This window comes from Caretta caretta, chromosome 11 (assembly GCF_965140235.1).
Source record: "Caretta caretta isolate rCarCar2 chromosome 11, rCarCar1.hap1, whole genome shotgun sequence".
NCBI classification, from domain to species: Eukaryota; Metazoa; Chordata; order Testudines; family Cheloniidae; genus Caretta; species Caretta caretta.
In genome coordinates, this window is record NC_134216.1 from 63,242,052 (window position 1) to 63,530,409 (window position 288,358).

Genomic DNA, 288,358 nt, shown 5'->3' on the forward strand with positions numbered 1-288,358 from the left:
ACCCATCAGTAAGTGGGGATCATAGTACTTCCCTATCCTAGAGGATATCAGAATCAATGTTCTCTCTCTGATTTTCTCTACCGGTCCAGACACTTGGGTTATAGTTCATCCCAACCAGTAGATAGAGATGGTACATAAGGTCTTTTGATGACAACGTACTCCTAATACCCATCTTTCAGATTCTGCCTCCAGAATTGTTTCTGCCTCCAGCAGCCTGGATAGTAAGGGAGGATGTCAAAAGCTTTAAAACCTGCCTACAGCCATTCAGCTCCCTGTGCAGGGCCAGTTTAGCTGGAGACAGCTCTGATCAGCCATGGCTGATCAAAGGACGAAAGTCGGGAAATCCAGCTCTCTCAGATGGTGGCTCCCTGAGGCCTCATGCCATTCAGAGTGCTTTGAGAACATAAATCCCCTACTTGTTCCCCAGCTTCTGCCATGAGCAGCAGGAGAACAACAAAGGATCTTCTCTGACAGCAGCAGCTGGGCTTCACAGCAGCTCCCCAGTCCTTGCAGAAGAGTCCAGGCAAGGAACAGAAGAAACCTCTCTAGCAGCCACAGCTGTTAAGGAAGGGGGAAATATTAGTCTAAGTAGAAGGATAACTTCTTGGCAGTGAGATCAGTCCACCTATGGAATAGCCTCCCAAGGGAAGAGAAGCCCCAGTATTTGGTAGAGTTAGACTGGACAAAACCCTGGCAAATGTACAATAAGGAATAATATAAACTGGGAGGTGAATGGACTAGATGATTATGGTCTTGTCTACAGGGTGAGTCATGGTGCTGCAAGTCTGAGGGTGGATCTACAGTGTACAAGTTTGCCAGTAAGTCCTAGAACACAGCTTGCATGCTGCTGTTCGCAATCATAGCATGCTAAGCTGCACCCCAGGACTTTCACTGCACTGTAACAGTGCCCCATCGCCTGGCTGGTGCTGTAGATTCACACCCTGGCTTGCTGCACACTAACTTGCCATGTAGACATGGCCTCAGATTCTGTGTGAACCCAAAGAGCATTTGCCTTTTAACAAGACATATTCAAAATAGCTGTCCTTGGACAAACATACCAGCTGAAGTCCTTTCTCCACGATCAGATCTCCCTGCAAGTTCAAGGCAAATTCCAATTTGCTTTTCATGTCAGATGTTAAAGGCATTAGCAACTCTGCTTCTATTTGCTAAATATTTAAAGGAGCCTCATCTATCCCCACTATCAATTGCAGTCACAACATTGTAGTTGCAATTATTATTATTATTTTTTTGCACAAGTGATAAGATTAATATTTCACTACCTGATTTGTAGGTGAAATTGCATAATTAGAGATCTACGGCCAGCATCGCTGATAGGCTGAACTGTGCTTAGTGCAAGTCTGGGTTGAGGGGCGGCAGAGTTGATGGCACAAGAAGGAGCTTTTTCTATCTTACTCAGGCTGTCTATGGTTCTTGGTGGGCATTATGGAAAGTGGAGATCATATAGCTCCCCAGCCATGCCCCAAACCCTTGGGCCAGAAAGGGGGTGATATAGGAGCCACAAAACAAGAAACCCCATGGAGCTGGTTAAACTGGCTTTAAATCTGCCCTGAAGAGCTTCCAGTCTAAATTGATAAGACTGACAAAGGGTGGGAGTAGAAACAGAAGCAAAGCAACTTGTCCAAAGTCACACAGCAGTTCCATGGCACTGCTGGGCATAGAACCCACATCTTCTGAATCCCCGTGCGACACCCTACTCCCCTGGCTACACTGCTTCTCTGAGATAAAAGACACAGAAGGGAATTATTTGTATTTATTCTCTAGAATGAAGCAGCTATGACGCTTGAGTTCAGGGCTTCCTCATTAACCACAGGAAGATTTAAAAACCCTAATTTCCTGAAGCTTTTCAATGACTGCTTGAAGCTACTATAATAGTTCATGCTTCTTGGAACAGCACTCTCATTCTGCTGAAGTCTTAGTCAAGCGTGTATTATTATCTGTAAATTATATTGCCATTAACAATATCTGTAAGAGTAAACTTCAAAACGGAGCAAGTCTAGGTAATAGCACCACAGGACTAGGACTCTGACAGTCTAAAGGGAAAGGTGACAAATCAGTTAATTATTTCAAAATAAATAACACATTTACTCCTCCGCTACAGCTTTGCATATATTTTATATTCTATAGATATTATTCCACCCTCCCTTTGATTCAAATATGTGAAGAGGAGAAAAGGAATGAACTATTTACATACCTATTTTTGTCATTTTTCAAGAGGAGGTTTAGGGGCAAACTAATATTGCATATTCTGACCAAATACCTATTTACTCCCAGTGAATAAAGTACACATGCTTGCTCTTTTAAGTAGTCAAGAGTACCTCTATTATAAAAGTAACCCCAAGCCTCTTTGCAAGCACTGGTAGGCACTGCACGACCGTGAATCTCTGCTATTGCAATCCCAATAGGCAGGCCCTCCTTCCATTAGCCAGTTGTAATGAATAGTGTGTTAGAAGCACATTGATGAACCAATATGTAGACCAGAGCCTGAGCTGGTTTTAATAGACGTACCTCCATCAAGGCATCAATGCTGATTTACAGCAGCTGAAGCTCTGGTGCCATGCATGCATTATTCAACAGGTTTGAAGGATGGTATTCACTTGAGACAATTTTCAAGCACATTTTAAAATTAGTGCTACAAGTGTCCCTAATACTAATTATTGCTTATTTTGAATAGTTTGGTGTGCTGCATTGTTTTTAATTACATGGCAGTACAGTTCACAACCATCATTTGGTCATGGCATAACTACAGAAACCCAAGCATTTCTGTAATACGTTAATTACCAGAACATTTCTTGCACTGTTAACTGCACCTGTGATGAATTTCTATGTCAGATTGTGCTCACTTGCAAAGTTTCAGAGAGCTGAACTTGTCTCCCTACATGGATGCTATATAAGACTCAAATTACAGAGGGAGTGGGAGTGGGGAATACTGGTACTCCCTCCAAGCTCTGCCCATAAGCCAGGCGCCACCTGCTTGAGAGGCCCGTCAACATAGATCATGCAGATGTTTGAACTAGGCCTTTTGCAGTTTGAAGTGCAGATTATGGCACAGCTGGAGGGCTGCTCACCTGGCCCCCCCCATCTGTACATAGAGTATTACGGAGATTCTCTTGTATTAGGGATAGGACTCCTCACGATGTTGCCTGGATTATTGAGTCTGATGTGCAGGATCATGACTGAATAAGTCACTGCTGCCAGAGTAATTCATTCTCCCCTGCCTCTGCTGGCATACTAGGGTGCGGGGGGGCTCTTGTTGTTTGAGCAGTTCTGTATCCTCCTTTATGAAGCTGCCCCTACAGGTCAAGGTTAGAAGGGTATCAATTTTCCCTTCTTTAACACCTGTGGCAAATGATTCCTTCTCCCTCTCTAGTGCAAACACCTATTTGATCGTCTTCCTCCTGTCCTTTTGCTTTAGCTTTACTTCACTATTTTTCATTAATCAACACAAGAAGCAGCCTATTCCAGGCTCTAGGCCCTTACAAACAAAATCCAAACGTTAATGGTTGAAGTGGGGAGGGGGTTATGGGTCTGGTCAATTTTATGGTTGACTATTTGAGAATTATCACAGAGTACCCGAGAGGAAATCCTCCAAATGAAAATAAATAATAGGAAAATGACAGTAGATCCCACAAAACCCAGCCCTTCTAGAGAGACCATAATAAATATCCCCACCCCCAGTTCTCCCAGCCCACCCACACCTCAGCCGTTCTTGAATACTCAACAAAACAAACTAGTCTCTCCATCTCTCTTCCTAAATTGGTTACTCCTAGCCTGTTTTAGGGCTGGTTTAGAACAACACTTCTATGCTCAGTATACTGTAGACCTGGCCACCACAGTGCAGGAACACTATAAAACTGGAGAGGGAGCCACTAAGCTGGTAAGAAGGCTTTAAATTGGTAAAGATGGTGTATTTTTAGGGAAGAAGGTAGTGCTGGAGTTTTGATGATACTGATCTGAAATAAACGCACCCTAACTTCCAACCGTGCAGGGGGCCTAGCAATCCCTGACAGGCACTTGAGAAAACCAAGGGTTAATCCTACTTTTCTTCAAACACAGGGAAAAAATCTCTCTCCCCCACTCAGAAGGTTTGGTTGTGAAATGATAGAACAAAAGGGCATAAGTGAAAATATCTGCTATTCAGTAATGGGTTTTTCCACCTCAGTTTTAAGTTGATGCTCATCAAAGTGCTTCACTCAGAACTGTCCTTTCAACCAAATGGCACATGTGGGGTGACTCTCAGCCTTCCTAGAATGCCTCAATGAAGTGGGCTCTATTATTGCCTGCAAATAATGGACAATTGCAAGAGGGAAAAGAAAAAACTAATGATTTTATGATCTGGCATAAAGTGCTAAAGCAGCACCTCCGCAGTAGCTCCCCAACCCACCTGCAAATTAATGCTCTTCTGAAAGCACAAATGCCACACAAATACTCTTGGACTTCATTAAAATTAATCACAAAAGCTCTTCTTGTAATCGCCATAAGAAATTCTTCATTTCAGCTATTTGGAGCCTCCTGTCCTCAGGCCACATGCAATTAATTGTCAGCACCCTCATTACAAAGATACTTTTAGAATTTTCCTGGAGATATTCTGTAAATTACTTTTGAGATACGTAGATAATGAGCATCAGGTATTTGTAACAGATGAGAGACTGAGGAGACATAGTAGGTTATGAAACTTTTATATCCTGAATCTACTAAGTTATCAAAATAATTTATATTCCAGAGTTTAATTCTCTAACTACTAACCTAACATAATTTTGTTAGTATTTAATTGTAACATTCAGAGCAAACATTTCCTCAAATTTGTGCTAAATCCAAATGCTATAGGAGTAGAAGAGGAGTTAAGGTTGCTTGACAATTCCTCACACCCTTCCAGAATGTGGAAGGTGGCAGCAAAAAACTGAAAGCTGAGAGCCAGCAAGGGAAAATAGGGGCTGATTCTCATTTACCCTAATTTACATTTTACTCTGTTCTGGAGCATAGAGGGAGCTTTCAAATGGGTGTCAATTACACTCTAAGGCCCTTTTCAGCTGTCAGAGAGATGTAGAGTGGCAATGAGAATCAGGACATTTGTATCCAAATTCTCGCACAAATAAAAAGTAGAAAACAGAATCTAATTTAGGAACACTGTGCTCATGGCAAGTGGATGTTAAACAGGGAACGGTAGATGCCAGATACCAAGTGATCAATGAAGTAGTACTATCAGCTTTACATAGCAGAGGTCACAAAATAGAGAAGGGTCCTGCATTCCTTGCACACCAAGAACTCCCACTAAATGCATTGGCGCGCAAGAAATTTTTTTTAAAAAGTCACTGAATGTTCATCCCTGAGTTTTTAAACTCTAATGAGTCAAAACCACAATATTTCTTAGATCCAGTCTAAAAGCCTGGAAAATTCCAATATTCCACATGTAGTGGGAAAAAAATTTGTCAACAAAATACAACAGCATCTGAAGTGAACAGATGTGTTGTACTAAACTCTTAGATATCATAGGACTTATGGGTAAAATTTCCAAAAGCCTCTAAGTCTCTTGGGAGCCTAGCTCTATTGGCTTTCAATAGAATATAGGCATTTTAGAAAATTGGACTGACTTAAAAACTTTAAAAATGTTATGTCCCATTTTCAAGTGCCTATGTCCTATTGAATGCCATTGGGACTAAGACTCTTAAGTGACTTAGGTGCTTTAGGTCAGTGGCTCTCAGCCTTTCCAAACTACTGTACCCCTTTCAGGAGTTTGATTTGTCTTCCATACTCCCAAATTTCGCCTCATTTAAAAACTACTTGCTTAAAAAATCAGACATAAAAATACAAGAAGTGTCACAACACACTCTTGCTTACTTTCTTATTTTACCATATAATTATAAAATAAATCAATTGGAATATAAATATTGTACTTACATTTCAATCATAGAATTATAGAATATCAGGGTTGGAAGGGACCTCAGGAGGTCATCTATTCCAACCCCCTGCTCAAAGCAGGACCAATCCCCAACTAAATCATCCCAGCCAGGGCTTTGTCAAGCCTGATCTTAAAAACTTCTAAGGAAGGAGATTCCACCACCTCCTTAGGTAACGCATTCTAGTGTTTGACCACCCTCCTAGTGAACAAGTTTTTCCTAATATCCAACCTAAACTTCCCCCACTGCAACTTGAGACCATTACTCCTCATTCTGTCATCTGCTACCACTGAGAACAGTCTAGCTCCATCCCCTTTGGAACCCCCTTTCAGGTAGTTGAAAGCAGCTATCAAATCCCCCCTCATTCTTCTCTTCCGCAGACAAAACAATCCCAGTTCCCTCAGCCTCTCCTCATAAGTCATGTGTTCCAGTCCCCTAATCATTTTTGTTACCCTCCGCTGGATGTTTTCCAATTTTTCCGCATCCTTCTTGTAGTGTGGGGCCCAAAACTGGACACAGTACTCCAGATGAGGCCTCACCAATGTCGAATAGAGGGGAACGATCACGTCCCTCGATCTGCTGGCAATGCCCCTACTTATACAGCCCAAAATGCCATTGGCAACAATAGCACACGGTTGACTCATATCCAGCTTCTCATCCACTGTAACCCCTAGATCCTTTTCTGCAGAACTGCTGCCTAGCCATTTGGTCCCTAGTCTGTAGCGGTGCATGGGATTCTTCCGTCCTAAATGCAGGACTCTGCACTTGTCCTTGTTGAACCTCATCAGATTTCTTTTGGCAAATTGATTTCAGTCCTCCAATTTGTCTAGGTCCCTCTGTATCCTATCTCTACCCTCCAGCATATCTACCTCTCCTCCCAGTTTAGTGTTATATGCAAACTTGCTGAGGGTGCAATCCACGCCATCCTCCAGATCATTAATGAAGATATTGAACAAAACCGGCCCGAGGACCGACCCTTGGGACACTCCACTTGATACTGGCTGCCAACTAGACATGGAGCCATTGATCACTACCCGTTGAGCCCGACAATCTAGCCAGCTTTCTATCCACCTTATAGTCCATTCATCCAGCCCATACTTCTTTAACTTGCTGGCAAGAATACTGCGGGAGACCATGTCAAAAGCTTTGCTAAAGTCAAGGAACAACACGTCCACCGCTTTCCCCTCATCCACAGAGCCAGTTATCTCGTCATAGAAGGCAATTAGATTAGTCGGCATGACTTGCCTTGGTGAATCCATGCTGTCTGTTCCTGATCACTTTTCTCTCCTCTAAGTGCTTCAGAATTGATTCCTTGAGGACCTGCTCCATGATTTTTCCAGGGACTGAGGTGAGGCTGACTGGCATGTAGTTCCCAGGATCCTCCTTCTTTCCTTTTTTAAAGATGGGCACTACATTAGCCTTTTTCCAGTCGTCCGGGACCTCCCCCGATCACTATGAGTTTTCAAAGATAATGGCCAATGGTTCTGCAATCACATCCGCCAACTCCTTTAGCACTCTCGGATGCAGAGCATCCGGCCCCATGGACTTGTGCTCGTCTAGCTTTTTTAAATAGTCCCAAACCACTTCTTTCTGCACAGAGGGCTAGTCACCTCCTCCCCATGCTGTGCTGCCCGGTGCAGTAGTCTGGGAGCTGACCTTGTTCGTGAAGACAGAGGCAAAAAAAGCATTGAGTACATTAGCTTTTTCCACATCCTCTGTCACGAGGTTGCCTCCCTCATTCAGTAAGGGACCCACACTTTCCTTCACTTTCTTCTTGTTGCTAACATACCTGAAGAAACCCTTCTTGTTACTCTTAACATCTCTTGCTAGCTGCAACTCCAGGTGGGATTTGGCCTTCCTGATTTCACTCCTGCCTGCCCGAACAATATTTTTATACTCTTCCCTGGTCATTTGTCCAATCTTCCACTTCTTGTAAGCTTCTTTTTTGTGTTTAAGATCAGCAAGGATTTCACTGTTAAGCCAAGCTGGTCGCCTGCCATGTTTACTATTCTTTCTACACATCGGGATGATTTGTCCCTGTAACCTCAATAAGGATTCTTTAAAATACAGCCAGCTCTCCTGGACTCCTTTCCCCCTCATGTTATTCTCCCAGGGGATCCTGCCCATCAGTTCCCTGAGGGAGTCAAAGTCTACTTTTCTGAAGTCCAGGGTCCGTATTCTGCTGCTCTCCTTACTTCCTTGTGTCAGGATCCTGAACTCGACCATCTCATGGTCACTGCCTCCCACGTTTCCATCCACTTTTGCTTCCCCTGCTAATTCTTCCCGGTTTGTGAGCAGCAGGTCAAGAATAGCTCTGCCCCTAGTTGGTTCCTCCAGCACTTGCACCAGGAAATTGTCTCCTACACTTTCCAAAAACTTCCTGGATTGTCTGTGCACCGCTGTATTGCTCTCCCATGAGAACCAGGGCCTGTGATCTAGTAACTTCCATTAGTTGCCGGAAGAAAGCCTCGTCCACCTCATCCCCCTGGTCTGGTGGTCTATAGCAGGCTCCCACCATGACATCACCCTTGTTGCTCACACTTCTAAACTTAATGCAGAGACTCTCAAGTTTTTCTGCAGTTTCATACCAGAGCTCTGAGCAGTCATACTGCTCTCTTACATACAATGCAACTCCCCCACCTTTTCTGTCCTGCCTGTCCTTCCTGAACAGTTTATATCCATCCATGACAGTACTTCAGTCATGTGAGTTATCCCACCAAGTCTCTGTTATTCCAATCGCATCATAATTCCTTGACTGTGCCAGGACTTCCAGTTCTCCCTGCTTGTTTCCCAGGCTTCTTGCATTTGTGTATAGGCACTTGAGATAAATTGTTGTTTGTCCTGCTTTCTTAGTATGAGGCAGGAGCCCTCCCTTCTCGTGCTCTCCTGCTCATACTTCCTCCCGGTATCCCATGTCCCCACTTACCTCAGGGCTTTGGTCTCTTTCCCCCGGTGAACCTAGTTTAAAGTCCTCCTCACTAGGTTAGCCAGCCTGCTTGCGAAGATGCTCTTCCCTCTCTTCATTAGGTATGTAGAGTATGTAGAGCAGTATAAACAAGTCGTTGTGTGTATGACATTTTAGTTTGTACTGACTTTGCTAGTGCTCTTTAGGTAGTCTGTTTAAAACTAGGCAAATCTCTAGATGAGTTGATGTACCCTCTGGAAGACCCCTGCATACCCCCAGGAGAACCCATACTCATGCCCTTGAGAACCACTGCTTTAAGTAATGGGGTAGAAGAGCCTTAAAAATGGTATCCTACAATATTACCATCAAAAAAGGGAAAGCTGGATGGCTCTGAAGATTCATAGTGGGATATCAGAACCTGGTTAGTGCCTAAAATCCACCCAAGGCAGGTGGTGAGTGAAGAAAAGTCACAAACAACAGATGGGCTGAGAAAATAAGTTCTCCAGGGTAGAGACAGTCACTTTACTGTACTGTGCCCAGCACAACAGGGCCCATCAGTGCTACAATAGAGGAAACAACAACAGGCTTTTTGGTGGTGTGTGTGTTCTGAGCCAGTTGCTTCAGCCTAGTTCCTACTGGACTGTCCATCATCTCAACCCATCATTCCATCCGGCAGCCTCAGCAAGGAGGCCAAGAGCTCAATAGGAATGAAGAATGGACCATCCTCTTCAGTGAGTCCAATCAGAACAAGGTGGAGGCACAATGGCAAGTGGCTTGATCAGAGGTGCAGCCAGGAGTGAAATTTCTATGGTTGCTGCACAAGTGGCACCTATGCAGAGAATAAATAGAAGAGCCCGAGGCCTCTGACCCCAGTGACTGTCAGTCTTGTCCTGTTTGTGAACTTTACATTCATTTAAAACTCTACTCTCACACGATGCAGGGGTCATCTACGAGGGATTGCATAATAATTCCCACCCCAGGTCAAGGCAGAGTGATAAAGTATCATTAACAGCAACATTTTCCACCTGAAAACTAAATGTAACAGTAAAAAGCAGTGTCTCTGGAGGAATTTTCTAAGTTGCAAGAAAGAGGCAGCAACAAAGTCAGGGGTCAAAAGAGGCAGCTCAGAGCAGACTGTCCAGAGGCGGAGGAGGTACCAGCTCGCGCTGCTATACCCCTAGATGTACTAGCCACAGCCACCAACAGGAGTGGTCTCAAAGGCAGGGATCAGCAAGCGAATGCCATAGTGCAGGACCACGTAAGGCTACTTCACAGCATGAGGATTCCAGCAGAGGGGGCTGAGGATAAGAAGAACAGGGACACAACCATTTCCCCTTCAGCATTAATGACAGAAACTGATGTGCACTGTTTGAGCACTGGAGGCTGCTTTGAAATTTTCTCTGACTCTAGAAACATGATACGGTTAGGCCCCCATATTGCAGCTGGTCCTGTTGGGTTCCGGGAAGTGGCACACTGCAGCTGGGAGTGTTCAGGCAGACTTCTGCAGCTGGGCTATTAGTTTATTATTTCCTACAATTATTCAGCTTTCATTTTCTTGAGGTATATTACTGTATTTTAAAATGCCTAACTAGCTAATATCTACCAATTTCAGTACAGCATTAAATATGCATCCCACCCATCATATTAACATGAGGAAGCAGCTTGAAAATTAGATATTATTTATGTTGCAGTAGTACATAAAAGGAGGTCAGGGTCCCATTATGCTAGGTGCTGTACACACAATGAAATATGTGACAGTTCCCACCCCAAACTGCTTACCAAGTGTGTGTTTATATACATTAGGCATGCTTGTGGATTTGTTTTGCAGATACATGCAGTACACGCCCCATACTGGAAAGGTAAGGGTTAAGGAGCTACTTTGGGCTCAAGCAGTCCCACCACACCTGCAAAGTATGTATGGGCTGCAGGAGGAGCCCAAGAGGAGACCAGACCAGCTCAATAGGAAGCAGCCAGTGGAAGTGAATAGACTCACACTGTTAGTACTTCTGAGGAAACACTGTTGTCTGGGATCTTGCTATTAAGACTCCCAGACCTTCTGAGGACTTCCAGACCTGCTGAGGAAAAAAGGACTCTGGATACTCCTCAGGTCTGGGATTTACTTTTGATTTCTATTGTTTAATGTCTTCACTTTCCTCTTTGGGAAAAGAGGAGTGGTAGGAAGCCATCCAGAAATGCAATAGACCAGGGATGGCCAACCTGAGCCTGAGAAGGAGCCAGAATTTATCAGTGTACATTGCCAGAGAGCCACAGTAATACATCAGCAGCCCCCCATCAGCTCCCCCCCAGCACCTTCCGCCCACTGGCAGCCCTGCCAATTAGCACCTCCCTGTCCCTCCCTGCAACTTCCGATCAGCCGTGTGCAGGATGCTCTGGGGGGGAGGGAGAGGAGTGAGGGCATGACAAGCTTAAGGGAGGAGGCGGGAAGGGGTGGAGTGGGAGCAGAGCCTGTGGCAGAGCCAGGGGTTGAGCAGTGAGCACCCCCTGGCACACTGGAAAGTTGGTGCCTGTAGCTCCAACCCCAGAGTCGGTGCCTATACAAGGATCCGCACATTAACTTCTGAAGAGCCACATGTGGCTCCGGAGCCACAGGTTCGCCACCCCGGCAATAGACAGATCTTTTCTGCTTACCACAGGGCCCTTGATTAGCACCTAGTGGAGAAGGTGGGAGTGGGTTCCCCTACCAACTGTTAGAGGAGCTGAGGGCTGTTAGCATACCCTAGCATAAGAAAACCTGAATGGAGAAAAAGGCCCTGAAACCAAGGGAATAGGGACCTCGAGAGAGACTCAGGGCAGGCCTGGAGACGCCCTTCACTGGTCCTACAACTGTCCACTGCAGGACACTGCATATCCCGAGAGGAGAAAGGCACTGCTTGACTCTGAGCCTTGAACTAGCTTACCACATGAAGGGATTACAGCCAGTGGTGGGTGAATGACTACAGGCAGACTCACCATGACAATGCAAAGATGGAAGGGGCGCGTTGGTGCTGAGTGGCCTACCACAGTCAGGACCAGCTCTAAGCACCAGCTAAGCAAGCTGGTGCCTGGGGCGGCGCTGCTGAAGGGACGGCACTCCGGCTGTTCTTGGGGTGGCACTCTAGCAGCAGCCCCGGCGGCAATTCAGCAGCGACTCTTCTGATTCGGGTCTTGTTTTCTGCGGTAATTCGGTGGCAACTCCCTCTGATGTTCCTGTTCTCTCCAGCGGCAGCGTATTCATCAGATTTTTTGTTTGTTTGTTTTTTGCTGCTTGGGGCGGCAAAAAACGTAGAGCCGGTCCTGACCACAGTACCTCTATATGCTTATCAAAAGTTATACCCACTATACTGGCTAGTAGGATTGAGCAAATCAATTATGTCTGACTTGACTGATTTGTCGTCTTAACTGTTTGCAGAACCCCCTCCCCCAATTTGTTTACTCTTTTTGCTTTGAAATTTGTTTTGTGTTTAGTTGGTTTATCAAATAGGTGCTATTTGTGTTTGAGGAGGAACCCTATTCAAAGCCCACTGACATCAATGAAACCAGCCCCTCCCCTACCACCATCACTTAGCTTTGGATCAGGCATGAAGGCTCTGTTCAACAAAGCTCGTCAACATATTTATTAGCACCTGCTTGAGAGGCAGGATCAAAGGCACAAAAGGGAGTTAAATCTAACCCAACTCCCTTTCCTGCCTTTGAAACACTCCCCCTATTTGCTGAATGTGTGTGGTGTAAATCCATTGTTCAAGTTATAGGGTAAAATCCTTGCCCTAGTGAGTCCCATTGACTTCAACAGGACCAGGATTTCACCCATAAGAGCTATGCTCATTTATGACCCAATTTAGCAAAACATTTTGAACATATGCTTAACTTTAAGCATCCATTTAAAGAGCTTTACTGTCTTGTGGCCTCAATCAAGTCTTATGCAAATATTAGTGGAAAGTGGAGGCTTACCACTGGGTTTCCATGAGCACTTTTACTAACAAAAATCCCACTGCATGAATGTTTGCAGAGAGAGAACACAAGAAGGAAATAACTACTGATAATACAGAGCAGTGCAAAGTTATTGGCAGAACACTGTTTGCACTACTTTGCCAACTTCGCTAAATAGTTTAACAAGCTTCTTATTTAAACTGTAATAAGCATTGAATCTCAGCTGGTAGCTCAAGGATTACAAGCTCTTTCTGTGGAAAATTCTACACTTGTGACTCTTTGAGCTGGATAGAATTTAGCACCCGTCTGAATGAAATCAAGATATGGCAAACATTCAAAGTGTCTGTGTGTACTGAGGATTATCGAGGAGATTAATCATGCTGTACAATGGAAGAAATTTTTCATATCCTAAGTGGGGGTACACATCCACTACACAGAGCTCTCTACAAAGACTCATCTTGACCCCAAAGAACACAAAAAGGGAATGGGTTGGCCATCTATACTCATTTATTCCAGTTAATGAGCCCCTCCCCGAGGAACAAAAGCCTTTACAGAGCAGCAGTATTTTAGGGTATGTCTACACTGGAAGAGTTACCATGCCGCTCAGAGAGTGCTGAAGGGAAACCGCTATTGTGTGTTCACACTGTCAGCTGCCTGCGCAATAGCATGTTCACACTTGCGGCACTTGCAGCGGTATTCGGAGCGGTGCACTCTGGACAGCTAGCCCACAAAGCACCTCTTCCTTTTCTGCCGCTACGAGTTGTGGGAAGGCAGAGGGGGTCGCGGGGAATCCTGGGTCCTGTCCCAATGCCCCATGAGGCATTGCTTCGCAACAATCCCTGTACTTCCGTCCACATTTGGTACCATCTTTCAACGGTTTGTGTACTGCACGCTTTGCCTCTTCGGGCTGCAGGAATGGATCCTGAATTGTTGACCATATTTTGCTCACTCTCACTAACACGTCACAAGTGGCAGTGGAGTTATTCCTTAAACTACAAAGGCAAGTGGAGTTTGATATTGATCTCACCACGCGTAGTAGCTATGACACGGGATTGCTTGTGGCATTCAGGGAGGTGCTGACCACAGTGGAACGCTGCTTCTGGGCTCGGGAAACAAGCACTGAGTGGTAGGATCACATAATCATGCACCTCTGGGATGATGAGCAGTGGCTGCAGAACTTTGGGATGAGGAAAGCCACATTCATGGGACTGTGTGATGAGCTCGCCCCAGCCCTGTGGTGCAAGGACACAAGAATTGGAGAAGCGCATGGCAATTTCACTGTGGAAGCTGGCTACTCCAGACTGCTACCGATCGGTTACTAACCAGTTTGGAGTGGGGAAGTCGGGTAAGACACAAAGCAGCTCTGCGGCAGCAGATTGCCCAGTATCTCCATGAGAATTACATGGCGATCTCTGCGGCAGATTCCCATGAAGTGAGGGAGTCAATCAACACCGTGATCTGCTGCTCAGAGTAGGCATGTGGTGATACGCGAATCATACAGACACAAGCCTGCTTTCTGCAACCTTCCTGCCCCCAGCAACTCACTTCAGCGATTCCCAAAATCAAAACCACTACTGGGGCCTCCTTTCCTGTTTGCCCTTTGCCAAGCTCTGATGGCTGTGACCAGCTAGACTCCTCTGGGGTAGAGAAGAGCGCCTGGCTGCATGCGTCTCTGACCTCCAAGTCGTCCTCTGCCTCTGGGTCCCCCTCCACATCCTCGTCCAAGATTTCTTCCTGGCTCGGTCCACTCTCGACTGGTATGTGAGCCACTGAAGTATGCACAGTGGCCTTCACAGTGGAGGCGGGGTCACCACCGAATATCACGTCCAGCTCTTTGTAGAATCGACAGCTCATGGGCACAGCACTGGAGCAGCAGTTAGCCTCCCGTGCCTTGTGGTAGGCGTTCCGCAACTCCTTCACTTTGACCTTGCACTGCAGTGTGTCCCAGTCAAGGCCCCTTTCTGTCATGCATAGTGAAATCTGTCCATAGGTATCACAATTCCTATGGCTGGAGTACAGCTGGGACTGGACAGCCTCCTCTCCCCAAATGCTGATGAGATCCAGCAGCTCACCATTGCTCCAAGCGGGGGATCACCTGGTGCGTGGAGCAGGCATGATCACCTGAAAAGATGCACTGAGATTACTGCACACATCACTGAGCAAACAGGAAGGGGACTTCCAAAATTCCCAAGGAATTTAAGGGGTTGGGCTCATGGTTGGTCACCTGAGGGCAGGGCAGTAGAGTTCAAACCAATGACCAGAGAGGTGAGACCAGGCATTGTGGGACACCTCCCAGCAGCCAATCACAGTACTGTAATTGACCAGGGTGTCTACACTGGCACCAGAGTGCTGTAGCCCCAGTGCAGAAAGCTGTACACCTCTCGTTGGGGTGTGTTTTTTAACAGCAATGCAACTGCGCAGTTTTACACCACAGAAAGCTGCTTTACTGCAGAAAAACTTGCCAGTGTAGACAAGGCCTTAGTTGTAACACTTATTCTCTCTCTCTCTCTGAGCATTGACTGACTTATTTCCATCAGATCCCCTGGTTAGCCATCCTCAAATCTGGAAGATTATTTTCTATCGGTATGAAACTACCATTATACTTGAGCCAACACTCCCCTGAAAGACAGCAAACAAACTTGCTTATTGAACAAATCTGTGAAGACTTCATATTAAATTGAATCTCTCCTAGTCTATCAATTTACCAGAGATTTTTACTTTCACTTCTAACCTTCAGAACTCCTCTGGCTTCGATAGAATGGGGCACAGTCCCTGCTGCAGCTCTGGAGAGACATAGCAAAAGTGCTGCAGTGTGGGGGTTGGGAGTGAGAAGCAAAGGTAATTTTAGTGCCATCAGGATTCTGGCTCTGAAAAGGGCCCTGGTGTAAGTTAGAGCAGCCCCTGGGACTGGCATCCTTTTCACAGTTGCCCATGGGCTGCACCACAGCCCAGAATCCCAGCAATGCCATTGCTGCATGCTATGGGCATGCCTCCTTCCTTCCTTAATCCACCCCCCTCACTGCCAGTCCTACCCCCAACACACTCCCTATACCAGGGCTTGAGAGGGGAGACAGAATAGGGCTGCTTTTTGTTGTCTTATGCTGCTCCTGTACTGGACAAATGCTTCCCCACCCCAGCCTATTGCAGTTCCTTTACAGCCTATGTATGCCACTCCTGGAATCAGCCCCAGTCTAATCTAAGAACCAAGATTTAGAGAACTGCCTTTAATCAAAAATATGCCCGGTGATAGTCTCTGATCATGCACCAAATTCGAGGAGGGAGGGAGGGAGATGAGGTAGAGAAAAGGAGGAAACCTTGATTGAGGGAAGGGGGAAATAGAAATTTCCTGGGCAAAATTGGTTTTATCCTGCCATGCTGAGTGCATCTTGCAAGGTGCAGAGTCTACTCAGCTCCTATTAAAACCTATAGCAGTGGAGATTGCTGAGCACCACACAGGGCTCAAACCCTGTGTCACAACATATACAATGAATATTTTGAATTCAGTAAGAATTCCATATATCTGGATGTACAACATACGCATCCATGTGCCAAAGAAATCCTGCAATATGTGTGTGTCGATCAGACAGGATATAATAATCTGAGATCTATTTAGATAAAAGGGATGCATGAAATGTATCCACTTTGTTCCTTCACAATATAAAAGAATGACCATGTAGCATGTTTTGGACACATCTCAGACAGAATAGAATTTAAAAAAAACAAAAACTACTTGGTATGCTGGGAGATGTGACAAGCAGAATGTGTAATAATTGACTTCTGGGGGAATTCTGCATCACTGCAGAATTTGTGTCCCCTTGCAGATTCTTTTTCTCAGTCAGAATGTATTTTAGAGAGAGGCATTTCAGTTACATATTTCACCCACTAGGGGTTGCTGTGGTGCCAGAACAGAGCGAAGCCAGCTCAGGGGCCACAGCAGTGAGCTACAGCAGAAGGAAGGAAGAGGAGGTGCATTCCTCACAGTGCGGAGGCACATATAGGGGGGTGGGGGATAACAAACAGAGTGGGGCACATGGGGCTGCTGGGGGGATCACAAACTGGGGTTCAGAAGGGCTAGTGGGGGGATAGACTGGGATGGAGGCTGAATGGGAGTGGGGCTGCAGGGTCACATAGGGATGAAGGGGAGGGGGCTGTAGGGGGAATGGGGTAAATGTGCCTGACTGAATGGGAGAGGCTAAGGGTCAGCCAGGGTCTGCATGGGGGAAGCTTCCCAATAATTCCCCACCCCTAAAACACCTGTTCCATACTTCTCCCACCCACACCCAGCAACCCTCCATGTTCATTCCCAGGCTCTTTTCCTCTTCCTTAACTCCTCTGTTACCCCTGACTCCCACAAGCCTTTGCACTGCTTCTGCGGGGTGCAGGAAATACAGTTTTGTATTGTAGTTTAAATCAGTGATTCTCAACCAAGGGTACACGTACCCCTGGGGGTATGCAGAGGTCTTCCTTGGAGTACATCAACTCATCTAGATACTTGCCTAGTTTTACAATAGGCTACATAAAAAGCATTCATGAAGTCAGTACAAACTAAAATTTCATACAACTGCTCTATATACTATACATTGAAATGTAAGTACTATATATATATATATTCCGATTGATTTATAGTTCTATAGTAAAAATAAGTAACCAATTTTTGAGTAATACAGAAGTGTCACAGCACACTATTTTTATGTCTGATTTTGTAAGCAGGTAGTTGAAGTGAGATGGAACTTGGGAATACGCAAGACAAATCAGACCCTGAAAGGAGTGTATAGTAGTCTGGGAAGTTTGAGAGCCACTGGTTTAAATTAAAAAGAAAAGGAGTACTAGTGGCACCTTAGAGACTAACCAATTTATTTGATGCATCTGATGAAGTGAGCTGTAGCTCACAAAAGCTTATGCTCAAATAAATTGGTTAGTCTCTAAGGTGCCACTAGTACTCCTTTTCTTTTTGCGAATACAGACTAACACGGCTGCTACTCTGAAACCTGGTTTAAATTAATTACTCAAAGTTTGTATGAATATGCCTAGTAAGCAACTTTTGTAAAACAAACAAACAAACAAACAAAAACATTTCCTGAATCTTTTTTTGTTGTTGTCTGTATTGATACAGACATAGTTGCTGACAGGTATTTTTAAATAAATTACCAAAATAATTGAATTTGGCATGATTATATTGTGTTAATTTGACAAAATATGTTGAATTTTGCAGAACTTTAAAATATTGTGCACAGAATTTTTAATTTTTTGGTGCAGAATTCCCCCAAAACTAGTAACTCGAAGATGAGCATTTAGAGTCAGTTCTTCAGCTTACATGAGCTGGTGTGATGGCTGTTGTGACTTCAACTGAGTGGTGTTGATTTATACCTGGTGAGGATCTGTTTGAAACAAGATTATAACAAAAAGAGATGATTGCACTCTCCAAGTGCAAAGCAGCAGCAGCTGAAGGATGTGTAGTGGGCCAGGACAAAGTCTCTGGAAAGAATGGGATAGTTTCTCAATTGGTGTAAACTTGTGCATTTCCATTGACTTCAGTGGAACTATGCAGATTTGCACAAGCTGAGAAACTAACAGGAAGGAAAAACTTGCTGACTTAGTGTGGTCATATTTATGGGTTCAAAACACTTATTTAGCAGTTTCTCAGATATTTTGCCTAAATGGTTTATTCTAGTGCAAACATAATGCACCAACCATGCTGGACAAGGCAGGATATGTTACTCACTTTTATCTGACAACTGGGCTACTGAATACAAATGGGCTTCTTGATTTCTTTATTGTGGCGGCCAACTCAGCATAGCTCCATGGATGTAGGCCAATTTACACCATCGGAGGGATCTGGTCCCTAGAGATCTATCTAAGTACAGTACATACTAGTCATTTGACACTTCACTCCAACCTCACGTTCTCCGCTGCAGAACAAGAGTTCTCCTGGTGAAGTCAAACATAGCTCCAATTCTGCCAAATGGTTTTTCCATTTTATCTTCAGGCAGCCTTTGTTTTTGCCCCTTCCAAGGGCAGGCCCTCTCTTCCCGCCCTTCACTGCTCAGAACTAGGTCATTATCCAGGGGCTGAGAATGGAGGTCAGGTCACAGAACCACCTCAGCTCAGGTGCTTCGCCAGGACCTTCCAAAACCCTGGGGGGGAAAGCAGGGGCGGGAAAACTTTAAAGAAAAAAATAATCCTTTACCAGTGTTCAAAATAAGTCCCCCCACTCGGGGCCTAGCCCGCTCTCTCTCTCTCACCCCCCCCCCCCCACCCTACCAGGCGTGGGGCTCGGCCACGCACCGAGCGGTGGCCCGCGGGGCTAGTGGGGGGACCAGCCGGACTCCATCGGCGCCGGAGCCGCGGGGGTTCCCTTCCCTCAGGCGCGGCGCGGACCGCGAGCCTGCCCCTCCCCCACCCCCTGCCGGCGCGGGGCGGGAGTTCTGAGGGGCCGCCGGTGTGGCGCGAGTCCCGCGGGGGCGGCGGCGGCGGGGGCGGCTGGGAGGCCGGGGGGAGGGGGTCCGAAGCAGCAGCTGACCGGAGCCTGTCTCGGAATGGGTGGGGGCTTCACCCAGGAGCCTTGACGTAACCTAGAGGGACCGCGCGCCCCGCTTCTTAAGGAGCGGCGGGAGCCGCCACAAGCCCGGGCAGCGACGGGAGCCGGGGGCCACCGGGCGGGAGTCGGACGCGGCAGCTGGCGGAGGTAAGGCGGGGCTCGGGGCAGCCGGCGCGGGACAGGCTCCAGCACCCCGGACAGCGCCCGGCCGGGCCGGGCTGAGCTCGGGCGGCGCGCGCCGGAGGGGACGGGAGCCCCGGGGCGCTGCGGGCGCCGGGCTCCGGGGCGTTCCCCGCTGGAGGCGAGCGGGGCTGCGGGAGGCGCGGGGCTGCCCTCACGCCTCCCCTCCAGCTCGGCGCTGCGGGGCGGTGCCGCGGCTGCAAACACGCCTGGAAGCCCGGCGAGCGGCACCCGGGCTCCCCCGGTGTGGGACGGGCAGCCCCGCAAAGGCGCGGCACCGAGAGCTCCGCCAGGACAGGGGGCTGCTGTTCACAGCTTTACCGCCACCCCCCCCCCCCGCACTTCGCCCCCCGGGGGACGGGAAATATGGGACAAATCCTGCCGCGGAAGCAACTCGTTGCCCCGGGGCAGGACGGCTGCCCTTGGCCCGCTCTCAGAGCGCCCCTGGTGTTCTCGTGCTCGGCGTTATGGTAAAGGGGACACGCGCGGGGCACCCCCGTGCGCGCCCCGCTCCGCGCCCCGCCCCGCCACCTGCAGCTCGCGACGCTCCGGAGCTGGGTGTTTGTCCCATCGCCACCCCGGGGGCCGGTACAGACTGGTCTTTAGATTTATTGACCTCGGGCTCTGGGGTCTTCAAATATTGAACTTTTACAAAAGGCGACTGCAATGGAGACAGCCACCACTGCTGGCCCGACATCTTTACTGTATAGGTCGGTAGGAACCGTTTGAGCAACTGTTTGACCATTCATGGGAAAATAAACACACCAATGAGAAATTGCAGTCTCCACTACTCAACTTGCATATAACTCGTGTTACTTGGCTGACAAGTCAATACTCAACCCCTTTACTGTTTATGGAGAAGGCAGAGTGCTCTTGAGGCAAAGACCTTCTTCATTATATGGTGTACAGCACCTAGCACAATGGGCCCCCAATCCCTCATTGGGGCCTCTGGGTGCTACTTCAGGACAAGTAAATGCATACTCTGGATAGAAGCCAGAACGAGAGATCACCTCATATATATCTTTAACGCCAAAGGGCCAAAAGAGCAATTACTCTGGGGACAGCTTTGAACACGGGATTTCCTGCTTTGAGTAGGGGGTTGGACTAGATGACTTCCTGAGGTTCCTTCCAACCCTGATATTCTATGACAGGCAGTTTAACTCCAGTTAAGCTGCAATAGCTATGGGGATTTATGTTACTATAACATTTGGCCCCAAATCTTTCCATTTTGGAAGAGGGCATCTTCTCCTGATGAAAGCATCTAGCTCCTCAATGAGATGTAGCTACCAGCAGACTTTGTCAAGAGAGTATTTGGTAAATATTTCCCTGTCATCACTAGGGATTGTTTTCTCAATATTTTCATTTTATGAGATTTTATTAAGTGTATTTGTTATGTTCAGTGTCTAGGCTGATAAAAGAACTGTGATCCTTCTATCTGAACCATATGATATGGATGCTATAAGTTAATAGGCTGAAATATATAGCAAAAATCACTTTCTCTTCCTAAAAGTTTTCTAAATTTAAAAATAATGGAAGAATTTGAAAGAAAGTCCTAGAGGTTGTAAACAGCATGTTTTGGGTGGAGGGTAATCAGAACTCCATGTAAAGACTCGACTTCAGGGAATTTTCCTCCAGTTATTTTTAGAGCTGGTTGAAATTTTCCATGAACATTTCTGAAAACTTGTAAAAATATTCACCCTTTTTTCCAAACAAATGAAGCTGCTAAGACTCATATCTCTTAGTTTTACATCCATCATCTGGATGGGTCTGGCTTTTGGGAATAGATTAAAGCCTTTTGCCTCTAAGTCACCAATTAAAATTAGCCCAGGGTGGTAGTGACCAAAGAGGTATCAACTTCATAAAACTACCGTCACTGTGGTGTGAGTTGGCCTGGCACTTCATTGAGGGCAGGGTTTCTTACAGCTGTATGGCAGTGTGGGAAAGCTTGTGTTGCCCTTTTTCTGTTGATAAAATGTAGGACTTCAGATCCAGGGTTGTCAAGCTAGAGTTTTTTATGGGCACCTAATTCACTTTATAAATTGCTGTAAATCTCTAAAATGTTAAGTCTCATTAGGGTGTAAATACCCCTTCTCCTCTCCCCCCCACATCCTCCTGTACCCAAACCAAGTAGCAGGGCTGAATGTTGGGGAGGAATCTTACTCCCAAGACATGGAACTTCTCCTAAAAGGTCCTTAGCAGACTTCCTCCAATGGAGGCAGGTGTTCTTGCCCTGCACCCTGCTGAGGCTAAAGCTGCATGCTAGGCAGGGAGTGTATATCCCCTTGCATGACCAGTCCTGATTCCATCCATTCCCCTTGCACAGCAGAACAGCACTGTTTATATTGCCCAGGGACCCTCTGTGCCCTCAAAGGCATGGAAGAGGCCTAGCTACACAAAGCTATGCTGTACCTAGATATAGTTTCAGAAGTTAGCTTTGGCTCCCTGAAATAAAATATCCAATTGTTCCCTACAGGAATCTGGGCAAGTGACATAATTAGCTGCAATACTTGGAAAGGCAGCTTTGGTCACCCATCCAAAAAAACATTTATGTACTATTTCATGGCCAAAAGTCTGAGATAGAAATGTTGACCTCTAGCAGCATGATCAACTCACAGTAGAAGTTATAAGGATTTTTCTTTTTGGTACATTGTTATCCCCTAATACAGGAGCAAGAGCATTTAGTGGATAAAATTCACTAGAGTGGTGATCTTGTGGTGACAGCTAATGGGAAGGTCAGATTTCAGATATTTTCTCTTTGTAGCCTATAAACAAGTATCAAGTAAACAAGTAAATTTCATGATTCTAGCTCAACAGGAAAGTGTCACTGAGTCATCTGTTACAAGGGTGTGTATTTAATATGACGTGCACACTTCATTTCAGAGCCTTTCCAAAATTAATAGATACACACAGTTATACATTATTTTGGAAATGTTCTGAAAGAAATATACTATGTAAAATAGTCCTATTGAAGGGGATGTTCTTGGCCAATTTACATCAGGGGACAAACTGCTGTTTTAGATAAGAAGAAATCTTGAATGAGTTTAGCGGATTTAGCCTTTGGGTAATAAACTTGGATGTTTATATCAAATGTAATGGAATTGAATTAACAAATAAAGTACACACCAGGCTTAAGGCCAGAAGGGACCAATGCTATCATCTAAGCCAACCCCCTGTATAACACAGGCTGTAGGATTTGATTTCACCCATCCCATTTCTTCATTTAGCCCAGCAACATATGAAGGTTAGATGATTTTTCAATTTCTTTTGTTTTTGTGAAGTTTCAGTGACACAATGGATCCTGGGAACAGAGGAAGAATTCACTCCAATGTGAGACTTATCTTCTGTGTGTTAATCATGGGAGTGTTTTGTGTGACTCCTTTCTTCTGCCAGAGCCAAAATGATCCACTGGCCCTTGGCCGAGCTGATCCCCAGTGCTGGGCGTTCTCCACAGCTGCCTTGCTGGAGATGAGGAAGCCACATATTTCTGAGTCTGTCAATGGTTTTTGGGACTTTATGATCTTCCTGAAGTCATCAGAGAACTTGAAGCATGGGGCTCTGTTCTGGGACCTGGCTCAGCTCTTCTGGGATATCTATGTAGACTGTGTGCTCTCCAGAACCCATGGCCTAGGGAGGAGGCAACTGGCAGAGGCTGAACAGAAAATCATAGCTCTGCATTCTCAGCTCACAGAGAGAAAGCAAGGTTATTACTTCTCTATCCAATACATGTACACCTTGTGGTGGAGAAACAGCAGTAGTGTACATAAAAATCAGACACCAGTAGAGAAACAAGTTTAAATTGGAGAATGAGAACCAAGCAAGAGTACGATTAGCATTAAAACAACTGAGTGCTTGGTACTGTACAAGTCAAAGATTAATATGTTCAATAAAGAAGCTTAATCATGCTCAAAAACTTCTGAATGGGAGTTTTGCCTGAGAAACAGCTGCAGATCAGGCCCATATATGATTGACTTTTCCCTCAGGGATCATAAGAGGAGGTAGAAGTGAACCACTTGAAACATGTATGGGTACAGGTAGGGAAGATAGATTAGTAACCAAACACATGAAGATATACTGCCTCATTAACAGTGTTACTGGGTAATGCGTGGTCTAGGCCAGTCTTACTCATATGCAGTAGTATCCTACTCCTTGAGCAGTCCAACTGGAACCATTGTGGAGTATGATACTAAACATGAGCACAATGAATGAATATACTGTGAGTAAAGTTTTCAGCCACTAGCTGTCTCCAAGTTGCAGCCAGGATCTGGTTACTGGTAGATCATGCAGGTAAAGCTGGGAATCAGGCTGTGTAGAGGCTGTTAGTGTGCACAGATTCTTTTAAAATACATACTTTCTGCTTAAGACTGATACCATACATCATGACACTAGGTAGGATGAAGAGATTTTTAGACACAGTCCAGTGCACGCACACTCTTAAAAAAGGAGGGATATTTTACTTCTGTTCTTACTTCTATTCTGTTTTGTGAGTTGTAATCAGTCCATCTAATTTCTTAATGCTGTAGTGGTCAGCTAGTAGTGGTCAGACTGCTACAGTGACAGCCTAATTTTTGTTGTTGTAGAACTATCTAAGCTCTCATCCAAGGTCTTGTAGCATCTTAAAACCAGATAGTTCATATCTGCCTTGCTTAGTCAGTGAAACCAAAAGTCAACTGCTAGAAGGAGATTGCTCTCTGCAAATGATATGAGGAATTGAATTGCCACTTCTTAAGCATAACAAATTGTGCAAGCCTGATTCTTTAGTTTGAGCTGAACTATTAGCATTTGAATGATTTCATGGACCAATTCTGGGTCTAGATGGGAGAGCCAAGGCAACTTTCAGTGGGTTACTTGGAATATAAAACAATATTCCAAGTTTCTCCCTTCATACTTCTATTGTATCTTTTCAGACTCAGTTGCTACAAACTGAAATGGTCCTGGTCTTACCTTTTGAAAATATTTAATGATGGCTTACACTGTTTAAACCTAACATACAACAATATGTAATATCTGAAGCAGCCTCCGAGCCTTAGTCACAGTAATATTTAGGTTTCAGAGTAACAGCCGTGTTAGTCTGTATTCGCAAAAAGAAAAGGAGTACTTGTGGCACCTTAGAGACTAACCAATTTATTTGAGCATGAGCTTTCGTGAGCGACAGCTCACTTCATCGGATGCATACCGTGGAAACAGCAGCAGACTTTATATACACACAGAGAATATGAAACAATACCTCCTCCCACCCCACTGTCCTGCTGGTAATAGCTTATCTAAAGTGATCATCAAGTTGGGCCATTTCCAGCACAAATCCAGGTTTTCTCACCCTCCACCCCCCCACACAAATTCACTCTCCGGCTGGTGATAGCCCATCCAAAGCGACAACTCTCTACACAACGTGCATGATAATCAAGTTGGGCCATTTCCTGCACAAATCCAGGTTCTCTCACCCCCCTCCCAAAAACCACACACACAAACTCACTATCCTGCTGGTAATAGCTCATCCAAAGTGACCACTCTCCCTACAATGTGCATGATAATCAAGGTGGGCCATTTCCAGCACAAATCCAGGTTTTCTCACCCCCCCCACCCCCATACACACACAAACTCACTCTCCTGCTGGTAATAGCTCATCCAAACTGACGGATACCCCACTATAGTGGTATTAGTCAAACTAGGCAAAACCCTGAATCAATGCAGCTCAGCTCTGCACTGGCTAGAGAAAGTAGGCTGGAAGGCAGCAGACCTGAGTTCTAGTCCCAGTTCTGCCATGAATCTGCTGTGTGACCTTGGATAAGTCACTTCACAGTGCCTCAGTTTCCCCAGCTAGAAAATGGGACTAATGCTACCTCCTTAATAACATGCCTTGAGGTGTAGGGGTCAAGAGAGCTAGGTATTATCAACACATCTGATTTTGGTACCAAAAGGTAAGTCTCATCAGTTTCACTAATTATATCAACATATCTGTTTATCATTAGTAGCAAATACTAGAGAGTGGGCTTTTATGCAATGAAGGACTAACTAAAGCTCTTGTAAGAGCTGTAGAAATATATAGCTCCACTTAGCACTGTTCTCTTATACATGTCAAAGTGGAGAAAACATTATCTGTATTTCACAGATAGGGAAACTTAGGTGCAGAAAGGTTGAGTGTCTTGCCGAGGGTCATGTCACACGTCAGTGACAGAACTAAGCTTAACACTCAGGTACCCAAATCACATTTCCATGTCCTGTTTGCTATGCCATACGGCCTCCTGATGGTGAATCCTCAGGGTAGAGTCCGTCTAAAAGGTGCTTTTTAATAAGCACCTTAAAGTTCAATATCAGTCACAGAAAAAAAGCCATCACTTTCCACATCAAATATACCAAATGATATGATAAATAATTCATACCCACTGAAGTACTAGTTGACCAAGCTTCAACTTTAGCATATTGCTTGCCTTTAAGGAATTATTAATTAAGCTTTAAGCTGAATCCCTTAAGAGTCCTTCAAACAAACACTATTTTTTACATTGCCTAACTACTGAAATCACACCAACTCTCACATTTTTCTCTCCTCCTCCATGAAACTAGAGTGGCTTGTTGGTAAGGGTTTCACATAGCATATCTGATATGGTATGATCTTACATATAGATATATTATAGGGAACTATTTTACAAGCCCTGTAAAAATCAGACCATGAAATGTCCAGCAGAATCAGCCCTCAGGGCTCCCTTCAGGTTTTCACTTAATTTGCCTCTGCTTTCACCAGGAATACTCTGTAAAAGGAATACTCTCAAATGAGGTGCTTATTCTGTCTCCAAAGTTCCAAGGCAAACATGCTTCATTCACAAGTCCAGAGATGGCCTTTCATAGCCCTACAAATTCAACATGCACTGGCTTTCTTTCTTTCTCACACTATTGCATGAGGTCAGATTCTACCTCCACTATCCACCTGTGCAACTCCCACAGTGAGTTTGTACAGGTGTAACTAATTAACCTGTAATTAGATTTTTAGCATGCAATCCTGCTGACTGTGCACAAGAGAAGGAAAATAATCAAGCTTGTTCTCTCTTAGCTGTGTGGCTCTGCAGGGCTAACAGGAGTGAAATGCAGTAAAAGCTTACTTATGTCCCTAAAATAAGCAGTGATGATTGTAATAAACATAGGGAGCAGGTCTGTTGCTATTTTTACCTAGAGAGACAAGGTAGGTGAGATAATATCTTCTATTGGACCAATTTCTTTTGGTTCAGTTTCTTCTTCAGGTATGGGATATGTACTCAGTGTCACAGCTAAATACAAGGTACAACAGATTGTTTAACATAAATAGTTAACACATATTCTAAGTGACCATTCAAGGTGAGGTGGTCCATTAATACCTTCACACTCATAGGACAAAAAACAGGGGGTTAGTGGGTTACAGATTGTTGCAAGTGTCTTTATTTAGACCATCACTTTTAGCATCTAGCAAAGTTATGAATTTAAGCTCCCAGACTTGTTTTTGAAGGTCTTGTGCATGTTTTCTTTGAGGATGAGGACTGAAAGGCCAGATATGGAGTGGTCGTTTTGTGAAACGTGTTTGCCCATGGGTGATAGTGTTTTTGTCTTTTATTGTTTTTCTGTGTGAATTCAGTTGAGAGCATGGTAATTGTCTGGTTTCACCCGTGTCATTGTTAGTGGGGCATTTAGTGCACTGGATGAGGTACGTCACATTGTGATTGGCGTGTGTAGGTCCCTGGGGGGTTGGTCATCTTAGCAGTGGCAGTATAACTGCAGGTTTTACATCTGTTATGCCAGGGTCTGGTGCTGCTTTGACTTGGTGGGTTCTACTTTTCAGACTAGAACTACACTTAACAAATCAGCTTGCTGGCTTTTGGGCCTCATCCTGCAGTCATTCAAATAAAGAGCAAGATTCCCAATGAATTAAATGGTAAAGGATCACTATGGAAATGGTCTGAAGTCTAGTGACATTGAGAGTCCATTGACTTTGACAGGATTTGGATCAGGTTCTGATTGTGACTGACAGCGACAGACAAGATTATGATTCTGCATTTCTTACCAGGAGAAAACCTATTATTGTCTTGTATGGCTCATACTAAGGTTCCAAGATAGGGTCCATAATGTAATTTGGACCCTATTCTGGATTTCAAAGTAATTTGCTAACTAGAGACACTTGCTTAGTTTTGCCCATTGTAAGACTTCATCTGATGCCAATGATTGGCTCTGATTAGTTGGATACAACATTTATCTTAAATATCAGACTGGCAAAACATGGAGGATGAAAGCTACATAGGCTGCCAGCTTTACATTGTTTGGAAGCTGACCCTGATTTCCTCAGACATGTTTTCATGTCCCTTTCTTTTTTTTTTTCTCCCTAATTTCTAGGGACATTTGCTCACAATCAGAAGACACGAGTGCTGAACAAGAAAGAGCTGATTGAAGACTTAATAAGCATCCATGTGCATAAGAGTGGATCTGCATTACTCCGAAGAGTTATTGGGGGGCTAGGGATAAAGAGGAAACAATTTGTCTAGTCTGAGGTTTATCTGTACAGTGGATATTTTTTAAACAATTTCCTTTTGGCTTTTGTTTTTAATTTTCCTTGGAAAGCTGCTCTAGGTGGAGGGGGAATGTCTGTACCTATCAACATTGTACCTTTGGGTTAGCTTTGACTTTTTGCCCTGTTGTGGCTTTTTTTTTTTTAAAATGATGCCCATGAATTCAGTCTCTTTAATAAACTGCATGATTTATAAAGTGTTAGCCACCTTATCATGTGCATGAGCTACTGAAACTGTGTCTGGGGGGCATGCTGGAGAATACGGCCCAGTCATGCAACTGGACGTATACAGGCAGAGCAGGGAACCAACACGGAACTCCACTGAAGTCAACAGTTTTGCCTGTATGGATTCAATTGCAGGATTGGAGTCAAGTAGCTGTACTTGCTCTGTTTTAACTATTTTTTATGCATATAACACAGCACAAACAGCAGCCAAAACATCATTCTATTTAAAAAGAAAATGTAAAGAGTTAAAAAATCCAGGACCTCCAAACTTCAAGCTTCCAGTTTTTTCTCATAGGTTAATAAAACCCAAACATTCTCCACACCTTAAGTGAACAGATGTTCTCAAAGTTAATTTTCCAGGAAGAGTGTCCATAAACAACACCCACGTGCATATTCATTTTGATGATGTACAAGGGCAGCTGTTTCCCTCAGGTAGCACCTTATCCTGCTCCACTGCAGTCAACAGGTGTTTTGCCATTGATTTCACTGGGAGCAGGATTGGCCCTGAAAAACCAAAATGAAATAAAAGTCAAAAGTAAGAAACAAATATATTCTGAAAGAAAGCACACATACAAATGCTTTCTGTGTCTGTTTCAATCAGTACATGGTTACCTTTCAATTCCCAAGGCTCAGCAGATCAAAGGGATGCTAGAATAAAGTTAAATGCTGTACTGTGACCCAGGCAGGCAGGCAGGCTGCTTCCCGTGTATAGAGCCCAGCTGACTTGGCCCCTGCAGATCACAATGCAGCTTGAGCCTCAAATTCTTATCAGGAATGGAGAGCTCATAGATACATTGTAGAACAGGGTGAATAACTCATTACTAGAGCTGGTTGGAAAATAGTAAATATTTTCTGCAAAAAGTTAAAACAAATTTCATGGAACGTTCCTAGATTTTTCAGAAAAAATGTGAAAATCAAAAAACCCCAAACATATTACCAATTCCTTCCCTCTCCCCGAAAAATTGTTTTGGTTTTCCATTGGAAAAAAATTTGGAAAATTTAAACCAAGTGAATACTTCCCCCATACAATCATCATCTTTTGGGGGGGGGGGAATGGGGGTGGGAGGGGGGAGTCATTACATAACAAATATTTTGTTGATGGAAATGTTTCCATTAGCTATGTGTGACATAATCTGGATATTTGACAAATTTTGCTGCTTTTTCTGTTTGCAGATTGTCTGCAGATAAATCACAGTTTCTTCAAACTAACATAATTCAGTTTAAAGAATTATTCAAAACTATGAGCATTGAATGATATGTTGACTTCAGGAAACTGATTAAATGTGCCATTCATTGCAAGAATTTAATATTCAAAATTGTGGCTGTTTTTAGTGGATGCCTAGGTCAGAGGGCATGTTTCTATTACCTGGCTGAATGAATGTAACTCTTAAGCTACGTCTACATGACAAGCTGGGAGTGCAATTTTCCTGCGTACGCATACTCATACTAGCTCTCAGCAAGCTAGCAGGAATGTAAATAGCAGCGTAGCCACAATGCCATGGGTGTCCGCAGCGAAGGCCCAGCTGAGCTGGGTCAAGTACATACCCACTGGTGTACTCCACTGCCACTACCTGTGCTATAGCAGCTAAGCTGCTATGTACACCTATGCCATCTCAATGAGAGCTAGGCTGAGTATGTGTACGCAAGTAGGGACATCACACCCTAGCTCGCAGAGTTGCCATCGTCTTAGAGTCCGGTTTCAGACTTCAAGTTACAAATTTACAAATTTTAAGTGACTTTCCTTGAATATTCTGCAATATTTTTTATTCTGGCAAATGTATCTGCCAGAAAACTCATTTACTGATGGACTCAGTCCTGATAGGTGCTAGGAACTTTGCCCCAATCCAGAAAAACAAATAAGCATATAGTTGACTTAAAGCATGCACGTATTCCCTTTGGGGAAATTCTGGACCTATTAAAGTCGATGACAAAACTCCCATTGGTCTCTGTATGGCCAGGATTTCACCCATTGACTTCAATGGGACTACATATGTACTTAAAGTTAAGCTTGTGTCTAAAATATCTGGGGAAACAACCCCAACAGGAGCATGAACACAGGGACAGGACCTTTATTTTCAAATATTTTGCAACTTTCACCAGCTTTAACTGTCTCAGGCTGTGCCTACTAGTGTGTCCCCAGTACTTGCTCGGGGGTGTTGCCAGAACCATTCTCGCACTAAGTTGCAGTACCAATTGGTATAAGGGCCTCATGGTGCTAGGTGTTTTACAAACACACACAAAGGAACAATTCCTGACCCAAAGAACTCACCGTCTATGAAGACAAATGATAGACAAAGATTATGGGGAAGAAGAATACAATTCAGTATACACATATGTACACTTGCAATTGTTATTACTATGGATAGACAATTGATAGATGGGGAGAGCTGGCACTGTCTTCCAAGATTTCACTAGTCAGTAGCAGCAGAGAGATTCTCAGAAGACACTGTTTTCTGTCTCTGACATGCTTTAGGAGGGGCCTTCAGGAAGAGGCTACTACTATGGGCTTGTTTTCGCTACAGAGCTAGATCAGCACTGCTGCAATCAACGCAGCGGCATCGATTTAGCAGGTGTAGTGAAGACAGCTCCCATCGATTTCTGTACTCCACCTCAATGAGTGGTGGAAGCAATGTCGGCAGGAGAGCGTCTCCCATCAACATAGTGTAGTGTGGACCCCGTGGTAAGTAGATCTAAGCTACGTCGACTTCAGTTACACTACTAATGTAACTCAAATTGTGTAGCTTAGATCGACCGGCAACGGTAGTGTAGACCAGGCCTGTAACTGTACATACTTTCCCTCTCGAACAACAGGACCTTGCATCCTCCTTTCTCCTGTTGAATAGCAGGATTATTGGTGAAAAGTAATTGCTGGCCAAGACAACATTCAGCTTTGGACCAATCCACCACAGAGCTCTGCATCAGCTCTTTTCCTTCATTAAGAAACTACAGCAGCCATTTGACCTTTGAGAAAATGGGCAGGGAAAGGTGTGTGTGTGGGTGTGGGGTTGAAAGAATAATTTAGTTTATAACAAAAGGTCATAGTATTACGAAGAGGTCTGGAAGCTGCTGCTGTAAGGGAAACCATTCATGGTATTAATTTTGCTGAAATAAAAGAGTGAGGCAATTAAATGTAAACTTGCAAGTAATAACATTCCTGAAGGAACTGTTACCTCAGGCATTTTCTCCTGTCTGAAGACCTCAGAGCCTAATTCCATTTCATAGCATAGACCTTGTTTGTTTTTGACTGGAGCTCAATTGCTTGGCATGAAAATGATGACGTTGATGCTTGCTGTAAATTCACTGATTCTAAACTGGGACCCTGTCACAGGCTGGCTGGTGCTTTAAGGGGAGCTGGGCTCAGCCTTGCCTGTGAGGTAATAGCCATGCACCAGCTGACCCTGATGTAGTGATTTAATGACACCCACTAGCCCGGGCTGTGAAAGGGTTAGGGTGGACTACAGAGAGCGAGCAAGCAGAAAGAAAGAACTCAGCCATAGAACAGAGCTCCTGGAGTAGGTTGCTGAAGGGAGTCATAGTGACTCTGTCTGTCTATCAAGGGTGCGCCAAGGAAAAAGGAAAGGTAGTTCTGTGGGCTAGTGTTCTAGAGGAGGACCAAGGAGCTAGGCAGACCTAGGGAGAAGGCTGAGGGTATGTCTATATTGCAGCTGGAAGTGAGGCCTCCTTGCTTCCCACTAGTATGCTAAAAATAGCTGTGTGGATGTTCCTGTGGCAATAGCCGAGGGTCAGGCTAGCCACCCAAGCTCAAGCCCACCTTGGTCTGAGCCCATAGGATAGGCTGAGAAGTATCCCAAGAGAGGCGGAAGGATCTCTTATTGGGACTTGTGAACTTCTACCTGGACTGCTGTTACCCCAGAAGGGGCCTGGACTAGATGTGGCTTAGCCACAGGGCAAGTTTGGATGGAAACAGGCCACTGTGGGACCAAAGTGGCTGACAACCGAGGTGCTAGATGCAGACACCTTCAGTGTGATGCTCTAACTCTACAGCAGTGAGTGGAACTGCTTACAGGCTCTCAAGGACAACTGTTAAGAAGGAAGTATGTACTTGATTATGAATTGCAACTGTGTGCATTCACAGGGCCCTGCCCTGCAATCTTAAAACTCAATTCCTGGAATCAGGCTCATTGCTCAGGCTCATCTCCCCAGCTGCCTGACACCACCACCACCCCCTGCAACCTTAAGAGTCGCTCTGATGTGAGCCAAGTGTACTGCTGCCCCTTCCTTACTATTCCTCAGCCTGAGCACAATAAAGGGAGTCTAACAGAACGTAAGAGCTGCCCAAAAGTAGGGACTGTGGCCCTTTAACCATATTTTAATAGACTAGAGGTGGCTGCCTCCTGTGGGTCCCCCGTTCCACTATGTGTTCTATTTCTTCTTGTGTCATCTGGACACCACTGGTAGAGATGGCTGTGTAAGGGGAAACCATCTCCTTTGGCAAGTGCAAACTATGAGCCACAGCTGTGGCCCTGTGTCTGGGCTACTATAAAGGGGCAGTCAAGGATTCTCCGCTATAAGGGAATTCCTAGGTGGTATAAAGCTGGCATAGTCAGCTCTATTACCCACTCCCAACATCACAGAGGATGTCAGGACAGAGTGGGAATTCACGGCACTCTGGATGATCCTCAGCTGGTGGAGCAGTCTCTAGGGGATGTTGGAGGATATTTTGGCCCTTGCTGTCTACAAGAGCATCAGAATGGAAAGGTGAGTTAGAGCCACCTTTCTCCTCCACCCTTAGCTGTGCTGAGGATTTAGCCCAATATCTGTAGTATTTAGATCAGCTGGTTCAATGGAAAATACTGTCATTTATTTATATTTAAATAATACAAATAAAGCCCAGAGAAGAAGCAACATGTGCCCTAACAATTAGATTTATAATCTGAAATCATTAACACCCAGCAGAAAATGTGCAAATGACTGAATTCAGCCAATCAGTGCAGAAAATCTGTACTTTTAGCACACCAGGAACATACCCCCAGCTTTTTCCCACCCCCACCTCCAAATCCTTATCAAATAATTTGCTTTTACACCATGCATGGAAGGGCATCAAGGTCAGGCTATTTTGGACTATATTTTTGTTAAAACAGAATTCTGTACCACCACTTTGCTCTGACCTCAGAGAGGATCGTTATCGTCTTCTGGGGGTGAAGTATCAGTACGGTGCATTGGGATTCATCCATATGAAACCTGCAAGTGCAAACCATTAAGTCCTCACTCAGGTCTTTCTTGGGCCAACTCTCAGACTTCAGCATGAGCTGGCCTGAGGCAAACCTGAATAAAAACAATGTTAAGGCTTCAGGATTTAGTCCCTTTTATTTATTGGGAAATGGACAGCCAAATAGCTATGTACTATATGAAAATGTACTTCCTTATGTCGCAGGCTGGGGCCATCAAGCATAGTGTCCTAGGCAAATGGGACTATGTACTATAGTGTTGCTACTGCCAAGGCTATTAAGTTCCCATCCAGATCTTATTCCCCCCGGCTTCCGTGTCTCTTTATGGGGATATAGCTGTACCTGCTTCCCACTGGTCCCTATTGCCCTGCCGTTTGTTCCATTTCTTCTTGTATTATCACCAGCCAACTAGTATTTTACCTTCTTTAATGTCTGTTCATTTGTAGATAAAGTCTTGTTAGCATCTAGCTCCTTCCCTTCATTTGTCATATGTATTCTTTGACATCTTTTTGTGTTAAGCATGATTTGGGGCTTCTGTGACCAAAGTCTATATGAAGAGTTAGGAATGTTTATTACCGTGATCACTACTTTAAAGGTCTCTTGAGTGGGTGGCTGAGGTCTTGCCAAAGAAAAGCCTTCTATTCGTCTTGATTCGAGTTAGATAGCCCCCTTTATCTTGATGCCTTATAATCCCATCAAGACTTCTAAAAAACAGAACTTTTCTAGGCAGAAAAGAAAGCTGTCCGTTGAAACTGCGCCTCCTTGTTAAACGCCATGTTTCAATCTGCGTAAATGTTGCTGCACTATTTATGGAGCTCTGTTTCAGCATATGACCTTCTTCACTTTATCTTTTTCCAATAGTGCATTAATTTTCCCCCAAGTCGAGTTCTTTTTCTAGTCCTTAAAGCCATGAACAGTCTCTGGTTGTCCTTGGAAGTTTCATTTTTGGGGGCTAGATTCTCAGCTGGTGTCAATTGGTGTAGCACCTTAATTTCACCTATAAGTGATCTAGTTTAGGTACATTATTTTTGGAATTATGTCTGCTCTCATGATTTGTGCAAATCCATGTCTCTGTACTTTGTTCACTAAGTCTTCTGTGTACTCTTGCAGAACATTGATAGCAGGTCGATCTGTAATTCCACTGTCTGAAGGGAAACTGAATCACGTCCATTTCTTATTAATTAAAGTACATTTGTACTTCAGAGTAATTGATTCCTCATCTGTGTCATCAACTAGAAACATACATCTCAATTTGATGGAAATAATGTATCAAATAATAATATATCACAGAGCAAGAATGGGCTGACAAAGAGCGAAATTCGCAATAGTCAGCACTGGTGAAAAGCCAAGTCAGAAAACTTTAGTTCATCCTCTCATTCAACAAAGTATCTGCTTCCAATACAGTGAGTCCTTGTCACAGTCTGGGGTGCAGCCCAGACCAGCAAGGGGGTTCTGTCACTGCCTTCCCTGTAACCATGGGTGCCTCACAATGCATCTCTGTTGTAGTTCCCAACCTGGACTGCTCACAGCTAGCCTACCAGCATGCAGGCTGCACCCTGAGTATGTGTGTGCTAGACAATCCTGATTCAGCAGCTCTGATCCCGCCAGCCTGTCTACAGTTCCACTCTGGCTTCCACCACCCTTGGATGCTACTTGCAGGGTAACCCCAACATACTCCCAGTCCCGGATTTTCCCCCAAAATGGGTGTTCTGCACTGTCCAGCCCTTTTCTGGAAAGTTCAGATATTAAGGTTCCTTGCTCCTGTAAAGAGTTGATATTCAATAGTTTACTTCAACTGGACTTACCAAACAGTTCAGTTTAAATAAAGTACTGGATTAGTTTAGATTAAAAATAAAACAAGTTTATTAAGTATTAACAAAGAAGTTAGGATTTTAAGTGAATGCAAGTATAAGAGAGAGAGAGTTAGAAATGGTTACCTGTGAAAATGCATCTAAAAGTCAAACTTATTCTAGCAAGTTTTTTCTCAATGCTTTGTTCAAGATAGCCTTTCTTATCCACAGTCTTCCAGCAAGATGGAGGCTGACAGTTTCCTTGGTTAAGATCTCTCCCAGAGGCCCAAAAGTGCTGGTGCCTTAGTCTTCTTAGGAGAAAGAGAGAGAACTTGGGGTTCTCTGCCCCTTTCTTTGGTGGATTCTTCTGAGGGTTATCCTTCAAAGCTGGGGTGGACAAATTTTTTTGGCATCTGGGTATGGAAATTGTATGGTGGGCCATGAATGCTCAAAAAAGTGGGGTTGGGGTGCAGGAGGGGGTTAGAGCTCTGGCTGGGGGTGCAGGCTCTGGGGTGGGGCTGGGGATGAGGGATTTGGAGTATAGGAAGGTGCTCCAGGCTGGGCCCGAGCGGTTCAGAGGGCAGGAGGGGGATCAGGGCTGAGGCAGGGGGTTGGGGCAAGGGGTGGGGGGATATGGGCTCTGGCTGAGGGTGCAGGCTCTGGAGTGGGTCTGGGGATGAGGGGTTTGGGGTGCAGAAGGGTGCTCCAGGCTGGGCTCAAGGGGTTCGGAGGGCGGGAGGGGGATCAGGGCAGGGGGTTGGGGCATGGGTGGAGCTCAGGGAAGCAGCGATATGTCCCCCCTCCAGCTCCTAGGTGGAGGCATAGCCAAGTAGCTTTGCACGCTGCCCCATCTGCAGGCGCTGCCCTGCAGCTCCCATTGGCTGCAGTTCCCAGCCAGTGGGAGCTGTGGGGGCAGCACTTGGGGCAGGGGCAGTGCGCAGAGCCCCCTGGCTGCCCCTAAACATAGGAGCCAGAGTGGGTACATGCTGCTGCTTCCGGAAGCTGCGGAGCAGCCCCAGACCCTGCTCCCCAGCTGGAGTGCAGGAGCAGGGCAAGCCCCAGACCCTGCTCCCCAAAAAGAGCTCGAGGGCCGAATTAAATCAGCTGGTGGGTTGGATGTGGCCCGTGGTCCGCAGTTTGCCCACCCCTGCTTCAAAGTAAAGTTTATTCAAGCAGTAAAGAAGGCAACATGGGGTCTGGTGATAAAGGAGGCTCCATGCTCTTTTTTTTCCCCCCTCCCTTTGTCTTTGATGAAATCCAACTTGTTCTGTTTCTAGTCATCTCTTCCCCCTGCTATCTCGAGGACCCTATTTACTACTTATATGTACATTGAGGGGTAAACATACATGCCTTTATTTAGGATATGCCTGTTTAACAACTTTTGCCTAGACAGGCCTGTCTGGTTGTGAGCATGTGTTAATATCATATAGAGTGAATTTGTAACTTCACATATAATACTCTCATAAATTTCACTGTATTATTGACCAGCAAGTTATTTATTATTTTCAGATGAAATCTCACACGGCATATTTCATACAAAGATTACAATAGTATGTAGAGTGTGAACACAGGGATGCTTTTGGTCACAGTTACCCACAAAAATATCCGGTCTGGTGATAACACCACAATTAATAGTCCAAACATGACTGCCTTGCCCTCTCACCATTGTCTCAATCTTCAGCATTGCTATTCCATAACAAAACTGTCATGGGCGTGGCTTTCTTCTGTTACCTCAATTTTATGTCAATATAACTCCATTGAAATCAGGGGAGTTATATTGGTGTAAAACATATGTAACCATGGAGAATCAGGCCCAAGGTCAGGACATTAAAGAACAGCATATGACGCAAGTGGCTTTTCTTCTAAGTGCGAGTTCAGTCCTTTCCTTCCAGATCTCTCTCCTATGTACCAGAAGGAGAGAAAGTGGAATGTGGCACCTCTTATAGATGAATCAGTAGTGATTATCTTCTTCTTCTTTTGTCCACTATCTTACTCCCCTCCAAAGCATCCAAGGCTGAAAGCTTGCACTGCTGAAGTCAATAGAAGCTTTGCCATTGACTTCAATGGGCACAGGATCTGGTGGTCAGCTAGCAATAACCTAAATAACCATCTAAACCCTTATAAGCATTCCAATATCTCTCAATACCATACAAACCTTCCATATATAAACACCATCCTTAAGTATTTTCAATGCTGCGTTGGAAATGTTTTCATAATTTGTTTTCAGCTGACTCTGTGACTATGCTGTGCTAGCAACAAAATAAAAGTTTCTTTTCTGATGTTGTAAGACCTTCAAGTAATATTAAGCTCTTTAACAGTTCCATACATATATATAAAGATATAGTAAGGGAAGGGGCTTCTAAAGCAATACAATGCCTCTAATTGTTCATAGCTCTTCCTTCTCACCAATTTAGTTGCTAATTTAATAAAATGCAAATACCCGACTGTCAGATGTTGGAGACAATGGACAACTTGGAGAAGACAACTAAAGATTTACTCCTTCTATTCAGTGCTTCTTGAACTATGATACAATGTCAGACAACTTATCAATGAGACTGGTTAGCTAAAGCCATCTCCATGTGTTCATGTAGGGGGAAAAAAATCCTCTGTTTCCTGAAACACAAGCAATTATCAGGTACTATAGTAATGAGAAGATAGTATGGGCCAGATCATAACTGTATATGTCAGCATAGCCTCACTGAAGTCAACAGAACTATATTGATATGTATTGGCCAAGATCTGGCCCTATATTTTCTTGAGGTTAGGAATAGGCTAGGAATACATGGTTCTAATATAAAGGAAAATTCCTTCTCTAACACCACAGAAGAGTCTGATAAAGACCCCAGAGACAGAACTCCATTATGTTAGATTATTACAGTTCAATATCTGACCAACTTTAGAGATGATACATGGCTGTAATTACCTGGGCAATAGTGCAATGAAGTAGTAAGGCTAATACCGGCGTTCCATTACTTCCAAGCTGGCAAAGTCACCTGGCTGATGAGGTCAGAGAAGGACCTGCAAACATGCTCAGCTGAGGAGACCAACTCCTGCTTTATAGCAGACTGCTGAGCTGGAAAGAAAAGAGATTCTTTCATAGCACCTGAATGCAGCAAACTCCCTGTACAGCTCTTTATACGACTCCAATTCAAGATAGCTCTGTAAAAACAAAAGTTTTATCTGCTGGCTTTCATTATTACATCCTTATTAATGAAAAAGAGGCATTCTAGGAGCTGAACAAAGCTATGCTGTAATAATACGGTGGATTATAAGGGGATTTTATGTGACTGGAAGACTGGCTGTGGGGTCAACCAATTACACAGTCATAGAAATTGGAGATAGAAAAGACCACCAATGCAAGTTTGTTCCATATTGACTGCTGTGAGTGACTTCCTCTACAGTAAAAGGAAAAGGAGTACTTGTGGCACCTTAGAGACTAACAAATTTATTTGAGCATAAGCTTTGGTGAGCTACAGCTCACTTCATCGGATGCAAATAAATTTGTTAGTCTCTAAGGAGCCACAAGTACTCCTTTTCTTTTTGTGAATACAGACTAACACGGCTGCTACTCTGAAACCTGTTCCTCTACAGTACTAGGTCTTCTCCAGTTTTAAATGACTCAAGCATTGAGGATTAAATGCTGATCTTGCATGAGTGCAAATCTGGAGTAATTCTAGAGTGATTGCAAGCTGAGAGAGGAAGGCTAGTGTTGTGGTGACAGCACTGTAGTGGCAATTAGGAGATCTGGGTTCAATGCTTGGGTCTGCCACATGTCTAATATGCTATTTATAAACTATGAAGAGAGTTGTCAGATTATATCTCTACTCATGTTGAGTTGGTCTTTGCTCTGTGACTTATATGCATAGGCACTGACTTCCCCTTTGCCCAGTGGGTGCTTGACCTCCTGACCCCACCCCTGCACTGCCCTCGCCCAAGTCCCCTGCCCTGCCTTTTCTCTGCCTCCTCCCCTCAGCGTGCCACATCCCTGCTCCTTCCCCTCCCTCCCAGAAAGTCCTAAGCACTGCCAAACAGCTGTTAGGTGGCAGGAGGGCGGGAAGCGCTGGGAGGGAGGGGGAGGAGTGGGGACTTGGTGCGCTTGCGGGGGGCGGGGAGAGTGGGGAAGGAAGCGAGGAGGGGGGAGCTTGGTTGCCAGTGGGTGTGGAGCACCTGCTAATTTTTCCCTGTGAACTTGTCTGGACAATTTCAGCCAAAATGGCCCAGCCATTTCTCGGAACAAGGAGAGGGAAAATATTGTTTTGACCATGTTAGAGTATTTCAAAGAAAAGGTCACCAGAATTTTTTAACACCCCCATGTTTTGAAGCAGGGAGTAGAAATTCATCAGACAGTGACCTTTGTGGCAGTGATGTGCCTCCTTCTATCCCTTGGAAAATCTGCCCAAATTTGACCATCCTATAAGCTTTGAAGAATGGCAGGTTGCACATGCTCAGTAGAGATGTGTTAGAGCTTAAAAGCTAAAATCTCCAAAGAATCCGTCCTCAGTGAGCATGCTCCATCCCCTCACAGCTTCTACATGGGCCAGGACTGCACATGTGCTAGCCCCACATAGCAACTGTGAGCGCGCTCCTCCTCCATAAGGCTACGAGGGCAAAGTCAAACGTTCCCTACAATGGCTGCTCTGGCCCAGGGTGGAGTTGGCATTCGAACTTGAGAGCAGTGAGCTCGTCTCTCCTGTGCTGTCAGTGACCCGCTGCTGGCAGTCAGCTAGCACAGAGGAAAAGCTGCCTCGTTTGAGTGCAACGGTAACAAAAACTGGACGGTGGAGCAGGGAAGAGTAGACTGGGACAAGGTGTCTGGTGAGACTGGAACCTGGGGTGAGGGGTGGAACCTGGGACTGGCTAGGCAAAGTGGTGGGACTGGAAGTCAGGGAGGGGAATGGAGGCTAGAACTGGTTGGTCCCTCCCGCCTTGAAAATCCATCCAGCATAACACAGGTGACCTATGAATCTAGCCACTTCCTGTCAGTGAGAGACATACAAGAAATGGCTACCTACCTTTCGTAACTGTTGCTCTTCAAGATATGTTGCTCATGTCCATTCCAAGCGGGTGTGTGCACGCCATATGCACAATTGTTGGAAGGTTTTTCGCCTAGTGGTACCCTTCAGGTTGGCTGTGGAGCCTCCTGGAATGGAACCCTTATGGTGGTGAAATAGGTCCCTGCTGACCTGCCGCCTCTTCAGTTTCTTCTTGCCGGATACTCTGAAAGAGGGGAGGTGGGTGGGTCTTGGAATGGACGTGAGCAACACATCTTGAAGAACAACAGTTACAAACGGTAGGTAACCATTTTTTCTTCTTCGAGTGATTGCTCATGTCAATTCCAAGTAGGTGACTCCCAAGCAGTCCCCTGGAGGAGGGGTCGGAGTTCACTGAGTTGCCGACTGTAGCATGTCTCTGCCAAACGCGGCATCGTCTCTCACTTGCTGAGTGATGGCATAGTGCGACGTAAAGGTGTGAATAGACGACCACGTCGCTGTCCTGCCGATGTCATGAATGGGGATCTGTGCCAGGAATGCTGCAGATGAAGCCTGTGCTCTTGTGGAGTGCGCTGTCCATGCTGGGGCTGGAATCTTTGCTAAGTCATAGCATGTACTGATGCAGGCCGTGATCCAAGAAGAGATTCTCTGAGATGAAATAGGGAGACCTTTCTTTCTTTCTGCAATAGCAATGAAGAGCTCCATCAACTTCCTAAATGGCTTTGTTCACTCGATGTAAAAGGCTAATGCCCGTCTGACATGCAGGGAATGGAGCATGCATTCCCTGTCGTTGGCGTGCGGCTTAGGATAGAACACTGGCAGAAAGATTTCCCGATTTGCGGGAAATTGTGAATCTACCTTCAGGAGGGAACCTGGGTGCAGCCACAATCGTACCTTGTCCTTATAAAACACAGTATAAGGGGGCTCGGACATCAAAACCTTAAGCTCAGACACCTTCTGGCTGATGTTATAGCCACTAGGAACACCACTTTCCAAGACAGGTGGAACAGCAAACTCGTTGCTAGGGGCTCAAAGGGAGGGTTAAACTCCCGTGGAGGGATTGGTTGTTTTACTTGGGGGTACAGTTTGTCCAGCCCCTTGAGGAAACACCAACCCCAGGGTTAGCAAACACTGAGCATCCCGTTGAGCCGGGATGGAAAGCTGAAACTGCTGCCAGGTGCACCTTTATTGATGAAACTGACAACCTCTGTTGCTTCAGGTAAAGCAAGTAGTCCAGGAAAAAGGGAATCAAGGACTGCAATGGAGGAATACCTTTGTGGAGAGACCAAATGGAAAATCTCTTACACTTTGCCAGATAAGTGGCACGAGTGGAAGGCTTCCTGCTGTTGAGGAGAACCTCCCTAACCGAGTCTGAGTAGGTAAGCTCTAGTGGATTCAATCATGGAGTTTCCATGCTGTGAGATGGAGAGACTCTAGGTTAGGGTGCTGGAAGCAGCTGTGGTCCTGGGTGATCAAGTCTGGAACCAAGGGCAAAGTAATGGGTGTACCCACTGACAGGCCCAGCAGCATGATGAACCAGTGCTGATGTGGCCACGCTGGTGCTATTAAAATCAACTATGCTTTCTCTCACTGGATCTTGAGGAGGACCGTGTGGATGAGTGGGAAGGGCAGGAATGCATTCAGCAGGTGCCCTTTTCAGGACAGGAAGAAGGCATCCGTGAGCAAGCCCAGGCTTTGGTTCAGGAAGGAGCAGACCTGTTGACGCTTCCTGTTGCACTATGTCGCAAACACGTCTGTCTGGGAAGATCCCCACTTTTGGAAGGTGTTGATGGTGACATCCAGGTGCAGAGACCACTCGTGGCTGTGAAACAACCTGCTGAGGTGATCGGCCAGTTCATTCTGTGAACCGGGAAGGTATGAGGCCTCCAATTGTATCAAGTGGGGGATGCAGAAGTCCCACAGCTTGAGGGCTTCCTGGCACAGGGAGAGGAGCTAGTACCACCCTGTCGGTTTATATACGGATATATCAGTACGAATACACATCTTCCCTGCAGATGGGTTTGAAATGTCTGGCAAGCGAGGCGAACCGACCACAGCTCCCTGATGTTGATGTGCAGCAAAAGTTCTGCCTGGTACCAAGAGGCCCTGTGTCTTAAGTTCACTCAGGTGCACCCCCCCATCCCATCGCTGACGCATCTGTGACTAGAGACAGCAACGGCTGAGGTATGGAGAAGAGCACTCCCACACATACTGCTTGCAGGTCGAGCCACCGTCGGAGGGATTCAAGAACCTGAGGAGTAAGAGTGACCCGTCTGTCTGTGACCTCTGTTAGGCCTGTAAACTCGGGCTAACCATTCCTGAAGAGGGAGTAGCCACAACCTGGCATGCTGTACCACATACGTGCAGGCAGCCATATGCTGGAGCAACTTCAGACAAGTTTGCGCCATCTTGAGATCCTCTCTGATAGTGTTCATTGCGAGGAAATGAGCTTCCTGGAGAAAAGCCCTGGCCTGGATGGAGTCCAGGAGGGCCCTGATGAACTCTATCCTCTGCGTAGGAGTTATAGTTGACTTTTTTCCACATTTAGAATGAGACTGAGCCTGAGGAATATCATGTGCACCAGGCTCACATGGTCCTCCACTTGGGCCCATGCTTGACCCTTGATCAACCAGTTGTCCAGATACAGGAAAACTTGCACCTGCCGCTTTCGCAGGAAGGCTGCCACAACTGCCATGCACTTCGTGAACACCCAAGCGGCTGCCAAGAGGACGAAGGGGAGGACCGTGAACTGACAGCGGGTGTTGTTGACAACGAATTGAAGGAAACGTCTGTGGGACGGGACTATGGACACATGGAAGTACGTATCCTTCACATTGAGGGCGGCGCACCAGTCTGCCGCATCCAGAGAGGGCATGATGGAAGCCAAGGAGACCATGCAGAACTTCAGCTTCTTCATGAATCTGTTGAGGTTTCGAGGGCTAGAATAGGCCAGAGCCCACCGTTGACCGTGGGGACTAGGAAGTAACGGGAATAGAATCCCCTTCCCCTGAACTCCATAGGTACTTCTTCTACTGCTCTGAGTTGCAGGAGCATTTACACCTCTGGCACTAGAAGTTGCTCGTGAGAAGGGTCCCTGAAGAGGGATGGGGAAAATGGGTGGACAGGTACAGAATTGGAGAGAATATCCCAATTCTACCGTGCTCAAGACCCAGCGATCTGATGTTGTTTGAGCCCAAGCATGGTAGAAATAGGATAGATGGTTCACAAAGGAAGGAGAAGGATCCGGGATATGGACTGGTGCGCCGGCCCCGGGCGCACCTTCAAAAGTTTTTCTTGGGAGCCGGCGACTGTCTCACCGAGCCTTGGCCCTGGGTAGAAGAGGACTGCAGAGGCCTTCTCCTATTACTCCTACCCTGTCTCCTGTTTATAGTCTTGCCTCAGCTGAGAGGGGTTGAAGCGAGGCAGGGGCTGAGGCTTAAAATGCTTTCTTTGCGCTGCTGCGTATGAAGCCCCAAGGACTTTAAGGTCACTCTAGAGTCCTTGAGATTATGGAGCCTAGAGTCCGTCTGCTCAGTGAAGAGACCCACACCATCAAAGGGCAGGTCCTGTATAGCCTGTTGGACCTCTGTGGGGAGGCCCGAGACTTGTAGCCACAAACTGTGCCGCATGACAATGGTTGTAGACATTGTACGGGTGGTCGAGTCCGCTGAGTCTAATGCAGCCTGCAAGGAAGTCCTTGCAATGGTCTTGCCTTCCTCCAGGGCAGCCCCAGAGTCACAGCAGGAGTCAGATGGAAGTAGCTCTCCCTGGACAGGGAATTCCAAGAGTTAAAAGGGTAGCAGCTAAGAACTGCCTGCTGATTGACAATTTGAAGCGGGAGTCCCCCAGTGGAATAAACCTTATGGCCGAAGAGGTCTAGATTCTTTGCCTCTTTAGACTTTAGAGTGGGGCCCTGGTGACCCTGCCTTTCCTTGGCCTTGGCTGCATCCATGACCAGCATACCCAGCTGAGGGAGGGTGAAAAGGTATTCATACCCGTTAGAGGGTACAAAGTACTTCCTTTTCACCCCTTTAGCTGTGGGAGGAATGGAAGCAGGAATGTGCCAGAGGGTCTTGGTAGTATTGTGGATGGTCTTGATCAATGGCAAGGCCACCCTGGAAAGGTCTTCTGGCCTCAGAATGTTCATCATAGGGTCCATTTCTTCTGACACCTCCTCCGCTTTCAGGCCCAGATCTTGGGCTACTCTTCTGAGCAGCTCCTGATGGGCTCTATTGTCCAAAGCCGGTAAGGAGGCAGACCAGCCGGGTACTGCCTCATCCGGGGAGGAGAATGAAGAAGACCTCATAGGCACGGGATTCTCCTGACCTTCCAACTCATGGAGGTCCTCCCATGCAGGTGCTTCCTGTGCAGTGCAGATGTGTTGCCAGAGGCAAACTCGGTGCCGGGTTCGGTGCTGTCCTGGGCACTGGGCTCCGAATCCCTTGGAGGTTCTCTCACCATTGAGGCAGACAGAGGTCCCCCATCTGTCCGAGGTGACCGAAAGGGATGTGAAGTTGGCCCCTGGGCTGGATGATACGCCCAGGGAGTCCAGAATGGCCAATGAGCGGGTACCTGCCACTGTGGTGGCCAGGACATCATCAGAAGTTGTTGCATCTCGTTATATCTGGAGCAACGAGACTGGTGCTGGCTGCATCTGGAGATGTATAATTCTGGTTCTAACTCGGAGGACGAGTCTGATCTCGGGCTCGATGGCGGTGCCGTGTGGGCTGGTGCCAGTGTTCAGTGCTGAGGCGAGGACGACCGGTGCCGCAGCATGGCTGGTTTGCTTTGGACAGTCCAGCCCCCCTGTGCAGTGTTGGTGGTGCTGGGGACTGCTGGGTTGCGATCTCTATGAAGTTCCTGGCAGCCTCGAACGTGTCAGGAGTGGACAGCATGTCAAACTCCCCAATTTGTCTCTCTCGTCCTGGGGGGGTCCAACAGAATTGGAGTCAACAGTTCTGCCTGGATGGCCAGAGTCAACAATACCAGCTGTCCCTGAGCAGGAGTTGAGTGTCCCGATGTGGGATGCACTCCAAGGGCACCATTGTGCTCCACTGCTCGGACAGTCAGCAGGTGCCCCCTTTCAGCTCTTCTCAGCTTCTTATGCAGCACCGGTGAGTGAAATTGGTGCTGAGAAGTCGACAAACTTGTCTTCAGTGCCAGAGAGTGGTGGTGCTGCAGGTCTATGGGCCCCAAATCCTTCGCTGCCACCGCAGCCTCCCTTACTGAGGCCGGTGCGCTCCGCACCGAAGTGCTGGGCTTGGATCCTGACGCAGTCTGAGCCAGCTGGGGATGGAGAGCTGACTCCATTAGGACAAGCTTAAGTCTAAAGTCTCTCTCCTTTAGTCCTTGGGCAGAAACTCCTGCAGATTTTGCACTTGTCAGTTTTGTGGGTTTCCACCAAGCACTTTAAACAGGAGTCGTGAGGGTCTCCCCTGGGCATAGGCTTCTGGCAAGACTCACAAGTTTTGAAGCCTTGAGACCAAAGCATACCCCAGTCCCTGGAGGGTAGTAGGATAACGGGGTGGGGGGTATCCCCCAATAGAAATTTATCTACGAACTAATTAACTAAAATACTAGAAAGAACTAAGTAGAACTATATACAATACAAGAATAACTGTTCACTAGGAGAAGAGCTTGCCCAAGGCAAGAGAACAAAGTAGCTTCAAAGACCGTCACTGGTGGTAAGAAGTAACTGAAGAGGCAGCAGGTCGGCAGGGACCTATATTCACTGCCATAAGGGCACCACTCCAGGGGGCTCCACAGCTGACCCGACAGGTACCACTAGGGGAAAAACCTTTAGACAATTCTGCACGCAGCGTGCACACACCTACTTGGAATTGTAATGAGTAATCACTTGAAGAACTACAGGTTCCTCAGAATGCCATGTCACTCTCTCCTTAGTAATTTACAGTGCCAGGAAGCACATCTAACACAAATATCCTGAGACCTATTGTCTCCCATGCATTTCAGATTTCCATGTAAAAGCTTTCTGCTAATGTCAAGGGATGCAGTGAGGTTTAGTTACTGCACATCTAGAAGTAAAAGACACTTATGTAACACAAATTATCTAGTTGTTAATATACTGTCTCACCAAATTATATTCAAATTGATGAAAAACAGCAGGTGCCATCATTACATACTCTGCGACTTCTGTGAATAGGGGATACGAAGGACACATCCCCGATGTTTAAAGAATGGATGTGAACTCTGTGGGCATCCTTTTTAGAGTAATTTTGAACCAGCGAAAGAAATTCAAATGAGATCTCAAATTTGTAGAGAAGGGTGCAAATAAGTGCAGCACCTGACTGACTCAAAGTGTAAATATAAAGGCACCTCATGCTAGACTCAATGGACTAAATTCTCTGTTGGTGTCAAAGGGTGACACTTTAAGTCAGTGATGCTTCACTCATTTACACCAGAATAGAGTTTGGTCCATCAGGTCTGATTCTCCACTCACTCACATATGTGTCTGGCGTAGCGCCAATGAAGTCTATAAACTATGCTGGATTAAATTGGATGTAGGTCAGAAGACAATCAGGCCTACTATCTGTGACTTTAGAACTCTTACCTGGTTGCAGTTGAAGAGATAAAGCATCCTTCAGCTTCAGCACTAGCTGCTGCAGTTCCTTCTCTTCATTCACCTCCTTCTCATTAAATGGCAATTCTGCTGCAGTGGGACTAGAAGCTGTGGTCATAATTCCCTGGGTAAGGTTCCTGGTCCTTTCAGGTTGTGATATCCCCTCCTGATCTGTCTGAGGAATTCCCTTCTCTTTTGATTTTTCATGCTGTCTCATTAGGGGATTGCCATTCTGCAGGAATATTGACCCCAAAGTGGTACCTGATGATCTCAGGTTCATTGCAGCTGGATCAGTCTGAGTCTGTAGTAACTGCCTTTTTTCTGCAGTGGAGGAGGGATCCAGGGATTTCAACTCAGTGAAGCTAGTGGGGATGGGTTTTGCCAGAGCTGAATCTGATCCATTGTGAAGCTTTCTTTCATTCCAGGGGTCCTCACTTTTTGGCATCATATTTTGACACAGTACAAATGAAGGATGGTTTGGTGGTTGTAACATTGCCTGAAATGAACACAACACAGGAAACCTCTTGCTTATAAAGCTTGATACAAAGCCAATGGAAGCCTGTTAAAGAGGTAGGATGGTTTTGTAGTTAAAGAATTGAAATGAGACTCAAGAGATCTGGTTTCAGTTCCTTCCCATCCCTACCACAGACATCCTGTATGACCTTGGGCAAATCAGTGAATCTCCATGACTCAGTTTCTCCACCTGTAAAAAGAGGATAGTAATGCTTCCCTTGTCGGTCTTGATTAATCAGGTTGTAGCTTTTCAGGACAGGGACTTTCTCTTCATATGTTTGTACAGCACTTAGCTCAATGGAGTCCTGATCATGGCTGGGGACTTTAGACACTACTGCAATATAACAACAAATCAACAGGAGTTATTCCATTGACTTCAGTCGATTTTGGATCAGGCCTATAAAAGTTTGGTGTCTATCACGAAACACCATCTCTGCCTTTTTCTTCTTCTAGTGACTCTTGCCTGATTTTCAGTGTCTTGGGTCTAATTTTATTGTACATAGGTTTCCTTCCACAATTTTCTATGTCTCGATTTATTGCAACTTCAGTCTCAAGATATTGTATCTTACTGTGCCAGTAAAAAGGGGACATCACAGTAGCCCAAGATTTAATTTGCTGGAAAATTATTCTAAAAGAATTTAACTAAGAATATAGGCAGAGTATATATACACGCACACCCACACCCATGCAATGTGTGTGTGTGTGTGTACATATGACTCATGCAAACAAATTGCATGTATATCCAGCTGTATGCATTTGCATAGCATATGGACTAATATTTTAGAGTGAGAACATCATTTGAACTTTAGAAACCAAGGGTTACTTTAAATGAATCAGAATTAAAATATTCCAAAAGAAAAAGGCAAAATAAGATATTGATCCGCAGCAAGTAAAGACTTTCCTTTAATTATCTAATTCTTATGTAAAATTGTTCTTTAGACTGCACTGTCTAGTGATGTGTCCAGTCTTGCTTAAGATGCATTGAGCAATTCTCTTTGGAGCCTTTTTTATGGTTGGAATTTGCACAGAAAGGGTGTTTACTCAGCTGTTCACTCAGCTATTTATTATTAATTATTACTCTTATTTATTTATTTGTACTGTGGTGGTGCCTATGAGCCCCATTGTGCTAGGTGCTGTTCAAACAGAACAAAAACAGCCCCTGCTTTCTATCCATCTATCGATAAGAGACAACAGGGGGAGCACAAAGTAACAATGAGACAATGCTGGTGCGCAGTGGTCAGAACATGTCAAAGCCAAATTGTTGTCAAGATTCTTGGTACACTGTTCTCTGTACCTTTATTTCCTGCCTCATTTGCTGCAGCTCCATCTGCACACTCTCATGGTTTGCTATCAGGACTTGGAGCTTTGCTTCTAGTCTGCAGCTTTTGTCTTCCTGGGAGTTGTGGAGGAACAGCACCTTGTCTTTCCATTTGTTTAACTGCTTTCTCAGGTACCTGCCAGGCAACAGGGGGACAGGGGAGTTACTGGACTAAATTATCTTCCATGCACACTCCTTAATGCACAGCACAAGAGAGGACAAATATTGCAGCTTGGCTGGTGCAAAGGGGCTATAGCGCAGGTATAAGAACCTTCCCACCCAGGGTGCAGGGGCTGAGCTGTCTCCACAGCAGCCTATACACAGGGACATTCCAGGAAGCCCAGGACATGGGGAGGATGGAGAAGGTGTGGCCAGGATGGTCCTGGGCTCTGGTGATTCAACATTCCTGGAATGGCCCATGGGGCTGTCACAACAGAGACAAGAGAAGGGCTGCCCTCCTCTGTGCCTGGGGTCAAGCCAGCTCCTGCTAGCTCTCAAAGTGGGGAAGTGCAAGCTGTCTGTCCTGGCCCAACCACAGGGATGAATCTGCCCCATTGTTCCTTGATGATGATCCTTCTTGCTAAGGACCTTCTGTATGGCCTCCACTGATTGCACAGAAAGTTTCTATAGAAGCCACTGTCCTTGGAAAGATGAGGTTATTGCAATCAAAAGTGCTACCCCCACACATACTAGAGCAGGATAATTAGAGACTATGCACATAATATCTACTCAGGGCAGACAATACATAAATACCACCCATTTCTCTAATATAGAGGCAGACTCTTGCAGAGAAGTGCTGCCCACAGGATAGCAATACAGCTTTGTCTTGCCCACTGCTGAGGCGGAGCAAGAGATATAAAAGCTGGTTAGCACTGGAGCAATAAGACAGCTGCTGTATATTGCTCAATTGAAATAGTTATCCCCACTCTTCTATTACATCCAAGAGTTCTAGTTTATTAACTTTCCATTGGATAATGTGTTGGTTCACATAAGCAAGAAGCAATGGTGTTATAAATCAGTCTTTTACTAAATGGTTTCTTCCAGCTCTATTTTTAAAAGAAGAAATACATTAATCAGTACGTACTCAGAAAAACCCACACTAGGGGTAAAGACAGAACTCATCTGCTCACATTCCTCATGCCAGTAGCCCCACTGACCCCTTCAATGGGATTATACATGTCAGCTGAGCAAGATTTGGCCATAAGGCTTGTAAGAAGTCTGGACATGCAAAGTTAACACTAGTATTTGGATCTGGGTTTAGAAAAGGTTTTCCTGTCCTTGCGAGAATTTTCTTTCAGATTTTTGACATTTTTTCCCACCCTGAGATGGGATAAAAAGTCAATCTCAAATTTTTTTTGTGAACCAATGGTCTGAAAACTTTTTTGGATCAGATCAATTGAAACATCTCATTTTGATACCGACCTTTCAAATTTTTTTAAAACTTATTTTAGTACAAATTAAAATTTCTAAGCAAAAAGTCATTTTGAATCAGAAAATGAACAGATCAACATTTCCTGATTGGAAAAATGTTTCATTGGAAAATTCTTGACCAGCTCTACTAGTCCTTTTAATAGTCCTTATATTTCAGCATTTAATGGCTCTGTCCTGTGCGGTTCTGAGCATCTTTAGCTATTTTTTTCCCATAGATATTTAGGTCAGAAGGGACCATTATGATCATCTAGTCTGACATCCTGCACAACGCAGGCCACAGAATTTCACCCACCACTCCTGCAAAAAACCTCACACCTATATCTGTGCTATTGAAGTCCTCAAATCGTAGTTTAAAGACTTCAAAGAGCAGAGAATCCTCAAGCAAGTGACCCATGCCCCATGCTACAGAGGAAGGCGAAAAACCTCCAGGGCCTCTTCCAATCTGCCCTGGAGGAAAATTCCTTCCCGACCCCAAATATGGCGATCAGCTAAACCCTGAGCAAGATTCATCAGCCAGATACCCAGGAAAGAATTTTCTGTAGTAACTCGGATCCCACCCCATCTAATATCCCATCACAGGCCATTGGGCCTATTTACCATGAATATTTAATTACCAAAACCATGTTATCCCATCATACCATCTCCTCCATAAACTTATTGAGTTTAATCTTAAAGCCAGATAGATCTTTTGCCCCCACTGCTTCCCTTGGAAGGCTATTCCAAAACTTCACTCCTCTGATGGTTAGAAACCTTCGTCTAATTTCTAGTCTAAATTTCCTGGTGGCCAGTTTATATCCATTTGTTCTTGTGTCCACATTGGTACTGAGCTTAAATAATTCCTCTCCCTCTCGGGTATTTATCCCTCTGATATATTTATAAAGAGCAATCATATTTCCCCTCAACCTTCTTTTAGTTAGGCTAAACAAGCCAAACTCCTTGAGTCTCCTTTCATAAGACAAGTTTTCCATTCCTCGGATCATCCTAGTAGCCTTTCTCTGTACCTGTTCCAGTTTGAATTCATCCTTCTTAAACATGGGAGACCAGAACTGCACACAGTATTCCAGGTGAGGTCTCACGAGTGCCTTGTATAACGGTACTAAAACCTCCTTATCCCTACTGGAAATACCTCTCCTGGTGCATCCCAAGACTGCATTTTTCACGGCCATATCACATTGGCAGCTCATAGTCATCCTATGATCAACCAATGCTCCAAGGTCCTTCTCCTCCTCCGTTACTTCTCTGTTACTTCTAATTGATTCATCCCTAGCTTATAACTAAAATTCTTGTTATTAATCCCTAAATGCATGACCTTACACTTCTTACTATTAAATTTCATCCTATTACTATTACTCCAGTTTACAAGGTCATCCAGATCCTCCTGTAGGATATCCCTGTCCTTCTCTAAATTGGCAATACCTCCCAGCTTTGTATCATCCGCAAACTTTATTTCTGTTCCCATTCCTGTCAGCAAACGTTCACCTGAGTAACTTAACCTGTGCGAGTATTTCCACTGACTAGGAATGAAGGGGACTGCTCCTGGGAGCAAAGTTACTCATTTTCCTGTTTACGGAATCGGGTCTTGAGCAGGGTTGCCAACTTTGGTTGGATGCATTCTTGGAGGTTTCACCACACGACACAATCTTTAAAGATTCATCTTTAATTCCTGGAGACTCAGCAAGTATAGTCTTGAGTCAGGACAGAGTACGTTTCCGAAGGAGCAGGCTTCATATGCATCATCTCAGCTACCATTAACTTCAGTGGGAGCTGAAGATGTTCAGCATCTCACAGGACTGGCCCCTATGGGTATATCTACATTGCAATGTAAGCCTGAGCTTGATCTTGGGCTCCATCCTAACACCCCTTGCATCTACACTGCAATTGCTCTAACCCAGGACTCAGTCCCAGGACCCCTCAGGGCTGCAGGGTCTAAGCAAATGGAGGAGAGGAAGGTGATCAGGAACGGTCAACATGGATTCACCAAGGGCAAGTCATTCCTGACCAAGGTGATTGCCTCTATGATGAGATAACTGGCTTTGTTGATATGGGGAAGGTGGTGGATGTGATATATCTTGCTGTAAGCAAAGCTTTTGATACGGTCTCCCACTGTGTTCTTTCCAGCAAGTTAAAAAAGTATCGATTGGATGAATGGACTATAAAGTGGATAGAAAGCTGGCTAGATCATCGGGATCAATGGGTAGTGATCAACGGCTCGATATCTAGTTGGTAGCTAGCATCAAGCGGCGTGCCCCAGTGGTCGGTCCTGGGGCAAGTTTTGTTCAACATCTTCATTAATGATCTGGATGATGGAATGGATTGCACCTTCAGCAAGTTTGCAGATGACACTAAGATGGGGGGAGAGGTAGTTATGCTGGATGGTAGGGATAGGATCCAGAGTGACCTAGACAAATTGAAGGATTGAGCCAAAAGAAATCTGATGAGGTTCAACAAGGACAAGTGCAGAGTCCTTCACTTAGGATGGAAGAATCCCATGCACCACTACAGGCTGGGGACCGACTGGCTGAGCAGCAGTTCTGCAGAAAAGGACCTGGGGATTACAGTGGATGAGAAGCTGGATAGGAGTCAGCAGTGTGCCCTTGTTGCCAAGAAGGCCAATGGCATATTGGGCTGCATTAGTAGGAGCACTGGCAGCAGATCAAGGGAAGTGATTATTCCCTTCTATTCAGCATTGGTGAGGCCATACCTGGAGTAGTGCGTCCAGTTTTGGGACCCCTGCTATAGAAAGGATGTGGACAAATTGGAGAGAGTCTAGCAGAGGGCAGCAAAAATGATTACGGGGCTGGGGCACATGACTTATGAGGAGACACTGAGGGAATTCAGCTTATATAGTCTTCAGAAAAGAAGAGTGAGAGGGGATTTGATAGCAGCCTTCAACTTCCTGAAGGGGGGTTCCAAAGAGGATGAAGCTAGGCTGTTCTCAGTGGTGGCAGATGACAGAACAAGGAGCAATGATCTCAAGTTGCAGTAGGAGAGGTCTAGGTTGGATATTAAGAAACACTATTTCACTAGGAGGGTGGTGAAGCACTGGAATGGGTTACCTAGGGAAGTGGTAGAATCTCCATCCTTAGAAGTTTTTAAGGCCTGGCTTGACAAAGCCCTGGCTGGGATGATTTAGTTGGTGTTGGTCCTGCTTTGAGCAGGGGGTTGGACTAAATGACCTCTTGAGGTCTCTTCCAACCCTAATCTTCTATGATTCTATGTTGGCCCCTGAATCCACCATGAGGACTGAAGGCAGCCAGCAGCAGGCTCCAAGTGAAGGGCATGAAGTGACTCTCTTAATGAAACCAGTCCCAGAGCAGGCTGTGGATCAGCATCAACAGTGAGTTCTTGGTCCCTACTTGGAAGAGCTGTTTGATCCCCCTGCCCGAGGAACAGCCCACTGCCAAAATTTGCAACAAACACGGTGCGGTCTGAAGCGGCCCCAAAGCCCAGTAAGTGTATGATTCAAATTTACAGTTTATTATTACAGTAATGGGAGGGATTTCTGCTCTAAGAAGCAATGTAAAAATAAGTCCCAGATATCAGCATGTGGCCAATAATGGTGGATTGTAGCACAGCACCGTGGTGTTTGCCTTCCCTTCCCCCCACTTGTTTAGTTCAAAATGGCAACCTGAAATTTCAAAGATTCATAAACAGCTGTAAAGGTTATTGTAGCTGTTAAGTCACAGATGTTTGCTAGGGTCATTCATGATTTCCCTTCAGCAATAAGAAATATCCCACGCTGTAATCATTCCTCCTGGGTCTATACAGCTGCCTGTGAACAGCGAACTGAGCATGTGTGTTTGGGGTAAAGTCTTCTATTTCCAAATCTAGCTCATTTCTGTTAAGCGTAATCCATGCAGTCTGCGGGTCACAAATTCATTTCTCCAAAGTACGAGTGGGGCATCAGTTTTTCCCCAGAACTATGCCAGGTGCAGGGTGGAGAAAAGCTGCAGATTTTAGCATATTTGTATGCAGCAGTAACAGGGTAAGCCAAAGATGCTGTGTCAGCTCTTAAGGTTAATTCCTTCATGGATTCTGACCCAATCCTGGCTGCTGATAGCTGCATGCTTTTCCTGAAGCAGGAGCTCCACATAGATAGTCACATTGTGGGGAAGGGCGTATTTTCCAGGACCTCCCTGCCCCGTATAGCTGACTAGTCCACCCCACTCTCAGATATGCTGTTTGGTCACTATATGTTTGAATACTTCAGCTGCATACACTGTATGTTTCCCTCCAGCAGCTTGGAATAACATGTCCCTCTGCCAATAGAGCACCACAAGAACACTTATGTCATCTTCCAAAACCTGAAATGACAGAAAAAGCCTTTTGCAGCAAGGGCATTATACACACCTCTCCTCCTCCCCTGCATGACAATTAGTTACGAAATTTTTATGAAACAGAAAAAAGTTACAATTTTAAACTTACCATTGTCTTCACACTTCTGTAACTGTGACTAACAAGGCTGTGTTCAGAGACAGCATGAGGACTGAAGCCTTCCCGTCACAATATGTGTTCACTTTAGAAATGTTACATTTTATGTTCTTGAGATTCCACCATAATTAATTCTGTGCTCCTCCACTGAGCTACTTTAGACAACAATCCTTTTTCTTGTCCTATTTCAGGACCCTCAACCTCTACTGCCTGCTGTTCTTCAGGAATTCGATCCCTGGCCCAAGGTACCTTCACGAACCATTCCAAAAGGAAGAGTTTCCATGACAAAGTTATGGTTGATGATCTTAAGAGGGCAGACGAGCGGGTCTGGTACCAGAAGAAGAGGGATGAAAGACTGAAACAACAGCATACTGACAGGCAAGAGGAAAGGCTGGGGCTCACCACCCAGGTAGAAAACAGGGTTTCAGCGAGGGGGCTGGCACTTGGAAAGCAGTTCCTGGAACAGGAATGGTGGCTTAGGGAGGGAGACAGAGCTCAACAGGGAACTGTTTCAGCAATTCCTGTCCATAATGGCTGCCAGAATACCATCTCCTGTTGCCTCCCCCACACCACAGCACGATCATCCTGCAACATACCTCAGATTCATACAGGATTCAAAAGCAGTGGGACAGGACAACTAAACTCCATGCAGCCTTCCTTCTTCAACTCTTCTCTAATGGAAACATCCACCTCCCTACCCCACTGTCAAGTGAAGGGAAAATGTGTAAAGAAGGGAAAGGAGAACATGGGGTGAGAGGACATGTAGTGGCATGGGGATTGTGTCAGGTATTAAGTATTTCTTCTGTGTGTGTGTGTGGTTTTGTTAAGGCAGCTGGTCTGACCAACATTGTGTGAGTGTTTTGCTATTTTAAGACTTGTTTACAAATAACATGCTTCATGTTTTCAAAAAAGTTTATTGCTATCAATGCATCACATCATGCAATCATGATTGGGATAATAAAGCTGCATTCTAGGGGTTATTTCCAACTTGTGTTCTGGAAAAGGCAGAAGATTTTGCTTGTATTAGTAGTAAATTTAAATGATAATATTATAATAATCTAAAAAAGGACTTGGAAAATTGTTATTTGTATTTTTTTTTATCTTTTGCAGGGACGATAGGAGCTGAACTATCTTGCTGTGTTCATGAGGAGCCAATAAAAACAGCTTAATTCTTGTAATAATATTTAAAGAGAAATTAATAAGTGACAACATATATTAATGAGGTTCTCTGACATGGCTCTTGAGAACATGAAAAAGAGAATAAGAGGCCATAATTAACATATACTGCATTTAATGGTATATATGACTGACCCATGTGTAAGGCCAAACTCTTCCCTGGTGTAAACTGGCACAGTTTCTTTGACTTAAATGGAACCATGCCAATTGACACCAGCAGAAAATTTGGTTCATTAAATTGATGCCCACATGACAGAATTAAGACTTGCAAGCTGTCTCACTGAATAATGCACACGAGAGCTTAGCCCAGCATTTGACAGCTAGAAAAAATCTGATGGACGGACACACACACAGACACACACACACTGCACAAGGATAAAAACCTTTCTCTTGCTTTGGTCTGGTTTAGGGTTGGAAATGAAGGGTTGGGACTGGAAGGAAAGAAGCAGTAATGTTTATTCAAGTTGTCTGGTTTTAATATTAAAACACTTATCTCCATTTGGCTTCAGCTTTGGTGTTAACACACTTACCCACCTCTTCTCACTGTGAAGGGCTTTGATGGATTCATGAGCTTTTAACAATTCTGCCTTAATAGAGGCTATTGCCTATGGAAGAAAGAGAGAAGATTCTGTTTTGAATTTTACCAGTGTGGTGTTTGTAATCATATTTGCTGTGTAAACCTTGCTGTAAGCAGTAATATCACATTTAGGATATGTCTACATGACAGTTTTTGTCTTGAGTTATTTGACTGCCATTAACTTGAGGTATTAGCACATTTCTAACAGTCTGGATACTTCTCTATGGATCACACTTTTCCACTGTGCCTGGAAGCAGATCCTCAGGAACCCCTAAGCATCTTGATTTAGCACATGTCTGGTACAGTTCTGGTACATCCTATATCTACCTTCTGACAAAACAGGACTCTAGGACTTCCAATCTGTGTCTTTTAAAGCAGCACTGAAAAACCAGCATGATGTCAGTGTAGAACACAAAAGGAGGATAAAGCTTCTCAGAAAGAATTCTCAGCCCATGGAGAAACTAAACAAGTCAACAGCCAGCATGACAAAACCCCAGGCTACCTCACCAGATGGAAAAAGAATACACTGCAGGAACCCAAAGGTGGCAGTCCTGTCTCTCTCTCTTCTGAAATGAATGCATGCCTGACAATGAGGTGAAGTGCTCTTGACTTGAACATCTGCAGATGCTCACAGCTGCTACTGCTGGTACATGGTGGCTGACAGTGTCTCATGTTCTCCATGGAAGTACAGCTCCTGAAGAGAGGCATGGGTGTGATGGCAAAATAGATGAGCTTATATACGGGGATTGATTCTCAATTACTCCATTCTGGAGCTGGGGAAGAGACAGAGGGGTGGGGAGGCAAAATTGGCCTTGACCTCTTTTGTGCTCCCCATAGTCTAGGGCTATGCAGAGGCTGCCTAACCTGAGGCTACTCTAACTTACATTCTGATTCCCATGGCCCCTGGAAAATAAAGCAATACTGTTGTGCAATGCATTCACCTCCACCCACTCCCAGCATGCCCCTAACATGGCTGCTGGGCAGGGAGCAGAGTTGGTTTAGAGCCTTTATGGCACTTCTACATTGGCTGGAGAGAATCACTACTCTGGACATATCTTCAGAGGGACTATTTCTGCTGCCTTTATGCTGTCATGATGGCACAGAATGGCCCAAGCCTAACTGAGATTCAGGCCTATGATGTCTTTCCTTAAACTGTTGCTTTCAGAAGGGAGAGGTGATGGTATTTTGACCACAATCTCAGTGGAGCCTGTCATGTGCTACTGTAATGCAAATAAAAATTAATAACAGAACAAATAACCCTGCAGTGCAAATAGCCGTGTGTGCTACCACATTCAGATAACGAGGTCCAGATTCACAAGGGGACATAGGAGTTGTGGTGCTCAGTGTTACAATGCCTGACTTTTAGGCGCATAACAAATCACAGGAACAACACTGTGATCCACAAATCCTGAGTTGTGGGCTAGGCTTCCGGCACAATGAGCAGAGCCAGACTGTGATTTACAAAGCCAGCAGCTAAGCAGGGAGCTGCCTAAGCTAGCCAATGGGAGATGCTGACAAGGGGGGTATGTGGTAGTGCCTATCTCTGCTAGTGATTCTCAGCTGTGAACCCTTTTCTGGAGTTCGGGGCCCAAAGTGGTTTTTGCTAATTGCTGGGGAGAGGAGGGTACTCAGCTGGGATGCCCTGGTCCAAGTGCCCCCTCCACCGGATGAAGAGAAGGGATTTGACTGGGAATCTGCTACCTCCAGGTGAGCACCCTAATCATTGGGCAATAGGATATTCTGACATGGGCTCCCTCAATCTCTCCTGTTCAAGCTATTCCACTGTGTATAAATAAAGAGTAATTGGAGCAGGGGGACTGGACCCTGGGCTCTCACATCCCAGGTGACAGCCCTAACCACTCAGCTAGAAAGTTATGTAGGGCCTTCATAAGCTGGGAAGAAACGCTGCCTTGAGACATCTCTGTTGTAAGGATGCAGGGGGCTAGAGCCCAGTTTGGTGGAGCTTGGGACACCTGAAGTTCCCACATCACCACTAGGCTAAAAGTTATGAGGGAGCAGATCCTCCTCCTCGCCCCAGCCATTTTGTGTGAGCTTGCCGACGGCGCCCAATCTGGAAGGTGTGCTCTGAGCATGCTGACTGGATAGGGCTCTGCAGGCGAGTTAAGCAGAGGAATGTCTGTATTCCCTGGGTTCTTGAATTGCTCTGGGCTGAGGTGGAAGGTAAGTGTTCAGGTCCCTAGCATGGAGCAGCAGTGCACGTGCCCCAAGGTAGAAACTTAAGCACCTTAGGAAATTTCACTCTTGAAAATTTTTAGGCTAATTAAGTGTCAGTGCCTACAGGGTCAGTGGGAGTCTTGTGAATTGCAGTGGTGACTAAAAGCTGGGACTTAGGTGTCTAAATCTAGGCTTTAGGCACCTAAGTCCCTTTGTGAATCTGGGCCTAGCCACTATGATTGGGTGTATACACCCCAGACTTGTTAACCAGCAGTTAATAGAGCCTGAGCCCAATTAAGCCTCTGGGTGTCAGGCATAACTGATGATCATACCCAGGGGGGAGGAACTGGGCCTTCATAAAGGAAGGACTAAGGAGCATAGAGCAATAGGAAGGTAGGCAGGCAGAAGACCCAAGTGAGAGATAGCTAGAAAGTTTAGCTGAACTAAAGCCAAAGAGAAGTCTGGGCCTAAGGGGCATTTGGACTGAAGTTTGAGGGGATACAGCTGCAAGGGCTACAGAGAACAAGTAGGTCCTGTGGGAGACCCTGAGGCAGAGTCTGTAAGAAGCAGGGAGAGGCTGGAGGTACTGAATAGGGCCTGGAGAGTAGATCACAGCAGGAGACCTGACATAATGGTTGTAGTTAGTCAGAACAGGTCCAGGGATGTAGCAGCAAGGAGTCTCATGGAGCAGACTACTGCTGTTTGTTTCATGATACCTGCTCTGGAACCTAGTGGAGTGGGAGGATCTGGGTTTCCTTACCAGCCACAGGAAAGATGGCATGAAGCCCTCTGAGAGGGGAATAAGGATGACTGGAAGCCCTGAGAGAAGGAGTGTGAAGACCTTTCGTAAGGACACTGGGACTGTTATTTGTTAGACTCTGTTACCTCAAAAGTGGGGAACTAAAATGTAATGTGGCTAGAGGGCTGACTTGCAAGATGAGACCGATCATCAAAGGGCCGGAGAAACTATTGACAGTGTTAGGCAAGAAAGAGCTGCTATCTCAAGCTCTGCCATCCGGGGACTTGCCAATGGTGAGTCAACTCTTCTGCAGTCACCAATATTGAAATGTAGTCAAGCTCTTTAAGGGATGACTACGAAGTTTCCAGGTTCCTGATTTGTTTCCTTCTACTTCCTCCTGCCCACTTCCCTCCCTCCAACATGAGAAATTAACAGAGTTGAAGTTAACCAAGGGAACATCTTAGGATCAGTATTTAATAGGCAGTCTGAAAGCTGATCGATAATTGGTCTGGGTCTCCCTGCACGCTTCAATACTCACCCTGATTTGTTCAGTGTGGCTATATCTTGTTTTTGCTCACCTGAGCTGATGTCTTGTCTTGTGCTGGTGCCCTGTTGTCATTCTCAATCTGCTGCACTGCAGACCCCTTTTCAGCTAAGTGCTTGGATGACTCTGGGGCCAGTCTGTTTTCTGGGGAGGATAGGTAATGATGGGCAGGCTGTGGGGAGGTGCTGAGCTCTGTAGAGGGCCTGTACACCAGGAAAGAAAGCAAAAATAAAGAGAGGATGAAATGAGAAGCTCAACTCTTAGGTTCCTTTCCCTAGAATCATCATAAATAAAACTTCTGTTTTCAACAGAGTAATAACTGTCATGCCTGAGTAGGAATTACGGAGTAGTTATGACCACTGTTAGCTAGCACTATATTTGGCTGTAAAAATGGATAACCGACAGTGGATGTCATTTTGTTTATTGAATGGAGACCATAAAGTCTTTAGCACGGAATTCCAGTTCCTCTTCATTTAGCAACAGTACAGCTGCTCTCCCTTTTCATCTTCCCCTGTTTCTTAGCCATTGGCAGTAGAGGGCCAACTAAACTAGGCAATTCAACTAAGGAAAGTTTTAGAAAGCCAGAAATCCTGTGGCCCAATCTGTGCTAGGCTGAGGTACCAATGATCCTTTTAATGACACCTGGAGTAGCAACTCAAAATTCTGCTCTCACTGATGGCTTATCCTGCCCAAATGTGATATAAGCAAAAACCCCTCAAGTCATCAAATGACCTTGTGGACTTGGAGAAAGATTACGGTAAAGTTCATGTAAAGAAGGGAGCTTTTGTTGCTAAATGAAAGTAAGCAAATATCAGTCATGAAAGAATTAATGGGCAAGTTGCATTCAATCACATTCCATGCTAAGGAACAAACACTTAAGCAACATCTCAGTGATCAAATAGCTTGTTGACAAGGTTGAAATTCCAGCACAAGGTTGAAATTCCAGCAAACTATTCATACTGTAGCTAGGGGCCTTGATTAGTCTGAATGTATTTAAAATTGGTTTCTAATAGCAATAACACTACTCAGTGTAAAGTTTAGTAAATATATTTTCCACTTCCTTCCTGTTGGGAAGGATGAAATTCACCCCTGTTCAAAAGGATGAATACCATCATTCAATTTTACTTAAGCCCTGTTTGGCAGATATTTAAGTCTACAAACTGAACAGACCAATTAGGCAAGACAAACATTCAGAACTTGTGCTAAGGACCAGCACATGGTTAAGAGACCTCTTCAGTCTCATTCAAGTCCCCCATAGACAAAGTGCAAGAATGGGTCAAATGAAGGACAAGCATAACAAGATGCCAAAACAACTCACAGATATAGAGTATTGCAGTGAACCTAAGAGGAGCCTTTTCTCACACCTGGATGACGTAAAGGGACATGGGTCATTCAGGAAGGGAGGTAACAGACTTAAGTCAATTACCTGAGTCTAAAGGGCACAGAGCAGTCTCATTGACTTCAGTGGTGTTACCCACAGTGGGAGGTACTGTCTGGTAGTAAGTATTGCAAAGCTGGGCCCGAGATTAGATATGACAAAACATGGCACACAGAGCTGACATTAAGAAGAGAAAACAAAATAAATGTGTGCTTGTCTGTGAATGGTGCTCATAATTCTAATTCCATCTTTGTTGTTTTATTTAGGTAGTTATTAGTACGGCCCCCAGCACCATAATATTCAAACCCCTGTAGAAGGTTGACGTAAGAAGTCACACGCCTTCAAATTCATTGTTCACCTACTCTGCTGCCAAGCATCCTAAAGAGTTGATGGACTACAACACTCATGACACCCCCTAAAGGAGAGTATGTGTTATAGAGTAACTGACTCATCCAAAACTGCTTGCTTATTTGTATTATGGTAATACCTAGTGAATCCACCTGAGATCAGGGCCTATTGTGTTACGTCTGTACAAATACCTAGAAAAACATGGCGCCTTTCCTAAAGCATTTACATTCTAAATAGACAAAGGAAGCATCGCTGTCCCCACCTTCAGATGGGACACTGAGGTTCAGATAAGTTAAGTGACTTGTCCAAGGTGTCACTTCAGTAGCAGAGCTGGGAAATAAACCCCGAGCTTCTGAATCCCAACCCAGGGCCATAACCACACGACCAGCCTTCCTTTCTACTTGTCAGCAAGGCTGAGTTCTGCAGTTACTATATAGGACCAAGGCCTGATAGAATGTTTTAAAATTTCTTTTATGGAAGTGTGTTAGATAGGTTCTCAGTATGGGGGCCATTGCGACCACCTTCACATTCTCTAGGGTGAGAGCTTTGCAGATTCCTGCTCCTCTTTCTGCCATAACATGAAGTCACGGCATGGAAAAGGTTCTCAGTCACTGACCCCCATAGACTGTAATGGCTACTTTGTGGGCACAGTATCAATATATCATGCAAAGGCTTATTTCAGATGACTGGTATTTTTTAAAAAGCATGGAAAGAAGCTGCTTTTATTGTACAGTTTCAACCCTTCCATTTTGTAATCTTAATTTGTGTTTTATGGACTGATCACTGACCACATTTCATCTGTCAAATCAAAGTCATTTACTGTGTGAGCACAGTCAAGTAGCTTATGTTCAAAACTGCTTCTATTTTAGCACTGTTAAATGCAGGTGGTGAATGTGCTGCAGCTTGGAAGTATCTGGTCTCTTCAAATTCACCACTCAGGTGGTATAAATACCCTGGGACTCACACTCACAGTGCTTGCTCATGTTCTGGAAAGTCCCCTCCCTCCATCGTTTCCAGTATCTGCCTTCTCTGAGCCTCCTTCCTTCTGCAGCGCTCTTGAAGCAGGTTATTTCTGACAGTGCGAAAAAAGATCTTTGCATTCTCCTTTGCTGACATCTGCTGGAATGATATGTAACAGAGAAAGGAGTGGATTTAAAACCAGCACTGCTCTGAAGCAGCAAGCAGTCAGTCGGTCAACACAATCCCAGATAAAGCTGAGTGTTGCTGTCTTCTCCCCTCTACCCACAAGAAAGCTAATGTAACTCCAGACCTTTGTGGATGCTGGCTAACTTTAGTTGCTCTTCCCTAGTTTGTCTGGAGCTTAATAGAACCCTCATCTTTAATATGATTTTGTTTTGTAGATAGGGGTGAACCTAATGTCCTTTTTGAGGTGGTTTTTAAGAATGTGCTGGAAAGACAACAAAGGGCCCAGTTACTTCCTGCTGTGAAAAGTGGGTGTAAAATGCTGCCTTTCCTAGCTGGGAGCATTTGATGCTCATTATGCATCTAGTGCATCTACATGGGGAATTGTGAAAAAGCAAACAGGAAAAAATAATGCAACCATTGTACGTTCCACTCATGTCTTACATTGATGATAAAACTACCACAAGGTGTCACTGTGGTAAAGAAAAACAGCATTGTCATTATAAACATTGGCATGGGGGCTAGAGAAAGACAATGTAGACCAGGGATTTTCAACCTTTTTCTTTTTGAGGCCCCACCCCACCCCCCAAAAACACAAACACACACACACGCTATAAAAACTCCACAGCCCACCTGTGCCACAACAACTGGTTTCTGTATATAAAAGCCAGGGCCCGCATTAGGGGGTAGCAAGCAGGGTAGTTGCCCGGGGCCCCATGCCACAGAGCCTGTGTGAAGCTCAGCTGCTCAGGCTTCGGCTTCAGCCCCGGGTGGCAGGGTTCAGGGCCCTGGGCTTCAGCCTCATGTGGTGGGGCTTCAGCTTTCTGCCCTGGGCCCCAGCAAGTCTAACACTGGCTCTGCTTGGCGGCCCCCCTGAAACATGCTTGCAGCCCGCCAGGGGGCCCTGGATCCCAGGTTGAGAACCACTGATTTAAAGGATAGGCTATATCATGGTCAGTTGCCACTTTCACCTGAGCTATACAATACTTTCTGAATTAGCTGTTGGGCACAGTAAAGCCTGTGCTCAGTTTGGCTTAGAAAGTAAGTGTGTTTGTCAACTGCTTTCAAACACAGTTCATTTTCTAATGTCAACACACCTTCAGACCCTCATTCTGCAAGCTGATCCTTGTGGGTGGAGTCCTCTGGCTTCCTGGAACCCCATTGATTTCAGAAGGGTTTAGTGCAGGGGTTTCCCTTTGGATCAGCTTGCAGCAAGCAGATGAAAACTCTGGGATTCCCCTTGCAGAGTTTCTTCCTCACTGCTCTCCCACACTGACTGGCTTGTTTGTCTCATTCACCTGTTACGTCTCCATTTTTTTCCTAAGTCTATGAGCTCTGTGGCCCGGGACAGACTCTCATTTACTGTATGTTTGCACAGTGCCTAGCACAGTGACTTCTAGGTGCTAGTGCAACAATCTATTCCATTTAATACAGTCATCTTCTGGATGTGGTGGTCTGTAGGACTGGAGTCCTCCTTTAACCGAGGGGTGATCTCCTTGGTGTCCGTCCTGCCACACTGCTATGTGAAGCCATGATGAAAAAGGAATTCTCTTTTCACACACAGCCCCTGGGGCCGCCTCGCAAAGGTTGATAAACCAACTAGAAGATGCTTTACTGAGGAGTTCTTGCAGCTTTACACTGAATTAGCTCCTGAATGGACACAGGGTGGGGTAGAAGGGAGGGGGAATGATCCATGTCTCCTACAGCCATATGCCAAGCTCCCTTCCTTCCTTCCCCCTCCCAACCAGTCTGCACACACAAAAGTCTGGTGCCATGGAGGGCCCCTTCCACAGGTCCAAAAATGGGATGGTGGATGCCTGTGGGTGGTGACGTGACATACCACACACACAGGACGGGGCAGGATTTACTCCTCGGTGTCCCATGTGACTAGACTGTGTCTTTATCTCAAAGCAGAGTGAAAATTCTAAACTTAAAACCCCACTTTATTCATTCTCTCACCTAACATTGCTCAGCAGCTAGTGCGGATATATTTCATGGGGGTGATCACACACACACATGCTCTCTCTCTCTAATCATCATAGCCATGAGCCTACCTATCCATACCAATAGGCCAAGCAAGCAGATGAGTCAGTAAAATGGGATGGTACCTTCACACAGTACTCCATCACAGGGTGTGACCTCTTGTGTGGTTTGCTCTGACGCTCAGTGAAGAAGCAGACTTGGCAAAGATCAAAATTCAGGCACTTCAGACAGCGATACCTGTCAGGGAAAACAGAAAGGATAAGATTAACCTTCAAGGACTGGCAAATTCATGCAAGTGAATTGGGATCTTAGAAATCAGCACCCATGAATGTTTGATAATCTAGACAGAGCTGGGCAGGCAACAGTTTTTCTGGTCCAAGAAAATTTGAGATATTGAAAATTTTTCTGTCCGAAATAAGGATGAAAAGTCAAAATCATGAATTTTCACAAACTGAAAATCTGAAAAAGGTTTTGGTTTGGGTCAAGTGAAACATTTCATTCTGATGATTTTGAAATGTTTTGGTTTTTGATTTTGACCTTTGTTTATTTTGGAGTTGGAGTTTTTTGTTTGTTTGTTTGTTTTTTTGACTTTTTAGACTAAATTTACTGAAACTTTGAAACGAAAAGTTGTTTTCACTCAAAACTGAAACTTTCTCTTTTGAAAATGTCCGTTTTCTTTTCCAAAAACTTTTTGAAGTCTGACACTTTGTTGAAACCAACCTTGGTCATCAAATTTGGCATTTTTCGGTGAAAAGTTAATCAAAAAACCCAGCTTTACTGATGATATTATCAATGTAGTAATGGTTTCCCACAGCTAGGGGAGAGCCAAGGAGTTCATTATCAAAACAAGAGTAATTGATCAGCTGACAATGTTCTAATCCTTAGAACAGCTTTATTTTTATAGTTAATAACTGATGCACTGAACTTCATATAGTGGAGCCATAGTTGCCGATGATACCATTTTTTTGGTCCTGTTGTGGTATCCTCGTATTTTGCATGCTTCAGTTTATCTCTATATACAAAAAGAAAAGGAGTACTTGTGGCACCTTAGAGACTAACCAATTTATTTGAGCATAAGCTTTTGTGAGCTGCAGCTCACTTCATGTATGCATCCGATGAAGTGAGCTGTAGCTCACGAAAGCTTATGCTCAAATAAATTTGTTAGTCTCTAAGGTGCCACAAGTACTCCTTTTCTTTTTGCGAATACAGACTAACACGGCTGTTACTCTGAAACCTGTCTCTATATACAGTTCATTGTGGGCTGTAACATCCCAGAATGATGAATGCTGGGGCATCAGAGCAAAGTGAGACCTATGACTTTGGAAAAACTTAAGTCAATAATGCAAGCTAACATTGCCACAAAAGTATAATAGTAAAACTCCCTGTCCTAGGTTTATCACTGTCCTCTCGCCTAGTCCCGTCTTTTCTCAGACGTCCTCCCTTCACCCTTCTCATAGCACCTGTCCAAGAGATGGGGAAAGAGAAGCTGCAGTTAACTCCTGGTTTGCTGGAGACCAGGCAATAGAGCAGGGTGAAGCTTTTCAGCTGAAACTTTTTTCAATTAAAAATGCAGATTTGAGTCAACTGAAACTTTTTGAGAATTAGGGTCCAATTGTTTCATTCAAAAAATCAGAATCTGAAATGTTTATTTCAAGATTTTTGAAATGTTATGATTTTTCAATTCAAAAAGCCTTTGTTTCACATTTTACGGCAATTTTATTTTTAAAAGGCGAACCTCCCCCAAAAAACTAAAGGAAATGTTTCATTTAACCCAAAGTGTAAAACTTTAATTTTTTTTGGTTTGCTAAAAATTTGTTTTGAATGGAGTCAACTCAACTTTGATAGCTGCTTTCAACTACCTGAAAGGGGGTTCCAAAGAGGATGGCTCTAGACTGTTCTCAATGGTATCAGATGACAGAACGAGGAGTAATGGTCTCAAGCTGCAGTGGGGGAGGTTTAGATTGGATATTAGGAAAAACTTTTTCACTAAGAGGGTGGTGAAACACTGGAATGCGTTACCTAGGGAGGTGGTAGAATCTCCTTCCTTAGAGGTTTTTAAGGTCAGGCTTGACAAAGCCCTGGCTGGGATGATTTAACTGGGAATTGGTCCTGCTTCGAGCAGGGGGTTGGACTAGATGACCTTCTGGGGTCCCTTCCAACCCTTATATTCTATGATTCTATGAAAACAATTTTCCCCACTGATGATTTAGTTCAGCCACTGAACTGAAAAAGCAGTTATTCACAGTTTAAACAGGCAGTGCCCTGAGCCCTATTCCATTTTTATTAAACCAGGTGTGAGATACTGAATTCAAAACTAGAGGTCTTGATTACAGCTAGACTAGGATGGAGAACTGACTGTTCCCTGTGTAGCCCTCACTGGACTTTGAATACTTGTACAGCTCTTGAGACCCTTGTTCCCTCACAGAGCTTGTTGGGTCTTTGTAGAGGAGTTTTGTAAAATAGATCTAGGCAAACACTGCCGGAGAATATTCAAAACCAGATCATGATCTAGTTTCATGAAAACATTTACATTAATATTAAGCTCTTGATATTTGCTTTTCATTTGCTTTTTATTTTGGGCCCTAGCTACCTGGTAGCATTCCTTTAATACTCTGAGGTATTTTTTTAGTTGCCTGGATGTAAAGCAGAGGTTCTCAGACTTCATTGCACTGCAACCCCCTTCTGACAACAAAAATTACTACATGACCCCAGGAGGAGGGACCAAAACCTGAGCCCTGCCACCCAGGGCTGAATCCCTCGGGTTTTGGCTTGGGCCCCAAGCCCCAGCAAGTCTAAGCCAGCCCTGGTGATCCCATTAGTTTGAGAACTGCTGACCCACAGTTTGAGAATCGCTGACGTAAGGGATATCGTAGCTAACCAACTGGAGAAGGCAAAAGAAGATTTAATAACAAAAAGACACCATGGCTACAATGTATGCAATGTACTTGTAGCCGGGTCGGTCCCAGGATATTACAGAGACAACACAGGTGAGGTAACTGTTGTATGTAGTGTTCTGAGGATTATAGATGGTGAGACCTCTGGGGATGATGTTTTGTTTCTTGCATTTGCTCAGGAAGTAGATGTTGCTGTTAAGTTTTGCTACAAGGCAGCATTGCATAATGGCCAGGGTACTGGCCCAGGGCTCAGGAAACCTGAATTCTATACCCAGCTCTGCCACTGGCTTGCTGTGTGATCTCAGGCATGTCACTTTCCCTTTTTGTGTTTCTATTTCCCCATCTGTCTTGTCTTGTCTAGTTATACTGTAAGCTCTTTGAGGCTGCAGCTATCTCTCACTACGTCCATGTAAAATACCTAGCGCAATGGGGTGCTGATCTCTGTATGCTACAAATAATACTTCATAGTAAGCATGCTGTACCTTAGTCCAGTGATGGGGAAATTCTTACAGATGCTACATCTAACGTGATGCATAACCATTTCAGTGGCTGATAATCTATAACAGGTAGGAAGCCACAGAAGAAGGCCAGGTTCAGACTGTAGCCAAGATAGGAATTTCTCTTCACTGATTGCTGAGTTCAGAACCTGGAAAAGAATATCAATCTCTGGTTCAATCACTTATTTAAATAGAACTATTGCCTCTGTCACACCTCATAATATAAGCCCTGATCCTAAATCAGGATATGCTAGCACAGACTCCTCCACCCATGTAGAATGCCACTGGCTTCAAAGGGTCTCCACACGAGTGCAGGGGTCCATGCTAGTACCTTATTGAGTATTCTTCTTTATTGGTGTCCGATGTTTACCATGTGGAATTGGGAAGCAAGCTTGTCCCTTAAAATGAGGTAACGTTAACTGCTGTAATGTGATACACTGGCAATTTCAATCAGTCAGCAACATTCATAGTCACTTCCTAGGGTCATCTGAATTCTACTCACCCCATGGAAGCAGCTTCGAATAGCAATTTCCACACAAGATTGAGCACAGCTTTCTCCCACAATGGCTGGGATCTACATCAGGAAGACAGACAACTGTTCAGAACCACCATTATAAGACAGCTATCACCACCAGGCTATACCGATGTAGTGACAGAGCACAGATGGTGAAGTGTCAAAGGAAAAGCCATTTACTTCTAATAGTGGGGGAAAGACTGTTTAAATTTAGACACATGACACGAGTGTAATTCTAAACCTGAGTATGTGTCAGAATGATGCCTCTGGCCCAGTAATTAGATATGAATCAACAGATTGTGCTGTCAGTAGTAGGACAGACTTTCTTTTTCCAGCATAGACTTATTCCATGTTTTCCTAAACACAGTGAAGTGAGAAAACTCCCACCTCAACCTCCACACCTTATAGTATCTCCTGGCTGAGAGTTTCCTGAAGGCCATTCTCAGAGCCATGCCAATGAGTAATGCCTGGCTGCTGCTGCTGTTTATTATTTGTATCATGATAGACCCATAGGAGCCCCAGTCATGGACCAAGACCCCATTATGCTAGGCCCTGGACAAACAGAACAAAAAGAAGGTCCCTGAACATCAGAACGTCCATACTGGGTCAGGACACCATTCCTGTCCATCCTGGCTAATAGCTATTGATGGACCTATTCTCCATGAACTTAACTAGTTCATTTTTGAACCCTGTTATAGTCTTGGCCTTCACAACATCCTCTGACAAGGAGTTCCACAGGTTGACTTTGTGTTGTATGAAAAAACACTTCCTTTTGTTTGTTTTAAACCTGCTGCCTATTAATTTCATTGGTTGACCCCTAGTGCTTGTGTTATGAGAAGAAGTAAATAACACTTCCTTATTTACTTTCTCCATGCCAGTCATGATTTTATAGACCTCTTATCATATCCCCCCTTAGTCATCTCTTTTCCAAGCTGAAAAGTCCCAGTCTTATTAATCTCGCCTATACAGCAGCCATTCCATACCCCTAATAATTTTTGTTGCTCTTTTCTGAAAATTTTTCAATTCCAATATATCTTCTTTGAGATGGGGCGACCACAGCTGCACACAGTATTCAAGATGTGGGTGTACCGTGGATTTATATAGAAACAATATGATATTTTCTGTCTTATCATCTATCCCTTTCTTAGTGATTCCCAACATTGTTTGCTTTTTTGACTGCCACTGCACATTGAGTGGATGTTTTCAGAGACTTATCCACAATTTAGAACTCATTTTATATGTATAATTGGGATTATGTTTTCCAATGTGCATTACTTTGCATTTATCAACATTGAACTTCATCTGCCATTTTGTTACTCAGTCACCCAGTTTTGAGAGATCCTTTTGTAGCTCTTTGCAGTCTGCCTGGGACTCAACTATCTTGAGCAATTTTGTATCGTCTGCAAATTTTGCCACCTCATTGTTTACCCCTTTTTCCACATTACTTATGAATATTGAATAGGACTGGGCCCAGTACAGACCTGTGGGGGACACCACTATTTATCTCTCTCCATTTTGAAAACTGACAGTTTATTCCTACTCTTGTTTCCTATCTTTTAATCAGTTACCGATCCATGAGAGGACCTTCCCTCTTATCCAATGACAGCTTACTTTGCTTAAGAGCCTTTGGTGAGGGACCTTGTCAAACGTTTTCTGAAAATCTAGGTACTCTATATTCACTGGATCCGCTTTGTCCACATGCTTGTTGACCCCTGCAAAGAATTCTAGTAGATTGGTGAGGCATGATTTCCCTTTACAAAAGGGAAATCTCTTCCCCAACAAAATTATGTTCATCTATGTGTCTGACAATTTTGTTCTTTACTATAGTTTCAACCAGTTTGCCCGGTACTGAAGTCAGGCTTACCGGCCTGTAAATGCCAGGATCACCTCTGGAGCCCTTTTTAAAAATTGGTGTCACATTAGCTATCCTCCAGTCATTTGGTATAGAAGCTGATTTAAATGATAGGTTACAGGCTACAGTTAGTAGTTCTGTAATTTCACATTTGAGTTTCTTCAGAACTCTTGGGTGAATACCATCTGGTCCTGGTGACTTATTACTGTTTAGTTTATCAATTTGTTCCAAAACCTCCTCCTCCCTTTCCCCAAGAAGCTTACAATCTAAGTAGCTATGGCCTGATCCAGCAAGCAGCTGGAGCCCCTTGTGACAACAACAGAATTCTGCATAGGTGCAACTCCATTCTCTTGGAACTACTTACAGGATATGGCTACCATAAATTTAGCCAGAACTCAAGCTGCAGAGGCACTGATATGAATGGGAATTTTGACTGAGTGAAGACAACAGGATTTGACACTGAAGCCCTGATCCAACAACTGGTCTGCATAGCATATCCCTGTGCTTACACGGAGCCCCAATGACTTCAGTCAGTTTTGTAAAGGGACTGCTCATTTCAACAAAACAAACTCTCTACTCACAGTGCTGCAGGCTGGGAATTTGCTCCTTTATTCACCTGTAGCACAACAGAGTGAAGGAAAGCCCCGCACCTTACAAAATAGGAAGGGAAGGGTGGAGCAAGGCTCCATCCCATAATATTTGGGGTAACCCAGTTAGTCCTTTCACAACCACTTTTTACTACACTTAGCCATTCCATGTGTGGAGTAGCACCTGATGTAAGTCTGTCAGCAGGCTCCTCATGGCCCTCCGAGTGATCAGGGTCTCCTTCCCATTGGGATCAGCATAGAGTTGAAACAAAGCTGCAAAGGACAGGAGAAGACAGCTTTACAATCCTGGCAGAGCCTGAAGATTCTGAATGCAACTTATTTCCAACAAGAGCTGCCATGGCAACAATTGGGTGTGTCTCATCAATACACCACTATCAAGAAAGCTATTACCACCATCGTATTTTCTGTGACTTGTTCTGAGATGCTTACACAAACCGTACTATATAATAATCACTGATAGATGGATTTCAGAGTAACAGCCGTGTTAGTCTGTATTCGCAAAAAGAAAAGGAGTACTTGTGGCACCTTAGAGACTAACCAATTTATTTGAGCATGAGCTTTCGTGAGCTACAGCTCACTTCATCGGATGCATACCGTGGAAACTGCAGCAGACTTTATATACACACAGAGAATATGAAACAATACCTCCTCCCACCCCACTGTCCTGCTGGTAATAGCTTATCTTCTGCATCCACCTTTTTCCTACCATAAAGCGGTAGATTTTGGTCCCATGTACTTACATTTGTGCACATTAGGACCCTGTTTTCTTTTTGTGTAGAAAAATAGATTGGAGATTTGGTCAACACTCAGTACATAGTACCTTGAGTAGTGTGTAAAGATCTGTTTTTCCCACCTTTGTATTTAGTAAGCAGACTGTCTCCTGAGAGAGCAATTAGGGCAGCTGCAGCCGATCTGGCTTTTATAAAACCTGTTCCAGTCCTAGAACAAGATAAAAATAAAGCTAGGAATGTGAAAGCTAAAGCTACTAGTGCAAAAACCGTTGTTATATTGGAAGACAACCTCATAAGAATCCAGTTCCTTTTATATGTACATGCTTTGATATACCATATTATTTATTTTGTATTGGGTAGTGCTTAGGAGCCGCAGTCATGGACCAGAGCTCCACTGTGCCAGGCTCTGTACAAACACAAAAGAAAAAGATTACAATCTAAGTAAATTTTTAGCCTTGGATTTTACACTGTGATATCACAAACTGTAACAAGATTATGTCCCATCTGAAACCCTGTTTTAAAATGTGACTCTGTTCTGAAAGCTACCTTATAAAATGGCATTTTTTTACTCAGTAGAGCTGCTTTTGATCTGCTTTATGTCACTGAACTCTCTCCCTAAGTTTTTACTATCTCTGACTCCTGTGGAACCAGTACAGCTGTGGGAGGGAAAGCTGGGTTTTACTATGTCTTATGTATCATCAAAAGAATTAACTTGGTCCCCAGTCCAGCAGTGGGCTCTGCATGGGCAAATCCCGGTGACTGAGCAAATCCCCACCAACTTCATTGGGACTCTGGATAGGCTTATGGATAGGCAGGATCAGGGCCTAAGTTCTAACTGTTGAAGTGCAGGCCAGAAAGGACCCAGCTTAACTTTCAGATTAACTGCAGTTTGCAAGGTGGGCAGTTAATAATTTTTTTTTTTTAAACCTGAAAACAGGGAAGATTTGATCTGGAATCTGAGAGACCATAAACGTGGAACACTGCAATGCTATTTTAATAGAGTCATTTTTCAGGGTAGGGTAGCACTTTAAAGAATTTTAATTACTGTGGTGCATCAAAATCATCTTCAGAAGTGTCCATATATCTTATTTTATTATGGGAAGGTTGAGATATAGCGGTAATATATACCTTGGTGGGAGTTTCAGTCAAACAAGGGTTTCTAGACTTGGAAACTTACCATTCTCTTCAGAACATCAGTGGCAAGAGTTTTGAAGGGAAGAATAAAATTGTGCTGTACTACTGGAAAGGAAACTACAGAAGATTAGAAATTCACTTAAACTGAATGGACTAGTGAGCTGAGTCATCAGCAGTGCCCTGAGACCAAACTAAGATCAATCAGCTGGGAAAAAGTTGAAGATGTAAACAGAATGTTCACCAGACACTGCTGTCTGATGAAATGTGCAGAAAAGATACCAGTGAAATCACTCTTGAACTCCTACTGTCGACAGAAAAGCCTTTGTGATATTCTCAGTAGGCATACAAGTAAACTAACGCATGGATACACAAAAGGTTCTGGTGTGTCCCTGTTAGGAAAAAATGTTTGAGCTTCAGATAGTGGGGAAAAAAATATAGATGGAAGTAAATGATCACTGGATGAAACCACAATTACATGTGAAGCTTTTCCTACAGTGCATGCATGGCAAGAAATTCACTGGCAAAATCAAATATCCAGCAAGTGGACAATGATGCCTGGCCTTAGGAAGACAGAAAATGACTTGCAAAAAGGGACCAAGTCAGTCCTGTAATGGAGATTCTTCTATGCAATTTCCCTTGGGGTGTATGTACTTAGAATATGAAGCTTAGAAAATACTCCTGATATTTCTCGTTTTGTTCCAAAATGCACTAGTTTATATTTAACCTTTAAGTGATTTCTGTAAGCAGTTCATCAGATGGAATTGCAAACAGCAGATCAACTTATTCATTACGGAAAATTCAAGGGGGATGGTAAAAGTACAATGAATCACTTAAGTTCTGCTTTTGAGGGCTTAATTGGTACATAGGTTTTGTTCTGGCTCTTTATGCGGGGTAAATTCCATCCATTGTGAATAAATTAAACAATGAACTTCACTTTTTTCTTTTGTTCCTGATTGATTCTGCTTATGAATGGATGACTAACTTTTTAAACTGGAAAATGATGGATAGTAACGCAGGTGTTAGCAGACTGTCAAACTGAATGACTGAGTAGGGTTCAAATGAATTTTGGCAAAACTGTCTGATAAGCCTTGTGTTCGCTAGTGAAATTTTGCAAAAATTTCCCACCATGATTAAAACTAGTTCATCTTTGTGGCTTCCTTGTTAGTAAAAACCCAGCTGTCAGCACCACCCTTTCACTGCCTAATGGGCCGCGGCTCTCAGCGCACACTCTTTCTGCTTGTCACCCTACAGTTTGGGCATTTCTTTTCAGTTCAGGGAAGGGGTTTATCCTCTGCATTGTTCAACAGCAAATCAGGTTCATACACCTTTCCAATTCACCATCACTTAGTTTCTCAGGTAAGAGCTGCACAGAGCATTCATAGTTCATGCCATGTAACCTAGCACTGTATTTTTTCAGGGCACGGAAAGCTGCCATAGATTCAACCCTTGTTGTACATCATTACTGCTCTTTTGTAGCATGAGTGAGGTTGTTCACACAACAACAAAGCTTCTCCAGGTCTTGTTCTTACCAACAAAACCCACTTGTACATTTCCCTTTGCTGCTGTTGTTGTTTGTGAACTTAGTGCTCATTCTATTTGATAACTGGGATTGGTGGGTGAAGCTCACCAGACCTGGAGACTGAATTACTCTGTCAGACTGAATAGCTGCAGAATGGGAAGCCATCATGCAGGCTTCCTGCACTGCTCTGCCAACATGCCTCAACCCTCAGCTGAAAGCATTGCTTCTAAGGTTGAAGAGGTCATTCACCTTCCCCACACTTTTGGTTCCTGGCCCCTTGTCTGAGATTGCCATCAAGGGGTTGATTCAAAATGGCAGAAAGTTTGGAAAAGCAGCATAGTTCGTGAGATTTCCACCAAGTTGGCCTGAAAGCTCATGAGAACAAGTCTGCAAGATTTTGGTGCTATCTAACGTGAACCTTAGCCCTGCTTTGAGCTTTTACCTGAACCTCAAACCTTAGCCTAAGCTTAATTCAGATCTGAAGCTAAACCCCTCTGACTATGTATAATTTAAATAACACATGCCTTTTGAGCTCGTGGCGGGGGGAGGCACTTTCCCACTGAAGTGGCATGTAAAAGCAGGAGGGGATGGAAATGGGTGTTGCTATAGTGATGATGAAGTCACTGGTGCACTTGCTCTCACCTGTCATACATGGCAGTTAGCAGGTTCCAGGTGAGCTCAGGGGCTTGTGGCTCTACCTGGCCTGGCTTATCTAATCTGGCTTTCTGGAATAGCTCCTTCAGCAACTGCAGTAGCTGCTGTGTTGTCAGGGAGCTCTGCTTCTCCCTCTGACACTGGTGGCTTGGCAGGAGGTGCTGAATCAGGGAGACATCAGTCAAACTCACTGTGGGAAAACAATGGGAGAAATTAATCAGTCCCTATGTCTTTATCATAAATGGAAGCTGAACATTTCGTGAAAATACATAACTAAGACCTGTCTGGAAAGCAAAGCCTCTTACAAGACTTGATATAAAACTGAATGGGGAAATACCCTGCAAGGGCTCTTGTGCTGGGTTTTCATATTCAGCTAATTTTCTGAGAGTCCAAAGAAGGAAAAGATCAATTGGGCTTTCATAGGCCTGATTTTAAAATGGTGATACAGGAAAAGTGCAGGAGCAATTGTTCATCCAAACTGCACATGTAACTTTTGTACATGGGATGCAATTCACCCCTGTGCAGAGAGAGAACACAAAGCCTATGCACCACTTACAACCTCAATATAAGGCTTAAGTGGGACTTCAGGTTTCCTTACCCTCCACTGTAGGTTTCCATACAATGTCCGCTAGAATGAAGGAGCCTGGGAAATGGTTTGGCCAAGAACACTGGGGCAACCACCCTATTATAAAAAAGTGCCATAGGATAGTTAATGTCCACAGAGTGCAGACAGAACTCTGATTTTTTTTTAAAGATCACATCCAAAAGACCACAAGCCAGAGTAAACAGCATAGAACTAACTGTATCTAAGTAGAGGGAAAAGTGCATGGAAAGTGACTGGAAAGAGAGAAGAGATGAACAAAACCAAAGTGAACAGCAGGAATATATCCTTGGAGTTCACTCAAGAACTGAGACCATTAATATGAGCATGTCCTGCACACATATTGATCAGAGAATAGATTCCAAAATGGGAACATCCACTGAACCAACTGGACATATGATCTGAAAATCATCTAGGAAGTCCTATTTCATCAATGATTTTGTGACAACTTTTACATATGCTCCAAAGAGTCTGAAAAGATTTTTTTCATAGATTATAAGGCCCAAAGGGACCCCTGTGATGGTCTAGTCTGTCCCCCTATAAAGGTATTTATGGGATATTTTACTTTACTAAATCCAAGCCTTAATGTGGTTTTATTATTTATTATTACAGTAGAAGCAATGGGCTCCAGCTGAGATCAGGGCCCCATAGTGCCAGGTGTAGTATATACATACTGTGAGACAGTCTCTGCCGCTAAGAGTTCACAATCTAAATGGATAAGGGATGGGAGAAAGAAAGTATTATTATCCCCCTCGTAGAAAAAGGGAACTGAGGCACAGACAGATTAAGGGTAGGATTTTGAAAACCTAAGTGGTTTAGGAACAGAGGGTCTATTGACTTTCAAATGACTTAAATATTTTGAAATTCCCACCCAAAATGACTTGCCAACACATAGAAAGTCTGTGACAGAACTGAACCCAGGTTTCCTGTATCCCAGGCTAGGGCCTCAACACAAGGCTAGTCTTCCTCTTCATGGGGCCTTTTGCCTTAAAGGCAATGACTGTTATTTTTGTACATCCTCAGGAACAGACTGTTTCAAGTGAGGATGCTGGGGCATTCACCTCCTTGAAAGTGACACAAAGACAACCAATTACATATGCTTCCATTCAGTGTTAAGTTTGCATCCAGAATTAGAGAGCAAAATAAATGCTGAGAACTCTACTCAGTAACACCTTACTAAAACAAAAGTCCCACTGACTTCAGTGAGAATTTTGCCTAGATAAGCAGTACTGACTAGATCCCTTATAGTCTAATTTATTTTGTTGTTGTTAATGTTAATAGCATTAATAATATTGTTTGCAAATTGCCCATGCCTTTTTGATGATCTATGTCTATTTCCAATAAATCAATTCCTAAGCAACACATCAGATTGTGACATTTAACAAGACCATATATGAAGTTCCATAATTGCTGGCAACTTTTACACTATGTTAGCAATGTAATACATTGTAACAATTATGCAAACATTCCTTAGCTTGCAAAACTTTTTTAAAATCTCTGCTGTCTCAGGCTGGCCAGCCTTCTAGGGGAGCTGGTTTCAATCTAGCTTGTGATTTAGCAGTTAACCCCGAGCTGATAGTGATCTGGACTCCATTACAATTGGTGATCCCAGCTGCGGAAGGGTCAGGGAGACTACCTAGAGAAGGGAGAGAACAGACACAGGAGGAAATCCAGGAGAAAGGGAATTCTTGCTCTCTGGGAAGGGCCTGGTAAAGACAGACTGAGCAGGGCTATGGAGACAGAATTAGTCCTTGTGGTGGGAGCTGGAAAAGGAGAAAGGTCCAGGGAGGCACGCTTGTGGGTTGGTGTACCAGGGTAGGAACAAAGAACTGGGCGGACCTTGGGAGAAACTTTGGAGCCAGAGGAGAGGCTGTATTATCCATAAGCTATTAGGATGTGGAGGTAAGAAGTGGGCCAGGGAAACAGGAGCAGATCTAAAGGGGAAAACCTAGCTGCTCAACAAACCACAGTGGAAAAGGGGGGAGAAATTGGGGTTTCCCTACCAGCTGGGAAAAGGATGTAAAAACTCTATCACAAGGACTGTTGAGCCCAGAGTGGGGCTCAGGACTGAGCCCAGAACATGGATTTAGGAGTAGCCCCAGTGGGGTGAAAGGATCTCTTGTTGGGATGTGTGGACTTCTAGCTGGCCTTCTGTTACTCCAGAAGATATCTGAACTAAATGTGACTTAGAGGCAAATTGTGGACAGAAATGGTTCATCGTAGGACCAAATTGGTGGTCAACCGGGGCTGTTAGAGGCAAATATCTCTGCAGTGCTATGCTAAGGCAGTGAGTAGAACTGTTTACAAAGATCTATTAAAGGGAGAGTTCTTTTGAATTTCAGGGGTGCAGTGAACAATCTACTACTGCCATTATAGCAGATCTGCTTTTTCTGTAATAGCATTGAGTGTGCTCCTCAACCTTCACCACTCTTTCCATTAGAGAGCTGAGATAGTTATGATGATCTGTGCTAAGTAGCTACTGAGTGACCAGTCCCTTAACCCCAAATACACTGGCAAATACTATTTGTGAAAAGGGGCTTGTTACCATCTGGTTTAGCATAGGGGGTGAATGTCTGACTTTGACATTTTACATTGTAGTTTGCAACGTTGGAGCTGTGAGAGAGACAAGGTCGGAGAGCTAATATCCTTCTTTGGATGAACTTCTGTTGGTGAAAGAGACAAGCTTTTAAGCTACACAGAACTCTCCTTCAGGTCTGGGAAAGGTACTCTGAGAGTATGTCTACACTGCAATGGAAACCCAGAATTAGTAGAACTTGAGTTAGTAGTCTTTGGGTTTGTTAACCATTTATCTGTAACCACAGGTTAGGAACTATTGAACTCTGAGTCCCAAACTGGGGCTCCACCATCTGCACTGTATTATGCAGGCCCAAGTCCAGCCACACACATCCCAGACTTCCTAGTGCCCTCCCAAAAGATGGCCACTTTACCTCTGTTCATGGTGCAGTGTGGGAAAGCTTGACGGTCTAAAGGACAAGGAAAGTTGGCCTGTGAGGTTGTGGACTACTTTTGGCAGACTCCCAGAGTCTGAGTCCAGAGGGGCTGTGTCCATGCTGCAAAGCAATAGAGCTTGAATCCTGGTCCCAGTTTGACTCCGGTTCCGACCCTCCTCTCCCATTGAATCCTAGCCCTGGGTTAGCGCAATTTGTGTGTAGACAGAAGGGGGATTAAGCTTGAGGCTGAGTTCAAACCCTGGGTTTACAATGCAGTGTAGAATAGACATACCCAAAGTGTCACAGCTAAATACAAGGTGGAACAGATTGTTTAGCATAAGTAGCTAACACCCATTCTAAGGGACCACTCAAGGTGAAGTGGTCCTTTAACACCTCTTCAGTCATAGGGGAAAAGATAGGGGGCAGGTTAGTGGGTTACAGATTATTGTAATAAACCATAAATCCAGTGCCTTTATTAAGACCATGATTTTTAGTGTCTAGCAAAGCTATGAGTTTTAAAAGACAAGCCTGGGAGTTTGTCTTGTGCAGATTTCCTTTGAGGACAAGGACTGAGAGGTCAAATATGGAGTGATCATTTTGTGAAAAGTGTTTGCCCAAGGGTGATGTGTGTGTGCGTGTGTGCACACACACGACTTCATTCAAGAGTGTAGTGATTGTCTGTTTTTCACCCAAATAGTTGTTGGGGCATTGGTGCAAAGGATGAGGTATACCATATGTTCTGATGGCATGTGGAGGACCTGTGGATCTTGAAAGGTGTGTTTGGGTGTGGGGGTGGTATTGGTCATCTTAGCAGTGGAGATATGTCTGCAGGTTTTGCATCTGTTCTGGCAGGGTCTGGTGCCACTTTGAGCTGGTGTCTCCAGGTCTGCGGGAAGCTTGCTTCTGATGATGAGCTTGGTGAGGTTGGGGTGGGGGTGGGAGGTTATTTGAAGGGCAGAAGGGGGGTGGGTCCAGGAAAGACTTCTTTCAGGATGTAGTCCCCATTGAGTATGGATTGTAATTGTTTAATGATACCCTGTATGGGTTCCAGTGTAGGGCTGTAGGTGACAACTAGGTGTGGATGGTCAGAGGGTGTGTTTTCCTGTATTGAAGTAAGTTCCCTTGGGGTACTTGGATGGCCAATTCCATGATGCAATCTACTTTGGCGGAGAGTTCTTGTTTGCTGAAGATGGTTTTAGTGTGTTGTGTGAATCCCAGACTTACTCCTTAGAGCATATTCTATGGTATCTGACGGGTGCCTGGCTGTAGATAAGTTTTTGGTGTTGTTTTGGGTAGTTACTGGATCTGTGAAGGTAATTGTGGTAATCTGTGGGTTTCTTGTACCATAGTTGTCTGCAGGGTTCCATAGCTGAAGCTGATTGTGGTGTCCGGGAATTACTCAGTAGTACGTGCGGCGGAGAGTCCTGTGGCACCTTATAGACTAACAGACATATTGGAACATAAGCTTTTGTGGGTGAGTACCCACTTCATCGATGCATGTAAGTGTGGGCAAGGGAAAGCTGGGCTCCAAGGCAAAATGGAGAACATCTGCTTCTCTTTCTGGGGTGAGTCTGCCATCCTACAGGGTACAATCTGTTTGCAAGAATACTGTTGTTTGCCTGGTCACTGTGGTTCTCCCACATCAAATATTTCACTCACTGAGGAGTAGGTTTATAGGTCTAGACTTTATTTTAGTTAGTCTGGCTTCAAGTTTTAGAAGCTATTTAACTTTCTCCTCATTTTTCTTTTATTTTAATTTATAGAGAATGAGCCAAGCAGATGAAGCAAGTAGGGCAAAAATTTTTTTTTTTTTTTTTTTTTTTACAGTTTGAGTCCGATTCACCCCACCTAGCAGCAGAAGGTACAGTTTGCACTAGTGAGGCCCATACTACACTGAGGATTGAGGCCCAGATCCTCACAGGTATTTAGATACTTAACTGCCAGTGAGAGTAAGGTGCCTAAATACCTTTTGAGGATCTGGGCTTTACTCTAAGGACGAGAAGGTTGTATTTGCTTCTGTTCCTTGGGGAGTCCTCTGGACAGAGGTAGTTTTAGCCTCTGAGCTTCAATAAAGCCCTTCTGATGAAAGCTAAACTACGAAAGGGATATGCTGAAACTGGGGGATCCAACTTAGCCACATCCCTTCCTGGGCCCATTCAGTCCACTTCTTGGCTACTTTAGATCCATGCAGAGTCCTAAGCAGAGGTGAGGCTCTGATTGCTTTTGATAGCAGAAACCATGCTAAGGGCCTTAAGCATGGTTTCTGCTATCAAAAGTTTGTATACATAGCACCAGATTCACGCCAAATTTACATAAACTATTGCTACTATGGCCCGATACGCTTCTTTCTTACTATTAAAGCTGGTCAAAATTGGGGGTGGAGAAGGGGAGGGATATAACAAAAGATTCTTCGGGGAAAAATGAAACTTTCACATTGAAAATTAAACAATATTTTAAACAAAGCAATGCTTGGTTTTGTTTAAAAATATTTCACTTCAATTTTAGGTTTTTCCCTACTTTTAAAAAAATTGGAGAAAGTATTTGTTTCACTTGTTATGCTCTCTCTTTTTATAAATATTTGCACTGTCCCCCCTCCCCTGCCTCACATACACTGGTCCAGTGGGAGGGTGAAAGGAGAAAGTAGGTTTTTCTTCACTTTTATTCTTTTTTTATTTTCCATTGAAAAAGAATTAAATACCTATTTTTCCTCACTTAGCTTTTTCCAATGGAGAAGGAAAAAAGGAAATATAAGTATTTTCCTGCTATTTTAAAACAAATTTTGAATCTTCTCATTCCTTTTGAAATTTTTTCAAACAGAAAACATTTAATCAAATCAAAACTTTCTCCAGAAAATCTTTTTTAAAGTGAGACCCCACTTTTGATTACTTTTTTTTTTTGCTGTTGAAAATACTTTGAGCAGTTCTATATGTACTTATTTTATAACACAAATGGAGATAATGATATTTATCCATGTCAAATGTGTGTTGAAAGGCTTTGGGAAATCATTTAGTTATTAGAACAGGTAGAATCTGAGCTCTACCCCCAACTAATTGACTAAACTGTCATTTTGGGCAAGTCATTTCACCCCTTTTGAGCTTGAGTTTTTCAATCAGTAAAATGGGGATAATGCTACTTAGCGCCATTTGACTGAGAATCTCAAAGGAAGCAAGTACATGTATGAAGTATTATTTATTAATTCATTAATGTTGTTGATAATCTTTGAGATCATCAGACGGAAAGCATTAGAGAAAAACAAGTAGCGGTATTTATGATTGCAACTCAGAGCCAGCACTCTTGCAGGTTCTCCTCCCACGGGACTCCTTTGAGCTACTTACACTGGCACAGGGTTTGCACTGAGCGTAGTTTCAGGGCTGTTCTGTAGACAGAATTCTGAATGGCATTTAGAGCTTCTGTAAAGGAAAACAAATATAAATTACCATAGATTCTCTTGTGCTAGTTATGAAGGGAAGGGACGGTGGAACACTCAAGAGAACACGGAAGAACATGAAAGGAGTCTCCAAAACCTGACGTCTGAGACCAGGGTTTCTCAAACTGTCCTGTTCACACCTGATCCCAGTCTGGACTCAGTTACAATTAGTGAGTAAAAAACGACTAAGGACACAGGATTTAATCCAAGAACTTCAGTGAGATAGTCAAGGGAAAGCATTAAAGCTGATAAATTGCTTGATTCTAAGAGGGCCACAGATGTTTGTTTTAACATAGAATTTGCCCAGTGCATGGAACACTATAGCCCGGCTGGGTGTGAGGGTAACTCAACAGGCTCTTACAGAAACAGCATCTCTGCACTGATAAAGAAGGTGCACTGTTTTTAGAAATATCATTTCATTATTAATTTGGCAAAAGGCATGCACAGTGCTCATCCTTACTCTGCTCCATAAACAGAGCCAATGCCCAGAGAAGTTAATAGGTTTGTGTTCCAGAACTGCAAGACCCAAGTGTTATTTTTACAGTATAGAGTACACCTGGTACAGAAAAACAATGCTCTCCTGATGTAAATGTTTCAGAGAGAAACCAGCCTAGAAGTTTGATCACTATTTTAGATCCTCTCCATAAATAATGCTAGAGGGACTAGCCTGTCCATCACTGGAGCCACAAGACAGGAGGATGCCATTTTGGGAAGTTACTACACACTGACAGAGCTCACGCTATACTACAGCTGGTCAAAAATGTCCACTGAAATAGTTTTTCTGACAGAAAATAGCTTTACAACAAAATGGAAACTTCTGCAGACTTTAAAAAAACAACAACAACAAAAACAACCCAACAACTCGGCTTCAACAAAAATCTAAAACTTTGAAGGAAAATGGATGAAAACCAAAACAATTTAATTTTTGTAGCCTTTTGCCAGGAAAAACAATTTCTCAACCAGTTGTACTTTATACTGTGAAAACAATGTTTGGGTCTTGCATCTGTGGCTCTGTTAGAATCAAACAATTTGTCAGCATAAATACCTCCCCTTGGCAATCTCACTGAAGTTCTTGGGTTAAATCCCATGTCGTTACTACTTCTGCTCAAACCTTTCACTCCGCTCAAGTCAACGGGAATTTGAGTAGGAACTGAGTAAGGGGCTTCGTGACTTGACCTGTTATTTATACAGCGCCAAAAATATTCCTGGCGCTTTACAGACATACATGTAAACTTTGTATTTAAAAAATGCTTATATACAGTATCTTTAGAAGCTATCACAGGACTTATTAGCTCATTGCTTTCTCCTGGTGAGCCATATATATCCCTGCAGTTCAAATAGGAGGCAAAAACAGATGATGAAGGGTGTAGATAAACTGCAAACATGCATAACTGAGTGGAAATAGGTCACAAGACTCTCCACTTGTTTCCTGTGGAAATGGACCAATTTGTGGTTCCTCACATACAAACCAGTCTAATGCTAATATTCAGCAAATTATGGACTCTGCTGGTTCTCAGTTGCTTCCTATGATATAGCAGTAACCCTTGTCTGCTATGCCACTTGTCCAGTCTTGGTTTTGTCAGGTTATGTTGCTGCCTGTTGTTTGGAGAAGTTATGTAGCATAATGCACTGTAGCAAGTAATGCAATATGGAAAAAAGTTTGGTTTTGCTGGCTTATTATACTAGTGATTTTTTTTTCTTTTCTTCAAGGGCCTGATCCAAAGTACATTAAAGCCAATTGAAAGATTCCCACTGATTTTAATAGGCTGTGGATCCAGTCCCAAGTCTGTCTTCCAGAAGAAGAACAAGAAACATGAATGTAAGGTATCATGTGACCTAGGGGTTACAGTGGACGAGAAGCGGGATATGAGTCAACAGTGTGCCATTGTTGCCAAGAAGGCCAATGGCATTTTGGGATGTATAAGTAGGGGCATTGCCAGCAGATCGAGGGACGTGATCGTTCCCCTCTATTTGACACTGGTGACGCCTCATCTGGAGTACTGTGTCCAGTTTTGGGCCCCACACTACAAGAAGGATGTGGAAAAATTGGAAAACGTCCAGCGGAGGGCAACAAAAATGATTAGGGGACTGGAACACATGGCTTATGAGGAGAGGCTGAGGGAACTGGGATTGTTTAGTCTGCGGAAGAGAAGAATGAGGGGGGATTTGATAGCTGCTTTCGACTACCTGAAAAGGGGTTCCAAAGAGGATGGATCTAGACTGTTCTCAGTGGTAGCTGATGACAGAACAATGAGTAATGGTCTCAAGTTGCAGTGAGGGAGGTTTAGGTTGGCTATTAGGAAAAAAATTTTCACTAGGAGGGTGGTGAAACACTGGAATGCATTAGCTAGGGAGGTGGTGGAATCTCTTTCCTTAGAAGTTTTTAAGATCAGGCTTGACAAAACCCTGGCTGGGATGATTTAGTTGGGGATTGGTCCTGCTTTGAGCAGGGGGTTGGACTAGATGACCTCCTGAGGTCCCTTCCAACCCTTATATTCTATGATTCTATGTGACCCAACAGGAAATTCTTCCATGAATAAGATTCTCTAAGATGAGGGAATTTCATGCTATCATCTGACATTCTCAGGCTCACTTGCAGAGGGTACAGGTAACCATCTGCTAGTGGTCTGCTTTGGAAACATTTCACCATATTTTTAACTTTTAAGTCAGTCCTTAACAAACATTAGGTCACCAATTGCTCATACTTTAGGATTAGGATTTAGATTAGCAAAACTAATCTGTAAGGTGTCCAAGCAAAAAAGAAATTAGCCTAAATTACATATCAGTCAGAATTACTATTGATGAGAAGACATTTTACAAGACACAAACTAAATATCTAATTTCAAACTGGGGTGAAATTCACCCCTTTGCAGAGACACAGCAGGAGGCCTATGCACCACTGAATTCCACATCCTCCCTAGATGGACTTCTTTTGTGGGACTCAACTGGGGCATAACCTTGTGCAGGTCCAGGCTTTAAATGGCCCTTATGTGGTGCTAGACCTTGTGCTGACTCTCTGCAGAGGGTGAATTGTACCCCAAAACCACTAGGTTTTAAAAAAAACATAACTCAGGAGTCATTAATTTATAGTTGGGAGGGTTTTAGAGACTGAGAATCAAAACCAAGAAGAGAAAAATAGCACACAGAGCACCAATATTACAGTAGACTTTCTCTCCATGTTACCTGGCAGTAAGTAGGTTATTACTGAACAAAAGGGTTTATTAATACATTGAATTCAGTTTGGGGCTACACCAGACAGCTGAAGCTGGGCTGAGGACCTCCTGAACTTCAATTAGACTAGGTTGGCCAGGATGTTGCTGCTGGCCCTCAAATATAAAACTCATGAAAATAGCATAGGCCAAGTAATTGATGGTCCTTGATGTAAAACTCTTGCTTTTATAATAGTTTGGTGATTAACTTGCATTAATGAGAGGGGACATAACTGTTTTCAAGTATATGAGTTTGTTACAAAGAGGAGGGAGAAACATTGTTCTCCTTAAACTCTGAGGATAGGACAAGAAGCAATGGGCTTAAATTGCAGCAAGGGCAGTTTAGGCTGGACAATAGGAAAAACTTCCTGACTGTCAGAGTGATTAAGCACTGGAATAAAATTGCCTAGGGAGGTTGTGGAATCTCCATCATTGGAAATTTTTAAGAGCAGGTTAGATACACACCTGTCAGGAATGGACTAGATAAGACTTAGACCTGCCATGAGTGCAAAGGACAGTCCCTTCCGGTCCTATGATTAAATTGTTTTAAGTTACATATTTTTATCCTCGTTTCCTTACACCTCACATCTAATTATCCAGTAGTTTTGCATCTTACTGACTTAAATGGCAGGTAAGATAGGAGAACAGATACTATTTTACATATAATACAGGGAGCACTGTAAGAATAACACAACCCAGAAATCCTTCTTCCAGGCTGCATGATCTAAAGCAACAGACTGATCTGCCATAGCATTTGATCTTGTCTCCTGCATTATAACAAAAGATTCTGAAGATGGAACAACTCCAGTTAAGTTCACTAGTTTGGACACTGGGAATTCTCTTGTGAAATTTGGGAAGCACTTGACAACAGTACTTACCTTGCTGGTCTGGATCCATAACAGAAAGGCTTAGAATAGGTGGATGCCACTGGACTTCCTGTAACCAAACAAACCATGGTATTAAATCACAGCTCCCAGCCAGGATATGTGCAAGCTCTTTAAATTGGACATCTGAATCTGCATCATTTACTGGGTATATTTCAAGATGAAATTAAACAAAAATTACATAAAACAAGTCTTTACTTTAAAATGGACCCCTTCGTATTGCAGTTCCAAGTGCATAAATTCCATTAAATGGGCCTGACTCCCCTCTCCCAGTCAGTGTGAAACAGGAGTAATTGTAAATTGGTGTGAGAGGAGAATCAGGACGAATGGGCATTTAAATGCAGGTATGTGGTAGGATGGGATCCTTTGCTATTCAGTGATCCAGTGTGCATGTACAATATTACCACCCATTCAAGAGTAAATAATCCCAGAGAAGAAAGCATGTCTTGAAGTCTGCTAGCCACTTAGCAAGTGCACTTGCTTTAATAATTCAACTTTTTAGATTGTTCCAAGTGGAGTAAGATTCTTCAACTAAGGCGCTATTATTTCTTTTCAGAGGTGAATATGGAAAGGTAGAAGGGAAAACATACACCCAACTAACGTCTGTAACCCACTCCTGCTCTGGAAAATAGAAGTCCTTATACCACTGAGAACAGTGAGATTTCAAGCCCTGCTCTCAGCTTACATGTCAGAAATTTATTAAATTAAATTCTGTTATTAGCTGCTGTAAAAATTCCTGTGAAGTTTATCTTCTAGTTATGCACTCACCTTTAGCAACATAGGGCACAATGGAACAGTTATAAGGTTCTAAATGCATTATGTATGGCTCAGTGAAAAATCCTGATGTTCAATTGAACAAGAAATGAGTAACCTAGTCAGTCAGAGTTGGAAATGATCTGAAACATTAATAGTATATATATGACATTAAAGCTGAACTTACCCAAACTTGCATCATATTGTATTTTTCCACTCACAGCCATTGACCACTACTTATCAGATAAACATGATAGTACATATGCCAATTCCACAGCATAGAAATTCGATGACCTATAGTTATTAGTGGGTCTGAAAAATGATGTCTACTATAGATGTATTGATTACCATTTTATTGTGTGAAAGCTGTGACTTTGGGTCCCAATCTTACTCCCACATTAATATTTTAAATAGAGGAACCTACAGTTATTTTTGTTCATTTGTAGACTCTCTCAAAACTCTTGCTTTGAAAGGAATATCACTTTTTAAAAATTCTCCTTTCCTTTACTTTCTTCCTTATTACAGTTTATGGGCCTGATTCTCCACGAGCTCTGATAGCCCCAATTCTCAAAAGTTCTTAAGCGGGTGCATACTGATGTACTAGTGCAGTCCCAGGGAAATCAGTGGGACCCCAGAACAGCAGGGTTCCATGCCAGTGAATCAGGATATACATTGTTATTAAAGGTGTAGTTACCTAAAGGCTGCCTCACTTTTCTTATAAGACATAGACTTATATAGATGCAGGCTGCTACAATAATTACCTCTTACTTTTTTTTCCCAACAAAGGTATACAAAATAAAGCAAGAGGTGACATTGTATATAAAGGTACATGGGGCAAACTGGGCGTTAACATAAATGGTAACAGTTCCACTGACTTCAATGAAGTTATGCAGTGAGTGCAAATCTGTTAAGGTTTGATCCTGCAAGATGTTGAACATTTTAGCCTGATCCACCAAAACATTTATGTATATCCTAAAAGTTAAGTATAGATGTAGTCCTGTTGAAGTAAATGGGACTATTCAAGTGCTTAAAGTGAAACAGGTGCTCATGTGTTTATCTGGGTTGGACTAGAGTGCTCACCATCTTGCAGGATGGAGCCCTCAGATACCAATGAAGTTGCATCCATGTGCATTAGCAATGCATTTGGCTCAAAGTGTTTTAAAGGCATTATTACATTATCACACCCACTCACATGATGAACTTATAAACTTTTGTGTTTTAAAGAGGGAGGTAACTAACGTGATTGCCTTTAATGGGGATTACTCGTGAGGTGAACAGGATTTAGCCCAAGGTTAGTATCTGTTCTGTACATAAAGTAAGCAAAATAAAAAGTAATACTTATCCAGGTAGCAACTAATTGCTGCATTAACACCTCTTCTCAATTTCAGTGGGATCTGATGTACTATACTTGATGCACAGTATAGCATGTCAGTAACAATGTCTAAATGCTTATTTAATAATTCAATAGGCCTTATCTGAACAAACTAGTAGTATAAGATAAATCATGAATATGCATGACAGAACTCGTACAACCTTAGGGACTAATCCAGCGAACAAAAGTAACAATAGAAGTGCAAGGTATAAGTAACATTACTCACATAAGTAGTTCCATTGAAACTAGTGGGAATAGTCACATACATTAAAGTTACTCATTTGCATGAGTGTTTCCAGTATCGGGTCTTGCATTCTTTTTTTTTTTTTTAAAAACATAGGCTAACTAAGATTCTGGAAGGCAAAGATATCCACAGTAGATCAACAGGACCAATCCTGCAGTCTTTAGTCAGGCAAAATCGAGTCAAGTGAGATATTCAGGGTGATCTGTACTTAAATACCCTGAAGAAGCCATAGCAATATAAAACATTTTCTTATACTTTTTTGGGGGGAGGGGGGAAAGGGACTTATTGTCATGCTGTAATTATAAATACAATCTCTTCTCAAATACAGTAACGGTTCTTACCTTTCTCTATTACCTACCGAAGGCCTAGAAGTCACAAGGTATTGTGGAAGCTGTTCAGTAGTTAAAAGCTGATTTCAAGACACAACTCTAAAAGATTTTGCTTTTAAATGAATGCTGTTCACAGTAATACACAGGAAAGGCTCAGCTCAAGACACTGTACATTGTCTCAGCAATCAAAACACAGAAGAGTGATAAATATTCTGAATAATTAAATACAGAACTTCCTTGATCGTTGTTTCAAAGGGCCATTTTTCTTCTACTGCGAGGTAACATTTCTAGAATGGGGAAACACAAACAAGCATCTCCCGGTTGCTGAGAAACATGATGTTGCTATGGACACTGGAGGAAGTCATTCTCTCTCAGGCAGGAAGCAAAGTGTCCTGTGACAACCCACTAGTCTGACAACTCAAACAGGGACAATAATAAACTGAACTGGTAATGTAACCCCCTAGGTAAAGCAGTGTTAGTGTAACCAAAAAGCTTACACATTTTACAGTACAGCCAAATGGTACAGTATGTGCAATGCAAGTGCTAAATTTGGCAAGAGAAATTCATTTATTTAAAGAAGTTTTAAAATTAAGCTTTTCCAGTTATTCTGACAGGCAGTATATCAGAACTCACATATTCTACACATTCCCAGCATATACAGCATTAAATAATAGCTCATAAAGTATGCACTGGAAATTATTTATGGCTTAAAAGATACTAAATCTGAGAATGTATGAACAAATATCTTACAAAGAGGCTGTTACAATGTCAGATTTTAACTATCCTATAATTTAGGTTTAGAAAATTGGTCTGGTCTAAAAACTGGTAGAAATACTCTGAAGGCCAACGAGAACATACTTACAAAGTTTGAAGAAAATGTGACAAACTGGTTTTGAGTAGAGCCACGTCTATTCCCTGAAACCAGTGCCCCCATTGAAGCACCCTTGCCCCAGGAATCATCTGACTCCTACATGATTTCCCTAAGACACCCAGGAGACTCTTGATTCCAGTATGACCTCTACGCAGGAGACAGTTGCCCCCATAAGAAATTTAGGTCCCTCACTTGCTGCCTCCATGACACTCTTCCCATCTGTGCTATTCCTTCTATAAAAGACTCAACTTCCATTTCCAAATCCCACCCAAGCTCCCACCCTCCTTTGGTCCACCTGAGCACTCTTCTCATAAGCTCCCTTTCCTTTGACTCACAAGACTCCCTCTCCCCATTTAGTCCATCTCAACTGGCAAAGAACTAAAGAAGTCATCTTAGTTTCCTCCCTTGTCAAATGGAGCCTCCATCTGAACAGAAATTAGTTTATTCAAACACTCTTTATTTGTTGCAGATAACAGCAAAAATTTTTATCCTGATTCCAAACTTTGCAGAAAAAGCAAATTAAGAATGCACAATGGCATTTAATTTATTTTTAAGGTTGTCTATTAAAAGATGTAGACTAACAAAAGAAAGGAGCTGGTGTACAACCAACTTCCACTGAGTACACATGAAAAGGTCTACTGCAGCTATCCAATGCCCTGATTTTGGCAAGGACTTAAGCATCTGCTTACCTTTAAGCATACGAGTATTACCTTTTGAAACTAATGGAATGAATGAAATAATTAATGGAGGAAAAAATGAAAGAAAAAATATCAACTTTTCTTCCTTTTAAGATGAAGCACTAAGAAGCAATGAAATGATCTTTTGTGATTAAAGAGAATTCTTGCCCTGACCATAACACTGTTGTCCTGTAGCTTAATCGGGGACGTCACGCACCAGAGCTTGTCACACAGGGTTGACTGTCTATTAAGCCTCCCATTTTATTATTACTTATATTTTCTAGAGCCAATCCAGAGAGCAAAACATACTTTTGCTGTGCTGATCAGAGTGTGCTATGCAGAACTTACATTCAAAAAGAAAATGCTTTCAATGGCTGTGTCAAGAAATTAAGGCCAAATCCTGAAGTGCTTACCCTGGCAAAACTTTCATTAACTGTAATGGGAGTTGTGTGTTGGTCCATAAGCAGCAGAGAACACCTCTCAGTAACATTTTGTTCAAATCTGTTCCCTTTATAAAGGGAATGGTCTTGGCACCACTACATTTACCTTATGTAATAAATATGGATGGAATTTTTCCCTTAGTACCTCCCCTCTAGTAAGTGACAATAATGACCCTTGAAAATGTATTTTGTGTATTACCTTGGGTTAAGCAAACTTTGTCGCTATTAAGGCTTTGTGAACCTTTCAAATGATTCTTTGGATATGCAAAACCTGTCTGAGTTTCCTATAAATTGCATAAAAGTTTCCATTATAACCCTTTGATTCATTCATTTGTCAAGTGCCAGATCCTGCAACCCTTATTCACGAGTATTCCTACTGATTCCATGACCCTGCCCAGATGTGACTCTCTTAGGACCAATAGTGCTATCAGCAGTGCTAACTGGCCTCTACTAATGCTCCCCAGGTACTGAAGCCAAGTTATGGCTACATCTGGACAGATGCACTAAAGGTCCTTTTGGCTGGGTGCACCTAAGGAGAGGGTGAGTTTAAAACCTATGAAGCTGCAAAAAAAAAAAAAAAAAAGCACAACAGTGCAACTCTACAGTGTACAGCTAAGATGCTTTTCTTTATTGTATCGTGACTTCTCCAGCACAAATTTTTTTAAAAAAAGGCAATTATTGCTTTAGCGCCTCGATATTTTTAAATGCTTGGTTTTTTTTCATTCTCTCATTCTTTTCTGTTCTATGTCAAGTTCTAGTCTGAAAAGTGACTTTGCTAAGTCGATATCATGGCTTCCATGGTTTGTTGTATTATTAATTTTTGTGTCAAATGTGCTCAGTACTTAAGTAAAAGATTTGTTTCCTAACTACCATCTCCTTCTGGATTCTGAGGATCAATTTGCGCTTTTTCACTTTCTGCATCAGCATCTTTGACAAAGCTTCTGTAAGACAAACTGGGACTCAGCTTTATCTGTGCAACAACATTTTCCTCAATGGGTTTGCACAGGTGTAACTGACTGGAACTCAGTAAACAATCTGCTGAGGCTGTGCAAGATTGAATAAGATGCAAATTCTATTCCATCTTAGTTCTGTTGGCTCTGTAAGGCTAAGAATATTTTTGTCACTAAAGTGAGCAAATACATTACTGTTGTGCATATTTGCTGAGCAAAGAGATGCCATTTTTACTGTTACTTCTCAGAGTAAAACTACACTTTAAATATGTAACATTAATGCTACACTTACATTTTAATTTCTTATTTTAATACAATATTAATATTACTAATTCAAACATAAAGGTATCAGAAAGCAAATAAAAGAAAGCATCCCTTTTTTAAAATCCTGGCTTAAAGTTAGACTCTCATTTTTGACAATTTTGGCCTAAGATTTTTGCTTAGGCTGTTAAATATTTACTTTGATATACAACACATGCAATGTGAATGAATTATTGATAAAATAATTTTAACATTTTCATTTATTGAATTTGTGTTTAAATTTTCAGCCCTGTAGAATCAATTAACATGAGGGGTGTGGGTGTGGTGTTTTTTTTTTTAAATGTGCCAGTTCCTATACATTCTTTCATAACTACCACAAAAGAAAACCTGTGAAGTTTCAAAGCTGTGAATCAGTCTCTGCCAGATCACAGAAATAATATGTTCCAGGCACTATAGCATATCCCTTGCTGTAGTTTACTTGATCAGAAATTATTTAAGGGTTTTCATTGTTTTCTGCATTGCTCAGACTGGTCTCTGATTGATTTAAGCCCTCAGATGAAGTTTCAGGATCTGTAAAAACAAATTTAAAATATTTTAGGTTTACAAGACGTTCTCTTTTTTGGAGTTTCTCCCTATTTGTTCTTGGTTTTCTGATGGTCTGTAGGAGCCAGATCACGCTCTCCGTGGAAATTTCCATCTTAAAGTAGCCAGTACATGTATGTCTACCTGAGCTGGGAATCACATCTCCTAGCCGATGCGTAGACATTCCCTTAGGGGGCAAGTAAAATTCACTGGCCAGGTTTTCCAAAGCGCTCATCTCCCAGATAGGCACCTAAATGATGTGGCCAGACTTTCAAAAGTGCTCAGCTACCAACAATCCCCACTGAGAAGCTATTAATACCTGCTTTGCTTGTTTATGGTACATTTTCCATTTAACTGAATGGATAAATCTTTATATTCTGTTTTAAATTAAACCAACTGGGTCAGTGATTGAATAAACTATTTAGACCTGGTATTTTGCTATCCTGTTTACTTACAAAAGTTTTCCATTATTTTGTTTCTAGCCCCCTGTGAAAAGTTGAGGATTTGTATTCAGGTGTGTCAAAAGGTGTTAAGAGCTACAATTTGAACATTATGAACAATAAAAAAAAATTGTATTTAGGCATCTTGGCCTACCATCTATGGGCACTTGGACTTTTTCTTCTTCCAGCATCTCTGACTGAAGTAACTCATTGGGTGGAGCTTCAGGTTCTGTAACAAACAAAATGAAAGGACTAAACGGAAAAACCACACCCCTGAACGATGAAGTTATACCTACATAAGTTTGTAGTATAGACCAGGGCTGAGGCTTTAGGAAGATGAGATGTGGAACAGATTAGAACTGAATGAGGAGAGGAAGGCTAACTGCGGCTAATGCACTGGGCAGGGACTCAGTAGATTCTGATCCTATTTCTGGTACAGATTTCCTGCGTGACCTTGCCTTGGCCATTCAATCAATAATGCGTATGAGGTGCTTAGATATGGAAAACCCTTCAGAAAAACTGACATTCTTTGAATAAAATAGAGGATCCTCATTTGACTTTTGTCATGCGATGTGTTACCCAAACACATGTTATTTGTGATATTTGGTCCTAAAATGTATAAATGGATATCAATCGCACTTAGAACTTCCTGAGAAGACAGTCATTTTTAGATAGCTAGGTGTCTAGTCTAAATACTGAACAATGTTTAGAAACAGGCTGGCTTGCCAATAGCCTCTATGTGAATAATAAATAATAATACTTAATACTTGTGTAGTCACAATGCTTTACAAATGTGGCTAACTATCATTTTATACATGAAAAAACTGATGATACAGTTAGGGAAAGGCCCATTTCTCCAAAAGCAGTCACTGATTTTTGGAGCCTTGGTTCTTAGGTGCCCAATTTCAGATTTCTTGGGTCCGATTTTTAGAAGTGCTGAGCATTCACAATTCTAACTGAAACTAATGGAGTGATGGATGTTCAAAAATTCTGGAAATCAGGCCCCCGTGTCTAAAGGTGGGCACCCCAAATCAGTGACCACTTTTGAAAATGCTGGCCTCAGTGATTTGTCAAAAACCATAGACCGCGTCAGCGTAAGAGCACAGGAGCAGAACTCTCAATCTAATTTTTTAGCAACTAGACCACACTGTTTTAGATGTAAGGGTTTATAATTCTGCTTATAAGGAACTCCAAAGCCATAATGAGTCTAGGTATCTGTCGGCTAAAAACATGCATTCATTAATTGAAGAACTAAGTTCACAGTTTATGCACTATGATGTACATAAAGGAAGCAGTATGTGGAGAGACAGAGAAACTGAAAGAAAAGGTATCGGGCGCAGGTGCAAGCAAGAAGGAAATGTGACAGTAGATTGTGAATTCTTTTGACCATGAACAAAAAAAGATCATTTTTAATTAAGCCTCTTGGCATATCCTTGGTGGGAGTTTGGAATTTTTCTCCTTCTAGGGTCCCTGGCTGAAATAAGTCACTGGAAGAAGCTTCAGCTTCCACACTAAACAGAATTAGAGGATGAAATGCTTTACATTCATGAGTGAGTTAATTCTCATTTTTCATGCTCTTCCCCTATTCTCTGATTTGCCTGGTTTGTGTCTAATAGTATTGAGGAGGAGAAAAGGGTATTAGAAGGGTCTTTCAGCATTTCAGTGAGGAGTCCCCTTGGCCTCATTGATATTAAACAGTATATGTATTTTTTGCTCAATAAGCCCCTCTCTCTTCATTAAAGGCCCCAAATAGCCCATTGAAATCAAGGAAAAAGACTCCCATTGGACTTCGGTTCAGATCCTAATAGGATACAGTAATAGAGGCAACATTTGTTATCATTTACATATATTTCTTGGTTGGTGGAACAAGCTACTTCTCTTTAGTGGTATTTAATATAAGTAAGATACTGATGATATTCTGCTTAGCAGGGAGGGTTTCAAGAGGATGTGGAGATTTTTGAAAATGTGATCAGTTATGATAGTGTAGTCTCATGTTTCACCTTCATATATGTTATGTCAAGTTGAGCTTTTGGATATCATCACTTGTTTTATGATCACGAATGATAAATTACAAAGCAGTAAGACAACTTTGGTTAACAATTTGCAGTTGGATTGGAATGACCATCCTAAGGACCAATTTCTCAGGAGGACCTACAGGTATTGGAAATTGATTTTATACATATTTTCTTGAATGTTTTCAGGTGAGTGTGTTTGTAATTATGTATTTCACCAAAAAACCTAAAATTGGGTACATAAAACCTTCACAGAGAAAGGACAAAGAAAGCTCAACCTTAACTATGCCTTCTTGTTTATATATATATTCTTACAAAGGAGTTGTCATGTATTATATCTGGCCTCCTCAGGAGGCAGTAGCTTGGGGCTGTGAAACACTTCTTTTTATCCATGAATACCATTGTTCAGTAAACCCAAATGTGAATATTTTGGACAACAAAGGAAGGTTTTTAATAGTTTGTTGGCCTACATGGCTACAAATCATTAAACATAAAAGGTGAAATCCTGGCCTCACTGACTTCAGTGGGCCCAGGATTTCACACAAGACGCTTTGCCCTCTTGTCTGGGAATGTCACATTTGCATTGTTTTTCAACCTGCTTCTGCATAAAGAGCTCCAGCCTTCAGATGTTATCAATAAGGGAAATGTTGTAGAAACTATAATATTCTGGAACATATAGTTTACCATCAGTGGTTGTTTGGACTTTTTCTCCTTCCTGGGTCTCTGGCTGAAGTAAGCCATTGGATAAGGTGTCCAGGTCTGTAACAAACAAAATAATAGAATGCTGTGTATTTTAAAACACACATCTCCTCATATTTAAATATGCAGGGCTACAGGAAAAGAATTTTGATATGTTTGCTATTATCTGAATAATATGATGCTATGAAGATTTGATTCTAAGACCCCCAAAGCCTCAGGAAAACTTGACTTGCAGGGTTCTCCACCAATTGAGTATTTAGGTTACTACTAGCTAGCTGACTGCCTGTAGCTGAGTTGCTCCTCTGCTGAGCTGCCAGTGTGCCCTCTCTTGCCACAAAGGATGAGGAAGTTTTGCAAAAGGTGGCAGCCAGGTAGGAAGAGTCCTGTTCTCACTTTAAGTCTATCTCGGAGAGCACCAGGATGTGGCCAGAGCGGACCACTGAGCCCTTCATAAATCAAGAATTCATCACTGGAGCTGTGGACTATGATGAGAGACCAGAATACTCAGGTGGTCACTGGAGGTGTGGAGCTGCAGAGATACCACTCCCATTCCTCTTCCTGTTTCCCAGTATGTGCATCTATAAAGTGGATGGTAAAGAAGAAAAGTTTTCTGGGAAAAGAGAGTTGATATGACCTGAAAGAGAAGGAATTTGAGGGGATCTGAGAGAGGGAAAGCAATTTAGGACCAGGAGAAATAGCAGCACCTGCATAAGGGAAAGGAGATAGCTGGGGCATTATGAGAACAAGGCTATGTCTACACTACGAAATTAGGTTGAATTTATAGAAGTCGGTTTTGTAGAAAGCGTTTTTATACAGTCGATTGTTGTGTCCCCACACAAATGCTCTAAGTGCATTTAGTCGGCGGAGTGCATCCGCAGTACCAAGGCAACCGTCGACTTCCAGAGCGTTGCACTGTGGGTAGCTATCCCACAGTTCCCACAGTCTCTGCCGCCCATTTGAATTCTGGGTAGAAATCCCAATGCCTGATGGGGCAAAAACATTGTCACGGGTGGTTCTGGGTACATATTGTCAGCCCCCCACTTCCTTCCCTCCATGAAAGCAACGGCAGACAATCCTTTCGTGCCTTTTTTCCTGGGTTACCCGTGCAGACGCCATAGCACGGCAAGCATGGAGCCCGCTCAGCTCAGCGTCACCATATGTCTGCTGCGTGCTGGCAGACGTGGTACTAGTATTGCTACACAATAGCAGCTCATTGCCTTTTGGCAGCAGACAGTGCAGTATGACTGGTAGCCATCGTCGCCATACTCCAGGATGCTCTTAGGTCAGTCAGGGGCGCCTGGGCAAACATGGGAGTGACTCAGCCAGGTCATTTTCCTCTTAAGTTTCATCTCATGGTGATTCAGTCCTGCCAGCAATCGTACTGCACCGTCTTCTAATGAGCACCCAGGAGATGACGATGGCCAGCAGTCGTACTGCACCGTCTGCTGCCAGCAAGATATATAAAGATAGATGAAGTGAATCAAAACAAGAAATAGACCAGATTTGTTTTGTATTCATTTTCTCCCCCCTTCCTCCTTCCCTCCGTGAAATCAATGGCCTGCTAAACCCAGAGTTCTGAGTTCTATCCTTGAGGGGGCTATTCTGTTTCTCCTTGATGCAAAGCCACCCCCTTTGTTGATTTTAATTCCCTGTAAGCCAACCCTGTAAGCCATGTTGTCAGTCGCCCCTTCCTCCATCAGAGCAACGGCAGACAATTGTTTCGCACCTTTTTTCAGCGCAGATGCCATAGCACTGGGAACAAGGAGCCCGCTCAGATCACTGCGGCAATTATGAGCACTATAAACACTGCGCGCATTATCCAGCAGGATATGCAGAACCATAACCTGCAAGAAAAGTGAAACCAGGCGAGGAGGAGACGACTGCAGCGCGGTGACGAGAGTGATGAGGACATAGACTTCTCACGAAGTACAGGCCCCTGCAATGTGCACATCATGGTGTCAGTTGGGCAGGTTCATGCGGTGGAACGCCGATTCTGGGGCCGGGAAACAAGCACAGAGTGGTGGGACCGCATAGTGTTGCAGGTCTGGGACGATTCCCAGTGGTTGCGAAACTTTCGCATGTGTAAGGGCAGTTCCATGGAACTTTGTGACTTGCTTTCCCCTGCCTGAACCACAAGAACACCAAGATGAGAGCAACCCTCACAGTTCACAAGTGAGTGGCGGTAGCCCTGTGGAAGCTTGCACCGCCAGACAGCTACCGGTCAGTCGGGAGTCAATTTGGAGTGGGCAAATCTACTGTGGGGGCTGCTGTGATGCAAGTAGCCAATACTATCACTGAGCTGCTGATATCAAGGGTAGTGACTCTGGGAAATGTGCAGGTCATAGTGGATGGCTTTGCTGCAATGGGATTCCTGAACTGTGGTGGGGAGATAGATGGAACCCATATCCCTACCTTGGCACCGGAGCACCAAGGCAGCGCGTACATAAACCTCAAGGGGTACTTTTCAATGGTGCTGCAAGCACTGGTGGATCACAAGGGACGTTTCACCAACATCAACCTGTGATGGCCGGGAAAGGTACATGATGCTCGCATCTTCAGGAACTCTGGTCTGTTTCAACAGCTGTAGCAAGGGACTTACTTTCCAGACCAGAAAATAACTGTTGGGGATGTTGAAATGCCTATAGTTATCCTTGGGGACCCAGCCTATCCCTTAATGCCATGGCTCATGAAGCCATACTCAGGCACCCTGCACAGTAGTCAGGAGCTGTTCAGCTACAGGCTGAGCAAGTGCAGAATGGTGGTAGAATGTGCATTTGGACATTTAAAAGCGCACTGGCGCAGTTTACTGACTTGGTTAGACCTCAGCGAAACCAATATTCCCACTGTTATTACTGCTTGCTGTGCGCTCCACAATACCTGTGAGAGTAAGGGGGAGACATTTATGGCGGGGTGGGAGGTTGAGGCAAATCGCCTGGCTGCTGATTACGCGCAGCCAGACACCAGGGTGGTTAGAAGAGTACAGGAGGGCGTGGTGTGCATCAGAGAAGCTTTGAAAACCAGTTTCAGGAATGACCAGGCTACGGTGTGAAAATTCTGTTTGTTTCTCCTTGATGGAAATCCCCCCTGGGTTCACTCTACTTTCCTGTAAGCTAAGCACCCTCCCCGCTTCGATCACCGCTTTCAGAGGCAATAAAGTCATTGTTGCTACACATTCATGCATTCTTTATTTATTCATCACACAAATAGGGGGATAACTGCCAAGGTAGCCCGGGAGGGGTGGTGGAGGAGGGAAGCACCGGGTGGGGTGGTGGAGGAGGGAAGGACAAGGCCACACAGCACTTTAAAACTTTAAAACTTATTAAATGCCAGCCTTCTGTTGCTTGGGCAATCCTCTGGGGTGGAGTGACTGGGTGGCCGTAGGCCCCCCCCCCACCGCATTCTTGGGCATCTGGGTGAGGAGGCTATGGAACTTGGGGAGGAGGGCGGTTGGTTACACAGGGGCTGTAGAGGCGCTCTGCGCTCCTGCTGCCTTTCCTGCAGCTCAACCATATGCTGGAGCATATGAGTTTGATCCTCCAGCAGCCTGAGCATTGACTCCTGCCTTCTTTCAGCAAGCTGACACCACCTACCATCTTCAGCCCGCCACCTCTCCTCGTGGTCATATTGTGTTTTCCTGCACTCTGAGATTGTCTGCTGCCACATATTTTGCTGTGCTCTGTCAGTGTGGGAGGGCAGCATGAGGTCAGAGAATATTTCATCACGAGTGTGTTTTTTTCGCCTTCTAATCTTCGCTAGCCTCTGGGAAGGAGAAACATACGCAGCTGGTAGAGGAAAAAAAAAAGGGAGAGTGGTAGTTAAAAAGACACATTTTATAGAACAATGGGTACACTCTTTGAAAGTAAACTTTGCTGTTAACATTACATAGCACATGTGCTTTCATTACAAGGTCACATTTTGCCTCTTATTGAGGATATGCCGGTTTGGCGTGAGAGATCACTCACGCAGGGCTGGGCAACAGAATTCGCCTTGCAGGCAGCCATGGTAAGTCACAGTCTTTTGGCTTCTTTAACCTTCATAACATGTGGGAATGGTTTCAAACAGCAGTGCCCTCATTTCCCATACAAAGTAGCCATTGGGTTGGCCATTAAAAATGGGTTGGCAATTTAAAACGAGGGGCTGCGGTTTCCGGGTTCACGTGCAGCAGAAACCCAACTAACCCTCCCACACAAACACACACACCCAATTTTCTGGGATGATTGCTTTACCCCTCCCCCCACCGCGTGGCTAACAGCAGGGAAGATTTCTGTTCAGCCACAGGCAAACAGCCCAGCAGGAATGGGCACCTCTGAATGTCCGCTTACTAAAACCACCCTATTTCAACCAGGTGACCATGAATGATATCACTCTCCTGAGGGTAACACAGAGAGACAAAGAACGGATGTTGTTTGAATGCCAGCAAACACCGGGACCATACGCTGCAATGCTTTGTTCTGCAATGATTCCCGACTACGTGCTACTGGCCTGGCGTGGTAAAGTGTCCTACCATGGAGGACGGAATAAGGCTGCCCTCCCCAGAAACCTTTTGCAAAGACTTTGGGAATACATCCAGGAGAGCTTTATGTAGATGTCCCTGGAGGATTTCTGCTCCATCCCCAGACACGTTAACAGACTTTTCCAGTAGCTGTACTGGCCGCGAATGCTAGGGCAAATTAATCATTAAACAAGCTTGCTTTTAAACCATCTATAATATTTACAAAGGTACACTCACCAGAGGTCCCTTCTCTGCCTTCAGGGTCCGGGAGCCCGCCTTGGGTGGATTCGGGGGATACTGGGTCCAGGGTGATACACAGATCCTGGCTGTTGGGGAAACCAATTTCTCCACTTCCTTGCTGTGAGCTATCTACAACCTCCTCCTCATCATCATCTTCCTTGCCCCCAGAACCTGCTTCCCTGTTGCCTCCCACCCCTTGGACAGAGTCAAAGCACAGGGTTCGGGTAGTGGTGGCTGCACCCCCTAGAATGGCATGCAGCTCATCACGGAAGCGGCATGTCTGTGGCTCTGAACCGGAGTGGCCATTTGCCTCTCAGGTTTTTTGGTAGGCTCGCCTGAGCTCCTTAATTTTCACACCGCACTGCTGCAGGTCCCTGTTATAGCCATTGGAGATTTTTTCAAATATTTTGGCATTTCGTCTTTTCGAACGGAGTTCTGCCAGAATGGATTTGTCTCCCCATACAGCGATCAGATCCCGTACCTCCCATTTGGTCCATGCTGGAGCTCTTCGGTGATTCTGGGACTCCTGTGATGATGAGCTCTGTATGGTGACCTGTGCAGGTGAGCTCGCCTTGCTGGCCAAACAGGAAATGAGATTCAAAAGTTTGCAGGCTTTTTCCTGTGTACCTGGCCAGTGCATCTGAGTTGACAGCGCTGTCCAGAGCGGTCACAACTGAGCACTCTGGGATAACTCCCGGAGGCCAATACTGTCGAATTGCATCCACAGTATTCCAAATTCGACCTGGCAAGGCCAATTTCAGCACTAATCCCCTTGTCAGGGGTGGAGAAAAGAAATCGACTTTAAGAGCCTTTTAAGTTGGAAAAAAAAGAGCTTCGTCTTGTGGACGGGTGCAGGGTTAAATCAAGATAACACTGCTAAATTCAACCTAAACTCGTAGTGTAGACCAGGCCCAAGAGGAAAGAGATTTGGGGGACTGAGAAATAAGATAGGAGAAACTCAGTGGAAATGAGAAGAATCCAGGGAGAGAGGGATTGTGAGAAAGGGAAATGACACAAAGGAAGAGGGAGGGAGACATGGAAAGAGTAAAAACTAAAATTGAGAGAGAACTGTAGTTTAAAAAGATGAAAAAAGAGAACATGGAATGGTAGCTAAGAAAATAAAACTTGGAGATGGAAGGAAGGGGAGAAAAAAAAGGGAAAACAGAATAAACCCCAAGAACACACAGCTTTCAGGTTAGGAAATTTTCAAATTTAATGGATGCTCTTTCTTTTTTCCCTAATGTAATCATCCTGAAGTGACAGGGCAGAGAATCCAAGTAGCAAAACTGGTGGGAAATGAAGCATTGGAAGAAGTGGATTAGGACTTGGCCTTGTATTGTGGATGGGAAAAATAGATTGGGGAAGGCTCAAGAGTTTGTCATGGCATTGTGATGTGGTTTGCAGGTCCCGCCAAACGAATCCTGTTCATCTCTCAAACTCCCAAAGTAGAGAAGAGATACTGAATTTTCTGTAAGTATTGATAGGGTTCGGTTTATGTGGTTATGCACTTGAACTCTGTCATGGTAACCTAGGAATTTTACTTTAAGTGAAGCCAAGTGGATCAGTAACTTAGTGCTGGTATAAAAGATCTCTCATTTCTTGTAATTGGGACCTCCTGAGGAAGTGACAAGATGTAACAGTGAAATATTGGATTTAACTTCCCTGAAATAATTGGGGCTACTATCATGTTTATTAGCCTACCCTTTGGGGATGTTTGAAAGTTTTCCTCTTCTAGAAGCGCTAGCAGATTGAAGCCATTAAATGCAGTTTCTGTAAAAAACATCCAAATGAAAAGATTCAAATTCACATTTACAACAGCCCTTTCTGCATCTGTGGTTCCCCCCCCTTTTTTTTAATGGCAGGTGGTTAACAAAGAGGCCAAAAGAGCCCATGATATACCAGAGTGGCTTCAAAAACATTAACCAAGACATATGGCAAAAGTATTTTCCAATTAGTCATTTCAATATGGAAAGAGGCTTAATGTTCAAAATTAAACAATGACAAGATATAAATTCTACATCCCAACTCAAGTGATGATGTTCATAGTCTCTGAATGCTAGAAGATCAACAAACCAAAACATGACTGCCACCATCCAGTCTTGCACTCTCTAAGGGCTATGAGATTACAACAATATGGTAGGATCAGGACCCTTAATACCAGCACTTAAAATAACTTCAGGAATCCAGAAGGCAGAATTTTAATTCATTGAAAAAGAAAAATAATCATACAACTCAATCATCACAACCATTACTTTAAATCCCCCTCAAAATCTTATTTTATGTCCTCTGTTATATGACACAGCTTTAAACCAATGTTTACTATTTATGGTTTTACCTTTATATGGACGCATTTCAGGTATTTCTCCTAGTGCAACTTGTTTTTCCTACATGAGAAAGAGAGCTTTATTATCATATACTATTTACAACAAATACAATTTCTAGCACGAATTTAAAATGTGATGAAGATACCCCCTCTGTACTATTAACATGACTAAAAAGGAAAAAAAATGAATGATGTTAAAGTGAAGTGTTTGAGATCAGTCCTCTTGTATTCAACATTAATAAAAATTTTCAACTTATTGTGAATGAAACACTGAAAAGAAATTGCTGTTAGCTTATTTTGTGTTTTATGAGAAATTCTAGGCTTTGAAAAAACCCAGTATTTGAAAAAACTTTCAGTATTTGCACATATGGCACACCACAGTCATACCAGCGGACAGTCAGTGTGCCATGGTACTATCATAAATATGGTAAAGCCAAAACAAAATGGTCCAATCAGCCACTCAGAATACAACTGGAAAATTAAGGCATAATTTTCTGTCCTGCACAGTACAAAACACACAAACTTGTGGGTGCAAAATCTGTATTGGCTCATGTTAACTATTATTAATATGTGCTAATAGGCAATTAGTTGCTCAGTTGCCCAATCTGTATACATAAATGCTAGTTTACACATGCCACTATGAGATTTTTGTATATTCAACAGTATGTGTGCATTTTGTAGGGGTCTCGTTTGGCAGATGGGTCTCAGCATCCAAAACTATAATACAACCTTTGATGGGGTGTTCACCCCATACCAGCCTGGAAAGTGTTAATGAGGCTGAGAAAGGGCCAATTAACCAGCTAGGTCACAGCTGAGGGGAATTAGGTGGCCTAATTAATCCCCTGAATGATGACAGCACCCATCTGAAAAGGAAAAGGAGGGCCTAGGATAAAGCCAGGAAGCTGGCAGCAGAAAGGGGCTGCAGGGGAGTAGTCTGCTGTCACTCCTTGGGAGTAGGGAGGTGTATTTGAGGCTACAATGCTATGTAGCCTACAGTTACGCCCTGGGAGGAGGGAGCCATAAGGTAGAGCTGAGAAGTAGAAAGATGTAGGAAGGAGTCTGGGAAAGAGCAACATGGTCCGGAAGTGAGCAGGCTATGGTTGCTAGAGATAGGTCTCTGGACTGGAATCCAAAGTAGTTGGCGGGCCAGGGTTCCCCTACTAGCCACTGGGGAACTTCCTGAAGCTGTTGGTATGGAAAGATTTTGATAGTTCAGAAGGTGAACCACTTAGTGACCTGACTGGAGGACTGAGTCACAAAGAGGAAGCTGGAGAGAGAGGCTGCAGAGTGACAGAGTGCAACTGCAGGAAGGGGCATTGGCCTGTCAGTGTTAATCCCAGAAGAAGCCAGGAGGAGGCGCTTCCAAGCAGTGAGTAGAGCACCCATAGATTGTTGAATGGAAATAATACATCACCTGTATCAGATCATGGGCTAAATGCTTCAGAGTTTCTTGAGTTTCTTCATCAATTTCTGTTTCTGTAATGACCTCCCAGCTACCATCTTGGAACCTCACAGGCATGGAGAAGATAATCCCTTCAGGGATACAAAATTGACCTAAAGAAAAAATGCCCCCAAAACATGTTTCTTTCTGATTAAAACGCACAATGATGTGCTCAAATTCGGTAGTGGTGAGTAGCAGTGTAAAACCTTAAAATAAACAGATTATTGCCTTTCTCAGTTTACAATACAAAGAACACTGAACTCCCTGATTTATCATGACTGCAAGTTTTAATTAGAAATCCACAAAATCATTGTGTACCTTACTTAACACTAGGTATGCAAAATTCCTTATTTCCATCTGTGCTTTAAATGGCACTTATGAAAATATTACTAAATGTATTTGGACTCATAATCACAGTTAAAGGACATTCTTTCAAAATGTAGCCCAAAGAATCACTAAAGAATATAAAAATCCTTTCCACAAAGCAGTGACTAAATAAAATCAATTGAATTAGTGGGTTAAACTAGAGGGAAAAGAAAATGAAACCACAAAAACACCTGAGTACTTTTTACATGCATCTCACAAAATTACATACAACATTCTAGGTTCTTGGTAGAATCATTTCTTAGATTTGGAAGCTCTTGTATTAAGAAAATTGTTATACTCAGAGAATCATGATTTAATTGAAAATTGTTAAAGATCTGAATACAAAAATTACTATTACGCTTACTGAAGGAAAGTAAAGAGAAATCTTCTCAGTATATGTGAACTACAAATAGAAATTTACCTTCGCTGAGTATTCCCATTGAGACAATCTCCCCGGGAGGAGAGTCTTGATACCAGTATCTCAGCACAGTAGCTATTACATGAGCAGGTGACATGCCTAAGCAGTGATGCTCCAGGGAACTCAGTACAGACACAAATTCTGAACGCACCCAGTTGCTGCCATCAAGAAAGGAGAGATTTTTAAATATCACTATGGCAGACTCAAGATCAGGTAGTCTTCTAGATTAAATAAGAATGAAAGACAGTCGGAGATGTCAGTATGGACCAATACAGTTCTCAAACAGGGGTTCTCAAACTTCACTGCACCATGACCCCTTTCTGACAGCAAAATTACTACACGACCCCAGGAGAAGGTACCAAAGCTTGAGTCTGCCTGATTTCCACTGCCCTGGGTAGGGAGCCAAAGACAAAGCCCCATTGCCTACGCAAGGTAGGGGTCAAAGCCGAAGCCCAAGGGCTTCAGCCCCAGCCAGGGGGCCTGTAACCTGAGCCCCGATGCCCAGGGATGAATCCCTTGGGCTTTGGCCCCGGGCTTCAGCCCCAAGTCCCAGAAAATGTAAGCTAGCTCTGGGGACCCCATTAAAATGGGGTCATGCCCCACTCTGGGGTCCCAACCCACAGTTTGAGAACCGCTGGACTAATTCAATCTTGAGTGCTTAAAGCTAGTCACCTACAGCTATAGATAAAAGCACAGAGGTAAAAGTGGCCTGGTTGTCGGAGGTGAAGAGTGGTGCAGGTCATTTATTCAAATGCCTTCTTTCAGCATTCTAAACTGTAGTGGGGACTCCATAAGGCCCTTTTGGTGGAGGTAATCAGGGGAATGTGCTGAATCTGCAAAACCTTGATCATAACATCTCCGCTGCTCCCTTGTGGCTGCAGGATCCCCTCAGAACACAGATTGTTTGACTAGTGCTGTCAAGTTAATAAAGCCAGGTTTTCAAAGGGATTTAGGCACATAAAGATGTAGACAGATGCCTTAGCTGGTTTGTCAATAGAGATTAGGGCCTGGATCCACAAAGGGACTTAGATGTTGTGACAACGATCATCAAAGCCTCTAACTTTTAGGCACCTAGAAAATCACAGGAACAGCACTGTGATCCGCAAAGCCTGGGTTAGGTGCCAAGACTCCCTGTACAATGCATGAGGGGAGACAGGCACCTTAGCATTGTAGGCCTCACTTGACATGAGTAACTGGACAGAAGCGAGGCCTAATTCTGTCTCCCAAGAAATGAGGGAGGTAAATGGATTAGCAGGCTGGAAACAATGTCTGTACTAACTAAGATAAGGGGGAACATCCAGGGAATCATTTACAATGGACAAGACAACAATGTATAAAATAAGCCTGGAATGTAAGGTGAGGTAAAGAGTAAGTCAAACACTGACAGCACGTGGACCGAGCATGCTGTACAATGATTGGTTCCTGCAAAGTAATAAAGCCAATACCAAAACATGATGCTGTGTATAGTAAATTAATGTGATGTGTAAATGTGTATGTAAAGGAAGGGGGGTTTCTGTGTAACTTTGGATGCATGATATACCCTGTACCCACTGGCTACATTTGTCTGATCAACTCAGTGTAGCTTTGCTGTATGCCAAATTTAAAAAAAAACAAAAAAAATTCACAAAACCTGAGTGAGACTGGTGCCTGAGTTCTTGGGGGAACTGAGTGCAAGAGGTCTTGGAGGCTACCCCAATAAGCATGAGCTCCACAAACCTAGTATGCTAGGTAGGGAGCTGCCTAACCTAACCAGTGGGAGATGTGAAGGAGAGTGGTATAGCCTAAGCATCACTCCCCTCTCCTGGAGATAGCTGCCTATTTCTTCTAGTGATCCATGAACCAAGGAAAGATAGGTGCTCCTTTGCCTAATTCAAGTGCAGGGCCTATTTGATAGATGAGCTTAGAGGCTGACTAACTCCATACAAAGGTAGCTAATGGAGTAGGCTCCCTCTTATAACCTTTAGCCCAGAGGTTAGACCATTCCTGGGCTGTGAGAGACCACCAGTTCAAGTCCCTCTTCTGCCTGCGGAGAAGGGGTCTGAACAGGAGTTTGCCATTTCCCAGGTGAGTGTCCTGACCATTGGGCTACAGAGTCAGTCTCACACTCTCTGGCCCTTTTAATAGTCAATTTTTTAATTTAAAATGGAATAATTTCAACAGGAGAGATTGAGGGCGCCCCACATCAGAATTTCCTGTAGCCCAGTGGTGTGAGTACTTTCCTGAGAGGTGGTAGATCCATGTTCAAATCCTGTCTCCTCACATCCCAGATTAATAACCTTTAACTTAGATGGCTAGGGTCTAAGGGAAGTCCTTCCCTCTCTACCCCAGCTGTCTTGTGTGGAGTTAGGCAGCCTCTGAGCATACATACTGAATGAGGCCCCACGTGCCAGTTAAGTGGAGGAGGGCCTATCTTCTCCCAGTTTGTGGATTGTATTGGGGCTTAAGTGGGAGGTCCACACATGGATGCCTAAAGTCAGGCAGCAGTGTGCATACCCAGAGGCAGAAACCTAGGCACTTTCAGAATGTTAACTGCAAAAACATACTCACTGAGTGAGTTTAGGAGTCTACAGGGTTGAGCAGGATGCTGTGGATTGCTGTGGTTTGTAAAAATGGACTTTAGGTGCCTAAGCACCTTTGTGGATCTGGACCTAGGTGCCTACCTCACTTGGGCACTTTTGAAAATCCCTCCAGGTGCCTATATGCTTCTTTAGGTGCCTAAATACCTTTAAAAATCTGGTTCATAGTGAGTGTTCCTTGTTTCTCTAGTCCTTTATATGGTAATGTGGGAGAGAAAAAAAAATTATACAATCAATTTTCCTACTTTTTAATCACAAAAATTGGCAGGGAATAGAGAAATGTAGTTCATGAAACTACTTTCACTCATTTTTGGGAAATGACTCTATTTCAAGTTGATTTGTGTCCCTTTAATATTATGCTAGAAAGTGTCATCTTTAATTATACTAATCTCCATGTATTCATGAGCGGCCTCAGGTTGATATGGATTTTAAAAGGGTAACATTTAAACGATCAAAATGAAAAATAAATGTATACTGTACCCATCATAGATCATGTCCAGCAAACGGCGTGAAAAGTTAGGTGGACCCCAGATAGCACTATCATATCTGTAAACTTTTGCTTTAGACAGATCAATGTAGTTATTGCCACTGATATTACCCCAAACAATCACATCTTTGACTCCTGTAACAAAGAAGAATATATAATGACGAGTGACCAGAAAGATATTGTTTTAAATGTCTACTGCCTAGTAGCAGGAGTCATTTTACCTCAAAATTGCTACAATAACAAAAAACTTAATGTATGAAACCCAGACACAAATTGAAGAAGGAACTCTAACATATCGAATGCTATTGTATACATGAGTGTATATTGTAGTGCCTATTTAACAAATCGCAAACATGGTAATGTTACTTTTAAAGCCTTAGACACTTAGTCTTAATGGTGACCTGTACAAGATAATTATATAAAATATCAAACTGCTTTGGTGAACACCAAAATAAGAAATACCTGGTCAATTCCCCAAATAATAGGATATTTAACATATTAACTTCAAAGAGGCTGTGATTGCACCTGCAAAAAATGTGTGCACCCATTGTATTTATAAATATCTACATTTGCAGATGTAATAGGTGTACTTGTGTTTTTCATATACTCCAACTGCATCCTGATTTGAAGTTCCCAGATTGTGACGGATATTGAAGAGTACAAATTACTCACCTGCTGAATTCATATTCAGTTTCCTGGCCAGCATAGCTTTAGCTGCGCTTTCCAAGAACATTGCCATGGCGATAATATTCTGACCATCAATAGATGGGGCAAATGTCATAATCATTAATGCCTTAAGGTTCACAAAGGTTTTTCCTGACACAATAACTTTGACACTGCTGTTGGCATTCTTCTCAATCAGGGAACCGTACACCTTACATTGCTCAGTCACCTGTCTGATGCAGTCTTCCAGTGATGGGATCTCGTGTTGTAAGAGGAGGTCATCAAGCAAAATAACAATATCAGCCTGAACAAAGGCATCCTCTAATTCAGTGTGCATTGAGACACTGCGAAGGAGAGGGAATGCTAAGTCTTGAGCCTCCATTACAATACCATGCAGAATTTCCTTGTAATGGCTACTGTCGAGCAGATGGATGCTAACTTCTGTTGCCATCCCAAACACTTCTCCATTGGCCAATAATGGAATCAGGTTGTAGCAGGCAGGAGCTGATGCACTGATGAGAAAATTTAGATATGGAAAATCTTTGTTAACCAGTAAATACTGCCGTTTGTCATCCATTTTTAGAATACATTTTACAGTACAAAGAACTCAGTCTTGTAGTTGATATTCAAATGATCTATTACCTTAGATCATTTCAGTCTTGCTTTCATAACAAAAAGTTAAAAATTAATACAGATCAGGCTTCCTTTCACTTAAAGGTATACTGTCAGATTTAAAAAAATCCAACAAATTAATAAATGTGCAAGAATTTTTAAGTCTAATTTACTCTTGTTTGCTGCTTGTTTCCTTTTTGCATTTCCGTTATGGAGGACAGTGTAAATAAACTAATCAGTTTTTCTTTTGTTTCTAGTAAACTTCATTTTTGCTATTCATGTATTAGCATAATGTTGCAATGTTTGGATTACCAACACTATATGGGAATATTTATTCATGTAAAAATTTCCTCTGTTTTAAAATAAAACATTTCATCAAAATATTTCTATTGGGTTCTGCTACTGTAAATATGTAAACCTTTTCCAAAGGTCATTTGGGGGCTAAATTTGGCCCAAAAGTGTCCCTTTAAGTTCATATCACCTTACCAGGTTTTTTTTGGGGGGGGAGGGAGGAGAGAAGAGGGCACAAGAAAGATTGGGTTTGGGGGTGTGTGGGTTAGAAGCTGCAAACAAAACATAAATACCTTCTGGAATATTTACTGACTGCCCATAAACAATAGTGATGAGTGCAGTAAAAATGACTGACTATATACAACCTATTCCAAGTAAACGAATCAGCATGTATTTGAACAATTTAGTGCTTTATTTATAGTATTTTTTTAAATAAATTACTACAGCTATGGACAATGTTTTACAAAAAAAAGCTTTTTAATTTACATTAAAATTTAGTTAACACCAACTTCTGATATCCCTTTTATGTGTTTTAAGGCTTAGAATTTACAAAAAAAGATAAATTTGTAAAGTGTTCCTTTAAAATCCTATGTACCTCAGTAAATAACAAAATGTATATGTGCAAGCCCAACATTCATTTAATCACCTGAAGGAAGACTGAGAAGAAATGCATTATTCTAAAGCCGAATGAATATTACTGTGCTTTTGCTTTCTCACCTGCTGATCCAGATCTGCAAGGGTTTGATAAGACTTTTAATATATTCCTCCTCTTTCTCAATTTCTATATGGGTCTGCAAGTTCTCTTCAGCAATTCTCAGCATCTGCTCACTCAGCATGTCCGAGGTGATGCCATAGTAATGCTCACAATGAAGAAAGGATATTCAGTAATCAGAGCATGGCCCCAAACACCACTAAGTTTTACCACATAAAATAATGCTATGTAGCATCTCAAAAAGGAGGAAGGAATGAGAAAAGACTGCAAAATGTGGATTAGCAGTACTGAGAGTTTTGTTACCTGGGCATACTCCATAAAATCGTTAAATCCTCCCAGAAGCAGGCCCTTCCCTCCCCGATCCAACAATTCCCTCCAAACAATCGGCGAGCGTTTGTGTTTCCATCCATTCTTCTCACAGATGTCATGAAGCCACTGCTATAGGCAACACACCCAAAACAGTTTTAATAATTTTTTTCACATGCAGAAAGGCAATATTTATATATTACTGCTGGTACTTTCCAATGTAAAATAGTAATTCTCATCTAAATGTACAGCTGTGGGATATTTCACAGGTCTCCCAAATGTGAATATTTGAAAAACAGAGGAACCTTACCAACCAGATGGATGTGATGTATTGTGCAAGGAATTAATTAGCATGAGAACAAAATATCCTACTTATGTCTCCTTAATCATATCATTGTGAAAAGTATTGCTCAGCTGGTTTAGCAGTGAACCTGGTAAATTCTAAGAGGTGATACCATTAGTAAAACCTCTCTTATAGCTTTGTCTGCCTCATGAGATAGTTCTGGGATTTTTTTCTAGTAACTTCCCCTAGTCTCTCTGTTGCAGGTAAGATATTACATTACCCTGAATAGCTACCAGCAGTTAGATAATAAAGGAAATTACATCTAAGAGATTTAATTCTTCTGTAACACATGCAAGAAACACCATTTCAGTAAGGAAGAACTTGAAGGAGGCAACTGTCTTTTTCCATTGTCTTTTTGGTAGCTCTTTTTATTAATAAATATTATTTCAACTGCTTTGAAATAGATGATGCAAGCTGGTTTACAGATGGGCTGAAAGAGTTGTCTAGTTGTTTACTGTAGCTTCTGTAATGTACAGCATTTTATCAAATGTTGTTTTGTAACTACTGTCACCCATACACCTACAGCTACTACTCACTGTGCTGCACTCTACTAGGTGTGTACCAATTTAGTTTAATTGGTTATTAGAAGCATTTGCGGAAATCGATTTAATAAGTCATCAAATAGTTTGATAATACTGACTCTTAATGAGTTTGGCTTAATCTAGATATGATCTAGAATATTACAGCCACAATAAAAAGGAAATTATCTTCAGCTGGACACTTCCGACACTATCCATTGCACAGTCACACACTTAGTGACAGATTCTCATTTACACTAACCATACTTTACAGCAGGCTGCTATTACAACAATGTATTTGTTGTATTACTCTAGCACTTAGAAGTATGGACCAGGACCCCATTGGGTGAGGCAATGTACAAACATACCCAAAAAACACCTCCGTCTAAGTCAAGAGACAACAGATGGATACTAACAGACGGAGAGGTAAGCACAAGGAAACAATGAGAGAGATCACCTGACTCTGACAGTACTATGTGACACCACAAAAGTGTTTGTAAAGGGAACTTAGAGTAAATGAGAATGGGGCTTTATGTTACAGTGCCTGAAAGTATTGAAACTGAAAGTTGAAGTCTAGAATTCCTTTTCCAGAGATTTATTGGCAAATAATGAATGAGAAGGAAGATACACTGTATTTGAAATAGGCACGCAGCAGCAGCAGCATGTAATAGGCTAAGCAGGCATTTGTACACTGAAGGAAATAACAACTTCTTTAACATTTTAATATCAAAATACAATCTTAGTCTGGGACATTTGCAAATCATAATACAAAATATGATGGCAGAATGATTACCAGACTATCTACAATAGTAATGTGGTGTCTGACACTCATGTAGTTTTCAGAGCCAGAAAGCGGTGCTAATATGCGCAACAAAGGAAGCACAGTACAGATCAGAGGTACATTCCATGCTCAGCCTGAAGCACATGGGCATCTATTAATGAACTGAATTAAATACCCTTACCTCCCACTTGTCAGGATGCTGAGTAATCTTGTGTATTTTGAAATTAGGCAAATTAATCTGCAGATAGTCAGCCAGAAGTTCTGCCTTTACAAAGTATGGACAGTCTGCCTTACCTGAAAATAAGGGAATTAGCATGATAACTCTAAGAATGTATTAATTCGATTGATGAAAGCATCATAAGATACACATTTTGAAAAAACAAGTCCTTCTGATTCAAAAGAAGGAATAAGAGAGGGGACTTTACAGGACCAGTTTTCTGTGGGCTCAGGAACAGTAGTAGTATAAGGACATTAAATACCAGGAAAGAAAATTTTAGGGATCTAAGACATCTAAACTCCAGTTCATCAAAAGTACTTATTCACATGCTTAATTCTAAAGGGGATAAGGAGGATATAGTGGGGGTGATAGTAGCAGTAGGAAGAAGGTCCATTAATAAATGAAGAGGGAGGTGAAATTAACGATGACTCAGAAATAGCTAAGATACTGTAATTCTTTTTTTTTTTTTCTTAAAAAAAATCTGCCTTTAACAAGAAAATAAAAGAAGCTTGGAAAATCCAGAAGAAAGAGAGTCTCTTTAAGCCCTGGTCTACACTAGGACTTTAGGTCGAATTTAGCAGCATTAAATCGATGTAAACCTGCACCCATCCACACGATGAAGCCCTTTATTTCGACTTAGGGTATGTCTACACTACGGAATAAGGTCGAATTTATAGAAGTCGGTTTTTTAGAAATCGGTTTTATAAATTCGAGTGTGTGTGTCCCCACAGAAAATGCTTTAAGTGCATTAACTCGGCGGAGCGCTTCCACAGTACCGAGGCAAGCGTCGACTTCCGGAGCGTTGCACTGTGGGTAGCTATCCCACAGTTCCCGCAGTCTCCGCTGCCCATTGGAATTCTGGGTTGAGATCCCAATGCCTGATGGGGCTAAAACATTGTCGCGGGTGGTTCTGGGTACATATCGTCAGCCCCCCGTTCCCTCCCTCCCCCCGTGAAAGCAAGGGCAGACAATCATTTCGCGCCTTTTTTCCTGAGTTACCTGTGCAGACGCCATACCATGGCAAGCATGGAGCCCGGTCAGGTAACCGTCACCCTATGTCTCCTGGGTGCTGGCAGACACGGTACGGCATTGCTACACAGTAGCAGCAACCCCTTGCCTTGTGGCAGCAGACGGTACAGTACGACTGGTAGCCGTCATCGTCATGTCTGAGGTGCTCCTGGTCGCCTCTGTGAGGTCGATCAGGAGCGCCTGGGCAGACATGGGCACAGGGACTAAATTTGGAGTGACTTGACCAGGTCATTCTCTTTAGTCCTGCAGTCAGTCCTATTGAACCGTCTTATGGTGAGCGGGCAGGCGATACGGACTGCTTGCAGTCGTACTGTACCATCTTCTGCCGAGCAGCCATGAGATGTGGATGGCATGCAGTCCTTCTGCACCGTCTGCTGCCAGCCAAAGATGTAAAAGATAGATGGAGTGGATCAAAACAAGAAATAGACCAGATTTGTTTTGTACTCATTTGCTTCCCCCCCTCCCCTGTCTAGGGGACTCATTCCTCTAGGTCGCACTGCAGTCACTCACAGAGAAGGTGCAGCGAGGTAAATCTAGCCATGTATCAATCAGAGGCCAGGCTAACCTTCTTGCTCCAATAAGGACAATAACTTAGGTGCACCATTTCTTATTGGAACCCTCCGTGAAGTCCTGCCTGAAATACTCCTTGATGTAAAGCCACCCCCTTTGTTGATTTTAGCTCCCTGAAGCCAACCCTGTAAGCGCCCCTCCCAGCGTCAGAGCAATGGCAAACAATCGGGCATCTGAGAGTGCTGTCCAGAGCAGTCACAATGGAGCACTCTGATGGGGCTAAAACATTGTCGCGGGTGGTTCTGGGTACGTGTCGTCAGGCCCCCGTTCCCTCCCTCCCTCCGTGAAAGCAAGGGCAGACAATCATTTCGCGCCTTTTTTCCTGAGTTACCTGTGCAGACGCCATACCACAGCAAGCATGGAGCCCGGTCAGGTAACCGTCACCCTATGTCTCCTGGGTGCTGGCAGACGCGGTACGGCTTTGCTGCACAGTAGCAGCAACCCATTGCCTTCTGGCAGCAGACGGTGCAATACGACTGGTAGTCGTCCTCGTCGTGTCCGAGGTGCTCCTGGCCACGTCGGCTGGGAGCGCCTGGGCAGACATGGGCGCAGGGACTAAATTTGGAGTGACTTGACCAGGTCATTCTCTTTAGTCCTGCAGTCAGTCCTATTGAACCGTCTTATGGTGAGCGGGCAGGCGATACGGACTGCTAGCAGTCGTACTGTACCATCTTCTGCCAGGCAGGCAAGAGATGGGGATGGCATGCAGTCCTTCTGCACCGTCTGCTGCCAGCCAAAGATGTAAAAGATAGATGGAGTGGGTCAAAACAAGAAATAGACCAGATTTGTTTTGTACTCATTTGCCTCCTCCCCTGTCTAGGGGACTCATTCCTCTAGGTCACACTGCAGTCACTCACAGAGAAGGTGCAGCGAGGTAAATCTAGCCATGTATCAATCAGAGGCCAGGCTAACCTCCTTGTTCCAATAACAACGATAACTTAGGTGCACCATTTCTTATTGGAACCCTCCGTGCAGTCCTGCCTGAAATACTCCTTGATGTACAGGCACCCCCTTTGTTGATTTGAGCTCCCTGAAGCCAACCCTGTAAGCCGTGTCGTCAGTCGCTCCTCCCTCCGTCAGAGCAACGGCAGACAATCGTTCCGCGCCTTTTTTCTGTGCGGACGCCATACCACGGCAAGCATGGAGCCCGCTCAGCTCACTTTGGCAATTAGGAGCACATTAACCACCACACGCATTATTCAGCAGTATATGCAGCACCAGAACATGGCAACGCGATACCGGGCGAGGAGGCGACGTCAGCGCGGTCCCGTGAGTGATCAGGACATGGACACAGATTTCTCTGAAAGCATGGGCCCTGCCAATGCATGCATCATGGTGCTAATGGGGCAGGTTCATGCTGTGGAACGCCGATTCTGGGCTTGGAAAACAAGCACAGACTGGTGGGACCGCATAGTGTTGCAGGTCTGGGACAATTCCCAGTGGCTGCGAAACTTTGGCATACATAAGGGCACTTTCATGGAACTTTGTGACTTGCTTTCCCCTGCCCTGAAGCGCATGAATACCAAGATGAGAGCAGCCCTCACAGTTGAGAAGCGAGTGGCGATAGCCCTGTGGAAGCTTGCAACGCCAGACAGCTACCGGTCAGTTGGGAATCAATTTGGAGTGGGCAAATCTACTGTGGGGGCTGCTGTGATGCAAGTAGCCCACGCAATCAAAGATCTGCTGATATCAAGGGTAGTGACCCTGGGAAATGTGCAGGTCATAGTGGATGGCTTTGCTGCAATGGGATTCCCTAACTGTGGTGGGGCTATAGACGGAACCCATATCCCTATCTTGGCACCGGAGCACCAAGCCGCCGAGTACATAAACCGCAAGGGGTACTTTTCGATAGTGCTGCAAGCTCTGGTGGATCACAAGGGACGTTTCACCAACATCAACGTGGGATGGCCGGGAAAGGTGCATGATGCTCGCATCTTCAGGAACTCTGGTCTGTTTCAAAAGCTGCAGGAAGGGACTTTATTCCCAGACCAGAAAATAACTGTTGGGGATGTTGAAATGCCTATATGTATCCTTGGGGACCCAGCCTACCCCTTAATGCCATGGCTCATGAAGCCATGCACAGGCAGCCAGGACAGTGGTCAGGAGCTGTTCAACTACAGGCTGAGCAAGTGCAGAATGGTGGTAGAATGTGCATTTGGACGTTTAAAGGCGCGCTGGCGCAGTTTACTGACTCGCTTAGACCTCAGCGAAACCAATATTCCCACTGTTATTACTGCTTGCTGTGTGCTCCACAATATCTGTGAGAGGAAGGGGGAGACGTTTATGGCGGGGTGGGAGGTTGAGGCAAATCGCCTGGCTGCTGGTTACGCGCAGCCAGAAACCAGGGCGGTTAGAAGAGCACAGGAGGGTGTGGTACGCATCAGAGAAGCTTTGAAAACCAGTTTCATGACTGGCCAGGCTACGGTGTGAAAGTTCTGTTTGTTTCTCCTTGATGAACCCCCCCGCCCCTTGGTTCACTCTACTTCCCTGTAAGCTAACCACCCTCTCCTCCTCCCTTTAATCATTGCTTGCAGAGCCAATAAAGTCATTGTTGCTTCACATTCATGCATTCGTTATTCATTCATCACACAAATAGGGGGATGACTACCAAGGTAGCCCAGGAGGGGTGGTGGAGGAGGGAAGGAAAATGCCACACAGCACTTTAAGCACAGCACTTTAAAAGTTTACAACTTTAAAATTTATTGAATGACAGCCTTCTTTTTTTTGGGCAATCCTCTGTGGTGGAGTGGCTGGTTGGCCGGAGGCCCCCCCACCGCGTTCTTGGGCGTCTGGGTGTGGAGGCTATGGAACTTGGGGAGGAGGGCGGTTGGTTACAGAGGGGCTGCAGTGGCAGTCTGTGCTCCAGCTGCCTTTGCTGCAGCTCAACCATACACTGGAGCATACTGGTTTGGTCCTGCAGCAGCCTCAGCATTGTATCCTGCCTCCTCTCATCACGCTGCCGCCACATTTGAGCTTCAGCCCTGTCTTCAGCCCGCCACTTACTCTCTTCAGCCCTCCACCTCTCCTCCCGGTCATTTTGTGCTTTCCTGCACTCTGACATTATTTGCCTCCACGCATTCGTCTGTGCTCTGTCAGTGTGGGAGGACAGCATGAGCTCGGAGAACATTTCATCGCGAGTGCGTTTTTTTTTCTTTCTAAGCTTCACTAGCCTCTGGGAAGGAGAAGATCCTGTGATCATTGAAACACATGCAGCTGGTGGAGAAAAAAAAAGGGACAGCGGTATTTAAAAAGACACATTTTATAAAACAGTGGCTACAGTCTTTCAGGGTAAACCTTGCTGTTAACATTACATACATAGCACATGTGCTTTCGTTACAAGGTCGCATTTTGCCTCCTCCCACCGCGTGAACGGATTTTGGTTGAATGCCAGCAAACATACACTGCAATGCTTTGTTCTACAGTGATTCCCGAGTACGTGTTGCTGGCCTGGAGTGGTAAAGTGTCCTACCATGAAGGACGAAATAAGGCTGCCCTCCCCAGAAACCTTTTGCAAAGGCAGAACCGCAAATGCCAGGGCAAAGTAATCCTTTCACATGCTTGCTTTTAAACCATGTATAGCATTTTAAAAGGTACACTCACCAGAGGTCCCTTCTCCGCCTGCTGAGTCCAGGAGGCAGCCTTGGGTGGGTTCGGGGGGTACTGGCTCCAGGTCTAGGGTGAGAAACAGTTCCTGGCTGTCAGGAAAACCGGTTTCTCCGCTTGCTTGCTGTGAGCTATCATCTTCTTCGTCCCCAAAACCTACTTCCGTATTGCCTCCATCTCCATTGAAGGAGTCAAACAACACGGCTGGGGTAGTGGTGGCTGAACCCCCTAAAATGGCATGCAGCTCATCATAGAAGCGGCATGTTTGGGGCTCTGACCCAGAGCGGCCGTTCGCCTCTCTGGTTTTCTGGTAGGCTTGCCTCAGCTCCTTCAGTTTCACGCGGCACTGCTTCGGGTCCCTGTTATGGCCTCTGTCCTTCATGCCCTGGGAGATTTTCAGAAAGGTTTTGGCATTTCGAAAACTGGAACGGAGTTCTGATAGCACGGATTCCTCTCCCCAAACAGCGATCAGATCCCGTACCTCCCGTTCGGTCCATGCTGGAGCTCTTTTGCGATTCTGGGACTCCATCATGGTCACCTGTGCTGATGAGCTCTGCATGGTCACCTGCAGCTTGCCACGCTGGCCAAACAGGAAATGAGATTCAAAAGTTCGCGGTTCTTTTCCTGTCTACCTGGCCAGTGCATCTGAGTTGAGAGCGCTGTCCAGAGCGGTCAGAATGGAGCACTCTGGGATAGCTCCCGGAGGCCAATACCATCGAATTGTGTCCACAGTACCCCAAATTCGAGCCGGCAACGTCGATTTAAGCGCTAATCCACTTGTCAGGGGTGGAGTAAGGAAATCGATTTTAAGAGCCCTTTAAGTCGAAATAAAGGGCTTCATTGTGTGGACGGGTGTAGGTTTAAATCAATTTAACGCTGCTAAATTCGACCTAAAGTCCTAGTGTAGACCAGGGCTCTAAGGGCTCTTAAAATCGATTTCCTTACTCCACCCCGACAAGTGGATTAGCGCTTAAATCGGCCTTGCCGGCTCGAATTTGGGGTACTGTGGACACAATTCAACGGTATTGGCCTCCGGGAGCTATCCCAAAGTGCTCCATTGTGACCGCTCTGGACAGCACTCTCAACTCAGATGCACTGGCCAGGTAGACAGGAAAAGAACCGCGAACTTTTGAATCTCATTTCCTGTTTGGCCAGTGTGGCAAGCTGCAGGTGACCATGCAGAGCTCATCAGCTGAGGTGACCATGATGGAGTCCCAGAATCGCAAAAGAGCTCCAGCATGGACCGAATGGGAGGTACGGGATCTGATTGCTGTTTGGGGAGAGGAATCCGTGCTATCAGAACGCCTTTCCAGTTTTCGAAATGCCAAAACCTTTCTGAAAATCTCCCAGGGCATGAAGGACAGAGGCCATAACAGGGACCCGAAGCAGTGCCGCGTGAAACTGAAGGAGCTGAGGCAAGCCTACCAGAAAACCAGAGAGGCGAACGGCCGCTCCGGGTCAGAGCCCCAAACACGTCGCTTCTATAATGAGCTGCATGCCATTTTAGGGGGTTCAGCCACCACTACCCCAGCCGTGTTGTTTGACTCCTTCAATGGAGATGGAGGCAATACGGAAGCAGGTTTTGGGGACAAGAAGATGATGATGATGATAAGGTTGTAGATAGCTCACAGCAAGCAAGCGGAGAAACCGGTTTTCCTGACAGCCAGGAACTGTTTCTCACCCTGGACCTGAAGCCAGTACCCCCCGAACCCACCCAAGGCTGCCTCCTGGACCCAGCAGGCGGAGAAGGGACCTCTGGTGAGTGTACCTTTTAAAATACTATACATGGTTTAAAAGCAAGCATGTGAAAGGATTACTTTGCCCTGGCATTCGCGGCTCTCCTGGATGTACTCCCAAAGCCTTTGCAAAAGGTTTCTGGGGAGGGCAGCCTTATTGCGTCCTCCATGGTAGGACACTTTACCACTCCAGGCCAGTAACACGTACTCGGGAATCATTGTACAACAAAGCATTGCAGTGTATGTTTGCTGGCGTTCAAACAACATCCGTTCTTTATCTCTCTGTGTTATCCTCAGGAGAGTGAGATATAATTCATGGTCACCTGGTTGAAATAGAGTGCTTTTCTTCAGGGGACGCTCAGAGGAGCCCATTCCTGCTGGGCTGTTTGCCTGTGGCTTAACAGAAATGTTCCCCGCTGTTAGCTACAGGGAGGGGGGAAGGTTGAGGGGGTAGCCACGCGGTGGGGGGAGGCAAAATGCGACCTTGTAACGAAAGCACATGTGCTATGTATGTAATGTTAACAGCAAGGTTTACCCTGAAAGACTGTAGCCACTGTTTTATAAAATGTGTCTTTTTAAATACCGCTGTCCCTTTTTTTTTCTCCACCAGCTGCATGTGTTTCAATGATCACAGGATCTTCTCCTTCCCAGAGGCTAGTGAAGCTTAGAAAGAAAAAAAAACGCACTCGTGATGAAATGCTCTCCGAGCTCTTGCTGTCCTCCCACACTGACAGAGCACAGACGAATGCGTGGAGGCAAATAAAGTGAGTGCAGGAAAGCACAAAATGACTGGGAGGAGAGGTGGCGGGCTGAAGAGAGTAAGTGGCGGGCTGAAGACAGGGCTGAAGCTCAAATGTGGCGGCAGCGTGATGAGAGAAGGCAGGATTCAATGCTGAGGCTGCTGGAGGATCAAACCAGTATGCTCCAGTGTATGGCTGAGCTGCAGCAAAGGCAGCTGGAGCACAGACTGCCACTACAGCCCCTGTGTAACTAACCGCCCTCCTCCCCAAGTTCCATAGCCTCCATACCCAGATGCCCAAGAACGCGGTGGGGGAGCCTCCGGCCAACCAGCCACTCCACCACAGAGGATTGCCCAAAAAAAAGAAGGCTGTCATTCAATAAATTTTAAAGTTGTAAACTTTTAAAGTGCTGTGTGGCATTTTCCTTCCCTCCTCCACCACCCCTCCTGGGCTACCTTGGTAGTCATCCCCCTATTTGTGTGATGAATGAATAAAGAATGCATGAATGTGAAGCAACAATGAGTTTATTGCCTCTGCAAGCGGTGATTGAAGGGAGGAGGGGTGGGTGGTTAGCTTACAGGGAAGTAGAGTGAACCAAGGGGCAGGCGGTTTCATCAAGGAGAAACAAACAGAACTTTCACACCGTAGCCTGGCCAGTCATGAAACTGGTTTTCAAAGCTTCTCTGATGCGTACCGCGCCCTCCTGTGCTCTTCTAACAGCCCTGGTGTCTGGCTGCGCGTAACCAGCAGCCAGGCGATTTGCCTCAACCTCCCACCCCGCCATAAACGTCTCCCCCTTCCTCTCACAGATATTGTGGAGCACACAGCAAGCAGTAATAACAGTGGGAATATTGGTTTCGCTGAGGTCTAAGCGAGTCAGTAAACTGTGCCAGCGCGCCTTTAAACGTCCAAATGCACATTCTACCACCATTCTGCACTTGACAGCCTGTATTTGAACAGCTCCTGACTACTGTCCTGGCTGCCTGTGTACGGCTTCATGAGCCATGGCATTAAGGGGTAGGCTGGGTCCCCAAGGATACATATAGGCATTTCAACATCCCCAACAGTTATTTTCTGGTCTGGGAATAAAGTCCCTTCCTGCAGCTTTTGAAACAGACCAGAGTTCCTGATGATGCAAGTGTCACATACCTTTCCTGGCCATCCCACGTTGATGTTGGTGAAACGTCCCTTGTGATCCACCAGAGCTTGCAGCACTATCGAAAAGTACCCCTTGCGGTTTATGTACTCGGCGGCTTGGTGCTCCGGTGCCAAGATAGGGATATGGGTTCCATCTATGGCCCCACCACAGTTAGGGAATCCCATTGCAGCAAAGCCATCCACTATGACCTGCACATTTCCCAGGATCACTACCCTTGATATCAGCAGATCTTTGATTGTGTGGGCTACTTGCATCACAGCAGCCCCAACAGTAGATTTGCCCACTCCAAATTGATTCCCAACTGACCGGTAGCTGTCTGGCATTGCAAGCTTCCACAGGGCTATCGCCACTCGCTTCTCAACTGTGAGGGCTGCTCTCATCTTGGTATTCATGCGCCTCAGGGCAGGGGAAAGCAAGTCACAAAGTTCCATGAAAGTGCCCTTATGTATGCCAAAGTTTCGCAGCCACTGGGAATTGTCCCAGACCTGCAACACTATGCGGTCCCACCAGTCTGTGCTTGTTTCCTGAGCCCAGAATCAGCGTTCCACAGCATGAACCTGCCCCATTAGCACCATGATGCATGCATTGGCAGGGCCCATGCTTTCAGAGAAATCTGTGTCCATGTCCTGATCACTCACGTGATCGCGCTGACGTCGCCTCCTCGCCCGGTATCGCTTTGCCAGGTTCTGGTGCTGCATATACTGCTGGATAATGCGTGTGGTGTTTAATGTGCTCCTAATTGCCAAAGTGAGCTGAGCGGCCTCCATGCTTGCCCTGGTGTGGTGTCCGCACAGAAAAAAGGCGCGGAATGATTGTCTGCCATTGCTCTGACGGAGGGAGGGGCGACTAACGACACGACTTACAGGGTTGGCTTCAGGGAGCTAAAATCAACAAAGGGGGTGGCTTTACATCAAGGAGTATTTCAGGCAGGACTTCATGGAGGGTTCCAATAAGAAATGGTGCACCTAAGTTATCGTTCTTATTGGAACAAGGAGGTTAGCCTGGCCTCTGATTGATACATGGCTAGATTTACCTCGCTGCACCTTCTCTGTGAGTGACTGCAGTGCGACCTAGAGGAATGAGTCCCCTAGACAGGGGAGGAGGCAAATGAGTACAAAACAAATCTGGTCTATTTCTTGTTTTGATCCACTCCATCTATCTTTTACATCTTTGGCTGGCAGCAGACGGTGCAGAAGGACTGCATGCCATCCACATCTCATGGCTGCTCGGCAGAAGATGGTACAGTATGACTGCTAGCCATCCTCATCTCTTGCCTGCCTGGCAGAAGATGGTACAGTATGACTGCTAGCAATCCGTATCACCTGCTTGCTCACCATAAGACGGTTCAATAGGACTGACTGCAGGACTAAAGAGAATGACCTGGTCAAGTCACTCCAAATTTAGTCCCTGCGCCCATGTCTGCCCAGGCGCTCCCAGCCGACGTGGCCAGGAGCACCTCGGACACGACGAGGACGGCTACCAGTCGTACTGTACCATCTGCTGCCACAAGGCAAGAGGTTGCTGCTACTGTGTAGCAATGCCATACCGCGTCTGCTAGCACCCAGGAGACATAGGGTGACGGTTACCTGAGCGGGCTCCATGCTTGCCGTGGTATGGCGTCTGCACAGGTAACTCAGGAAAAAAGGCGCGAAACGATTGTCTGCCCTTGCTTTCATGGAGGGAGGGAGGGAACGGGGGCCTGACGATATGTACCCAGAACCACCCGCAACAATGTTTTAGCCCCATCAGGCATTGGAATCTCAACCCAGAATTCCAATGGGCAGCAGAGACTGCAGGAACTGTGGGATAGCTATCCACAGTGCAATGCTCCAGAAGTCGACTCTAGCCTTGGTACTGTGGAAGCACTCCGCCGAGTTAATGCAATTAATGCACTTAGAGCATTTTCTGTGGGGACACACACACTCGAATATATAAAACCGATTTCTAAAAAACCGACTTCTATAAATTCGACCTTATTCTGTAGTGTAGACATACCCTAAAAAACAGAACCTAACTAACTCACACTATTGACTGGGAGACCCTAATCAGGATAATTGAATTTTATAAGTTAGGCTATAATCCTTCAAGGTGCACTGCACAAGTAGAACTCACTGCACTTGCATGGAGCGCCAGTGAAGTCAATATGGGTCTACCCACATGGGAAACTTTACAGGATAGGGACCTAAGTGACAAAGCAGTTTTTTAAAATGCAAGGATACAGAATTAAAGTGCATGCTGTTCATTTATATGTCAAGTGCCATTTTGATTATGTACGACTATACTCGATGATATACTACTGAGGGTATGTCTATACTGAAATTAAACACTCGCAGCTAGCCTGTGTCAGCTGACTTGAGCTTGCACGGCTTGGGCTGCGGAGCTATAAAACTGCAGTGTAGACATCTGGGCTTGGGATGGAGCCTGGGCTCTGAGATCCCACAAGGAGGGAGGGTCCCAGAGCTCAGGCTCCAGACCAAACCCAAACTTCTACACTGCAATTTTTCAGCCCTGTAGCCTGAGTCAGCTAATATGGGTAAGCCATGGGTGTTTAATTACAGTGTAGACCTTTTACAAAATATGCTACAGAATATTTAGAGATGTAATGAAGATGTAGTGATCTGTGACATCACTACAGCTCTCTCTGTGCTATTAAATTTTAGCTGAGATGGGAAGACAACACCATTTCTTGTAAAAATTATAAGTCTGCAGAATAACAATATTCTACTGTATTGGTAAAGAACAGCTAAGACTTGAAAAATGTGAACACATCAGTCTTTCTGGATGATATACATGCTTGAACATCAGTCAGGAAAACATCCCAATTCAGGATTGCATTTAAGTGCCTGCTTAACTTTATATCCCATTGAAGTCAATTACCTTAATGAATGAGGGGGAAAGAGTTAGAGGTACTATATTGAATTTTAGTGAACCATTTTGATAAAGTTTCTTGTGAAATCTTACTCTTTAACTGTATTCAAATCAGTTCAGCTAGGAACTGTGCTATTGGTCCTGAACACTGGCTAATGAACCATAAAGCAAGTGTAATAACAAAGATGTAATATTTACTGTTATCTTAATATCTTCATTAATGAGACACAACAGAAAAAAATATGTAATTTACAAACAAGACCAAGTTGAGAGTTCTATGATTTATACTCCTCACGCTACTGCTACCCCTGGACACAGAGTAATTTAAAAAAACAGCCAGAACATAACAAAATGAAATTTCATTTGAGAAAATAAGAAGTAATATATAAAATAATCAAAAATACTAGTAAACCATGGAAGAAAGGAAACCAAACCCAATAATATGGAATGAAGACAAGGTCTGATAGTAGACAGCAAATCAGCTGTATTTGCAACATGATTTGACAGCAAATACAAAATGCATGTGCAAGTGAACAGGGCAATTCGATAGGCACTCTATGCTGTAATCATGGACCACTCTTGGAATACTAAGGCCTGCAATAATGAGTGTGCTGAAGGGCAACATTTAGTCTGAGCGTAATGGAAATCTTCCTGGCACTGAGATGTATCAGGCTCCCAGGGAGAGCAGGTGAGGCCTCTTCCCTTACAACCAGGCTGGGCAAAACACTACAGAATGTGAAACATGCCTATATGGGCCCCGAAGGATATGAATTGAGTGAGCATGGAGCTGCCCGCAAATCCCCTCCCTACCCTAACTGCCCCCATACCCCTCCCTGTCCCCTCTAACTAGCCCCATAACCCCTCTCTACCCCTCTAACTGCCCTATACCCCTCTGCCCCCCATATCCCCTCCCTCTAACTGCCCCTATAAGCCTCCCTAGCCCCTCTAACTGCCCCCTCCTAGCCCCTCTAACTGCCCCCATAGGCCTCCCTGATCCCTCTAACTGCGCCCTCCTTACCCCTTTAACTGCCCCCATGCTCTAACTTCCCCATGCCCCTCCAACTACCCTATACCCCTCTCTGCCCCCCATATCCCTTCCCCCACCCCTCCAACTGCCCCCATAGGCCTCCCTGGCCCCTCTAACTGTCCCCACACTCTAACTTCCCCCATGCCCCTCCAAATGCCCTGTACCCCTCTCTGCCCCCCACATCCCCTCCAACTGCCCCCATAGGCCTCCCTGTCCCTCTAACTTCCCCCCCTCCTTACCCCTTCCTGGCCCCTCCAACTGCTCCCATACCGTGTCCGTGTCCCTGTCCCCGCTAACTAGCTCAGAACCCCCCGCTCCGACTCCTCGAGTCCCCGGCTCGCGGGGAGTCCCTGGGGGCGCGGGCGGGTCTCTCACCAGCCAGCACGAACTTCGCCATGAGGCGGCCGGCGGCGGGCCACGAGCCCCTTGGGCAGCGGCTCCTGGCTGTCGCTTAGCAACGCGGCGACGCTGCCTCCAGTCAACCTCCCCGCGCGAGGGAGAGCGCGAGACGTTGTCCCCTGGGGTCGCCGCGTACTCTCGCGCGATTTGGAGAGGGCACGTGAGGAAGCCATCATGGCGGCTCCCGTAGGCCGGTCACATGAGGCGTAGCCGGGTCGGTCCAGTGTCCGGTGAGTGGCTGGCGGGGTCGCCCCCTGGCTGCTGCCCTGGAATCGTGAAGGGCCCCGGGACTGACCGGCTGCCTCCGGCCGCGGCGGGGGCCAGGGGGCTTGTGAGTCCCCACGGTGCGGGTCCCCGTCCCCGGTCGTAGCCAGGGTGGGAGGGGGTCCCCGTGGGCGGTGTCCGTGGGCTCAGGCCAGGAAGCCACGGGGAGTTCACAGGTGTCTCTGCTGGTATGTGACGATCAGGGCCCGTGTATCGTGCAGCTGAGGCGCAGGATCCACCCCGGCCGTGCCATGGTGCTCCGGGCCCTGAGGTTTCTTTTAAGGAAGGTCGTAAGCCCTGTGACCGCGAAGGCCTCCGTTTAGCATTGTGAATGGCACGTGGCTGAAGCAAGGGTGTCTGCCTGAGTCTGCAGGCAGCCTGAAACTGCACCTCTGACGTGTGTGTGATCCGCTCTCTGGTCAGCGGTTGAAACCTAAAGATGACTGTTTAAAAGACACCGTTGTTATCTCTTTTGCTGCCGAGTGTGTTAACAGAAACATGTAGTTAATGGGGCTGATGGTTGCTGGGATATGAAAGTCGGTGTTGGAGTCTCCCCTTAATCTTAAACAACCCCCCCCTCACCCTCGTATCTGCAAATGGAAAAGGAAGAAGTGCCACCTCAGAAATGCTCAACTGCTATCTGTATGCCAAAACCTCCGGATTTTCGCCATACAACTTCTAATATGCAACTGTAGTTTCTGCACAGTTTTTAGCATGTTGATCATTAAAAATTTGTCAATAGTGTAAAATCAAAACTTAGAAAAGAAAAACAATGCTAATTGCTCTTAATCTTCATATTTAATGATAGCAAATCTTTAATTTATATCTTGCTTGAAGTTGCTGCAGAATTGTTAGTCTTCCACCACAAAGGGCTACAATATGGACTCCTTTTCTGCCCTAAAATACACAGAATTCTGCTTACAATTATACCTTCAATTATATCTCATTAAAACATGATTGACTTAAGTGGCTTGAAAAATAAAAAATTGTCCATCTCCCTTCAGAAATTCTGCAGGTCTGCAAGTAAAATCCCTGAAGATTTCTACTGCCGGTACCAAAATGTCTTCCATTTGTAGCATGCTGTTCATGAGAGGAACAGAATCCTCTCTGGTTTCAGTACATCAGATTGTTCCATGAATTGTGAGCTTTAATTTCTCTTCTTAACATTTGTAGTTATTATGAAAATTATGACATCAGGCCCTGATCATACATTTCTTGAACACCTATGACTCCCCGTTAGTTAACTGGATCCATGACTTCTGTCTGCATCACAAAAATGGATGCAACCTTTGATAGAAGCCCTTGGGTTGTGCAAAGAAAGGTGCAGGAAGCCCTTAATAGCTAAATTTATGGCATTGTCTTTTACTTGGTCTTATTTAGTCTCATAATATAGGTCTTCTATCTGTCTCAGGCATTTCTAGAGGCTCCTATCTCTATGTTGCCTGACTGCTGAATTTGTTGCAAGTGTCAGAATTTTATCACTTGTGGTAAATCAGGAGTGCTGCATGGCTCCGGGAGGCTTGGGGAAAAGGAAATCAGGAAAGTGAAGGTACACGGTACAGACTCTAGACTCAGTCCTGTAAGTGCACCCATGAGGACAGACCTCTGTGCCAGTGTGTGTGGAGACGCATCTACACAGGTAAATTGATTTCAGTGGAAGTTCAGGGCTTAAGTCTACCCAATTTCTCTTCAAATCCTATCCCTTTTCAGTTATACTGTGGAATTGCAACAGTTTTGTGACTGAGACCCTGTGGAATTGCGGAGTCAGGAGCAGAAGACACTCATTAATTAATGACGGATTACAAATGAAAATGAACTATTTCCAGATCTGTTTCAGGTTCTCTGTAAAAGATGTGTTAGTAGATGTGGTATTTTAACCTTTAAACCGAAAGCTCGTTAATGATTTTATAATTTTCAATTGATTTCACAGATAATGCATTTTACCTGGTGTCCAAAGACCTGTTTCTATGGGCTTGAACCTCATTAAGGCCCTGTCTTCTGAGCTGGCATTTGAAAGCTGTTTATAAAACGGTAGCAAAAATGAACAATAAAGTGGGTTGTTTGATAAGGACAATCAGACATTTGCATGTATGTGGTTCTAAACTGGGTCCCAGCTTTAGAACGGCGATGAGGACATACACATTAGGGATCAGTAGATATAAGAGTGCCATACAAAGTGTGAACCTGAGAAGATTCCTGTTAAATGTTCCTCCTCACCGGCTTGAATCATCTCTCCGATTGCTGTCTCACGGGGTGCCTGTTTATAGTAAAGGAGATGTCACTGTAAAAGAACAGAATGTTGCAAAGTCTCTATTAGATGAACATATGCAAAGTTCATCTAGTGCCTTGGACCCTCTAGAAGAAGATAGAAGTGTTGTTGAAGAGAATCTGATAGCGAAGAGCGAAAGGAGTCAATCACAGCAGTTCTTTGATGACCTTCAAAAATGCACATCTCCCTGTGATGTATTAGACCTAGTTTCAAAGTCTGCTATTTCTGAGAAGCATTGTAGTAACTGTTTTACTACTATGTGGGCGCTCACCAAAAAGCTGTCTGAAGACCAGAAGCGTTATGAGAAACAACTGATGGTTGAGCATCCTGCATTCATGCAGCTATGTCAGCGTCTGATGCAAGAGTCTAGGAGCATGTGGTGTGATGACTTGGTATACAGTCTGCATGCTGTGGTGAAGCTAGGGATATCCCAGAACACTCGACTGGTTCAGACTTTGCTGAGGGTCTCTCAGGTAAGTATTGGAATCTTTTAAAGATGGGAATAAAATTCCAGTGCCAGTTCTTACAGGTTATAGAGGCTACAGCCTCAGAGGGTCTCCACATGAACGCCTGTGGTTTGAGTTCTGCCCAGGCTTTCTTTTCATTCCTCTGCACACAGCACACCATACAAAGAGAGAGGGCTCAAAGAATACTTTTGCTTCAGGCTGTGCCAAAACTTTAGATCAGCTTGAGGCGTAGAAAAACTCTCTTCTCCCTCCACCCTCACTTCCCCCTCTCCTTTCTCCTCACATGATATGAGGCAAGTTTGAGAGTGAGCAGTTGTGAGGAAAGGTATTTTTGATATTTTGATTGGAGGGCAGAGGCCAGTGTCCTCCTTGACTCCCAGTTGTTTTACCTGCTGGCTCTGGGAGCTTTCTTTGGTCTACCCACTATTAGCTGTATTATGCTCCCCTTGTCTTGGGAATTTTTGCAGGACTTTCCCCACCTGCTGATGGAACCAGGGACTTCCTCTGAGCATCATATGACTATTTCATGCTGTGCTAGTTGAGGGTTTCTCCATTTCTGGACCTGCTGTTGCCCTGGGAGTTTCTTTCTTGACTTTCTTCAGAGCCCCCCACCAACTACTCCCCTCACCCACTGTGTGCAACTTCTTCTCCCTGTTTCTTCCCTTTCCATTCCCTTAAACCAGTCTGTCCTCATCCCTACCGCCACCACCTCCTAACTCTGCACCTAGCCAACCCATCCTAAGTTGTATGTGTTTTAATAAAGCAGCATGCAACTTTCAGAGGGAGAGAGGGCACTGATTTATTACATGGAGGGGAAGTTTCCCCACCAGGTGTGCCCACAGTTGGACCCCAGATGTGCTTGAACCTGCACATCAAAACTCTGGTAAATGTTTACAAAACACTTTAGAGAGGAAATCTTGAACATGACCAGTACGACATTCTCCAGCTTGTATCATACTATGTATAGTACATTACACAGTTTCTTCCTTTTGACCTTAATATGATTTTTATTTTTGGCCTGATTTCTCATTTTCTCAGGGTAAATTGGGAGTTATCTCCACAGAAGTCAGTAGAATTATACCAGTATGTAGGTCAAAGTAGAATCAGCTCTAGTGACTTTTTCTTTGTTCTCGGGGAAGGTGGTGGGGGTAAGATAGCGAGCAAAAATTGACCTTTCTGCCACTTAGTCTTAAGAACTTTCTAACATTGTGAAAATATATCTTTAATAGGAGCGCCTCAATGAATGTGATGACCGATGTCTCTCTGTTGTGTCAACCACCTTGGCAACCATGGAAAAAAGCAGAAATGTGGATGCTCTTCAAGCTGGATTACAGTGAGAACAATTACATTCTTTTTAATGGTTTCCTTACTTACAAGTCTTGTCATGTGACCATTTATTTCTGTTGGAGGAAAATAAATATGGCATGAAAGGAGAGTGACCATCTTTACTCTTTTGCCCAAAATACACTTTGATATTTTCTGGCTTACATTTTTAGCATTTTCTTGAGGATTATTTAATGATACATTGCATTAGAACATTTTAGTAATCACTGCAATGTGCTCATATCTAAAATATGGTAGAAATGTCCAAAGCAAGAAGACACTTGAACTTTTAAGTAACTTTACACGGTCTTAGACAATCAGGGACACTCGGTAGTGACCATGCCTGGAATCCTACGTTGACCTCTGTGTGACAGCTCTGTGCAGGGTCCACCTGGAGAAGCTCATTGCGGGATTGGGACCCAAGTAATTACCATCAGATAGTAGTTGAAACAAATAGCTCTCTTTGGCGCCATTGTTGGCATTCTCAGCAGAAAGGGTGAAGATAGGATAAAACACTGGTCCGGGGCACAGGAGACCTGATTTCTGCCACAGGCCTGCTCGGTGACCTTGGGCAAGTCACTCCACCTCTCTGTACCTTAGTTTCCCCATTTGTAAAGTGAGGATAAAACTGCCCTCCTTTGTATAGTGCTTTGATATCTATTAGTGAAAAGCCCTATGTTTCAGCTGGGTGTTATTCTTGATTTCAGTAGGAAATGCTGTTGAGTTGGAATACCATTTTAGCTTGTATTCCACCTGTATTCAAATGTAGGGGTGGGAGAAGCATTACATCTAATCTTGTTTCAGAATAACTTGTTTATGGGTGGCGTTTTTATACGGAGATTGTCGGTCTACAAAGCCTCATCTGCTTACCCCTTCAGGGACCTGGTGTTTCTGAGCTTCTAACAGAACATATTAGTGGATTTATATTGTATGTATCAATTCTATTTCAGCTCAAGCTACAAGAGGATGGGCATGTTGGTTAAATAACAGCATATTCTGTTAGAAGTTCAGGTGCACAGTTCCGGGAGTTTGGGGGAAAGTGGGTTATCCCTCTCCATTTTCCATTTAGAAGACTTTGACTCCATCTTGATTAATCAAACTTCCCTGTTTTCAGGGAAATGTCAATCTCAGTGGATCAATTTCAGAGACTTCCACTGCCATACAGGCACTGAAATTTCCAAAACTATGCTCTGATATTTGATTTAAAAAAATATACTGTTTTAAAGAGAGTTGGGATTTTTTTTGGTTTCTTTAGCCTTTTTGTTTCCTACTGAGCCAAAATGGCAACCACAGATACACCACATCAGAGTCCTTCTCTGTGTGATGCTTTGCCTTCTGCTATATTCAGATCCTGTTCTTCTCCTACAGACTATAGTATCACTTGTTCTCCTTTCCATCTGCTCCATTTTCTGTGTCCTGTACAAGGCTCTCCCGAATTTCACGGGTCACGGGGGGCTTGTCTCCACAGAGAAATTGCACTGGGATAAGTTACATCAGTTTAGTTAAACTGATACCTCTATTTCCCTGCAGTATGTTCACTCTGTTGCTCTTGCATTGGTGTATGTTGCAGCACTGTGTCCACACAGCAGCATTCTGCATCAGTGTAAGCATGGTGCAGTGTGGGTGGGCGAGCGGGCATTCCAGGGTCCTCTGCACTGCTTGGGCAGTGGAGTTTAGAAAGGTTGCCGGACAGATCACGGCACATAGGGAGGAGAAGTCCTACTGATATCTCACGCCAGTGTAGTTACTTCAGTGTCAGGAGATGGCCGCATTGCTATTAAGTCAATTTAACTACGTCAATGTAGAGCTGCACCAGTTTAATTTAAAAAAAAAAAGGCCGGAGGTGGGGGGTGGAAGAGGCGTGAGGAGCTACACCAGTTTATCTCAGGATTCGTCCATGGGAGACAGATGTGTGCCTGCTTCCACCAAAATAAGCAGAGCTTTACTGGTTCAACTTGTGTGTGTAGGCCCAAGCCTCCTTAAACCAATTCCATTTCTTTCCTTATCAGGTTACTGGTGGAGCAGCGAATTCCAAAGATCAGTAACATTTTTATGTTGCAAAGCATGATGAAATGCATTGGAAAAGATGCCCCACTCTCTCTCAAAAGGAAATTTGAGGTAAAAGATTAAAATAATTGGTGGGGCCTTGTATTATTCCTGCATAGCTACTGCTCCTGTGTTGCTATTTATTCGTTGTTTATGGTAGCACCTGTTGTACGCTAGGCAGTTTCCAGACATTGAAAATGAATGGTAACTTCCCTAAGTTGCTCATCCTCCAGGGACATTTAAGCAAGTAAACAGTGGTTTGTGGAAGGGAAAACATTTTTTTAATGACTGTACATGTCAATTAAGTTTGCTGTAGTCTGCCCAACAGAGGTATTTCTGCAGGAGGGACTTAAATAGGTAGAGGGTGCAAAGGTCAAACCACGCATAGGGATAGAAAGCATGGAGGTGTTTATGTAAGAAATTGATAGCGTAAAAGATAAGATGCTATCTGTGAGCTTCATTGTAACAGGGCTTTCTGTGTAATGAATCATGCTATTGAGAGGCAAGTAACTACATCTGCCCTAGTCCCAATAGAAAGGGATTCTTAAAATGTTTTCTCAATCCAGTGGAAGGAGCTGGGGTTGATATAGTATTTTTAAACATTGTTTTGACTTTTTTTTTTCTATTGATAAAATTTTTTCATTGCCCTTTATGTATGTCTTTGAGAATGTACTGGGTGAAACTATATTTTAAGAGCTGGGGAAACTGAAATTAGTGGGCCTGATTTTTGCTGTTGGTTGCGTCAGTGTAACTCTAACCATGCGAATGTAGTCACTCCTGATTTACTGTGGCTTAAGTGACATCAGAAGTGGGCCCACTAACTTTAGCTTCACCAGTTTTTTAAATCTTGTTTAAATTAGTGTACATCTGCCAAAGGTGTATCACAAAGGTCAATAGAAAATAGTGAGTAATTTACTAAGGATTTAGAATAACTTAGTCTTTGCCATGTGCAAAAGCTCTATCATCCTGACTGTACAATATTGGTAAATATGCCATCCATGCTAAGTAGCAATCCACCGTTCTTTCAAGCATGGGTAGGAAAACTATATACATAGTAACCAGAAATAAGTATTATAAGGCCATCTTGTATTGATTTTATTCAAGAAAGAAACAGGAGCGCCTGAGAACTTTTTAAGGACAGCTCACACTAAACATTAGATTAGCTGTAGTTGTTTTTATAAGAAAAGTGATTGGAAGGAGTTATTTTAAGCTCCTTCCACTGCTTCCAACCTTTCCTTCAGTGCAAATCTGGTGACGTTACTGGATTGGCGTAGTTTTGATCTTCCCGACTCACTTCATCCTTCGACAGAGATAATTTGGACTGCCAATGCCAAGAATGAAGAGTCTAATCAAATTGAATTCATTTTTAGAGTAGAGTTTTGAAAGAGCTGGACCACTTGACTCCTCTGAACGCTCAACACATGTTTAGTGCTCTGGCTGTGATGAATCACTGCTCCATGCCAATCCTGGATGCCTGCAGTAACAAAATCATTGGTGAGTTAAAGTGAATTTTTAAACTTCCCCTCTCCTTTACTCTGACTCTTCCTAATGAAAATGTCTTATTCCAATTTCCTTTTAAGCCCAGAAAACATGATTGTTTTGTAGTCTAACAATGCAGATCCATTAGACAAAGTACAGTACAAAAAATTTTGGAGGACTGATGGATGATCAAAGAAAGTAGTTCTTATGGTCTCTGCCCTCATTAATACCATGAAATGTCATCTCTGTGGTTATAATGGCATTCTTCATATCTCTGAAGTTAAAATTCTGTTAGCATTTTCCCTATATATAGAATTTGGGGAAAAGAAAACTAAAGGCCAGCAAGAAAAATTAGTGATTTCAGATGTGCTTTTAAAACTGTTTCTGAACTGAAAATTTGCATCTCCTAGTATGAATTGACAACTGTTTAGGGAGTAAGCAAAAGGCAACATGTTCACTGATTAAGTGGATTTCATTATTGAGTTCTACTTAATAAATGATGGCCCAATTGAGCCCAAAGGAACTTAAAATGAAGGTTAATACTCTGACCTTTACTCAGACCCTTGCAATAAGTATTGTAGACATAATTGATCAATAAGTATTGATATATACTCTTGAATCCAAAACTATGGTAAAAGAACATTAATGTTGCAAAGTCAAGCCGTCAAAAGGTAGGAAATGTCAAAATTCAGGTTGCCTGTGCCACCTTAATTTGGTCTCCTTATGCATACACCTTATGATACAATCTTTAATTATATGGCAATAAACTATTTTCTCCCACAGGACCCCTGCTTCATTAATGTACAGGATGGATGGTATTCATAGTATGAAGCTATTGAATACTTTGTTGTATCCTCATTGTTTAGTGTACAGCCATAGGTCTTATTTACTGTAGGTGATTCAAATCCTGCTCTGAAGACAGCATTATTTATTTCCCAATTTGCTTTTCTGTGGCATTTATCACTATAATATCTGAGTGCTTCACAAACATGAATTTATTTTCATAACACCAAAGAGTGAGGTGGTGGTATCTGCATTTTAAATATGCAAAAAGAAAAGGAGTACTTTTGGCACCTTAGAGACTAACCAATCTATTTGAGCATAAGCTTTCGTGAGCTACAGCTCACTTCATCGGATGCATACTGTGGAAAGTACAGAAGATCTTTTTATACACACAAACCATGAAAAAATGGGTTTACCACTACAAAAGGTTTTCTCTCCCCCCACCCCACTCTCCTGCTGGTAATAGCTTATCTAAAGTGATCACTCTCCTTACAATGTGTAAGTAAATATGCAGAACTGAAGCACACAGATATTAAGGTCAGAAGTGTCCACTGATCGAGTGCCTAATCTGAAATGCACTGGATCTGATTTTTTCAGAGCACTCAGCATTATTTGGCACTTTATGTGTTTGAAGCACAGCTCCTCTTGATTTACCTTGCAGCTGTGAGCGCTCAGCAGTTCTGCAGATCAGATTCGAGGGTCTCAGCTTGGGCACCCAGAAAATGAGGAACACATTGGGTTAAGTGATTTGCCCAGCATTGCATAGGATTGAAGGATAGAATTCAGGATGACATTCAAGTAGCCGAGACCATCCTTCCTATTTCTGCAGTCATCTGTCTTGTTCGATATACACCTTCCAACTACTGCAACAAATGAAGCAGGGGGTCCTAGACAATAGCCTCCTTTATTACGCAACCCTGATGATCCACCTGATCATGTCCATCCTGTGCACTGAATGAGGCACAGGTCTTGTGGAAAAAGTAGAATGTGATCATGAAATTACAGACTGTCTCATAATGCATATGCACTAGGGGAACTGAATTAAGGTTACACAGGAAGCCTTCATTCTTGCATTTCCTAACTTTTGAGCGTTCAACTTTGCAATTTTGCTACTTTTCTTTTAATACAAATTGTTTTGCGGTTTGTGTGTGTGCGTGCATCCACATGTATAATTTCCTAGGGTTTTAAAAGAAAACTGAAAAAAACAAATTCCATCCGCTGGTATCATGCTGACACCCACATAAAGGTCATCAGCAGGACTGGAACCTTTAGACAAGTGGTTTTCAACCTGTGGTCTGTGCACCTCTGGGGGTCCACAGATGATGTCTATGATTTCCAAAGGGGTCTGCACCTCCATTCAAAAAAATTTTAGAGGTCCACAAATGAAAAAAGATTGAAAACCACTGCTTTAGATCCAGCTCATATAACTCTGCCCCTACATCTAAGGGAGTAACTTATTGCAATAATAGTTGGTGATTCTCAATATGGACCAGCACTAGAGGAGGATGAAACACGTTTCTGTCTGCAAATAGCTATGAAACCCATAGGCAGAGGAATGGTAAGACTCAGGATGTTTGGGTTCCATTCCAGGCTTTGGAGGGGAGTGTTCTCTGGTGGGCATAGACTTTTCTGCCCATTCCTCTCAAGCTTCGTCCCTTCTGCCCTGTCTCAGCTATGTCTCTTCCCTACCCTCAGCTCCTTGTCCCAGTCTTGTTCTCCTTACCAAACCAGTCTATTTCCACTCCTCAGGGTTCTCATCCTAGTTCCAGTCTCTTGCCCAATTAGTCCCAACATCCCCCTGTATGCTCCTAGTCAGAGACCCAGTCTATATCCCCAAACTTTTCATCTCGGTCTCCTTTGCCCAGCCAGTCACAGTCTCTTCCATGGCTCCCCATCTGATGTTTCACATCACCCCCCCACTGGCTGCTAGTCCCAGTCATATCCCACAACGCGCCGCTCACAGTCACTGTTCTTTTTGTTGTTGTTCTGTTACAGAGAGTATCCATGGTACTCCATTTTGGCAGTTAATCCATGTTCTGAGGTCATGCAGCATCCTCCGGTACCGCAATGTAGTTTTGTATTCAGCAATAGCAAACTACGTGACTTCAGCCATCTACATGTGGGACACTAAACAGGTGAGGTAGTGACCACAAGCTCTATAGTGACACCACTAGAACTGCCAGTACAAAGCTGTGCCCAGGTGCACACAAACACTGTTTATGGAGCTGCTAGTTACGACTCAGTACTTCAGTTTGCATTCTGAAATGGGCTTAAAATGGGGCATAAGTTCCAGTTTGGCTCTACACGTAGAGCAACTACACAATGTTAGAAAATTCAAAGGGCATAAAAAACAATGCAGTTTTTCTCTGGTTTCTTTTCATGAAAGTTTAATAGGAATAACTTGGTAGAAATTGGTCCGTGGCTGAAAAATTTGTCAGTTTCAAACTTCTCTTTCTTGATGTATATCTTTGAAACAACAGGGTGTATTTATGCAGATTGATTGAGGGGAAATCTTCAGTAAAACTGGTACATTGGCTGTCGTTTAATTTGTATAAGCGTAGCACCGACAAGTCCTCATCATGGACCTGAACCCTGTGCTCGGCGCTAGAACCAAAAGGCAGTCCCTGCCCCAAAGAGCTTCAGTCTAAGTGTAAGAGAAGAAACAACAGGGATACAGACATACAGATGGTGGATTAGAGGGAAACAATGAGACAATATTGGCTTAAATATTTTAATAAGTGTTTGGAAGTTTAACAGTCCATTGTTCTCCTATTTATTGCAGTATAGTAATAAAGAATAGTTAGTCATGCTCATAATATATTAATTTTCAAAAGTTTATTTTCATTTTTAAAAACCTCTCTGATGCTATGACACCAGACAATTAAGTAAATTTCCATATTGAGGCCTGTACTCTAGTTTTAATTTGTTGGTTTTTAGCCTTAAAAATGTTTTTCTTCATATACATTTTTTGGCGCGTTTTAGATTGTCCTGTTTTTGTCTGCCTTTGAGGGACTTCGTTTTCGACCTGTTGAGCTGATGGATATTTTGGCTGAGAAGGTGACAAGTCATCCTGAATCCCTGAATCTGAAGGATATTCTAAGTATTCTCCGGGTGTATTCACTTCTCAACCACGTTCCCAAATGCCAAAATCAGGAGTAGGTTCTGGCTTAGAAAGCTTTGTATTAAATTACATATTTGTTATGTGGGTGTCTGAAGAGGCACCCTAAAGAGTACCTGCTACTGATCTTGGATTCCAGTTGTGAAATACTTCTCACTTTGTCTGTTTTACTAAATCTGTGAGATAAACTTGCTTTACCTGTCACTATTATAAAAAATATATATATACATTTTTTCTAAACAGTAAAGCAATGTAATAGAGAATGCACAAGATGTAATAAAGAGTGGGTGCCCATCACTTAAGTTATAGCCTGATAAAAGTGGTGAACAGGTTGTAGCTAGTGGTAAGCTTAGGTGCTGGACTTGGGTTCTGGTTATCCAAATAAATTGGAATATCTGTCTGGGGTTTTATTTCAAAAGTATTGATTTATATTTTATAGAGATTTTTAGGAAAGTCTGAGTTTATTTATAAACTGGTACGTAAAGATATCTTTTTTCTTTTTCTTTTGAAGGTTCCTGGAGTCTCTCAACAGTGCCTTGAATAAGTACCTCACCAGGATTTCTAATGTGGATCTGCTGAAGGCAGTGTATTCATTTTGCGTTTTAAAGTATCTGCCCCAGCCTGCACTTAGTCAGCTCCTGCAAGGGGACAACCTCAATGAGTTACTAAAATCAGGTCAGGCATTAATGTATTCATGTGTGTTATGCCATTGAATTCAGACTAGTGTGTAGAGAAGAGTAGTAGTAGCTTCAACACAATCACTCTTTAGGGTGTGGTTGCATTGAAGCTCACAAGCTAAGTGGGGCAGACTGGTTAATATAAAAAATGGAGTTCAGCAAGTTGTTGTTACTTATTAGTGATTCAGGTGACCCTGTCCTCAGACTCAGCACTGAACCAGTGCCCTCATCGTGGCGATGTGTTGTGCTGTTGGAGGTACCATTTTCAGATAAGACACTTCAGTAATGAGGAAAGTGTTTCCTAGGTAACTGTGTATGTGAAAGACAGTAAATCCAAGATTTGTTGTAGAAAGTCAAATGTGAACAAATTGTGGATTCTTATGTCTGTGATGCACATTCAAGATTTTCCAAGAACCTTTTAAAAAAATAACCAAAGTGATGTATGTTTTTCAGCTAAATCAAAGTTTAGCTCAAAATACAACTTGTGGTTAGAAGTTGCTTGACTGTTTTGCTTTAGGATGAAGGACCCTGACTGAAATGGTTCAAGGTAGTTGTTCAGCTTTGTGTTATAATGCTCTACAGCTAATCGCTTAGTTTGGCACTGAGTCAGGGTGTAAGTGTATACGTTGCTTGAAGTTCTGTAAGCCCCTACGCTTCAACAAAACAGCCTGTCTACTTGGAACCTGAATAGTTCAGTGCAGCTGAGTGAATAATTGACCCTTCCATTCACTGGCTGAATCAAAGGGGGGAGAAAATCAGTTTATTTTGAACTGAAATTGATTTTTATTTATTTAGGCTTTTCCCACTGAAATGAAAAAGTTCCATTCTGGTCAAATGAAATGTTTCCATATTGTTTTGAAAAAATATTTTTCACAATTTTTTCCCTCATTTTTTTGTCTGAAACTATTTGCTGAATTTGACCCAAATTTGCAAATAGTTTCCCCCACCACAAAACCTGCATTTTATCAGAGAATTTACTTTTCAGCTGAAAAATTTTGCCCAGCTCTTGTTACGAATTACACCTGGTAGGACACGCACAGTTCGAATCTAGGCTGAGGCACAGAAATAAAGTCCACAACTGCAGAGTTCCCAAAAGACACTAAGTTTATTACGCTCGAGCGTGGTGCCCCCCTGCTAGCCAGGAGGGGACCCTGAATGCAGATTATACAAAGGTTATATACCTTTTAGCAAAGCATGTTGCCCTCATGCATCGGAAACCTTAGCCAATAAACAAACCCTTGTCTTATCTACCACCTATCCCTGCTTGGTGCATTCCTCGTGCTATACCAGTATGTTAATTACACAGCATGGTCCTAAAGCCATGCATCAGTAACTTTTATTATCAGAATGGGAGGCCTCACATCAAGGCCAAGAGACAGGGAGTTAGAGACTGACAAAAACCAGATACTGGGAGTCAAGGCAGGCTAGAGACAAGGAGGAGGATTTTCACAGGGATTCAGTATCTAAGGATCACTCCTCCTGGTGTATGATGTGCTGGCATTTAAATAATGGTGGGCCCCAAACCAAAATGGAGTCACATGTGCTAACTTTTCCTTAACACTCTACAGTTTGGTACTGTTAAAGCATGTTCTCAAAATGACATCCAAAATGTGACTTAACTTCTTGTGTTTTATCAATATCCATTAAAGTATTGGGGTATTTTGTTTTTGTTTGTTAAAAACAGCTTCCATGTGTACATCAATGTATTTCACTTATTAGTAACCCAGCTGTAATAGGGTAACGTGTGTAGCTGTACACAATGGGGGGGGGGGAAGTGGTTAAATGAATAGATTTCAGACTTTCAAGAGTGGATGGTCCAGTGGTTAGGGTGGTAACCTAGGACCTGGGAGCCAGGGTTCAACTCCCTGCTCTGTCACAGACTTCCTCAGTGACCTTGGATAAGTCTCTTAGCCTCTCTGTGCCTCAGTTCTCCATCTGTATAGTAGCATTGCTTTACCTCACCAGGAAGCTGATTCTACAGTAATGTGTGTCTTGTAAATTGCTTAGAGAGCTATATAGAACAAGAAGGTTTTAACAATGCCTTGATGGCATCTTTTCAAGAAACAATTAGTTTTATTATGCCTAATTTGGAATGAATCTACTGCTCAGCAAAGCTGAAATCTGTTCTTACTGCAAGGTAGCCAGTGAAACTGTGGATTTGTTGAGATAAAACGATACAATATAAATATAACGAGTCCACTATAATGCTATCTTTCTATCCTTTTTTCAGATGGCCTTAATAAGGAGCAGAATGAAATGATGCTGCACTGTGTGAACATGTGTCTGGAACTTGATAGTCCTCCTTCATTCACTAAGCCAGCAACTGTGTTTATAAAGAAACCCTCATCACCTTTGGTTTCTGATCTCCCTGAGGTACAGGAGGCTCTCCTGAAACTTCTGGGAGATGAGCGTATGGTTCAGCAAAACATCCAACTGCCACATGGTTACAACATTGGTATGGGACCAATTCATTGTCATGTGCCTTTGTATATTGATTTATAGTGGTAAAGAAATGGACTGGCAACTATTACATATAATATAAGGGGTGTAAAATATAAATTTCTGGTGAGAAGGTCTATTTGACAACTATGCCTTTATGGTTGTATTTTCTATGACATTCACGTTAAAATAGTTGGACAGTTGACTAAAATATTGTTACTGCTCTGGTTTGTAAAATTGCGGTGGGCTTTTTGTGGTTAAAATCTGGCTTTTGATGCAACTAATCCTACATAAACCCAATAGGCAATAACTATATTAAACAACACTGACCTTTCAATGCTAACATATTTTTTTAATCTTTGGATTAAAGAAACAATATAAAATGGCAAAATATGAAACTTCAATGTGATTGTTTTAGCTGTGGAACAGTTTTCCTTTTTCTTTGATTTAAAGAACAGGATATGAGCTTCATTGAGAAACCATTTATAAATTTAGTAAAGTTCCATGGTGTATGGTTTCTTTTGTATGCAGGGTTTATACTTCTATGATTATATCATTTGCAAAGTACTCTCATTACCTGATTCACTTATTATACTTCTGGTATTTTTATTCCTAAATTTATCAATCCTAGTGATAAAAGACAAGGGACTATGTATGGATCTATGAAACCTCAGACAGCAATTTTTTTCTTTAAATCCTGAATCGATACACCTATTCATACTGTATCTATGATTTGTGATAACAGGTACCTTTTCTGACTGTGTCAAAGCGCCAGCTGAATCTATTTGTTGCTCTCGAAGGAACAGCAATATATTGTGCAAACTGTCACACAAATGCAATAATTATAGCTGTTTCTTTTCTATTGACTCCATAAAATATATTGGAATGGTCAAAGCCTCTTGTGGCATTTAATATTCTACTGCTTTGCTTTCAGATTTTGAAATCAAAATGGATGCAGACAGAAAAAAAGTGCTTCCAGTAACTGAAGTAGATGATCCTGCTGATGTTCCAAATGTTCAACGGTACCTTTATTTGGTTACAAGTTTTCTTTACCAGACCCTTTTTATGTGAGGCTCCTCCTGTGCCTCTCTGGCTCATTGATCTGCAAAGCAAGTAATTCACTTTCTCTATGCTCTCACAAGAGTATAAGAATTGCCACACTGGATCAGACCTGGGCCTCATCCAGTATCCTGCCTCCAACTGGGGCCAGCACTGGATGTTTTGGAGGCAGGTGCAAGAAACTCCACAGTGGGTAGCTGTGGGATAATCTGCCCTCATAAAGGTCTCCTAGGTTATTAGGCCAGAAGGGGGGGATCACTTTGATCATGTAGTCTGACATCCTGCCTAACACAGGTCATAGAACTTCCCTAAATTAACTCCTGTTTGAACTAAAGCATGTCTCTTAGAAAAACATCCAGTCTTGATTTAAAAATTGCCAGTGATGGAGAATCCACCACGACTCTTGATAAATTGTTCCAATGGTTAATTACCCTCACTGTTAAAACATTACACATTATTTCCAGTCTGAATTTGTCTAGCTTCAACTTCCAGCCATTGGATCTTGTTATACCTTCGTCCACTAGATTGAAGAGTCCCCTTTCCCCCCCGCAATTATCAAATTTCTGTTCCCCATATGTAGGTACTTATAGCCTGTGATCAAGTCACCCCTTAACCCTCTCTATGTTAAACTGAACAGATTGAAGTATTTTAATCTGTCGCTATAAGATGTGTTTTCCAATCCTTAATCATTCCCATGTCTCTGAACCCTCTCCAATTTATCAACATCATTTTTAAATTGTGGACACTGAAACAGGGCCTCCTCCCCTAATAATTAGAGTTTGGTATAAATCCTGAAACATGAGATTTTGATTCCCTTCCAAAAAAACTTTTGCATTAACTACAACTGAATATTCTTGTTATCTATATAAATGTTGAATCCCTCTGTGACACTTACTAAAGTTGACTTCAACAGGATCCTGTGGCAATGAGTTCCAGTCTAATTATGCGTTGAGTGAAAAATTATATCTCTATTCCGTGTTAGAATGGAGAGACCAATTCAACTGTATGCTAAGGAATGTTCTCTTTTTTTAGTAAATGAGATATGTCTAAATCCAGTGACCCAATTTTTGGACCATGTTACAAACTAGGAAACCTAAATTGTGACTTTGAGACCACAATACTGCAGATTTTGTATCTTTAACAATAACGTATCCCTTGTTGACCAAATTCAGCAAAAGGCCTGTGCACCACTGAAGTCAGATTCTGAGGGTTTAGGTGGGATCTAAGTGATGCATGGGCTTGCGCAGATGAATTGCTATCTGTCTGTCGGGGAAAAAAGGAACTAGTTACTCTGTACCAATACTGCTTGTCAGGCTACCAAATCACTGGACTTTTCTGAACCTTCCAAGCAGGTTAGAGATTTGCACAGTAGATAATGGAAGAAAGAAGGAAATAAATGTTACATGCGTAAGAACATAGGAACAGCCATACAGGGTCAGACCAATGGTCCATCTATCCCAGTATCCTGTCTTCCAACAGTAGCCAATGCCAGATGCTTCATAGGGAATGAACAGAACGGGGCAGTTATCGAGTGATCCATCCCTGTCCTCCAGAATCTGGCAGTCAAAAGTTTCGGGACACCCAGAGCATGGGATTGCATCTCTGATGCAATCCCATATTTTGGATGCTTCTGTTTCACATAATGCACCATTCTGAACTTCTCCAGCCTTAGTTGCAGAATGATTTGAGGCCTAAGAATTCAATCTTTGACATACATACTGTATGGGCAGACCTCGGCACCTAGCTAAAACACATTGCAGGAGAGGGGGGTTTAAGTTGCTTAAGTCCGGAGAAGCAAAAGAATAATTAAATTAGGAGTGGACAAAAATATTAGCAATAAACTAACACAGCAGTGCTATTCCTTAATATTAAAGGCATTCTCTGAACGGTTAACTGTGAAGAATACTTAAATTGCACCAACATAATGCTGTTTGCCAGCTCCCTAAGAAATTGTTACTGTTTTTGGCTTTAGAGTGGCTGTTCTCTGTGCTCCTCCATCTGCTTTCTGTTTTGGCACAAGACACCCCCGAGGCAAGCTGGCAATGAAGATGAGGCATCTGAAAGCACTGGGCTATCATGTGATACTGGTAAGAAGTCTAAATGCAAATCTTACCAGTATGATGACATATATGATGTGTATGATAGGTGAAGAACAGAGTACTGGGAGTGGTAAGCTTAACCTAAATTGACACTGCTGGAAAAACTCCTTGATCAGTGATGGTATGCTGTGGTGTTGGGCAAAGGAACTCCACTATGGTAAACTATGTCCAGGTGGAGTTTGATCCTTTTTTGTCATGAACTACACCAGGGGTCGGCAACCTTTCAGAAGTGGTGTGCCGAGTCTTCATTTATTCACTCTAATTTAAGGTTTCGCGTGCCAGTAATACATTTTAACGTTTTTAGAAGGTCTCTTTCTATGTCTATAATATATAACTAAACTATTGTTGTATGTAAAGTAAATAAGGCTTTTAAAATGTTTAAGAAGCTTCATTTAAAATTAAATTAAAATGCAGAGCCCCCCCGGACCAGTGGCCAGGACCCAGGCAGTGTGAATGCCACTGAAAATCAGCTCATGTGCCATAGGTTGCCTACCCCTGAACTACACCATAATTCGCCAAAAGCTAAAACTGAGTTGCTGAATTCCAGTACCTAAGAACCTTGCATGAATTTGATCAGATATTGACTCATTCACCTGTTTTCATGTGGAATTGCAGATCTGAACTGATCACTTTCTGGAATGCAGGGATTCTCTACATCTGTTTCCTTTCATTAAGTGCGTTGGTTCACAAGAGAATGTGAGTTTGTTATTTAGCAGCGGAACTAATGCACCCTTTCCCTTCTTCTCCTGTCCACTAAGGTCCACTACCAGGAGTTTAAAAAACTGAAGAAAGAAGAAGCAATTGAGTGTTTGAAGGGAGAAATCTATTCAGCAAATGCTTTTCCTTTTTCCGATGTGAATTTGCAGGATAATATTTAAAACGGACTGAGAACTTCGGATCTCCTGCTTTTTTCCCATCACAGCCATTCACAAGAAGACGGAAGCAGTTTCATATATTCCTGAAAAATGCCTCAAGACATTATACCTTGTAGAAAGTTTGTAAATTCAACTATATCTACTGAAGGAGTTTTTTAGCAGTAGAAGCAGTTCCTTTCAAACCTGTGTTCCGGAATGCTATAGCTAAGGCTCCTTAAACAATAATTGACTTCATTTAAAAACAAACCAAAAAAAACCTCCTGCATTTAATGTTGAAACTATCTCAAATTTATCTTTTTTTTAAACTACATCTAGGCTACTCCAGTGGGCCAAACTGTTCATTTGTTCTTGAACTGGGGGAGTGTGACAGTCTTTCAGAGCAGTTGGGACCATGGCTGCTCTCACTGTAGTGAGAATGGGATAACGAGTCAATCTGTCTTTAGCTTTCAGTAAGAACTCCAGCCAGAAAAGCAGTAAATCATTAGATATTGACTGGAGTGGAAATAAAAACGCCCAAATCTCTTGATAAGTTTGTAACTCAGAAAATAACTTTCTAGTCTCGTTTTCAGAAGTCTGGGACAGCAAATGATTCTTTATTCTCCATGCTTTTTCTTCAGTCTGAAGCCTTTCCGCCTGTTATAAAGCACTCTGAGAGTCATCGCTATAAGATCCTGTCCCTCGTATAAATTGCCTTGTGATGTCTTCTTTTGTTTCAGTATTAGCTCTTCCAAGACTACTTACAGCTATTGCACAGTACTTACGAAGGAGAGCTGCAGAAAGGGATCGGGGGGTCATAGTGGACCACAAGCTAAAGGAGTCAACAGTGTAACGCTGTTGCAAAAAAAAGCAAATATCCTTCTGGGATGTATTAGCAGGAGTGTTGTAAGCAAGACGCAAGAAGTAATTCTTCCGCTCAACTCTGCACTGATTAGGCCTCAACTGGAGTATTGTGTCCAGTTCTGGGCACCACATTTCACGAAGGATATGGACAGATTGGAGAGAGAGTAGAGAAGAGCAACAAAAATGATTTAAAGGTCTAGAAAACGTGACCTGTGAGGGAAGATTGAAAAAATTGGGTTTAGTCTGGAAAAGAGAAGACTGAGAGGGGACATAACAGTTTTCAAATATGTAAAAGGTTGTTGCGAGGAGGAAGAAAAATTGTTTTTCTTAACCTCTGAGAATAGGACAAGAGGCAATGGACTTAAATTGCGGCAAGGGAGGTTTAGGTTGGACATTAGGAAAAAGTTTCCAACTGTCAGGGCAGTTTAAGCACTGGAATAAATTGCTTAGGGATGTTGTGGAATCTCCATCTTTGGAGATTTTTAAGAGCAGGTTAGACAGACACTTGTCAGGATGGTCTAGAGAATATATAGTCCTGCTGCGAGTGCAGGGGACTGGACTGGATGACTTCTCAAGGTCCCTTCCAGTTCTATGATTCTATGATGCAACACAACATCCACTGGCCCACCACGTAGTAGAGGATAAATCAGAATAATGGTGGTATTGCCTACTGATATAAATGTGAAGTTTAAAGAATGCTCTAATTTGAAGGAGTGGAAGAGGCAGACATAGCTCTTCCATCCTGTTCTTGAAAATACTCATTAGTACTTGCTTTCAAGAGTCAGTCAATGAAACACTTGCATTTTTTTGTCAAGTTATTTTTTTGTTTTAATGAAGTGCAATTTTGAATAGGGGTATTTTGAACATTTACTTAGTAACAGCACTGAAACTTGTGGTCTTCATAGAATATCAGGGTTGGAAGGGACCTCAGGAGGTCATCTCGTCCAACCCCTTGCTCAAAGCAGGACCAATACCCAGTTTTTGCCCCAGATCCTGAAATGCCCCCTCAAGGATTGAACTCACAACCCTGGGTTTAGCAGGCCAATGCTCAAACCACTGAGCTATCCCCCCGCCCCTTACAAATCTGTTACCCATTTCTGCATTATGGTCAGTCCTGTGATAATGATATTGTTCAACCAGAACAAGTAAATATATGTTAGAGCCTTTGGCAGTAACCTTATTCAACCAAATGGCGGTGCTCTTGCTTCGCATCATGGTGAGCTGTGAACTGCACACTTCTTTGTCTCTGTATTCGGCTGAGGATTTGGCTGAAGCTTTGCAGTGATGTGGTAAAAGAATTAAGGTGAAAAGAAGAAATGAGGCATTATTTTAATTTGCTGCCGTACCCTTCACGGAGTAGGTCAGCTGAATATGATATATGTTTGTGGAGAGAACTTGCTAGTAAAGATATGTACAGAGTTATGACTGGTAACATACCACAAGAAGAGCTGTCTTTGCTGGTTTTCAGACTGGCTGAAACCCTGAAGCATGGAAATTCTGCCAGAAAGCCTGAACTTGTGAGATTTAAAACTGGATTTTCAGACCAAAGCGATTTGCTTGTTGATGGGATTTCCCTTTTTCTGGATCAGATGCACCAAGAAATACTGATTATCTGAATGAACCTTTCCTTTTCTTCTAGCCAAGATGGCATGCAAGCGATTTTCTTTTCTGTCAACGCTACGTTAAAGGTGTAAAGTACTCATGACCACTGCACTGAATGAGTGACCACTGGAAAAAACAGTAGTGGGTGGAACCAATGACCCACCTCATTACACTAGTTATAATGTAATAGGCCCGAATAGAAGGCATATTTCATGCCATATGCAACGTGATAGTACCTTGCTCCTGCTGTATCACTAGCTGTTTGTATTATGCTTGCATCTTATAAATACAGTGCTATAAACACTCAGCTATAGAATAGTTATGAAAGATATTTGTTCCCACTGAGGACTTTGGTCTTTCTTCGGATTTTCTGAGTCTTTTACCCTATTCTTTCCCTCCTACTGTGGATTCCGCTTGTTAGCAACCTCTCAGATCCCAGCAAAAAGTTGCTATTATCTAAAGGTTGCCAGTAAGCAGAAAGTTAGTCTATAGGGGTGCAGCTAGGGAATGAAGCACTGGGACATGCGTGGTACCTTTCCCTGCCTGCCCGCAAACCTGCCTACAGCTGGGAGGGGCAGCTACATGCAGAGTAGCAGGGGGGATGCAGCCCAGATGCTGGGGCTTTCCATGTGGGTTTTGGGGCTGCACAGTACAGGAGCCTGGGCTTGGCACATCCCAGTTCTTCCTCCCCTGGCTGCAGCCCCGCAAACCTCCCTGCTGCTGCCCTGCCTGCAACCTCCCCTCCCAGCCACAGGTAGGGCTGCAGACAGGAGGCACATCAAAAAGTTGTCAATTAGCAGTATGCCTGTTGCCAATATCCAAATCCTATTAACATTAAAGTCAGTGGGGTGGGATTAGAAAATGTTGCTACCCACAGGAAGTTGATAATATCAGGATTCCTATTAAGTGGCACCCACTGTGTTTGCCTCCTAGCATTTCCCTCTAGCTTGAGTATGACTATCATTCATTGTACAGTTGCGACCATGCCATGGCATCTAAAATGCCACAGGATTTTCAGGTGTCAATCATCGAAGGCCAAATTCCATTTTTAGGCATGATTCCTGGGCCAGAGTATATATTTCGGATAACATGCTCCCACTGATGTCAATGGAAAATTTTTACATAGATCAAGTATAGAATTTGACAGTAACTCAACTTATTAGTTACTATTCTTTATTAAGTACTTTGTTTTTCCATTCAGTATTGCTCATGGGGAAAGCATATGGCACCCTCATGGGACCACCACCCACTTTTCCTTTTCACTTTCATTTCTCTTTCTGTCCCTCTTCCTTTTCATTCTCTCCTCCTTTCTTCCCTCTGCATTTCTTTCCTCACAGCAATTCCTAATTTCTCAGTATCCTTGGTTTTTCTCCCACCCATTCCATCTATTAAATGATCAGCAATAAAGAAAGTTAATGTTGACCCTAAAGGGTTTGTTTTAGTTCTCACTCGAGTGAGATTAATAGGGGACAGAGGAGTTCACACCTCTCTGAGCCATTGTTTCAGGCTGGCTGCAGACTCAGGAAGGCAGCCTTGTGTCCATTTACCCTTGGTTCACGTTTGGAAGGTTTTCTTTCTAGTGATAGTTAGAAACTTCTTTCTGAAATGAAAGCTGAGATTTTGCACAAAGTGAATGTCATGCAAGCTGTGAAGTGATAAATAGTACCCTTTTCATTGGCGCTGTTATAGCAGTTCTGGATCTATCCCACTTGAGATGTAACTTTCTTTTCAAAGAAGAGAGCAGAATATTCTTGTTAGAGCTGACATAGATTTTGTCAGATCCATGAAGGGGGCAACATGTTTTATTCCCTGGGCCACAAGGAAATCTGAATAGAGGACCCATGTAACATTCTGTTCCCCCATTATGAATTTGTGAAGTATTAAGTAGGGGTTTGTCTACACAGGGAACCTATTGCAAAATAAGCTAGGGAGTGAATTTAAAGTGCAATAGATGTTTCAAATTAAGAATGCTTTTGTGCGGTTTCATAGAAGTGGAGTAAGCTAAACCCACATCCCCTAAGGGCGTGGCTATACTTGCAAGTTAGAGCACATTAAAGCAGCCCTGGGCCCCCTAACTCCTGAGGTGTCCACACTGGTAAGGCACATAGAGTATCTGGACTCTGCAGCTGGAGCGCTCCTGGTAATCCACCTCCATGCTGCACCCCGGCTGAAACATCCAGGCATCAGTGTGGACGAGGCGTTGCATTACTGCGCTGTGATTGGCCTCCGAAAACATCCCATAATCCCCTGAAGTCAAGTGGTCACTCTTGTCGTTGTTTTGAAATCGGCTGCGGGCATGTGGATATCCCCTTTCAAAGCTCCGTTTCTGGCAGCCAGCATGCTTCTCTGCTCTGGGACAAAGCAAACCATTAGTGTGAAATGCTGCTGTTGTGAGTGTGTGTGTGTGGGGGGGGGGGGGGGAGGGTGTCTCCTCCTGTCTGAACTTACAAGACAGCATGCTGACGCACTCTCCCCTCCTCCCCCACATACACTCCCTGTCACGCTCTCCCCCCGCCCCCCATGTGAAAAGCATGCTGCAGCCACTTGCACACTGGGATAGCTACCACAATGCACTGCTCTCTGTGGCGTTGCAAGAGCTGCTAAGGTGGCCATGCCAGTGCGCTTCCAGCTGATAGCGTAAACACACGGCAGCATTTTCCCTGCTGCGGTCTCCAAAGGCTGGTTTAACTCCCAGTGCTCTACATCTGCAAGCCCTAAAAGTGCCTATGTCTACACTTAAAACACTACAGCTGCAGTGCTTCAGTGTAGACACTCCCTACAATGACAGGAGGGGTTCTCCCAGAGCTGTCTACACTGGGGGTTAGGTTGGCATAGCTACATCTCAGGGGTGTGACAAAGCCACACCCCTAAGAGACCTAGCTATGCTGATGTAAGTTCCCAGTGTAGACCAGTGTTAAATGTGGGTTAAGCATTCACATGGGGAGCTATTGCGGAATAGCTATTCCAGGCTATGTCCCGTAGCAGGCAAAGCATTAGACACTAGTCCCATTGAATTTAACTGCCCCTTTCACATGAGAAACAAAAACTCTCATGGAAAAGGGTGGCAGGATCAGGTCCCTTTTGTGCATAATCTTTGATATAAACTGCTAAAAAGGTTTTGACTTAAATAATATAATAAAGTTCAGTGATCGAAAGCACAGACAAAGTAATAACTGGCACTAGGATATGCAAGCCAGGTGAGGTCTAAAAGTGGGCAGAGAGGCAATGAAGCAAGCCAGAAATGAGAAGACATGCCACAAAGGAGAAGGCTCTTGTGACAGGTGGCTGGTGTGAAGGAATGGGGCCAGTACCAGATGAGCAGAAGGAGTGAGGTAGCGTGGAAGGGTTGAAAATAGAAATTAAATAAGTGGATCCTAGAATGAGGGTACAAAAACATGTTTCTGGGGGAGTGATGTGGTTATGGATCTGTGTAAAGGGGCTGTACGCGAGTATCCTGCATGTACTGGAGTCTAGAGAATTAGGACTTGGCAATTGCAAAAGAGAAGGGAACTGTAGTAGCCAAGAGTGCTACAAAGACTGACCTGACTCTTCCCTAGTCTGAGTTCTGTTCCCAGGCTACTTTAATTGGTATTGTTTTAGATTATTATTTATTAATGCTAAACTGTTCTCATCTCTCCAAGCAAATTGCAGAGCAAATAACCTTGCTTGAATAAGATATCAAGTTTACTTCTTATTTCTTGGCAATGGAAGATCAGCATTTGAGAAGAATTTACAGATGTTTTGTAAGTATCAACAACAGCAGAGGCAAAATGTGCAGCATTTCATGTGACGAATTATTAAGTTATGTCTGGAGACAGTAAAATACTGATGTTGAACATGTGATGTTTGAACATTCTTCTTTTGCCAGTAATCAGCCTGGTCCTTGTTTAGAGCATTCCATGTTTATAGAGTGAAAAAAAGAATGGTCTCCCAACCCCCCAAATTTTATTTTTTGTAGTTTATACTAATGCAAGGCTTTAGATCAGTTTAAGTTACTTTAAGGCCCTAAGTGGATTTAAAGTGCAAAAATAAAATTCCCCAAAATACAATTTGTGGGGAAAACATGAAGGGATCTGGCTGGATGAGCAGAGGTGTATGTTAAGAAGCAGCTGTCAGGCACCTCTTTCTGTGGATAGAAAATCCAATGGAGCAACACTGGTTGTGAATCAATAACAAACTCGTTAAGAAAGCATTTTAGCATTCCCTCCAAATTCAAACACTTACAGTAGTAATTTTGCTCAGAGTATAACTCTGTGGCTATGTCCAGACTGCACACCACTGTAGGCGGTGTGTAAGGTGTGTGTAGCCACATGCCACAGTGAAAAGCAGGCTGTGTCCATTGTAGGACACCGCTGTGTAGTGTAGCTACACATGTCAGAGAGGTGGCAGGTGGGAAAAGCTCAGGCAGCTCCCTGTGGCAGGGAAAGGCTTGGCCAGCAAGGGAGCTGTTAGAGCCTTTATCCACTGCTGGGAGCTTCCCTGCGGTGGGGAAAGACTCTGGCAGCAGGGGGGCAGTTGGGCCCTACGCTGATAAAAACAGCAGTGTAGACAGAGGAGGCACTGCTTGAGTGCATGGAGAGTCATGTCGGGTACATACTTACAGGATCCAGGCGTATCTTTACTCACCTAAGTGCCTCTGCTGATTATACCCGTACTAGGAGAGAATGCAGGGTATGCCATCTACATGCTTCCATAAGGAATGCGCAGTGTAAACATGCCTTGTGTTTCCATTTTTTTGCTAACAGCTATAAAAGCACCAGGACAGCTATGTTGTCCTACCTTTGAGTGCTGCAGTGATAGTTGATATTTGAGCCAGGTGTTCAAGATCTGTCATTTCAGGAACAACAATTTAATCCTTAGCGCTCTGATCTCTTTTACATCTTCATACTCAAGTCTTCAAGGTGGGTGTAAAAGGCTACCCTTCTGCACCTACTTTGCAGAGGTGTAAAAAAGCACCCAGTGGGCAAGGCAGTAGCAAATTGGTTCCAGCGTGTCTGCAGCAGGCATTTATATAAAGTCCCCCTTTTTCCAGGTAGCACATAGGCTGTCATTCTACTTTGCTCCACCTTTATGAGAACACTCCCATACAATGCAACAGTGGCATGATTACCATAGCACCCATCAAGTGCCAGATTTGCTCTAGCCTTGTCTTGTGAGATGCAAATTCCAATAACTAGAATAATTTTCTTTCATTTGTCACTGTTTAAGGTATTGGATTCTACTGATGCCTTCGGACAAAGAGATAGTAGTCAGTAAATTTGTTCAATTTACCTTTTGCCACATGCCATATGCCACATCTTAGTCTCCTCAATCCATGCAGCAAAGTGTGCTTGTTAAGATTTCTGTATTTATTTTGGTTTGGTTTGATTGCACAGATCATCTTGTACATAGCTTCATCTGAATTATGCCTCATGTTAAACTAGGGACCATATGCTCAGCTGATGTAAATTAAAGTCAGTGGAGCTACACCAATTTATCCCAGCTGAGGCTCTGGTACTAAGTCTTCAAAGAAGAAAACTTTTGGATTGTTACGCAAACACCATTTTCTCTTTCTTCAGCAGTAATGGCTATTGGGCCTGATTCTGATCTCAAGGAAACTGAGGTAAATCCGCCGCACTCCCAGCACTGGTAGCTATTCCTCTCACAGAGGTGGTTTTATTATAGCGCCAGGAGAGCTCTCTCCCACCGCAGGAGCTGCGACTACACAGCCACGTTAACCGCGTTTAACGTTAACCACATTTAACATTGGCTGTGTAGACTTACCCGTAGTTAGAATGTGTTTAGTCTCATTCAGCTGCAGTGTCACATGGATAATATAGGTGCTGGATGTTATGTAAAGTACCAAGAAAGAGAGAGCACTTGGGATTTGCTCTGTAATGTTCTGTACCCAAAACAAAGTAAAAAATGGCAGATGCCTCAGTGCTGTTGGCAAACAGACTCCCTTTCAGCATAGGTACAGTCTTTCCACTGTGTGGCTACATTATACCATAATGGATATCCCAAAATGGTTGTCGTATGATTCGCAAAGCTTGGTCCCTGTGATGGGGTCTACAGCAGGGGTTCTCAAACTGGGGGTTGGGACCCCTCAGAGGGTCATGAGGTTATTACAGGGGGGGCTACACCCCAACCCCACTTTGCATCCCACATTTATAAGGGTGTTAAATATATAAAAAAGTGTTTTTAATTTGTAAGGAGGGAAACACTGAGAGGCTTGCTGTGTGAAAGGGGTCACCACAAAAGTCAGTACAAAAGTTTGAGAACCACTGGTCTACAGGTTCCACACAACCAGTGCTGGGAGTAGAATACTGGGCTACGGAGGCCCTGCCCCTCAACAGGAACAGGGCACATTCCCTGTGGAGAAACAGTTTAAGAGGACACTGGTAGCCCAGGAAAAGAGCTGCATGCAGCATCAGGGAGTGTGGCTCATGCCAAGAGCTGTGCCTGAGGTTGCAACAGCTTTGTAAGGGCTGCTCTAGCAGCAGTGACTTAGATTTCCCTGATCCACTCTTTGGGAGTTGAAAGCCCTAAAAGAGATTGACTGAACAAGGCACTAAAAAACAGAAGACAGTCTGCTAAGCCAGCAACCATGCCCTAAACTGAGGCACTTGGACTGGCAGGAAGTGATCTAGGGGAAAACATAATTTGGGGTAGCTCAATAACTGGGCTAGACACTTCATAAACCTCTCTCTCTGGTAATGGGTTGGGATCTGGTGGAGTAGGTGGGCCAGGTCCCCCTACCTTGCTCCTCTGTAGTGACAGAACCTCTGGGGGAGCAGCTGGAGCACAAGGGGGTGACTGAGGCCATAGCCAGGCCCTCTCTGGGATGACTAGTCCAGCAGAAACCATAAGGCCACGACCTACCTCTAGACAAGCTGGTCATTGGACCTTCCCACAGCAATCCCTGAAGCTTCAGGGTAAAGAGCGATCGCTTCAGTTGGAGGGAGGAAAAGTGACAGGTTAAATATAAAAGTACCAAAAATAGTAAAACTTTCTCAATTCCTAGCTTGGCCACAGGCTGTGTGTGACCTTGGGCAAGTCAGTTAGGGCCAGATTTTTAAAGCCATTTATGCACCTAACTCCCAACTGTGCCCCAGTTACCATCTGTACAGTGGAGATAATAGAACCTCTTTTCTCCCACCCTTTGTCTTCCTTCTCTGTTTGGATTGTAAGCTCTTCAGGCAACGGCTGTCTCTGACTTACTACATGTTTGTGCAGCTCACCAGGAGCTGAGATCCTGGCTGGCATGCCAAGGCGTGACAGCTTTATAAATAATACTTACTAGTAATACACTCCCCCACTGCCATGCCAATCACAGCTGTGCCTGCCTGGGTGGTGGAGGAAAGGTTTTGGCTAATTACTAGAAAAGGGCTCTAATTATCCACCCCCAACCACAAGCAAAATCAACAGGCCTGAACGGAGGTAAAGCCAGACTAACTAAGATACTGTTGATAAAGCTTTTCAACCCAGCCAATGCCCTCAGCACTATTTCTCCAGCTATTAACAGCAATGAAGGTTTACAAAATCACAGGCTAAAAAAATTAGCTGTTTCTAACACACTTAAACCCATACACGCATACTACAGATATTTAAAACATGCCTAGTTAAAGCGTTAAGGGCCTGATTCCAAAACCCACCAAAATCTCCTATTAATTTCAATGATGCAGGAATGGGCCCTTATTCAGCTAATCCCTAAAAGCCTCAATTAAGAACATAAGAACGGCCATACTGGGTGAGACCAATGGTCCATCTAGCCCAGTATCCTGTCTTCCGACAGTGGCCAATGCCAGGTGCCCCAGAGGGAATGAACAGAACAGATAATCATCAAGTGAGCCATCCCCTGTTGCTTATTCCCAGCTTCTGGCAAACAGAGGCTAGGGACACCATTCCTGCCCATTCTGGCTAATAGCCATTGATGGACTTATTCTGCATTAATTTATCTAGTTCTTTTTTGAACCCTGTTATAGTCTTGGCCTTCACAACATCCTCTGCCAAGGAGTTCCACAGGTTGACTGTGCATTGTGTGAAAAAAATATTTCCTGTTGTTTGTTTTAAACCTGCTGCCTATTAATTTCATTTGGTGACCCCTAGTTCTTGTGTTATGAGAAGTAGTAAACAACATGTCCTTATTAACTTTCTCCACACCAGTCATGATTTTATAGACCTCAATCACATCCCCCCCTTAATCATCTCTTTTCCAAGCTGAAAAGTCCCAGTCTTATTAATCTCTCCTCATATGGAAGCTGTTCCATATCCTTAACCATTTTTATTGCCTTCTGTGTCCCTTTTTCAATTCAAATATATCTCTTTTTGAGATGGGGCAACCAGAACTGCATGCAGTGTTCAAGGTGTGGATGTATCATGGATTTATATAGTGGCATTATGATATTTTCAGTCTTATTATCTATCTATCCCTTTCCTAATGGTTCCTAATATTCTGTAAGCTTTTTTGACAGCTACTGCACATTGAGCAGCTGTTTTCAGAGAACTATCCACAATGATGCCAAGATCTCTTTCTTGAGAGAGAACAACTAATTGTATGAGTAGTTGGGATTATGTTTTCCAGTGTGCATTATTTTGCATAAATCAACATTGAATTTCCTCTGCCCTTTTGTTGCTCAGTCACCCCATTTTGTGAGATCCCTTTGTAATTCTTCACAGTCAGTTTTGGACTTAAAAAGAAAAGGAGTACTTGTGGCACCTTAGAAACTAACCAGTTTATTTGAGCCTAAGCTTTGGACTTAACTATCTTGAGTAATTTTGTATCGTCTGCAAATGTTGCCACCTCCCTGTTTACCCCTTTTCCAGATCATTTATGAATATGATGAACAGCACTAGTCCTAGAATAGACCACTGGTGGACACTACTATTTATCTCTCTCCATTCTGAAAACTGACCATTTATTCCTATCCTTTGTATCCTGTCTTTTAACCAGTTACTGATCCATGAGACGACCTTCCCTTTTAGCCCATGACTGCTTACTTTGTTTGAGAGCCTTCAGTGAGGGACCTTGTCAAAGGCTTTCTGAAAGTCCAAGTACACTACATCCACTGGATCACCCTTGTCCACGCTGGTTGGTCCCCTCAAAGAATAAATTGGTGTGGCATGGTTTCCCTTTACAAAAACCATGTTGACTCTTCCCCAACAAATTGTGTACATCTTTGTGTCTGATATCACATAGGACACTCCAATTAGTACACCCGAGAATGATATTCACCTGCAATTGCGTCTCATTGTCTCATATTTAATTTGTGATCCACTATAATTCCCAGATCCTTTTCACCAGTTCTACTGCCTAGCCAGTTGTTCCCCATTTTGTATTTGCATTTGATTTTTCCTTCCTAAGTGTAGTACTTTGCACTTGCCTACATTAAATTTCATCTTATTGATTTCAGACCAATTCTCCAATTTGTCAAGGTCATTTTGAAATCTAACCCTGCTGTCTTCCAAAGTGCTTGCAACTACTCCCAGCTTCATGTCACCCACAAATTTCATAAGCATACACGTTTCCTTTTTGTTGTGTGAGGTTAACGCTATGTGTATATATAATAAAATTGTTCATTATAATAGTAATAATTGTATCAGGGACAACACACTCCAGGGCTTGTGCACTGTGTTGCATCATGTTATCCCTTGCAGACCTTTTCTTGTGTTTTCATAGGTATGTTATGAGATACCTATTTCAGAGGGGGGTATGCCATTGGCCACATTTGAGAAACACTGGTCTATGTGGCCGCATGCGGCCACCAGGGGCTTTTCTTGCCACCACAGCCTCCTGGGCTGTGATTGGGACGGGTGGGGAGGGCAAAGGAATGCCCCCCTCCCTCTCTCCTGGATGCACTGCCTTAGTATTGGTTGCTGGGGCCGCCAGCAGGGGTTGAGCCCTGCCCCCCTCTGGAGTAACCTGGGGCACAAAGTAGGAGTAGGCAGCCGGTGAGTTCCCCACCTTCCCAGGGATGGTGTGGCTCAGGCTTTGGCCTTCAGCTCGGGGGTGGCAGGGCAGCAGGCTCTGGCTTCGGGGCTTTGGGCTCCAGCCCTGGGTCCTGGCTGTGTGGCAGCAGGCCCCAGGGTCCGGCCACATGGCTTCGGGCTCCATCCTTGGGCCCGTCCTCCGGTTGTGGGACTTTGGGCTCCTGCTGCAGGTCTTCAGGCTCCAGCTCTTGCTGCCTCCCCCAGCCCCACACCTCATCTTCCCTGGCCCTCCCCCAGGGCTGAATTTGTCCCCAGGCTTGCCAGAGCTGAGTAACTCTGCTTTGAAAAGTGATACTTACATGTTTGTTAATATCACTGTTCACAACAGACTTACTAGCTAGCCATAAATAAATTACAATGATTTGGATGTGTCTGTGTGCATATTTATTTGATTTTCCTAAAGCGAATTAAGTATTTTAGGAAAAAGGGAGGCCACCAAAAAATTTGTCGTGAGAACCCCTGCCATAGACGGTTATCTAGAAGGGGGTACGCAGCCTAAAAAATTTGAAAACCACTGATCTAACTTATCTAAATATTCTTTAACCTGTTTCCCCTCCCCCCCCCTCCATTCTGGCTTGTGTTCCTTTCCCCTTGTTATTAATACTAATCGTGTTAAGCATCTGGCCACAATTAATCTTTTTGTTGAAGACTGAAACAAAATAGGTATAAAAAACCTCAGCCTTCTTGATGGCATCAGTTATTAGCTCTCCTTCCCCGCTAAGTAATGAACGTATGCTTTCCTTCATCTTTCTCTTCTTCCTAATATATTTATAGAACTTCTTCTTCTTGCTTTTTATGTTCCTCACTAGGTGTAACTCATTTTGTGCCTTCGCCTTTCTGATTTTGTCCCTATTTTCTATTCAAGCATATGTGCATCTAATAATTTGAGCTATGGTTAAATGGTTAATAAATTTATTTTACTGCTTGTAATAAAACCCATAAAAATGAATGTAGCTGGATATCCTAAAATGCAGTGCAGTAAGCTGTTTCCTAGCCATTAAACAGTAGTAATGACTTATTTGTTGTCTCTTACAGTTTAGTTTTTGGTAATAATATAATACTTGGCTTACTTAGAGTTAATTATTTTAAAAAAAACTAGTAAAAATGGGCTTTTAATGCAGTAAAACAGTCTTTTTTAAGTTTCTTTAAAAATTGTGTAATTTAAATAAAGTACTTAGATGCTCCTACCGTCCGTTTGAGGAAGCAGAGGTGAGAGACCCAGTCTAGTTTCTTGCTGCAGTGAGAGCAGGATTTAAGCCACACTAGTCAGCAGTCTGCTGTACTGATCCCTGTGAGTGAGGATTCCATGCCAGATACAAATCAGGAATGCTATACAGCAACAATGCAGGGGCATTTACTGGAGAAGGATTCAGTCAGTCTAGATGATGACGAGAAAGAAAGAAAGAAAGAAAGAAAGAAAGAGAAAAATGTCAAACACACCGAATTCCATGTAGTTCTTGTTTGATTTTCAGTTCAGGTGAGATCAGTGTTAGATTAAGCTGTGGAACCGGGGAAACTCCTGACGAATGAGAGTTTGAGGAGGGGGATGTGTAGAGAATGTTTTACCTAAAGTCCCCAGTGCCCAGAACTCCCGTGCAGTTCAGCAGAATCTGGGCACAGAAGGCTTGCAGGATCAAGCCCTCTATCTGTGTTATTCTGTTTAATTAATATGTAACTTTTGAGCTGTTTCTCAACAGACTGTATGCAGATCCCAGTGGAAAATAGCTGAGCATATGAATAGTACCAGGTTGAAACAATAACAAGCAGGTTGAATCATTCAAACCCTGAAAATCACTTTGACTCTGGGCCAAAAGCTTATCATGAGATGATATCAGTATGGGAAAACTAACAGGCTTAGCAGCCAGCTGGTTGGAGTTGGCATATATTGTATCCACAACTCAAGAGCAGGTGGTTCTTATATTTAAGGTTGTACGTGACAGGGAGTCAGGAGATTTGGGTTTTATTCCTAGCTTTGCTGCAGAATACCTCTATGACCTTGGGCAAGCTACTTGCTATCCTGCTCTCTCTCTCTCTTCTCTCTCTCTCTCTCTCTCTCCTTTTCCTCATCCTTAAAGCAGGGGCAGCAATATCCGTCTCAAAGGGGTGTTGTGAAGCTAAATTCATTTTGAAAAATTGCTTTGTGATCTGAAGAAGTAAAGTGCTTAAGAAGTCTAAAGTATTATACTGGACGAAAGGAGACGCTAGTATTTCATACTGCATGTTCTTATTCATGACTCTTTCTAAAACCAGAGCATCCCATGTCTTATTGTACCTAGTACTCAAGATGGGAATAAGTGGCTTAAGCTGCCTTCCAGCTGTGCTAGAAAGATAAGCAACTGCCAGTGAGAACCAGACTAAAGAACTGACTTCATAAGGCAAGAGTTTTGTTTATGCCCAAGAGGGCAACAGACATAATGAAGTTACTTGTTCATCCTGTGACTATTTTTACATCTGCAGAAGAATCATTTTGCAAAAGATCTTTATTCCAACTTCAGTGGGGCTACTCATAGTCTTATTTAGGCACAGACTTAAGTACCTTGCTGAACTGCAGCTTTACCAGGTCCTGTTAGCAAATAAAGTACAGTGAACACAAAGTCTCCTTGTCAAGGTTCCTCCCCCACTCTGAACTCTAGGGTACAGATGTGGGGACCTGCATGAAAAACCTCCTAAGCTTATCTTTACCAGCTTAGGTCAAAACTTCCCCAAGGTACAAAATATTCCACCCGTTGTCCTTGGACTGGCCGCTACCACCACCAAACTAATACTGGTTACTGGGGAAGAGCTGTTTGGACGCGTCCTTCCCCCCAAAATACTTCCCAAAACCTTGCACCCCACTTCCTGGACAAGGTTTGGTAAAAAGCCTCACCAATTTGCCTAGGTGACTACAGACCCAGACCCTTGGATCTTAAGAACAATGAACAATCCTCCCAACACTTGCACCCCCCCTTTCCTGGGAAATGTTGGATAAAAAGCCTCACCAATTTGCATAGGTGACCACAGACCCAAACCCTTGGATCTGAGAACAATGAAAAAGCATTCAGTTTTCTTACAAGAAGACTTTTAATAAAAATAGAAGTAAATAGAAATAAAGAAATCCCCCCCTGTAAAATCAGGATGGTAGATATCTTACAGGGTAATTAGATTCAAAAAACATAGAGAACCCCTCTAGGCAAAACCTTAAGTTACAAAAAAGATACACAGACAGAAATAGTTATTCTATTCAGCACAATTCTTTTCTCAGCCATTTAAAGAAATCATAATCTAACACATACCTAGCTAGATTACTTACTAAAAGTTCTAAGACTCCATTCCTGGTCTATCCCCGGCAGAAACCAGCATATAGACAGACACAGACCCTTTGTTTCTCTCCCTCCTCCCAGCTTTTGAAAGTATCTTGTCTCCTCATTGGTCATTTTGGTCAGGTGCCAGCGAGGTTACCTTTAGCTTCTTAACCCTTTACAGGTGAGAGGAGCTTTCCCCTGGCCAGGAGGGATTTCAAAGGGGTTTACCCTTCCCTTTATATTTATGACACTCCTCTTTTATAAATAAGTTTTGTGCCAAAGCCCAGACCAAAGTCCATTTTCTATATCGGTTGTAAAGGGCTGTTCATCGTGACTGGTACAGGTGCCCACTGAATTCAACAGTTTTGTCCATTGACTTCACTGGCATTTGAATCAAAACGATAGTGAGGAACTGGCACTCTGCTACCCTTGTATTGAACCAGCTTCTGTTGGTAAGAAAGACAAGCTTTCAAGCCACACAGAGCTCTTCTTCTGGGATTGACATGGCGACCACTACACTGCATACCCTGTTACTACTACTCTACTACCCTGTTAGGCAAAGTGATGACACCTAGCTTGATAAGTTGTTGACATTACAGAAATAATGTCACCAAAGAATAAATATAACCCATTTTAAAGGTAGACACCTGCCATAAATATAAAGGGAAGGGTAACCAGCTTTCTGTATATAGTGCTATAAAATCCCTCCTGGCCAGAGGCAAAATCATTTCACCTGTAAAGGGTTAAGAAGCTAAGGTAACCCCGCTGGCACCTGACCCAAAATGGCCAATGAGGGGACAAGATTCTTTCAAATCTGGAGCAGGGGGGAACAAAGGGTTTGGTCTGTCTATGTGATGCTTTTGCCGGGAACAGATCAGGAATGTAAGCCTTACAACTCCTGTAAAGTTAGTAAGTAATCTAGTTAGAAAATGCGTTAGATTTTTCTTTTGTTTAATGGCTTGTAAAATAAGCTGTGCTGGATGGAATGTATATTTCTGTTTTTGTGTCTTTTTGTAACTTAAGGTTTTGCCTAGAGGGATTCTCTATGTTTTCAATCTGATTACCCTGTAAGATATTTACCATCCTGAGTTTACAGAGGTGATTCTTTTACCTTTTCTTTAATTAAAATTCTTCTTCTAAGAACCTAAGAAAATTGATTTTTCATTGTTCTTAAGATCCAAGGGTTTGGGTCTGTGTTCACCTGTACCAATTGGTGAGGATTATTATCAAGCCTTCCCCAGGAAAGTGTGTGTAGGGCTTGGGGGGATATTTTGCGGAAAGACGTCTCCAAGTGGGCTCTTTCCCTGTTCTTTGTTTAAAATGCTTGGTGGTGGCAGCATACTGTTCAAGGACAAGGCAAAGTTTGTGCCTTGGGGAAGTTTTTAACCTAAGCTGGTAAGAATAAGCTTAAGGGGTCTTTCATGCAGCTCCCCGCATCTGTACCCTAGAGTTCAGAGTGGGGAAGGAACCTTGACAACACCTCAGCTTTCAGCTGAAATTTACTTTCAGAAAATCTCATGGTTTACATCATTAGTGTTTTGTTTTTTATTTAAGCAGGAGGAAAACAAGATTGCCTCAGTTCAGCCTTTTCCCTCTGAACCTGTTTGTCTTGCCCCTAATTTGGACCCCCTATCACATGGCCCAGTGTTGCAGATTTGAGGCTTCACAGGTCTGATACCATGAGGAAAAGGTCTTGGGAGTTATCGTGGAGAAGACCCTGACAGCACCAGCCCAGTACACAGCTGTGGAGAAAAGACATGCATAGTAGGTTATATTAGCAGAGAGCTGGAATATGAAATAAGCGATACTACTGCAATCTGCGGTATTCAGTCTGCTTCCTCTGCAGAGCTGTAAAAGAAGGTGCTATCTACTCTAGAATCTTCTCCTACCCTCTTCTGAGGTTACAGCTTAAGCACTCAGCTAGGAGGTAGGGCAAGCATGTTATGTCACCACTGGTACAGATGTGGGTTGATGGGCTGAGCATTGGAGTCAGAGCAGTATAGCTCATGTTCTCAGAGTTCCCTCATTCCTCCTCCCCTCACAAGCATTTCTCTCATAACTAAAGACAAGATAACCCTCCTTCAATTGTTCCAAGTTAATTTTTATATAATAGTGCAAACTTTCATGGAGTTCACAGGCAAAATTTTCTTCAGTTTCTGTAGCTTTTGCCACGTGATGTTTGTAATGACAAAATGATGTGCATAAAAATGTCTGTTCCTGCCTATGCAATTCTGCTTTGGAGGAACTCATGCCAGTTTTTGGGTGAAGGAGTGGGGGAAATGTAGGAGAGAGTATAATTTACTTAGTAGTGCAACAAAGAAGGGCAAAACTCTGGGTGGTGTTGATTTTGCAAAAGTTTAGTTCACATCTGGGCCTCATTTAATCTGAGGCAACGAAGTTCAGGACTAGAAGGGTTAGTCAGCTGGTAAATTTCAGTTTAGGTCAATATCTTTGTTTCTAACAGAGATGAGCGGAGGTCAGGGGAAAGAAGGATTGAGCAGATAATTCCAGCTTTTTCCAATCTCCGAAGATGTACTATCTCTATATGGGAACTTACATATTTCATCAGAGATAATGATAACATGGGATACTGAGTTAATTATTTAACTGTGGTAAATTTCTGCTGAGCTCATTTATAAATAGGTTCATCTTCTGTGCGAGCGTCAGTTTGATCCACAGTTGATACTGGAGTCGACATATGCTCTATGGCTCTGTGCTGCTGAGAGTCAGGTTCTTTGCAGAAGCATGAAGTTATCTCTTGGGATTTTCTGCCTCCTGGGAGTCCTGATCCCAGGGAGGTCTGGCCTGATGTTGCAATATGATGGATGAGTATAAAACCTGGCAGGGAGCTGCAGTTTAGGGCTGTACTCTAAAACACCATAAGGAAGGCACAACAGATTACAGTACCTCTGAGACAGTGTAATGAAAGGAACAAGGAGCTGTAAATGGGGCATGTCTGCTACAGATTGCTGAAACACAGGAGGTTACAGTCCTGTACTGGAAATGGAAAATGAGGGTCACCAAATCCAAATACTCAGATATGGTTAAGGCTTGTAGAGAAAATATAGAGCAAGAAAAAGGGTGAATGAGTTAATTTTAGTCAAATAAGTTACGGACTCAATCGTGAAAGGTTCACAGTGTCTCCTTTTGGCTACTCAGTGTGCTAAGCTCCCATTGGCTAAAATCCTGTTGGTGCAGCACCAAGATTAGGCTTTATGGGACGAAAATGCTTTTGAGACACTGAACTCCTATTAAAAATCTGTATCAAGAGAAGTGAAAAGAAGAGGACTGGACAATCAGGGAGCAAAGGAATCCCTGTAAAAATAACAGATAAAATTCAGGGAATGAAAAATTTGGAAAAATCTGAAAATACGCAAATCTGCAAATACCAATGATCCAAACCTAGAGTATTAAGGGAATTAGATCATGAAGTTGTTGTACTATCGACAATTATTTTTGAAAAAGTATGAACTCTCCTCAGTCTTTTCTTCCCTCTCCCCCACTAAAACTGGCATGATTTCCTTCACAGCAGTATTTCCTAGAAGAAGGTAGATATTTTTAATACATGCCATTTATTGTCTTTACAAAAATGGCATGGCGAAGTCCACAGAAACCGAGAAAAACTTTGCCTGTGAATACCATGAAAGTTTGTAACATTCTGAGAAAATTCACCTTTACAACCTCAGGAGTGTTGTCTTGCATTGGGTTGTGAGAGATGGTGGGTGCTTGCGCAGCAGGGGGAATGAAGGAGCTCTGGGGCGTGGTTTAGCCCATCACCCACGGAAAAGCATTGGAGTTGACACGCTGGCCTGACCTCCTAGTAGAGTGCTGGAGTTGCAGCCATTAGAAGATGGGATGTGAAAGAGACAAGCTGTGGTTCCCTTAAGAGGAAGGGTTGGAGGTTTCAGAACCTCACCTGGATCGCCTTTGTGAGCAGAGAGAAATAATTGCAAGGGCCTATAAAGGCGGACACTAACAGAATGAAATACAGCTTTGAAATGCCATCTCATAACTCGGGTAAAATTATCGAAAACACACCTGTGGGTATAGCTAGAAGAACTGGGCTTAAACTAAGAAGAAAAATTTCCTGCAGAGGGCCAAATTGTATCCTATGTGGAATTTACTCCTACAGGGGACAGAAAGTTCCCGGTAATCCATGGAACTTATTATTTATTATTGTTTATTACAGTGATGCCTCAGGTCCAACCAAGAGTTGCGCCATTGTGCTAGGCAGAATATAAACACAGAGTGCTATCAAGTCCCCTGCTGGAATTTCCCCTAGGGAGGAGAGAAGGTAGCACAGTGGGAGGTGGAAGTGCCTAAATTAATGCTACCTCAGAAGCATTTGCTTTTAAATGCTAGAGGGAAAATGCTGTACTTTTTTACACCCTTTACAAACGCATAGAAACTAAAAGGGGTTTTCACGTGGTATAAATCAGCATAGAATCTAATCTCAATTTACCAAAAAATCAGAGACCCATTCATAACAAACCTAAACAACTGCACAATCGTCTTCTCATTGCTCTCATTATCCATTGTATCATATTCCCCCTTCCTGCACAGGGGGAATGAGGGACACATGTCCTCCCCAACTGGGGAGTGCAGTTGCAGGACTAATTCTCACTCCTAAATCCCCTTGCCAACCCCCATTTTATTTGCAGTTCTCATCATTTTCATGTTGAAAATCTAGATTCTTTGGGTCCACGACTGAATCTTCTATTGTTCTGGCAAGAACCCAGCACACTTTAGCTACTAGGGGTCAGATTTTTAAAGGTATTTATGTGCCCTAGTGGGATTTCAAAAGTGCCTAAGTGGGGTAGGCACCTAACTACCATTGAAATCCTATCTGCAGCTTTAGGCACCTAAAGACCTTTGAAAATCTGGCCCTATGTAAATAACAACAGCTTGATTTACAGCAGGTTGGGATTTGCTGTGGATTTGGGGTAGGGATGTGATGTGATGAGAGCAACATATGAGTGTCTTATTCCATAACTAAATTACACTGATACAATTTGAGGCTGAGCCCAGTGCCGGAAATTACCACAGTAAGTATAGCCCAGGGATGCCCCAACTGGCACTGTCAGAAGACTTGGATCTGCTCAGGGGGTGGAACCAATGGGCAGTTTATTTAAATAGGTTCCTGCCTCCCCCATTAGCTGTATAAAACCTCCAGCGCAGTCGGCACAGACCCTTCTTCCCCTTTTAGAGACGATCTATATATCTCCAGGCCCAGGGCCTATTGAATTCAATGGAAAGCCTCCCATAGCACTCAGTGTGCTTGGCTCTTTGGCAATGGACCTAGCACCTTGGGGTCTAATTGCTGGCTGGGACTGAGCTCCCGGCTAAACTGGGTTTGGGTCTGGCCCCAGTCTTTGAATAGAATTATTAAAGCTAGCTCAGCCCAGCCAACCTGTGTTTTGAGTTGGGAGCAGGATGCTACTTAAATAAAGGGACATTATTTGAAATGACTCTGGAAAAGACCAACAAGGATATGTTACTTCATCTTAATTTGCCACATACTATCTATAAAAAGTAGAAATTCTGACAAGCCAATCAGAACACAGCTTACACTGACACTATTAGTTTAGCATAATGAGGATGCTTCATTGTGTTTTTATTATTGAAAAACTGTTCTTGATTGGCTGGGTGGATCGACTTTGCACTTCTATAATTGAGAAACCTAGTCCATAATCATAAATGGGCACAATCTTCGTAATATTAACATACTGTTAAAAATTATCTGCCTCCATGTTGGCCATTGTAAAAGGTTTTATCAGTAAATAAGAGCTGGCCATCTGGCAGCAATCTGATTGTCTGACATTTCTTTCATTTGGTGTAATTAAGACATAATGTCAATGGGGACAGAAAAGCATTACAGGATATTGTTTCTTTTCTGACAGACAAAGAGCAAAGCAAGCCCAGGCATTTATGGAAAATAAACTCCCAACTGCAGCTGAGAGATTCATTTTCAGACTGGGAGGCATTTATCCTATATCTACGAGGTTCTGTTGCATCGACATTTACTGTGGTTATATCAAATAATTAGCAATGCAAGTGTTATAATTTTGCCTAATGGACAAAAGTGCAACAGTGTGACACTGGTATGGGTAATAAACAGCTAATTCCAATTGTCAGAGAAAATGGACCTGTTTTGTGTTTCAGCTGATCAGCAAGCATCATATTTTTAAAAGATCAGGGATTTTTAAAAGTTTCCTATATTTTTTCCAGTGGCTAATGGGAGAGTTAGCTAATTCTATTTGCAAGTATATTGAGCTGATATTGTACATTTGCGATGGGAGTGCAAAGGCCCAGTTAGCAATTATTGCTCATGCAGTGAGCATACATGATATTGATGATCATTAATGATTTGCTACACAAAGCTCTTGTGATAAGTTTCCATTATAGTAGAATCTTTGTATTTAAATTCTTTCCTGACCATACATGTACGATAAGAACTTGATCCAAAGCCCATTGAAATCAGGGGAGACGATTGTAAACCAGTGGTTGCTAAGAAATAGAAATATTTCTGGTACCGCTCTGATTTCATATCAGTGGCAACAGCTCTCTTCTAAAGATACTAACTCACCTTTGGATATCTAATGCAATGTAATCATGAAAATCCACTCCCAGTGATGATGGCACATTCTCACGTCACAACCTTTCATTTATTGCTTTTAAAAACTCTTATCCATTTTGAAGTTCCACATCTGCTTGCTACAGGACCACAAAGCTGAGCTTCATTAATACCCCAGAAAAAAGTATTTAGGAAGATTTGTTTGTAGAAACCACACGTTTGCTTCAACTGTGTTTGCAGCCTTTTTTATTTGTTCTGTGTAAACCTTCAATATTTTTTTTTAGATAAAAATTTTCAGAAGGTGAAAGTCTCAGGAATACTCGGTTAAATACATCTCCAGACAGGAAGTTTTCATCCAGCCATCTTGAAATCACTGTGATTTTTTTAAATTAGGTATTCCTGTTTATAAATTTCAGTTTACCAATCAGGGAGCAGGAGCACTACCATGTAATTTAGGTGACCTGTCAAAGGCCACAAATAGTGAATAGTCAAACATACAGCAAGTAGTTTGTGAAATCTTATTGGCTAAAAAAAGGTTTGCATAAAATTTTTGTCAAGCAATTTTGAATAATGAATAAATATGCAAAACACAAAGTCTATTTGTGGATGGTTCATGACCAGAAAAAGGTCAAAGTTGATGAAATAGCGCACTGTATATTATTACCAACTTTATTAGGCCCGAGTCCAGCACATACTTAAGTATATGCACAGGTTTAATCATGTAAGCAATGTCATTGGCTTCAAAGAGGCTGATAAGATGAAATAAAATTGCTCATGTGCTTAAGTGTTTGAAAGATCAGGGCACTGGCAAATAAGTAAAGGTAATGTAGGGCCCTACTGAGGTACCCAGAGAATCTACAGAACTTGATCCTATCTATATCTAAAGTATTCCATTAATTCATCAGTCAGTCATGTTCTCAGTGAAATGGGACTCAGTTAGATGAGCTAACTCCCTTCTGCATAACAAAACAACTCTTTAGACCCAGGGGAAAGGAAATTTTCAACAGATGCTGGGCTGATTTTTTTACTCTTAATTTCCAGGGACCAGGTTTTGCAAGTCTTGCCACAAACATCTGAGCAGGTAAAGTAACTTCAGCATCTTTGTGACACCTTGCTGGTGCGTGATGCTAACAATGTTTACAAGAAACCTGATGCAAAGTTAGTTCTATGAAACAGATTTGTATTTAACTTTGTATAGAAATTAAGGAAAAAGCAAGCCTGAAAAAGCTTATACCTAAGAACTTTACTAATAAAGGGCTGGGTTGAGCCTTGCCCTTATGCGGTCATAGGAAATTATGAGATTTCCCATCCTCCAATTGTGGCCAGTTGTTTCACAGACCACGCATGGATGTCCCAGATGTATGCCCTGGGAGCAACTGGGTAAAGAGCTGATGACTGGGGAGGCGTGGGCAGAGAGCATTAGGAATGATTGCTTCCTCTTATTCATCCATAGCTAGCATATCTTAATTAGATTTTTTAGCAATGGAAACAGAAATGTTATTTGTGTTCCCATTCTTTCTCTCCAGCTGGATTTGTGGAAGCCACTGCTGCCTGAAGACATCCAGGCTGGAGAAGAACTGCATGTCAGGGCTCCAGCCTCCAGTTTACAGGAGCTGAAAGGCTGCTTAAATCAGCATTTGATATCTTATGACTATGTCCACTAATTGTCTGATAGGGATCCCCTTGCATACTGAATGACTCCATTGGCTTCAATGACCATCCTCCCTATCATGGAAATGGCAAATTTCCCCCAATCCACAGGGTGGATCCACAGGGTGGTCACCAGACTGTGTTAATTGGATCCAGCCTTTGGATCCTGTGTGTGTCCAGGCCAGCTGGGTCTAGGCAAAGTCCAGATACTGTCTCTTCCTCTGCATCTTCACACTCCTGGGTTGCAAATTCCCTGTCTGCCCTCCTTTCCTTGGAATGAGGGAGTCTGTGGTCCAGATGACCTAGGCCCTGAATCCAGTGATCTGACCTCCTAAGCCTCCCCAATGGCCTGTGCACACTCCTCCAGAGCTTCACTCCTGTGAGCACTCTAATTTCTAGTTTACATCCCCGGCAACAGTGTGGTAGGTAAAGTAAGGAACATGGTCTTGCAAGGGAACTTCTTAAATGCACACACTTTACTCTTAGATAGCACAGGAGAGTTACAGATCTATGCAAAACCATAAACCCCTGAATGCAATCTTCCCCCATCAGGGACCTCTCCACTCCTGACAGTCCTTGGGGTTGGTTATTGTCCTTGAAGGGAGACAATGTCCCTCCTGCCTCCACTTCTCCAGCTATGCCTTTTGTTTTGTGTGATGGACTGGCTCCCTTTGGCTATGGGCCAGGTGGTCAGTGGAAGAAACTGCAGATCCCTCAGTGATGTGATCAGGCTGAGCAGGAATCCCGCCACGCTCCTTCTCCCCAAACAGATATCTATGAAGAGATGATACATTCAAAAGCAAAGGCCCTTCTGGGAAAAACTCCATTGTTCAAGTAGGTGAGAGCCATTCAATGCTGATGCTGCCTTGATTGCCTGGTCATATCTTTCCAGACATGGCTCCTCACTATGTGCCAGGTTCCTGCCACCAAATGGATGATCTAAAGTATATCTATACTGCAATTAAAAACCCATAGGTGGCCTGTGCCAGCTGCAGCCCTCCCATGGTCCTAGAGCCTGGGCTTCAGCCCCAAGCCTTGAAGTCTACACTGCAATTAAACTGCCTCACAGCCCAAGCCCCGTGAGCCCATGTCCACTGGCACAGGCCAGGTGCAGTTGTCTAATTGCTGTATAGACATACCCCTAGTCACAATGACTGTTACCTGTACAACTAGTCTTCATAAAACAAAATGGTATTCATAATTGGGCAAAGATATAGTCCCCAAATTGTCACACATCACATAAAATATTTAAAAACCCAACCCACCAGCTATAATGTTTCATATGAAAATTACAGTTCTGCAGCCATCCAGTGCTAGGATGGCAAATGACTAATAGACATACTGAATACAGCCCAGCTGTAGTGACATTCACTAATAAAAGATACCTTGAAAGAGGATTAAAGTCCATTCTGAAGCTATGACAAGCAAGACCATTCACAGTTAAAGCTGATATCTGATCTCCTCCCTAATGAATTCTCTTTAGTAGTAATTAATGTTGATGCCTTGTCAACAACAAGTGGAGAGATATGGGATAGGGTTGCCAGTATATAACTATCTAGCATCTGGGATCGGTGTTTACAGTCTAACTGAAATATTATTGTGGTTCAGATTTTCTAAAACTGGACTCTGTTTGCACTCATAATGATTTGTGCCTCTGTTGTGTGGGGTGCACAAAAGGGAGGCCAAGTGGAAAGGCAGACTGAAAATTTGATTCTCTGTTCTTTAGAGGTGAAAAACAGAATGATAGTTAATTTCTGTATACAGACTTTGAGGAGAAGCCCCTCTAAGAAGGTGGGTGGCATACAAGGAAGGCAATATGACAACTTGAGCCATGTAATGATGGAGACATAAATGGCATATTATATTAGGGTCATCAAATATTCAAGCTGCATTAAACTCAGAGATTTCAGTTCACAGGAGCTGTGATGAGCTCCTTTTTGTTGGTGTCCGTTCATGTGAGTTTGCACTGCTTACATTTTACCTTGAGACACAGAGGTGAGAAAGCTCATATTGAAATTCAGCTGAGAGCACTCTCAAAAGTTAAAAGGGCAGCCTTCCAGAAATGCCGGTCAGTGCTTGAGACAGCAGAGTAGCCTATTAGTGCTCTCAAAGCATGACATTAGCATGTGAACTTGCACTGCTTTCACAGTTGTCTTATTCTGAGCATGTACTTCAAGCACAGATTTAGAACAGTGTTGCACATGGCTGTGTTGTCTTTCAAAGAATTCTACTAAAAGCTCAGGGCCTGAGCCAATGCCCAGTGGAGCCAATGGAAGTCTTTCATTGACTTCAGCAGTCACTGAAGCAGGCCCATGATGAAGCAGATTCAGAATTAATTTGTGGCCAACCTGCTGGAGCATCTATTTTCCAGGACAAACACAGTTTTTGCAAACCTATAAAAAAGCACCATTGGGAAATCTTCCAAAAATATATTTTTAAAGTGTGAAGTTTTTTGAAAATTTTTACTGTTTCCCCCCCTCCCCCTCAAATGACAAATCTTTAACATGATTTTTTTGATCATGGAAAAATTTTAACCAGTGCTTACAGCTGGTGAGAAAAAACCTGAACATTTTCAGGGCTATTTTTTGGTGGGTGGGGTGGGGGGCTTCAAGATGGGGGAGTGCTCAAAACGTGAATTTTTAATTAAAAATTTAAAAATCTCAATATTCAAAACATGTTGGCCTGTTCTATTACAATTATTATTATTGCTGTATCTAGTGGCCTGATGAGCAAGAGGTTTGAGGTAGACCATGGTGTAAAGGCCATGTTTTTGATTTAAGGATATTGCTAAAGTCATTCTTCAGTTGTTGTTTAGGGAACTTTAATCTTTCTCTTGTTTTTTCTTCAGGGTCCTAATACGTGACGTATAAAAACAGCTGGACAGTAGCACACCAAGGGAGGGCAGCAGTCACTGGAGGGTTCCAGAGGGTATTCCTAAACTGTATATCATCCAATGGAAGAGGTAAGAAGGAAACCAAGTCTGTCATTTAGGTGTTACTCCTGCAGTGAGTTCTATGCGAACGCTCCTGTGTTTGCAGAGAGCTCCCCTGAAGTCAGTGTGGCTTAGTGGTCTGCCTGCTTGGAGCTCATTGCAGGATCTGGCTTTCTTCAAGTCCTTTGCATGAAATCCTGGCCCGTTGAATTTAATGGGAGTTTTGTCCTTGACGTCAGTCAAGCCAGAATTTCACCCTTTATTTCTTAATCTCTATAATGTAAATGCTCTGTGTGAAGGATTCATGCATTTAGCTACAGTCCTTCTGTGGACTATTTTTTTCCCCGTGTTGAACATGATCTCTTCCCTTCCAGGTAACATCTATAGGCTTCAACCCATTGTTTGCTGCTTTTAATCCATATTTTGAGTAGTTGAATATCCATTTATTATGCCTCTTCATTGTTATTTATATAAGCATTGACATTGTGCTAAGCACTGACCAAGACATGAAATGATGACCATCCCGGTAAGCTTATAACATAACAGATAGAAACGGAGAAGATGGGACACCCTGGGAAGGCCAGAGGAATGAATAACTTGAATTTTTTTTTTTTGGTTGGGTTCCCTTCTATGGAAGAAGTGAGCCTTTAGAAGAGGCTTGAATGTGGTGAGAGTGGAGAGCCAAGACATCTGGACTGTTGTTCTCATTTATATCTTCCGCAGTCGATTTAGAGGACATGCTCAAAGAGAGAGCTTTGTGGTATTTTTTCTTCTAGGCATATGATGTGTGTTTACTGTAAGCATTTGTATATTGCTATTGACCTGAAATGTGGAAAAACTAGTAATCATCCGGCTGATGGATCCAGCCCAATGATAGTTTTAGGATTTGACTGCATCATCCAATTCCTAGTGAAGTCAATAGAAAGGCTCCTGATGGGGTTGGAGCATTGAATGGGCTCCCGAAGGAGTCCTAGGCAATGTTTTCTGGTGCCCACCTTTGCAATGTATTACTTTGTATTTAATTTGATGTAAGTGAAATGTCTTGCCCCATTATTTGGTCTTGAACAGTGCTAAGTAATATCACAGCCTGAAATATGCTCAGAGGCATGTACTGTGTATCTAAGAAACATAAAACATTTGCTATTTGGAAGTGGGTGGGTGGGGGAAAGAGGGGGACTCCCTGTTTAGAGCAACAATTCCCCACGACTATTTCAGATTTATCACTGGATGTACCAGATAAAGGAGAGCAACAGTGAGCTCGTGGCACAGCATTATCTAGGAGTGACATATGGGAACCAGCCAATGTATTATCTGAAGGTGAGTGGGGAAAGTGTTGTTTAGATAAATAAAGAGCATCTCCATAAAATGATGAGGGAAAATGTCAAGGTGACATAAGGTTGAAATAACAGGAGAGGTTTTAGCTCCTAGACATAACTCTACAGAAATGTGCTGTCTTTTGTATCGACAATTGCCATCAGTCTTTGATACCACTTTTCTATTGTGAAGACACCAGATTTGGTTAAAATCCTGTTTTGAAAAATAATATTTAATAAATCTCATTTGGCATTCTATTATTTTTAACAGTGTGATTAAAACTGTGATTAATCAGGATTACTTTTTTTAATCAACTTAATTTGTTTTGAGTTAATCACTGGAGTTAACTGCAAATAATGGACAGGCCTAATAATATACCATAGTCAACCTGGTGTAACTATGTTTGCTATAGTTGTGTGTGTTGAAGGGTTTTTGTTTTTCACTATTCTCTATAATCTGTGACCTTTCTATCTTGACTATTTCATGACAATTCTTATAAGATCTGTCTTCACTGCTGAGAAAAATTGGTTTATCTTTCTTTCTGCTTGTTCCCTTCCAAAGAAGAGAACCTCAAAATTAGATCAGCCCAGGGAATGACTCATATAAGTGAAGGCAACCATATAAGAATTAGAAGCTGCTTTATTGGTACTCTTTGTTCAATGCACACTTTAAGATTCTTGGCCTGGGATGATGCAGAGATTGGATTATTAGGGAGGAAAGCTGGTCATAATGAAGTCTGTAATAGTAAGCATCTCACATGGCTAAGCAGTATATCAAGGATCATATTTCACATATTATAATATGCTAGGCTCTTTTATTTTAATATTTCCTACTGATCACTTTTACACTCCCCAGATAAGTCAACCATCAAATAAGGCCAAGAAGATTATTTGGATGGACTGTGGGATTCATGCCAGAGAATGGATCTCTTCTGCCTTTTGCCAGTGGTTTGTGAAAGAAGTGAGTCCTTTTCCCATTTCAGTATACAATTTGCAGATAGCTTTGGATTCCTCAGTTCTCTTCCTCTACTTATAAGAAATTGTTAAACTATTTCTTCAGAGACAGATTATACCTTGAAGTGCATTACACGATCACTTCTGGAGACCCAAGTTCAAACCAGGGCTTGGGATGTAACAAATGAACTTGGACCTGTTACAAAGCCCACTGAAGTCAGTGAGAAGCCTGCCCTTGAAGTCAGTGCATTTTGAATCATGGTCTTGGTGCATCACAAAGCCACCATGAAATCTGGAACAATTTTCCATTTCTGATCCCAAGGGTAAAGAACTAGAGGGTTCTGTACGGTGGTGTTCCATATGTATAGGATCTATCTCTCCTACTGTGTCTCTCCCTGCAGAATTTATCTTGCATTGTTGTAAGGTGCATAGTACCAATGTAGACTGCATTATAAATGTAATCTGATATATTATCACTTTTGAAATGCCTTTGAAGGTGCGGTAGATATCTCGATACACTTGGTGGGCAGGTACAGTCTCTTCCAAAGGAAGTATTCTAGGATGACCAACCAGTCTATGCTCATTCTAAATGAAGTCATGTCCAGTGATTGTTTTGTACCAGATGATCTGGTGCTGTTCTTTTGCATTTTTTCTTCTCAGATTTTACAAAATTACAAAACTGACCCAAAGATAAAAAGCTTCCTGCAGAACTTGGACATATATATCCTGCCAGTTCTCAGTATCGATGGTTATATCTATTCCTGGAAAACCATAAGTTATGAAAACCCAGTAACGGGATTATAAAGATAGATGTGCACTGTATTTATGTTCATTTCTGGCACAATAATGGTACCCAAATGTGAATTTTGCAGCTTCCTTTGCTAGGAAGGGAAGGTAGTTTTTCTGAGGGAAAAAATCCTCATCTTTCTAGCACCAAAACTATTCAGAGGCCAAGGCTGCTGGTCTTCAGTGCTCCGGACTGCAGTTCTTTTAAGAGTCCTTCACTTCTTTGAAGGAGTACCTTGGACAGTGTCACATTGTACCACGACCTTTAATACTACTTTGAGTTCTGGAAGCTCCTTCTAATGCTGCATTTTTTCCAAGTAATCTTTACTGGGGCCTCAGCAGGTCTTAAATTAACATCTCAAAGTTTTCAAGAGAATCTACTGCCAAACCGTACAGGGTGGCTTTTATTTGTCACCCGCAATTTTCCACTGACAAAAATGTCCTAAGAGCTCAGTGTGGCCTCCTGCAACATCCCACCCATCTATCGGCTTTTCGGCTACCCAGGAGGCTGTTGATTAGAACTCCGACCCAGCTTCTTAGGCAGACTTCAGCATCAAGCACCTTCGCAGTGTAAAGGCATTTGTTGCTGATCAGCCCCAGTGACTCCCTGGAAGTTCAGTCAATATTCTCTTTAAGGCTGAAGCTATGCGCTGATCGGACAGTTGTCAGGGGATGCTGTCGAAGATACCAGGATCTTCTCTTCTGGGTTAGGATGGGCTTCCAGACACAAGGCATTTTTTCAGAAAACAAAGGTTAATGTCTGTACGCTGGGTAGGTGTCCTGCCCTCCACCAGAAATGTTCAATTCTTCTACGGTGTTTTTTCCTTAGTCATGAGCTTAAGTGCACGGGGAAAAGAACACACTATGTTGGAATCTTCACCCCTCACTTCTTTGTATCCCAACTCATGCTTCAGTAACACTAGCAGGAGAAACAGACAGACCAATCACTGGCATCTGCATCACAGCCATTTCCCCCTCTCCCCATTACATCAGCATGGAGATACTGTTGGGACCCTAATGAGGCCCTGTAGACCCAGCTGCCTCCCTGTCATACCCGTCTGTCTCCCCGTTGAGTTGAGTCTGCATTAAGCCTGGTGCCTAACAAATCGAATGTCACCAGATCAGGCAACATCAGGATTTGGAGAGTTCCAGTTCTTGTACTCCCTCACCCTGGTTAGTCAGTGGAGAAGTGCACACAGGCAGTGCATAGTGTGAGTTTGAACTCAGCTGCTAAACTGGACAAGAGCACTACCTGGGGGTGGGAGGCACAGAACTGAAGTGTAACGAGGAGATTGGCTGAGAACAATAAAAAAATCAGCTGAGTTTTTTGAATCTGACCCACAACCTGGATTCCATTATAATCATACTTGGACACTGAAGTACCCCCTAAATCTGAGGCTGTCTTTTAAGCTGGGACCCCTGCACTAATGTAGGGGAGTGCCTGGGAAGAAGTCCTATGACCTGGCATGATCGACATCTAGAAATGTACCACACACAGTAGTTGCATTGAATGCAAGTGTTACTAGGCATGCAGGGATCTGAACTAAAGGCGTACCTGCTATCGCAGGGGTTCTCAACCTTCTTCTCTCTGAGGCCCCCCCTCAACATGATATAAAAACTCCAGGGCCCAACAGGGTGCAGGGACAGGGGCCTTGGGCATAGGCATGGTTTGACTTCTATTTTGCGGGGGGCAGGGGCCATCTCCACATGGCAAGGTCCAGGGAGGGAGCGCCACCTCCACCTCCTGACTCACCTCAGCAGGCCGTCCAGCCTGTCTGGGTTGGGGCGGGGCAGCACAAACAAAAATTATAACTCAAGGCGGGGGCTTAGCTCAAAAAGTTTGAAAACAGCTTAGGGTACCGGCCGGGGGTAGCTAGGGGCTGTGTGCGGGCAGGGGGATAGCTCAGGGTGCGGGGAGGGGGAAGCTAGAGGCTGTGTGCAGGGAGGGGGTAGCTCAGGGTGCAAGGAGGGGGTGGCTAGGTCTGCATTCTCTTCTCATCTCACAGTCTTATACATTGCTGTGTGGTGACTACAAGTCTTTTTTGGCTGAACTAATCCTGATCTTTCATCATAACTAATTAGCAATTGATTATTAGGGATCTGATTACTGAGGGGTCGCCAGGATGTTACTGTTTTTCAAAACATCAAAATCCAGTGCCACATGCAAAAAATGTGCCTCCAGTTTTATGTGCAAATGCATTTGTCTGCATGATTTCCACAAATGCCTAGTGTCTCATGACAGAGGTTCAGGCTCAGGCCAGAGCCTGGGTTCTAGGACCTTGCAAGGTGGGAGGGTCCCAGAGCTCAGGCTGCAGCCTGAGCCAGAACACCCACACTGCCATCAAACAGCCCTTTAGCCTGAGCCAGCTGGCACCGGCCAGCCACGGGTTTTTAATTACAGTGCAGACATACCCTCAGTGTTTTAAAATCAGGCCCTATATACTTAGTTAAAATGTATGTTTATAAAACAGTCCAGCATTTATGGCACTAACCTTGGACTTGGGAGAGCTGGTTCGAGTCCATCTTCTGCCACAGGCTTTCTCATCGACCTTGGGCAAGTCACTTAGCCTCTCTGTGCCTCAGTTTCCCCTTTAGTTTCTGCCTAAAGAGTTTACAATGGAAACAGACAAAGGACAGGAGAATGGGAATAGTGTTAGCCCCACCTTACAGGTGGGGAACTGAGGCCCAGAGAAGCTAAGTGACTTCTCCAAGGTCACACAGGAAATCTGTGGCAGAACCAAGAATAGAACTCAGATGTCTTGAGTCCTAGTCCTTCTCTGTCCTTAACCACAAAACCATTCCTCTCTCTTAATCACAAGGCCGATCAGAGAGATCCCAGAGCCTTTCCTCCACACCACATTTATAAGCATTTTAAAATCAGACTTTGTTGCCATTTTTCCAGAGCACATCAATGTAATTTTATTGTAAGTTTGTCTTCATTACCAGCCAATCAGTCCTCACTCCTGTGTTTGGTTCCTGAAGTCCATCACCAAATGGTGTAAGTAAGACTGACTCCTGCGGGTTCCCTAGAGAACAGCCCTTCCAATGTCAGGCATTAATTTACAGTGAGACGCGTCTGTCACCAGGCTCAGCAGCAGAAGGTGGCACTAATTAACTCTTCTCCCCATAGGAACGCCGCTCCCCAAACTTACATTTGTTTTAAGGTGTGACTTGTAAGTCTTTACATTTTGTTTGTAAATTGTGTCTTCAGAACATTAAGAGTCAGGAGAAGCCCCCATGTGGCCCATCATCATGATCTGGGCTTATACTATTGAGGTCTGATCATAAGCAATCCATAACCTTTAGTATGCAAGATTTAGCACCGTTCGAAATGCATCCAATGCAATTGCCACTGCCAGCAGATGGCGCTGCACCATAGGAAGAGATGCCTAAATGAGCTGGCGTCTGCCAGTTATTATAGAGGCATATTCTAAAATGAACCCAAGATTTCATAGATATTTTGATGTTCCCCGTAAACGCTTCTTATCAGATTCAAAGTCATTATGAGGTCCTGAAAACTAAAAGGAAAATTTAAGCTGCCAACGTTTGGCATCTTTGCAAATGTAATAGTCAGATGTGTGTTAACCAGCAATTCACTTCAAAAGACAAATAAAAATGGTTGTTTCAGAGTAGCAGCCATGTTAGTCTGTATCTGCTAAAAGAAAAGGAGGACTTGTGGCACCTTAGAGACTAACAAATTTATTTGAGCATAAGCTTTCGTGAGCTATAAATCTCCCCACTGTATTTTCTGCTGAATGCATCCGATGAAGTGAGCTGTAGCTCACGAAAGCTTATGCTCAAAGAAATTTGTTAGTCTCTAAGATGCCACAAGTACTCCTTTTCTTTTTAAAAATGGCTGTGTTGTCCATAGTTTAATTAGCAGGTTTACCAGCATCCATTCAGGGTGCTTCATTATCTTCACTGAGATTAAAACTAATAACCACCTGCACAGGAAGAAGAACCCAGCGAAAGGCATGGGCCATGGAATTCAACCACAGCATTTCCAATATGCAAGGGGGGGAGGAGGGTAAGGCACAAGCAAAGCTTCGGAGCCAGTGCCTGGCTATGATAATGTATCCCTTCTGTTGCATTCCTGTCAGCGCAATGCTGGTCCTTCTGTTGTTCCAGTGATGCCTCGCACACTGTGCAGTGTAATGAGACCACTGAAGGCTGTGGGGAAGAATCCCGTGTTGAACCCCAAATCAGACACTTTGCACAAGTGTTCACAACGCATTTAGGGCTCCTCATGGCAAGAGTCAGCTAGGGCTGCAGAAAACTGATCTGTAACAGCGTTATGTGAGGGTTTATATTTCATCTCCACCTGCCATTACTGATTTTTTTCCTTTGTTTTCTGTGCCTTTAACAGAATCCTTATATACATTGGAGAGCTACATCGAGGACTGTATTATGCAGGAGCTACTAAGTCAACCACCGTTTACAAATGGAAATTGTAAATGAAAACAAACTCTCCGACCTTAACATCTCTCCTCTAACTCCCCTCCTCCGCCTGCTCCCTGAATCCTCTGCATGGCTTTGTCTTGTATTCCTTTGTTGCTTTTTCTTTGATTCTCTTTGAGTGCTTAGTGGTGTGGGGATACATTTTGATCTCATTTACGCTGGGGTAAGCCTTGCGTAATGCCACTGAAATTGGTGGGGTTACTTTTGCTTTACACCCGTGTAAGTGAATCAGAGTGTACCGGCTTAATTAAAAAATAGAAGGTGTTATTCTTTATTGTGGTCCTCAGGATCATTTTTACACTCAGCCACTTGCTTTCTGACACATTCTGCAGGCAAATCCTGCTTGCCTTATTCACATATGTAGACTCACTGAAGTCATTTATTTGTAATTATGATCATTGGGTTATAACAGGGTGGCCAAAATTTGACTGATGGAGTTCGACAACGTACTTGATAACACCCATTTTTAATACATAAGTAGATTGAACAAACTACGGGCCCAATCATGTGATACTCCATTTTCATCCAAGCACCCTCTCGTTTTCTGCTCCATGCTATATAAATTAGTGCAGCCCAAAGGTTGCCAGCAAGTTCCCAATATGGCCCTTGTTCAGAAAAGTTAAGCTGTCTCAGGGGCAGCATAATATGAAATGGTTAATAATACAATGTTCTGCCCGCTTCCTGAGGGCAGCAGGAGAAGATGGAAAATTAGTTTCTTGAGAGTTTGTGAAAAACATCTCTGTCCATTTTCCAGAGCTATTCAGATTGTCAGCAGCTATTTTCCGTTACACCACTTGGGCCCTCAACTCCACTCACCTCTTATTCATTTGCGTAACCCAGAGGTTCCATCATAAGTGAATACCTAAGGTTGGACCTCACACCCTGGATCTGAACACATCAGGCTTTGGATCCAGATTGTATCCAGACTTTGAGCCAGCGCTTCAGCTGTTGTAAATCAGCATAGCTGCGTTGATTTCAGTGGAACTGTGTGGATTAACACTAGCTGAGGATCTGGCTCTTTGTGTCTCAGCCCCATCTAGTTCAAATTCTCCCTCCCCTAAACTGCTTGTGTGATATACTCTTGGAATTCCAGACAGAAGGGCAAAGGGCTGAATGGACCTGGAGACTAAACTGCTCTGAGTCCATTTTGGGTTCTCCTGGTGCTTGTAGACAGTAGCACAACTCAAGAACACTGTCTCGTCTCCTCCCCTTTGCTTTCTTTTGGCTTCTTCAGAGCTTAGTGCTTTTCTTGACCAGATGGGGAGTCCAATTATAACATAAATAAAAAATAAAATGGAGCATATTGCTTCTACAAGACATGCTGTGCCCATGATTTCCTTCTATGGATATGACAGGCCAAAGCCAATTTATTTTCATTGCCACAAAGCTGGGGAGGGAACAGTGACAGAGAGTGAAAGAAATTGAGATCACATCCAAAATGGAGACTCTAGAATTGCTACAAAACCCAGCTTGGTTACAAAGTTCTAATAGGACCCCTGAACGTTTGGATCTGGGATTTGCATTAGGTTTGGAGTCAGTGAGTTTTTGCACTAGTCTCTCATTTCTGGAGACCTAGGTTTAGTAATGTGCTAAGGACACTCTTTAGTATTCATGTGTGCTTAGGTGGTCTTGGTTTTGAGCATAGGTGCCACAACAACGATGCTTCCACTAGTAGCATATGGACTGTACTCACGATAAAAATCGGAGCTAGTGGACAGATTGGACCACAAATCCTTTAGACTCCTGGTCCCGGGGAAGAATGGGTTGAGTTTTTTCTATTAGTATTTCTTCCTTTCTTGGGGTGGCTGATTTCTTTAATCCTTTGAGAGTAGCAGCCGTGTTAGTCTGTATTTACAAAAAGAAAAGGAGGACTTGTGGCACCTTAGAGACTAACCAATTTATTTGATGCATCTGATGAAGTGAGCTGCAGCTCACCAAAGCTTATGCTCAAATAAATTTGTTAGTCTCTAAGGTGCCACAAGTACTCCTTTTCTTTTTTTAATCCTTTGTTACTTCTTAAAATAGGGTATGTCTTTCAGATCTCTAGCAACCTCCTCAGATAGCCCTGATTTGTGACATTATCCTCTAGAAGTAGTAAGACCCAGATCCTCAAAGGCTTTTAGGTCCCTAACTCCTAAACTATGCTCTTGGGGCAGGTGTAGGAAAGTGGTCATTATAGGGTTAATTTGGTTACCCAATGTATTATGGGATGGAGCCATGCTCCACCCCCTTCCTTACTGCTTGTTTTGTAAGTGGGAGTGCTACACTCTACAAACTCTGTTGTGATGCAGGTGAATAAAGCAGCAAGTTCCCAGCCTGCAGTACTGTGAGTAGAGTGGTGGTTTTGCTGAACTAAGCAGTTTCTTTACAAAGGCAGGGACCCTTTACTATTCTATGTTTGTGTGGTGCCTAGTATAATGGGGCCCTATTTTGGGCTTGCCCATTGTCTCTGCTGTAATACACGTGATCAGTAATAATACACTGGCAAACCTTCAAGCTCTGCTGTAGGAAGCAAGCCTCAGGAAGCACCAGTTGATTTAAGTTCTGCCCTATACAGGTCCTCCCCAGAATTGTGGAAATAAGTGAAATAGGGGGCTAAGGGGGGAAATGGGAAGCAAAACTTGCTGCAGAGTTGCTTGGGGAAATATATTTTAAAGGCTAGTAAAAAAGGAACTGTTGTTCTTCGTGGTAAACTCTAAAAGCATGACGTGAAGGAGGATTGCAGCTGAGAGATATATGGAATCTGGAAGTTTCTGGGTCGAGCTGGTGTGGTCCCAGCCATGCTAGCGTGTCCCATGCATAGGTCTCTACTACTTACTCACATACGAGTTTTGAATGTTCTTCACATTGCAGGGGTCAGTTTAATTAGTGGGTATTTTGTTTCCTGTATTTGTTTCCTATTTCTCTGCTATATCCTGTTGTATTGAAATAACCACCATTGCCTTGTGAGATTTTGGGCTGGCAATGGGGGCCTAGCCTCTAGGTTGCTAATGGTGCTCTTCATAAGCTCTGCTGTTGATTGTCTGTTGCTCTGATATCTCCAGTTTGCATCTGGTATCAAAGTATGTTTCTATTTCCTTTATTTTTGTTATACTCTCTTTTCCCCCGCCACACCCTGTTTGCTAACCCACCTTGTCATTCCTATGTAAGTATAGGATGATGTCTTAGTAGTCATAAGTGAATAAGTCATAAATTCATAAGTGAATTTGCCATGCAATGAGCCATGACAGGACAACTTTGTTAACCTCAGCAGCCTCCTTTCTGGATGTTTGGCCTCAGCAGCAGACCCCCACATAATTTGAAAATGATTGGCATTCCCTGCTCATGAGAGATCCCGGAGTGGAATATCAGGGATGCTCATTATTAAAGTGCATTACATAATTCTAATCCCACAGTTTTGTAAGAAACAGAAATGTCTTCATTCCATATAGACAGAAGGGCAAGGAGCACTCATGGATGAGTCAAGGCATGCAAATATCCATTATTCAAAGTTCAGTGCAAGGAACATGTAAAGATCATGCCCAGTTAAGGACATTCTTGCATGTTTCATGCATGATCCCTACATCATATGAATGATTATTGTATGCTTGCTGGTATAAAATATATGGACAGAGCTAGCTATCTTGTATATACCAGCTTTCATGGAGCTCCTCTGTATGCACAGCAGCCATTCCTGCTACTGGCTTCTCTCTCAAAAAGCATTGAAGAACCTGATTGTGCTATTAGCAAGGCTACGATGGGTAATCAGAATAAGCAAATGATGTACCCTGCTCTCGCCCTGGGGAAGACCTTGACAAATCATGGGTTCTTGTGAGAAGTGGCTTAAGTTTCATACTGGTATAAATTTGGCAATGCTACTGGAAGGTGTTTAGAGGAAGTATATAATTCAGGAAGGAGAAGGATGTTCATGGAGTTTAAGAAGAAGAGTTAAACACTGGATTGGCCAGTGGGAAAGAGGAAACGTGTGATATACAAGTTCATAATTGTCTTGTCTAGTGTTAGGGGTCAGTGTGTAACTATGTTAAAACAGCAGACTTTTGTGTAAGAAAGCTTTACCTATCCTGGGCCTAAAATATCCATGAACCCTTACTGGGGAACTGGTGATATTGCTAGGATGTAAAAGAATGAAAAATGAATGTTGGTTGACTCTGACTGGTGGGGAGAAGGACTGAAGGAAGGAATGGAACCAGTGAAGGAGAGACTGAACATGAGAAGAATCACCCAGCATCCAAGATCTGTTTGGGTGACATCCCTGGTGATGATTAGCTATAAAAGACCAATTCCAGATCCATGTAACAAAAAGTCTCTAACAGTGCAGCCCCTTCCTTTAAGGGCCAGGAGGTCTTGGGCCAGCCAGCCCTGTTCAGTTAGCTCTGCCCCACTGCACTTGGGCAGGGGGTGGGATTTAAAAGGAGGAAGAGGAAGCAGGTGCGGGAGGTCTATGGAGAAAAGTAGCTGGAATCCCCTGGTCAGGGGAGGCGGTCTAGACCAGCTGAGGGAAAAGAGATGTAGGGGGAGTCTCCTGTGCCTGGCTCAGAGAGGCGAGGCAGCCAGAGAGCTGGCTGGGGAGGGGAGGAAGCTGGGCTCGGGCTAGGAACTGGTTGAGGGCTGTGGCCTGACACGTGGTAGGAAGTAGTCCCGATCCAGGTGATTGGAGCTCAGGAAGGAGTAGGCAGTTAGACAATGAGGCGGGCCGTTGCTGCTGGGAGCCCACCTATACGGAAGGGGGCTAAAGGCTGAACCCAGTGGGGCTGAAGACTCTTTTACTATGATGTTGTGTTAGACTTGCACTAAGGGACTTTGTTACCCTGTAATCCTGCAGAGGGTTGAACGATTTAAAATGGGTTGGCTGCTGAAGATATTTATGGGGAAACTGAGGCAGAGTGTTACAATGCTGGGTCTTGCTGTGATGGGACACTCTGAGGTGGTGAGTCTTGTAACAGTGCCCATCTTGAGAAAGCAGAGCAGGTTTGATGGCATTTAATGCCAAGATAGGTCACTCGTATTACAATTGACTGTCTAGCGCTCTCACAAGCTGCAACATTAGATTGCAGATGATTGGCACTCAAAAAAGAAATGGTCATCTGATGTCTCTGTTCCTATTGGGAAGTTTGTGGTAAGTAAGAGAGAGAGGCTCTAAAATCTAATGGAGAATCCAGAATATAGGGAAAAATCACCATATCCAGTCCATAATTAACAATCCAGTATCTTGATTCTCCTCCTCACTCCATTCACTGACTGTACAGAGTTAAGATTTCAAGATTTTTTTTCAGTAACTATCCCAGGGAGAGGAAACTGGGATATTTTTTTTTCCTAGGATTTTTACAGTTTAACAAAGTGTCTGTAGCTTAATTAATCTAAAAGCTGGACTTGCCTGTGCTCAGCAAGGTCCTTAACAGCAACCAGGTGAAGTAATGAATGAGTTGTGAAATGGGATTCAGTATTGAAGGCAGTCTTACTCTCTTCAGCAACTGCTTGTGATACTGACCTGCGACGATGATTGCAGACCCATTTTAAAGGGAGATTTAATTATTATCATGAATAACATGGGCTAGCGCTTCATGGAGGTGAATGACTGGGAGGGCCAGTTCCCTGTCAAACTTCTAATTGGGAAGCGTTCAGAATGGGCCTGGGTAACAGCCCCCAGTGCCAACAGGATATGATCCCATGGAGCAAATGATTGCATGATAGCTTTGCTGCTGAAATGCATCATTTGGTATTTGCGTCCAGCTCACCAGGCAGGTATCCAATTAGTCACACACAAGAAATCAATCCAATTTTCTTTTGCCTCGTACTTCAGAATCCCATTAATTTTACAAACTCTTGTTAGTACCTGCAATCTCCAAAACATGACCCAAGGATATTCTTAGTGTGTGAGCAACAGGGAATCAATAAGGGCTCTGGAAAGGGGCAAAAACAGTAGTAAAAGTTAATAGTAATTATTCATGGAAAGCAATCTAAATCATTTTTAATTTAATTCGAAGTCCAATATTTAAGGATTCTTGAATACTAAAGCCATTTTAATCATGCTTATCCTGTGTCTTATTGAGTAGGACCAGAGTATTACTCCTTTTTTTGTGTGTGTGACCCTGAGTTATCAAGGACATGCTGGGCAAACAGCCAAGGGTAATACAAGCTCAATAATAATAATCTATACTTTAAAGTTAACATGATGGCTATTACACCACAGCCATGCTGACTGGAGGAGGGTTCGATCCTCTAGTCCTGATAACTGCTTGACTTAGTACTTGTTTTCGTGCATGAGAAACATTATAAAATTAAAACATATATCTTGCAAGCAGGGAAAGGCATGAAATATAAGCAATTAAGAAATGGCTGAATATATGGAATGGGGGTGGTGGGGAGCGGTGAATCCAAAAGCAGCTTGTACTTGTTAAAACAGCCAATAAAACTTATCGGACACCAGGTACACAGCAGATTGCCATTGTGCGCTCCATGAGAATAGACTCGGAGATTTGTGGGACCTCTGTTCTATTTAAAGGACTCCACAGGATGCAGAATTAGAGATGGGAGAGACTCATCACCAGCCCACCTAATCCAGTATTTCTCCCTGTTGCATATTTAATGTCCAGATGAGTCATAAAAGCCCCAAGTGATGAGGTTTCTTCTTCCATGGTGGCTGTTCTTATAACTCAGTCCATGGGTTCTCAGTCTGCAGGTCATAATCACCCCTGGGAGGAAGGATGGTGAACAGGTTTCAAAGGTCGGGACCTTCTTCCCTTTCCTTGTGGCAGGATGGATAGGAACTGGGAGGTCCCAGAGCTGCCTTCTGTTGTAACAAGGGCTCATGGGATGTGAAAGGTGGCAAATCACTGGCGTAATCCATTCATGGTGAGGATGTTTTCCTTGATATTTATCCTAAATGTTCTGATTGCACTAGCCGAGGCTCTGGCTGTTCAAGTCTATAGAGCTGCTTGGAAGACTGGAAATGCCCCCTCGGACCTGTAGCCCAACAGCATGGCTGAGGCTAAGCTGGTATTGTCCTTCACTCTATGCTGTGCTCAGGAAGCCCCCGAGTAGAATGCTGGCAGGCTTGTAAATCTTGCAGATCTGGCCGCTTCATTCCTGGGTAGCTCATGCAGAAGGGCCTGCACTGAGAGGCTGTTTAGATGCAGTGTAGCTGGGATAGATGATGTCATCTGTGCTCTAGAAAGGCTGAAAGCCTGGTATTTTCTTAGTCTGTAAGGTCTTTGGGACGAGCAACGGTTTCTTCTGCATTTGTACAGCACCCAGCGCAATGGAGGCATGGTTCATGAATAGGGTTCTGAGGCCCTGCAGTCATGCCACTAACAACTCTGAAAAATGTAACCAGTTGATTTCAAGCACAAACAGCTGTTTATGCGTTTCCAAGTACATATTTTGGAGCACCAATAGTATTATTTGCATTACAAGAGCACCTAGATTGGGGCAGCCTTGTGCCAACTCATAGCAAGAGAAAGTCCCTATTTTTAGAAGAGCTGATCAAAATGGACAAGACACAGGGCAGGAGAAGAAACAAACAGGGAAAGTGGCTTGCCCACCGATGACTGTCAGAGCTTGGACTAGAACACAGGTCTCCTGAATCTCATTCCAGGGCTCAATCCTCTAAACGACCCCGCCTTGCTAACATTAATAGTAACAGTATTAATATTTAGTCACAAATAAAGCTTAAAACAAATCTTTACAACTTCAAATTTTTACAATAGCATTTAGGAGTAAATACTAGCTTTCCAGCACCAGATGTACTTTTTGAATATCACAGCATTCCAGTTCGAATCTACTTTATTTTTTTTTTTGTATAGCACAGTTCTCTTACTTAGTATTTTTAGTCACGTCTCATCTCATTGTTACAAAGAAAACCATGAGAAGCTCTTACAATAACTGTGAGAGGGACTGTAGTAAATAAATACTATTTAAAGGTCACATTTCCAAATCAAGAGCTTAGATTTCCAGACAAAAAGTGAGGCAGGTCTTATACTCACATTTGTATGTATTTTATTCACTTAGTTTTTTGCCTTAGTCTCAGGATTCCAAAAAATGATCTCCTGGAATAGTGCTGTATGAAATCCTGGACCCCTCTCTTCTGATACTTAATACCTGGCTTCAAAACACACAGAGTTTGGCAAAACCCACAATGAACTTTAATATCATCATGGGCCAGGAACAGACTGCAACAAGTCTTGCAGGAGGTTTGACCTCAGAGAAGGCTGGCATCTCAGCGGGCTCTTCCCTGAAGAACAGCGTTTTCCAAACACCAAGATGAGCTGTGACATAGAAACTGCTTAAAGGGATATTGTCCACTAAGTTTGATGAAAATTCAGGTTTTTATTTGAAAGAAAGAGAGAAACCTTAAAAAAAAGAAAAGAGGCACCAGGTAGCTGTTTCTAACATTGTTTTAACCTATTTATATATTTAGGAGGTATTCGCAGGCTTACAAAACATTGCTATGTGCATATCCGGGACAAAATGATGATCATTACAACAGAGGACTTTTGTTTAGAGAGATATTTATACAGCAATATAACTGTCAGCTCTGTCTATTTAAAAAGGAGTTATATTGTAGAGTGCAAAAAGAAAAGGAGGACTTGTGGCACCTTAGAGACTAACCAATTTATTTGAGTATAAGCTTTCGTTAGCTGGCTGTAGCTCACGAAAGCTTATGCTCAAATCAGTTTTGTTAGTCTCTAAGGTGCCACAAGTCCTCCTTTTCTTTTTGCAGATACAGAATAACACAGCTGCTACTCTGAAAGCTGTCATATTGTAGAGTGAGTCTCTTTACACTACCCAGGACATGTTGTTTTCTGGAGATTTTATTAAATTGACTGAAACTTCTGATATTTATCAAACCAGGCAACTTTATCAAATGCTAATATTTTTTTAAAAAACGGACAGGTGTGCTTGATGATGATGTTGTTGTTTTGTTTGCAAGCAAATGTACTTTGAGTATTGAATGGTAATCAAATACCGAATTCAAGATTTTTTTTTAAAATAGCAAAAGCAGGATAATGATTGAAACTAGAACAGGCAATGTTAAACCTATTATAATGACAAACTCAGAATATTCATCTACTATTCAGAGTGCTGCTGAGTTTGGTTCCTAATAATTTACTATCCAGTTTCTCAGTGCAGCCTGGGCTGGGGATACAGGGTGGACCATCCAATTAGAAAGCCATTTGAGGGAGAGTGCCTTCTATCATTAGTTAATCCCCTGACTGAAGGAACTAGGCCAACAAACTGACAGGAGGCTGTTCCCATCCATTTCTCAGGCAGTAGGGAATGATTACCACACATGCCAGTTTAGAGGGGAGGGAACAGGGGAATCCAGGCCTGACCAATGCCCACAGAAGTCAAGGGAAAGTCTCCCATTAATTTCAGTGGGCATTAGACTGGGCCCTCTGTGAAGATCCATAGGTCTTTGGCAAGGCTCTAAAGGATGCCAGGAAAAACAGATTGTAACCTGAATGTTGTTTTATGTCCTCCCAGTTCAGCGCAGACAAATTGCTCTAAGCTCTTTCAGCAAAGACACAATCTTCTGTCCCGCACAAATCTTTCTCAGCATAACATACGGTCTCAGTCCTTCAGGTGATGATTTAGATAAGTTTTGCTGTGAAGATATGTCATCCATGGAAGGCAACTGACACAAAAATGTAGTGATAGAGATGCTGTGTGCATTGGGATGTACCTGATGGCTCTTCCATACGGTCATCCAGCCACTGGCACGGGTGGGCAAACTACGGCCTGGGGACCACATCCAGCCCTCCAGATGTTTTAATCCAGCCCTTGCGCTCCAGCTGGGGAATGGCGTCCGGGGCTTGCCCTGCTCCGCACAGCTCTCAGAAGCAGTGGCATGCCCCCCCTCCTGCTCCTGTACGTAGGGGCAGCCAAGGGGCTCCACATGCTGTCCCGCAGCTCCCCATTGGCTGGAAACCGTGGCCAGTGGGAGCTGCAGGGGCGGCACCTGCGGACAGGGCGGCGTGCAGAACCATCTGGCCGTGCCTCCACGTAGAAGCCGGGGGGGGGGGGGGAATGCTGCTGCTTCTGGGAGCTGCTTGAGGTAAGTGCTGCCCGGAGCCTGCACCCCTGACCCCCTCCTGCACCCCTTCCTCCGAACCCCTCAATCCCAGTCTGGATCACCCTCCTGCACCCCCAACCCTTCATCCCCAGCTGGAACCCTCCCCACTACCACCCTGCACCCCAGTCCCCACTTTCGTGAGCATTCATAGCCTGCCATACAACTTCCAGACCCAGATGTGCCCCTCAGGCCAAAAATTTGCCCACCCTTGCACTAGCATAATGACCCTCCAGCAGTCTGTGTTCATGGAAACTTAACGCTTGGAGGGTGTTTATTACATTGTTACACTACATTACCAGTTTGTATTGCAGTAACACAACGGGGCTCCAACCAGAGATCAGTCCCTCGTTGCGCTAGACATTATTCCTCTGTGTAGTGAAGAAGAGCTCACAGTTTTCACATGGTGGGAGAGACAATAGGAAACCATAACAAACAAATAGGGGGCAATAAACCAAACCGCTGCAGCTATTATAGAATGACTAAAATGTTGTAGGCCTGATTCTGCTCTTGTGTACACCCATTGTAAAGCAGGAGCCAGGCTGCAAATGTCCTTGGAGTTACTGCAGCGTAAAATCAGAATCAGGTCTGAGCGTGTATCTGCCAGCCCCTAAAAACAGAGTCATCCCATTGCGACCATGAAACTGCCTTGTGTTCACAGCAAATTATAGCAAAGCTCTCTTATGGTTTCAGCTTCAGACCTGTCCTATATCCTAGGCCTACAGTAGATTACAGGATCATACCGAACAGTCTTGATCAGCTTATTTGGTTGAGTAAGTATCATGTGGCTTAAGAGGATAGAAAACTCCCTTTCCAATAATGACTCACGCGGGGATTTCCTCTTGTTTCAGTATTAGCCTTGCTGGATTTTTTTTCTTCTTTCCTACCTGCTTTGCTGCTGGGAGATTGCTCATTATAACCCAGAATTTTAAAAAAGACCCAATCCTGTCAGCATGGGTCTGAGTCATGAAGTGCTGAGCACTCTCGTGGGGGAGGTGAGATCACTCAGCATTTCCTACAAGCCAGCCTTTTGGAAAGAACATCCCTCGTTACGGTGCAGAGCTGTGCGAAGAAAGCCATTTGCCGGGCATGTAACAAGTATGTTGGTCTACAAAACCCGGGAACTATGCTACGTAGTCGTTAATGCCATCTATTGGCAGTTTTTGTTAAATATTTGTAGAGATGTACAGCCAGAGCTGTCTTGTAACAGTGGCCACAGATCTGTAGGTAGAGTGACAAATTCAGAGATGACCTGTAAGTTAAACACCCTGACGGTGATGTAGGTGCTCTCATTCACAGTGAAACGCCCTTAGGCCTATTGAGAGCCACCCTACCCCTGTGTAAGGGAGTCTAAGCTGGTATAACATATGCATTGAGGAGCTAGAGGAAGGTGTGAGTTAAGGTGGGATGGAGCTTAGTTTAATTTACAGCTTCTTTTGGCTGCTTGGCTTGTAACAAACATCAGCTTAGCGCTACTTACACCCACTCCTGATGTCAAAAGGTGTGTAAAGAGAGTCTAAGTTACTGTATGGGAGAGAACGGCATGAATCTAACTTACCCATACTCACCATCACCTCTGAATTTGGCACCTGATGTTAACATCAAAGTATAATATAGTAATTAATAAGTAATACCTAACACTTACAGTAGCATTTTTCAACAGTGGATCTAAAAGTGCTTTACAAAGGAGGTCAGTACAATTATCCCCATTTTACAGATGGATAAACTGAGGCAAAGAGGTGCCCTGACTTCCCCAAGCTTACCCAGTAGTCCAGTGCCAGAGCTGGGAATACAGCTTCTGAGTCCCAGTCTGTTGCCCTATCCACTGGACTACACTTCTCCGAAGAGAAACCAAGAGTAAAACCCTGAGGTTGTTGGAAAGACAAAACCAAACATTATGCAGCGTAAAAAATACCCTCCCCGCCCCATCATTTGAAGCTTCCTCCTCTACAGTGATGGTGTTTCTTACTGAGGCCTGATTGTTTCAAAAGGCCCAAATACATTGACTTCAATGGGAGCTCTTGGGTGTTTCGCACGTCTGAAAATCACTTATTAGTCAGCTAGCTAAGGGTTTGGGTGCCTAATTTTAATCCCCCCATTTTTAAATTCTTGGTGTGTTGCTCTTTGTCTCACACTCTTACAGTGGCTGGAGTCTTGGGGGCAGCCTGAGAACTAGGGAGGAGGCTTTAAGAACAAGACATGTGGCATTAGGAAGTAGAACTTCTTTAAAAAAATATTGGGCCCCTCAACCAAATAATTCAGTAAGGTGATGTTCGTGGTTTTGCTAATAGCACCAAAGGTCAAAATAAACATGCTCGCTAAATTTCTAGTGAAGAACTATGAAATAATCTACCGGCCACACTTTCTAGACTTTAATAAAGCACTGAAGAAACCAGATAATACACACACATCACAAGTATGCTGTATAGGTATATGTTTTATGGTCTTGATCCTGCCCTCATTATAGGCGGTGACAAAACTCCCATTGACTTTAAGAGAAGCAGGATTGGTCCCAGCATATGTGTCCCTAATTTCCTGCTTTCCCTGCAAATCTCTAGCTACTTTCTTTTGCCACCTGTGATTGTTCTTTTTTTATTTCCTCTCCCCAGGAAGTCTGTGTCTGCTTATCTATTTGCTTAAGCCAGTACAAAAGCCTCTGTGGCTTTTTATCTGTAGTTACCCTTTATAGAACATCTGCTTACAATCCAGTAGTTGTCCGCATTTTTGAAAACAACCAACACCTTTATTGATTTGTCTGCATTGTGTAAAATAGTTATTATTGGACTTCCAAAAATGCTCCCATTCCATTGATAGAGAGCACACTAAAACAGTAGGTATCCAATAATATGATCAAGCAAAAGCAGAAAGATAGAAAGCACTTTCCAACAGGGCTAAAGCATATAATAGTGTATTGGAAAGATAGTAGTGTGTTACATCATGGGTTGTCAACCTGGGTGTTACACATAAGAGTTGTGACCATCCTGCCATTCTCTTCTTTTTAAATGGAAGGGTGGTGGGTTCTGGGGTGGCTAGAGAGATGTGTGTGTGGATTTATATATTTCTATTGACATAGCTCCTGAGGGCCCTACGCAGAAGTCAGGGCCCCGTTGTACAAGGCATGTATAAACTTATAGCACACAGCCAGACCGTGTCCCAGAGAGCTCCCAGTCTAGGATACAGACAATACGCAGCTGGAGAATAAGCCGACCCGTGGCGGGGGGAGGGATGGGAAGGCAAGGTAATAGCGGAGACGGGTGCACTGAACAGAGTCAAAGCCCTACTGAGCTATGGAGTCAGTCACCAATGGAGGACCACATTTTTTTAATTTTGTGTGCCTATTCTAAGAGCTAATAGGGTTTGCCTGCTAGTTCTGCTGATGGGAGAAAAGGTACTCCTTTTGGACTCAGTCCTGCTCCCATTGGAGTCTTTGGCATAGAGCAACTTGTGTGAGTTCAAGCCCCTTAGGAGTACTCACTCTTGGGTGATTTACGTTAGGTAGCTTTCTACAGCAATTGGTTACCCATAGAACACCCTCACCTCAGATAATCATAGTACATACAGCACAGCTGGATTTTCCAAGGTGCCTGACTATCTCTGAAAATCTGCCCCAATGTCTCTAATAGCTCCGACTGAAGAGTTGGGAGGCAGTCCTCCAGTACAAGTCCTTCCACGCCTTTAGTGGCTTTTCAGCATCTCTGCTGGGCAGGCAGGGAGCGGGGAGAGGCACGTGCTTTTGTGAGTTAAACATAAGCATGTGTAAATTTAGTGTTGACAAAAGAGGGAAGCGAATAGTATAGGCTGGAGTTCTTCCGGGGGCAGACACGAGTCCAGGTTTTCTCCTTCGTGTTGCTCCTAGACACCCAGAAATTAGAAATGGGTGTGAGAGGCTTGGTTACTTAATGTAGCTAAGGTCATCCAGGAAACCAACGGTAGAGCCAGGTACAACTTGGGCCTCCTGACTCCCAGTCCCATGCTATATCGGCTAAATGGTGCTGCCTCCCTTTACTATACCAACTAGGATCATTTCCTGGGTACTTTGACCTCCCGCCTGTCTGTGTTTTCCTAACACAGTGTGTCTCGTATGGTTAGACTGTTAGCATTTTGGAGCAGGGCCTGTTTGTTTTTTAATTTAATGTATTGTGTTTATACAGCCCTGGTTCCTGACTGCAGTACAAACAATAAATTATATTATTATTTTAGACTCACTTCCCCTACATAGTCTATCTAGATTCTTAAAATTGTTCCTCGCTTCTGTGCTTGAGAAGAGCAGTATGAGCTGGGTCATTTCTGAGCATCCTATTATTTGATTAGGCAGGTTTCAGAAATACATCACCTCCATTTCACATGAAGTTTAAAAGGCATCCTATGAGTTACATGGACGCTTATATACTTGAGGTGGTTGTTTGCTGAGTTAAGCCCAACCTGTTAAAAGTGGGGGAGTAGAACTAGAGAGGTTGTATTAAAATTGCCTGAGGGTTTTTTGGACTGGTTCATAAAAACAGCTGCATCAAAAATCTGGAAAACCAATTCAGCACCAAATAGTTTCTAGTGCCCCCATCTATTTCAACGAGTGTGGTATTAATAGAACACACAACAGCAGGGAGTGGGAAAATCAATGTATTCTCACTCACATAAGGGACTGACTAAATGACTCTCAAATGCAAAAATAAATAAATGGCTCCCCATGATAATCTGAAATTCTATTACACTGGCTGAAACTACTTGGCTTTTTAACGGTAACCTAACATGTTAAATTCAATCAGTTTTATTTGATGCCGTAGATAGATGTACTCTTTCTTTCCCCCAACCGCCTCATCTTCGTGTTACCATTTTTCTTCTTACTAGACATCTCAGTTCATTTCCGTGAGCCTTCTTCATCTTAATGGCTGAATTTCAGATTTAACAATAAACCCCTCAGACATCTAAAGGGAAGTAAGTGTGTGAGAAAGAGCAATGAAAATTTTAAAATAATAGAGGCTCATTTACATTTTGTGCACTGCTGTCGCTGGATAAATAACGTATTTTAGCTTTCACAAATGGGATGTTCAGTGTTGTACTGCTGGCTTCAGATGCCATTAAAAAAAATCTCCCTCTTCCCCTCCCCCCCCTTGTATAATTGGCAAACAGGTATCTTCCTCCCCGCCCTCCCCCAACCCCCTGAGAAATGGAATGAGGACATAGCAATTAACTCTCCAGTTCCTGAAATCCAAATGCTAATCACATCCTTAGCAACTGCTTGGTCACTACGGGTACCGGCACCATCCCTAGCTCAAATCCTTTCTTAGTCATTCTCCTAGTAACTTTGGTCAGAGCAGAGGTTATGCACACTTGCTGACACGCTGCCAAACGATTCCATCAATCTCCATTCTGCAAAGTCGGACCCCATTGCAAATGAAAGCAAGCTGGGAGGCTCAAAAGGCAGCCATTAACTGGCCAGAGAACCCAGGCTGTTTGCTTTCCAGACACAGTGTGTAAATGACAGACCGAATGTTTCACTACAGCATCTCTGCTCTAATAGTCTTAAATGTGAGGCTAATGAACTTTATCTTTCAACTCCATTGAATCTCATTATACTGTAAATACCCCTTGTGTAACATCTTCCAGTGCATCAGCTGCCAAAAACAGTAACGATGCTATCAGTAAAGAACTATGGTCTAAAAAACAGCACCGCTAGATTCATTTTTCTCAGTAAATGTTTGCTCTATGAAGAGTAGAGACAAACTACAGAAGATGCAATAGAAGAATTATAGAAGTCGTGATACCTGAGGATACTGAAAGAATCAATCAGCAATATACAGTCAATAGATCAAAATTCTAGACCTGCTGAAGTCAATTGACTCCTGTGTCACTAAGACTTGACTTGTTAAAAATGGCTCAGTTTCACTTGGCAGTTCTCATTTGGCCAAAGTCTGCTCTCAGATCCACCACTATAAATCCAGAGTAACTACTGTACGCAGGTGAAAAAGAGAGGAATTTGAATCTCATCTAGTCTATAATGAGCAATCTACAGACCAGGTGTGAACTACTGTAACCAGGTTTCATTCATTGGATATTTGGAGTCAAATTTACCAGCTTGCTCTAGCTGCTTTGAGCCACTCCAGCAACACCAACCAGTGATAAACCCAGTTTGCTGGTCCATTAAAGTGAGCTTGTGTGTGACGACTTTGCATTGCCAGAGCAGTATAAAACAGCCGGCGTGTGTTCGTGAATCTAGCCCTTAACTTTTAAATGGCAAAATTCTTGTCTATGGAATAAGAAAAGGAGGACTTGTGGCACCTTAGAGACTAACAAATTTATTTGAGCATAAGCTTTCGTGAGCTTATGCTCAAATAAATTTGTTAGTCTCTAAGGTGCCACAAGTCCTCCTTTTCTTTTTGCAGATACAGACTAACACGGCTGCTACTCTGAAACCTGTCTATTGAATGGATCCTTTTACACTAGTCAGCAAGTACCCAGAGAGGGAAATCATAGTTGGAAGGAGGAGAATGAATGTGAGAGCCCATTTCATGTGTCAGTCTCTAGCTATTGGGGATACAAGCAAACAACTCCTGGGGGCAGGTGATTCCAGATCTTCCTAATGCAGGATTTCTCTCTTTGGAGAAGCTGGTATTGGCTCTTGTTGGAGGCAGGATACTGAACTAGCGGGTTTGGCCCAGTATGGTACTTTCTATGTTCAGATTTGGAGAACATATTCAGATATAAAGTGTGGGTGTTGAGATGCTGTAGATTAGACAGTCATTGACACAGAGATCTGTCTAAGCATCAGATAAATGTGTGGCTTCAAAATGAGGTGCAGAGTGGACATTTTCAGTAATGGCAGCATTTACTATATATTTCTAATTGGAGGATATAAATTCTCCATTTTCCTAATTGATTCCTGTAACAAAGATGCACTGAGTGCTGTATACAGCTCCCTGATTGCTGGGCAAACATTATTGCAGTGTCAATATTTGCTCTTTTTTCCTAGAGCTCTCATTGTCTGAGAGGCTATAATTCATTTGGGACAATGTGTAGTAGTTTTGTATTTAATACACATGGAAAGTATCTGGCAAATTAACCTGCTTTTTCTTTTTCTTTTTTTTTTTAAATACTTTGCCGTGAAAACAGTTGTAACTTCATTGCTAAGACTGAAGGCCAAGATGTTCAAAAGTGACTACTGATTTTGGGTGCCTCTTTTTTTATTCTTACCCTATTGAAGATACCTTTGAAAGGGGCCTGGATTTTCAAAGGTGGGGGCTCAGAATTCATACCCACTTAGAGGCCCTTTTACACTGCCAGAGAGAGGCTGCATAACCATGTTGGTCCTTCATCTTCCTTCCATCTGCTCTGACTGTTCCAGCCACTTGTGGCATTTTTGTCTTGACTCTGGTAAGCTCTTTAGAGTAGGGACTGTCTCTTACTATGTGTTTGCACAGCACCTCACACAACGGAGACCTCCATCCTGATTTGTCTCTCCTGGCACTACTGTAACGTAAACAAATAGACAACAAATGTGCCCCAAACTTTTATGCTGGCTGTGGGGGTTCCATTGCCTGCAAGAGAAAGAATAAGCAATACACACAGATCTGGTCTGATTTTATTGTGGAGGGAATGAAGAGGATAGTGGATGGAGGTTTCCTATCGAACAGGAGGAGGGAGAAGCTATAAGCTCTAGCCAGGGATAAATGAGACTTACCTATTCCTAAAGGGCTTATCTTTTTAATTACTACACGGCTCTGCCATGTAACCCTAGAGCATGAGCAGTAAACCACCTGCTACTGCTGGGTGCATCCTTGGAGACTTCCTATGACTGCAAGTTTGGCCAAGTTGTCTGAATTGACCCTAAACGTCATGCAAACCACAACACGGGATCTCCTTGGTATTTATCCTACTTGCAATAGGGTATTTTTGATATGTTGTCTGGGATGCACCACCATGGAATAGTACTTCAGATTATTCCATTGGTCCCTTGGTCTTTTGCATATACGTAATTGTGTTTCAGATAATGCTGTTCCCAGTTTGACAGATGATCACTGTAATTTATGGTAATGAAATGGCTAGGGAGTCCCTTCCGTGTCTGGAAGGCAGCCAGAACTAAAGAACATTGTGAGAAATCAGTGCTTTGGGTGTTAGACCCCAATATAGGACTAGGTATTGGTGGAACAGTGTTCATCTATTTCAGATGTACAGAGTTAGACATCCACAGCAAGGTCTTCCCACAGCCAGATCTGAACGTAGAAGCTGCAATTCTGAAAGGATAGGATTTACTACAGGTTATTCACAATTCCTGCTTTGCTTTGCTTACTGTAATGTTCTGTGTTCCAAAGGGCTGAATTTGGTCTTGTGTGTGTAAAAGGTGGAGGGGAGCATTTTTCCATGGGCAATTAAAATAGGTCACTCCTCTGCAAGCCGATTTGAGAGGAAGCCTTGAGTCCAATATTCATTTCTCCTTACATGCATGGAAATTCAAGTTGCATGAATGGAAACCCCATCCAGAACATTGGAGTTAAAATCCAAAGTGTGGATCTGAGAAGAGTTTTGCCAGATCTGGGCAAAAACTTACATTTTATATGAGACATTACCAAGATCCTGCTGACCAAGAACTCATCTTGTCAATTAAAATGATGATCATTGTGACACACTGGTCAGTGTGGGCTACGGGTCCCTCTCTGTGCCCAAGCCACTGAGGGTATGAGTCTTATAGAGCCCCAATGGGAGAACATTCGTTTTAAGCTGTAGCCGCTCACACTTTTAGCTCTGGAGGTCCCCGGTTTGGTCCCCAATATGTTAGCCAAGATCATAGCTGCACTCGGCAACTTTCCTTTTGTTCTTCATTTCTGCCAAAGCTTCCTCTTACAGTCAAGTTGATGGTCCAGCATTAACCAATAAAATCATCTGAATTTGTACAGCTCCCCAACTGATAAACTATTTTTCTGAGTCATCGCACATTCTCCCTCTCAGCCCTCCTGCCTGTCATGTCTTTTTCTGCCACATGTTCACCTGGACCTTGCTGCAGCTGATAACACTTCCAGTAGCAACCCTTGCAGATTTGTCTCTGGGACAAATTTTGATCTGATCTGAGTTTTACACTAGTGTAACTAGCTGCATGGATTTCAGTGGAGTTATTTTTGGTTTACACCAGGATAAATGAGATCAGAATAAGGTCCAGATTGATTGTCAAAATCAACTGGTTGGTCTTCCTTGTTGACTTTTATCTAGACTCTGACTTGAATAATGAAGACATTTCAGAAAGAATTTCTGGGAGCTACACTAGAATCCTGCGCCACCTTGATTGTTTTAATGTGCTGTTTAACTCTAGCAGCCCTAATATAAGAGATTCATGGCCTGGTTGTCATTGCCACTAAGGTCCCTTTACACCCCTCCATAATTTGATGGAATTGGTAAATTGATGTAATTCGTCACTTAAAGTGGGTATAAGGCCCTTTATACTGCCAGAGCAATGTAAAAAGGCCTTTATGTAAATGAGAATCAGGCCCTTAATGACTATTTTGTAGCACCAAATGCTTGTAAGCAAAAATGACTGCATAAAATGATGGTCTGTTCTTAATCTCTTTCATTGCATTTATAAAATCAGAAACATAAAGACCAGCTCCTGTGTGACAAAGACCCTTCCTGCTGGATTCCTCAGTAATAGGGGAATTGTAGCAAAAAGCTAACCAGTTGCAGGAAAATTTCAGATGTGCTACCAACAGTTGGCTACCAGAGCCTAGATCTGTCCTTTCCTATGGCTATGGGCTTTGTTGTCCAATAGAAAAGACAGAAGGAGGAAATTAACAAGAACTTAACTAGAAGAAACTTCAGAAAATAGAAACAGGATTATCTACTAGGGATGCCATTTCCTTCTAGATCCCATTTAAGGCCCTGAATCTGGGAAGCATTAAGCATGTGCTTAATTTTAAGCACGTGTCTTAGTGCCCTTGGAGAATAGGAATGCCTTCCTGAAGTGGAGCCTTAAGTGCTTTTTCCATTCTCTAGCTCTATAGAGCTTCTCCCCCATTGTGTACAATGGATCTCTGAAAAGTTTCTCTTTTCACATTAAATGCGGTGGGTGGGTGGGTGGATGACCAATGGAGACAACTGATTCAAAGAGTAAGTTAGGGAATAGGTTATAATAACAAGAGCACGTTCCCAGCTTTTTCAAGAGGAATTTGTGTTTCTAAATCATTTCAAGTTCACTGTAACCTTGAGAACTAAATATGCATACATACTGACCCAGGATCTGAGTTTGGTATGGATGTTCTTTTTCTATAAATACACCGGCTTAGTATGTTTTGGAAAGCCATAAATTAGCACCAAAGAGACTAACAAATAATACGTTTTTGCATGGCATTTTTTTTTTAAGTTGAATCATCTCTGAGTGGTTTTGGCCATCTTTTGGACACTTACCACAGTACATTTCTTCTGGACATTTTTAAAGTGTGGGAAAATGTTTCCAGTGCTTTTTAATACACTTAATAAAAAGGAAGGTTTTTCTTTAATTGCACATCAAGAGGCTGCTCCTATTGACAATGAGTCACTGTTAGATTTGCCTCTGATTTTCAAAGAAGCATGATCACTCCCTATGATCACTGGAGGAAAATGACCATTTTAGATTCAAATTCTGGGGCCAAGATTTTCAAAAGTGCCTAGTGATTTTGAGTTTCTCAAATTATTTTTTTTTGGGGTGCCCAACTTGAGCCATCTTAAAGGAGACTGATTAGGAAAGGGCAGGTGCTCAGCTCTTTGTAAAAGTCACTCTTCAGGGTGTCTCAGGTTGGAGATAATGGTTTACTCACTGGGCATGTGGCTGAGAATCCACATGAATCCGGGAGAATCTCACTTGGAACCAGGGACAATTTGTATAGTGGGGGTGCTGAGAGCCATTGAATCAGACTGTATATGATGGAAACCACTTCAAGCCGGGGTGCAGCCACACCTCCACCCCTGGTTCCAGCACCTATGCTTGGAACCCAAAACGAGACATCCAGAACACTAGTCACTTTTGAAAATATTGCCCCTGTCTGTGTGTCACTTTGATAGAAACTAACAGTGGAACCTCTAGAATGGGGGAAAGTAATTTTACAGGATTTTTTAATTTAAACTTTTGCTACTTCTATTTCTGTTCTTCCTGTCTTACTTTCTTTTTTTTACAAAAGATATTAAACTTCCTGGAACAGTCTATACATAGCACAAGTACTCACTAGTCCCCACTTGGTTTGTGTATATCACCTGCAATCATTACTCATATTAAACTCCCGTTGGCTACAATGACCTTAACTCTGAAATTTGCTTCCCCATGTGGCCTGATAGAGCCCAAGTCTGCTGGCCACCTGCTGGAGAGTGCCCAGTGCATCTGTTTACTCAGGGGCTGAGCTGAGAGAAGGCGGTTATAGCTCATGCTGTGGGATTTTACTTGACGTTCTTTTAGTTTAATTTGAAGATTTGGGACCATATTGCACAGCTGTCAAGCACTGACCTAGGTGACTAATCCCATTGGTTATTGTATGTACTCTACGAGAATGTCTACACTGCACTAATAAAACCTGCTGTACCGAGTCTCGGAGCCCAGGTCAGCAGGCTCGGGCTGGGGCTGGGGGGCTATAAAATTGGTAGTGTTCACATTCAGGCTCAGGGCAGGAGCCCAGGCTCTGAGAACCTGCAAGGGGAGGTGGTAGGTCTTAGAGCCTGGGCTCTAGCCTGAGTGTCTATACTGCTATTTTTAGCCCCAGAGCCCAAGCCCTGTGAGCCAAAATCACCTGACCCAGCCTCTGAGGCTTGGTGCCATGTGCGTGGGGAGGGGTGGAATTGTTGCAGTGCGGACTTACCCTTATAGGCCCTGGTCCTGTAAAGGCTTAACCTGACTCATTGTGAGTAGCCGCACTGACTTCAGTAGGACTCATCGGCTGCAGTAGGATTGCTCAGAGTGAGTTAATCGTGAGTGAGGCTTTGTTGGATGGTGGATGTAGTCTGTATATACCTCCTGATGGCATGGAACTCTTTTATACACTCTCAGCCCGCAACTGGGAGACAGCTGGACTATCACTAACAGGATAGTGTTCTGGTTCAGGGGCCGCATAATGGGAACGAGGGTAGGAAGAATCCCTTCTAACAAAGTCTCATTTGTAATGCTGGGGTGGGAGCCTACTGCCTGCTCACTTTAACCCTCTACAGCCCAAGTCAATACAAGATGCAAACAACAGGCTATGTGCTGCCCTGGATGCAGATGTAAGTAATGGCTCCCCATGTCTGGAGGGAATCAGTGGAGATAGAGCCAGAGCTCTGAAAAGACAGGCCTTGCACTCTTGATTTTTTTAATTTTTTTTTCCTGTGGCCTATGACTGTTGGGGGGGGTACTTAAATAGCCTCCAGCATGAGCCTACGGAAGTGAATGTTCGCACTTGAAACTGTAAGATCTTTTTGACTAGCATCTACGTTTTTAGATTCCTCTTACCAAAGTTGAGTATCATCATGCTAAATCTTGGCATGACTTTTCCCCAGTGGATGTCAAACAGAGATACGCTTTTGTTTTATTTAGTGGCTCAGTGAGAGTTAGTACTTTGAACATGATTCAGATACACATTCAACTGTCTAGTCTTACCACTCAGAAATGCTATCTCCTATGGCATCTTTCAGTTCTAGCATTATTCTCCCACCTCTATGACCTAATCTGTCCTTGGTGTCCAGTTTAGACAAGTATTACAATAGCTTATTGATTTTTGTCATTTCACCATTTTTCAGAAATGCCCGTTATGTCAAATTCCTCTTCCATTGCCAGGCACACTACTTAACCTGTTAACAGTTTTATGTTTCTGATTTATAGACGTGTACAATATTTGTTTTTGACTATGTATCTATTTTTAAACAACTATGTTTGTCTGGCTCCTTATTACTTTTCCACAATATGGTCTCAGTCCACCTCTCCCTTTTCAAGGTCAGCTGCCATTCTTGTTCCTATCCCTCATTACTGGGTACACGGTTGCCTTTATATTACTGACTAAAGCTGTTGAAAAGGGGGACACACAGTAATGCTTTCCCTTTATCATCCATGAATTTTGAAACCATTTTTTTGAGCAGCGATAGCCTAGAGCTGGTCAAAATATAGGACTTTTTAAAATTAAAAATGTTTCAGATGTGAAATGTTTTGACTAATGCTATCATTGACATCTCCATGAAGCTGGTTGGAAAGTGGTAGAGTTTTTGTGGAAACAAATCTGGAAAACATTGAAATTATTATTTTTTTTTTTTGCTGCAAAAAGGAATGCTTTTTCAGTGTATTCAACATTTTTCATTAAAAAAGGAATTTTGAAAGTGTGTGTGTGGGGGGTGTCTCTCTTTATTCCCCCCCCTTCTCCTTTTTCCACTGTTCCACTCAAAAGGTGGAGGGGGAAATTGAATTATCTTCTCATCCATGCACTTTACCTCTCATTTTCCCCTGTGTCTAAGCTGACCCTGTGGGTGAAATTGAAAGCATTTCACAGAAGACTAGCCTATAAGCCCTGAGCTGAAGCTGAAATTCAAACATTTTTAAAATAAACTATTTTATTTTTTTTTAACCAGAATGGTTTTTAGAAACTAACATTTTTCAGTTTTGGGTTTTTGTTTTTGTTGTTTGTTTGTTTGTTTTTTAAATTGAAAAACAGATTTTATTTTTTAATTTCACACACAAAATGGCAGTTTCTTTAGTTCCATTAACAACTAATTGAGCAGCCCCATTCGCTCAGTTCTGAATGCCCACGCACTCCGAACTTCCTTGTGGCCACTCTGTCAGTGCCTCACTCTATCCCAGTCGTTCTCAACCTGTTTACCATTGTGGGCCGCATCCAATACTGCCTCTATGGCCCTGAGGATGTCACATGGGCCACAGCTCTGTGTTGATTGGGCCACAGGTTGAGAACCACTGCTCTGTCCCAAGGGCTCTCTCAGCTTGAGAATCTACCTGAATTCCAGGAGAATATCATGGCTTTGGGTTTTGCCCAAAAGATTTCACACAGCTTCACTGGCAGGGGGGATTAGTGACTCACAAGCTGAGAAGAAAACCACTCACAGTAGAGTGAATTAAAAAACATGTCCTAGTCATTGTAATACTTGGAAAAGAAGTCCTTCATTATTGCCACATGGAAATATGTGGAATAAAGTATGTTCAGCACCATTTTGGAGCATTTGCTATAAATACACTTGGAAGGAATCTAACTGTAGCCATAAACCATAATTTTGTAGGCAGTTCAGCACACTGGGTCACCATCACCCAAGGGAGAAGTAGCAAATTAACAACATTCTCCAAGTACATTATTAATGCTGAGCCCTGCGTGGTCCCTGTAGAAAACATTGCTTTCTGTCTCCAGCTGTTCTTATTAAAATCAGAATTGTGCAGAAGAGCAGAGTCTTCACAAGAACTTGCTGCTTGGGGGACCAGGATCATGGGTGCATACAGAGAGAGTTAAGTTAAATTATCTGCTCTTTGTTTTTATTTTATGCCCCCAAAAAAGCTGGAAAAGCATGGTACGAGGAGGAAAATCTCAGTATTCAGCATCAAGAATTATGAGCCTGATCAAAAATCAATTGAAGTCAGTTGGAGACTTTCCATTGGTTTGTTTTGTTGTCAGTGAGCTTTGGATCAGGTTCCAGGTTAGCAACAATTCTTAGAGATGGGAGCTCTGCCTCTGATTCACACCTGAAAACTGCACACTGTATCTAGCTGCTCAGATGCAATAATTGAGCTTCTCTCTCCCTCTCCTTGGAGATGGTTTCACACTTCCTCCCCCAGCCCCCACCCCCAAAAAACCCAACAGAGTAATAGCTGCCAAAGTCCTCCGCCTTCCTCTTCCTCTCCCATATGCGTGGAATGCCCATGAGCTTTAATACTTGCTACCCAGGATGCTCTAGGAAAGAGAAAGATTGAAGCATACACTGATATGCTCAAGCACTCCTGAGGCAAGTATGTGCTGCACACATGCTCCGGAAAGTGACACACACGTGAGGAGCGATTAATCTTCTTTGTTACCTAGGAGGGACAAGATGCATTAGTTGTTGATCTCCAAGCTTTTCATGGAAGCAGCAGGGTGCATGTTTTGTTTCTGGTGCAGATTGAGATTTGTGAATTCTGCACAGATCTACTTATAGATTACAGCTACAAACAAATAGGCATTGAAGCTAGGCTTAGGAATCATGATTCTACACTTGTAAAGCATCATCTAAGCGTTTATAGACATTAAAATACTGCTGTTAAGCAGATATTCATCCCCATGTTGTAGATGAGGTATAGAGGCCACATGACTGGCCCAAGACCATGCAGCAGATTGGTGGCAGGAGCTGGGATTGAAACTCAAGAGCTCCCAGCCCCAAAATCAATCCACTGCTCCCTGCTATCTGTAGCTGTCATATGAAAGGATAGTGCACAAGTAGGTTTATTATTGTGTACACAGTGTTTGAGAGCGTGCTAAGCACTTCACAGAACACACACGAAGATACTGTCACTGCCCAGCAAAGCTTTTAGATGTGATGCAACAAGTGACAGTAACAAACAATAGAGAGCATGAAATGGGGAAGGAATAGGGTTGTTGAGTTGTCGTATTTGCATATCCTGATGTTTCCATTAACTTTAATCTTATTTTATGGTAAATTAAGTTGTTTCTCTAGTCAACAAAGGAGTAGGTGTTTAGGAGGGATATGAATGAAGCCAGTCTTGGGGGAGGGTGTTGCGGGCATGTAAAAAGTCAGAGGTGGGGTATCATTCTGTCCAGTATATTTATATGGCTCCCCTTACTGTAGCATGTTCACGTTTTAAGGTGTTTATCCTCATGACACTCCTGTGAGGTAAGACAGTGGTATTATCCCCATTGTACTGGTGGGAAACTGAGGCAGCTGACTTTCCCAAGGCCATGTGGGAAGTCTCTGGTACAGCAGAAAAGTGAATCCAACTCATAAGTCCTAGACTAATATAACCACTGTACCATCCTTCTTCATTTGCTGCAGGTAGGAGTGGAGGTGGGAGAATGAGACAGGAAACTAGGCTAGAGATGGTGTTGCCATCTCACCTCTCTTGATATCATCCAGGGCAACATTTTGATGCAGTGACGTTCCCGAGGAGGCCATGATGTTGTATGAGTTCATAATCTTATCTGTACTGTCCTGTAAATGTTAGGACAGATGGCAGCCCTGGAGGAGAGGTAAAAGGGGATAGGGATTTTCACAACCACGTCTCCAGGCTGAATCTAGAGTCGGACGGTTGTGACCATCTGTAAACTATCTGATAGCTGATTGGTGTCCTACACACATGAAATGGATTGGTAACTCCAGACTGTTTCTTAGACCTTGTCTACGCTTGCCTATACTTGTGTCGGCGTGTAGGGTACATTTAGCTACATGCCACAGTGAAAGCCAGGCTGTGTCCATGCTCTCTGCATGGCTACCCTGTGTGTAGCTACAACTGGCAGTGAAAGGCTCTGGCTTGGGGAGGCAGAGTAGAAAAGCGATGGCAGGTTCCTGCTGCTGGAACCTTTCACTGCTGGCAGGGGAGAGGCAGTGGGGAAAGGCTCTGGCCATGAGTCGGCAATGGAACGCTACACTGCTAAGAATTGGGGGGGAGGGATAGCTCAGTGGTTTGAGCATTGGCCTGCTAAACCCAGGGTTGTGAGTTCAATCCCTGAAGGGGCCATTTAGGGATCTGGGGCAAAAATTGGGGATTGGTCCTGCTTTGAGCAGGGGGTTGGACTAGATGACCTCCTTAGGTCCCTTCCAACCCTGATATTCTATGAGTATGGCCATCAGAGCTACTGCCTGAGAATGTAGAGAGCCATGTAGGGCACACACCCCGAGGTTCAGGTGTGTAGGGCACTCTGCCCACCTAAGCAGTGCTACACTGCTGTTTATACCTGAGCTAGCTGGGCCTCTAGTATAAGTACTCTGCACACCACCAGAAGAGTAAACCTACCCTTACTGGACGTGGATTTACCTTCACAATTGGCATTGCTTGGCATAGTTGTAGGCAGTCAAAGCAGCAAAGACAAGGACTGACTAGAAATGGAGATTAAATTATCCTTTCAATCCTAGAGGAGGTGGCTCTGGGTCAAGGCAGATGCACATTGGTGGGGAGGTATTAGGAAGGTTCTTTTCTCTGGACAGGGACTCTTCGCATTTTCACCAGCAATAAATTCACACACACGAAACAAAAACAAAACCTCACAAGAGGGAGGGTGTACATGGGCAACAGTCAGCTCTTGTTTTCAATGTCACTTCATCATAAGAGACGTGGCAGTGTAATCAGAGAAAGAAAAAGAGCAGAGGTGCATGAAGGAAAACATCCTTCAGTTGGAACAGTGAGTTCTCTGTGATTATTTAAAAGATCTCTTTAGAAAAAAACATACAGGAATGACTGAAATTTCTCCTCCAAAATAGTGTCAGAGGCGGCTATGTAAACAATGAATAGCATTCTAATACATGTTTTAAATACATTGAATTGTAGTAGGTAGTGAGAGGTGCCTTTCCCAAGCTGCTGTCAAATACAACTCGCATGCCATGTAGACTCCAAACTTACCCTTCCTGGAATTTTGGATTTGTTAACACGGAAATAAATAAGAACAAATAAGAGCTCAAAACTTCTTTCCAGGCATGGTTCCTCCTAGGGTTCCTCCCTCTCTATTGCTCAACCCTCACCCTAGATCTTCTTGTTCTAGCAAGTCATTCCACCTTATATTCTGGTGAGGTGACAAGCAACCTACTTTAGTGAGGCAATGGAATCCACTTATCTGCTAGCAGGTGAGGTGTCTCAGGCAAATATTACCAGCTTGTGACTTTGGAGTTGTAAATATGAGGGGAATTATTTCATTTAGCTGAGTTTGAGCACATAAATGGAGGAGGGCATGGGGAACTGAGGCAATGGAAGATTAAGTGACTTGCCAAAGGTCACACAGGGTATCTGTGGCAGAGCTAGGAATTTGAACTCATTTCTCCAGAGTCCTAATCCACTCTTTCACCACAAAATTCTGTAGAGGTCTCATTGTCTCTAAATCTGTGCATGATCTTTTCTCTCTAATTTTCACTTCATCCCTCTCCCTGGCCCAACAGCTGCAAAAAATCCTGAAGCTGTTGGAGTCTGAGTTGTGTCTATTTCTCTTTTAAAATAGAATGCCCAGTGTTGAAAGCATGCTGGACACAAACATATAAGCAATTTACTTGTAGCTTCCTCCTGGTTTCTTTTCCAACTGGAAATTAAGTCTTTTAGAGGGGGTTGGCCAAACCCCTTTTGACATATGGACTTGCTGCCAGCGATTACTGATTAATTAGGGATATGTTCTCCCCTTGGTATGTGCCTGATACAATTCCTACTAACATCAAAGGGAGAACAGCCCCCTTAGGCTGGCTAAGCAGCAACTGCCCAGGGGCTGCTTCTGTCTCTTGATAACACATTGCTCTGCCTCCGGATGTTTTGTTTGCCCTCCCATTGTAGTTGCCCCCACTCTTTCCCACACCTCCTTCTGGATTTCCCTCCTCTTTGCCTCTTAATTCAAAGCACAAGACAAAGAAGGAGACGATCCCAAGCCTGACTGCTGGGGTCTGGCACAGCTAGCTTATAGAGGGCCCCATGCATGGAGGCCAGAGCCGCATTTCTGAGTGTATCGGGGCGCTGACAGGTCACCTTTCAACCCTGGGGCAACAGGTACTAAGGGTAACACCTGCTCTCTGTGGCTGAGCTCCCCATACACCATTAAAAGGCCAACAATCGCTTACAATTGTAAGAATAACGGCAAGCCTGTGGGAGCCGTGCAGTCCGCCAGTGTCTGTATATGCCGGCCTTTCACTAGCAACTGGTGTGCCAGGCTGTGTTGCTGGAGATAGCAGCTGTGTCCATTGTAAAGAGCCGGCATGTCAGCATGACGAAGAGACCAGCAGCTATGGGGTTGAAAACAATCACGGCCGAGAAGAATATTTCCAACTGCAGCATTTTTATAATTTATTTAGTAACCAACCCTGCAAGAGAAACTCGAGACTCGGCAACAAGCGCAGCTGGCTTTGCAGCAGGAAGGGACTGCAAGAAACTGAAGCGGGGGGGGGGGGGGTCAACAAATGGCTGCGCAGGGAGAGAACATCATGCTTTCCACGTTCCGTGAAAAGATTGGCTTCACCTGTGTTTCCTGTTGAGTTTCCCCTTCTCCATCACAGGTCTTGCTTCCTCTGCAGAGATTTCCAGTTAGTTCAAGAAGAGTTGTTCAGACTTTTCCCCAAACCAGCCAGGACGATCAGGGCCAGCTCCTGCGTTTGAAGTGAGGGAGTGTTGGTTGTACAAGAGAGGCAAGATCAGACCCCCCCCCCAAGACTCAATGTACCACGTAGTAATTTCTCTCCACCCACAAATTCAATAGCTTTCCTGCTGGAGGAAGAGAGGCCTGGTGGTTAAGGCACTGACCTTGGGTTCAGTCCACCCCAGTTCTGCTACAAACTCCCTGTGTGGTGTTGGGCAGGTCGTTTAATCTCTCGGGCCCAGATCCCCAAAGGTACTGAGGGATTGTTCTGCTCAGCATTGCAACGCTTAACCCAGAGTGGAATCCTCAGCCAGGTGCCCAGGCTCCCTATAGAATGTGTGGGGAGAATTAGGATCCTCAGAAGCCAGCAAGCTGAACGGGGAGTTGCCTGAGGTGGCGAGGAGGGGGGTGGGGAGAGGCGCCTCAGCGGCCGACCTCGGGTGCCCGTCTGATGGGACCGAGAGAGGCGCCTCCTTTCACTTGGAATCCTCCGCCACACGCACTCTCCTGAAGTTAGGCACCTAAGCCAGGCCAGCTGCTTAGGAAGCCCATGTCCTAGCATCTGAAATAACCTCCGTCTCCTGCTCGATATTTTTCTCACTCTCTCCCTGCATTGTCCAACTATCTCTTTTGTGTCCATGCTGTGTTGCTGCCTCCCCCGGCTACATCTGGCCCTCCTGCTGCTGGGTCTGACAGATATTGGGCCTTAGGTATGCTCTGAACGTGCCTCTAGGATTGGGCTCTGCTGGCAAGAAAGGTGTTCCCCCGAGAATCCTGCTTCAGGGCGAGCGAGGGCTTAGAGCTGCTCGTTAGCTGTGGGACGGCATAGGGGTTTAGCAGCCTTTGCAAAAGATCACCAGCAGAAACTTTCAGGCCTCTGCGGGGTTAGGTAGCGTGCGGGGCGGTTTTGAAAATGTCAGTGGGGCCTAAATGGTGGACTTTGCTTCCTAAAGAGGCAGATACATGCCGAAATAAATTTCAGGATCTTGGTGTCTCAGTTCCCTGTCCGTGAAATGGGGGTGATAATACGTGCCCTCTCCCACCTCTTGCTTTTATATTTTGAGGGGTGCGATTTAGTATTTTGTTTTCTCTGCCTTTGCCCAGGCCCTGCTATGTGAGGGGCTACAAAGTGGTGCCCTTAACTGGGGAAATGCAAAATGCTATCGGGTCAGGAACATACAAAACTCCTTCCAGTAGTTGTGGAGGAAGAGAAAGCAAATGAGCCCTCTCTCTTAATCACTGCCTCACTCTGTGCTGAGCTTCCTGACCCCTCTTCCTGCCCGTACTCTCCAAGAATCACAGGAAATTAGGTTTCTAATGTGGAAAAAATAACCCCAGCACTTAGCAAAGAAAATTGTAAACATTTCCACCCAGGAGAGGCAATGCTATTTGGCTTGCCAAGAAAACAATTAACTTTATAGAGAAGGGATCTCTGAGCAACAAAAGAATTTTAACTCGCGACACTGAGCGCTAGTTATGGTGGGAATGAAGGGAAGTGTGCGCCCTTCAGCGTGGAGAGAGGGAGGAATGCTGAGGAGGAGGAGAGAAGATTGACAGCTGTACCACACCTGAGCAAGGCTGGTCCAGTGGATAAAACACTGGACTGATACCAGGGTTCAGTTTCCAGCTCAGCTATGGGTTTCCTATGTGACCTTGAACGGTTCACTTAATCTACACTGTGCCTCGGTTCCCCATCCTATAGAGGGGGATGATACTTCCCTGCCTGAAATAGGTGTTTTGAGGATAACGTCCGTTAGTGACTGTGAGGTAATCAGATACTATGATGAGGATACGGCCATATAAATACATAGATGGATAGTGTCCCCATAGGGAAGTTCCTTCTAGTGATGTCTAATTACCCAGGCACTTAGAAGAACTCACCATTCATTAATGGCCCAATGATACAGTACATGTATTGTGAAAATCTGCCCCTCCTTCATTCTTTATTTTTAGGACAAAGCAGCTAAGTCTTCTGCTTTACCTGACACACACACACACTTTGGCTCTTGTCACACTGACTCACCAATGCATCATTCTGTTTGTTGAGCTGTGGAGACTGTGACCAGGTCATCGTGCTCATTGTTTCTTGGTGGCCCATGTGCTCCCTGTAAGAAGAGCCTCTTAAACTTGAAGGAAACAGCCTATTGAAGAGGTCAGGCAGAAGTACCAACGTATTCTTTCTCCAGGCAATATTAAAAACCTGAAATTCTCTCAATGGCAGCAAGGGATGAGCCACGTCCAAGTGAGATTGAGATGAATTCGAGAGACAAGGTGCGTGAGTTAATAACATTTACTGGGCCAACTTCTGCTGGTGAAAGTGACAAGCTTTCGAGCTATCCAGAGCTCTGTGGAGCGCAAAAGCTTGTCCTCTCTCATCAATAGTAAGTGGTCCAATAAGAGATATTACCTAACCCACCTTGTCTCTCTCTAATATCCTGAGACCAACACGGCAAACATGAAGCTGAGAAACATTGAGAAGACCAGATGTAGACAAGCAAAGCATTCTAATCTGTTCATCCGAGGATAAAGTGATGACTGAGATGATCTGGGTTTTGTGTGTGTTGATGGAGTTGTCCGGGAGCTACTACCTTGAATTTAGATGGAGAGGTAAAAGGAACCCTTGCTCCTCCCCTACAGCGCTCGGAGAGTTCATAAACGTTTCCCACAGTGCTATGCATCATTGCTCCGATTACCAGGGCTGCTTTATCTTCCCCTTTCCAGATTAGCTCAGCTATTGCAGATCTCTTCCTGTGTCCTCCGCTAACCATATCCTTGCAGGGTCTGAGGAAGGCATTGGAGAGAGATTTGCATTTGGCCTTTCAGAGTGATTCTGATACTCAAGGCCCTTTTTGCTAAGATTTTGACTCCCAACTCTGCCCCAGCTTTCTACTTCCTAAGCTAAGTGGAGTTTTTTGGAGAGTAGGAAGCCGCCTATTTTCAGAAATCCTTCCTGAGCATCCAAAAATTCTTTTCCACCTCAGTTTTGAAATAGTGCTTCATTTAGCACACTCCATCTGCAGTACTTATGGGGCCCTATTACCATAGTGTCCGAACACCTCACGGTCTTTAGTGAATTTGTCCTCACAGCACCTTGTGAGGTAGGGCAGTGCTATTATCCCCATTGTACAGGAGGGGAAAATGAGGCACAGAGAGGCTTAAGTGACTTTCTAAGTTCCCAGGGGAAGTGTCTGTCGGGGAGGGAGGGGCAGAGGGCAGGAACCAGAACCTTGGTCTCCTGACTCTCAGGCTTCTATTCTAACCATACTTCCCTTCGAGTACGTACTCTGCACTGGACTATTGCTCAGCCTAGTAAGGACTGGGCTAAAATCCCCTTAGCAGATTCTTTTCCAGCTCATACCAGTTTTATACCACTTTAACTCCAGTGACTTTAAAGGGGTTACCCCTGATTTACACCAGGATGAGTGATAGGAGAATCATGCCACCAAATGTAGGCCCTGTCATTAAGCAACTTTCCATCAATGTCCTTGTATCGGGGAGAATTTCCTAATGTTTCCTAATTATTTCTCTCTGAACCACTGGATACTAAGGGGCGGATGTATCCTGAATCCTGAGGTACACTGATAATGTTCAGAAACTTCATAATGAGCCCCAGACCAGATGAAATCTGCCTGGTTTGGGCTTTCAGCCTGAAGTCAACACTCTGTGCTGCTTTGGGAACACAGGCTGAGTTTGAGGCTACTCCTCCCCACCCCACAGGGTAGATAGAGATTTATGATATGGGATATTTTCCAGATGAAATGTAGCAGCTTTTGGTGAGTGTCATCAAGTTTCTGAGTGCATTTGGTGGAAGAAAAAACAAACACTGAGGAGCTGTGAATCCATGTGATTAGACCCACTACAACCTGCGCTGGTACTGCTATACGGTAATTTGGACACTAGCCAACCAGTGTAAACAATAAAAGAATTTGAATCTGCTCAGTTGGATGCCAAGGAAGGGTCTTTGAACTCAGGAAACCTCCTACGTGATTTGAAGCAAAACGAAGCAAATTGGCAACCCCTTGCCCTCGAGAGCCCCCATGTCTCACAGCTCTGATGACTCTAGTTGCCTCCCTACACTCCGGTGAAGACACACATGCCAATGCTGCGTCAGCAGACAGGGCTGGAGAGAGAACTGACTTAACTCAGCAAAGTGGAGGGTCTTTGGAAAGCCGGGGAGGGAGCCTGGTCCAATTTTCATTGAAAAAGGAGGATTTTTTTTTTTTATCTTTTAAAAAAAAATTCAAAATACTTCAAAATGTTTGTTTGTTTGTTTTGTTTTTGGTGGGAAAACCTTTGACTGGAAAAAGGTAGAAAAAAGTAACACACTAATTTTTATAGTTTCTTCATTTTCTTTTGCAAAACCATCCCCACATTTTGTTTCAACCAGATCTAATTTCTTTCTAGAAAACAAATGCAAGCTGGCAGCCGTCTATGACACTTTGTACTGTCCACCAGATAGCCTTGGAGTCATGACTGGGAAGAGGCTGAGTTTATTCAGGAGATGATTGGATTCGTTTAGCATGAAGGAACAGCCTTACCAGTTCAGCTCTCACCCCACCCCGTTCCAGCTGATGTGCCTTGGAGTATTTGGAGGGAGGGTATCCCTTCTAATCTGGGTGGGAAACAAGGCGGGGACTGACCCTAGCATCAATGGATGCAGATTTTTGTTTTAAATGGGGAGAATGTAGTACTGATTCTTGCCCCTCTGCAGGAAGAGCAATGGCAGTGGAAGCTGTTGAAGGAGCTTGTTCTCTTTCTGTTAGTTGAACAGCTTGAGGGGGAAGATGTTTCTTTATATGATCAGCTTTCCTGGCCTTAAGTCCAGGGAAGTATGTGACTGCTATTCTTGTAGACTAAGTACGTAGCGGCTCCTAAAAGGAAATGAAATATGATAAGGTAAAGGATAGGATTTTCTGAAAGTTCCTAAAGAACAAAATTATTAAAGTGTTTACCTGTAAGTGAGAGTTCTGCATCTGATACACTAGTCAAAGGCTTGGCTCCGTCCTTTATTACAGGCTAGGCAGGCAGAAGTCAGTCAAATTGCACCAAAGGTTTTAGTGATGACGGTTACACTTACTTAACCCAAAACTTCCACAGCACCCAGGGAGAGAGAGAGGTTAAGGATTTGGGCATCAGGGTTGTATGAAAGATGCTATAAAATGTTTATTATATGGTTATAATTTCATACATTGTAGACATTTGGAATAATTATGTACACTGCTATAATTATAGCCACATAATACAAGTATTTCCACCTATAATAAATGGACAAGTTTTTCAGCCCTGTATTTTTGTGGCATGATGTCAAAGTACTCAGACTATTTCACACTTACTATAAGAAAATGTTTCATTTAACATACAATGGCTTTTTTTAAAGCAACATCAGGTTTACTATTTGATCAGCCGAGAGAAACGAACACAACCTCAGCACTTAAACAAGTGTTGCATTCTTTGTTGGCAGAAGTGTAACTAATAATATACTCCCATATAGGACATGTAGTGGTCACCATTAAATATGAAGCATTGACTTGTGCCATCATATTGATTACCAGTCCTTAATTTGTGGTAGGGCTGAGCCCCGGCATCTCTAGGCTTGGCAGTCCATAGCCCTAGCATCTTTTGGCTTGCCGCATCAGCTATGAATGGGAAAAAATTGCTTGAGCCCTGGCACCCATTTCATTACAAAGTAAGCCCTGCTGATTATCCACCCAGCTGGAATCTTTGTCTCCTAACCTATGGTAGGATTTTCAGAAGTGCTCAGTATTAGCTCTTCTTCCATGAAAGTTGTTGGGAGTTTCACTATTGACCTAAATGGGAAAAAGAATTAAATCAGTGTTGAGTGCTTACAACAGTCCCACCCCCAAATGCCTCTTTTCACAAGCCCCATAAGTCTATGTGGAACTTTAAAATGACAGCTTTTCTCTGACCAAAAACACACAGCACCCACCATTTTTATGTTTCACCAGAAGCCCTTATTAAAAATGTAGGTTTATAATACAGTGCTCATTCAATAGTTACCACCCATGGGTATTGGAAACACCGTGGTTACCCACTTTAGTCTTCCCCCAGATATGACTGTAGAGGACTTACATCAGTTTTGATCAATATCACTGAAATCAAAACCAAGCCATGGATGTACTACCAACATCTGAAGCCCAATTGGGATCTCATAGAAGTCACTGGGAGTTGTTCACACGCAGCTGACTGGATGATCAGATCCAAAGTGTCTAGCACTAATCGTGCTATTAGCAATTCCCTGGGGTAATGAGCTATGCTGTCCCAGGGAGGAAAAACAGATAGATTGCATCATAGGGGCCCAACCAGCCCATAGGATGAGTGCATGCAATTCCCAATGAGGCAGGTGGGGTTGAATATACACTTCCACCAGCATAAACATAAAGGATTTCAAGACCGATTTTAAGAAGTTAGCCTCTTTATTTTATGCCAATTATTATTTGTGTTGTCCACAATTACTGTCGTTGGCCATCCAAGAACTTGATTTGTTGGTACAGTCAGGGGCTGGGACATCCAAGTGAACTAAATAGTGCCTGCAAAATTGCAGCCACAAAAAAAGGGAGACTAAGTGAGAACAGAGATGTAAATTTTGCTCTATAGCACCTTGAGAGGGAATGTGCTCCATAGACAGGAGCACAGGCTTGGGAGTCGGGAGACCTCAATGCTATCCCTGCCTCCGTCACTGAGCTGTTCAACCTTCAGCAAGTCACTGAATCTCTTTGTGACTCTGACCCCCTGGTAAAAGGGGATCATAATATTTACTTCCCTTTATAAAATGTTTGGACCGCTATAGATGTAAAGTGCTATGCAAATGCTGTATGTTATAAAAATGCCTTGGGACAGATCCTCAGCTGGTGTCAATTGGCATAGCTCCAGCAGAGTGATGCTGACTTATACCAGCTGAGGATCAGGAACATTTTTAATCAAGGGAATACCTTTAGGGTGAGTCTCCCAAACCGGGCACGTATGTAAATGACACTCAGCTGGTCTAAAGTAAAAACAAAGTAGATAATTTAGTTCCTGATCCTGATTTCAGTGGGACCACTCATATACTTTAAGGCTGCCATAAAAAAAGATGGAGAAAAATTGTTCTCTCTTGCCCCAGAGGGCAGGACAAGAGACAATGGGTTCAAACTACAGCATGGCTGGTTTAGATTAAATCTCGTGGAAAAACTTCCCAACTGTGAGAACAGTAGGACAGTGGAACACACGGCCTAGGGAGGTCGTGGAATCTCCTTCACTGGAGGCTTTCAGAAAAAGGCTGGAGAGCCATCTGTCTTGGATAATTTAGACACAAGAAATCCTGCCTCTTGGCAGGTGGTTAGACGAGATGACCCTTGCAGTCCCGGTTCTGTGATTCTATGTACGTGTTTGCAGTGCTAAGGCCTTATTATCTGGAGAGGTTTTATTCAGAGAAGTTCCAATAACGAAATAACATTCAGGACACACTGACCATTTTCAGGCCAAACACATTCTACTGTTTATTACACATATTACATTCTTAAATAAAAATGCATCACATAACATTTTTGCATAGATATCTTACAATATACCAATTTAAAAAAGAATTATGAAACAGACCAGTAACAAAAATAAATTTTTTCTTCATTAATAATTTTGTAACATTAACATACCACCATCATATAATACAAATAATATTTTTTAAATCTTAAAGACTTTTTGTACAGCAAAAAAACTGACAAAGTAATATATTTATATTTATATATATATATATTTATAAAAAGCTTAAAAAAAATAAAATGTCAAAAAAAGGCAGAACTGAGGGCTACAAGATTGGGTACTTCTGTGATATATTAGAAATACCAGAGTAGGCCTGAGAGAATGTGACCGAGGGCATCTCCAAATGCACTTGTTAGACACATCTGGCAAAAGAAAAACTATAGTGCAAAATGAACATCCTTCAAGCTATGTTGTTTGTGGGGGAGAGGGGTGTTTTTGTTTCAAAGGGGGAGCACTCGTACTGTTTGTTTGTTAAAGTGATACAGTAGGGACCAAGAAAGAGCTTAACCAAGGAGTGCGGGGCAGAAAGTGAACATTGCTATAAAAGAAAAATATCTTGGCCATATTATTTTTTACTTTCTGTTTAAATGAGCAGAAATACGAAGGCCTTGTTTTATGGGAGAAAAGTTACAACAGTTCATCGGACTGATTTTTAAAATCAATCTAGTTAAACCAGAGCCAGCCTCTAATATAAATGCACCTAAAATAGCTTAGCTGTTTCTTACATCAGTTAAGATTGATTAATTAAAAGTTACCAATGCAAACTAAACAGACTTGAGCAAAGGTTAAGCGCACCTATGTAGTGGCGTTTTCATTCGTTTAACTAGCTTGATTTTATAAAACTGGTGCAACTTGTCTGGTAGAGACAAGGCCCCAGTAACAAAGTAGTGTTTAAACCAGTGTTTCAAGCTACTCTCAGGGCCTGTAGGGCTCGTGTTCTAAACTACAGGAGAGATGGGTTAAAATATAAGCTAAGGATCAGCCCCCCAGCCAATAGGCCTTTTTGGGACTGTGTGTTGGTTTTCATTTTTCTCTACAGTCCAAAGGTAAAGGCTAAAAATGTCATCTCTCTCCATTCCGTTTTACTCTCCGGGTATAGTCTGAGCCCTCCCTTTCCCGCCCCCTAGTTTGCAGCTTACTAGCTCACAATATACAGCAACAAATACGGCTGAAAACTTCCTATGTAAACCCACGCTATTTCTAAAATGCACTGGCAACAGTGAGCACCCTCCCCAAACCAAAGGCAATAGGCACAGTTGGCTACCACACTGAAAATGTCAGTAGCCCAATTTCTCCTTCCATGTAGGTATGTGCTATACATACACACCCAGAGAGAGGGGGTAGAACCTGTTTTCTGGCAGTACACAGAAGTTGGAATCCAAACACTTACAAGTAAATGCTTTCATTATGAAAATTATGAACAGTCCAACTTTAATTTTTACATAAAAAATGCTATTCATAAGCTTTAAGGAAAAAAACAAAACCCTGTTTGAAAACACCTGCTTCTGAATGTTTTCGATTAGGTAAGTCCACTTTTGAGGTGGTAAAGAAGGCAGATGGTCACCACATTTCTGAATATACTGACCTCTTTCTCAAAGAAGGGAGAAAAGTTTCACTACATAAGAGAGACCTTTGTGTGTGGGGGGGCCAACTCCTGCAGTTCTTACATGGGCAAAACTTGCCACTGAAGCCACTGAGATGTTGTGGCTGAGGAAGATCGCAGAAGTTATCCCTGTTATTATTAATGCAACACTTGGAAGATTAAACACTTTAGCTTCATTGTGAAATCATCATTCCAAGGGACTAGAAATAATGCTAGTAAGAGAAGGCAAGACTCTTCGATCAATGGGTGTAAAATCTTAGGAAGTAGAGGATTTTCATGTTTTTGTTTTTCAAGCCAATACTGAATAGAGTTATTTTCACGTTCTTTTTAAAATATATGATCTACCAGAAACCAACAAAATGTATTTTAAGGGAGTGTTGGGTTAGAGGTTTTGCCCACAAATATGAAAGCTTAAAAATACAAAATCGCACAGCATGGGAATGCCAAGAATCAAGATGTGTTGAGGCATGAATAAAAGTGTGATTTAAAAACCCTGGAGCCACTGGCGGTTGGCCTTGTGAAAGTGAAATTATTTACAAACTTTTTCCCCCTCATATTTTTTTTATACTTTTTGACACATGTAAGGTGGAGGGGAAAAAAGGAAACAAACAAGCTTGATTTGTTTCTTATATTGCAAGCATCTGCTATGATCTCTTCGGTACATAGAGAAGCAAAGATCCCAAGAGCTTAAATAGGAGAGCAATCTTTGTATTGAAAAATGCTAAAAGAAACAAAAATGCCCAAAATTGGGGAACAATGAGAGAGAGAGAGAGAGAGCCTCTGAGTTTGCAAATAGTGATCAAGTCACAGAGAAGGTGTACTCAGTCACACTAGCCATCATATTCATCCATCGTCTCCGTTTTAGGCAGGACATCAAAGGTTAGTTGCTTTTAGCTTAAATTAAACACAGAATCCTGAAAGCAACGAAGTGTATCCCACTTTTACATTCCAATTTACCCTCTTCTCCCATATTTGGTCAGTGGTTTCAGGGTACCAAGTAAAATGGTGCTTGCCTTTAAAAAAATAAAATAAAATCAGATTCCAGTGAAGCCTGCTGCCAATGAGAAGAAAGATAGTATTCTAATGTGCATATGCACAGTGATGTAAATTACATTAGATCTAAAGTAATTTAACTCCAATGTGTTGGGTAAGGACCCAAGACATAGGCTGCATGGTACAGTAATGTCTGCTGACAGTCATACTGGGACTTCCATAACTTTTTTCTTTTCTAAGACTTCTCTCCTAATAGAAAGGTCCTGTAGAATTTAATAAGGAGGAATTTAATAAGGAGGAAACTAATAGAGGTCTCTAGGCTTGATTCTATATTCTGTTACACCAGTTTAATAGAGCGAAGAATCAACCCCACAAAGTGAAATTCTGGGCACCAGTGAAGTCAATGGGAGTCTTGACATGGGGCTAGGATTTCATTCATGGAATTTAATAGCAAATGATATCCACCTTTTGTTTTCTAACCATTGAGGATGTAATTCTCTAGTTCAACAGACAGAATGCTGGTCACTGGAGTAAAGCACCTCTGGGGTAATGGATTGAAGTATTTGCTAGGCTCTCACTCCAATTGCTGGAATTGTCTGGCATTTTGTATATTATATGTACACTTTTGAGGATTGTTTTTGTTGCTCTGAAAAGTGACTAAAAACATGGCACTGTGGCCCTCCATGCTTGATATGGGAACAGTGAGACACGACAGGAGTGCTGAGGATACAGATCAAAAAGGTGACCCCAAAGAAAGAAGGAAACCCAACTTGCATGTCCGATCCCAAACTGAGTTATGAGACAACCGGCTTTTATACCTACACTAAGAAAATCTGATATGGAATAACTGAAAGAAAAAAATAAAGCCTCATAATGAAACTTTAACTCATTTTTTTGAAGCAGAACCCCATTAAGGTGTACATTCTGCTTAGTTACACCAATGTAAATCCAGAATAACTCGGGTACCCCAGTGTCCTAATATATGAAGTGTGTCCTGCTTGCTCTTCTCCAGACTAATGCTACATCACTATTCAGAGAAACTCATATTCCTCCTCTGTGCTCTTTTTCCACCAGTTTGTAGGCATCAGTTTTTTTGTGGGACTTGTGTCTCAATTTGTTCCCATCCCCAATGATCTTGGAAGCCATGTCTGGTCATTTTATGTCTTCTGTTCTGCAAATGGGCATGAATTCAATTTGAAGGGAAACAGGGTAAAGCCCTCTCTTTAAGGCTCTTTTGAAAATCTGCTAGATAACTTGGTTCCCAAAGCAGCCTTATAGAGAGGATTAGCTCTTTCCCATTTTTCATGGGTCCCAGGTAGATTGTTACTAGTGATTCTTTACAATGTGAATGAAGTGAATGCAACTGTAGCAGAAAAACATGGGCTAAGACCTTCAAAAGTTGCAAGTGATCTTGGGTGCCTCAGGTTTTGAGCTCTCGACTTAAAAGGAGCCTGGTTTTTCTACAGAGTTCTGAGCGCCAATGCATGGAAATCAGACCCATTTAAGTTGTCTCAAGTTGGGCACCCAAAATCCCTAGTCACTTTTGAAAAATCGTAACTATGACCAAACTGTTTGCTTTACCCACTGTCCTCTGAGACTAGAACGTGCACTTTCTGCTATTAAATGACTGACAGAGTGCACTGAGCTGAGACACAATATACGCAGATTACAAACGTCTCTGAAAAATATCAGTGATGGTCCTGAAACCCCAAATTTCTCTTTCAAAGTTAGAGGACCATCACAGACAGGGCCCAACTGAGAAATCCAGGTCTTGGTTTGGATTCTGAACCCATTTCCTATGGTTTTGGGGTATTCTGATTCAGGCCTATCTGTAAAAACAAAAGAGTTTCCAAATATTTCAGAAATTTTTGATATTTATCAAAAGGGCCCTTGTTCTGCTATATTTTAAATGAGATGTTAACAAGAGGAAGCAAATATTTTCTCTCCATTTTTTTTCATTTTTAAAATAGAGCCTTCTACTTAAATTGCCCTTAATATTAAGTCTTCTGGACTATTAGTAACATTTCTAGAGGCAGGATTACCTAGAGTTCTGAAGAGAACATTTATACAGGTTCATAGCCTAATGTAGTGGTGAGTATGTGCACATGTACTGTAGGATGCTATAGGAATGAACGTCTTCTAGAGTTTTCTAAATTTTTATCTAATGCACTGAATGGATGCTCTATAGTTTCACGCAGCTGAGGTTCAAGTATCCTCAAGCTCCCATGAGACATCCTGGTAAGATGCTCCACATATTCAAACACAAGTTGGGTTGTAGGGCCCTCAGAACCCAACTGAACTCCTGGATTGAATGGCCATAAGAAGTATGCAAACACAGAAGTCGAGAACTATGAGATTGTCAGCAAGCAGTGCTCCAGTAATTTTTTTTAATAGTATAGTTAGTTTTAAATCTTTGGACTAAAACTCAATTTTTTCTTACTTTTTTCACTGTTACATCATTGCCCCCCAAAAAGATGGTTAGATTTTGGTCCATATCTCATGCCATATGGACCAGATATCATATTCCCCACCAAAGTGTCCAACTGACAGTCAGTATTTGTAAAAACTGTGAGCAAAATAAACATCTTTCAGGTAGATTCAATCTCTGACTGGAATAAAGGTTGCGCAGATGCGGAGAACGCAAGTACCAATTATTCCAGTGACTGCTCTTACGTTTTACAGCTATGCATTTTTTTGTTAAGAGTTCAGTTTTGCATCCCAAAAGGGAAATATTTAACAGTCAATGAGTCAAAACAGTCAAAGGAGGGCAGTTGGCTAGTACAGTATAAAAGAGCAGCAACCATTTGTGGACCATATGCCATTTTGTTTCATTTCTAGACATGTCTTGTAGGGAGGGTCCCAGAATATACAAAATATACAACCTGTCCAATGACCACCCCACCTGCTTGCATAGGCCATTTTATATGGTCCTAAAGGCAGTCTTTGGAGTTAGGGCCAGTGCCAACTTGCTATAAATGCAAGTTATATTTATATATATATATTACTTTTTCTTTTTTTAACAAGAAATTTAGTCCACTTTGAGCCAAGATGGTCAAATTATCTACAGGATTCAAGGGTGAGCGTGAGGCTTCCATTGATCCTGGATGGTACAGACTGAAGGTCGAATAGGACCCATGCTACCAATACCAGACCGATCACTTGGAAAATCCTCAGTGCTGTGCACAAAAGCCAACCCTTCATTCACTCTTTAAATATTCTTACAATTCTTTTTAATATCCGTGGGCTATACCATCACCTTGACGAGTGGGAAAGGAGGACTGTGATCTTTCCTTTAAAAGATTAATGCTGAATGAAGCCACTTTATTTGGAAGAGGTTCTCACCTTCCCACTCTGGGACTAGAGTAGTATTTTTGGCTGTTTTTTTTTTTTTTTTTGTAAGATGCTTAACCAAAAGTTAGGCTTAGAAAATAAATGTTTGCAGGTGCTCTTTCAACAAATTAAAAGTCAATGTTTTAAATTGGTCAATAGAATAACAAGAACACGCAACACAATTTGTCAATCACTGTGGATTGTAGCCAACATGCTCACATGGTGCTGAAGGAAATCTGTCGTCATGCCTGATTGTCCAGTCCAAGACAGATAAGCAGGTGAAGAAAAGGAGTTCTGAAGATCACTTGTTCATGGAGAAAAGATAAAATGTCTAAGCTTCCACATGAGCTTTTCAAGTTTTCATTAGACAAACAAGAAGTCCTAGCTATGGCAATAAGGTGATCCCTATGGAGATATAACGTCATGTTTCAGGGACTCTTCCTTTGGCTGCTTTTCAGTCATGCCAGCAGCTTCCATAATCCCTACCAGTGCATAGGGCATGCAATAGTCAAAAAAAAGTTAACACAAAAATACCCAAACAAAAATATCGTCCTCCATGAAGTCTACATAAACTCAGGCCAAACAGATGATGTATATGTCACAGGTGTCACTCCACAGTCAACTGCCATTAAGGCCATTGGTATTGACTTAAAAGGATCTTAATAGCTCAGTTCTAGGAAGAACCAAAACCAAGACAGATCAAAGTGTCTGTGAGAAGTTTGACGTGTCAAGCATTAGGAATTCTCAGACAAAGAACAAAGGAACCAAGAGGTTAATTTTGGCTACCAAACTGGGATTTGGTTTTCTAGGTCATTATTCCCCCCCATCTATTTAAAAAGAAAAGTTAGTGCTACAAATATGCAACTTCAAGACGACCTATTCTCCTATGGAGTTGCATTGAGAAGCGAGTTAAATAAGCCCCTCCCACTTGCTGTCCACCTGCAGAGAAGCCTCTTCCATTTTACTTTGATTTCTACTGGCAATAGCTGGAAACAAATCCACGGGTGATGAAGTCTGTAAGCAATTATTCTATCTTACTGACTTCACCTCTACCCCGTCTCCTCTCCTGCACCTTCTTCCATCCAGCTGGGGCAAGGCATAAAGAACAGATGTATGTATTTAAGTATAGTTGGGTGCATGACAGTGTGAGTGTGTGGTCTGTGTACAGAGGTTTACATGTGATCAAGTTCTCTTCTTCCGCAAGGCAGCGGGTTATAACTGAGTTCCACCCTTCATGCCATGTCTTTTAGCTCAGCTGACATCTATGCCATGCTGATGGATTTTAGGTAGTTAGATGTGTCTCTTCATGTGGAGGGCAAGATGGTCAGACCTGGAAAAACACCTGCAAAACAAACAAAATAAGGATTTTAAAAACAGGCCTTTCTGCTCCTCTATCATCATGCACAAGAACAATGTTCACCCAGGTTTACAGCAGTTCCCTGGAACCTGCCACATGTGGTCACAAAGTCAAGGTGACCATTCAAGATAAGTAGCTATGTTGGCTCATCCATTAGCAGATTATTCTCCCCTCAGCCCAACCCCACTAGATTCATACTGTCAGAAACTGGGGAATGGGCAAGCTAACTCATTAACTAAGTAGCTGTAGTAATAAAACTAAATAATTTTGCATATTTTATAGGGTCAGATTTTTCAAGGGCTCAGCACCCTTACATGTAGCCATATCTTCAAAAGACCTCAGCACTCACTTGGGCATCAAAATAAGAGGCCAGATTTGAGGGCTGAGCTGCTCATTTTGGTAGCTAAATTGAAGCAGAGCTCTCTTGAAAATCTGGCCCAAAGAGCCTTCTGTCTGAGAATGAGTGCTATACAGATATTGATGAAGGTAGTCTCACAACATCCCTGAGAGGAACCTAGGCATTATCCCCATTTTATAGATTAGGACACTGAGGCACAGTGAGATAAGGAATTTGCTTGAGTTCCCACAAGAAGTCTGGCAAACCCAGCAACAGAATCCAGGTCTTTCACTTCCCAGTTCTGGGCTTTATCCCCCAAGGCCATCTTCTCTTTAGTCCACATGCAAAACATGCTGGCACTTGTACAAATGTAGATGCATGTTAGTGCTTATGGAAGGCTCTCCGAATGAGAGCCCTAGAGAATGAAAACCTCTGTCCAATCACAACATTAACACAGTGCTTTGCTCCACCAAAGTGTATTCACTGTGACTGAATTTCTGAGGACAATGGGCAATTCTTTCTTCATGGCCATTCGATCCTTGACCCTTCTGCTAACATTTCCAGCAAGGAAGAGAGAACATAAATGCCAAATGTGATATGCTAGGAATTGGACTGAGAGCAGCAACTGCTTTCACACCGACCACCCAAATGCCACTATATACAAAGCAGCCTTCGGCCAAGATTTTCAGAAGTGCCTAGTGACCCCTTTTAAAGAGGACTGCTTCCAGAGGGCAGGTGCTTGGCACTTTCTGAAAAATAAGGCCCCTTTAAGATGCCCCAGACTGGGCCCTCAAAACCTGAGGTGCCCAAAATCGCTTGGAACTTCGGAATATCTTGGCCTTCACTCTTGACACCCAAACCTGTAAGACACTTTCTAAGTTATATTTAGTAATGATAAAAAGAATCCACCACAAATTACATTTGCTGCTTGTTGCCGGAATCTTAGCCCAGTGTACATTGTGGCAGGCCACTTCCAGAATTAACCTGTCTGTGATGCTTTGAAAATTCATGCAGTGCCACACAAAGCTACATTACAAACTAAACACTGACAAACGCTTTTTTTTTTTTTTTAAAGCTTGTTGCTAGAATTTGTTGTGCACACAAACAGATTTATGCGGAATAAACTATGATAAAAGCAACAGGTCCCTTCGGTGCCTTCAGCATGAGGCTAAGAAAGAATCAGGAAAATCCGAGGGCAAAGGCCTGGTGTAGTGCACTTAGTCTGTCCTTTTGCCATTACTCTCTGATTCTCTGCGCGCCTACTACTACTTGTATGCAGGGGTGAGCAAATATGATAAATATTGTAAGAGCAGAAAATCTGCAAGAATACCTTCACATATATGGCCAGATCCTCAAATGGTGTAAATCAGCATAGCTCCAGTGTAATCAATGATGCTATGTTGATTCATACCAGCTGAGGATCTGGTCCATGCTTCTTTACAAAGCAGAGCAGGAAAAATTTAAAAAGAATAATTTTAGAATGGTATGGAGTTGGAATCCAGCATTCTTTTAGAATGGTATGGAGTTGGAATCCAGCATTCTTTTATGTTCCAGGGTGACGTATGTGCATTAAGAATGGAGGGAGAGACAGAGAGGAAAGACTTACAATGGACAGTGGGCTTCTAATACAGAAGGCTCACCGCAGCTAGTACTGTCCAGCTGAAGGGTACCAAATATGTCCTTGGACAGCTATCTCTCTTATCAGGTTAATGGAGAAAGCAGCAGGCTATGGATATTACGGCTGCCAAAACAAGTATGGGTGCCAGGAAGACAGGCACCAGCTGGCATTTTAAACTATGACCAGCCACAAGACCACCACCTGACCACTGCTTCTTTCAGATGCCTGCTGATAACCAGAAGCAATATTGGGGATTAAAAGTCTGCTGAGTCACTGACATGGCAAGATTTGTTAATGTTAATAACCGAACCAAAAGTTTGTTTCATATTAATAACCTTATGTTCTGCTCCAAAATATTTTTATACTTCATAAAATGATACATGACTAATCCTGCAGGCTCTTTCCCAGCTAGTAATTCAGTTAGCTTCATCTACTCGGGAGGCTCCTAGAGGCGGAGGACAGTTTCAACTGGGGAAAAAAAAAGTCAAAAAAAGAACTAGATAAATTCATGGAGGATAGGTCCATCAATGGCTATTAGCTAGGATGGGCAGGGATGGTGTCCCTAGCCTCTGTTTACCAGAAGCTGGGAATGAGTGACTTACGTAAGAACAACCACATTGGGTCAGACCAAAGGTCCATCTAGCCCAGCATCCTGGCAGTGGCCACTGTCAGAAGACAGGAAGCTGGACTAGATGGATCTTTGGTCTAACCCAGTAGGGTTGTTCTTATGTAAGTCCCCACAAAATATTACAGCTAAATGCTACCATCAAAAAGCCCAAGACGCATCTGCAGCTATTAAGTGGCTGAGGTCCAGCCACATTTTCCCTTCTTGGAACTGGTGCTGGCAATAGGGTTGGCCCGGAATGGACAGTTGTCCTCAATAGGTTCGGAAATAGGGATCCATGAGGGATAAATCCTGTAGATCTCTGGTCTTCCGCAGGACAGGTCTCTGTCTTCACAACTTTTCCAGCTCTATGGCATTGCTGCATGTTGTACCCACGCCCAGCATGTACCACCTCCCAGGATTCAGAAAGGCTGCATGTGTCCCTGCATTGTTCCTAGCACGGACAGCTTGCGATGCATAAAAATATCGTCATTCCTGATGGGCTTGCATGGACATAAACTGCCTGCTTCCAAACAGGCTAGTGGGTTTCATCTCCGCATCTGCAGAGCAACAAGAGGAGGCAGCTGGGATGGGAAGAGAACATAATGTTCAGCCATCTTTTTTCCTCTGCTCAGATCCCTGCCCAGTGAGATTTGGTCCTCTTAGCAATCTACTACCCCTCCAGCTGTGTGGAGAGGAGCACATGGCTCTTAGCTTGCAGTCAAGGAGGATACCCATATATATATTAAAATAAAACTGAAGAGTTTTACATCACGTTTCCCTCAGTTGAACACATGTGACAGCTGTGGCCATGGCTCACCCAGGTGTTCTGATATAGGGTATGTAAAGTCACCCAGGGTTCTGAAAAGCTTCTCAACTAATTCTTCAGCAACGCTAATAACCAACACGTTCATGGTGCGTCAGCCACTCTGTGGACTCTTTCATCTCCTTCTGGGCTACTTCAGCTCCCTCTGCTTTCTTCCTGGCTGCCTCCAAAGCATACACCACTCGCTGTACATATGCTGCTCCTCCCATCAGTGGTAGTTTGCCGACCAAAATTAACAATACGATCTGTGTCCTGTAAGACGTGGGGGCAAAACTAAACACTTCATTTTAAAGGATCCTGTTTTTCCAGAAGGAACTTCAGCTGTTAATCCCCTTTCATGACAAAGAGAGTTGTGTTTCCACCCAAGGCCAAAGGTCCGCTACAAAACTGATTGAAGTCATTGGTCCTGGAGTGCGCCCTCGGCACCTCCATTTACACCAAAGACTGTGTGCGCCTGAAATTTTGGTGCTTTAGAAAGAAGCCACCAATGTTGTTTGAAAAAGGGAGAAAGTGTGCATGCGTGCGCACTTGGGGAGGGAGAAAAAGTGACAGACTTCTAGCTTCCTGTCTCCCCACCCCCACTTCCTTTTCTCACTAAAAGTATAACACCTGAATCGACCTATATGGGTTGTTTTAAAAATTGTCCTCTAGGCTGATAGCATGAATACAATCCAAAAGGCTCGTGGTGTAAACCCACAGCCCTGAAAGAGGGGTTTTTAATGGACTCGTTGATGGATCACGTACATGAATGCTCCCCCTACCAGTAGTTCAGTCACCATTTTCATGCTCTGATTGCCCAAGTACTCACCTTCACCTCTGAAGAGTGGTGTGCAGTTGGTTTACACTACACCGACACTGCTGAAAGATGTACCTAAGGCTACTTAAAGCTCAGAAAACCAAGATGTTTACTATAGGCAAGGACCCTTCTGTCGTCAGTGGAGGGTGAAAAGGAAGAAGTTAGAAAGAAATTGAAGAGGGAGCAGTTTAGAGGTGGAGAAATGGGATTCTCACTATCTGGGACCTTAATTCGGGAAAGCACCTGTTTAACTTGAAGCACGTGCTTAAATGCTTTTCTGAATACGGATGGACTGAAGTATGTGCTTAAGGGCATGCCTGAATACAGGCCTGGAGTAGGGGGCAGTGAGCACACTTGGGAAGAGGGAAAGAGGAAGAGAAAGGAAAGAAAGTGTTAAGTCAAAGCTGGCCCAGCGAAGTAAAGGAGCCATTACTCTGAACCACTTTGAACACAGTGAGTCCCTGAGCTTCCCAAACTAGACCTAGTGAAAGGGCGGTGGGAAATTGATGGACATATTTCACCACATATGATCAGTTTAAACTGCTGAATACTTTTTACCTAGCCATAGATTTGGTCAAATGGGGGGAAAACTGACAATTTTAAGGGAACAAATTCATTGAATAAAACAGCAAATAGACACTGTGATGGTGGCTGCTATAGAAAAAACACTTAGATAAAAAGAGAGAGGTATTATTCTTCCAATTCGACATGTAACAAACGACTAAAGGAGATCATTGAGTTAATAGTGAGTGGTGAGATCTCTTTGGATCTGAATGATCACAACTGTTGTCTTTTTGCAACAGAAACCAAAAAGGGTGGTTTGTTTACTGGGGGGGGTTAAAGGATTGGCGGAAAGGGACTTGGTTGGTTCTTAAAGAGCAAAGACAAGCAGAAAGCAGCCTCTTACAATAAAAATAAAGAACACCAGAGATGCTTATAAAAAGGCAAGACTCCAGAGGGTCTGTGCTTGGTTTATCCTTTATCATTCTGAGCAAACAAAAGATAATCCAGGGATAAAAGACAGAGGAAGCCCTTGGTTGGGGGCAGGGGGGAGGGAGAGAGGAGGATGAGGATCTTGGAAAGACAGGATGTGCAAATGATCAAATTTCCTTCTCATCAAAGGATGTGTCCCTGTTTATGTTCTATGTATCCTTTTTCTATGCTTGCTCTTGGCCAGTCTGGTGTGCCCACAGGCTTTATAAACTCTATTGTATTACAAACCATTTTCTTATCATAACGGAGAACCTTAGTGCTGCATTAAAAAGACGGGTAATTTTCTTAAGCCTCTTAAAAATATATATAAATAGGATTAGCTGGATAACATGTTCAGATGCAAGCACATTATTTGATTATGCCTACACTGGATCCAGCCTTCACCGTGGGCATTGCCAGCCTCCAGTTTTGGGGGGAAGGGTCATTGTCTGATAATGTCAGTACTGTCAGATGTGATTCCTTGTGTAGTCTCTCTCTTGCTCCACCCCAATTATGTGTTTATTTTAAAGAGCCAGATTTTCAAAAATGCTCAGCAACCACAACCGGGACCAGATTCTCAAAAGAGCTCTGCTTCCATTCAGGCACCTAAATTAAGAGGCCAGATTTTCAACAGGAATCAGCAGCCAGCAGCTCCCATTGTTCTGGATGACAGCTGCTGAGCAGACAGCTCTCTAGGCAAACCCAGTTCCGTCTCACTTTTAGCTGCCCAAATGAGAGCTGTTGGACGGGGAGTTCTTTGGAAAATCTGGCTTTGGGTACTTATCCCTGGATCTAGGTGCTTAAAAAGACAGATGATCAAATATTAAATCTACAGTATCACATAAAACGGAGGTCGTCACGTGTGTGATTTAAAGACAAGAGGACTAGATTCTCAGTCAGTGTGAATAGTCAGGGCTCCTTTGATTTCACCCAAAATCCTTGTGGTAAAATTTTCAGATGTGCTTAAATCACATAGGCACTTTTGAAAATGTTGCCCTTTGTTTCCCCAGGAACTCCCCCCCCCCCCCCCCCCAAACAGCCCTTTGTTTGCCTCTCTTCCTATAGGCAAACAAAGGGCTGTGTGCTCAGTTAACTGAACTGGAGGATCAGTGATAGATTTAACATGCAGAAAAGGGAAAATGCTGTCAGCCCCCTTGGGTTGGTTCTAGATCTTGGGTACCTTCGCCATTCATGTGAGATTCTGTGAACATCACACACTCCCCATCTTAGGCTGTGTTGACTCCCTTGACCCACTGGTTTGTGAGGTTTGACTGTCCTCAGGTGACTTCCTTGTCAGGGACCAGGAAGCCACGAGGTGGAGTTCAACCACAATTTTGTAAGCGAGGGAGGGCAGCTGGGAATTCAGGCTTTTGTTGTTGCCCAAGTCACATGGGATCATGGAGAGGGAAAGCCCAAGATGTTGTTGCAGCTAGCAGGCTGGGTAGAGTTTACGCACATTAAAGCAAGATTTTGCTGAACAAAACTGTGCATTGGGCAAAACTCCTGCTGACTTCGATGGGACAACAATCTGGCCTCGAGTCCATGCTTCTGCTTTAGGGGGATCCATAAGGAAAACTGGGTACAGAAATTAGTTGCTGGTCCCAGCCCAGATGCTAGCGGACAAACTTCCTCTTCCCAGAACCCCCCGCCACGCCTGACACTCCTGCTGGCCACTAAGGAAGAGAGGGGTTTCAGGGCAAAAAAACATGGGCCATGCACTGTAAGGAAAGAGGCACGGCTGCTGTGTATGCCGTGTGGAAAGCCAGAGGCTTTGGTCCCTGGGGGCTGGCAGTGTGCTCTCTTTCAGCAGCAGTACATTTGCTTGAACACTCGCGTTAGAAGGCTGCATTACCTGTCACAATGGTTGCATTTAAAGGGTTTTGCCCCTGTGTGTTTCCTGTAGTGCCTCGTGAGCTCGTCGCTTCGTGCAAAACGCCACTCGCACCCTTCCCACGAGCACTTGTAAGGCTTCTCACCTGCAGGGGGACGAGAGATCAATCAGCACTGCAATGAAATTACTGCTGCCTAAACCTGCCCATCCTTTGCCCCACACCCAGCCAGCCAGGCCTTTGCCTCCCAATTAGCCACGTAGGGCAGGAGCACCACTGATGTTGCCACACGTTTGCCCCACACCTGGCTGCCTAGCACGCAAGCACCAATGACTTATATTCACTCAGACTCTTCAAATCTATGGCAGACTCCCAAAGGCAATTGCCCATTCCGAACCTGCTTCGAGGCCCGCTGAAGTCAATAGGAAACTTTCCATCAACTTGAATGGTCTTTGGATCAGGCCCCAACTTCATTACTTCTTGCATTCTTACACTACCTTGGTGAAAGAAATATTTCAAGCCCGTCAATGTTTTTTTGGTTTTGTTTTTAAAAAACCCAAACACCCCCACAGCTGTGTTGCCGTAGGCTTGTTTTCAATTCCTTGAGTCAGCGTTGTGTGCACAAATTTGGTTACTGCCCATGCAAGTGGCTAGTCCTGTGCACAGACATCATGATTGCCCATGCATGTCAGGCAAATAGGCGTACAACTGCACATGTAATTAAACCCACAGTGCTTAAAATACTATTTAACAAAAAGTTTACTGTAGTTCTGGCTTTTAGGAGTTGCCTTTCACCCCCCACCCTGGTAGCACTCGCATTTCCTCCCACTGAGACCCCACGTCTTGTATCCCCACTTAGATGCACCTGCTTAGTTGATTATAAAGTGCAAATGATATTTTCGGTGCTGCTAGAGGAGAACTGTTCTCTTTAAATCTGTTAATCCCACAGGCGATTGTGACTGATTAGCACCTTTACGACCATATGTTTATCAGCTGTTATCCCACATGGAACTCTCTCTCTCATACAATTCCCTTGAAGTCAGTGGGGCTGCAGAGAGGTTGGAAGTCAGTGCCGAATTCGCTCCGCTGTGTTCACTTTCCCCATTTGATACCACAAACCAGGTTCTGGGGGTCAAATGCAGCTCTGTTGTAGCACCCATGACCTCAAGGACGGTACTCCAAGGCCATTAACATTTTAGAATCATAGAAATCTGGGTTGGAAGGGACCTTAGGAGGTCATCTAGTCCAACCTCCTGCTCAAAGCAGGACCAATCCCCAACTAATGGACGCTGTCAAGGTCCAAAACTCCCCCACCCACACGGACCCTTTCTCTACAGGATTGCAAAGTGTGGGCATGTGCACACGTTTACCACATCTCCTCAGAATAAATGTGTGAATGCTCTTTTCCTACATTGCAGCCATAGCACTATGCCCAGCCCTCCTGAGCAGCCCAGCGATAAAAAGAGGCTGGCGGCACTAGGGGAGGTGGGGATGAGCAAGAACACAGGGAGGAAACAGGTTTCACTGTTAAGCCTCAAAGGGGGAATTATAAGTAGGGAGGGAAAATTGGTTTTTGTTTTTTAAATTCTGAAAATTGCTAAGAAGGCGTTTCTTTAAATCTCTCTCAGCAGATTTAAATACCAAATATAGCGTGTCAGGTCTCCCCATGTCATGTATTTACCACAGAGTATATTCAGCAGGTACAAGAGAGAGATCTGAATAGTTTATAGCCCAAAACTAGGAGTGACACAGTACGCAAACCGGACAAGTCAGAGTGTGAGGATCAAATTCATTGCTGGTGTAACTCCACTGACAGCAACAGAGTTACCCCAGGAACTGATTTGGCCCCGTATGGGTAGAAAAAGCTTCTCAGTGACTAGTCATTTACCAAACGTTATTGATTACAAGCTAGGCTCTGCTGCTCCAAAGATAAAGTGGAAAGCTGGCACGGAGAGGAGAGGAGAATGGGCTGGGATATCTACCAGAGTTCAGCAATTCAAGCCTTTTATCCTCCACTCAAGTTGGAAAAGCAAAACCCATAAAAGGATGCGTTGCATCGTTCCTATTAGAAGAGGAAACCCTACATGAGGCTGCAGCAGGTGGAGAAATGCCAAGGCACAGATCGATCCATCAGTCAAGCAATCACGGTCTATAGGCCCTAAAGAATAAAAGGTAGTGGATGGGGGAGGGTTTGAGGAAAAAACAAAAAAGAAGAGGCAGCAGGATTTTCATTTCCAGTCACATTCTCCCTGCATCTCAATCTAGGCAGGTGGTGTTGGTTTTTTTCCCCCAGAACACCATATGAGAGTGCATATAACAGAGCCCAGATATCTTAAGCCAATCATGAACATTCACCACACTGTACAGGTAACATTCCTCTGCAGCTCTAGAGCACAAGGCCTTAGAACAGCAGGACCCTCGTGTGCTGCAAGACCTAGGCAAAAGAGGCCAATGAAACATGCCTACAGTTATATGTGCTGTAGTATTTAGGATGCCCTAATTCTCTTCTAAGCAGCGTGTTTGTCCCAGCCATATTTGGTTAGACAGTAAAAATAAAAGAAATCCTAAAGAAACCGCCGGCTGGTAACAATGAGAAAACAGAACAAACATAGCACATGCTGGATTGCAACAAGCTAGATGCATTGAGGCAAATTTGTTAAAAAGGAATTTTCTGCTCAAAAAGCCATTCAAGGTTTTCATTTCCATCAGGGCCTAGATCACGGGCAAGGTGGTGCTTCCCATGCCCATCTCAGCCGTGGCTCGGGCATTGCCCCCAATGCTGGCTCACCCAAACACTGCCCTCAAGTGTACTACGGCCTACATGCTCTCCCCTAGAGATCCAGGGCAAGATTTGCATGCTGCCCTGGGTCTCCACTGGCATAGAGAGTGGACACCCAGAAATGACACCCCATATTCTGGGCTTGTCCCTGATGGTGGACCATTCAGCTGCTGCTCTACTGGACAACTAACATGTTGTTTTTAAAAGCGATACACACCACAGTAACAAATTTTGTGTGTGTTTGCAAGGGGTAATGTGCATGGTGAAAATCATTTAGCTTGTGTGGCTGCAAGAGAAGAGATGCCTCGCTCGCAATGGAGACGGCAAGGCAGATGTGTTTCTGCATGGCTGTACATTTGTTGCATACGTTATGGAGAGAGTGAGAGATGCTGACGCTTGTTCAAAACTGGCAGGTACAGACAGCCTAACGTCCAATCGTCTGCAGAACAGAAGGGTTGTTAACAAATACTGTAGTCTTTGCCTGAAATCAGTGGGCATTATGACTGATGCTGGATTTGTCTAATTAACGTTTGCCAAGTGCTTTCAGAATGTAGAGCGCTGTATTTAGCTTATTGGAGGCCAGCAGTACTTCTGTTAGGCCTGTCTAGAATACATGTATGGGTGGCATGCTACATATCTCTGTTGTCCGTGCTCCAGGGGCTCTGTCCCCGATTTGTCTTTGCCTAGCATAGAGTCCGGTTTTGTCTTCAGATTCCCTTCCTCCGTAACATTAGCCATGTTCTGCCGACCGTCAGACAGCGCTCCTTTGTGCTCCCAGGCAGCCTGCTTGCTTACAGTCAGCCGTGTGGCATAACAGAAAGGCAAAAGTGCCTGTGACCTTTAAAGTCATGTCAAAAAGAGATCCTTGCCCCACAGACCTAAAAGAGATTAGCTTCCCCCCCCTCCATATAGCAATTTTGAAAATGGGAGGGTGGGGATGGGGGTAGGGAGAGATTTCCATGAGCATCTCTGTGCACAAAGGATAAGAACTAACTGTATCTTTTCATTGTTGCTTTACTCTCTTACCCATTGTAGATAAAATTAAAAGCCTCTCTTGGCTACTGGTCCCACAAAGGGTGTCTGGGAGTGGGATGTCCCTCTGATCTCATTAGTGGTAACGGTGGAAAAAAATGGTGTGGGATGAATGTCATGTGCTCTTCTGTTTTAATAGAGGAAACGTGTGAATAAGAGAGTACATGGTGAAATCCTGGCTCTACTGGAGTCAATGGCAAAACTCCCAATGACTTCAACGGGGCTAGGATTTCACCGTGTAAGTTTATAAAATAATAAATTAATACACCAGGAATGAGTGTGCACCCCCTCCTCCCCTGCCCCAAACACTGCAACTGTCAAAATATTTTGGTTGCAACATCTTTTGTGAAATCATGACATTTATTTGAAGTAGTATTAGACACTGATCTATGCAGGAAGATCCTTGCGTTCATGGGGTCCACACGCACACTGAGCTCTTTGCAACATCCAGGCATAAGTCCCTTATGGTTTCTCTCAGTTCTCCCCTATGAGACAATAAGGAGACTCTCCTCAAGTGTTGCTGAGTCAGCCAAAATATTTTAAGAATGCAGGGAGGGGGAAATAGACCCTTGATGACGTACATTTTGAACTTCATTTAAATTTAAAAAAAATGAAGTCACTTTCATTCTTCAATACTATGTAAAGTCATAAACATAAAACATAAAATTAGAAAACCTTCATAAAGTCAGCATATGCTCTTCCACTGTAACTTATTTTCACACAGTTTCAGGACCCACAATTGTGCATTTTTCTAACCAGTACAAAACTGGAAATTCTGTTTCCCTCCCTTTTTACAAATTGGAGATAAAATGCAGTTACGTGCGGGGGGAAAAAAAACAATTTCAAAAGCCTGAGCTACTAAGAGATTGCGTGGGCTGAGAGTCACTGCTAGAAATTTGTGTTCCACTTGCTTCCTTGTAGAGACAGTCAAAGGTGAACTGCAAAGCAAAACTGAATATGGAGTTAAATGCAGGCTCGTTCTCCTGAATTCCTCCCCTAAGCAAACTGGGGGGGGCAAGCAGCAGGAAGCTATGTGAGTAGGATCAGGACCAGAGCAGCCTCACTGACTTTTTAGAGAACTTTTCAATAGTTCTCCTTCCCATCTCTTCTGCAAAATCCTTAGTACTTGCTGTTTCACAGAGAGTAGCCTAGAATGGGCCATCACACAGCAGAAGTGTCCATGTCAGTGAAACCCAGGCAATCCAAGGCATAGGTCACAGAGTAACACATTCTGGGATTGCTTTAGTGAAACGGGAAGTAACACGAGAATTCCAGATGGGGGTGGGATGGGGTTGGGATTTCAGTGGTGAATGGTTCCCGACCCACACTGCCTTGAGGAGATGTGGAATACATGAATTTGGTTTTGCTCACAGTTTGTCTTAATAACAAAAGCCTATTGTATCACAATAAGAAGCCTAATAGAATAATCACATTACATGTATCTTACATTTAGCTTTCATCCCAGAGTGCTTTACAAACTACATACACAGCGTACCAGTGAAACAGAGCCTTTGCTGGGGCAAGGGTAGTAATCGGGCAGAATACCAGGCACACTGCACAATAGGAAACATTGTTGGCCAAGGACACTAGGTCAAACCTTTATTTCTATGAAAGATGCCAAGTGATCTTCAGCATCAGCATGTTGCAGAAAGGATGACAGATTTCAAGGACTCCTCCAAAAGACTTATAGCTTAATAATAACCCTCTTAGTGCCCTACGCACCACCACTACCCACCTCTCATTTCACTGTGCGCGCTCTACGCCATGATGGAGTATGGGCTATTGTGAACCCCAGTCTCTCTAGAGACAGATTTGGAGTAGTCCAAGATCCTTTGCCGGCTCCCCAGCCACAGTTTCAGGTGAGGAGTTACAAGTTACAATTGTATGGCTCACACAGCTGAGACGGAAAAGTCTCTTGAAAAGACACAGACACACCCTCTGTGTCCTGCAACTTGTGTGCCTCCCCTCAACTAAGTAAAAGTGAAACTACTTATAAAATCAATTTCAGCTTCTCTTAACATCCTTTCCTTCTCTAATTGATTTTTTTTTTTTTACTGAGAAATGGAAACTGACTTTTTATTTAAATATACAAAGGACTAGAGGGTACTGGAGAGTATTTAACTGTTTCATCATTCTTTTCTGCCTATATAAGAATTGTTTTATTCATTACCATTTTGGCACCAGCCAGAAAGATAACTACCGCCTCAAAGGTGATGGTACAAAGCAAACGGACATTAGGCAGAATGTGATAGGAGTGTCAAATACACGAGACAAGGTTGTGACTCTTTTTAGGTCAATAGGGATGATTACATGTTAAAATTAATACTGATTTACATGTACATGGTATAGATCTTTTCATCCAAAAAGCTCAAAATTGCCTGTACAAAGGTGGGTATATTCATGCCCATTTTAGAAGTGGGGAAAGAGAAATTAAGGGCCCAATAAGAGTCTTTCACACACAAAGCCCGTAGCAGTTTTCTGCACGTAGTCATTCAGTGCATGAAAATAAATTATTTTGATTCCACCTTATTTCCTATATACATACACATTGCCCTCCCCCCCGCCCCCACACACACAGGTGTATAACCAACAAGGTTCAAAGCATGTAACTAATTTCAAAGAAAGGAAAAAATTCCATTTTCTACCCTCCTTGCAAAGAAGCATTTAATAAATATCCATTGTCCATCGACATGCACGCTGAACACAAAGTAGCCTAAGGAATACCATGCATATTCTCCCATAAAGATCCATAAAGCCTTCTAACTTCTGATTTTCTTTTAAATATATTTTAATAAGCTTAGCCAAGAAAGATGCTCCAGGTTCTGATGTGTGCTCAGAGCAGAAGGATTTAGTTTAAAGAGCAGGACTGGGGACACAGGTGCCAGACATTGTGTAGAATTTGCACTTATGCTCCATTAATTGCCAACATATCCTCCCCCACCTCAGACCCCTCGGGAGAACAGCAGAGCAGCAGGCCCAGACTGGTACCCAGCAGCAACACCAGCAGCAAAAGTAGCCAATTAGGCTCTAGAATAAGTGTGGGGGGGAAGAAGGGGGGAGTGGATGCAGTTGCCTAGCAACCAGAGAGGAGAAACAGCTGTGTAGCAGGCCAAGGTTGGTACCCTGGCAGTGACTGCTAGCCAATTAGCACACTGCATTTAATGCTGATGTGGTTTCCTAGTAACAGGCTGTACAAATCTGTCTGTTGCACTCTTCTCCTGCTTTCCTCATATTTTCCCCCAGTCATGCTAGGCATTGCTGTTTGCCCTAATTACTGATTCTCTGCTGCTTCAAGCTGCCATTATTTTTGTCCCCAGAGAGGTTGGAAGAACTTTAAAAAAAATCTCCTCTAATAAGAGCTTTTAGTTTCAAATTCAGTTGAGCTCTAAAAGCTCAAGAGGAGGCAACCACAGCAAAATAAACAAATGAAGGGGGACAGGGGGCAAAAACTCAAAGATTTCAATTCACTTTGAAAGATTTTTCCAGGACCCCACAATAGACTTTTTTTTTTCTTTTTGTGCAAGTTACACTGAAGAACAAGTAATGAAAAGGGCTATTTATAACATGCACCATAAATTTCCACAATGCACAACTCTGTGGCAAAGATCTATAGTTTGCGGACTTTCGTTTTGTGCATATAGATTCTCTGGGAAATTCCAGGCAACATAGGAAGACTTATCAGTGATTAGAGCTGGTGGAAAAATGGTTAAATATTTTCACAAAAATATGCTAAAGTTTTTAATTCTTTTTTGTGCAGCAGGTTTTGAAAAAGGAACTTTTTTTTTTGTTTGAAATTTTTTTGTATTCATTTTTACCCCCTTTTTTCCTTTTGCCTCTGAAAAACAGGAAGGAAAAAAGGAGAAGGGGGGAAAAAGGAGACAGGGAAAAATGAAAAACTCCCCAGAATTTCTCATTTTCCAGTTTTGTCCAGAAAAATTCTGATTTTTAAAAAAGTAAAAAGGCCATTTTTGAATGAACAAAAAAAATGTTGAATAGTTCTACTATGATGCTATGCTGTAGTCTTTTGCTACAGTGTATTGTGCAAGCCAGTTTAAGATGGGTTAGTTCAACATGCACAAACTATTGGCTGGAAAGTTTATATCAGGAATTGCATTATTTCATCTGGATTTTGGAAACAGGCATGGTTAACTCTCTTCAGTTCTAAGGGAGATGAGAACACCAGCTCATAAATCATCTGGAGTAATTAACTCCATCAAGTGTAATTAACTATGTTATGATAAATAGCGACTCAAATACACTAAAAATATGTATCATTTGATGACTTAGAAACTTTATCAGGTTGGCGACCTTATGATATGGGCTGGGGGGGAAGAGAGATTTATCTATAGCGATAATACCCACTTGCTGGGCCTGATCCAAAGCCCACAAAGTCAATGAAAAGACTGCTATTCAATGTACTCTGAACAACACTTAAAAGTGCTAATAAAATTGTACTAATTGTATTGCACATGTGTGAAGAGCAATTTTCAATTAATCATAACTCAGTCAATCCAAACCAGTTTTCACCAAGTATGCTCAAAGGTATGTCTTCTACACAAGGGCTATTTCCATGACCAATACCAACTTTCCAACCACAGTTCTTACAGTGCTATAATTTTTAAAAATTGTTTTCTAATGGGAAAGTATTTTCCTGCCCTGTCCCTCCCCATTACTCCTGCCTCTTTTACAAAAACAACCAAACTTCAAAACAACCAACCACTCCCACTGGGTAAAGACCAAACACCTGAAAAGGTGAACGTTTTGCAAACTAAAAGGTGACTGAAAGCTTATGCAAGCAGCCATAGTGTCTACTGCTAATTCAACATATAATAAACTAAACAAAAATAGACACATTCTATTAAATACCCAAGTATTTATATAAAATCATCCACCTTTAAATAACATTTTGCTTCCAGAAGTCTCTACTGCATTAATAATCATGTATGGACATGGGAATTGGCCTACTAGGACTGCTCAATTGTCCAGCTATCCCAATATCCTGTTTTTGTCAGAGGTAAAGGAGCAGATGCTTCAGGGAAAGGTGTAAAATTCCGTGTTATACTTCTAATTGTGCAATATTATACCATGAGGGGACAGTTCGTTCTGTGCCCAGCTGGTGATCAGCTTTTATCTTGAAACACAAGCCCTTATAAGGGTTATCTTAGCTGGTAGAACTGCAGATGTTTTCCATTGTGGGCCCAATCTTCAAATATGAGTTTAACAGTTAGGTGCCTAACTAAAGGTTTAGCTGTCTAAAGTAGCACTTACATGCCTAAACACAGATTTAGGCATCCAACTTTAAAACTCTAGCCCATAAATATCTAATGTTTTTAATTTGTACTCAGCCATTTGCCTCAAGATCTTGTAGCAATAAGTGGCACAAGTTAATCAGATGTAGCAACAACAACAAAAAAAAGTATTCTCATCTGTTTTAAAATTGATTTGCAAAGCAAAACAATTGGATTTATGCCCCTTTGGGCTTCTTTGTAACATATAAAGATGACTCTGAGCAGAGAAAGACTTAAGCCTGCTAGGCTTGATTCCCCAGTCATACAAAGGTTTTTGCATACCCTCTGAGAAATCTGGATAATTTGGGTTGTACTCTATGTTTCTACCTTCTCCATTCCAAACTGACTAGCCTATTATTTAAACTCTCCTTAGATGGAAGCCCCTGTCTCTGAATCATTTTTAATCCATTACAGTACATTATAGCTTATCAAAATTCCTTGCACGTGGATAAGCTTCTTGAAAAGTAAATAAAATGATCCCCCCTGGTTCTAGACCCTGTCCTGATAGGGTGATCAGATAGCAAGTATGAAAAATTGGGACAGAGTGTGGGGGGTAATAGGTGCCTATATAAGAAAAAGCCCCAAATATCAGGATTGTCCCTATAAAATGGGGACATCTGGTCACTCTATGTCCTGATCGCACTCTCCAACAGCTGCAGCAGGTTAGAAAGGCACAATTATAACTTACGAAAACAATGCTTGGTTGTCCCCGTCCTATCCAGGTCCTTTATCTGTCTTTAAATTAATTTTCCCAATGGGTGCTAACATAAGGTGCACAGTTCTCTATTACCTACAGTCATCCTCAGGCTTCTGTTCGGTGTGGACACAATACATGGGGCACATTTTCAAGCACATCGTTTTGTTAGTGGCTCAGATGCTTCAACCTTGGTTTCCTCTGAAATGCTCAGATCAGTCACATCCAGTCAGCGATGTAACTGTGACTGCATTTTAACAACTTCAGTTGTTTCCATCTCTGACTGGTCCTCACCTTTGCTAGGTGTGAAAAGCATCGCCAGAGTAGAGATTTCTCCGTCATCCTATGTTGAAAAAACAATGCAGAGAAACAGTTTAGGGCCAGATTCAAATATCCTTACTGCTGCTGAATGCTGCCTGACTCTGCAGAAAGTGCCATGGATTTCAGTGGGATGGCTCAAGGAGTAAGGTGCCACTCAAAGGGAGTACAGGTATCAGAATCTCCCCCTTAGCTTTGCTGCACAGTGCATTACTTCCCTTTGCTAGGTATTTGATTGTCTAGGCAGAAATTATTTTCCACTGAATGCATCCGATGAAGTGAGCTGTAGCTCACGAAAGCTTATGCTCAAATAAATTGGTTAGTCTCTAAGGTGCCACTAGTACTCCTTTTCTTTTTGCAGAAGTTATTGTATCCCATTACTCTTCTCCTACTAGGTTCGGGAATGTTGTTGCTATCTAGGCCTTCTCTCCTGGCCGGATCACTTGCTCATCTCTTCTGCTTTTAAGCTGCTGGTGTTGGTATCTGTATTTTCCATTTGTGATGATGTACTTGGTTCTGTGACCTTATTTTTGCTGAAGTTTCTTCTTCAAAGGATTGCTCCCCCTTCTCCAGCCCCAGCTCTTCTTTTGCCAAAGCCAAAGTTATCCCCTACTACTGGTCACATACTTTCATTAAATGCTCTTCATCTCCTCAGTAGATATCATGCTCTGTCCCCCAGCTCCTATATTAGAGAATCTTGTGGAACCTTAACAGTACACAACTAGTTTTTGTGTCCGTAGCGTCTTTGCATCCAGTGATCTCACAGGTTAAGCTTCCCATCACCTTCATAAGGTGGGTATGTGAACACAGAGGCACCACAAACTGAAATGCAATTACACTGCAGGAGAAACACAACTCTTTAACAATGCATAATCCCACTACACAGTGGGAGGTGAATTGAAACTGCAGGGAGAACTTAGGCAAGCAGAAAGCAATTACCTAAACTTCATTATGGCTGGGAACACAGCGTTAGCATCTCTACCTTTACAGAAAGTGCCATGGGACCATAAATTACCACTGGAGGTCATCTATTCCAAGAGTCAGCATCTCCAGCAGCACCATGCCCCCTCAGGTCACAGGGAAGGGCAAAGGAATTATCTTCCTTGTCTAGGTCCTGGTCCCAAGCTGACCTGTGTGACAGCAAACAACGAGCCCCAATGGCATTGCGCTAAGCACAACCTAGGGAGTGACCTCCCTACACCCAGTCGCCAGACTTCTATGGAAAAAAAACTCCTCAGTTCCACACAAGGCTCCTCCCACTGCCCATCTGTATGACGACAGGATTTGGTCCTCTCAGAATGAACGGGTGTTTCAGAGAAGTCACTGGCTCAGGAGAAAGTCTTTCACCCCTCAGCCACCATTCCTAATCCAGCTCAGGACAGCAGTGACCAAAAACAACTATGAGCCAATGGTCATATAGAGATCCATGTGAAATGAGACGAGGGTCTCATTATAAGGGCTCAGTCCCCTTACTTGAGAATTGTTGTCCACACAATTGACACCGTTGTCTGCTCTGCCTCAACCGAGACCAAGGACTGAATGATTATGGAGATAGCTACCCAGGGACACTAGAGGTGGCCCCTGAAGCAGACTGGCGTGTCACATGGGGGACCTTGCATGTTGCTGCAGCTGGTCTGTAGATAAAGAAAAAGTTTTAAAATGTAAGTACTATCTATTGGTAATTTACGTCTATGTAGATCTTCTCCTATGATCTAGTACCTTTGAAGGGCCCATTTCCACAGTCACAACTCTCACAGGCGTAAAACTTGGGCACTTTCAAAAGTGAAATGGCAAAGTTTTTCCAAAACTAGCTGAACATTAAACAGACTCAGGAAGGGAAAACCCAGACTAGGCTCATTTTAATCAGTCTAGATGAACTCTAGTTTCACTTCTATTCAAATTACAAAAAAAACCCTTCAAGTTTAGCAATGCAAAAATACACCCAACTACCCCAAAGTAAATCTAACCCAGAAAGGATTTCCTCCTGCTAAGTGCGCCTACTGTTTCTGTTGTCACACATAGGAAAGCCTGGAATTATCTGTGACCAAGGACTCCCTTCCTGCCCTTCCACTTCTCATGCTGCTAACCCCTGCAGATTATCTTCTAAACATCACATAAAGCCGTGACTCTTTCTTTTGGCACAGCAGTAATCCTGGGCCAAAGGCAGGCCATCTCCGGTCGTGATTTCTTCCATGCTGTCTGTGCAGCTCTTCCAAATTTCTTTCCCCCAATTTGCTTTGCTTGGCTGTTCATATCTTTCTCCTCTTGCTTGGCTGGCTTCCTACCCACTTGCACTATCTCATTTGTACAATGTAGATATTACTTCACACGCTAATGCTATCACTGGTCTTGCTATCAAATCATCTTATTTCCCCAGTTATTCCCTGACTTCCTATTCCTTCCCGTTACCTCTCTCTCTTCGTACCACTATTCCTTCTTCTCTTGCCATTTCGAAATACTATACTTTTCCTCTTTGGAAATATCTTTCCCATTGTTATCTTAAATCCCGTCTCGAAGCCTTTATCCCTTCCTATTGTTTAATGCTGCTTCTAATGACCTGATGTCTCCCTTTTCTTTTTCTTGTAACTCTAATAATTTGTTCTCCTGCAGGACCACCAAGTGGTTGGTTTGTTTGGGTTTGGTTATTCTTACCCAGCACTTTGGATAAAAGACACTATATAGTAAAATGGGAAGACAACGTGAGACAGGCTACTGCTTAAAGCCCTTAAGATACCTGGGGAAATGAAAGCACTGGGAAGTTAGATTTCACCAGATTCCAATTTTAAAAAGAAAAAAAAAAATCCTGAAGTCCCCAGAACATCCCAAAAGACACTCAAAGGAGTCCCAAGCAGGACCTATCAGAGGGTCATCTTGAATAAAATCCCCAACGTAAGGATATTCCTTGCAAGTCCATCAGTGGTGTTTATTTTTGGCCAGAAAGACTCCATCCCATTATTATACTCCCCCCTCCACCCCATATTAGTACAAGTAAGTCCAATACGACAAGCTTTATAGGCCCTCTATTCCACTGGCCTCTGAGCTTAGGGTCAAAATGAATCGTGGTGACTAACCCTTCTTTAGGTCATGTGCCAGCTCAGACCCTTGCCAGCAATATCCTGCCTTCTAATTTAGGAGGCGGCTGATGACTTTTTTTTTTTTTTTGAGCATTCCAATTAGCTCCCCCTCTGCTCCCCGCTACATTGGTAATTCAGCTCCATGCATTTAAGACTGGGCTAAAATCCCTGTTTCCCAAAGAAACAAACTGTCATTGCGCTGATGTCTGCTATGTGATTAAGTGCAATTGAATGTGTTATGGTTGGATTACATCTGCAGCCAGCCCGACTCCATTTATTCTATTTAGATTCCACACCTCACTCCCGCATTAGCTGCACGACTTTCCCCGACACCCAGCTCACCTTTTCCTGCCATATAAAGTTCATTGTCACACACGTATGCCTACCCACTGCTTGGCTTCCCCCATTTCAGTCTGTACAACCTCCATTTTAATTTCTCCATTTACTCCGTATTTCCCATTCCCTTCTGTTTTGTTCAGATTATACTGTCCCTTCCAAATTAAGTTCTCTTCTATACAGATAGTTGTTCATCCCTTTCCAAAGGCTGATGATTTCATAGTGAAAATCTTGCATCAAGCGTGCCATATAATAATCTCCTGAATCTTACATATGGTGCAGCAGAATAATAGGAGTTTGTATAGCACCTAGCACGTTGCGACCCTGATCCTGACAGGAAACCTCTAAATGTTACTGCTTATATAAACACACTATATAAGAAAAAGTCAGATCTAGTGGGTTGCTATCATTTTGTAGCATGCCTGGCTCCGTTTGGATCATCACACACTAAATAAAGCCAGCCAAGTGTCCGGTCAGCGTTACATACAAACGAAAAGGAATAAAAGTCTTCCCCCAACACACATGGTTTTAATTTTCATGGAAAGGAGTGAATCCTTTTGATCCGGCATGTTGTCTTTATACACGAGTTGAGTGATCTTCCTTCTGCTTGGTCTGAACCCCATACTGAGAACTCTTTGTCTGTAAGCGCCATCCTGCCCTTTCTGCACAGAGCAGTAACTGGCAAATGGCTCTTGTATTACTCACAAGCGAGCTACCAGCCAAAGTAAAATATCTTGCAATCATTTCAGATCCCCTAGTTCAGCTACTGACTGAGCCAAGTGGCTAGTGGCCATTGGCACTGTCGGCCAAATTCACAATCAACAACAACATTATACCGACGACAGATCCAAGCAGGCTGCATGCGAAAACAAAGAACCAAGCGAGATGACTGCTTCTTGTCTATAATTTTGGGTGTTGGGGCTGGGAGGAGACAGCTTGAGCCGTGTACAATATATAGCCCAGAATTTCCCAAGCCACTCCCCTCTAACATTTACTGTCTCTGTGTTGGAGGCAGTTTGACTCTCTCCTTGTGTTAGCTTTGTTGTTCAGAGTGATCAGATTTAAGCTCCTGATCATACTACATATGCAGTCGTGGAAGGAGATCCTGTTACAATGCAGTGATCCTCAAACCATGCCCACGGCTTTCACACTGCTCTTAAAATGAAGTGAGGTATCCCACCGCGACGGCACAACAGAACTGTGCTTTACAACTGTTCCTGGGGACAGCTGTGATGTAACTGAGTCCACCACTAGGGCTCTATCTGTAGCATAGGCAGGACATTCGTGGAGAAAGTTCCGCAGCTGGGTATTCTTCATGCTTTCAGAACCACCTCTGTCACTGGCCTTTCTCTGTGAAAGCCAAGTAGGACCTCTTCCGAAAGCCAAGAAATAATCTGTGATCTTATTCTGATATCTTTGTTTACACCTATTGGCACTTCAGTCCACAAGTAAACGCACTGAAGCCAGTGGGATGATTTGTGGGCTAGGACCTCTATTCAGCACAGGTAAGGCTCTCCAGATTCAAGGCCATAGTGAGAAACACTTCTCCCCACCTATAAACTATAAAACATTTGAAATACAGATGGGCTGAGGCAATGATCTTGGTTGGCTACAGGTTTGGAGTTCAGGCTTAATGTTGAACCAGGTCGACGGCTTGTACTTCAAAAGCATCAAAAACACGGTGGGCTGTTCTTGCAAGATTTTGATTCCAAACAGTGGAAATTTCACAAGATCAGTAACTTTTGCAAGTCCCCCAATCTTAGATATTGAAAATTTCATGAGGTCAGCCCTTTCTTGTGAAATGTGTCTCATTCTCTGCCAACCTGTGTGACATCTGAAGTGGATCCAGAAGATAGCTCACTTCTGGTTTCAGAGCAGAAGCTACAGTGGCTTTGGCTCTGGAGAGATCAGGGTTTCAAATCTGAAACACACATGCTTAACATTGATGGTTCTGGTGGGGGCACTCTCTCCAGTGTAAGCGTTTTGACTGATATATGTAGTCTGACAGTGGTGACAGGTATCTGTCTTACTGCAAAGTATTCTCAAAATGGAGCCTAATGCCAGAGGTGGTAAAACATTTACCCCCCTGCTCAAGCGCACATTGATGGGGCTACTCCTTCATTGGCTGAATCACAAGTGAGGTTACTTGTGGCAACATGGCTCCCACCACTGGGGGCATTCAGAATGCCCATATTAATGATTAAAAAAAAATCCATTTTTACATTACGATTTATGTTTTACACCATGTAACTTCTTAAATGCTACTGAGAGCAAGATGGATGCAGCTCTCAACAATCCACAGATATGTTTGATTTACTGCACTGGTCCAACGTGCTTCTTTTCACGTTGCAGGACCAACCTAGCGTCTAGGAATCCGCTTGTACAATACAATCGTGAATTAAATGTGCAGTTATCGTTAAGAGGCCACACATTTTCATGTAAAATTGAAGAAACTGATTACAGCAATCCCTCTGGAAACGAGAATAATCACATGATAAGATAGTGCTAATGGGAATTTATTGTCGCCTATCACATGTGAAGCTTAGAACAAAGCAGTGATACTAGTCGATTTCACAGTTATTATTGTCAATGAATATTGCAACCAAAAAGCTTCTAGGGACTATAAATAGATGACAGGGGATTGTGGGTTCTCAATCGCCAAATCTAAGCCAATTTGGTATGCTGCAAATAGCTTAGACCGTGAAACTCACACACCCCATTATTAAATATTCCCCAAAACAACCACCTAATCTCCCTCTTTACAGCCTAATCTCTTGTTCCCTTTTCCCCATACCCACACACAGCGCTCAGATTCACCAGTACATTCTGGCTCCTTTGCATCACTAGAGCAGCCAAACAGAGCCAGAATTTATGAGTGTACCCAGCCAGTTCTCTCTCTCTCTCTCTCTCTCTCTCTCTCTCTCTCTCTCTCTCTCTATATATATATATATATATATTTTCAGATTTAGAATACAATCTTTGGATTTTTTTTTAAAGTTACCTACAATATTTTCCATTTCAACCAAATAAGACTTGACTGAAATTAAAATTTTACAAGGCACCTGTGGGAACGAGGCATCCAAATCCCATATTTCAGTAACAACCATTTGAATGGGAATTGGGCATCCCATTCCCTTAGGCAACCTGCACCGATTTTGCACCAGAACCCGGTAAGCAGATCTCAGCGACACATAAGACAACAACAGGTAAAGCATGAATTCCCCCTTCTCTTCAGACACAGATGCAGGCCTACAGCATTTTTCCACCGCGGCCCCCATTTCATAGCTAGAGGCTTTGACTTTTGGGAAGAGAGGAAGGCTTTTAAAAAAGAGAAATAAAAGGAGACCATAATGGCTAGGTGGCAGGAGAACAAGGAGAGAGAGAGGCATCCTACACCAGTACCTGTGTGAGTCCTCTGATGAGCCTTTAAGTGGGAGCTCTTTGTATAAACCTTCCGGCACCCGTTAAACTGACAGCGATGAACCCTCTTCTTGTTTTCCGGGGATGCCTCGGCCCCTGCCCCTCCTTGCTCACCGTCATTCTGCCCACTCTTTATCGTGCCTGCTGTTGCCACCGCCGCCACTCCCACCTTGACTGAGCTGAGCGATGCCTTCTTGGCCACCAGTTTCAATGTCACCGTGCCGTCCACTGCGGAGAGAGTTTGTGGGGTTTTTACCAGATGGCGGCTGAGCTCAGGAGAGGAAGGGGGCGTTAATGAGGTCACTGCGTTGAGTTGGGCCTGGTTGACAGCAGCGTAACCCTCTATGGAAGAGCCGGTGGGCTGCAAGCTGAGGCACGTCGCAGACAGCAGTTTGTCTCGTGACAGGATAAGGTCCATGTTGGTGCTTTTGTCGCATGTACTCGTCTCCACTGGAAACAGGATGGGGTCCAGCCGTCGGATACTGTCCTCTGAGCCTGGAGGAGAGGAGGTGTGAAGGAAACAGTCCAAATCCTCGCCAAAGTTCTCTGAGATCTTCCTTGGCTCCGTCTGAAGATAACGTTCCAACTCAAGGCATGTCTGCAGGGGGGACGGGGAGGGAGGGAAAGAAACCATCATTAGAAACCCATCTCAGCATTAACCCTCAGCTGCGGCAGGAGGCTAGGCATGGTAATCTCTCTGTGTCCAGAACAGTTCAGAGATAACATTTATACACACCAAAGTGGTCATGCACAAAGAAACGAGATAAACCTACTCCTGCGGTACAGACCAGCTTTGGAACTACGTTGTGATGCAATGCATGTAATAAACTGCAGAGCCATAGGAAGAGTGTCCGGTGCACTTTCTGATTGCCTCACCTGCACTCTGCCCACTAATCTGTCTCCACATGGAATTATTCTAACAAGCCAAACCTCTGAGCAGCTTCAGGTAGCCATCAGTTTTTTAAAAAGTAACATTTCCAGAGAATTGTTTAATCTTTCTTCACACAAATGTGGGATTTCACCCCCAAAATTACCCCAATCCAAAGCACTGCTCTAGCTACTTTAGGTCATTTTTAGAGGTTTTTCTGGCTCCCTTGTACAGTGGAGCACACCTGGCTTTTACTTAAACAAGCACACACATCATTTACAAAAAGCTTGATTATGGTGGAGTTAAGGTGGCCACTGCACAAAACTTGCCATCACCTCTCTTTTACAAACTATGAGCATGGACATAATGCTGTGGTGCAAAGGCTTTCTCACCCTGAGGTCAGGAGGACCACCTGACTTAAAAGTGGCCAAATGAGGGCCAATAAAGCCTTTCAGCAAATCATACCCTCAGGTATTCTTATTTTTACAGAAAATAGTTAGAAATAGTTTGGGAAGTTTTACAGAGTTTAATTAGTGCTATTTTTCACACTCCTCTACCTGAAAAGCCTGGCCCTGTTCGCATCTTGATTCTAAATCTACAAGAGTTGGCATGAGACAAATCATCTACCTAATTCATTTTTGAAACCTCTACAAATTATCCCTGAAAGAGCATGTTCATATCATAGAATCATAGAAGATTAGGATTGGAAGAGACCTCAGGAGGTCATCTAGTCCAACCCCCTGCTCAAAGCAGGACCAACACCAACTAAATCATCCCAGCCAGGGCTTTGTCAAGCCGGGCCTTAAAAACCTCTAAGGATGGAGATTCCACCACCTCCCTAGGTAACGCATTCCAGTGCTTCACCACACTCCCAGTGAAACAGTGTTTCCTAATATCCAACCTAGACCTCCCACACTGCAACTTGAGACCATTGCTCCTTATTCTGTCATCTGCCACCAGCTGAGCTCCATCCTCTTTGGAACCCCCCTTCAGGTAGTTGAAGGCTGCTATCAAATCCCCCCTCACTCTTCTCTTCTGCAGACTAAACAAGCCCAGTTCCCTCAACCTCTCCTCATAAGTCATGTGCCCCAACCTCTTGATAATTTTTGTTGCCCTCTGCTGGACTCTCTCCAGTTTGTCCACATCCTTTCTTACCATAGATGGTAAGGTTGGGTTATTAGTGTGAGATTTTTCAAAGGAGTCTATGGGAGTTGGATGCCCAATTAAATCTAAGCCTGTAAATCCAATACCTTTCAACACCAGGGCCAGAAACAAAAGCCTCAAACCATCCGAAACAGGAAGAGAGGTGAGAGACTCTTGGCTTCACGGTATAAAGGTCTCATCAGCAGGGGTATAAAGAGCTCCCACTGATAGTTCTGGGAAGTGTCTGAGTTACTTTTAACCCATCATGGATCTAGGAATGGGTATTGCCTATTTCACATGTAATTTTGTGGGAGAAATGTCATGGCTAGGGAAAGGAGGAAATATTTTGCAGGCCATTCATTTTTTATTTGTTTTTAAATGGTAGCTGTTTGAAGCAGCTTAGAGGCCTGAAGCAGAAAGATGGAGCCATGGGCACAGTGCAGGTAAGGCATTCAAACTGCATAACAAATAGTAACGTGGCGCTGCAGTGTATCACATGGATATCATTTACATAACTGTGTGTTTTGTGTTACCTCTCTGTGCACAGGGCTGGAGCCAGGAGCTCGGCAGATCAAATCTTAGTTGGTTCTGACCTCTATCCCCCTAGTCTTTAACAGATCATTTCTTTCTCTGCCTCAGGTTTGCAGCCTATAAAATGGAGGTGTTACTTCCTTATCCACCACTTGGGGTGTTCTGAGCAGGGTTTGTAAAAGCACTTTGAAGAATGAAGTGCTAAGCACTAATTCTCCCGGGTTTGAACATGGTGTGGTCCGCCACTAATAACAGAGGGCCAGGGTTTTCAGAAGTAACTAATGGGTGCCCAACTTGAGACACGGCAGAGAGGCCGAGCGCTCGGTCCTTTCTGCAAATTGGGACCCTTGTGTGAAGCTGGGCACCCAAAACCTGAGATACCCCAAAATCACTAGTTGCTTTGGAAAGTCTTGGCCTTACTCTGTATTTTGTACTGGCCGTGTACAGTAGGATAGGGGAAGGTTTGAGCCAGTACCTAACACGTTCCCTGCAGCCCCATCAGGGGCTTTGGCACAAGGCAGAACTTCCATTTTTTAAAATATGGGTTTGTAGCTCTCTTATTATTATTATTATTTATTTGTATTCTCATAGTGCCTATGAGCCTGGTCATGAACAAGAACCCCCTGGTGCTGGGCGCTGGTCCAAACAGTTTAGAGTCTAATGGTTCAAAATAACATCTTCCAAAGGAAATCTAATCCAATGCTGTCTTTACAGCCCTGTCTATATTGGGCAAGGTTTACAACAAAATATTCCAACTGGTTTTGGCACCAACAGGACCCTGGCATAATGAGGCTCTTGCAGCTGGATACATTTCTAGTCAACATCCCCATTTAGCTGAAGAAAGTCTTGAAGAAAGTCTAACAAAAAATGATTATAAAAAGGAGGCTGCCCTCCAGAGCCTTGCCCACGGTCAGGCTCCCACCAGTAGCCCTGATAGGAACTGCTTTGTAATTATGCTTAGTGTACACACAATCACTGAATCTGCAAATAAACAGAAATGCTGAGCCAGACACTCGGCTGACCCCAATCAGTGTAATTCCACTGCAGTCAATGGACGTGTACTAATCTACATGAGCCCAAGGATCTGGCCCCAATGCTGTCCTCTCACTGGGATGCTGACTCTAGTGACTGTTCAGATAGCAATCTTGTCAATTGTTTCATTGCTGACTGCAGAGGGGCCTGGCTAATCGTATGTGGAGTTTGAGTCACACGCACACCATTTCTCTGAGCCGAGTCCTGGACCCTGAGTAAACGTCTGATCCCATAGGTTTGCTCCAAAAAGAGCACATGCCCTTTTCACAGAGATGATTGTACTTCTATTGACTTTGGTTGCCACCCGGTATGATAGTAAGGGGGAAAGGTCAAAAGAAGAGGATAAAACACAGTTATTCATAAAGCTCTCTCAGGCCTGGTCTATAGGAATTAGCACCAATCTAAGCAACTATTGCAGTTGGACCCATATAAATAATTTCATGCACCTATGCAAATCATTGCACCCATACAAAGGCTTTCCTTGTCTACACTGGTACAGATACCTTGGCTGCTGAAACTGGGGCGAATTCCCTGTGTAGACACAGGCTATTTCTACGTGTCTATTTATCTGCTTACGTGGCCTGCATTACACTAGTATGTGAGTGCCTCACAATCTTTAATGTATTTATCCTCACAACTATCCTCTTCTTTAGGGAAGCACTATTATCCCTATTTATCACATGGGTATCTGAGACACCGAGACCCCAAATGACTTGTTCAAAGTCACACCTGGGGGTCTGTGGTGCAGCAGGAGATTGAACCCAAATCTCCCAGGTCCCAGGCTACTGCTCTCACCTCAGAGCACCTCTCTCTGGAGATATTGGAAGGGTAACTCCTGGGATGCACTGGGGGTCTCGGTTTATATTGCCACTGGGGATGCTACATTCCACAAGGAACTGAAGAGACTGCAACCAGCAGCTGATCCCTTTATTTTTCAGTTAGCATTTGAAGTACAGTGGCCGGGAAGCGCTGAAACCAGGCCCTCAGGTTTGATAATTTGCAAAATCCAAGAATAATGTTATGAAAGCTAATCTGGTACAAGACAGATGCTAAGAACCTGAGACTTCTGTCATCTCTCTGTGATGTGTGGCTCCGCTGACAATCCTGTTTCAGGAGTCGAGAAATTGCTTATTTGTCTTCCCCTCCCCCCCTTCAGTTAGTTTCTTTGGAAGGGTTCCCATTTCCTGCTGCACAATGCAAATCAGCCCCTGGAACATCCGCCCATTTCATCCTCTGAGGTTTCTCTGCTTGTGGAGGAGAAGAGGAAGCTTGAAACTCCTGGAGTCAGCATTAAACACTTGGGCAAGTTGTAAGAGCGTCACATGTTGCTGTTGCCTAACTTCCCTGGCTACATGTGATTGTCGGAGATGCTTTTTGCTGCAGCCTTCCCCCTTTAAATGAATGCTGAGGATTTCTTTTGCGGGAAAGGCCCCAGTCTGTGGACATTCACTTACTCTTCCCCTCCCACTCACTGACAAATCATACAAGCCACAGCAGAAATGTGCACTACTAATGAGAGAGCATTGATCAGCTGCAAGATGAACAACTGTTTCTTGAACCAGTTACAGATCCCATGGATATTGCTGTTGTGGGCACCAGTAACAATTTTATAAGCCTGTCATTCACAGTCCTACTCTGCCACTTCTCTCAGCAAACCGAAACCCGAGGCAGCAAGAATCACAATTAGAATCTGCGGCACCGGACCACAAAAGCTACTGTCCCTGGGCTATTCGTGCATTTGCTAGACAAGAAGAAGGCAGGGCACCTTCAGAAAAGAGGAGGCCTGTTTTCTATTTAAACTAGGATCCTGGAACTGCAGGCAGTGGATCCAATATGGGATCCCAAATCTCTCCAGATGCATGATAACGGGTAGTGGGGGCAGATTTTCAAAAGGCACACATTGGAGTCAGGCACCAGGCTCCCATTGACTTTGAATGAGGTGGGCTCCTTTGAAAATCTCCCCCCTTAGGGAAAAAAGAAACAAGTTTGTCAGCAGCCCTGCTGCTTGTTTCATTTTGTCTTTCTCTTCCAGCTACCCACTGTCTCTTGGGAGAGACACAGAGATTCAGGGGTTAATAAATAAAAAGCTCTGGAGAGAGAGACAGAGCATAATCTTAGGTTCCAGCGAAGAGACACCGACAGAGACACAAGGCCATTAAATCCAATGACAAGTCACATGAAATTTCAATTGCGCTGACATTGGAAAGGCTGTGTCCTCTCTTCTCATTTCCCACAGAGGGAACAGAGAGGCACTGTCCCTTTAAGGCAGGATTACCCCCACCATGACAACAATAGTGGTCCTGACAGTTTTTCAGCTTCACCACCAATTTTCCATAAAGAGCAATTTCTCGGCGAGCCCTTTTCAGGCAAGGCCTGACGCTTCAGAAACCTGTAATTATTCTTGGCTCCCCACCCCCCGCCGTCTTTGCACCTGTGTCAGTTCAAGACACCAGCTGGTCATGTCTTGCCTTCTGCCTCTGAAATCCAAAACCAGCCAAAGGAGCCCATCTCCCCACAGAGGGAAAGAAAACAACCACAAGAAAAAGAAACAATATAATGGGCAGGAAAAGGGGGAACCCAACTCCTACCCTCATCCCTCCACCAAGGCAATAGGAAAAAAAACATTGAGCCAAGAAAGGCCTCCATCTAATCAGCATTAGAAACAAAGCCGTTAACAAAAAGGAAGGGGTATGACAAGAGAGAACTCCAGCACCCTCCTTCCTGTACCCCCAACCACAGTCCCATTTGCTGTTGCCTTTGCTAAGAGCTGGTACTTTGGTGCAGGAATAAAGTTTCTTTACCCCGCACGCCCTTTTCTGCTCAGGCTGAATACCTTACCTGACTTTCCTCTCTACCCCAAGTCACTAGAGGAGGCATGGCTCTGGCTGCTGCCCTCGCTTGTCGAATTGTTAAACAACAAGCCACTTTCCTTCACCCCCCCCACAATGCATTGTTATTGTTCTTAATTGCTAGGCTCATGAAGTCCGGCCTCTGCCTTCAGCCTTGACCTGGAGGAACATAGTGGGATCGTCCAAGGGACTGAAGGGAGTCAGATGCCTATCGACCAGTTCTCGAGGTAAGAGGGTACCTCTGTCTCCATGCCCACTGAGTCCTTGGCTGCCCTGCCGGCAAGTGCACCCGTTACTGTCATTTTTGTGGTGGTGGCTGGTGTGATGTTGACCCGTCCATTGAGAATTGGACTGACTACCAGACTCCTCTTCTGAAGAGCCATCAGAGGGCGGCTTTCATTCACTTCTGAGCTGGGCTGATTTTGAACCTTGGTTGGAGAGGATATAGGTCAGAGGTGGGCAAACTATGGCCCGTGGCCACGTCCAGCCCGCGGGACCCTCCTGCCCAGCCCCTGAGCTCCTGGCCCAGGAGGCTGCCCCCCGGCCCCTGCCCCACAGCCTCAGCTCACTGCGCCACTGATGCAATGCTCTGGGCAACTGGGCTGCGAGCTCCTGGGGCAGCTGCAGAGCTGGGCCTGACCCGGTGCTCTGTGCTGCGCGGTGTGTGGCTGGCTCCAGCCGGGCGGCACGGCTGTAGCGTTACCAGCCACCAGTGCGCCAGGCAGCGCGATGGGAGCAGGGGGGTTGGATAGAGGGCAGAGGAGTTCGGAGGTGGGCGGCGGGGGCGTGGATAGGGGTCGGGGCGGTCAGAGGGTGGGGAACGGGGGGGCTGAATGGGGCAGGGGTCCCCAGGGGGCAGTCAGGAAGGAGGGCGGGTTGGATGGGGCGGCAGGGGGCAGGCAGGGGTTCCAGGGGCGGTCAGGGAGAAGGGGTGGTTGGATGGGGAAGAGGTCCCGGAGGAGCAGACAGGAATGAGAGGAGGGGTTGGATGGGGCAGCGGGGGGGAGGGGGTTCCAGGGGCGGTCAGGGGTCAGGAAGCAGGGCAGGGGGGTGGATGGGGCAGGAGTCCTGGGGGAGCCATCAGGGAACAGGGGGGTTGGATGGGAGGTGAGAGGCGGGGGTGTGGGAGATAGGAGGCGGGGGCCAGGCGACGCCTGGCTGTTTGGGGAGGCACAGCCTCCCCTAACTGGCCCTCCATACAATTTCCGAAACCCGATGCGGCCCTCAGGCCAAAAAGTTTGCCCGCCCCTAAAATAGGTGAAGTGTCCTCTCTTTGATGGTCAATCCCTTAGGATAAGCAGACTGTCTCTAAATGGCAAGAGTATGCTTTTATGGGGCAGAGGGGAATTCAGGTCCTGAATGAATAACTCAGTCCATAATCAAGGCCCATTGAGAGGTCTGTCTGGTGTACTTCAGGTTTCTGAAGTGCAGGAAGTCTACTGGACCTCAGCAGCCAACATCAGCAAGCATCTATATGATTTACAGCAATAAAGACTCTGAAGATTCCCGCTCGAAGAGGAAAATAGCTCACATCAGATATGCAATACGAACAGACCAGTGGTTGCCATCAGGGTGATTTTTCAGGCTAGGGATAAAAAGTGACCGAAGGCTTCAATCCACCTGCCCCAATGAACAAGGGATCGTTTTCTTTGCACCTTGCTTCACAGTTCAGCCAGCTCAAATTAAGGATGATTTACGAGTGACAAACAGGATGTGATTGTACTAGGCTCCATACTCACGCAAGGAGCTGGCTAACAGAGGATGGCAATCTCGCGTGTGGCCATTTCCTAAAATACCTCAGCCCGATTTCTCCATTGAAATACAATTGCAAGGGAAGTACTTTCTGAACATCACATGCTAGGAACCCTCACGTTCCAGACAGAACCCTGCCTGCCCTCACACAGATGCCTACCAGTGCCAATTGGTTCCTTAAAATGTATCCTAAAATACTGTGTGGTCTATATAGCACCCAAGTTAATGCAGGTGTTGCATACTTTGGTATTCCATTTAAACGTTTAGGGCTAGATCCTCAGATGGTGTAAACCTATGCAGCTCCAGTTACTTCGCTATACCATTTTACACCAGCAGAGGATCTGGTCTGTATTTTATGATTCTACCTAAAGCTGTATTAGCACTGATCCAATATCAATCCAGAAACATATGCTGCCTAGTTTATGTAGTGCCTTACCTCTGGCTCTCATTCAATACAGAACAATTATTATTTATTGAAACACATCAGTATACTCTGGCCTGTACAGCACAAAGCCAGAAAAGCCCTGGTGCTTGTCTCTGAGTTGGAACTTACATGAGATATTATGGGTGCCATTTTCACGAGTGCTCCATGCTGGCCTAACTCTGCTCCTGTTGAAGTTAAAGGGACTTTAACCCCTGACATCAATGAGAGCAGAGTAAGGTAAACTCAGAACACTGTCAAATCCCACCCTATTGCCCCAATAGCACTCTACGGGCTTGTCTACATGGGCAATTATTCCAGAAGAGCTATTCTTGATTGTGGACATCTTTATTCCATAATAAGAATATGGACACACCTGGAGTTAAATTATGAATAGTTAGACCACTTTAAGTTCACACCCTATCTTACTCCGGATTAACTTTCCATGCGTAGACACGACCTCCGTGACAACAGCGTATATCTCAGATAACACCAGTGAAGGCAATGGAGTTTCTCCACATTTACAGCTGGGTAACACATTAGAATTTGGCCCATATGTCTGAGCCCTCTAAGAAAGCAAGTTCAGTTCAGAAGCATCTAGCGTCTCTGTGGAATCTTCATAATACTTAAAAATGTCTGAGTTGTTTTGGGAGTGAGGGAGCCACAAGGGAGATGGGGTGGGTAAAGGTCAGTACTGGATTAACAAAAGCCCAAATACCTAGAAGGAATTTAGGACAGAAACTCAATAAGGGACCTACTTGCTCTGTTCAGCTGATTCTTCTGTTTTATTGACACTATATTTTATTACATCTTGATTTTGAATTTTTCTAGCAGACCATAGGCAGTTCTCTTATCTGGAATGTGCTAGTTACTTTTAAGTGCCATTTTACTGCACATATAATGGGACATCAAGCACTGAACCTGGAAGTTATCCAAAACCTAATTAATACATTTGGTACTTGGATTAGGCTGTGACAGAAAATGAAAATGTTGAATGTGCTGTATCTGCAGGTCTGAACTTCAGACTCAGTTTACACTATTTACAAGGATTCTTCCTGTAGGGGAGTTTATTAGAGCACCTGCTCTAGTTAAGGTCAATTTCCAACTCCCCTTCTAATTCCTGTTTTTCAGTTGCATGTAAAAAAGGTGTCATCTATAAACTACTGCACAAGTCTTATGATTGCAAAGAAAGCCTGCAGAACGTGAAAACCGAGACATCTGCCTGAATCTGAAGACAGCCTGAAACAATCATTCGGAAACCTGTAAAATCCCCTGCAGTCTGATCACAACAGTGTAAAGTGCCCACATACACTAGTTCACTGCTGATCAGATTGGCAGTAGCATCGAGTTAATGTAGCTCTCTCATTTTGGGCCACAACGGTGGATATTGGAATGGAGTACAGTGGGGCAACCCGTGGGAGGAGTGGGGGATGAGGAATTCTAGGCAAAGCCCCCATCCCCAAAATGCAAAATCTCCCTCTGCTGCTGTCCAAAAGAGGGAGTTAAAAAGATGCCTCTCCTCCCTATTACCAAAAGGCATAACCACCTCCTGAATAATAAGCCAACACCGGCGATCATGACTTCCTGGGTTCCAAAAGCCATCATCTGTCCCTCACCCAGCTGCCAAAACCTCAAGCTTTTCTTTTTGGCAGCTCCTATAGTGCAGTTCTTAATTATCAATGCAAAAATCTGCAGCCCATTGAAAGTGTAACATTTGAGAGGGCATAAAATAAATTTAATTTAATATTTTTAAGGTCAGGCTTGACAAAGCCCTGGCTGGGATGATTTAGTTGGGGACTGGTCCTGCTTTGAGCAGGAGGTTGGACTAGACAACCTCCTGAGGTCCCTTCCAACCCTAATATTCTATGATTCTATGATCAAAATAAGCTACCCACAGTGAATGACACTGATTCGATTGGACTGGGCTAGATGGCAACTAAATCGGGGGGGAAAGGCAGTGCTGGATAATTCTGTGATCTCTGCTGCATCATTTAGATCTAATGTGTCACTCAGGATACAGGGTTTATTGCTCACAAGAAATTCCTTTTGTGCTGAAAATTTTCCCTGCATGGTCTCCACCTCAAAGGTGAACTTTCAAGGAAATATGTTTGGCAAAAATAGCCACTGTGTAACTCAACTGCAAAAAACACATTTTTTACTGATCTGTTCCCATCACAATTAAAATGCTATACTTTCCCCAGATGTTGCAAACAGAATTTTTGGCATTTATGAGAACATAAACATGCTGAAACCAGAAACTTCAAACTTGGCTTGTTTTGAAGATCTCCTTGATACTTAAGGCAGTCAAGATAAATTTTAATAAAACCAGTTCTGCAGCTTTAATTAATGCACAGAGAGTCATCATTTTACACATTGACAATACAGTTTTTCTGTCTTCTGTGGCGACATAATTTCAGGATGTAGCCAAGGATATCCCAGATTCCAAGGATCCTAATAAACTCAAAGGACCAGATATTCTGCTGCCATAAGTTGGCAAAGTTCCACTGATTTCAATGGAGCTACACCAATTTATACCAGGGGAGAATCTGGCCAATGAGTCCTAAACCCAGGATGCTCCAAGTGTCTCAATTAGAAACCAGTCAGAACCTAGATCCTACCAAATGCAGGCCATCCCAAATCAAGCCATATCAAAACTTGGTCATTGAGTTAACAATCTAACAAACCTTGTTCCAAATGGCTACGCCAGTTTTGCTCATTAAAATATATATAACTTTGGGGCGTGACCAAGCTTAGAAGATGCTTTGGTTAAGGATGGCTGAATTCCAAAGGTATCTGGATAAACATCTTTGGATTAAAGAAATGGACAGACTCTACACAGAATAGAAAAGGAGTACTTGTGGCACCTTAGAGACTAACAAATTTATTTGAGCATAAGCTTTCGTGATGCAAGTGAGCTGTAGCTCACGAAAGCTTATGCTCAAATAAATTTGTTAGTCTCTAAGGTGCCACAAGTATTCTTTTTCTTTTTGCAGATACACACTAACACGGCTGCTACTCTGTAAACAGAATAGCCAAGGGTATTTTCGTTGATTTTTTTTTTTAAAGAAACCAAGAAAAATTCCATGCAAAACCAAACATGCAAAAAACAAACAAACAAAAAAAATACCAGTAATGTCAGTATAGCAAGCATTCAGAAGTAAAGAACTTCCAAAAGTTACACCTGAGCATTCAACCTTAATGCTATCCTTCTGCATAAGCCAGGAAAACCATCAAATAGCAGCATAGAAATATACAATACAAACAAGAGTTTCCTACACAAACTTACATACCAGCACAACTGGGTAATATAGATTGCAGGTAGCTAGATAAGGATAATATAAGAGAGAGGAAATACAGTGTTAGACTTTTGATGAAGAATCCTCTTATTTGTGTAACAAACCAGAATGGTTCGGTGTCAGTGGAAGACATGGCCTTAAGCTGCAAAATGAGGCCTAGCTGCAAACTTCACCTACATTTGTTAATATTTAGATTTCAGTGTTGTTTCCTGTTTGGGCCCATCTCTCGTTTAGAGTTATAAATAGTCAGAAGAGACAGTTAGCTTCTAACAATTGCTCAATCCAGCTCCCACTGTACTCAATGGATCAGGTCCCAGGGAGCACAGTAAAAATGCCATAAGAAGTGGATTAAATAAAAACGGCACTGATGGCTGAGAACTTTAAAAAGTAGAGCCGTATTCCAGGTCCTGATTCCACAATAGGGTCTACCCACATGGTGGATAGCTCTGGACTGGCTCACAGATTCAGAATGTACTATTTAGAGTTGGTTAATTAACATCCATGAGTAGCTTAAATTTCCTCCCCATCAACTAACATACAAATGCGAATTAAGATTTCACTCTGCACTGTATTCAAAATTGCGAACAGTCACACTCAAACCATAAACTAAAAACTCAAGAAGATGTTTGATGAATAAACTCAAAATATGAGGCGTAACTAAAGTTATTAATATGAATTATTTCCTCTGCTCTAGTTTTAAGGTGTATCAACAAGGAGCAGCATTAAGTTGAAATTCCTAACCCAAAGGCTTGATTTCTCAATCTTAACTTTGGGTTAACAGGAGCTGGAGCCCAATTAGGCCACTGGGTGGCACCTGGAGGGGTGTGGGGCACAATTGGTGATCAAACCTTGCTGGGGCTTCAGGAAGGCAGGAGCAGAGGGCAGTGGAAAGAAAGGCAAGGGAGGAGGCCCAGGGGAAAGGTAACTAAAGGCTGATAGAAGTCTGAAACTAGGAGCAGTGAAGCCTGGGACTAGAGGTGGATTGTCCTGAGCCACTGGACTGGAGTTTGAGGGGCTGTAGAGGGAGAGGGAAGAACTTTACAGTCCCTCTCTGGGCACGAGAAAATGGAGCTGTCTGGAAGACACAGACTGCCTCTGGCTGATCCTGCTGCAAGGGTAGGAACTGGACCCCTGAGGAGTACCCTGGAAGATGCTGCTTCTTACCAAGCACCCAGGAAGGGACTGAGGGGAAAGGCCTAGGGAAAGACGCACGGTAGGAAGGAGTCCAGGGAGGCAGCAGCAAGGTGTCTAAGGGTGTGGAACTTGGCTGCTTTCTTAGCATCCCTGGACTGGAACCCAGAAGGTGGGCCTGGGTTCCCTCACCAGCCATAGGGAAGGCAGTATGAAGCCCCCTGATGTAAGGGGGACAATTCAGAGCCTGGGGAGAGAGGGGTGTAAGGACTGCTGCACCCAGAGTCAAGGGCCGGAGACCTGACACGAGGTCTTGTGGAGTTGTTTGGACTTTCTGTTACCACGAAAGAGTGTGGAACTAAAATGTGACCCGACTGGAGGGCTGAGTCGCAAGATGAGGCAACCTACCGCAGGATGGCATTACTGTCAGCAGGGGGCGCTTCAGCAGACAGAGCTGCTACACCAACTTAGCCACTAGGTGAGTCCTCTCTTCCTACAATGCCCATTCACTGTTAAATCTTTCGGCTCAAAAAATTGTTCACTTCTCTATTATTTTTGGCTGCTGAGAGGAAGAGGTGGTGGGACCTGCCTGGGAAACAGGAAGCAGGGGGAAGGAGAGGAATGTGTTGTGGAACACAGTCAGGACAAATAGAATGAAGAGCATTTATACCATTTCTAAATCATAACAAACACATGGGAGCCAAACTATGACCCCAGTTACACTAAGATCAATGGTCTGAATTCAGCTTAGAGATTCAAACAGCCCAACAACTCTTAGATCAAAATCAATAAAAAAGCTAATGATTTGCCTTTTTTTGGTTTTATCTATTGGGTAATTTGTGGTGGTAATTTTTTTTAAAGCCATTAGCTATCTCACAAATGCAAGACAATGTGTATTCCATGGGGATAAAACACAAATCTCAGTGCAGAAAAAGCAGATTACAGTTTCAAGCTTCCAACTTGTTTACACTGAGCAAAAAAATCAGATTTTGTTTTTTAAAGGATGGAAAAGGTAGCCAGATCCTTAGCTGGTGTAACTGGGCAACACCCCACTGCCTCCAGTTGCTCCCACCTACACCAGCTAAGCATGATGGCCTCTAGTCATTCCAAACCAGATCCTGTCTTTGGTTAGACACATAAAAAGTCACTGTGGTTGGGTGGATCTAAGTGAAGGCAGAATTTGGCATGTCCTGTAAAAGAACAAATTATTCTATTTGATGATAAATCTCCATATTTTACTAATGCCAGTGTTACCAAAAAGGGAAAACAGGAAATACATAAAAGCAGCCACACACTGGTTTTGAATGTTATGGCTCCCTTCTACCCCCCCAACCTCCCTCCCTCCCCTGCAACAACTACAGACACAGGGACCAGTTTGCACGTCCTGATTTCACAAGGTGACCTGCACATGCACGTCATCTACTGTCACTTGCCAGTCATAGATTTCATCACCTGTGCGTGGCCACCGTCTAACTGATTCTTCCTTCTCTTTGTATGGCAATTGATGCTAATTGTTGTACAGGTTTGTTTTTCAAGTAGTTCTCTTTTAAAACTGCTTTATAAAGAATTTGCTCCCAAGTTCCAGCCCTCTGTGAATTGAGCCCAATTATTAAATCCTGGCGGTAGTGCACCCACAATGCAGGACTGGCCTGCCAAGCATTTAACTAGGGATTGCTTAATTCTCAGTTGTGCCTCATCGCTATTCTGTTAATGTACTGTCTAGCAGGCAGCGCAGCCAGTGGCTAAAGCATGGGACTTGGAGTCAGGAGACCCATGTTCCATTTGCCAGCTCTGCCACTCATTTTCTGGATGACTTTGAACAAGCCACTTCAGCAATCTGGGCCATATCATCAGCTGATGTAAATTAGTGCAGCTCCATATGCTATTGGTGAAATGGGCCTGTGGGGCCTTACCCACGTTTATAAAGCATTTTGAGATCTACCAATGAGAGAGTGCTGTTTAAGTGCAACATGAATAGCAGCAGTCAGTAAAAACAGAACCTAGAAGGGATGCAACGTCTTGTTGCTGGAAGCCAGCACTTCCTGGTGCCCATGTTGCATACCCTCCTGTAGTTAAGACAAGACATCTTGATGTGCTGGGGCTTTGTTAGGTCATGTCATTGTGATAAACCTATTATTACGTGCCTGCCCCAGGAACGCTCCCCGCTTTCTCTGCCCCTATAAGAAATACAGTAGGAGAGGCAGCAGACTAGCGCACGGAGTCCTTGGGTTTATTGGAAGCAGGATGCCTAGGAGAGAGACCAGGGAAAGGAAAGCCAGGTGGTGGCGTATCCAGGATGAAAGAAGCTCTGACACTAAGATTTTAGAGATTTCTCTCCTAATGAGCACAGCCAAGTCAATGGGGGGGGGGGCTGTCTGTCTGTCTGTCTCCAAAGTCTTGCTCTGTTCTATATCTCTGATCCTATTTGCCACCTCCTCCCCCTCCCCACTGGCCACTCCCATCTTGAATCTTCCCTTGTAGGAATGACCATTTCTCAAATGCTGCCCTACTGGAAGAGGTACGTCTAGGTGAGGGTCACTGCATCTCTTAAACCCTGCCACCTTTGCTTGTTCTTATGCTTATTGCGGAATATCCCTGCAAAATATATTACAAAACGACACAGACACGCACAATAGTGCCTTTCATCCCAAAGGATCCCAGAATACAAAACACCACCCTCTGAAAACAGAAATGCAGCCGCAGCCCCTGGATAGCACGGAGACAGTGTGAGGAGGAGGGTCTGGCCAAAGGCAAATCTCAACTCTTACATCAGTATCACAGGCTCTTTAATGTCCATGCAGAGCACAAAGATTCTCTGTCACTCAGGTCCCTAAGAAACCTGCTCCCAGCGAACGGCCTGGAACTCAGTGTCTCTCTTTCGGAGACAAAAGGCTGAGCTGATGCTGCTGGAATTTGAACATGTTGCTCTTGGGAATCCAAAATCTTGCAGCTTGCTGCTTAGGCAATTAAATCTTCCCCTCTGACACTGAATTCATTTTTTATATGCAGGAGCATCGTCGCTAACCGTTGACCCTGTGCAGATGGGGATGGCTGCCTTGTTCTACCGTCCACGGGTGCTCCCTCACCACCCCCCAGAAAGCAAGCAAAGGCAACCCACTTCTCTTATTTATGATCAAGGGAAAGAGGGAGAGTGTGTTGTATATGTGATATTAACATATACATACATCATACTCTGTATAGTTCTAGTCCTTCCAATTGTTGTAAACTTCCTATCTAAATTCTGCATTTCCCCTAGTTTTCCATGTACCTCTGTTTATTTCTCCGCTACACGAAGCTGGCTTTTCCCTCTTTTAGTTTTGCTTACCCCTCCCCTCTTTATCTTTCTGAGACAGGGCCGAAGCCCCTGATGTAATTGTGAGAAGGAATATCTGCAAATTGTGTTTTCTTATTACAAGGGGAAGAGTGGAAGTGTATTCTCTCTCTCTCTCTCTCTAAGCAGATCTAGTCTATAGTTTGGGGTGGGGGGACCACTTTGGCAAGGTATATTTCTCTGACACTCTGTTTATCACCAGTACTGCCCAGTTAAAGCCATTTTTAATAGCCCCCAAAGTGGACTCTGTTGTCATCACAAACATTTTCAGACTCCTGGTAGCACGCTCTTGTACAGCCCCGCTAAACACAAACATCATTTTCCCCAGGTACAAATTGCAGCTTTCAAGAGCTGCAATTTTATTTTGGATATAAACATACGAAAGTTACCTTGACTCCAGCAGACGCATAGCACAGAGACCACAGGACAAGCACCTATCCTTGGCATGTAAAATTTCTGGAAGCCCTTAATACTTTAATATTAACTGGGCCCAGCTTCCAAAAACACCATTACAATGTCAGAGTACTATGGAAGAATTAAAGTTCTTAAATATTCCCCTACCCAAATAGGAATGAAGTAACCAAATTAGGCATAGGAGGTGTGGGAAGCCCCAGAATTGCAAATAAAATAAATGCATTTTAAAATGAAAGGCCAAGATCAGAGTTCACAGGTTCCTCTAGCTATCATTGTCCTATGTGCTCGGGCCAAGATTTTCAAGAGAGATGAGTGACTCTGGGTGCCCAACCTGAGACCCCTTCGAAGGGCAGTTTCTTTAAGGTGTCTCCAGTTGAGCATCCAAATACAGAGCCTCCCACTGTCCCCTGTCACTGTTGAAAATCTTGACTTCCTGCTGATCCATCTATTTCATCCATGTCGGGCGTCCATCATAATTATTTATTTGTATTGCCGTTCCCAGTCAGTGACCAGGACCCCATTGTGCTAGGTGCTGTACAAACACAGAACAAAACGAGAGCTTACAATCTGAGCACCAGGACTGATAGGTACAGATCCGCGTAAGAGGCAGTGCAGAAACTCGAGGCCTGGTCTACACTAGGGGCAGGGATCGATCTAAGTTACGCAACTTCAGCTACGTGAATAACGTAGCTGAAGTCAACGTACTGAGATCTACTTACCGCGGTGTCGTCACTGCAGTAGGTCGACCACTGACGCTCCCCCGTCGACTCCGCCTACACTTCTCGCTCAGTGGAGTACCAGAGTCGACGGGAGAGCGCTCGGTGGTCGATTTATCGCGTCTAGACTAGACGTGATCAATCGATTCCCCACTGGATCGATCGCTGCCCGTCCATCCAGCGCATATTGTAGACATACCCTCAGAGGGTGCTATGAGGACCGCAGCTCCTACACTCAGGAGAACACAGGGGCTGTAATTGTGCCCAGCCCCGTCAACGGAGGCATCCAAAGGAGGTGAGATTTCCTTGCGTCTTCCTCATGTCGCCCCCTGGTCAGTGTGTGTTACATGTCCCCTTTGTGCCTGATCCACAGAGGATGAGAGTCTGGCTCTCTAGCTCAATCTATAGCGGCTCGTGCTTCCTGCTCTCGAGGTCCCAGTTCAAGCCATGGTAGCTGTCACGCACAAGAGCCAGGCACAAGCAATCCCTAACTCATGGCAGGGAACAGCAATGAATTTAGCCTGAATCTGCACAGAATCCAGTAGGAGTCGGAGCACGAAATCCTGGACCCACTGAGTCCATAGGAGTTTTGCCAGTGACTGCAGTGGGCCAGGATTTCACCCAGAGAGTGTCAACATGAATGTCCCTGTACATAGGGGAAATCGCTTAGTTGCAGCTTCTGCAAGCTGTTAGATTGGCTATGGCACAGCTGAAAGCTCATATTAGGGGCAGGAGGCACAAACCAGACCATAGGCCTAGTTAGGCCTGCAACTAGCTTGCCTTGCTCCATTTATCTCTGCTCTTCTAAGGTAAGAGATGCCACAGTTGCCACTAGACTCATAACCTTGCCTACTTCATATAACGGGGGCCAGAAATAAATATCTGTCACTATCCAGCCCTCCCGTGTGTCACAAGAGACTTCACATCTGTTCTCAGGCTCCCTGAGGCAGCACGTTAAAAGTGGCAGCAATAATTTACACTGTCTCTCTGTAGACATCAAGGACCTTCCAAGGTGGAACAATTGTAATTATCCCTATTTTACAGATGGGTAAAGTGAGACACGGATGTTTTGGAATGTTTGGAATGAGTCTAATTTTGGGTGCCTCTAGTTTTAGGTGGCTAACTTGGGGCACCCAGAAGAGCTTGATTTTTCACAAGTAAGGAGCACCTGCACCTTAACTCCAACTGGAATGGTGGGTGCTCAGCACCTACGAAAGTCAGGGTCCAAGTCCCTCAAGTTGGGTGCCCAGTCTTAAACGTTGCCTTAAGTGACTTTCCTAAGACCAAATGGGGATACCAGAGAACAGAACCCAGGTCTCCCACCTCCTTATCCACTGTTCTACTCACGGGACTTTCCCACTAGGGGGTGGTTGGGTCTGGAAACTACCACACAAAGGTCAGATTTTCTTATAAAATATTTCCATGAACCGTGCTTCACTGATATATTTAGCAGAGAATGTGGGAGCCACAGAAAGCCTTGGAGTTGCACTGTGAGGCAAACAGCATCATGATGTACTTAGCTAAGGCAAACCCCAGAAATATATAATCATTAATAATGAGCAGGGGACAAATACATTCCCTGGCTAGGAAGTTATGTATCTTTTTCGGGAAGGAAACAGGTAGCCTGGGGGAGGATTTTGGCCAAAGAGTAGGAGAGAAAACATCTGCTCGTATGAGAAGAGCCGTGGAATCTGTAATGTGCATGTGGAGTGCATCACCTTCATTTTTAATGTCTCAGCCATACTTTCCCGTCCCTTCCTCCCTTCTACCCCCGCCCCTCACTTCATCTGCCAAAGCAGCATCAAGAGTTGTCTCGTGCCAGCCTCCCCTTACAAAATCATCCATTCCTGGAAGCAAGATCCTGGCTGGAGACGAAAATCTGCGATAAAGCTATTTTTATGTGAGTGTTAAGAACTTTAATTCTCATGTCATTTTTCCTCATAAATACCCCCTCAAGGTGACTGCGTTCTCCAGAGACAACTCAAAATGTACTGCAAGTAAAACCGGCGATTGGCAATTTGTCATATGGAAAAATAAAAGCCACATTTGGTTTCTCCATACACTTAAAATTACCGCTTACGCTGTCTGAGGCAGACCAAGCTGCTTAACAAGGTCATGAATAGCAGCCTGGGGAGAGGAGGGAAAACCCCACCCTGGGCATGTTTTTCTTGCACTCTGCTTTTCTGACTGCTTAGAAAGGGAGCAAAACAACAAAGAGGAAACCTCTCCTGTTCCCGTAACTCGGTGTTTATCCACATTCCAGCAGCCGACAGTGCTCACTAACAGGCTCCTTGAGGAGCTTCTCAAGGGCACAGAATCAGAGCTGGTTTTAAAGCGGTCCTCAAGTTGAGACCTGGCCAATTCAAGTGGGAGCAGCCTCAGGAGTTACCTGAAAGTGTGGATGAGACGGCCGACGGACAATGGGGCACCCCCACCCTATTAAAAAATAAAAGCTCAAAATGCCCTTTTGCCAAGAAAAGGCTAAAAAATGCATTTGAGGAAGCACAGGGCTAAGACTAAAAACAATTCCTCCCCCCCCCCCCCCCCCCGGCCACAGTCCCCAGTGGCAGTGGAGCCTGACTCAATCAATACAGCAGCAACATTAACACTGCAATACTAGGAGAGAGGACAGGAGTGCTTGCTGGTGCTGAACCTGGGAAGAGGGGAAAATTACTATGGCTGTTCTCCAAGGAAAAAGCATTTTTAAATTGTTAGGTTTTTCATAATGACAACATTTCCCTCCCCTCCTCCATACACAAGCTCCTTTTTGAGAGAGCCCAATTTGGCAATATTGCTAAGCTCCAAGGGTTCAGAAATCTTGAGTCAGGTCCACCAAATATCACAACACTGGCTTAAAAATCACCAGAGCTTTAAAAATTATATTGTTGTCAGAGAGACAAGCTGGGAGAGGTAACATCTTGTATTGGACCAACTTCTGTTGGGGGAAGAGACAAGCTTTTGAGCTACACAGAACTCTTCAGGTCTGGGAAATGTAGTCATGTCAGGGATGGTCTAGATAATACTTAGTTCTGCCATGAGTGCAGGGGACTGGACTAGACAACCTCTCAAGGTCCCTTCCAGTCCTATGATTCTACGATTTTAATCAGTGTCTCACAGCTAACTACAAGGTGGAACAGACTATTTAGCAAAAGACCATTCAAGGAGGAATGGGCAGTTAACACTTCTGCAGCTGTAGGACAAAAAAAGTGGAGATTAGTGGGATACATATTGGTGTAATAAGCCATAAATCCAGTGTCTTTGAGTCCCTGGTTTTGAATGTCAAGCAAAATTATGAATTTAAGTGCCCAGGCTCATACCTGAAGGTGGTTTGCAGGTTTCCTTTGAGGACAAGGGCTGAGAGGTCAGATATAGAGTGACCGCTTTGTGAAAAGTGTTTACCCATGGGTGACGTGGTGTTCTTGTCTTTTTATTATTCTGTGTGGAGTGATTGTCTGTCACTCGCATAGCTGTTGTTTGGGCATTTAGAGCATTGGATGAGGTATACCATATATGACAGGCAGGTTTAGGACCCAGGGATATTGAAAGGTGTGCTGGGGAGAGGGTATTGATCATTGTAATGGTGAAGATATGTCTGCAGGTTTTGCATGTTATGGCACAGGCTGGTGCTGCTTTGACTTGGTGTGTCTTGGTCAGTGGGGAGCTTGCATCTGAGCATGAATGGGTGGGGGGGTTGTTTTAAAGCCGGAGAGGGAAAGATATCTTTCAGGATGTGGCCCCCATTGAATATTGGTTGTAAATGTTTAATGATACCCTGTATGCGTTCCAGAGTGGGGGGGAGGTGGCAACTAGAGGTGTGCAGTCTGAGGTTTTTTTCCTGTATTGAGGCAGGTTCTCTCGGTGTATGTGGGAACGAACACAGCTATCACAACACTGTAAATAATAACATTGTGGGTTTTTTTTAATTTGCCTTCTGAGGCTTGGGGGACCATGTTTTTAAGTGGTGCATTTGTTTTTTTTTTTGCAACCATGACAGCCAAGAACTTACACATTTCCTCCACACCTACAAAAAGTAAGACTGAGAGTCTTGAGGAATCACATGATTCCAGGAGCTGAGGCTTTACGACATACCAAATATCACTAGACTCACAATAAGATCATGATAGTTGGCATCAACTCCCATTATTCTGGAGGGCTTGGGTCAAATGCAACGGGTATTATTATTAGCAGTAAACATATTACGGTAGCGCTCAAATAGTGCCAACCTGGATTGTAGTGGGCACTGCACAAAGATAAACGACAAGCCCTGTCCGCGAGGGCTTACAGCCTAAAAGACACAAAACAGCTGATGGTGACATCATACAAGCAAATGAATATGTTGGAAAAACGGCACAGCTTTGTAAGTTACATGTCTTGTTGTTGTTTTTACACTTCATAACTGCAGGTAGGGAGAGGAATGGAGAAATTAGTAAGAGTATGGCAAGGGAAGAGAGACAATCCCTCATAATCAGCAGTAGACATAAAGGTTTTGTAGGCTTCAGGGCCCTGGCAAGTCTCTAAAGGAGGATAAGGAAGTGGCTGTACAGATTATACCAGGGAATTGCCCTCCTCTTGTGCCTCCCCCTAGACACAAGGGTCAGTGTAGGAGGAAGCTGACTGGTGGGTGGTGAGTAGTGGGACCGCTGGTGGAGTGAAGGTAGGGGTCAGGGTCATGGTGAATTATCAGATCAGCAAGGTGTGAAGAGCCTTAAAGACAAAACCAGGGAAGTATTTCATCTGCTGCTGGAAGGAGGCCTCACACCAGATGTCAGAAATCGCTAGCTATGCACCAGCCCTCCTTGCTTCAGACTAACTTGGATAAAAACTACAAGGGGGCTGTGATATTCATTTGCCTCCTATAGGGAACTGGTTCTTACCAGAGACCCCTCCCCAGAGAAGACTTTCAAAACCCAAACGAGAAAGTAAAAAGTCTAGCTACTGTGTGCACACATACATGCCTCGTCCTGCCTCTATGCAACACGTTCATTAAGCACCTTTTACCAGACCCACATGGTACTCTCATGCAGCTGCTGGGACATGGTTACTCCAGCGATGGGGGCTTCAGAAGTGTCTAGACAGACAAAAATTAAACCAGTTATACGAAGCTGCCCACAGTTTATAAATTAGGGCCGGATCCTTAGCTGGTGTGAATCAGCAGAGCTCCACTGAAGTCAATGAAGCTATGTTGATTTCTGCTGCCTGGGGATCTGGCCCATAACCTACTGCCAAAACTGTAGCCACAATTTCAGCCCGCTAGCCCATGCTTCAGGAACCAAATTGCCAAGAATGACCATTACAAAAATAATTTAATTACAACTGGGAGTCAGGAGACTGTGATCTATTCCCAGCTGTATCACTGACTCACTGTGTGACAACAGGACATAGAGGTTCATGACTTGCCCCAGTGTCCCCACCTGTAAAATGGGCATAATGAAGCTTTCCCAGTGCTTTGAGAACAGTGAATGAAAAACATGATGCGAATGCTAAGCATGATCTCTAGATTAGACAAGAATGCCTGGCATCTGAATGCGATCAAACCTGGGCACTGGAGGAGCCATTTCCAAAAGCGCGTTCAGTGGGGGAAGGGGATCTCTACTGAGACAGCTGTCACTGGTCCTGGAAAATTTGATTCCAGAACTGACAGCAAGAGCATTCCAGCCAAGCTTGATTTGCAAGATTACAGGGTAAAAGGCATAGGTGCTGGAACTACGGTTGCTGCCGCATCCCTTGGCTTGAAGTGGTTTCCGTTTTAGACAGGGTTTCCACTTTGGTTCAATGGCTCTTAGCACCCTGCCTATAAAAACTGTTCCAGCACCCCGTGTGCTCTCTGTGGTAAGCGGGTACCAGATTGTCACGAGGCGATCACACGATTTCATTGCTTTGCATTCTTGAACCAAATCATAAATTTAATGGAACAGCGATGATGAAATTCTGCTTTGCTACAGGTCTTTAACTGCTGTAAACTGAGCTATGTATCCAGGCCAACGTGCATCTTAACTTTCAACCACAATTATGTTCTTTGCATTTTACCTTTGGATCTGGCCTTTCTTCGTACAGTAGTTACTGACTGGCTGGATTATTGGACCTATAGCATCTCCTTGGGTCTTCATCTCTCCCAGTCAGTAGTTAAATAGTAAGAAATACCCAATATGCGGACCAGGGCAGTCATGCCAATCAGTTATGAGGATGACACACGCTCCCTCTGTGTTTAAGCCACTTGTTTGGCATCCTTAGTGCTAACAAAATCATTTTGCATTATTGTTTGCACGATGGTCCTGGTCTATAGGAACGGTAGCTTTGACTGTTAGGTAATTCCTACACATGGCATGTCTTTCACGAATTGTATTCACAGAATCCCTGTGCCTGGCACAGATAAAAATCCAGTGTAGATGCTCTGCATGATTACAAGATCATTCCCTGAAAGAGCTTTCTGTTAAATTAACATCTCAAGTATAAGTATTTCACATTAGACTTGCATTAATTTTCCCTCATCACCAGGAGACCCACTGAAGAGGGCTGAAGTTTGCAGGTTAGTAGGGGAATGCAAACAAAACAAACCCAAAAGGATAATCCGTCACAGGATGTACTTTGCCAGCTGTACTTTAGCTTTGATTCTGATAATACTTCCCAATATACCAGTATCCTTGAGATCTCCCTAGAATAGAGGGCTTGCTCTCCAAGCTTTGCTGAGAAGAGGGGACACACCACAGTTTGTGTGTCCAAATTAGATATGGCCAGATCCTTAGCTAATGTAAATCTGCATCGCTCCACTGATCTAGCCAAAGGTGTGCACTAATTATTCAGTGAGGTCCTGCTGCTTTGTCACAAGCCTAAGATGCCAACCCCTGTGTTATTTGGTTGCACCTCACACAGGATAGACTGGTACTACGTCTTCCTAAAAACAGGGAAGATCTTTTGCAAGCCTCCATAGCAACCAGCCCAAATTCCTCGAGAGAAACAGACAGACTAGTGTGGCAGGAGATTCTACTGCCTGCAGTTAGTAGCCAGCCTCAACAAAGAGTGGCTCAAAGCTCAAAACATCTGGCACTTTATGCTGTTGGCAAACTCAGATGTTTCCTTAGGGCCGCTGGATCAGGATTAGTCCCATCTCTGTCAGGCCTGATCCAAAGCCCATGATTTCCACTGACTTCAGCAGCCTCTGGATCAGGTCCATAGTGCCTGCCCAGCAATGACATCCAAAGCGCTAGCTTGAAACAGAGTCTTTATTGTATTCTGTTTGCATCTTACCGTATTTTAGGCTTAGCAGTGCCATGCAGGGAGCCTTTAGTAGTCCATGCAGGAGCAGCACTCTCGGGAACAACAGTTGCCCAATGCTTTCTCGGGGCCTTAGTGGTCTAGGACTCTGGAGGTTTAATATTCAGGCAAAGGTCATACAACATCCTCAACTCCAGGGTCTGGATTTTCTGGCAATCCCAGCCATCAGCTACCACCTTTTTACTGGCATCTCTCCTCTGCCCTCTGGTCAGTTAGGAGGGCACTGTAGCAGAATTAAAAACTGCACCCCACCTCCACCCTCTAGATAAAGTAAGAAGGCAGATCCGCTCAATCCTGGCAAGGAGATTCAGGCATCCTACTCAATGATCTAGTTATATATATACACACACACACACACACATTATTGCACCTGTCAAAAAGGCCAAGCAGAAACATGCAAAGCAGTGGGGTACATCCAGTGTCAACTTGCTGATGTTGGTATGGGAGGAACAAAAATTCTAGCACCAGGAACCCTGCTCCTCTACTCACTGTGACTGTCAACCAGACACAAGTCACATTTTTAGGCCCTGAGATTGTCCACTATCTGCTATCAGTGGTCAGCATTCAGAACTGGCTACTTGCAAGGACGTTACAAGTGATATCATCTGTACTAGATGTGACTTTGCCCTCCTCATCATCATTTCTGTCTTAAAGGGGGGGGTGAAAGCAATTGACATTTAAAAAAAAAGATCAGTTACTTTAGTCCACATCCCTAAATTTAAAACAAACAACAAACAAACGGAGAACACATGAGCGTCTAATGCTCCACGGAAATTAAAAACCAAAGGAAGCTAATATAAAGCTCTCTTTGAAAACAAAGAAAGCAGAGAAAAATCTTAAAAGCAAGCGTTGTCTTTAAATGATGCCTGTGAAGGGATTATAGAAAGGGATCCACGGAGTGAGCAGAGATATGAGCAGAAAATAAGTAGGTGAGATTTAGTTATGAAAAATGCAGACTAATACATCTAGGAGACTCGGCGAATCTGAGCCATGCATATTCAAGGGGAAGGAGAGAGCCAGTCAGTAGTAATGCTGAAAGAAACCTAAAACCCGAAAAGATGTGAGATTACAGTGGGAGATGGCAATATAAAGGTCCGTTTAATTTTTGGGATGCATTCTCATACACACGTTATGGAGCAGGAGCCATCTCTAGTACAACGTCACCTGGAAATATTACATTCACTTCTGTGACCCTCAATACAAGCCAGGTTTATAGGCAAATTGCAGGGTGCCCAAAGAAGTGCAACAGGAATTATTAGGAAGCTGGGGGGACACTTTATTCTTTGTATTGCAATAGCTACTAGAGTCACCAGTCAGGGATCACAGTCCCAATGGTGCTAAGAACTGCACACTCCTTTAACAAGAAGATGGCCTCTGAGAGAACTAATTTATGTATAGCAACAGCTAATAGAATGGAGACGTAAGTCTATAAAGATTTGAACGGTCTGAACTGCAAGGAGGCAGTGGAATTCTTTAGAGAAGTAAAAGGAAATATAAATAGGAGAAATTTGATTCAATTTAGGAAAGGGAAGTAGTCTTTTCTGATATTCAGCCTGTAACAATGAAGTCTATTAGATAGGATGAAGTATTGTCTGTGTACAGCAAGGAATGGCACATTGGCAGGAAGACTAGATGATTGTAACAGGGATTTTCCAGCTCAATTTCTGTGATCTGAATAAAAAAATTATACATGTGCATCACTGTTTATGGGCCCAATCCTGCAGCCCTGACACACATGACCTACGGGTGGGTACGCTGTTCACTAGTTTTGGCTAAAGGCAGTGGACAATATGGCCTTCACATTGCATGCTCCCGGCTCATTTGCCTTCAGAATCAGCCAGGCTGAACCCTCGCCTATTCCAGATACTTATTCATCGTATGGGCCAAACTCTAACCATCGGCAGAAGAGGCCCTCAGGCCTGAACCAAAGCCCACTGTGATCAATGGCAAGACTCCCTATTGACTTTAAAGAATTAGGATTTAATCCGAAACCCATTGGATATAAACATGGGCTTTCCTTAAAAGGTTTTCTTCTAGATCCACTTCAGATGCTTTATACAATGTACTCTCTTGACACTGATTTTATAAATGAAATATTGGGTGTGGACACGCACGTGCGCACTCCCACGATCCCCTACATCTTCTGAGAATAAATCAGGGTGGATTTGATTTAAATCATGATTTAAATCACTAGTCAGGAAGACTCGATTTAATCATGGATTTCTATGTAAAAGTGCATTCTTGTTGGTTGTTATAACCTTAATACAGATTCTTCACAACTCAGAGATAGATGTAGGTTTCATTTTTAGAAGATACACACTATACATTTTTAAAGTGATTTATTTTGAAAACTTTTCAGATTAGTTTTACAGCTATATCAGAAAATGAATGATTGTTTGGTTAATTCATTTACCAAAGGTAATTGAAGCAGATATTTATGAAGTCATTGGGAGGTGAACTATCTCCAATTCAACAGGTTAATCATTAATATTTGGAGGATTTTTTTTGCCATGCAGTATTAGGAGGAGAACATCACCAGACAGGCATTTAAATTGTTTTATTTAACTAAAACAACAGCATTGTATTCTGGATTTTTCTCTTCAACAGCAAACATATCATATTTTAAAAAAACAAGCATAGGAATTTTTGAATTTAAACATTCAAGTTTTTTAAAATCAGGTTTGTTTTTGTTAAAATTGTTTTTAACTAAAATAGTTAAATGTTTCCCATGGAAATATTAAAAAAAAAAATTTAAATCAACTGTCAGCCAGGTCAACATGAGAAACTTAAAATACTGCCTTCTGCAGCTAACTCAGTCATCTTCATCTTCTTTTTCCTGTTTGTTCATAATCTGGAAAAGAAAAACAAGCTTTCCTGCTTTTTCAGGTCCCAGACGATTTCTCAATTTGGAATGAATTAGTCCAAAGTAAGAAAATATTCTTTTTACACAGGCACAAGAAGCTTCTGCTGTTAAAAGTGAGATTACCACTTCAACAGTCTCTGAATCCAAGTGCCTAAGTGACTTCCACCAGTTCACTGGTGTGACTTTCTTTAAAATATCAGCAGCAAATGTATATTTCTTGAATGGTTCACCCTTAGCTCTGAAGTTGGTTATAGTTGGCATTATGGAGGGATGACTGCTGATGCATTTTATCAAAATCAAAAAAAATCCCGATTTAAATTTAGAAAAATCTGATTTTTGATTTTTTTTTTAAATTATTGATTTTTATCTACCCCGGAATAAATCCAAATCCTGATTCTCATTTACACCAAGGCCCCTTTGCACCACACTCGCAGTGCAGAGGTGCCTCCAAGTGGGCCTGACTCACCTACTGTCCTGCACATCCTGTCAGAGAATTGCAGTAAGGCCCATGATGAGGTGTGTACCCCACACAGGCAAGGAAAGGGTTAAGGTGGGCCTTGTTATGCTACCTGGCTGCATCTGGACAGTGGGTCAGGTTTAAATAAAGTTGAAACCCAGCTGGGGAAGGAGCTGGGTGATGACTATAGAGAAAGGAAGCACCAATTAGAAGGGCATAGGGAAAGAGAAGAAACAAGTTCTGCACTTTGGGGTTTGGTTTTGATTGCACAAAAATGTATCCCTTTCAAAAGTGACACAATGTACACCTCAGATAACTCCCCACCCTTCCAACGTTGGAGAAGGACATGGTTATGCTGTGTGTATGTGACCCCTTTCCCCCCATATTTTCGTCACAGGAAGAAAAACATACTACACTATTTGTTTTACAGAGGGAAGTTTACGAGCTACCACTTTTTCCTGGAAAGAAAATTCTTCCCATTATTTGTTACCTAAAAGGGTGCGGATGATGATTGTAGAATTCCTAAGGCCATACTCACTAGAAATAAGCCAAAACAGTCAGATGTGACTTAAAGGTCAATGGACAACATTAACTTATTCTCTCATTCTCTATTTCCTTCCAAAATGCCACTGGAAATAATACTTATGGAAGACCAGGAACTTCTATATTCTTTATAAACAATCATTAAAATGGGCATATTATTTTTGTCCCATTTTTATTTACTCAGTGTCTTGTATAGTGTGTAGAATGAATGCACCTAGTTGCTGTGCTGTGATTAATTATACTTTGCTTTTCTATAGAACCTTCTACAGAGAGGTCTCAAATGACTTGACAGACATTAGGTGAGGATCTGGCCTAATGTAAATCAGCCTAGGTCCATGGAAATTGATGTAGAGCCACAGAAATCGATCAGGGCTTGTCTATGTGGGGCAGCAATGACCATGGTCTACATGGGCCAGCTAGGATGTTGGTGCACTTTAGAAGTCACACCCATCTAGTCCATGTAGACAAGCTCTTAGTTGAGGATCTGACTGAGTCGTACAGACAAAACCCCAATGCAGAGTAGGTATTAATATTCTCATTTTATGTAGGGGGGGGGAGGAATGATACATAACTGACCAGTCCAAGGTCTCTTGACTGCATGAGACTACTTCCCCTCAAATATACAGAAGGGGAAAAGAGATGAAAATGTGCCACCCTTTATTAAAGTTTCTTCTGGCCTAAAATGTTGAACAAACTGTAACAACTATGTAGTGGCAAAAACCTGAACGAACGAAAGAGGATGTGCAACTGGGGCAGAGCTCACCATTGAAGATGGAGAGTCAGCAAGAGAGAGTGTCCCAAAGTTGAGGGTCTCTAAATGACAACGTCCTATTCACTCTTGAAAGCAGTGTTCAAGACACTAAGATGAAATGTCCCAACGGTGGCAGTGGACAGTAAAGAAGGATATGGTCTCAAAACTAAGCATATACTTTTAAGAATAGCAAAAAATTGAGTTTTACTACAAGATGTACTCTCCTGCTAAACCACAGTAGAATAGTTTACACGATTACAGTAGGGAGGTGAGGTAACCCAATGGATAATTTAGCTTCATGGCATTCGGCCTGCACCTTGGGCCGCTGCAGTCAAAAGCCAAGTGTAAAGACGAATATGCATTCAGTTTAATGGTCCCACCTGTGTAACTAGCCAGATTTACACTCTAAATTTGATTCAAGAAAAGATACAGATTAGCTGAAAAGGTAAATGGAATTTCAGTTGAGGATCCCTGCAAATCAAGGCTGAAGCTGACTGGACAAAAAGCTCAGGTAGCAACATTTTGCAATGAAGTTCTTGATAATTTCTGTGTCTAATGCTGCAGTGGGCTTTCCACACTCAGTCAGCTCCTAAATATTATGGCTGTGGTTTTCCAAAGAAATTAGTGATTTTTGTCAATACCCAACTGGAGACCACTTAAAAATGGCTCCCACTTTCAGAAAGTGCGTGGGTGGTTCAGCCCTTTATAAAAACAACAGACCTTTGAGGTGTTTCAAGATGAAAACCTCAGCCCGTCTTCCCATCATCCTCCCCCACCAAATTCTTTTCTTTAAAAAGAAAAAGGCATTTGTAATACCCTTCTTCATTGGCCAGTATTAGGAAAAAAATATTTCAAATACCACTTTATGTAGATCAGTAAGCACCCTTTGCCTTACCTTCAGTAACCTAGAGACTATATATTTGGAGTGGTGAACTCCTCACATCAGAATTCAACTTGGCATTTTGATTTCTCTGCTCTTTCTCAAAACACTTGTGGCTTATAATCAGATATAAAAACAAAACAGAAACACCTACTGCAAGCCAGCACATCTAACACAGAATATTTAATCAGGGTACCCTAAAACCTATCTGCTATCATTCAAGAAAGATCAATACAGGAGTCACTCTTTGAGACCATAAAGCCGTCTCGTTAAAGTGGAAAACCAGGGCTGACTGAACACAGAGAATGTCATCCTAGCCAAAGAAGGACCAGAAAGCATTGCTGTAGAATAGCCCAAACTGAATTTGAGGCAATTAGCATAGCCTCCTCACATGGCTCTGTGTGGATAGAATTCTTTCACCTGGAAGTATCATAATTCCTAGAGCTCCAATTCAGGGAAACATCTCTATTCATGAAAGCACTGAGGCACATGCTTTAACTCCCACTGAAGTCAGCGGAGTTAAGCAAATGTTTAAGTGTTTTACTGACCTGGGACCTAAAGGGCTGATCATACATTCACTGAAGCCAATGGCAAAGCTCCCATTAACTTTAACCGAGCGGGATCAGAACCTAGGCTAAGAGACTGACTCTGTATGGAAAGATCCCGTAGAACCACACAGAGGTGAAACCTGAAGGGTTCTCTAGATATGACTCGAAAAGCCTACGGAGTAATCACCTTTTTAAAAAAAAACTTCTAGAGAAAGAATATGGCACTTAAATTCAACAGCGTGGTTTAAAGAGAACCTATAGAAAGCTTATCACTTCCTATTTTATAGGACTTTCCCATATGCCATATTTTTTCATAGGAAACTAGGTAGATTCCTCTTTAGATTTAGTTTGTACAGAACCATGTGACATCCACTTATCCCAAAGCTCCCAGCCACAGAAGCCATTAAAAGGACTTTTATAAGCTATTTCAGTCGGCACCTAAATCACTGTCACACTGACCCCATACCCATCCACATCTCACCGCACCCCCGCAACCCGAGGCACAGGCAACCTCTAAGTTGCGTCGCAGCTTCATTGCTCTCATACTGCGCAGACATGCAGGATTGCCAACTCTGGCAATTTTATTGCCCATCTCACAATATATGATATTTCTCTTGAAGTACCAGCTCTTAGAGGTATGTGGTTATGTGAGAATATCAGCTTTCATGTTTCTAAGAAACGAATACAATTCTAGCTTTCATGGCTGTGCAGAAAAGCCTGCAAACATGACCTAGTTACACACAAAGGGCTCCGAAGCAGAAGAACCTCCCATTTTTAATCTCATGACTTTGGGGGGCCCTGACACGTGATACAGTATTGGAGTGGGAGGTAAGTTTCTGGTAAGAGTAGCAAGGTATAGAGTTCGCTAAACTGGTATTAATCTCCTCTAAGCCCTAGGCAGGGAGAGTGGTGTAACCAGTCTTGCTCAGTTTTTGTACACCCTGAAGCAATCTTATTCACTCTGACCACTGCACTTTGCTTCCCCAATTACTTGTTTTCAAATGCACAAAAAAAAAAAAGAGAACAAAAGCCATTCACAGCACACCTTTCTACCCATCCAATCCACACAATGCAAAAGGTTTTGCCAAACAAGCACTACATAGGAATTCCATTAGACAGCGAAGTGAAGGCAGCCTCTCCACTGGTAACGTGTCAGAGACAAAGCAGTTTCTGATTTGATGCTTTCCATATCTTCCTTCCCTCACCCCCAACCACCCTTTTTCATACTTCCTTACTCACATGGCAGCTCTTAGTAGCTGTAGTTGAGGGGGATGGTTTTGCAGAGCAGTGTGTGTTTTCCAGCCTGACATGGAAGGCAATATATCATTACAAACAAGTTTTAACCAGTTCATTGGCTGAATTAAAGCCTTGTAGGGCCAGCTGTGCTTTGGCCAATGCATTGGTAAAACAACTGTGCAGTTGCAGGAGAAGAACGAAAACCGGGAGCTTTTCATCGCCCGCTGCACGGTTGAAAGAGAACCAGCATGAAGGTTCTAAGTAACCTCAAACCATTCAGGGACAGCAGGTTCCTAAATTAGGGACAAGAAGGAACTGGCAAGAAAGTGGAAGCCTCACACAGAGCCAAGCCTTACACTTTGCAGGGCAACAGACAACTGGGCCCAAGCCTCCAGGAAAAGGGGTAGGGAGTCAAGTAAGACAATCAGCAGCCTCCCTCTTCGTTCCTACCAGCAGCAGAAAATCGGATGGCGAGTTGATTCCTGGCGATCTAGCGTGGGGGTGAGGAACAGTCAGTGGACTGCAGAACCTGGAAAGGACGGGGAGCCCAAAAGAGCAGGGCTCCAAGTGGTTGCTTGCACATGGAAAGGGGCATTGTCCATTTAAATGTCACATTATTAAAACCAAACTACGAACAGCGCATTAGCTTATTAGAAGCGGAAGCATTTTTGAAAATCTAATTTACTTGTCATCCTCGGTACATTTCTCCCAGCAGGGCAATCAAAAACCAGCAAAGGCACTTTCACTTTCATCAGTAGTCACTTTCACTTTCAGTTAACATGGCTGGAACACTGCCACATTGGCCCTGCAGCTGGGCTGGGTTCTTTGTTTTGTTTTTCTTTAAAATGCTGCTTCCCATGGGAATATTTCTATTGATAGTAGGCTTTGTAAGAGCTATACTTATTTGCTAAGTCTAAATTCGTGGCCAAACAGACTTGATGGCATTGCCCCTTTAACGCTGACCTTGGGATACTTGTATATAAGAGAAGAATTTATAAATCCGGATAGTTATTGGAACATCTTGGAACAATTTTCTGTGTGCCAATATCCTTTTCCTTCACATCCCTCCTGAAAATCCATTTTGTCCACAAGGCCCTTCTATGCTCTGCCACTACTCTTCAATTCGGGTTTCTGTCAGAACTGTTCCCCTGTGTATCCTTTTTTTATGATTTTTAGGCCCCTGTTCTGCAGTTGGATCCAAGGCTGCCCAGAGCTTTGGCGATTCAGCTGTGGGTCCGGAGCTTTAAACTCTTCAAGGCATGGAATTTCTAAATCAGGATTGGATGTTTTTCTAAGAGAGAAGCTCTGGTTCAAACAGGAATTATTTCAGGGAAGTTCTGTGACCTGTGTTAGACAGGAGGGCAGAGTAGGTGATCACAGTGGTCCCTTCTGGCCTTGGAATCTGTGACTTGGGTGATTTAAGTATTTACCCAAAGTCCTAATTTTTAAAGGTGCTTAATTACTGTTGACTTTCAATGAGACTTAGGAGCCTCAGTGACTTAAGCGCTTTTGAAAATTATATCCTTTATCTTTTTGCATGTTTTAGAGAATGCCATATGTGCCCTTATCTCTCTCTCTAAGCAATATATGCAGTGCACAGACAATTACATACAAGAGTGTCAAGGTGTGGAACCGTTCTGGATTAGAAGGGGGTACCTTCGATTTACAGAAAGGGGGAAAGTAAGTACCCATCCCAATCAAAAACTTTAAATACCACAGCACGTTGAAAGATCAATAGATTGGGTTTTTTCGGGGTCTGACATAAGTTTCCTACTCACCACCTTCCTTTATAGCTCAACCTCTCTGCAAACTTTATGTCAAGTTATTCTACCTGCTAATGATGTCATAGACTAATTACATAAATTCTGGGAGGTGGGGCAGTGGAGGTGGGGTATTAAGCTTACATGTAAGAACAATTTTTTAACCAGAGGCAAGATTGTGAGCACTGCTGAGAGCTATTAGAGATGGGGAGCTGTCCCACAGTTTCAGCAGATATCAGTCCAACAAACATAGGAAATTAAACACCGGAAATATAGTGTAGTACGTCTCAGAAGGAGCTAGCTATCTCAGGTCTGCATCACTGCAGTGTCTGTGCACCTCCCAGTCTTTATCCTCACAACTCCCCTGGGCGCTAGGGCAGTGCTGTTATCCCCACTGTACAGACGGGGAACTGAGGCACAGAGAGATTAAGTGACTTGCCGAAGGTCACACAGAAAGCCTGTGGTGGAGCAGAAATTGAACACAGGCCTCACACAGGCTCTCACACTCACCACTGGACCATCCTTCCTTACAAGCTAATGTTGGGCATATAATGGCTGATAGTCTACATAGGGCCTGATCTGCTGCCACTCCCTCTTCCGTAGGTTGTAGGCACTGCCCCAAGGGCTTACAACCTGTCTCTTGCCATGTTGCCAACTTGGGTAACTTCACTGAGTCTCAGAACACGTGGTGTGTTTTCTTAAAGCTCCAGCTCGTGGAATCATGTAATTATCTGAGAATCTCAGTGTGCAAAGAATATATAAAAAATTAAGCCCACGACAGAAAGGCAGTTAACTTCAACACTGTAGGGTCAAGGGCATAGCGCGCCTTTACAAAACATTTGGGTTAAACACACGCATTCTCCAACTAAGTCAAAATCAGGGGAGGGTGGGGGAGAGAAGGAGCTCTTTCCTCAACAGATTTTAGTTACTGGGCCAACTGAACTCCTTAGTCCTGACCCCAAACACACACTCATTCTAACCAAGATGACAGCTGATATCATTAGCAGACACTAATGGAGACTTAGGAAATGGACACTTTCTGGGAGAATTTTAAGGTTCAAGGCGGGGGTAGAAATCACAGAAATGACGCTCGTTGTTCCCGGGCCGTGCCTGCCCACTCCTATTAGAAAGGATGCAGTGGGTACGTTTTGCAGGTTTATAGAAGAAGCTGTAGCATAGGATGATAGTCATAAGGCACCTGTAAGTACCGGGGGGACGGTGTGTGTTAAGGAGAGAGAGAGAGTGAGAGCACCACCATTCTTACAAAGCTCCATTATCACCTGTTTGGTTTGGCTTTATGGTCCTGATCCAGTGTCCATTGCAGTCCATGGAAAAACTCTCATGGACTCCAGTTGGCTTTGAATTACCCCCTTTGTGGATGAGGGCCAACTGTCCAAGTGCGACAGGCTTAACCTGGAATAAAATCTGTATCTTCTACTCTGTCACTTAATTTACTGAACCCTAATGCCGTACTCTCCTGAGACGATGAACAAGCTGCCTTCTTCTCTATAACAAAGAATTAAAAATAACTTTATATAGTTACAGATTTAAATGGAAGCTGCTTCCTCCCCATGTCCCTGTGAAATATGTGCTAATAGAGAATAGGGTTCCCCTCAATGGAGAACCATGTAATAAAGCCTCAAAGGATTCAACAATATACAGAAAAATATTAAAGACAATTCACCTCCAGCCTGAAAAGCCAAAACGTGAAGCTATAACTGCATGGAACTGATAATCTGCTGCCATTTCAAAATGATAGTACCTCTTTGTAGTCTGTGTTTATTGTGTATGTGCGCGTGTGTGTATTGAGAGTGAGAGAAAGAGATGGTTAAGTATATATACACAATCTCATATTACAATAGGTTACATATATATATGCGTTTCAGAGTAGCAGCCGTGTTAGTCTGTATCCGCAAAAAGAAAAGGAGGACTTCTGGCACCTTAGAGACTAATAAATTTATTTGAGCATAAGCTTTCGTGAGCTACAGCTCACTTCATCGGATGCATGCAGTGGAAAATACAGTGGGGAGATTTTATATACACACAGAACATGAAACAATGGGTGTTACCATACACACTGTAACGAGAGTGATCAGGTAAGGTGAGCTATTACCAGCAGGAGAGAAAAAGAGCCTTTTGTAGTGATAATCAAGGTGGGCCATTTCCAGCAGTTGACAAGAACGTGTGAGGAACAGTAGGGAGGGGAAACAAACATGGGGAAATAGTTTTACTTTGTGTAATGACACATCCACTCCCAGTCTTTATTCAAGCCTAATGTAATGGTGTCCAGTTTGCAAATTAATTCCAATCCAGCAGTCTCTCGTTGGAGTTTTTTTTCTCTCTTGCTGGTAATAGCTCACCTTACTTGATCACTCTTGTTAAAGTGTCTATGGTAACACCCACTGTTTCATGTTCTCTGCATATATAAAATCTCCCCACTGTATTTTCCACTGCATGCATCTGATGAAGTGGGCTGTAGCTCACGAAAGCTTATGCTCAAATAAATTTGTTAGTCTCTACGGTGCCACAAGTACTCCTTATATATATATATATATGTATGTGTATGTGTGTACGTGTGTACGTGTGTATATATATATATAGTTTCCATATTATTTTTTTTAAAAGCACAAATACTCATTTGATTTCATGACCATGAGCTTCCACTTTAAAAAAAATATGCATTTTGTAATTGTATCTTTTTAACTATACTAAATAATAGAAAATATTTTCTTATTTAGTACTTACACTATTAAAAGAAATACATTTACCCAATCTGAAGACCACACCCAAGTCACACATTAAATCAGCTATTTTACCCTTTTTATGGGGTTTGCAGGTCTCCTTGGTGTCTCTACACATTTATACCAGCAATACTAAATGCCAAGAAGTAATAACATAAAGCAATGTTTTCTGTAACTAAGGGACGCAGAAAATGATATGAACAGTGGCTCCAGTTTGCTGATTTGATTTTTTGTAATTTTTTTGGGGGTGTGTGGGGGGGAGGGGTTTACAGGAGCCTGTTTTCAGTTCATTTAGCAGACAGTGAGCCTGTATACCGGTATTGAACATGGCTCACAGTCCAAATACATTGCATCACACATGTGGCTGTTCTTGGAAGTCAACCATTTCTGCAAGTTATCCTCAGGAGGCCTGATGTACTATAAGCACTTAGAAATGTGTTTCACTGTGACTGGAACCAAGATGAAATAGCAATATTAGAAGAGATGGTTTAGTTTATGTAGTGGCCATTAAACTAGAACAATGAGGACAGTGGGGAGGTAGGAACATTCTACAATGTAATTTATTCCTTTCCAGTAGCAGTGGAAGTTTTTCCTTCAGGCCTGAAACTGACCCCATCTGCCAAATATAAATCAGAATCAACAACTAACAGAGTTCTGCTAGATTAGTCACATCATAATAAAATACTGCACTTACACAGCACAAGGATCTCAAAGCACTTTCCTGGTATTAAACTATTTAGCCTCACAATGCCCCAGTGAGTATTATTAAGTATTATCATCACTCATTTAACAGAGAGGAAAACATTGGCACAAAGATTTGCTCAAGGACACACTGGGGGACAGAGGAAGGGTGTCTACAGCAGAGCCAACCCTCCCCCCAGATCTCTTGAGTCCCAGTCCTATGTCTCAACTCATCCTTTCTTCCTGTTCTAGTGTAAGAGGAACCAAAGCTTAGTTCATCTAAGAACTAATGAATCATCCCAGAGAGAAGGAATTCAAATCAGAGTATAAGCATCAGCCCCTATGTTTGGAACCATAGTTCTTTTTATCAGAAGAAGAGATCCTGTTTCCAGTCCTCCTGGCCAACAGGATCTATGACCCCACCCCTGACAAAACCTGGGAGAATGGGAAGGGCTTGACACCCAAACTCTGCTAATTGCAGAATTCCCCTGGAAGCGTGAGGCCATAAGCATGGAGACCCTGTGCCTCAGCCCATCCTCCAGGCTCCCCATCTCTGACAGCAGGGGTCCACTTTAGTCACATTTCCAAAGTCTTCCATACCAGAGGCTATCCCTTGGGGTCCTCCTTTAAGGGGATGAGGGGCCTTGTAGAAAAAGGAATGCAGCCCCAGGCTGTTCCCTGACTCTTTCCCCACTAGTGGGTCCTGCACCCTGGGAAGTTCTTCCTAAGGCCCAAAGAAGGAAGGGGTGGTTGTCATGGGGCAGCGGATGCCTCCTTCCAATGGAGGTGCACATCTGCTAGTGGATGATCCCCTCTGCACACAGCTCACCTAGTCCTTTGTCTTCACAGGATCAGGCAGATCCTTCCGAACCCCTTCCCTCCACTGGGGGTAACATGCTGTGGATCAAAGGCACCTCCTGGCCTTTTATTGTTTGAAACACATTTTTCACAGCCTCTACAGCTCTCATTCGATATTCCAAGAGTGCCAGAGCTGGTGAATACCTCACCATAACAGTGCACGTGAACCCAGCGTTCTTTACAGCATAGGACAGGCAGGGAGGATTCATGCCGGCTCAGGCTTCCCCCTCTGAACAGGCTCCTAAGTCATAGGAATGGATACCAAGGAAGGGGGTTCAAATGAGAGCCACAGCGACACACTAGCGGGCTATTTACAGAATCCGTCTGAGCTACCAGGCAGTTGAAAGACACCCTGGGCCTGATTTTTAAACATTCTGAGCCCCTACCACATCTATTGTCGGTGCAATAGCAATATCATGGTAACTGGTGGTCCAGATCCTGCATTCCTTGCTCAGGCAAAATTCCCATTGATCTGAGGGGAGTTTTGCCTGACCAAAAGATCAGGCCTGAAGGAACTGCAACATTAGTTAACAAGAATTAGGTACCAAAGATTACACCCCCACATAAAAATGTACATGAAAATAACCTGAACACACAGTACCTTCAGATTCCATCTTAAATTTCAAACACACAAGCCTTCCCATGTTTACAGTTCAAGCTATGTTCTCCCCCCCTTGAAATCCACACATATAAATACATTTTTAATCGCCTCCTACCAAAAATCTGTTCATTTTGCACTTACAGGTTGGGCTGTCTAATGACTGTCCTATTTTAACTTCCAACGGTAATTAAGAGAAGCACAGATACGAAACTTCCTCTCACTTCTGTTGTGGGGGAGGAGGAGGGGAGATCAGTTGAGTGCATGCAAGTGTTTAGCAACCAGCCTGAGCCGTCACTGCAATTAGTGATGCACATTTCATAATCGGAAACACTAGCAGTTGCATGCAACTGTCCCTACTATACACTTCATCAAGCAGTCACAAAACACTAGGCCAAACTAGGGACAAAAGGAAGAAGGTTGTGTCAACAATTTCAGGTAGCTTTAGGGTAACTCTATCAACAGCCCAGATGTGTCTTTATAGTATAGAAGGAGATATCACTCACAAGGAGTTTTTAAACTGGCACCCACTAACTTCTCTACCACCAGTGTTATAAGAATGTTAAACAAGAAACAACTTTTGCTGACAATGTGATAAAGAATCTTGCTCTTCACCCTCACAACCATACTGTTGCCCTCTTAAACGATACTAGAATAATCTTCCAAAACACTGCTGCACTGCTGGTGGAAGAGGTAATATTCTGGATCGTTACTGTAGTATTTATATCGCACCGGGTTTTCATTTGAAGATGTTAGAATGATCAATTCAAGAGCTTTCATTTAAAATTAAGGCTGCTACTTTACATTCTTGGGGGGCTCCATGGAATGGATTACTGCCCAGGAAGAGGAGAGGAAAAGACAGACTTTACTAGTTAGCTGTCTCCCAAAAGCAAGGTCTCCAGATTACCACTTTTAAAGGGAAACAAATGGAAAACACACACACACACACACAAGCTTTTTAACCTAAGATTATGACTGAAAGAGATTACCCCTGAAAGACATTAGGAAGAAAAAACACCTCCCTTTTTCAGTTGGTTTACTTTGTACATTTTTACACCTTGTGCATCACTCACTTTCACTGTTCCCTGTGTCAGCCAGGTTTCCCCCAGTTGCTTGCATGGAGACTTCACACAGCAACAGGGGAGGAAAAACATTATAAAAATAGGATGTACTATAAAACAACAAGAATTGGCCAGGGGACTGAGGGGAAGAGGTAGCACGTGAAAAAGGTTTTAGCTCCTTTCCTAAAAATTGGCTAGATTTTTTAAGTGATGGTGTTCCTTTAAAATGTAGCTCTCACAAGAGGATTGCTTTGATACACTATTGCAGAAAGTGAAATGCTTCCCTTTCTTGTATGAAGTCAGGCAGCAGTAGACAAAGTATCACATACAGTATCTGCCTTAGGCATGCTGGCTATGTCAACAGATTATCTCACATTGAACTGTCTAGACTGTTATTAATATGCAACTGATTCAACAGCAAGGACAATGCAGAATTAAATGGGGATTCTAAAATGAAATCATATTAACCTCTTCAGTTTAATTTAGCATGTTAAAAGTCTAAAGGAAACCAGATGTGACCATCACCGAGGTGCAGACTGAATATTAACAACAAAAAAGTGTTTCCCCCTTTGGAGTATTAAGCAAAGTTGGACTGTCCAGTTGCGAATGAAATCTGAAAATGTTTGCCCTGTGGCTGCCAGTAAGCCTTTCATAAAAGAAAGCTGAAGCCAAAATAATTTTACTAGGTAAATCTCCCAAGTATCCAAGCACAGCCAAGTAGGTAGCAGTGCCACAGATTGTCCTGGAGTCCTATCATCCACCCAGAAACAAAAACAAAAAATCCTACCGCCCACTTACTAGAGAACTAACACACACTAGCCTTGTGCTGGCAAATACTGCACTGGATCAATGCAAAATGAAATCCAGCCCTCATTAGTCTTAACCTGCTTCTGTCCTGGGGTATGTAAGTTACATTAGCGCCACATGCCATTCTGCCCACACCTGACCGTTCATATAGACTTGTCGATTTTTTTAAGAGACACTAATTTACAGAATGTTGACAATCTGACTAACCTGTAATCATATCAAGCAATACAGTAGCTTAGCTCTTCTCCTGCTATAAGGAGGAGTCCCCTGTTTTTTCCTCCAGTAGATAGTTATTTAGGGTCGGTTTGCATTTGGGCTGGTCATGACTTTTACACATCTTGCCCATTTCTCTACAAACTACTCTTCCCCTTGATATTATTTAGGCATGTCACCCATCACTTTTAATGTATCCATAATACCAGATTGCCACCTTCAGAAGTACTCCAGTTCCTTCTGCATATTAACCCTATAGTGTCTCAATGCACCCTGGTGGCTGAAACCAGCCTGAAGTGTTGTTGTCTTAAGCCAGTTTAAGATACAAAAACAAGTTTCATCTGTCCAGAACAATTCAAAAAGAAGTCATCTTTCTTACTCCAGATTTCACTGACTGTATTTTGCTATTGATACCATTTCCACCCCCAGCGCATCTCTAAATTAAGGTAGGATTTTTATTGACACATACTAATTACCTGAAAAAAAGAATGATCTATTCAGCTTCCACCAGCTGCCAGTTGTCAACACTGGCTGGAACAAGTGAGCAAAGAACAAAAAAAATCACTAAGGTTTACAAATAATCATAAAAAACAAAACCCAAAGAATTTCACCGGATCTGAGATACTGCCTGGTGTGTTTATATGACTGAATGCAGACAGCTTTGAATGGGCGGCTCTGTCTCTAATTGCAAAAAAAAAAAAAAAATTAAGGTGTTAGCCCCGCACAGAAAAAAACCTCCAAATTAAGTATTAAAGAAAAATAAAATAAAATCAGAAATGCA

General features: G+C 43.5%; 7 protein-coding genes across 22 annotated transcripts in view; 3 read left to right on the plus strand and 4 right to left on the minus strand.

Moving 5' to 3' along the window:
- Positions 1 to 19,257: 19,257 nt before the first annotated feature.
- FAM237A (family with sequence similarity 237 member A) lies at positions 19,258 to 27,963 on the plus strand. The gene is made up of 3 exons (XM_048870476.2): positions 19,258 to 19,432; positions 22,744 to 23,165; positions 27,815 to 27,963. Exons 2-3 carry the CDS (start codon positions 22,757 to 22,759, stop codon positions 27,961 to 27,963), a joined length of 558 nt encoding a protein of 185 aa, XP_048726433.1. The 5' UTR covers positions 19,258 to 19,432; positions 22,744 to 22,756.
- Positions 24,571 to 89,073, minus strand: DYTN (dystrotelin). Of its 8 annotated transcripts, none has more exons than XM_048870459.2 (16): positions 88,703 to 89,073; positions 85,987 to 86,044; positions 81,808 to 81,882; positions 74,909 to 75,110; positions 71,736 to 71,821; positions 71,046 to 71,134; positions 68,411 to 68,482; positions 67,894 to 68,057; positions 64,643 to 64,754; positions 62,362 to 62,510; positions 59,700 to 59,868; positions 56,165 to 56,235; positions 48,569 to 48,728; positions 46,753 to 47,257; positions 38,114 to 38,263; positions 24,571 to 28,715 (listed from the first exon to the last, which is right to left on the minus strand). In XM_048870459.2, the coding sequence occupies exons 2-15, from the start codon at positions 86,003 to 86,005 to the stop codon at positions 38,160 to 38,162; spliced, it is 1,977 nt and encodes a 658-aa protein (XP_048726416.2). In that variant the 5' UTR covers positions 86,006 to 86,044; positions 88,703 to 89,073; the 3' UTR covers positions 24,571 to 28,715; positions 38,114 to 38,159. The 8 variants fall into 8 exon arrangements, with proteins under 8 accessions (XP_048726416.2, XP_048726417.2, XP_074974212.1 ...); XM_048870460.2 differs by lacking the exon at positions 24,571 to 28,715 and adding an exon at positions 36,658 to 37,091; XM_075118111.1 differs by lacking the exon at positions 24,571 to 28,715 and adding an exon at positions 36,658 to 37,803.
- Positions 89,074 to 91,280: 2,207 nt separating this feature from the next.
- Positions 91,281 to 125,669, minus strand: MDH1B (malate dehydrogenase 1B). Of its 6 annotated transcripts, XM_048870450.2 has the most exons (16): positions 125,516 to 125,669; positions 112,373 to 112,485; positions 110,547 to 110,681; positions 110,249 to 110,391; positions 108,638 to 109,140; positions 107,959 to 108,100; positions 104,906 to 105,060; positions 104,092 to 104,231; positions 102,690 to 102,738; positions 102,056 to 102,124; positions 100,836 to 100,929; positions 100,352 to 100,440; positions 99,213 to 99,404; positions 95,608 to 95,682; positions 93,066 to 93,140; positions 91,281 to 92,459 (listed from the first exon to the last, which is right to left on the minus strand). In XM_048870450.2, exons 1-16 carry the CDS (start codon positions 125,535 to 125,537, stop codon positions 92,383 to 92,385), a joined length of 2,073 nt encoding a protein of 690 aa, XP_048726407.2. In that variant the 5' UTR covers positions 125,538 to 125,669; the 3' UTR covers positions 91,281 to 92,382. The 6 variants fall into 6 exon arrangements, 5 of the variants coding, with proteins under 5 accessions (XP_048726407.2, XP_048726410.2, XP_048726406.2 ...); XM_048870453.2 differs by lacking the exons at positions 99,213 to 99,404; positions 100,352 to 100,440; positions 100,836 to 100,929; XM_048870449.2 differs by lacking the exons at positions 91,281 to 92,459; positions 93,066 to 93,140; positions 95,608 to 95,682 and having other exon boundaries at positions 98,782 to 99,404.
- LOC142068466 (uncharacterized) lies at positions 116,616 to 118,464 on the minus strand. Its single transcript, XM_075117620.1, has 2 exons — positions 117,608 to 118,464; positions 116,616 to 117,220 (listed from the first exon to the last, which is right to left on the minus strand). The coding sequence occupies exons 1-2, from the start codon at positions 118,167 to 118,169 to the stop codon at positions 116,700 to 116,702; spliced, it is 1,083 nt and encodes a 360-aa protein (XP_074973721.1). The 5' UTR covers positions 118,170 to 118,464; the 3' UTR covers positions 116,616 to 116,699.
- FASTKD2 (FAST kinase domains 2) lies at positions 125,670 to 148,308 on the plus strand. Of its 2 annotated transcripts, XM_048870456.2 has the most exons (13): positions 125,692 to 125,769; positions 126,808 to 126,943; positions 127,734 to 128,545; positions 129,769 to 129,872; positions 131,872 to 131,980; positions 133,279 to 133,402; positions 136,166 to 136,305; positions 137,153 to 137,325; positions 137,800 to 137,963; positions 140,196 to 140,420; positions 141,339 to 141,426; positions 143,436 to 143,550; positions 144,321 to 148,308. In XM_048870456.2, exons 3-13 carry the CDS (start codon positions 127,844 to 127,846, stop codon positions 144,438 to 144,440), a joined length of 2,064 nt encoding a protein of 687 aa, XP_048726413.1. In that variant the 5' UTR covers positions 125,692 to 125,769; positions 126,808 to 126,943; positions 127,734 to 127,843; the 3' UTR covers positions 144,441 to 148,308. The 2 variants fall into 2 exon arrangements, with proteins under 2 accessions (XP_048726412.1, XP_048726413.1); XM_048870455.2 differs by lacking the exon at positions 126,808 to 126,943 and having other exon boundaries at positions 125,670 to 125,769.
- A 19,927-nt stretch (positions 148,309 to 168,235) lies between these two features.
- Positions 168,236 to 180,044, plus strand: CPO (carboxypeptidase O). 2 transcript variants are annotated; one of them, XM_075118112.1, is made up of 5 exons: positions 168,236 to 169,191; positions 171,202 to 171,315; positions 172,501 to 172,602; positions 173,455 to 173,559; positions 178,705 to 180,044. In XM_075118112.1, exons 2-5 carry the CDS (start codon positions 171,307 to 171,309, stop codon positions 178,759 to 178,761), a joined length of 273 nt encoding a protein of 90 aa, XP_074974213.1. In that variant the 5' UTR covers positions 168,236 to 169,191; positions 171,202 to 171,306; the 3' UTR covers positions 178,762 to 180,044. The 2 variants fall into 2 exon arrangements, with proteins under 2 accessions (XP_074974213.1, XP_048726296.1); XM_048870339.1 differs by lacking the exon at positions 168,236 to 169,191 and having other exon boundaries at positions 171,042 to 171,315.
- Positions 180,045 to 215,565: 35,521 nt separating this feature from the next.
- Positions 215,566 to 288,358, minus strand: part of KLF7 (KLF transcription factor 7) — a 73,400-nt gene continuing 607 nt past the window's right edge. Inside the window, exons 2-4 of one of the 2 annotated variants that reach the window (XM_048869800.2) lie at positions 246,994 to 247,422; positions 229,907 to 230,030; positions 215,566 to 222,886 (exon numbers count right to left, since the gene is read on the minus strand). In XM_048869800.2, the coding sequence (XP_048725757.1) occupies positions 222,849 to 222,886; positions 229,907 to 230,030; positions 246,994 to 247,422 (591 nt within the window). In that variant the 3' untranslated portion in view covers positions 215,566 to 222,848. Of the gene's footprint in view, positions 222,887 to 229,906; positions 230,031 to 246,806; positions 247,423 to 288,358 lie in introns of both variants that reach the window. The other variant, XM_048869798.2, reaches the window with a different exon arrangement.

What these genes read in the sequence shown, in the direction of transcription:
- FAM237A (XM_048870476.2), top strand. Translation starts at nt 22,757, where the DNA reads ATGGATCCTGGGAACAGAGGAAGAATTCACTCCAATGTGAGACTTATC. An exon ending in GCTCACAGAGAGAAAGCAAG is followed by an intron (nt 23,166 to 27,814) that starts GTTATTACTTCT and finishes CCTAATTTCTAG; the next exon opens with GGACATTTGCTCACAATCAG.
- DYTN (XM_048870459.2), bottom strand. An exon ending in TCTGCTTACTAAATACAAAG is followed by an intron (nt 71,135 to 71,735) that starts GTGGGAAAAACA and finishes TGTCCTTTGCAG; the next exon opens with CTTTGTTTCAACTCTATGCT. An exon ending in TGATGGAGTACTGTGTGAAG is followed by an intron (nt 62,511 to 64,642) that starts GTACCATCCCAT and finishes ATATCATTCCAG; the next exon opens with CAGATGTCAGCAAAGGAGAA.
- LOC142068466 (XM_075117620.1), bottom strand. Translation starts at nt 118,169, where the DNA reads ATGCAGAGCTCATCAGCACAGGTGACCATGATGGAGTCCCAGAATCGC. An exon ending in AGGCGGAGAAGGGACCTCTG is followed by an intron (nt 117,221 to 117,607) that starts GTGAGTGTACCT and finishes TTTCTCCACCAG; the next exon opens with CTGCATGTGTTTCAATGATC.
- MDH1B (XM_048870449.2), bottom strand. Translation starts at nt 125,537, where the DNA reads ATGGCGAAGTTCGTGCTGGCTG. An exon ending in ATTTTATGGAGTATGCCCAG is followed by an intron (nt 110,392 to 110,546) that starts GTAACAAAACTC and finishes CTTCATTGTGAG; the next exon opens with CATTACTATGGCATCACCTC. An exon ending in AATGGGAATACTCAGCGAAG is followed by an intron (nt 104,232 to 104,905) that starts GTAAATTTCTAT and finishes TTTTTTCTTTAG; the next exon opens with GTCAATTTTGTATCCCTGAA.
- FASTKD2 (XM_048870455.2), top strand. Translation starts at nt 127,844, where the DNA reads ATGAACAATAAAGTGGGTTGTTTGATAAGGACAATCAGACATTTGCAT. An exon ending in GCTCTTCAAGCTGGATTACA is followed by an intron (nt 129,873 to 131,871) that starts GTGAGAACAATT and finishes TTTCCTTATCAG; the next exon opens with GTTACTGGTGGAGCAGCGAA. An exon ending in CTCTCAAAAGGAAATTTGAG is followed by an intron (nt 131,981 to 133,278) that starts GTAAAAGATTAA and finishes ATTCATTTTTAG; the next exon opens with AGTAGAGTTTTGAAAGAGCT.
- CPO (XM_075118112.1), top strand. An exon ending in AGCCAATGTATTATCTGAAG is followed by an intron (nt 172,603 to 173,454) that starts GTGAGTGGGGAA and finishes TACACTCCCCAG; the next exon opens with ATAAGTCAACCATCAAATAA. An exon ending in GCCAGTGGTTTGTGAAAGAA is followed by an intron (nt 173,560 to 178,704) that starts GTGAGTCCTTTT and finishes TGCCTTTAACAG; the next exon opens with AATCCTTATATACATTGGAG.